General features: G+C 38.2%; 1 protein-coding gene and 1 pseudogene across 4 annotated transcripts; one reads left to right on the top strand and one right to left on the bottom strand.

Annotated features, from left to right (window-relative positions):
* Nucleotides 1-15,266: 15,266 nt before the first annotated feature.
* LOC308639037 (large ribosomal subunit protein uL30-like) lies at nucleotides 15,267-16,488 on the top strand (annotated as a pseudogene). The gene is made up of 3 exons: nucleotides 15,267-15,397; nucleotides 15,501-15,560; nucleotides 15,916-16,488. The product of its transcript is annotated as a large ribosomal subunit protein uL30-like (transcript).
* A 52,847-nt stretch (nucleotides 16,489-69,335) lies between these two features.
* On the bottom strand, nucleotides 69,336-285,384 carry REPS2 (RALBP1 associated Eps domain containing 2). 3 transcript variants are annotated; one of them, XM_081278301.1, is made up of 18 exons: nucleotides 285,022-285,384; nucleotides 218,442-218,565; nucleotides 199,370-199,518; nucleotides 196,703-196,829; nucleotides 189,274-189,371; nucleotides 170,058-170,196; nucleotides 166,601-166,664; nucleotides 164,258-164,400; nucleotides 157,090-157,184; nucleotides 150,294-150,363; nucleotides 148,494-148,553; nucleotides 143,769-143,814; nucleotides 140,172-140,308; nucleotides 119,360-119,421; nucleotides 97,619-97,702; nucleotides 96,339-96,484; nucleotides 83,633-83,738; nucleotides 69,336-70,965 (listed from the first exon to the last, which is right to left on the bottom strand). In XM_081278301.1, the coding sequence occupies exons 1-18, from the start codon at nucleotides 285,253-285,255 to the stop codon at nucleotides 70,897-70,899; spliced, it is 1,953 nt and encodes a 650-aa protein (XP_081134427.1). In that variant the 5' UTR covers nucleotides 285,256-285,384; the 3' UTR covers nucleotides 69,336-70,896. The 3 variants fall into 3 exon arrangements, with proteins under 3 accessions (XP_081134427.1, XP_081134428.1, XP_081134429.1); XM_081278302.1 differs by having other exon boundaries at nucleotides 196,703-196,826; XM_081278303.1 differs by having other exon boundaries at nucleotides 150,294-150,360; nucleotides 196,703-196,826.
* Between the last annotated feature and the right edge of the window lie 2,974 nt (nucleotides 285,385-288,358).

The following is a 288,358-nucleotide window of genomic DNA, read 5'->3' as shown; positions in this document are numbered from 1 at the left end:
TTACAAACAAATTCAGATCAGATTTCTTTAGTATAGGTCAACATTCTCCCTTCTCTGACCAGAACTAACCAAAGCTGGATATACCAGTTGAACCATTTCAAGGAGATTTTTCTCTCTGGCTTTGGAGATTTACACTGTGTTTAGGAAGTTCTGCTCACCAAGCTACATATGAAACTAACCCTTCACTCATTGCCTGCGTCAGGATGTCTTTGAGTACACAGAGGAGTAGAGATCCCAGAGGACAGATAAGCATGTGGAAATAAGGGATTTGCTCAGAGACACTCTGTCAGGAAAAAGGTGGAGCTGACACCAGAAGACCTCCATGTCTCTTAAAAGATGAGCAACTGAAGAAATATTTCTACAGTTAATGGGAAAATAATAAAGATCATAAGAGGAGTAGTAAAGAAAATTCCCATTGGTTTAGCTTGTGTGAATGAACATAGCTCCTTCCAGTATATTACTATGTTGGGTTCTCATGGAAACCCCATAAGGAATGTGAGAGTTAGTATTCACTCAATTTCACAGCTGAGAAAATTGATGCTCAGAAAGGCCATAGAGCTTGCCCATGACATTGCATCTAGCAAGCAGCACAGGAGAAACTTGAATTCAGAGCTCCTTCTACCACATTATGGTTATCCTTAAGGCCCTATTTCCAAAAAGGTGGAAGGTATATTGCCAGTGGAATGCAAAAAATATGATTTTCAACTTATATGTTTTTTAGAAAAACTGTAAAATTGGGAAAACTAGTGATTTGTGAAGCTTCCCTCTTCAATAAATTTTGTCTAAAACATTAGTCAATTTCAAGAAAATCTTATGTAATTAATGGCACAGATGGTGTGCAGATATGGCAAAAATTCAGTCCCCAGAGGACTGAAGGCTGGAGACCCTGCTGCACAGTGGTTGGAAAGAACAGTGACTTGGGTAAAGGTACTCTAGACCTGGCTTTGTCACTAAAGGACAATATGACCTTATACCAGCCACTCTGAGCTTCATTCAGCCTTATCCAAACAAGAGTGTTGGTTGCAGTAATTTCTGGAGCCTCTCCAGCTGGAACCTTCTCAAATGGAAGCTGGGTGTTATGTCCAAGAAAGTGTGAAGGGTGGGGCCTCTTTGGCCCCCTTGTGCAGTCAGCTTTAATTTGTCTGAAATAAATACGACAGGAGGCTGCTGGATTCAGGGCACATTCCTCTCTGTCAGCTGCTCAGGATCTCTTTTCTCAAGAGCTTCTAAGGAAGGCCCCTTCCTTGGCTGCATGCCCTGGGCCCCGCAGCCCACTGCAGAGGGGAGATCAGGAAGGACAAAGGGGGAAGGAAGGGGTTTCTGCAGAGCCGTCCTTGGTTCTTCTATAATGAAAGTGCAAAATAGAAGACTTGTCAGGATTCCAGCAGGGAGGGGATTAGGCTAGCATGAGGAATGGAATTCATGACAGGCCCACTATGAATGGGGTCAGGGTCAGTGGGAAGATTTTTTTACAGGCATGGTTCCCATTTGAATGCATCGTAGATATACTCATGGGTGGGTGGGATAATGGCAGCTCTCCTACTACTGACTCAAGTAGGCACCCAGAATAATGAGGTACAGGAGGGTTGCCATCAGTACAGAAATTATAAGGAAATCCAGGGCCACTCTGACCTGCTTTGTGACATTGGGCAACAACTTAACCTCCCCATGCCTCAGTGTCCCCATTTATGAAATGGAAATAATAACTGTAGCTATAGCCTAGGGTTATGGTGGGGATCAAATAAAATAATGCATAGAAGCCCTGGCATGTGATAAGAACACAATTAATGCTACTGACTGTTTTTATTAATAATGTACTGCAAGGCCAGGATAGAGTTCTAGCTTGGAGTTAGAGAAACAAACATGAGTTGAAATCCTGATTTGGCCACCAATTAAAGTCCTATTACTTTGGGATTCAGTTTCCATTGAGAAAACAGTGACTCTAAAAGTAACATAGTCAAAAGGGGGTTATTGTTAAGATTCCATTGTGTGGCAACATAACCACTGAGCAGAATATCTGGACATTTGACTTGCTCAATAAAGGATAGTTGTGATAGACATGGAACTGTACCCCCCAAATCCTCCCTGAAGGAAAGATTCATGGCTGCAGCTGCAGGGAGCACTGCCAGCAGGCAGCATTCATTGTGAGTGTCTTCATGGACTGAGTGTCCCTCATAAGTTCTCTGAGGCAGAACCTCCCACTTTTTGGTATCCTCAAGATATTCAGCACAACACTGCAAAGATAGCAGGTCAGCTCTAAGTGCTGAAGGATGGACTGGCTAATTTAATGACTTTACTTCTAAAACATGGAACACATTTCAATGGAATGTCCTTTGAAACAGTTCAGGTAAGAGAAAAGGAAACACTCCATGTAGTCTCATTCCAAGCCCACAGTAGGAATGAGGTTGCCCTTGCCAACATCTCTTATCAACTTAAGAGAAATTTTTTTAAGATAGGATACAGAGCTCCATCTTTTTGGAATCCAATTTAGTTCTCATCAAAATCCCTGTTCTCTCCCCAGGCCTGGCTGGGAGGGAGGACACTAGCTTCATGCTGACCTCGTTTCCAGTCAAGACTGCCTGTGAAAATGCAGTCTTGGCAGATGTGCCCTTTCGAGAAGATTTTTATCTTACAGAACTTGACAGATTTTCGGCCTCACTCTTTAATTTGAAGTTTCTCATATTACCCCCTCCCCTCCCGCCATTCCAGCTTGGGTCATTTTTCTCAAAAGCGACAGTTTCTCAGTTGGTGGTTGCATTCCAGAGTTGGTTAATGTAAAAGGCAGAATTGCCACATCTTGAATAACTTAAACCAAAGTGAGGACTGAATATGGGGTTGACCATAATGTAGCACAGTCTTGGGCTTTGGAGCAGTTGTTTCCAAACACCAGCCAAGACCCTCTTTCCATGAAGTTACAATCCAATAAGGGTATGGTAAAATGCAATAATGGCCACTGACACTTTGCAGCTCCTTTCATGAAGAGGTGGAGTCCATTTCTGCACCCCTTGAAGCTGGGCTGGTCTTGTGACTTATTTGACCAATGGAATGCAACAGAAGTGACACTGTGAAATTCTTAGCTTAGAGCTCAAGAAGATTTAATATTTCCACTCCCAATCTCTTTCAACCTTTCAATAGATGAATGGATAAACAAACTGTGGTATATGTACACAATGGAATATTACTCAGCATTAAAAGAGAATAAAATTATGGCATTTGCAGGTAAATGGATGGAGCTGGAGAATATCATTCTAAGTGAAGTAAGCCAATCCCCCCCCAAAAAAAAACAGAGGCCAAATATTCTTCTGATAAGTGGATGCTGATTCATAATGGTGGGGAGGGCATGGGAAAAATGGAGGAACTGTGATTGGGCAAAGGGGAGGGAAGGGAAGGGAGGTGGCATGGGGGAAGGAAAGATGGTGGAATGAGATGGACATCATTACCCTACGTACATGAATGACTGAACATATGGTGCAACTCTACATAGTGTACAACCAGAGAAATGAAAAGTTGTGCTGCAATTGTGTACAATGAATCAACATGCATTCTGCTGTCATATATACCTAATTAGAATAAATAAATAAATAAATAAATAAATAATCTCTAAAGTTTGTTTTCAAGAAACAGAAAAGGACTGTGTGGCTGAGTCCAGTAAGAGAGGAAGAAACATGGTTATAGGGGAAGACAGAGAGGTGAGTCAAGTGCAATAAGAATCCACTAGAAGTTTTTAGACCAAAGACACACAGTATCTGATTTCTACCTTTGAAGGTCACTCTGGCTGAAGGGTGGAGGATGGATTGTAGAGGGCTGAGTGGAAACAAGAAGACTCTGGAATTATTTTAGAGGGAAATCCTCCTATGGCATATATGCAGGCTTGAACCCAACTTTTGTTACTTGATCCATGTATCTAACAAACTTTACATTATTACCATTGCTTTACTATTTATATGCTTTTTCTAAAATTTTTATTGAGGAGTTTATAAGAGTTTTATTTTATTTTTGATTGGAAAACAATAATTACATATATCTGTGGGAAATAATAGGTGCATGAGGTTTTCCTCATCCTTAAAAAAGTAGATAAAACATAAATCCAGCATCTAGTTATATTGTAGAGTATTTGGTTCAGAATTCCTTTTTATTTATTTGTTCTCTTTAGATATACATGACAGTAGAGTGTACTTTGACATATCATATATACATGGAGTATAACTTATTCTAATTAGGATCCCATTCTTGTGGTTATACATGATGTGGAGTTTCACTGGTCGTGTATTCATATATGAACATAGGAAGAATTCTCAATTTCATAATTTGTGAATGGGATTAAATTTTTCCCTAGTAACTTCTCTGAAGGTAGAAACTTCTTTTGAGAAAATTCCTCCTTTGAATATTTTAAACCAGAATCCCTATTATAGTCTCCACATTTACTTATAAACCACTTACTTAAAATGTTATTTTTCCTAAAAATTCATTTAGAAACATTGAATAACAATTATCAAGAAACAGTATAGTTAGGTGATTAAAATCATGGTCTATAGAGGCAGTCTGCCAGTTTCAAATTTCAATTCTGCCATTTATTCCTTGCATGATCTTTGTCATGTTCATAAAAATGGGCAACAATAGTACCTCCCATATGGTGGTGTGATGATTAAATACTCAGTATAGTTGTTAGTACATAGCAGGCACTCAGAACCAGCTATTATTATTTAACGTCAAATGCCCTTAGGACACCAGTCACAGGGCTACTTGTCTTTTTTTGTTGTGACCATCTGAAAGATGGAAAAATCACATTTAAAATTAACAAAAAAAATTCATATTTCAGATTTTTACTAATTCAACATTTCCTTACTAATTTTCTGTCTCTGTGAGTTCTGACTATACTTCTGTTGTCCACTGTTGACTGGCTGTCACGTTGAGGGTCCCCTTAGCCAGCACCAGCTTTGTGCTCTCGATTGTAGGTTGTATATGTAAGAAATGTCAACTGCACACTGCATGGAAACTATGTCAGATACTGTGGTAGAAAAGGTGCATGCTGCTCCATAAGCAATGGTTTTCTAGTTACTCATGAGGTTTCAGTTAGAGAGGGGTTGAGGCTAAGGTCATCTGGCCACCTTATGCAGTCATATATCTAGTGGAAATATGCAAACAGCTGGCAGCTGAACAACTTGGGCTCCTCATGCCTCTCTATCTCTGTGTGGTCACTCCATGTGACTTCTCCAACTTGGAAGCCACAGTGTGGCCATATTTCTTACAATGGCAGCTCAGGGCTCCAAAAGAACTTGTCCTGAGTCAGAAAGGGGGAGCAGAGAGAGAGGACAAACACACATCAGGCAGAAGATGCATTTCCTTTTATGATCTCTGAAGTCACATATTAGTCACAACTAATACTGTGTTCTATTATGTAAAGTTGCAACAAGAGCCCAACCAATGTTCAAGGCAAAGCAACACAGACTCCAAATCTTGATGGAGCTATGGCAAGGTTCTGGAAGATGATGTGAGATTAGAAATATTATGGCCATTTTTTCTGGCTCTGCCACCAATGGAATGAACAAGTCAGTCAAAGCATGACTTGTCCTGGCCATGGAGACGATATCCATGTGAATAAAAAAATCACAGTTCATGGTTTAGTTTGTAACTTGATCTGGTGGGATTTACCTTTATTGCTTTAGGGATAGGATGATTATGGAGGCAAGGGAAAAGAGAAGAAGAAAACTCTCGTCTATCAAGAATCTCTTATGCCCTGAATGATTTACACAAAGTTAACTACAGATCAGCAACTATTCAGTACATGATTTGGTGGGCTGGCAATTTGAATATATTCAACTGTAGTTTTTCTAATCTGCATCAGGCTCAGCTGATTACTGGGCTGGCTTGAGCAGCATCAGTGGCTGCCAGTTCAACTAGAGGCTGGCTGACAGCTGAGGCACTTTGGTTCTCTTCCACATGGTCTCTCATCCTCCAGCATACTAGCCCAGACTTCATATAGTGGAGGGGTCCAAGAGCACAAGCTGCATTAAGCAGGGATTTTTCAAGTCTCTTCTTACATCACAATCACCATTGTACCATTGACTTAAATCAAGTTGCATGGGCAAACTAGATCTACAAACATTACAAGACTGTGAATACAGAGAAGAGAGAATGTGTGACCATATTTCAAAGTACAATAGCATGAGATCTAAACTTTTATTCACTAACTTGTCTGCAATAATATTTCACAGAAAAGAGTCCCAAGTAGAGAAGGACCATATTGAAAACTCTCTATACTTTTACTAGGGGAGTAAGGGAAAAGCAAGAGCAAGAAGTCTCCAGAACTTCTAAGTCTTACCAGAGTAAGCCCCATGTGGTCCATGAGCAGGTACCACATCCAACCTTGAACGAAGTCAGCATAGTTTGAGGCAAGGAAAAACTGAATGGAAGAAAAGTGAGGGGAAATTTTGAGGTATTGAGAATCTGAGAGGTAGAGAAAGAGTGAATTTAGGGGTGCAACCAAGAGACAGTGCTACTAAACCAGGTTTGTTTTGCCCATTGTGCAGTATGACAATCACTGAAAGGAGTTTTACCAAAAAAAGAGAATTAATCCACAAGGTGGCCAAGTGCATGGAGATGGGAAAGTAGGTCTCAAAAACACCTCCCAGTGAATAAGGTTTGTGAATATTTATGGGATGAGGCAGGGGGAAATGTGAATGAAGGTTAACTAAGAGCAAATGAAGCAAAAAAGTCTAGAGGGTTTATTGAGGTTTTCCTAGGTTTCAAAGGTATGGTTAAGAAGGCTGGTTTTGTAGCCAGACTACCTGGGTAGCAATCCTAGAACTCTGCTTATTTTTGACATTGAAATGTGACATACATGTAAAACACAGAAAATTTAGGACACATATTCAAGGTTCAGTGAACCATCATCATTGTTATTATTATCATCACCATCATCTATGTGGAAGTTACTGAGAAGGGAAATGGTAGGAGAAAGGATTTTGACAAAATTTTGTAACACTTCACTTTCCCCCCAATTCCCTTTTGAAGATGGGGAATGAGAGAGCAAGAAGAAGAGAGAGAGGAAGGAGAGAGGAAGGAGAGAGGGAGAGAGAGAGAGAGAGAGAGAGAGAGAGAGAGAGAGAGAGAGAGAGAAAGAGACAGAGACACACAGACAGAGACAGAAAGAGAAAGACAATGAATTAATATAAGGAAGCCTGAAGTACTCATTTGTTTTTTATCTGTTGACTGTATTTCTTTAGACAGGATGTCAACCAAGACTGGACATGGGGAAGGTAAGGCTTATATTGGGATTATGCATGCAAAATGAGGTTCTTATTTAATCCTCACAATCATTCTGCAAGGTAGGCATTGTTATGCTTCCTTTTTTGTATTCAAACTTCATTTAGTACATTTGTGCTAATTTCCTTTTATAGTTTAGTGTCACAAATGAGTGAAAATCAAAGGTCTTATTAAAATGTAGATACATTTAATTATTTCCTATGACCAGATTGACTACACAGAATATGGATAAAATAAATTTATAAAACAAGGACCAATATTAGGGTAACAATAGAAATAATCACATCAATTTCTTCCAATGACACCCATTATAGAAATTATGTATAATATTGGGTTTTGCTCAAATATTCTTTTTTATAGGTGTGGAAACAAAATCCCAGGAAAGCCAGGTAGCTTGCTTAATTAACATCACTTAGTATGTGATAGATCAGGATTCAAGTCTACATCTGTCTTACTGTAGGTTCCGTGTCCTTATTAAATTTTTTTTAATTTTTTTTATTGGTTGTTTACAACATTACAAAGCTCTTGACATATCATATTTCATACATTAGATTGAAGTGGGTTATGAACCCCCAATTTTACCCCAAATGCAGATTGTAGAATCACGTCGGTTACACATCCACAATTTTACATAATGCCCTATTAGTAATTGTTGTATTCTGCTACCTTTCCTATCCCCTACTATCCCCCCTCCCCTCCCCTCCCATCTTCTCTCTCTACCCCATCTACTGTAATTCATTTCTCTCCTTGTTTATTTTCCCATTAATAGGAAAATGTTATTTCCTTTATTGTATTTTTTTTGTTTCAAAGACAAGACATGATCACTCTACCAAGTGAAACAATCCAAAAATATATATTAATAAGACTATCTTCTTTTATTTTGCTTTGTTTTTTTGTTGTTGTTTTGGGTTTTTTTTTTCAGTACCAGGGATTGAATTCAAGGATGCTCAACCACTAAACCACATCTCCAACTCTTTTTGTTTTTTAGTTTGAAACAGGGTCTCACTAAGTAGGTGAGGGTCTCACTATGTTGCTTAGGCTGGCTTTGAACTTGTAACCCCTCTGCCTCAGCCTCCTCAGTCACTGGGATTACAGGTGAGCACCACCATTCTTGGCCCAAGACCTTCTTTAATATCACACACTATGACCAGGAGCCTTGCCTGTTTTTCCCCAATATTACTAAATTATCCAGTGTTACCAGCATGATGTGTATCTTTCTACACAATTCTCCAAACACCTATAAACAGAAATACACATGTGTAGAGTTAATTACTGTTCATTTTTACACAAATTGGATATTATAAATTACTCTGCAACTGTTTTTTCTACCTTAAAAAATATATCACAGAGATCTTCTTAAGGTAATCAATATAGATCTAATTGACTCTATAATAACTTCACAGTCTGTGGTGTGGATGGGTGTATACAATTTATGCAACGATTTCTCTAGTGACAAGTATTATGATTGCTTCAAGGTTTGGGGTTTCCCTACAACAAAGACACACTTATAGATTTACTTATATACTGGTGATTTATATCTATAGAGTATATTCTAAAATGTGGGAGGGACTTTTTGATCCTAAATGTTGCGATTACCTGTTACCATAAAATAAGCAAAACTTAGAGGCTTAAAAAAGATGGTTCTCCCACACGGATAGTAAGCTGGTGCCAGCTATTAACTGGGAGCTCTGTCAGGTTTGTAGGCCAATAGCCTTGGTTCCTCTCCACTTAGGCCACTCAGGCTCTTTGGGCTTTCTCACAACATGGATCTGGGTTCTATGAGTGAGTATCTGAAAAGAACCAAGCAGAAGTTGCATAATCTCTTTATAAGCTAACCTCTTAAGTCATACCATATCACCTCCTCCATATTCTGTTTGTGAAAATAATCCCTGATCCAAGAAGGGGAGAACTAGACTCTGCCTTCTGATGGGGGCAGGCAAGGGTTTAGAAGAATATGTAGGATGAAAGATATTGTTACAGCCACTTTGGAAAGCATAGTCTTGCTATACCAAGATCATATAGCTAGTAAGGGATAAAAACTAAGACTTAAATCTTGGTCCGTTTTTCATTCCATAATGTGATATTGTTTCACTGGTATGTGAGTAGAGTCATCTTCTGAAGGCTGGATTTGGGGTATGCGAACCAAGTCAAGGAAAGACTGAACCATGCACTAAACCTTATGGAAATCAACATACCAGTATTATTCAAGAGCCCCTGTGTGTAGTGAGATGCTTCTCTGCCCTTAGCATTGCAAGGTTAAAGAGAAGAGGGTCAGAAACCCTCTGGGTCTTCCTAATACCTTGGCAACCAACTTCCATCCAGAAGATATCAGTTTAGCACTGCTGCTCTCATTCATCATTGGCCACGTATCCCCAAAGGGAGTCATCATTCAGCCTCAATACATGAGTATTATCATCAGCAAAAAATTAAAATCATCTCAGTTCTGCTTTTTCCTCTATCCTTTTCTTCTTTTCACATTTTTTGTTCAAACAGAATGGAGCAATTCAAAGAAGGAGAGTGTAAAAACAGAAGGTAAGCTGGGCAGGAAAGCTAGCTACCACATAAATTAACACACTTATGTGGTTAGATAAACCCCCAGCATTAATTGTGTTATTGTGCAAAGTGAGGCCATGAGTGCATACAGAATATTACATTTTTTTTAAACTGTCCTTGGGTTGTTGGTCTTGGTTATTTCTGCTACTTATATGCCTTGTTTATTTACCCAAAACATAAACCATGGCATTTCTCTGTAGCTGCATCTATTGTAGGGGGTTAGTACTTAACTAAGCTTTGAACAGTTTGTCTCTAAAGAATAATCCCCATCTCTACTTTCCATCCTCCAACTTCACCACTTCCCCCACAGCTTGGCAGCAAACCCCTTAATGGAGTTCCAAACATCCATTCCTCCCTCTTTCAAGGGGATTAGGCCCAGGCAGGCGGGAAGAAGGAACTCTGGCAAATTCCTATGAATTTGTGATAGGTAGGAAAATGCACAGCAAAGAAGCAGTAGTACACATGTGCCCTGAGCTCTCCTTTATGAGATGAATGGTAGCCATACTTAGAGACAAGAGAGTTTCCAACAAACCTGAAGCAGTCAACTTGAACTCAGCTGGCTGGCACAGTGGGATGGAGCAAAGCAGTCCCTGGTCGTTTTAAGCTGCCTTCAATCCCTGTAGGGTATGATGCTTAGGTTAAAAGCCAGAGGTTCTACCACAAATGCACCTCAATGGGACATTGTTAACCTACAGTGGGCAGAGGCCTCAGCAGACACCAAAGTCTACAGTCTTCAGGAGCTCAAGGAAGGCCTGGTCATCCTGAGAGGGTCACATGCCTTATTCACATGGAGAGAGAGGTCAGAACCCAATATGCACCAACCAAAGGCATAAGCCTGGCATCCAGTGAAGGCAAAGGAAACTGCCTGCTGTTTTCCTCATGGTGCTGGGTAAGTGCTGAGAAACAAATTTTCACCAAATGAGAATTCCAATATCTTCTAAAAGATCCATTTATATTATCACAAATGACTACATTTAAACCAGATTGCACATTTCATTTACTTTTATCCCACCAATAATCAAGAAGGGGTTTAGCAGACTCATTAGCAGAATTGGCAGGTGTGAAAAATCCCTGCCGTCTGTCACTATAAAACTCAACTTCTCTCTGGGGTCTGAAGCTAGCAGAGCTGGAAACCCCCCCCACACACACACACACACACACAGAGGAAGAAACTCTGAAGGCAAAACAGTCAGGGTTTTCAGAGTCTGACATGCTGACATTCATCAGCATTAGTCAAATGAACAGTTAATCCACAGGTCAGCAACCTCTCCATTACTGACTCACTGCTCTGAAGAGCTGGCAGAAGGTGAGCCAGATATCTTTGAGAGGCCCACAAACTTAGATATCTATAAGTTTGTGGTAGGTAGGAAAGTGTGAAGCAAAGAAGCAGTAGTACACATGTGCCTTGAGCTCTTCTTTCTGGGATGAATGGTAGCCATACTTAGAGACAAGAGAGCTTCCAACAAACCTGAAGCAGTCAACTTGAACTCAGTTGGCTGGCCCAGTGGGATGGAGCAAAGCAGTCCCTGGTCTTTCCAAGCTGCCTTCAATCCCTATAGGGTATGATGTTGCAAGGCAGGCTGGAAAGTATATTTAGCTATGTGCTAATGGAGACAAGGACAATGGCTTTTAGTGAAAAAAAAAAAAAAAAAAATATATATATATATATATATATATATATATATATGTGTGTGTGTGTGTGTGTGTGTGTGTGTATTAGTCTTGTCCACAATATGCCCCTGAGGCCTTGAGATGTCTTCATTCCTGAGGCCTCACCTTTTTGACCATACCCACACCTCCAGAAAGCTGCCACCTTGGTATAAGGTAACCCTATAAAGACTCCTAGCAATACTATGGCCAAGTACCCTCAGTTCTCCTATCCTGACCTATGCACATTGAGTAGAAATTTGGTAGGAGATCATTGTCAGAGGAGAGCTTAAATGAAGCACAAAACAGCTTTCTGGAGAAGGTGTGGGTGTGGTCAAGAAGGTGAGGCCTCAGGAATGAAGAGACCTTAGGACCTCAGGGGCATATTGGAGACAAAACTACTCTCTCTGTACTTTTTTTTTCCACTAAAATCCATTGTCCTTGTCTCTATTAGCACACAGCTAAATAAATTTCCCAGATTCCCTTGCAATAGGCATTGAGATATGACTGAGTTCTGGTTAATGGGATGTGGATAAAAGTGAGGTGAATCATGTCCTTACCTAGTCTGTGGAACTCCCTATAGGATCATCCACACTCCCTTTCCCCACCTGCCTTGCAGATGCAGAGGCCCAATTGGATAACAAAATGCAGATGCAAAACCCTAGGGGAGGACAGAACCTTAGATGAAAGAAACCTGGGTTCCTGTTTTAGTCAGTTTTTGTGTCATTGTAACCAAAAGACCTGACAAGAACAATTTTAGAGGAGGAAAAGTTTATTTGGGGGCTCATGGTTTCAGAGGTCTCAGTCCATAGATGTCCAACTCCATTCCTCAGGGCCTGAGGTAAGGCAGGACATCATGGTGGAAGAGTGTGGTGAAAGAAAGTGGCTCAGGACATGACACCAAGAAACAGAGAGAACTCTGCTCACCAGGTATAAGATATATACCCCAAAGACACATCCCCCCAGTGACCACCTCCTCCAGCCACACCCTACCTGCCTACAGTTACCACCCAATTAATACCTATCAGGGGATTAATGCACTGGTTATATCAAGGCTTTCATAACCCAATCATTTCACCTCTAAATTTTCTTACATTGTCTCACACATGAGCTTTTGGAGGATACTTCACATCTAAACCATAATAGTCCCTAAATGATTACATGGAGCAAAATCTTCATCCCTATATGGCCAGTTGGACTTTATGTGAGCAAGAACTAAATGTCTGTTGTGTTAGGTCTCCAAGATGTGGGGGTTTGTCTGTTATAGCAGTTAACATTGTCTAAACTAATTCAGTGGGTAAGATGAACCATGAAAAGCAATCTTCAATGTTTCAAAATTGGGCCAAAGACAGGCCATGATGGCAATAATTCTAAGAGAAAGCAAGGAAGTTAACAAAAAAAATGAGCTGCTTCAATCAAAAGTTTCCCTTCCCAATTTGAGAATCAGAACCATGTGCCAAGAACAAATGCTTTGTAGGCCAAGAGGCTAAATTTCTTCATCTGTGAAATGGAGTTAACCACATCTAGTTCTTGGACTTGTCATACTCAATGATATTACACCTATGATGTATCCAGCATAATGCCTGATGTACAATAATAGGCCTGCCTTAAGTATGAGTTTTCTATTTTCTTCATTGTCTTTCTTTGAAAACTTCTCTACACCACCATTTTCCTCCATAATCACTGGGTAGTGTCTGATTTCAGCAAAATGGCAGACACTTACTTCTCCCAATTTACCAGATGCAGGATAAAGACAGAAGCTGGAGCTGGTCTTCTCTGTCATGCTGGGGAAACTTGACCAAGACTTTCATTTCATTGATTGATCATGTTCATTTTGAACTGCATTTGGCTGCTTAGAGAAATTTATTCCCAGTCTTCATGGTGAGCTGGAAGGCTGGCCTGGCCCCAAAGACACCTCAGCAAATCTGCTACCCAGCTCCAGTGGCGGGCAGCCAGGCGTCTGATCCCTTAGCCTCAGTCATGCAGCTGTGACTGACAGGCAGCAGGATACTGAAGCTCTGATGTGAAGATCTGCTTTTCCTCCTAGAAAAATAGCAGCAGGCTCCACTGGAAAACAACCCCTTCTAATATGGCTGATGCTCATGCCCCACTGCCCAGGGACCCACACTGGGGATCAAAACAGCAGGCTTCCCAAACTAACTTTGCAGACTGAGTTGAATAAAGTTTCAGACTGAGGTTGATCCAGCCTTACCCTAGTGTGCCACTTCCTGACAGTAAAATGAACAGAAAAACAAGAACTGAATGTTACTTCCTCAACAATCTCTTGCAAGTATAGGCAGCTCTAGTAGTGGACCTCAACTCTGGCTGCACATTAGATTCACCTAGGAGCTTTAAAAAATTCTGATGCCCAGGCCATAGCCCAGAACATTTGCATCAGAATTTCCAAAGCCAGAATCCAGGCAATTCTAGTTTTTTAAAGCTCCACAAGTGATTCCACAGTGCAGCCAAGGGTAAGAATCACCAGTCTACAGTTTCTAAGTACTTGCTCAAGTAAATGGTGAAATAAGAGATAGTAAACTTAGACAGGAAAAATAACTGTAGTTATTTTCATTGTTATTTTGTAGTCATATGCTTGATGAATGGAGGGGCTGGAACATGACCCAGGTCTTTTGGTATTCAATTCAGTTACCTTTCTCTTTACTCTAGCCTCCTCTTCTATAAAATGCAAATAGCGTTAGTACATACCCCAAAGGGTTGATATGAGGATAAAAATAACTCAGTTTTATTTTTGTTGATTTTAATTAATGTGTGAATGTGTCCTTCCAGTGTGGCCAGCAATATTCAAGCAGTTTATAAATACTAACCCAGTTTAGTTCATTAAAAAGCCTCCTGTCCCCTTATATACTACACTATTAATTGCCTTTAAAATGCATGAACTTTTTGACCCAGAAAATCCATCTCCTATAATTTATGAAAAGGATGTATAATTAAAGGCCTATGAAAAGATATAACTACAAGGATGATTAATACAGTTTGGATTTGAATGTCCCGCAAGGATCCATGTGTTAAAGACTTGGTCCTCGGTGTGGTCTTATTGGAAGGTGGTGAAAATTTTAGGAAGTTGGGCCTTAGGTCATTGAAGGACATATCCTTGAAGGGGATTGTGGTACCCTACCTATTTCTTCTCTCTCTTTTGCCTCTTGGCCATGAGGTAGTAGTTTTGCTCCACCATGTGTGCCTACCATGATGTACTGCCTCACCACAGGCCCAAATCAACAGGGATGATCAATCATGGACTGAAACCTCCATAACTATGAGCCAAAATAAATTTTTTTCTCTTTGTAATAAGTTAATTATATTGGGTATTTTTATATTGATAGAAATCTGACTAATAACGTGATAACTACTGTTTTATTTATAATGACAAAAAGCATAGAAACTAAATTCCAAATATAAGGAGTTCAGTAAAGAAATTATAGTATGGCTGGGCATGGAAGTGCATGCCTGTAATCCATCCTAGTGACTTGGGGGGCTGAGGCAGGAGGATCACAAGTTCAAAGACAGCCTCAGCAACTTAGCAAGGCCTTAAGCAACTTAGTGAGACCCTGTCTCAAAACAAAATATAAAAAAAGGCTGGGGATGTGTCTCAGGAGTTAAGCACCCATGGGTTTAATCCCTGATACCAAGAAAGAAAGAAAGGGAGGGGGAGGGAAGGGAGGAAGGAAGGAAGGAAGGAAGGAAGGAAGGAAGGAAGGAAGGAAGGAAGGAAGGAAGGAAGGAAAGGGGGGAAGAAGAAAGATATCAAAAGGTGAAGTCATCCTCTTTTTCCAGCTGGAACCATGGAGGGTGCCAAAGAGAACAAAAAGAAGGTTCCTGCTGTATCAGAAACCCTTAATGAAAAGTGAAGGAATTTCACAGAGACGAAGGTAAAGCACCTGAGAAAGAAGTCTGTCCAAAAGATGCTTCGAAAGTCAAGGAGAGGGCTAGGGATATAGTTCTGTTGGTAGAGTGCTTGCCTCACATGCACAAGGCCCTGGGTTCAATCCCCACCACCACACACATACAAAAAAGAGGGCAAGGAGGAAGCTTATCTATGAAAAACACAATCATTACTATAAGGAATACAGGTGGATGTACAGAATGGAGATTTGTTTTTTTTTTAATTTGCTCTAATTGTTGTACATGTCAGTAGAATGCATTTTGACACATTGTACACGAATGAAGCACAACTTCTTCCTGTGGTTGAACATGGTGCAGAGTCACAATGGTAGTTTAATCATACATGTATATAGGGTAATAATGTCCATTTCATTCCACTGACCTTCCACTCCCCTCACTCTCGCTGCACAATCTAAAGTTCCTTTATTCTTCCCTGCCCCACCCCCCATTATGGACCAGCATCCACTTATCAGAGAAAACATTTGGCCTTTGGTTTTTTGGGTTTGCCTTATTTCACTTAGCATAATATTCTCTAGCTGCATCCATCAGAATGGAAATTCAAATGGCTAGGATGGCAAGAAAAGCTGGCAACTTCTATGTACCTGCAGAACCCAAATTGACATTTGTCATCAGGATCAGAGGTATCAATGGTGTGAACCCAAAGTTTTGTAAGTGTTACAACTTCTTAACCTTCACCAGATCTTTAATGGCACCTTTGTTAAGCTCAACAAGGCTTCAATTAGCATGCTGAGGATCATGGAACCATATATTGCATGGGGGTACCGAAACCTGAAGTCAGTGAATGAACCTACAAGTGTGGATATGGCAAAATCAATAAGAAACAAATTGCCTTGACAGATAACACTTTCATTGCTCTATCTCTTGATAAATATTCTGCATGAAAGATCTAATTCATGAGATCTATGTGGTTGGAAAAACACTTCAAAGAAGCAAATAACTTCCAGTAGCTCTTCAAATTGTCTTATTCAAGAGGTAGAATGAAGAAAAAGTCCACCCATTTTATAGAAGGTGGAGTTGCTGGCAATAGGGAAGACCAGATTGACAGGCTTATTAGAAGGATGGACTAAGGTATCTACCATGGTATTTTTGTAATCTGGTCAGTTAATAAAACAGTACCTGCTCTTAATGTTTTAAAAAAAGCTGAAATATCATGACTCAGTTTTAAATAGTGTGTGATCAATAGACCCTAGAATAGCCCTATGATCTTACCTATATTATAATCTCCTTTCCTTGAGTGATGGGAGAACTTGGCACTTGATTTTATTAAATACAATATAGCAAATGTGATGGGATGCTACTTCTGTGGTTAGGTCATGATAGAGACAGATATAATACTTGCCATGTAGTGGTGCACTCTGTAATCCCAGTGGCTGGGGAAGCTGAGGCAGGAAAATTGTGAGTTCAAAGCCAGCCTCAGCAATTTAGTGATGCCCTAGGCAACTCAGAAAGATCCTATATCAAAAAAGTTTTTTTTCAAAGGGCAGGGGATGTGACTTAGTGGTTAAGCATCCCTGAGTTCAATGTTCAGTACCAGATAAAAAGAAAGAGAGAAAGAAAATAAATAAATGAATGAATATACTCATCTTGTAGACCTTAAAGAAACAAACCACCATATTGTGAACCCTCCATGTGGTGGGCCTCATGGCAATGAACTGTGGACAGCCTCTAGGGCCTGAGGCCAGCCTCCAATAAATAGCTAGCAAGAATATAGGCCCTCAGTCATATAGCCTCAAGAATATTAATTTGGTCAACAATTTGAATGAGCTTGGATGTGAATTCTTCCCTAGTCAAACTTTTGGATAAGGATGAAGCCTGATCAACACCCCAATGACAAACTTGTGAGACCCTGACCAAAGGATCAAGTTAAGCTGAGCCTGGACTTCTGATCCATGGAAACTGGGAGATAATAAATGTGGGTTGTTTTAAGTCACTGAGTTTTCAAAACATAACACTTGCCCTATTATAGTTAAAGCAACATCCCAGGGTTTCATAAATTGACTTCCAGACCACTCACGTATAATCGAATCATGCCTTTATTGAAGCACACCAGTGGTGACTGACCAGAACATAAAGCTGTTCCCCTGATCAGCTCCAAACAATTGCAAGAGCACTCCTTTAAGCATGAAAACTGAAAAAGGGGTGTTTGAGGGTCTAGCCAATGCAAGCAAGCCAAGTTACAGAAGCAGGAGAGTGCAGTCAGGCGGAGGGACACTTAGCCAATCACAATTAGTCAAGTCATCCCAGTTACAGAAACAGAGCCCCATTACCCTAGTTACAGAAGCAATGCCCCATTAGGTAGTTCCATGTTCTTACAGGTTTCTATAGCAAAAAGGAAAAGATCATCTTGCCCTGGTCATGACCCTTCTACTTGGCATGGTTGTTTTACAGAATGGAGTCACAAAACAAAATGGAGTCACTTTTGCTTTACTATCACAGCCCATAGTGTAGTTAAGTGGTAGAGTACATGCTAAGCATAGCCATAGGTTTAATCCCCAGCACCAAAATCAGAAGAGAAAAAAATTCCAGTAGAAGTGTCATGAAAGGGCATAGAAGTGTCACAAAAGACATTTATAAAATATCGTTAAATTACAAAACTCAGATTATAAAACAATATGACCCAAACACAGAGAGAGGTACAGGTAGACTGTGAGAAGCTGATCATACAATAGAACTCAGAATGACTTTTATTTCTTTTTGATTCTTTGTACTTTCTAAAAGTACTTTTATTATTAACATAATATTTGAAGACACTGAAAATAAAAATACTAAAAAATATTCAAGTATTAACCAATATTGAATTAACAATAGTTATTTCTGGGTGGTGAAATTATGGTTGAATTTTATATTCTAGAAGTCTAGAAAGTTATTTTTAATTTTCCTGCTTTGAAGAGCTGATGGTGACTGGTGTAATTACACAGAATAATTCCCAATGGTTTTTTTTTCAATTATTGAAGAAAATTCCACCATCATTTGCTCCCATATTTAATTAAGATGGAAAAAACATGTAACTAGGACCTGTCTGCCACACCCTGAGATATAAGATAACGTAAAGCTAACAACACAAACACATGGCCTGTATTCCAAGCTACTCAATTGTTGTATTTTATGAAATTTGGTAAATCTCTTCACTTTTGTACCTCTATTTCCTCATCTGTAAAATGAAATAATATTTATCTTACAGGGCAAGGGTATCATGGGATCTCAATAAGATACTATATAATTTGGTTTTAAATGAGCCTGACATGTAATAGGTGCTCAGTAAATGCTGATTAGTGTTATTATCATCACTGTTATTATTATCATTAACCAATTTCCCATTATAGGGGTGGCCAGTATTGAAGTCTTGGTATCGATCTTAGTTTCAACACCTAAAACAAGCACAAAAGGAAAACATAAAAATTATAATTATGGCATTTTAGCTCAGATAGTAGAAGAAATCTCACATCCCTTAAAACACTAAAGTGGAATGTTGTGGGATACTGAACACACATTTTTCCCAGTACAACACTAGAAAGAGATTTTTAAATAAAATTAACAGTATGCTCTGCTAGGATGATATGGGATGTTTGAAATTGGCCCTTTAAGAATCTGAGTCAAGCTGGTTTGACTTTTATTACATGCTATAATAAACTTATTAGTTATGGTGTGAGGTGAGCCAGGTCTAGGTCAAAGCTCCTTCTCAACATTCCAGGAAGCTCTGGGAGCTGGGTGGGAGGTGGAAGAACTCCAAGGCCACCGTGAAGCACAGCTGAAGAGCTACAGATGCCCTTAGGATAATGTCAAAATCTGGGCTTGGTTTGGGTAGACCAGGTCAAGGAGACTTGACAAACAGGCTGGAACAAGGGAGGGGCCAATACCAGGGGACCCATAGGCTAAGCGGCTGGTGGTGTGGCCACAGGCAATAAAGAAAATGCTCAGCCAGACAGGCTGCTGGGTTCAAGGATGTCCTATGAAGTTTTGACTGCCTGTGACAGACCTAGTCTTGGAAGTCAGGCAGAGAGTTGTGGGAAGAGGCACAGCCAAGGCAACCAATGATGCAAGGAAGCCAAGCTACTTGTAGCAGTGCCACAGCTATGAGATGCCAAGGATGGTTGTTGTCCCAAGGAGCAATCCTAAGAGATGAGTCTCTTTCAGAAACATGTGGCTCTAAAACACTCCCATATACAAGCTCAGAATTGCTCCTACAGTGAACAGAAATGAAATCCATCTAAATTGTTTCCAAGAAAATTCTTTAAAACCTTCCTGTTTCCTCAGGAGGATCTGTGTTCACATTCACAAAGAAGAATAAAGCAACGAAATGGCAGTATTTGTTTAGATTAGGATCTCAGTAGTGCATTGGAGAAAGCAGGGTGTTCCAGAATCAAGAGAGGGGACAAGGCATTTCTCATAGATTAAACATCAGCATTATTATTATCCTTTAAAAAGAAACTTTGGATTTTTTTGAGAACTGGGCTCTTAAGATTCCTATCCTGAAATATTAGGTGGGACCAGTTTTCTAATTTACAACCAAAAAGGTAGAAACAAATTTAGGCATAAATATTTTCTTATTCAATAGTGAAACTGTTGACAGTTTAACTAGTTTCCTCCCCTGGAAGGAAGATAACTACCACAAAAGGGCTTTCTACTTTGGTACTTTTCTTTCTGTTGTCATGTCCAAGCCCATATTCAGGTAATTGCCTCTTCAATTAAATCTCTAGGGAGAGACTCAAGAATGCAGGTTGCATTCTTGTAGTTCTACCATTCTGTAGGTTCAAGGTTGCCTGAATATCATCCAGCTGCCAGAAGGGGAAGAGGGAGAGCATGGAGGATCCTATACCAATACCTAGCCATCTCAGCCTAAAGGTTACACCTATTCCTGCCACTTATAACTCCTTGGAGAGAACAAAGAGATATGGGGAAATATAGTCCCTGCTGGGGAGTCCCTTCATAGCAATAACTGTACACTAAGGAATAGGGAGCCTAAATCTTTGGCGATTCGCCAGCTATTTCCTCCACTGTCTCCTTACCTACTGAATCACTTATAACCTTGAGGATGGCATTCAAAACCTACCTCAGTTGAGCCTTGATCTAAGTAAGTCATGGATGTCATCTTCTGGCTAATCAGGATGACCCAGTTTTCCCTGATATATCAGTTTTCATTGCAGAGAAAATCATTCCAGAACTTAGTGGCTTAAAACAACCACCATTTATTAGCCTGAAGTTCTTCTGGTTGGTGATTTGTATTGAGCTCTCTGGTCCAGCTTTACTCACTATATGTCTGTGGTCCCTTTATGGGGTGACTGGAGTATCTAGAGGGTTCCCCTGCTGAAAAAGCTTGTGCTTCATGTGGTTCTCATCCTCCAGCAGGCTAGTCCTGATTGTAAACATGGCAGTTATAAGAATAATAGCAGCATTTTACCAGGCTGCTTAAGGCCTAACCTAAGCTCAGAAGTCACACAACTTCACTTCTAGAGCAAGCCAAGGTCAGTTCAGATTCAAATAATGAAGAATAGATTCCACATCTTTATACATCAAAACTACTACACCAGGTATATGCTGTGCTCTCAATGCCTTCCTTACAATATGCCACTACCTAACCACCCCCCTTTACCTTGTCTTTGCCTGTGGACAAGGCCTAGTTCAAATCCATCATAATCATAATGGCTTCTGCCTTAATTTGGTTTCTTACAAATACAGAGCCTGAGACAAGGACTTGAGTACACATATTGAGTAAAGAAGTAAAGAAAGTAAAACACAGATGGAGGAAAATCCAATATAAGTTGCTTTACTGAGATCACTGATATAAGCAATAAGAAATTGATTCCACAGGGATCCTCTCAGAATGGTCCATCCTTCAAAGAACTGGAGTTTGGAGACTTAATCCACCAGCTCCCATCTTTAATTGGTTTTAAGCTACTCCAGAGGACAGTATATTCCCCCGCCTTTTTAAGCTGCTCTTGTACAAGGACCAAGCCAGCTCCTACAGTGTTAGAGAAAATCCTGAGGCAGAAAGACACACAGGTTAACACATGGAGGTAGGATGCTATCAGCATCACCATGAAATTGCTTGGAACTATCTATTGCAGATGTGTCCAAAATCAGAGAAAGAACAATGTTCTATGAGGCACCAAAAATGCCAGGTATAATTTTCCTGATGTGCTGTTGAAAATGAATTCTCCATCCTAGAAATCCTGTACTCTGAAGGTTCCATCACTTCTATGGTACCCATCATAAATCTTTTCATTGAAGACATTCATAGATGTGTATAAACTCCTTGGGGTTCTTGGAGGACAGAAGTAATATCAATAGAACTTTTTAGAACTCTAAGTTGGCCCCTGTGCAAAGCCCTATCAGTCTTTTTAACTGAGTAAGAAAAGAAACATCTAGATCCAAGATATTGGAATGAAATATTTAATTCATTCACTCCATCAACAAATAACTGTAAATGTTTATAATGTGTAGTGCCAAAGCAATTTCAAAATGAATTAAAAAAAGAAGACACACTAATCTTGAGAAGCCCTTGATCCAATTGAATTTATAAACAATACATAAACAGGGGCTGGGATATATCTCAGTTGGTAGAGTGCTTACCTCGCATGCACAAGGCCCTGGGTTCAATTCCAGCACCATAAATAAATAAATAAATAAACAAACAAACAAACAAATCAACCACGCCTATATACCAAAAAGTCTAACACACCCAAAGCAACAAGTAAGCACCATGGGAGTGATTTGGGAGAAAGCAACAAGTAAACACTGTGGGAGTGATTTGGGAGAACAATGGTTAGGCTGGGAACACTCAGTGGAGGTGTTATAATGGACCTATCTGAGAGAGATAATGCAATAAAAAGATGGTGCCATCTTGTCCCTAAATAATTCACTATTTTTACATGACTTAGATGATAAATTAGATACACACACACACACAAAGAAATACACACTTCTCTGTGTCTGGGTGAACTCATTCTCCACACATCATGGAATATTTACAAGATGGCAAAAGGAACAAAAATAAAGTTAGTGCTCCCTTAAAATCCTACCACTTCTGAAAATATTTTGGCATAGTTATTTCTTGCCTTCTCCCCACTTCAATCCTGTGCACTTATGTTACAGGGTTGGGGTCATACTGAATGTTGATTCCTGGTTGATTTATCATAAGAGCTAGAAGAGACAGAAAATTGAAGTCAGCTTCCTCACTATATAAATGAGACGTGAAATCCCCAAAGAAACCAAGTGATATATAAGAACTGAGACCAGAACGGAGATCTCCCAGTCCCAATCCAGTCTATGGTATGATGTTGCCTCTATTTAGCAATTCTTCCTTGCCATATAATTGTGAATCCAGACTTCAGAAACTTGTGTTTGGGGCTTAAAATTCCCAGTTCAACATATTCACTTAAAACTGTCTATATAAGCATACATTATAGTGGAAAAAGCAAATGGCTACAACCAGGGTCACTATCAGGGTTAAAGAAGATAATATAAATGAGGGAGCACCCAGTATACTGCAGGAATGGGGTGTGCATTTGTGTGTAGAAAGGGCAGAGAAAAAATTCCAGCTATATTTTCTCCCAATGTCCTCAAGTATAGGCACACAGTGTTCTGCAGCTCATGTTGAAATATAAAACAACAAAGTTCTCAGCCAGGAAGGTGGTTCTGCCAGGTCTCCTCTCTGTGTCTGGGTGGACTCATTTTTCTATAAACTTTATGGTCTTTTGCAAAGAATGACTACAAGTGCTACAGATGTTGCAGGCTCCAGTGAGCAGATGTTCATGACTGGAAAAAAAATCTCAGGGAAATTATACCTCAGCCTTTTAAGTCAATGAGCTAAAACCTAACATAACATTCTGGGTTCATTTATTATTTCCCCCCTTTATAGCAGGCTGTGGATTAGCAGCAGTGAAACAACTGTACTTCCTGGGAAGCAGCCCATGGTCACCAGAGTCACAGATAAATCCAACCTCTCTATGCCTTAGCCGCTATGATTATCCTTCTTCTGGGCTTAACTGACAACACAAACCCTCTGTTATGAGAGAAGAAATATATTCAGGAACTCTATGGGGAGCAACAAAAGCCACACTTCCCCCATCTCTCCTCCCATAGCAACTTCCAACCCCTCCACTGTCATTATCACCCATGCCAGGTTCTAGAGAATCAGAGTGTCAAAGAGAGCTTTGGAATTATTTAACCCCCTCTTGTGCTAGAACCCAAGAAAGTCTTATAACAATTATGTATAATAATCATGAAGGCTTAAAGGAATTTTAGAAACAGCTTTAGAAGGAATCACAGCTTGCTGTCTTCTCTCTTTCTTCTTTCGTTCTTCCCTTTCTGTGTCTCCCTCCCTCTCTGTCTCTCCTTCTCCCTCTCCCTCTCCCTTTTTTCTGTAAATACAAGAACATCTCCTTTCTTCTCACATATAGCTCAGTGCCTAAACACAGTTTTGTGGGGAGGGATCAATTTACTTGTATAAAGCTAGGCCTAAGTTTTCTTCAAGAATAAAAACAGGCCATAGTACTCACTACCATGAGCACACAACTACACATGCTGTTCTCTTTCTTTTCCTCCACCCAACCTCTCCTCCCTTTGTAGCACTCCCACTTCCCAAGCTTAGAAATAAATGACTAATGAATAACAATCTCCCTGGTATGATACTTCAACGTTAGTCCGGGACATAGCAAAAAGCAGATTCCAAGTAATTTCAAAAGCAGAATCTGTTCAAAAGCATTCTGCTCCTCCCTCACATGAATAAATAGGGTACAGATTGGTTCACAACTAGATTCATCACAGATAGAACATAAAGAGAGAAACATATCCCTTGAAACAAAATTGGGGGGAAAGTCACATGAAAATATTGTACCCACTTTAAATTCCCAAGGGGAGAACAAGTTTCCCAAGTAAGGCAGGCAGAGAGAACAATTTCTAACCAGCAAACACACAGGTACTTCATTGTTGAGCCCACTCCAAGCAATGTAGCCAGGATTCACCCTCGTTCTGTTAGTGGCAATTGGCAAAGGTCCAGGTTCCCTTAGTTTATCCAAACTGGTTTATCTATCACTCATTTTAATGCATAGAATTTGTTTTCAAAAGTCATCACCAAGAGCTTCTCTTATAGTCTGACTGATTCACTAAATCCATGAAATGAAACAGTAAGTTTGATGGTCAGAAATTAAAGAATTCCCATCCAATGGCTTTATTTTCCCTATAAAAATCATGACACAATTATTTCCTACAAATTTAGTGCATTTGGCACATGTGTGAGCTTGCTTTTGTGTGTGCTGGGTAGGGGGCAATATTGAGGAAAATATAAAAGGTTAGAAATAACCTCTGCAGAAAATGAGAAGACAAGAGCTAAGGACAATAGATAATCAACTGTTTAAAACACACCATAGAACTGATCCCATAAATGTTGGTCAATTTTGTTGATCTTTTCAAAGACCCAGCTTTTGGTTTCACTGATATTTCTCTACCACTTTTCGATTTCCTATTTCATTAATTTCTACTCTAATCTTTCTTATTTCCTAACTTCTTTTAGTTTGCTGTTGTTTTCCTAAGTTTCTTAAAGTATAAGGATAAGTATCAACCAGAATCTTTCTTCTTTATCGTGGAAAGCTTTTATTTCATCTTCAAATCTAAAGCTTAATTTTGCTGGATACAAGATTCTTGGTTGACACCCATTTTCTTTCAGAGCTTGATATATGTTGTTCCAGGATCTTCTAGCTTTCAGGGTCTGTGTTGAAAAATCTGCTGTTATCCTAATTGGTTTTCCCCTATATGCAATCTGATTCTTTTCTCTCGTGGCTTTTAAAATTCTCTCCTTATTCTGTATGGTGGGCATTTGTATCATAACGTGCCTTGGTGTGGATCTGTTGTGATTTTGTACATTTGGCTTCTTTTTTTTTATTGGTGGTCGTTCAAAATATTACACAGTTCTTAATATATCATATTTCACAATTTGATTCAAGTGGGTTATGAACTCCCATTTTTACCCCGTATACCGATTGCTGTATCACATCAGTTACACTTCCATTGATTTACATATTGCCATTCTAGTGACTGATGTATTCTGCTGTTTATCCTATTCTCTACTATCCCCCTTCCACTCCCCTCCCCTCCCCTCCCCTCCCCTTTTCTCTCTCTACACCCTCTACTGTAAATCATTTCTTCACTTGTATTATTTTTCTCTTACCCCTCCTTTCCTCTTATATGTAATTGTGTATGACCCTGAGGCTCTCCTTCCAATTCCATGCGATTTCCCTTCTCTCTCCCTTTCCCTCCCACCTATCATCCCTGTTTAATGTTAATCTTCTTCTCAAGCTCTTCGTCCCTACCCTGTCCTTGGTTATTCCCCTTATATCAAAGAAGTCATTTGGCATTTGTTTTTTAAGGATTGGCTAGCTTCACTTAGCAAAATCTGCTCTAATGCCATCCATTTCCCTCCAAATTCTATGATTTTGTCATTTCTTAATGCAGAGTAATACTCCATTGTGTATAAATGCCACATTTTTTTTATCCATTCATCTATTGAAGGGCATCTAGGTTGGTTCCACAGTCTTGCTATTGTGAATTGTGCTGCTATGAACATCGATGTAGCAGTGTCCCTGTAGCATGCTCTTATTAGGTCTTTAGGGAATAGACCGAGAAGGGGAATAGCTGGGTCAAATGGTGGTTCCATTCCCAGCTTTCCAAGAAATCTCCATACTGCTTTCCAAATTGGCTGCACCAATTTGCAGTCCCACCAACAATGAACAAGTGTACCCTTTTCCCCGCATCCTCGCCAGCACTTGTTGTTGTTGGACTTCATAATGGCTGCCAATCTTACTGGAGTGAGATGGTATCTTAGGGTGGTTTTGATTTGCATTTCTCTGACTGCTAGCGATGGTGAGCATTTTTTCATGTACTTGTTAATTGATTGTATGTCCTCCTCTGAGAAGTGTCTGTTCAGGTCCTTGGCCCATTTGTTGATTGGGTTGTTTGTTATCTTATTATCTAATTTTTTGAGTTCTTTGTATACTCTGGATATTAGGGCTCTATCTGAAGTGTGTGGAGTAAAGATTTGTTCCCAGGATGTAGGCTCCCTGTTTATCTCTCTTATTGTTTCTTTTGCTGAGAAAAAACTTTTTAGTTTGAGTAAGTCCCATTTGTTGATTCTAGTTGTTAACTCTTGCGCTATGGGTGTCCTATTGAGGAATTTGGAGCCCGACCCCACAGTATGTAGATCATAGCCAACCTTTTCTTCTATCAGACGCCGTGTCTCTAATTTAATATCGAGCTCCTTAATCCATTTTGAGTTAACTTTTGTGCATGGCGAGAGAAAGGGATTCAGTTTCATTTTGATGCAAATGGATTTCCAGTTTTCCCAGCACCATTTGTTGAAGATGCTATCCTTCCTCCATTGCATGCTTTTAGCCCCTTTATCATATATAAGATAGTTGTAGTTTTGTGGATTGGTTACTGTGTCCTCTATTCTGTACCATTGGTCCACCCGCCTGTTTTGGTACCAGTACCATGCTGTTTTTGTTACTATTGCTCTGTAGTATAGTTTGAAGTCTGGTATCGCTATACCGCCTGATTCACACTTCCTGCTTAGCATTGTTTTTGCTATTCTGGGTCTTTTATTATTCCATATGAATTTCATGATTGTTTTATCTATTTCTACAAGAAATGCTGTTGGGATTTTGATTGGGATAGCATTGAACTTATAGAGAACTTTTGGTAATATCGCCATTTTGATGATGTTAGTTCTGCCTATCCATGAACAGGGAATATTTTTCCATCTTCTGAGGTCTTCTTCTATATCTCTCTTTAGGGTTCTGTAGTTTTCATTGTATAGGTCTTTCACCTCTTTTGTTAGGTTAATTCCCAAGTATTTTATTTTTTGGGGGGATAATGTGAATGGAGTAGTTGTCCTCATTTCCGTTTCAGAGGATTTGTCGCTGATATACAAGAATGCATTTGATTTATGCATGTTGATTTTATATCCTGCCATTTTACTGAATTCATTTATTAGCTCTAATAGTTTCTTTGTAGACCCTTTTGGGTCTGTTAGGTATAGAATCATATCATCTGCAAATAGTGATAATTTAAGTTCTTCTTTTCCTATTTTTATGCCTTTAATTTCTTTCGTCTGTCTAATTGCTCTGGCCAGTGTTTCGAGGACTATGTTGAACAGAAGTGGTGAGAGAGGGCATCCCTGTCTTGTACCAGATCTTAGAGGGAATGCCTTCAATTTTTCTCCATTCAGAATGATGCTGGCCTGTGGCTTATCATAGATTGCTTTTACAATGTTGAGGTATGATCCTGTTATCCCTAATTTTTCTAGAGTTTTGAACATAAAGGGATGCTGTACTTTGTCGAATGCTTTTTCTGCATCTATCGAGATGATCATATGGTTCTTATTTTTAAGTCTATTGATGTGGTGAATAACATTTATTGATTTCCGTATATTGAACCAGCCTTGCATCCCAGGGATGAATCCTACTTGATCATGGTGTATAATTTTTTTGATATGATTTTGAATCCGATTCGCCAGAATTTTATTGAGGATTTTTGCATCTAGGTTCATTAGAGATATTGGTCTGTAGTTTTCTTTCTTTGAAGTGTCTCTGCCTGGTTTAGGCATCAGGGTGATGTTGGCCTCGCAGAATGTATTTGGAAGTTCTCCCTCTTTTTCTATTTCCTGGAATAGCTTGAAAAGTATTGGTGTTAGTTCCTCTTTAAAGGTTTTGTAAAACTCTGCTGTATACCCATCCGGTCCTGGGCTTTTCTTAGTTGGTAGTCTTTTGATGGTTTCTTCTATTTCCTCTATTGTTATTGGTCTGTTTAGGTCGTCTATATCTTCCTGACTCAATCTGGGCAGATCATATGACTTAAGAAATTTATCGATGCCTTCACTATCTTCTATTTTATTGGAGTATAAGGATTCAAAATAATTTCTGATTATCTTCTGTATTTCTGAAGTGTCTGTTGTGATATTGCCTTTTTCATCCCGTATGCTAGTAATTTGGGTTCTCTCTCTTCTTCTCTTCGTTAGCATGGCTAAGGGTCTGTCAATTTTATTTATTTTTTCAAAGAACCAACTTTTGGTTTTGTCAATTTTTTCAATTGTTTCTTTTTTTTTGATTTCATTAATTTCCGCTCTGATTTTAATTATTTCTTGCCTTCTACTTCTTTTGCCATTGTTTTGCTCTTCTTTTTCTAGGATTTTGAGATGAAATATGAGATCATTTATTTGTTGGTTTTTTCTTTTTTTAAGGAATGAGCTCCAAGCAATGAATTTTCCTCTTAGAACTGCTTTCAATGTGTCCCATAGACTCCGATATGTTGTGTCTGTGTTTTCATTTAACTCTAAGAAGTTTTTAATTTCCTCCTTAATGTCTTCTATAACCCGTTGATCATTCAGTAACCTATTGTTCATTCTCCAAGTGATGCATGATTTTTCCTTCCTTCTTTTATCGTTGATTTTCAGTTTCATTCCATTATTATCAGATAAGATGCATGGTATTATCTCTACTCCTTTATATTGTCTAAGAGTTGCCCTGTAACATAATATATGATCTATTTTTGAGAAGGATCCATGTGCTGCTGAGAAAAAAGTGTAACTACTTGATGTTGGGTGGTATATTCTATATATGTCAATTAAGTCTAGGTTGTTAATTGTGTTATTGAGTTCTATAGTTTCCTTATTCAACTTTTGTTTGGAAGATCTGTCCAGTGGTGAGAGAGGTGTGTTGAAGTCTCCCATGATTATTGTATGGTGGTCTATTAGACTCTTGAACTTGAGAAGAGTTTGCTTGATGAACATAGCTGCACCATTGTTTGGGGCATATATATTTATGATTGTTATGTCTTGTTGGTGTATGGTTCCCTTGAGCAGTATGTAGTGTCCCTCTTTATCCCTTTTGATTAACTTTGGCTTGAAATCTATTTTGTTTGATATGAGTATGGACACTCCTGTTTGTTTCCGCAGTCCATATGAGTGGAATGATTTTTCCCAGCCTTTCACCTTCAGTCTATGTATATCTTTTCCTATCAAATGCGTCTCTGTAGGCAACATATTGTTGGGTCTTGTTTTGTGATCCATTCAACTAGCCTGTGTCTCTTAATTGGTGAGTTTAAGCCATTAACATTTAGGGTTATTATTGAGATATGGTTTGTTCCTCCAGCCATATTTGTTTATTAATGTTACTAAACCTGATTTGTTTTCCTCTTTGATTACTTTCCCCCCTTTACTGTCCTACCTCCCACTGATGGTTTTCAATGTTATTTTCAGTTTCCTCTTCCTGTAATGTTTTGCCAAGGATTTTTTGAAGAGATGGTTTTCTAGCGGCGAATTCTTTTAACTTTTGTTTATTGTGGAAGGTTTTAATTTCATCTTCCATCCTGAAGCTTAATTTCGCCGGATACACGATTCTTGGTTGGAACCCATTTTCTTTCAGTGTTTGAAATATGTTATTCCAGGATCTTCTAGCTTTCAGAGTCTGTGTTGAGAGATCAGCTGTTATCCTGATTGGTTTACCCCTAAATGTAATCTGCTTTCTTTCTCTTGTAGGTTTTAAAATTCTCTCCTTATTCTGTATGTTGGGCATCTTCATTATAATGTGTCTAGGTGTGGATCTCTTATGATTTTGCACTTTCGGCGTCCTGTAGGCTTCTAGGATTTGGGATTCTGTTTCATTCTTCAAGTCTGGGAAGTTTTCTCATATTATTTCATTGAATAGATTGCTCATTCCTTTGGTTTGGACCTCTATACCTTCCTGTATCCCAATAACTCTTAAGTTTGGTCTCTTTATGTTGTCCCATATTTCTTGAATGTTCTGTTCATGGTTTCTTAGCAGACTTGCTGAGCTGTCTATGTTCTTTTCAAGTTGAAATACTTTGTCTTCATTGTCTGATGTTCTATCTTCTAAGTGATCTACTCTGCTGGTAGTATTGTCAATTGAGGTTTTAAGTTGGTTTATTGCTTCCTGCATTTCTAGGATTTCTATTTGTTTGTTTTTTATTACCTCTATCTCCCTGTGAAATTGGTCTTTTACTTCCTGGATTTGTTTATGTAGTTCCTTGTCAAAGTGATCTTTCATTGTCTGGTTTTGCTGTCTCATGTCTTCCTTGAGACTCCAGATCATCTGAAGCATGTATATCCTGAACTCTTTATCTGACATTCCATCTATTGCAGCTATTACCTCTTCTAGAGTTGAGTTGACCTGCATTGCTTGTGGTCCTTTCTTTCCTTGTCGTTTCATACTGCTCGCGTTTCTTTCTGCTTGGTGAAACTGTTGTGATTTTGAAATTTTCCCCCTATTTATTTATATTGCTCTTGTATAGTTGGGAGATCTCTCTTGCAGGGCGGGTAGTGGCTGTGCTCCTCCTCTAATTAGGGTGATCTATCTACCACGCTGGTTGGTCGCAGGTCTGCCCACCCTGCAGGCGCGGGTGGCAGCTCTACTCTGCCCCCACTCCAATTGTGGTGATGTAACTACCACGCCCTCGGGTCGTTGGACCTGATCCGGATGTGGGCGGCAGCTCTGCTCCGCCCCAACTCCAATTGATGTGATGTGTCTACCACGCTGGTCGGCCTCTAAGCCTGTTCCGCCGGTGGGTCGCAGATCTGCCTACCTTGTGGGCTCGGGCAGCAGTTCTGCTCAACACCCACTCCCAGTGGGGGTACCTAACTGCCTCTCCAACGGGTCGCTGGGCCTTTTCCGGACACGGGCGGCAGCTCTGCTCAACTCCCACTCCAACCAGTGTGACGTGACTGCCTCGATGCTCCTTGTCCACCACACTGGCAGGCTGCCGGGCCTGTCCTGCCAGTGGGTCGCAGGTCTGCTTACCTTGCAGGCTCAGATGGCGGCTCTTCACAGCCCCCACTCCAAATGGGGTGACTTGGCTACCGCGCAGTCGGGTCGCTGGTCCTGTTCCAGGCGTGGGCGGCTACTCTCCTCGGCCCCAGCTGCAGTTGGGGTGTCGTGATACCACGCCAGCGGGTCACTTGGCCTGCTCTGGGAGCAGGTGGCAGTTCCACTCTGCCCCCCAGGCCCCCACAGCACCCAGCAGGACCCGGACCGAGAAGCAGTCCCTGTAGGTTCCCCAGCCCTGGGCCAAAGCAGCTTCGGGAGCCAGAACCCAGCCTCTCCGATCCCAGCCACGCTCTGCTAGGAGCAGGCTCCACAGAGCGACCCCCGCGGGTTCCCGAGCCCCAGGACAAAGCAGCCCCGGGAGCCCTAGCCCAGTTGCTCCAAACTCTCCCGGCTCGGTGCACGCTCCGCTAGGAGCAGGGTCAAAGACGCAGTCCCCGCGGGCTCCCCAGCCCCGGGGCCAAAACTGTTCCGGGAGTCAGAGCCCCGCCGCCCCTCAGCGCACGTTCCACTTGGAGCTGGCGTCAGCATGCAGTCCCCGCAGGTTCCCCCGCCCTGGGCCAAAGCAGCCCGGGGAACCAGAATCTGGCCGCTCAAAGTCCGGCACATGCCTTGCCAGGAGCGAGCCCCGAAGAGTATTCTCCTCAGGTTCTCCAGTCCCGAGCCTGAGCGATCTGTCTGCGAGACGCAGGCAAATACCAGCCTGGAATCACCTGTTCCGTAGTTGAATGAGCTGAGATCAGTAGAAAACAGGGCTCATTACATCAGCTCTCCAAGATGGCAGCTGCTGTCCTCCTCCGTGGTCCGACCGGTGTCGAGAATCGAACTGGACCGCTTCTCTCCTCTGTCTCAAAGCCGGAACTCAGCACTAAGCATGGCCAGTGCACCGCTGGCAGGAGCCCCCAGAATCCGCATCACTGTACTCCCGCTCCGGTACCTCGGTACCTCGCTGCTACTCAGCTCCCGCCCCAGACTCCATCCGTGGGGCGGTCCGCCGAGCAGGTTCTGCCTACATTTGGCTTCTTGAATCTGGATTTCCAATTCATTCTTCATGTTTGGAAAGTTTTCTAATATCATTTCATTGAATAAATTGTTCATTCCTTTGGTTTGGACCTCTATGCCTTCCTCAATCCCAATAACTCTTAAATTTGGTCTCTTTATGCTATCCCATATCTTGAATGTTCTGCTCATGGTTTCTTACCATTATTGCTATGTGGTCTATGTTCTTTTCAAGATTATATATTTTATCTTCATTGTCTGATGTCCTATCTTCTAAGTGGTCTACTCTGTTGGTGATGCTTTCATTTGAGCTTTTAATTTGATTTAATGTTTGTTTCATTTCAAGTATTTCTTTTTGTTTGTTTGTTTTTTTAAGAAACTCTATCTCCCTGTTGAGGTGACCTTTTGATTCTTGGATTTGTTTATGTAGCTCCTTGTCGAAGTGATCTTTCACTGCTTGCATTTGCTCTCTTATATCTTCCTTGAGTTCTCAGAACATTTTAACCATGTATATCCTGAACTCCTTCTCTGTCATTTTTTTCTGCTGTGTCTGCCAGTGATTCTAATGATGTGATGTTTTGATTTGTTTGTGGTACTTTCTTCCCTTGTCTTTTCATGTTGCTCATGTGTCTTCCTTTCCTGCTTTCTAGGTATGGGGTGTTATTATTCTATAGATTTGTAGTGCTCTTGTACGGTTCCAAGATCCCTCCTTTGTAGGGAAGGACAATATTAACTGATCTTAATATCAACAATACATTACCTATGAACAAACTGTTGTTATTAAGACATTAACAGTTTAGTCTCAATGTACAGAAATTTTGGATTCCATTATTATCTAAAGGGGCTGGGGATGTGGCTCAAGCGGTAGCGCACTCACCTGGCATGCGTGCGGCCTGGGTTCGATCCTCAGCACCACATACAAAGATGTTGTGTCCGCCGAGAACTAAAAAATAAATATTAAAAAAAATTCTCTCTCGCTCTCTTTAAAAAAATTTTAAAAAATTATTATCTAAAATATAATCAGTAGTTTCATAAAAAAGGTTTACAGTTTCTGATTGTGGACAATGACCTGGGAGTTGGGAGTAAGACAATATGCTGAGTGGGGGAAGATGTGAGTATATAGAGGTAATATATCTTAGGAAATGTGAAAGAGACATCTAATGAAGAGGGTTAGTAGCAAGAGGATAGACAGGAAGTAATTTAGGGTAGATAAGTACATGGGAAGACAGTAGAGTACATAAAACAAACACAGATATGTATTTAGAGAAATACAGGATGTTAAAATAGTAAAATTTGTAGGGGGGAAGAAAAATGAAAGAAGAAAAATGAAAACAAAGGGCATATACAACTTCTCTATATTATATTATTCAGATGATTCAGTCCTCAAAATTCTACTTCATGCAAAGTTCTTGGTTTCGCATATGTTGGGGATGTGAGGGCTGGAGGATAGAGGGGTAGAAGAGAAAGAGAAGGAAAAAACTCAAAAGAAGAAACCAGGGTTGTTGCTAGTTATAGAGATCCATTTCTTTTCTGTTTCTCTTCTCATCCAATAGGTGGGGCTGTCTGTTTTAAGCTGGTGTCTCTGCCCTCAGGATGGTGTAGGTACCATGGTGGGAAGACTGATCCTGGTGTAGGGCATCTGGAAGCAGGAAGTGCCACCCGCCAGCCTCTGCAGGGAGGCTGCACCTCATAGGTCTCTTTTTGGGACCTCTCATCTGACTTGAGTACTGTATCTCCCTCTCTTGCCTGGAGATTTCCCAGCTCCTGGTCTCTCTGTTAGGCTCCAAACTTTAGTCCCATTCCCTTTCTCCCACTTAGCAGTTCCCACCTGCGGGACCTCTCACAGCCAGGCTCACACCAGGTGAGCGGCACCCTGGTCATACTGCACACCTACCCAACTGGGAGCTGTTTTTAAGTTGAGTGGTCACTGTGCCAAGGTTGCTGCTGAGGGGTGGGGGGAGTGAGTTGGATACCTGGTACCTGGCCAGATGGAGATCCAATCTGAGAGCTGAGAGCTGCCCACACCAAATGTGGCAAGAAAGGATATCCAAGATGGAGTTGGTCTGCTTCCAGTGTCAGGGAGTCTGGTGAGGTGGGGGAGCTGGGCAATGGCCTTGTGCTGTGGGTAGGTAGCAGCTGAGTGACCTGCATGGGAGTAGAGTGCAGTCTAGAGTTCTGCAGAGGTGCTGAGAGGTGATTCTGCTAAGCTGCTTGAGAGCCCTGCGTGAGCTAGAACTGTGGGCTTTGGGTTTCAGGCACCCTGGGTCCAGATTCCTGCTCGAATGCTGAGGCTCTGAGCCCTGAGCAGGGGTTCATAGTGCTGGTGATTTCTCAGGAAATCAGCTTTACTATAGGGGTCCTCTTACACTCTCTGAGATGCAGTATTCCGACTAGGTGAGACCTGGGTCACAGAGTGACACAGGATGCTGCCTGCCTCTGGCCTGCCACCTTGAGAGCCCAGAATCTTTCTTCTTTTAATATAGGCAGTTAGAGTTATAATTTTCTCTGTAAGCACTGCTTTAACTACATTCTATAGATTTTTTTTTGTTTCTCATTTCAAATCTGCCAGCTTTTGTTATACGTCTTATATCTTTTTTGTCCCTGTATTCCTTCATCACTGACTTTTTTGTGTCAGATATATTTAATGTACCATACCTTCTCTTGTACTACATTTTTGAGTCATTTTCTTAGTGATCGCCTTGAGTGTTACAATCAACAACTTATAAATATTTAGTTTGGATGAATATCAACCCAATTTCAATAATATGTAAGAAATTTTCTCTACATTCCCTTTTTCCTCTTTCTTGCTGTCATACAAATTACATCTAATTAATTATGTGTTCATCAACACAGATTTATAATTATTGCTTTATTCAATTATCTTATACTTCTTTTACTGGTACTCTATTTCTCCATGTGGATTGAACTTACCATCTAGTATTCTTTCATTGTAGTCTACAAATGACTTTCTTTTGAGTTTCTTCTACTTGGAAATCATTGAGCCTCTTGGATTTGTAGATTAATGTTTGCCATCAAATTTGGGAAGGTTTCAGCCATTATTCTGCCCATTTGTCTGTTCCTTTTTCTGGGTCTCTCATTGTGTATTGGCATGCTTGGTGTACTACAGGTTTCTGAAGCTAAGTTCATTTTACTGCATTCCTTTTTTTCTTTTCCATCTAAGAATGGACAATCTTAATTCGCCCATTTTTGAGACTACTGAATTTTTCTTCAGTCTGCTCTAATCTACTGCGTTACCCCTGTAATACTTTTTAACCCTGAATTTATATTTACTCACTTTTTACAATTTCTCTCTCATTATTGAGTCTTTATTTGGTGAGATCATTCTCATGCTCCTATGTTTCCTTTAGTTTTTAGGTCAGAGTTTCCTTTAGCTGATCAAATATATGTAAAATAACTGATTTAAGTTATTTGTTTAGTAAGCCCAATATTTGAGCTTTCTCAAGAACAGTTTCTATTGATTGTTTTTACTTTCATATGTGGGCTATGCTTTGTTGTTCCTTTGCATGTCTTATAATTTTTTAAAACTATTTTATATAATATAGTCTGGCAACTCTGAGAACTATCTTCCTCCCTAGGGTTTGTTGTTGTTGCCATTCATTTTGTTGTTGCTCTTTGTTTAGGGACATGCCTGAACTAATTATGTTAAGTCTGTAGTCTTTGTCCCATGTAGCCACTGAAGTCTCTATTCAGTTAACTTCTGGTGAGCTGATGATTGTACCATATTTACTTAAATGCTTTGAATGAATAATTCTCTGAATCTTTCCTGAGGGGCTCTCTGTGCATGCTGGGACACACTTTTTACACTCAACCACTTTGGATGTTCTCCATGTTTTTATCCATATTCAGCCACATATATTCAACCATATTTCTTGAATTGTTCCAAGCCATTGGTTTATTTACAGAATTTCTTTAGAACTTTGCCTTAGCCTTCACATTATGCTTGTGCAGAAACTTAAGATCAGTCAGACGTGAAAGCTTAGGGCATTCTCAGTTCTTTCTTAAGCATATATGCAGCCCCAGGCAGGAACTCAGATTCATACATGTAGGTAGCCTTCTAGATTTCCAGGAATATGCCAGAGCTTTCAAAGCCCCCATAAATATTTCATCCCCTAGTTTTTCTATCTAAGTGTTTTAGTTGTCTTGTTATTTGTCCCAATTTTACCACTGCCTCAGGCAGCTGTGATATTAAACAATTGCTACTGATTGTTTCTGACAAATGCCCTTGAGGAGAAGGGTTTTCACACTGGATGAGCTCTGAGTCAGGTCAAATAAAGACAACCCTTGTGAGTAGAATATTCTAAGGAACTTTAAAATAGGTCAAATAATATCACTAATCTGGGAATGTGGTTTTGCAAGAGCTCCAACTCTATTCTAATGCATGGAGTAGCTGCTAGGCTGCTGGTTATCACTGCAATTGCAGGCTGTTAGATTTCAAGGCTACCATGAGATTGGAGAGAGGGTGATGAGAATAAGGCAATAATACCAAAAAAAGTCAGTATTCTTCAGGGGACCCAATTATTTTTAAAATAAATAAATAAATGCTTCTCAGATTGCTGCAAACATTCAGTTAATTTCCAGGGATCTAAAAATGCTTATTTTGACCATATTTTCCAGGGTCTTTGTTACTTTTAGGGGAGAAAGGATTTTCAGAAGTCCTATCTCTGACATACCCAATGACATTACCTACCCCACCCCAGACAGTTGATACCTACAGTCCTGGGCAGATGTGAGATAGATTAGCTAATGGTATGGAAATAAATATGACTGTTGATTCTCAGTAGGTAGTGAATTATCATTTTAAATTGTCCATCCCTCTCTCTATCCATGCCTTCCGCTCTATGACATTGCAACTCTTCCATTTAGAGGTTGGGTCTATTTCCATTAATAGTGCTTCTTGCTCACATAACATTCTTTGGTCAAGTATAATGTAGAAAAAACAAGTGTGCCAGTTCTGAACATGGACCTTAAAGCAGCTAGTGTTTCCATTCATCTCTTTTCTATTTCTGCTATGGCCATGAAAATAGGTCCAGCTAGCGCAGGGGATGTAGCTCAATGGAAGGGCACTTCCCTTGCATACATGAGGTCCTGGGTTCAACCCCCAATAACACACACAAAAAAAAGAATAAAAATGCTAGAAAATATGTCCAGCTAGCCTGCTAGTACAAGAAGTGAGACATAGGAAACTGATCTGGACCCTAGCTTGTAGCCAAGTTTAGCCAAGCTCAGTCTGTATCATCCAAATGCCAGTCAACCCATAGGTATGTGAGTGAGGTGTGTGAACAAATAATTTAAAGCACTGAGTTTTGACTATATATATTGTCAATGGATCTTTTATTTATATGTGGTGCTGAGGATTGAACCCAGGGCCTCACACATGCCAGGCAAGCACTCTACCACTGAAATACAGCTCCAGCTGGGATGTTTTTTTATGTAGCATTATGGTGGCAATAGATGATGAATACAACACATGCTACTTGATTAAACTCTTAAGAGTCTGCCTATTCTAAGAGTTAGACCTTGAATATATTTAACAGTTATTTGTACTACTGCTGCTCCTTCTTCTGTAGGTTAAATTACCATTTTAGACTTTCAACAGTTATAGAATAAATATCCCTAATATAAAAAGGCAACAACTGTATTAGGTCAAACACACTCAAGCCAGTTTCCACCTCTTGGGGAAGCATGCAGCAAATCATTCCACAGAAAACACAAACAACATCAAAAGACATTTTTTTCTAAAGAAAACTGTTCTATTCTCTCTGAGGAAACAGTTTGCAACAGGGAAAGCTGTAATGGAAACTCTAATTTTCATTTCAAAGATTTTCCTCAAGAAAAGTAGCTATTTCCTTCAGAGCAGTTTGGGATTACACTTTTCTGATTTTTTGTTTTATTTGTAGGGAAAAATGTTTCCACCCTTGGTATTTTTCTGGTCAAAATTTGGTCAACTACCTATAGGTTCTTAGCCCTAAAAATGATAGTCTGTTAGAAAAAGGGTGTGAAGGTACTTGGTAAACTTTATGGGTGTTTAAAAAAGTGCTGGTACTTTATCAGTTGACTAGTCTCTTGCTCAGTCAAATTTTTAACCTTCAGTAGGTAAACTCTAATGTACTGATGTTAATCATGTTTGATGGTCATTTACTAATCACTGGAATATTAAACACTGAAGTAAGCATAGAATAACTTTGTTAATTCTTTTGTGGACATAGAGAACAGTGTGTGCTATAAATTGTTGAATAAATATACACATATGAAAGTTAAAACCCAGGAGTTCACTGTTTGATTTCTCTGCCCTCAATTTTAGGATATGTATTATTTATATAACCTCCTTCAAAGGGGGCTTATATACATCAAAGAGTTGCTGGTTTTCTAAATGAAGGAGAAACATACTTTCTTGAGAACCAAAGAGTAAACCAAGCACAATTATTTGTTTGGATACCCACAACATATGGTAGATTTACAACTTACTTGTCTGAGTTTGTGATAGCCACTGTTTTTTTTTTTAACCTATGACTGGAATGACTGGAGATCCAAACCACAATATTGGACCATGATGTAACTTAGATAAATTAAGCCATGTGCTAAGGATTATAAAACAAATAATACTGATAATGTTTTCACAAGAAGTCACAAGTTGGTGGGTATTTGCATTGTATCCAGTATTGGTAATTATGAATAAAGCTCCTATAACTATTTGTGTACAAGTCCTTGTGTGGACTTTGTTAATTTCTCAAGTGGGATTGATAGGTGGTGTGTTAAATGTATGTTTAATTTTATAAGAATTTTCCAAACCTGTTTCATCCACCAATAGTGTATAAGAGTTCTAATTGTTTTACATCCTCATCAACACTTAATAGTGTCAGAATTTTTCATAGGCACGTAGCATATATCTTTGTGGTTTTAATTTGCATTTCTTTAATGACTGATGAGTCTGAGTATCTTTTCAAGTGTTTATATGCCACTATATTTCTTTTGTGAAATGTGTATTCAAATTGTTTGACCATGTTTTTAAGTCTTCTTATTAATGAATTGTATTTAGGACATAGATACTTCATGAGACATGTCTTTGAAATATTTTCTCCCAAGTAGAACAAGAGGATTATGGGAAGGAAGGAGGAGAGGGAAAAGGAAGATACTGGGGAATGAGATTGATTAAACTGTGTTATGGACATGTACAATCTCACTGTTGTGTATAATTATAATGCACCAATAAAACATTTTTAAAAAATATTCTCTCCCCCCATGCACCTTGTTCTTCAAATTTCTTAACATTGTTTTTAAAAGTGCACAAATAACCCAATCAATAAATGGGCCAAGGACCTGAACAGACACTTCTCAGAAGATGATATGCAATCAATAAACAAATAAATGAAAAAATGTTCACCATCTCTAGCAATTAGAGAAATGCAAATCAAAACTTCTCTAAGATTTCATCTCACTCCAGTCAGAATGGCAGCTATTATGAAGACAAACAACAATAAGTGTTGGTGAGGATGTGGAGAAAAAGGCACACTCATACATTGCTGTTGGGACTGCAAATTGATGCAGCCAATATAGAAAGCAGTATGGAGAGTCCTTGGAAATCTGGGAATGAAACCACCATTTGACCCAGCTATCCCTCTCCTTGGTCTATACCCAAAGGACTTAAAAACAGCATACTACAGGGACACAGCCACATCAATGTTTATAGCAGCACAATTCACAATAGCTAAACTGTGGAGCCAACCTAGATGCCCTTCAATAGATTAATGGATTAAAAAAAAAGTGTGGCATATATACACAATGGAATTTTACTCAGCAATAAAAGAGAATAAAATCATGGCATTTGCAGATAAATCGATGGAGTTAGAGAAGATAATACTAAGTTAGCCAATCCAAAAAAAACAAATGCCAAATGTTTTCTGTGATATAAGGAGGCTGATTCATAGTGGGATAGGGAGAGGGAGCATGGGAAGAATAGATTAACTCTAGATAGGACAGAGGGATTGGAGAGGAAGGGAGGGGCATGGGTGTTATTAATGATGGTGGAATGTGATGGTCATTATTATCCAAAGTACAGGTATGAAGACATGAATTGGTATAAATATACTTTGTATAGAACCAGAGATATGAAAAATTGTGCTCTATAAGTGTAATAAGAATTGTAATACATTCCACTGTCTTATATAAATTTAAAAAGTGAATAAGTTTCAATATTTTTTAAGTCAAATTTACTAATTTTTTCTTTTATGGCTTGTACCTTTTTTTCCTAACTGGGAATTGAACTCAGGGGCACTTAACCACTGAGCAATATACCCAGACTTTTTTGTATTTTATTTAGAGACAGGGTCTCACTGAGTTGCTTAGGGCCTCACCAAGTTGCTGAGGCTGACTTTGAACTCATGAGCCTCCTGCCCCATCCTCCAAGCTGCTGGGATCACAGGCATGTGCCACCATACCCACCTGGCTTGTGCATTTTTAAAGTATACTTTGCTTACCCCCAAGAATCCTTAAATTTTCTTATGTTGCCTTCTGGAACTTTTATATTTTTAATGCTAACATTTTGATTTGTGATATGTTTCAAGTTAATTATTACATATGGTACAAGATGAAGACTGAAGTTCACCTTTTCTGCATATGGTTACTTAATTGTTCTAGCACCATTAGTTGAAAGACTGTTTTTTCCACATTGAGTAATCTTGGCACCTTTGACAAAAATTAACTGACTATATATGTAGTGGACTATCTATAGACTCTCTGTTTTCTCCCATTCATCTATATGTCTATCCTTATGCAAATTCCTGATTTTCTTGATTATTATAATTTTATAGTAAACCTTGTACTCAGATAGTGAAAGTCCCTCAACTTTCTCTTCTTTAAAAAAGTGTTTTGGCTATTTTATTTTAGTTCCTTTAATTTTCCATATAAATTTTAGAGTTATTGAATTTGTAGAGCCTTCAATTTCTACAAAACAAAATTCTGGTATATTCAGCTGGAATTGCTTTGAATCTACAGATAATTTGGGAAGAATTGACAACCCAATAAAACTGAGTTTTTGATCCATGAACATGGTATATCAAGAGAGAAAAATAAAATTCAGTCTTGTTGAAGACATGTTACTTAAGAGTTTTCTGTTACATGCAGCCAAGTCTAATGCTAATCAATATAAAAGTATTCAGCAGACATTCTATTAAAAGAAACAGGTAGAGGTACTCAAAAATTTGTGGGACATGTCAAAAGATAAAGAAGCCACCCTGGGAGAGCTTCCAATTGTCAGAGGTAAAATAATTTGAGTAACAAATGAAGTAACGGGAGTGTTATAATCTAAAGGATGAAATAAATATCTATGGATCCATACTTATATAAATAAATGATTGAACAAATTAATGGGTAACAAGAGACAAACATCCTTACAGAAGAATTCCTATTAACAAATGTAAAAAAATGAAGGAAATAGAAAAGTCACTCTGAGAACAATGCTACAATAACTGCTTCAGGCAAGATTCACTGATGTGTTAATCATATGTCAAAACTCATCAAATTGCACACTTTACATATGTGCAGCTTACTTATGTGCATCAGTTCACCTTAATAAAGCTGAAAAATGTATGAATTATAGTGCACTTTATTCTCCAATGAACACTTAAAAATTTGTGCTTCACTCAATAGAGGTTAGTGAAGTAGGCAAAATTGTTCTACTACCTATAGTTGGGGTATCAGAGCACATGCAAAGAAATCATAGCAGGTTTTGTCAGTGTTCTTCCCTTATACTCTTACACCCTCATTCTTACCATGGTCAGGTGTTGTCCTGACTTCCCATAGCCAGCATTTGCATTTGTCTGAGGGAATTTATCTGAGGTTGTTTGAAGCCCACTTTGCCTGTTTGTCAGACCAGAGGTACTAGGGAATTAATGCCTCAGTCACTCAATGAGTGACTGCTGAGAGTTGACTGGTGTATAAATATCCCAGCTTCCTCATGCCTTAGGTATAGTAACTAGGAAACACATATTCTACAGCTTCCCAGACTTCTATAACAGGAGTATGCTCTCCAGTTGCTCACAGAGCTAAGTGGATTGACTATATACTCCTTACTTTCTGCCTTACCATCCTTGTCTCACTTCCTTATTGGTATTTCCTCTACTTCCAAATAAACTACTTGAATTAGATTCCTTGTCTCAGGACTGACTTCTAGGGAACCCTAAGACAAATACACACTGGGCACCTTTGAGGAATAAATGAGTTATTTCTTAGAAAAAAATTACTAAGAACACACTCCCCTAAAAAAGAAAACCATAAAGAATTTCAAGAACCTAAGAACCTAAACACTTGCAATTTTTGGCAGTCCTGGGGATTGAACCCAAGGCCTTGCAAATGCTAGCTCAGCATTGTAACACTGAGCTAAATTCCAAGCCCAACACTTGCTTTTCAATCCTAAATATATTCTTTAAAATTACTGCTATAAAACCAGTAGAATTAAAACTAAGAAATAATATGTACAACTGACTTGGAGTTGATCTGCTTTTCAACATTTCTGATAGGTAGCTCCGGCAATCTTAGCCATGACTCAGTTTATTCTCAACCTAAAAATATGTATTTCTCTATTTGTCACTATTTAATAACTCTTTTCCCCTAGGTTTTTTGTTTTTCCTACCCCTTGCTTGTTTATTTTCATAAGCTATCTGAGAAGAAAGGGAGAGGGCAAGCTCAGGGTACAAAGATGCAGTTTTATAAGGCAATTACTTATCCTACTGAGTGGGGGTGCTGAGCTCAAGACTTGAACACAATAGGTTGTCAATGAATGATTTGTGCCACATAAACATGGCAATTACAAGCCCTAAAAAATGCAGACATTGGAAATGAAATGGTTCTGAAAATAGCAACAGTGACATGATTACTAATCACCACTGTGAAAAGAGTGTTGGTAAGTGTGATACAACTCCTTTGCCATGTAACTTTTCAATACATTTCTGCTGCCTCTGGGCTCAGCCATGTGGATGCTTTAGGACAACAGGATGTAAAAGAAGATAACAGAGGCAGAAGGTTGAAAGGAGCTTCTATGATTAGACTAGCTCACTCTTGCCTTCTGCCATTACCATGATAACATTGTCAGGATGGACTTCTAGAGGATTAAAGACATAGAAAGGAGCCAAGTAACCCTATTCCTTTTAGCCAAGGATATCTTAGACTAGCTGACAGTCAATTAATTGCCAGATATGAGATTTTGAGCCCAGGCAAAGCCAGATATACTGCCCAGCTGAGCCCAGCTTAAATCATCACCCCCATAGACAGATTAGCTAAATTTATACTTAATATTTTAAACCACTGGGTTTTGCAGTGGTTTGGTTACATAGCATTTTGGTGAACATACATAATTAAATATAACAATGTCAAAGATATCCTTTCCTGGGGCAATAAGGCCCAAAACTAATATTAAAGTGGATAAATTCAGCAAGTCGTTTGAGAATTTAAAAATATCTACAGAAATGAGAGATTCTAAAACACTAAGAGCAGAAGTTGCAAACTAATGACCTACCATCCACATTCAGTCTAGAGATATGTTCCAATGAAATAGTGAAAGCAGGATTACTTATCCTCATTTGAGTCCATATTAGAAAGTTCAACTCTATTCATTTGAACTTTTTCCCTGCTATAAATTGGATGTAAAATATAAAGGTAAGCCAGGAAAACTTGACTTTGTATATCAGCCAGTTCAGTCAGAGGAACAGAATCATTAGGAATTATAGAATAGGAAATTACTATAGGAATTTGAACTTAAGCAATTATAGGAAATGGTAAAAAGTAGTTGGCTATGGAGCCCTTTTATGATTCTTTCTTGTGTCTGGTGCAGAGCCTGAAGTCTCAAGGTGGATGTGAAGTAGGTGAGGACAGGGGTACAAGTTGGAGAGGTACAGGTTGGAACTTGTTTTTGCCTTTCCCCATCTCCAAGCCTTCAACTTTGCTGTCTTGGGTGGCCTGCAGGAGATGGTACTCTTGCCATAAAGTCACATTCACACTTGGCTGAGGATTTGGAGAAATGGAAGAAAAGCATCCTGAATGAACTGAAACTTCAAGCCTGGCTGATGTTCTACCAGTAAGATTCATGAAAACGTACATAAGCAGTAACAGGATCTAACCTACACTGACCTCCTGCAAGCAAAATGGTTATGGCTTCATTTCTACCTTGCTAATCTCCTCCAAATTTCTCTTATGACCAACTCTAACTAGAAACATACAGAGAAAAGAACTTTGGTTGATGTAGTACCAACATTACAAAGCCATTATATCTTGGCACTTATTTGGAACAAGTGAAAATCAGGAAGCAGTTATTATATCCTGGACTTTTAATTTTTGGATGAAAACTAAAGAGAGATGAGTTCCTGCTGTGTATCTCAGGAAGTTTTTTGACTGAAAGTGAATCAAACTGGCTTGCATGTAGGGATACTTATTATCTCTCACAATAAGATATTAAAAAATAGTGTAGTTTCATAGAAGGCTAATTAATGGCTCAACAACTCCATCTAGGATCCACGTTCTTTCCGTCTTTTTGCTTACCATTCTTAAGAGTGTTGTTTGTCCTCAGGCTTGTCTCTTCCTGGTTGCAAGATAGATGAAACAGTTCCAATTATCAAATCCCTACAGAGTGATATCCAAAAGTGTCAATTTTTGAACTGTGAGGAAACATTTCCCAGAAGTCTCTAACAAACCTCTGTTGACATACCATTGGCTAGAACTGGTGATATGTCCACCCTAAATGAATTATTGGCAAGGAAAGTCGGATTATTAAAAGCCTCCTTATGGCTGGTGTTATGGCTCAGTGGTAGAGCGCTTGCCTGGCATGTGTGAGGCCCTAGGTTTGATCCTCAGCACCACATAAAAATGAATTAATTAGTTAAATATATCGTATCCAACTACAACTAAAAAATAAATATTTAAAAATAAAGAAAGAAAGAAAAGCCTCCTTAAGCTTTCTCCACAAACTTTTTATCTTATTTTGGTTATTGGCTTTATGACACATTCTCCAAAGTGCAATTATTAGATTAAAATGCATGAATAGTATTTTTTTATTTTTAAAAAGATATTAAGCTAAACTGGCCCTGTTATGGACATCACTTTTCCTCTCTGGATCTATCACTGCAGTGTTTATGTACTGTGCCAACCAGTGTATGAGTAGTGTAGGCTCCCCTGAATACATGGCTCCCCATTAGCTGAACCAAACTGGGCTTCATTAGCAAGGAATAACAGGAGAGATGGATGGGCAGTGATTTTCGTGTGTATGTGTGTGTGTCCATTCATTCAACATTTACTTTGCACCTCAACCATTAGAGCACTGGATATGAAAGCACCACAAATAATGTGTATAGAAAAAGAAATAATTCTTCCTTGACCCAGAGAAATAAAACATGATGACCTAGTAAGGTTTTTTGGTTTTGTTTTTGTTTTTTTACATATACACTTCCAGCTTCTTTTATTAACATCTTGGATTAGTGTTGTACATTTGTTATATCAATGAATCAATATTGTCATTATTGTCACTTAAAGACCATAGTTTAAATTCAGGTACTTTGTGCTGTACATTTAAAAAGTTTTGACAAATGTGTCTCCATACAGTATGTAGCCTTTTCAGATTGTCTTTTCCACTAAGCAATATGGACTTAAGTTTCTTCCATGTCTTTTCCTGGCATAAAAGGTTACTTCTGCTCTCCATCCCCATTCATACTGGGGATTGAACCCAATGATGCCTTATCACTGAGCTACATCCTCAATCCTTTTATTTTTTTTTTATTTTTGAGACAGTGTCTCACCAAGTTGCCCAGGTTGTCCCCAAACTTGCCATCATTCTGCCTCAATCTCCTCAGTACCTAGGATTATGATAAATGATGGATAAAGAAAACAACTAATTATAACCAGAAACTGAAGTGAATTTGGGTAGATTATTCTTTATACTATCAATTAATGTGTTTATACACTCAACAAAAATTTTTTGAACAGTGACAGGAAGTATCAGGAACAGTGACAGGAAGATAAAACTGCATGTACATCCACATTTATCTTAAAATTAAATTTTAATTTAAAAATACACACAAGTTATGGTAATAGTAGGCAGACCACTAGCATTTTGTGTTGTCAGTATTTTTATTGGTTCCTCTTGGTTATACATGGCAATAAAATATACTATGGCATAATTATAGAGGTATGGAATAAAATTTGTTCTAATTTAGTCCTCAGTGTTTCCCCTTACCTTTCCTTCTTCGCACCCCTGTTCCCTTCCCTCCACTGTATTGATATTTCTGCTGTTTATGTATAGTTTTTTATTTATGTCTTGTGGATGTATCTGATGGTGAGATTCACTGTGCTACATTCATATATATATACATAGGAAAGTCTTTCCCTATCCCATATCCCATATGTGTTTCCCTACCCCATCCCTCCTCCCTTTCTTTCATTCCCCTTTGTTTAGTCCTCTGATCTTATTTCTATTCTTTCTTTTTATTGCCTCCCTCATATTGGATTAGCTTCTGCATATCAGAGAAAACATAAGAACTTCTATTTGGGGGGGGGACTGATTTATTTCAGATAGCATAAAAGTCTCCAGATCCATCCATTTACCATCAAATGCCATAAAGTCATTATTCTTTAAGGATGAGTAATATTCCATTGGGTATATGTACCATGTTTTCTTTATCCATTCATCTGCTGAAGGGCATCTAGGTTGGTTCCGTAGCTTAGCTATTGTGAATTGAGCTGCTATAAACATTGATGTGGCTGTGTCCCTATAGTATGCTGTTTTTAAGTCCTTTGAGTATAGACCAAGGAGTGGGATAGCTGGGTCAAAATGGTGGTTCCATTCCAAGTTTTCCAAGGAATCTCCATACTGCTTTTCAGAGTGGTTGCACCAATTTGCAGTCCCACCAGCAATGTATGAGTGTGCCTTTCCCCCACATCCTCACCAACATTTATTGTAACTTATATTCTTGATAATTGCCATTCTGACTGGAGTGAGATGGAATCTTAGTGTGGTTTTAATTTGCATTTCTCTAATTGCTAGAGATGTTGAACACTTTTTCATATATTTGTTGACCAACCATATTTCTTCTGTGAAGGGTCTGTTCAGTTCCTTTGTTTCTTTATTGACTGGGTTATTTTGTTTTGGTTTGGTTTGGTTTTTTGGTGTTACGATTTTTGAGTTCTGCATCTATCCTGGAAATTAATGCTCTATATGAGCTGCAGGTGACAAAGATTTTCACACATTCTATAAGCTCTCTCTTCACACTTTTGATTGTTTCTTTTGCTGTGAAGAAGCTTTTTAATTTTATGCGATCCCACTTATTGATTCTTTTACTTCTTGTGATTTAGAAGTCTTGTTAAGAAAGTCAGTTCCTGAGTTGACATGGAGTGTTGGACCTACATTTTCTTCTAGCACATGCAGGGTTCTGGTCTAATTCCTAGGTCTTTGATCCACTCTGAGTTGGGATCTGTGCAGAGTGGGAGACAGGGGTTAAGTTTCATTTTACTACATGTGGATTTCCAGTTTTCCCAGAGCCATTTGTGAAAGAGGCTATCTTTTGTCCAAAACATGTTTTTGGCACCTTTGTCTACTATGATGACTGTATTCATGTGGGTTTGTCTCTGTGTCTTCCATTCTATTCCACTGGTCTTCATGCCTGTTTTCATGGTGCTGGTACCATCCTGTTTTTGTTACTATACCTCTGTAGTATAATTTGAGGTCCAATATTGTGATACCTCCTGCTTCACTTTTCTTGCCAACTATTTCATTGGCTATTCTGGGTCTCATTTTTCCAAGTGAATTTCATGGCTGCTTTTTCTATTTCTGTGAAGAACATCATTGGAATTTGTTTTGTAATTTTTTGTTTATTTTAATTAGTTATAGATATAAGTAGAATGCATTTATGCACTTTGATATATCATTGGAATTTTGATGGGAATTGCATTGAATCTGTATATGTGCCTTTGGTAGTATGGCTATTTTGACAATATTAATTCTGCCTATCCAAGAACATGAGAGGCCTTTTCATCTTCTAAAGTTTTCTTCAATTTCTTTAATGTTCTATAGTTTTCATTGTAGGGATCCTTCACTTCTTTTGTTAAATTGATTCCCAAGTATTTTTTTAGGCTATTGTGAATGAGATAGTTTTCCTCATTTCTTTTTCAGCAGATTTATCAATGCAATTGATTTGTGGGTATTGATTTTGTATCCTGCTACTTTGTTAAATTCATTTATGAGATCTAGAAGTCTTTGGGTGGATTTTTTTTTTTTTTTGGTTTTCTAAATATAGGATGATGTCATTGGCAACCAGAGATAATTTGAGCTCTTCTTTTTCTATTCGTATCCATTTAATTTCCTTCTCTTGCCCGGTTGCTCTGGCTAGAGTTTCAAGGACTATGTTGAATAGAAGTGGTGAATGTGGGCATCCTTGTCTTGTTCCAGTTTTTAGAGGAAATGCTCTCAGTTTTTCTACATTCAGAATGATGTTGGCCTAGAGTTTGTTGTATATTGCCTTTTTTTTTTAAAAAAAAAAAGTCAATGTACCTTTATTATATTTTATTTATACACAGTGCTGAGAATCAAACCCAGTACCTCACACATGCTAGGCAAGCACTTTACCACTGAGCTACAACCCCAGCCCTGTATATTGTCTTAAGGTAGTTTCCTTCTATCACTAGTTTTTCTAGTGTTTTTAAAGTGAATGGGTGCTGTACTTTGTCAAATGCCTTTTCTATATCTATTCAGATAATCATGTGATTGTCTTTAAGTCTGCTTATGACATGGATTACATTTATTAATTTCCATATGTTGAACCAAACTTGCATCCCTGGGATGAATCCCACTTGATCATGGTGCACTACTTTTTTGATGGGTTTTTGTATGCAATTTGCCAATATTTTATTAAGAATTTTTGCATTAGGCCTGGAGATGTAGCTCAGTGGTAGAGTGCTTGCCTGGCATGCATGAGGCCCTGGGTTCAATTCTCAAAACAAGAAAGGAAGGAAGGAAGGAAAGAAAGAAAGAGAGGAAAAGATTTTTTGCATCTATGTTCATCAAGGATATTGGTCTGAAGTTTTCTTTCCTTTATGTGTCTTTGTCCAGTTTTGGTATCAGGGTGATACTGGCTTCATAGAATGAGTTTGGCAGGGTTCTCTCCATTACTATTCTGTGGAATAATTTGAGGAGGATTCATATTAGTTCTTCTTTAACAGTCTGGTAGAATTTAGCTGAGAATCCATCAGGTCCTGGGCTTTTCCTTGTTGGAAGCCTTTTGATGGCTGCTTCAATTTCCTCTTTTTTTTTTTTTGGATTAGGGATTGAACCCAGAGGCACTCTACTACTGAGCCATATCCCCAGCTTCTTTATGTTTTTATTTAGAGTCAGGGTCTCACTAAGTTACTTAGGACCTTGCTAAGTTGCTGAGGCTGCCTTTGAACTTGCAATCCTCCTGCCTCAGCCTCCCTAGTCACTGGGATTACAGGCAAGCACCACCAAACCCAGCTGCCTGATTCAATTTCATTAGTAAAAGTTGATCTGTTTACATTTTCTATATCCTCCTAGTTCAATTTGCATAGGTCAAGTGTCTCCAGGAGGGAGGAAGAAAGTTTGTACAAATGGGGGAGGGAAAAACAAGGACAGAAAGAAAGAGAGTGAGAGACTAAAAGGGTAATTTACAACAATGTACAAAGGAGGAATACATGAATTGGTGTTATTTGAGGGAGAAGCAGGTATAAACTAGAGCTAGGAAAACAAAGATAGGAAGGTTGGTTCCAATGCTTTAACCCATTAGATGAAGTGCATTCAAATGGGATGGAGGTACAATGTTGGCTATGGGGTTAACTGTTATCATTCAAGCTAAGGAGTTATTTATGCGATCAAAGTGACATTAGAGTTGTTAGAGTGTTGGAGAGGGCAGTGCTGTGAGTTGGCTGATTCTACTGTTGCACAAGTTCAGGTTAGGATGTGCCCCCGTGTTTGCTGTGGGTCACCTGTTACCTGTTCCCTTCTGCTAGATTCCTTCTGTGGTAGTGAAGATCCTGGTAGCTGTCTGTGTGTGCAGGAACACTGGTTGTGGGTTTTCTGCAGATGTTCTGTGGTGCCCTAGTATTCCCCCTGGTGTCTGCACCCTCTGAGGTGCTATAGTAAAGGGTTTCTGATGGTTCACCTGGACTCTAGTTTCCACTGCCCCTGTGAATAGTGGGCGTTGATTCCTTCCGCTGAATAAGTCTGGTGCAAGGTCCGCTAAGTATCCAAACAAAGCCCTGTACTTTACTAGTTGGAATCATGGGTCAGGCTGTAATGCACCTAGGCTGGCATCTGCCCTTTCTGCTGTGTAGCCTCTGGCCATGTCCTGATGGGTCTGTACATCACTGGATGTCCAGGGAGCTTCTCTCTAATATGGTGCTGCAATCCTAAGGTCTGTCCCTAGGCTTCCCATGGGTGTTTCCCCTGGTGCCAGTGGTTGGGGCCTGGTGAATCAACTTGGGCCCACCACTGCTTTGTCTCTCTGTCTGAGGCTGCAATACTTGCCTGGGTCCCAGAGGGTGAGTGGGGCTAGACTTGCATGTCCCTTGGTCCAGGTGCCCTGCAGCCAATTCTTGTTCACAGTGAGGGGGAGGAGGAGGGAGAGTTTCTGAGATTTAGAATTTATGCTAGTAGTGGTCCTTCTAGAAGTTCTTTCTGGCCAAATTGTTAAGCGGGTCTACTGCAGGGGGCTTCCCTGTGGCTCACTTTGCTGCTGTCTGGGCGTGGGCAGCCGCCTGGCTGATTTAAGACAGGGACTGGCCTGGGCTGCAAGCTCCACAAGATGGCTGCAGGTGCCTCACTCAGCTTCCTTCTCACAGCTGGGCTTGGAGTAGTTTGTACTGTTTAAAGGAGCCTCCTGCATTTTAAATTCTGTCTTTTCAGCTGTTTTTAATTGGGTGAGCTGAAGAGAGGCCTGCTCCCTGCCCCACCCCCTCTTCCCTCCCCAGGTTCCAGTTAGGACCTGAGTCTTGTTTTCTATTCTGGTAACCACCTTCCAGTCTCTCCAGGGCTCCCACTATGTAGGATCCAGCCATAGAGCATTAGCCCGTCACTCACCCTCAATTATGCTTTCATTCGTTGCTTCCTTTCTGTGACGCGAGGAGATTGGGCCGACAGCCTTGTTCGCTTCCGCCATCTTCCTAACATTCAAAGCTCTTGTAAGCACTAAAGGTGTTCCGGTTCGGATCTGAAATGTTGATCGGTCCTCAACGCAGCAGTATTCAGAAGTGGGGCCTCTGGGATGTTGTTGCATCATGAAAGTTCTGACTTTATCAGTAGTAGATTCATTAATAACAATGTGCTATTGGGAGGTGGTGGAAATTTTGGCAGGTGGGGTCGAGTAGGAGGGTGTGCTCTTAAAGGGTATATTTTGTCCCTGACTCTTGATCACTCTCTCTTGCTCTTGCTTCTCAGCCATGCGCTGAGCTGCTGTGCTGCAGCTTGCTCTCCCCACCGTGATGTTCTGCATCACTAGAGGCACAGAAACGACCGAGCCAAGTAACCATGCACCAAAACCAAAACTCTTCCTCCTTTAAGTTGACCCGCGCAGGCACTTTGTCACAGTAATAGAAAGCCAACTAACAAAAAAGAAAAGTTTAAGTAGACATATTAAATGACCCAAAAGCAAATAAAAGATGCTCAACACAGGGCTTGGGTTGTGGCTCAGTGGTAGAGCGCTTACCTAGCATGTGTGAGGCGTTGGGTTCGATTCTCAGTACCACATAAAAATAAATAAAATAAAGGTATTGTGTCCATCTTCTTAAAAAAAAAAAGGATGCTCAATATAGATAGTCATTAGAGAAACAGAAATCAAAACCATGATGAGGTATCACTTCACAACCACTGATTTTCCCAAAACAAAGAAACTAACAAGTGTTGGTGAAGAGAATGTGGAAAAGTTGGAACCTTTGCATACAGCTATTGGGAATATAAAATAGTACCACTGTTACGGAAAATATTTGGAATGTCCAGAACAGGCAAATCCATAGAAACAGAAAGTACATCATTGATTGCCAAGAACTAGGTACTGGGTAGGTTGGGGGAATGAGGAGTGATTACCCCCTGGATATGAGCAGGGTGATGAAAATGTTTTAGATCTAGTTAGAAGTGGTGGTTGCATAACAATGTGAATATACTGAATTCCATTGAATCAACCACTTTAAAATGGTTAGTTTTATGTAAATCTGCAATAAAAAAAACTTTGAAAAATAGGGGGCTGGGGTTGTGGCTCTGCAGTACAGTGCTTGCCTAGCACATGTGAGGTGCTGGGTTCAATCCTCAGGAACATGTAAAAATTAATAAACAAAAAAAATAAAGGTAGTATGTCCAACTTCAACTAAAAATATGTATTTAAAAAAAATAGATAGCTGGGCAGGTGCAGTGGCTCATACCTCTAATTCCAGCTACTTAGGAGGCTGAGGTAGGAATATCAGAATTTCAAGACCAGCTTCAACAACTTAGTGAAACCCTGTCTCAAAAAATAAAAAGGTCTGAGGATATACCTCAGTGGCAGAGTGCCATTGGATTTAATCCCCCATACTTCAGAGGAAAAAATAGATTTTCTTACATTTAGATGTCATTATTAACAACAAAACACTAGCAACTACTATAGCCACCTGGTGGTCAGACAGAGACAAGGTCTGAGGAATAACAACCTTGTAGGATGGCAGAGCAAAAAGGTAGATGGAACCTGGGTTCTACATATGTTGTCAAGCCATTTAATAAAGTCTGATACAAACCACTCTTTTTTAGGATTATTGTTGGTGTTTTTGCTGCTATTTGGTGCTGAACGTTGAACCCACAACCTTACACATACTAAAGCATGTGCTCTAACACTGAACTACACCCCAACCCATGAATTTTCATTTTGTGAAATAATAAATTCTCTTATCAAGAAGTTTTGGGGATGGAACCTTTTGCCAAATGCTTTTTTCCTTTTATTTATATTGGCTTCCGGGAAGCTGCTGGGCTTCTGAAAATTCCCTGAATGATTCCAGGTACTCCCATAATCATTTTCAGGCACCACAGCTTTTGAGAGCACTCATACTTACTTACAGAAAGCAGACATGCACCATTTTTGCTGCTATATGAGTCAAACCCTGTGAGCCTAACCATTCCAGACCTTTCATAAATGGAGATTAGAACTGGAGAGAACACAGTTCCCTTCTATCCAGATCTTATCAGCAGTCGACAGGCACTTCAGATACTACAATCAGAAGGAACATGATGTTCAACAGAATGGATATCTCCCTGTTCAATCCCAGTCTCACTTCAATTAATTTTAATGGTTCCCTATATGCTGTTTGGGAGCCTCTTTCCATTCCTACCACATGTAGGTGCACGTAAACACATGTACACACAGACGTACACACACACACACACACACACACACACACACACACATACACAATGTTTCCACCTCATAGAATATTCCTGAAGATTTTTTTTTAATTTTAAAAATCATTTAGAAGTCATATTGCCACAAAACCTTCTATCCAATTCTACCTCAGCCTCCTCCATCCCATCTCCCAAGAAAACTACCTTGCTGGAAGTAGAAAGAAGGTAGAAAGGCAGATTGCCAGTTCCTGCCTCTGCAGCATACTAGAGCTATGTATCCTCGAGGATACTTGAGCTATGCCTGTAGGTGTCCCACAATAGCAGTATGATGGCTGAGATGTGAGGTGTCCCCCCAAAACTCATATGTAAGAGACCATGCAAGAAAGTTCAGAGGTGAAATGATTGGATTAGGAGAGCCTTAACCTGATCAGTGCATTAATCCCCTGATAGGAATTAAATGGATGGTAACTGTAAGCAAGTTACAGGGTGTAGCTGGAGGAGATAGATCACTGGGGGTATGCCTTTGGGGTTTATATTTTGTTCTGTGGTGAGGGGAGATCACTTTCTCTACTTCCTGATTGTCATGTCCTGAGCTGCTTTCCTCCTCCATACCTTTCTGCCCTGATGTTCTGCCTCACCTTGGGCCAAGAGCAATGGAGTTGGCCTTCTATGAACTGAGACCTCTGAAGTTTATTTGAGCCCCAAATAAACTTTTCCTCCTCTAAAATTGTTCTTGTCAGATCTTTTGGTCACAGCAACAAAAAGCTGACTAAAACAGGAAGCTGTATCTGATATTCAGTAGAAACCAAGGCAGAGTCTCCTTTGCATTCTCTAAGACATTTTCTATGAAGAGCTTCATAAATGTCTGTTGATTTGACTTGGGTATCAGGTGTAACAAATCCCAACTAGCACTTATTTGATGCTGCACAACTGACAAGATGTATCATATTATTTAGTTGGAGCTACAGTTCCTCAAGTTCCACACTTTATAATTAGAAGCCAAAGAGAAGTCAGGGAGAGTGATTTTCACAGAGCCACACTCCAGAAGCAGCATCCAGGACTCTATCTCAGACTTTCTCACCTCATATCTCTTGTTCTTTGTCTATTTGTCCTCTTTTGCATATATCTGGGGCCCAGCTGCCAGTACTTAGCCCTCACAGGCCTCCTCTAGAAGGTCCCCTGCCCTAGTCCCATGCCCACAGTCTGGGCTGCCTGATATTCCTTTTCCTAACCTCATTATTAGAGCCTCTCTCTGCAACTGTTCTAAGAAAGGCTGCTTTCATGGTCAAGCTCATGAACTGGGGAGGATTGCCCTGCAGGACTGACATCAAGAACACAATCTCTAGAAACCCACCAGAAGCACCCACTGTACCTCTATGGCACTCTTTATTTTCCCAAAAGACAGTATCATAAAAAGTATGAATGCAAATGGCGATATTACCAAAAGTTCTCTATGGGTTTAATGCAATGCCAATCAAAATCCCAATGGCATTTCTTCTAGAAATAGATAAAGCAATCATGAAATTCATATGGAAAAATAAAAGACCCAGAATAGCAAAAGCAATTCTAAGCAGGAAGTGTGAATCGGGAGGTATAGCGATACCAGATTTCAAACTATATTACAGAGCAATAGTAACAAAAACAGCATGGTACTGGTACCAAAACAGGCGGGTGGACCAATGGTATAGAATAGAGGACACAGACTAATCCACAAAGTTACAACTATCTTACATTTGATAAAGGGGCTAAAAGCATGCAATGGAGGAAGGATAGCATCTTCAACAAATGGTGTTGGGAAAACTGGAAATCCATATGCAACAAAATGAAACTGAATCCCCTTCTCTCGCCATGCACAAAAGTTAACTCAAAATGGATCAAGGAGCTTGATATAAAATCAGAGACTCTGCGTCTGATAGAAGAAAAAGTTGGCTCCGATCTACATATTGTGGGGTCGGGCTCCAAATTCCTTAATAGGACACCCATAGCACAAGAGTTAATAACAAGAATCAACAAATGGGACTTACTCAAACTCAAAAGTTTTTTCTCAGCAAGAGAAACAATAAGAGAGGTAAATAGGGAGCCTACAACATGGGAACAAATTTTTACTCCTCACACTTCAGATAGAGCCCTAATATCCAGAGTATACAAAGAACTCAAAAAATTAAACAATAAGATAACAAATAACCCAATCAACAAATGGGCCAAGGACCTGAACAGACACTTCTCAGAGGAGGACATACAATCAATCAACAAGTACATAAAAAAATGCTCACCATCTCTAGCAGTCAGAGAAATGCAAATCAAAACCACCCTAAGATACCATCTCACTCCAGTAAGATTGGCAGCCACTATGAAGTCAAACAACAACAAGTGCTGGCGAGGATGTGGGGAAAGGGGTACTCTTCTACATTGCTGGTGGGACTGCAAATTGGTGTGGTCAGTTTGGAAAGCAGTATGGAGATTCCTGGGAATGCTGGGAATGGAACCACCATTTGACCCAGCTATTGCCCTTCTTGGACTATTCCCTAAAGACCTTAAAAGAGCATACTACAGGGATACTGCCACATCGATGTTCATAGCAGCACAATTAACAATAGATAGACTGTGGAACCAACCCAGATGCCCTTCAATAGATGAATGGATAAAAAAATGTGGCATTTATACACAATGGAGTATTACGCAGCACTAAAAATGTCAAAATCATGGAATTTCCAGGGAAATGGATGACATTAGAGCAGATTATGCTAAGTGAAGCTAGCCAATCCCTAAAAAACAAATGCCAAATGTCTTCTTTGATATAATGAGAGCAACTATGAACAGAGCAGGGAGGAAGAGCAGGAAGAAAAGATTAACATTAAACAGAGTCATGAGATGGGAGGGAAAGGGAGAGAAAAGGGAAATTGCATGGAAATGAAGGGAGACCCTCATTTCTATACAAAATTACATATAAGAGGTTGTGAGGGGAATGGGAAAATAAACAAGGAGAGAAATGAATTACAGTAGATGGGGTAGAGAGAGAAGATGGGAGGGGAGGGGAGGGGGGATAGTAGGGGATAGGAAAGGTAGCAGAATACAACAGTCACTAATATGGCAGTATGTAAAAATGTGGATGTGTAACCGATGTGATTCTGCAATCTGTATTTGGGGTAAAAATGGGAGTTCATAACCCACTTGAATCAAATGTATGAAATATGATATGTCAAGAGCTTTGTAATGTTTTGAACAACCAATAAAAAATTAAATTTAAAAAAGTATGAATTCTCAGAGAAGTCAGAAATGGCCTTTATCTTTTGGCCTTTCCCCTTACCCTTTCCTATTTAAATCCCAGAAAATTCCTGGTGGACACCATAATGTTAGAAATTGAATAAGGACTTAGAATTAGTTTCCTATTGTTGCCATGACAAATTACTACAAACATAGAGGCTTAAAACAACACAAATTTATGTTACAGGACCATATAGGACCATAGATCAAAAGTCCAAGTACAATGTGGCTCAGCTGAGTCTTCTGTTCAAGAGTTTCTCAAAAACAAAATCAAGGTGTTGGAAAGGCTATAATCTTTTTTGGAGGCTTTGGGGATGAATCTGCTTCCATGCACATTTCGATTGTTGACACACATTCAGTTCCTTGTTACTACAGGGCTAAGGTCCCTATTTCCTTGCTGGTTGCCAGCTAGGAGACTCAGATCCTCACTGCATTCCTCCCTCCATCTTCAAGGTCTTCTCATGCTTTGAATCTGACTTTCTCTTCTGCTGCAGCCCTTCTGCATTTAAGGGTTCATGTGATTACATTAGGTTTGCTGGATAATCCAGGATAATCTCCATATTGTAAGGTTAGCTGATTACTAACTTTAATTACATCTGCAAAGTTCTCTCTGCTGTACAACATAGTAGTAATACCAGAGGGTGGAGATTATGAGAGTCAAAATTGTGTTCACTACACTCTGCCTTCATGTAGACCCCATGGTTCTCATTCATTCCACATGTAAAATACATTCACTCCACCCCAAAGTCCCCAAATATCTCATCCCACTATGGCATCAACTCAAAGTCCAAAAAAAATCTCATCTAAATCTCATTAGTTCAAAAGTCCCTCATGTTATCATTTGTATCATCTAAATTAGATACACATGAGGATTTGGGTGTAATCTCTTAAACACAACTCTAGGGCACAATCCCTCTCCATCTGTGTATGTGTGAAACTAAAGAAACAAGTTTGCTTTCAACATAAAATTATGAGACAGACATAGGATCAAGTTATGCTTCAAAAACATGGGAAATGGAAGGTTAAAAATGAATCACGGTTCCAAAACATTTTTAAATCCAGCCAAACTCCATTAAGTTTCAAGCCTTCAGAATAATCCTCTGTTGGCTCCTAACTTTACTTTCTGGGCTCTCAGCTTCACTTTCTGGACTCCTGTTTCCCTCTCTGAGTCATGCTTCCTTTTTCATTAAAGCTGGTACATGCTTGTACCTGAATATTTGAATCAACTTGCTTCCTTCTAGCAGAATTTTGTTAATCTTATAGCCTTCTTTGTTTCACACACTCTGTTCCTTTTGGTCCCTGGCAATAGTGTTTCTATTGGTGTAAAATTCTCAAGAACTTTATGAATCTCCTGTGAATGTTCATAGGGATTCACTCCATTAGAAAGAAGTCAGGTCTATAAACCGTTTTTTAATTAATTTATTTGTTTTAATTAGGTATATATGACAGCAGAATGCAATTCAATTCATAGTACACATACAGAGCACAATTTTTCATGTTTCTGGTTGTACACAAAGTAGAGTCACATGATTTGTGTCTTCATACATGTACTTAGGCATTGTCTTTCCTACTCCACTGTCCCCTCCCTTCCACTCTCTCCCCTTTGCCCTATATAAAGTTACTCCATTCCTCCCATGCTTTCACCACCATCCATTCCCATTATGGATCAGCATCCTCATATTGGAGAAAATATTCTGCACTTGTCTTTTTGGGACTGGCTAACTTCACTTAGCATAACATTCTCTAACTCCATCCATTTACCTGCAAATGCCATGATTTTATTCTCTTTTAATGCTGAGTAATATTCCATTGTGTGTATATACCATAGTTTCTGTATCCATTCATCTACTAAAGGGCATCTAGGTTGGTTCCACAGTTTAGCTATTGTGAATTGAGCTGCTATAAACATTGATGTGGCTGTGTCCCTGTAGTCTGCTGATTTTAAGTCCTTTGGGTATAGACCGAGGAGTGGGATAGCTGGGTCAAATGGTGGTTCCATTCCAAGTTTTCTAAGGAATCTCCATACTGCTTTATAAACCTTTTTGAGATACTCTATTTCCTATTTTTGGGTTTGTTAAAATGGCTGAGGAATCATGCCCTTAAGGTTTCTCCAGAGACTCTGGTTTGATTGCAGTGATCTGTAAGTCACACCTTTAACCTCTTCAGAGAGCCTTTTTGTGACTAATACTTTGACCTTTGTAATCTGAACAGGCTAAGAATTTCCCAAGTCATCAAGCACATTTTTGTTTAATTATTCTTCCCTCTATTTATCTCTTTCCTCTCCCATTTTACTATAAAGGAAGAAGAAACCAAGCTGTACTTTCAATATTTTCCTGGGAAATCTCCTCAACTCAATATCCAAGTTTCTCTTTTCACAAGTTCTACTAATTTCACAACACAGTTCTGCTAAGTTTTCTACTACCATAACAATCTCCTTTATACCAGTTTCCAAAAACATGTTTCTCACTGTCTCAGAAGTCCTTTTCATCAGTATTCTCCAAGTCCAGATTTCTGCCAAATCTCGTTATTTAGGCATTCTCTAAGGTGATTTAAGATTTCTTTGTAACTCTTCTTAATCCCCCTGAGCCCTCACCAACAGTCTCCATGTCCATATTTCTACTAACAGTTTGTTCAAGGCAATCTAAGCTTTTTCTCAATCATGCGGCCATGTTGTAAGTTAGTGTCATTTCTTAGACTCCAAGGCTTCCACATCTGCACAATAATTGTAGTTTCAATTTCTAGGGGTACTCCACAGAATGATCTTAATCTTCCTCTGAGTGGCTTCAGATTGTAGCCATCATCAGGTTTCATAAGAAAAAGAATGTCATCAAACCACCCAGTGGTCACATTTTGGCCAGTTCAAAGAAGGGGGAGGAGTCAAGTTGTTTGCTTCTCTTGAAATCAGGAGTGGGCTGGTGGTCTCTAAGACAGTGACCCCTTTGTCTTCTAGTTCCCAATGCTTGGCACAATTTCAAAGCCTGACAGACAACCAGCCAACAGTCAAATTTTAATTTAACCATAGCCATTACTTGGCACTATCCTAAGTAATCCACCCACTACTACTGGTGAATTACAGAAGAGGGAGTGAGGCACAGAGAAGGGACCTACCCAAGATTACAAAGCTGTTAAGGATTAGAATTCAGGCAGTCTAACTGCAGATCCTGTTATTCACTATTATGCTATGCTAGCAAAGTGTCATCATTCAGCCCAACTCCTCTTATTCAATAGGGTTAGAAGAGGTGACTAGAGGAAGTCCCCCACCCCACCCCATCATCTCCAACTGCACCATGACAAAAGAGAGAGGCCAAAACCAGAATTTGGGAAGAGGCAGAAAATAAAGAAGTGGGACATTAACTGCTAAAAATTTAAACTCAATCTATTTCCTCATGTCTTTGGTCTCATTGCAGCTCAAAGCTGACCTCCCAGATCTCTAGACTATCAACCTAGGATGCTGAGAAATTCTAGAGTCAGGGAGCAAAGTGAAAAGAGAATCAGTTATGGTCTCCACAGGGCCAAGCCATGCTGAGCACACAGTGAGGATCAATTAAAAAAAAGTTGATTGAATCATATTTTAAAATATTTTCTTTAATTATTGTGTCTATCAGCATGGAAGAAAATACTGTTTAAAATCTAAACTCAGTATAACCAACCATTTTGCCATCTAAGTGAAAATTCTGATTCTTGAGAAATAGATCTCTCCATTGTTTCTCTCCCTCAAAACGGCTGGTCAAGGAAAGAAAAAGAAATGTTAAAATGTTAACATTTTAACAGAAATGTTAAAGCCTCTGCACTCTAACATGCTACTCAAGGTGAGGTCGCAAACTGGCAAGGCGTGGGCCTGAGCTGGCTCACAGACCTGTTTTGTTTGGCCTGCAGAGTGTCAGCCTGCACAGCGGTTTCTTTTCCCTCAGTGTTTAAAATTGGAAATAGTTGCCAACATAGAAAAAAAATAAGCAAGTATCCTGTGACAGATGTATTGCAAATAAGTTCTACTGTTCTGCAGCTTGCCAAAATTCTTAGTCATGGATTCTGATAAACAAAAGTTAAGAACTTTAATGAAATACAATTTATCAATCCTTTCCTTTATGGTTAGTGCTTTGGATGCCCTGGTTTTAAAAACAAACTCTATGAAATTCATGAAGATATTCGCCTATGGTTTCTTCTAGAAGCTTTGTTTTACCTTTCATATTCATAAGTATGATACATATTGAATTAATATTTGTGCATGGCAGGGATTCCAGGTTCATTTTTTTCCATATGGATATCCAATTGCTTCAGTGCCATTTATTGAAAAGACCATGCTTTCCACCACTGAATTATGATGGCTTTTATTGTAAATCAAGGGATTGCATATGTGTGGGCTCTCCATTCTGTACCATTAATCTGTCTATCATTTCAAACAATATATACTGCACTGTCTCAATTAATATAGCTTTATAAGTCTTGAAATCTGCTAGTCTAAGTCTTCCAATTTTGTTCTGGAGGATTATCTGGATGATTCTTTGGGTTGAACACTTAAAATTTGAGCATGCATGTTACATCTACAACAAAAAAATACACAAAAAGGACTTGCAGGGGTGGTGAGGGAGATGAGTTATGGAGTTTCTCAAGGAACCAGAAATATAGCAACAAAGGAGCCTGCATGGCAATAATATAGTGTTGCCTTTATAAACAGGTAGGTAGGTTCCAACTTGCCATAGTCTCTACCATTCCTTCTTGTTTCCTATCCCTGAAGCACATGTGCCAGTGCCACTTTTCATCTTACTCCTTACTCACTTTCCTCACTCATATTGCTGCCTGAGCCCTGGAGGTATTTGAATTAATGGATTAATTTGGCAGAGCTTTTTCATGAAGCTTTGGACACATGAAGGGGAATCCCTGGTAGTGGTGAGGAGGCGGCTAATTGCTCTAGATAATTGTGGACAAAAACATCAATCTCTCTGTCTCTCAGAATTTCCAGAAAGCCCAGGATGTTGGCTCCCACCAAGCATGGGTTAAGGTCCAAGCCAATTTCATTTGAATTTCAAAGAACCTGCATCACAATTCTCTGTATCTGTATTTAATTTGTTTTGCTCTCCTTTATTCTATTCTCCAAGCATTATCTTTCTTTTCCTTGGCTTTCCTTCAACCATTCTTTGGGTGGTGGGAGGAGCAATAATGCAGATTAAATCCAGGGCCTCATGCATGCTAGGAAAGTGCTCTACCACCAAGTACATCCCCAGCCCTTTATTTCAAATTTTATTTTGAGACCAGGTCCAAGTTTCCCAGGCTGGCCTCAAATTTGTGATCCTCCTGCCTCAGCCTCCCAAGTAGCTGGGGTTACAGGTGTGTGCCACTGAACCTAGCCTTGTAGTTTTGATTAAGTCTATTATGTGGTGGAGGCATGCACCCCACTCTGTAGTGCTACCAGGAATGAGAGTAATCCCAGTGGCTTGGGAGGCTGAGACAGGAGTATTGCAAGTTCAAACCCAGCCTCAGCAATGGCAAGACACTAAGCAACTCAGTGAGACCCTGTCTCCAAATAAAATACAAAATAGGGCTAGGGATGTGGCTCAGTGGTTGAGTTCCCCTGAGGTCAATCCCCAGTACCCACCCAGCCAAAAGAATAAGAGGTGTATTCTTCCGACAAAATTTAAAAATACCACTGAGTAAAAGTCAGCTTTTATTATCACCATGCACCCGGAATTCTAAACCATGTCAATGACAAAATACTCTCCCCCCAAAATATTTTATTGTTCTATATTCTAAGAAATTACTATGGCTGTACACACACATACACAATTTATGCATTCTGATGATGATGATGCTCTTCTCACATGTGAATCTTGACAATTTACACAGCTTCTGTGTCAATTCCTTCTGCCAAATATGTTAAAAGGATTTCAGAGCAAATAAAGGAAGATATGTCTGGGTTATTAAGCTAATACTAGGTCCTTTTCAGTCTGTTTGAAAGAAAAATGCAATGAGGGCAATACCATTCAGATACCTGCAAATACTGTTGTTCATACTTTCCAAATATATTTAAAAAACACTATGTCAGGACTCTTTGAAGTTGGAGTTTGCCCTGGAGATGTTCCACTTGGAGTTTTTTTCTCTTTCTTTTTTATTTCAAGACAGGATTTCACCAAGTTCCTTAAGGCCTTAAGGCTGCTGAGGCTGGTTCTGAACTTGTGATCCTCCAGCCTCAGCCTCTTGAGCTACTGGGATAATAGGTATGCGTCAATGCATTTGCTCTTAAATCTTGAAAGTAACTTTAATCTCAGGATCATGTATGCCTTCTCATTGGAAGACCTTCCCATCTGGCTTTGTGTCCAACCTTTGCCACCTCCTCTCCTCCACATTCCATGCCTATCCATCCCATCCACAGTATCATCTCTTTGCATTTCCCAGAATATACTATATGCTCACCTCACCTTGCTTTATAGCACATGCAACTCTCTCTACCAGGAACACCCTCTTCTTCCTAGTTAATGCTTTTCCCTCTTTAAGATTCTTCTTCCAGCCAGGTATGGTGGCATACTCCTGTAATTGCAGCAGTTCAAGAGGCTGAAGCAGGAGGACTGTGAGTTCAAAGCTAGCCTCAGTAACTCAGCAAGGCCCTAAGCAACTTAGTGAGACCCTGTGCCAAAATAAAATAAAAAAGGGCTGGAGGTGTGGTTCAGTGGTTAAGCATCCCTGAGTTCAATGAACTGCTACCCCCCGCCAAAAAAAGACTCTTCTTCCACAAAGCCTTCCCAGATCCCCACAGGCTGGTTTAGATGCCCCTCTTGTGTGTTCCTAAAGCTCAAAGCTAGACTACATTTCCTAGTCTCCCTTATGGTTAACCATTGTTATGTGGCTGAGTTTCAGGGAGTGAAATATGCATAGAAGTGATGTGTGTCACTTCTGTGGAGAGTAAATGTATCTTCTGTACTTTCTTCTCTTTTTACCACCCACTGGTTAGGAGAAAATTCCCCATCCCTAGAGGGCAATGAAGTCACACATGGAGGGAATCTCAGTCCCTGAATAATCAAAAGGAAAATGACCCAGTTATGAACATCAACCCTGGATGGTTACGTGAGTGACATTCACTGAACCCTTGGGGTTGTTCATTTCAGCAGTTAGCCTATCCTAATAACCTCACAGCAACTATCCCACTCTGCACTGCCACTCATTTATAGGTCTCTGCCCCAGTGAGGTGTGGGCTTCTTGAGAAAAGATGTTTTGTCTTCTTGGTCTCAAAAAGCTCCTAACATACAGTGCTTGGTTACACAGTTGGGACATGGTAACTATCTACAGAAAGAAGGCCAGGGGATAGAGTGAACCCATGGATGGATGCAGCAACAGAGCAGGAAATCCACTCAATAGGAGACTGGTTCCTCCTAAAATTATTCCAATTTTAAAAGTAAGAAACTGCAACTGGGGTGCAACAATGAGGTCAGGATTTTGAATCAATTCTTCTTGATCTTTCCTTGTCACCTCCACGCCAGCTAAGGATACCATGATGGAAAGATTCTTGAACAAAACAAAACTATTGAAAATAAAAAGCCAATAAACTGACCCCACATTAAGCCAAGTTTTCAGTCCAATGGACCTTTAAAATGTACTGTGAAGGCTGTGGCTGTAGCTCAGTGCCTAGCATGTGTGAGGCATTGGGTTTAATCCTCAGCACAACATAAAAATAAATAAAATAAAGGCATTCTGTCCATCTACAACTACAAATTTTTTTAAAAAATGTACTGTGAATTAGCCATGACATTCTGTAACTGCCAAGTGTTTACGGTATGCAAGCATTGAAGGACCTTAGATCATCAGGAGAGGAAAATAAGCAAGTCTTATTGATTTCATTGGAAAGACTGCCACCTCCTTTTCACATCACTTGCATTTAGTGCACATAAGACCAAATGGAAACCACAAAATATTGACACCAAGACTCCATAAGCCACATTTATTTTTAACATAGCACCCCAGTTTCACATCATGTACATTTTCAAAAGTTGGAGAGTCTTACTATGTTCTTCACAGATTTTTCAACAAATGTGAAAGAGAGGCAGTACAAGTTAGCTTGAGTCTACAAGTCACAATCCAAATATAGGACACTCTCAGGATTTATTTAAGGTCAGTATACATAATGTTCTTAATGCTTAGCAAATGAATGAAACTCTGGCTGAGTAAAATGTTAACACAACTTGTTAGCACATTATCATGAAAAGACAGAAGGCATCAAATATATACTTTGCTGTTACACTTTTTACTGTTCAATGTACCTGTAGTGAAAAAATATACATTTCTTTCTTTCTTTTTTTTTTTTTTTACTTTCGAGATTAAAATAGACCATCAGCTCATTCTCTCTTTGCCAATAGCTATGAAGACTAAAATGGCTCTTTTGGCCTCTGGCTCACTTAAGTATCTTATTTGTGCTGAAGACAAAAGAATGGCAGTGCTAAAGAAGACAGCATAGCTGGTTCCCAAGAAGGGTACAGTTGAAACTGTCACAAGTTGACAAAAATAACACAACTTAGTTGATCCAAGCTGCATACAATGGGGTTACATTTCAGTACCAGGGTAGAGCTCCTGGAAGGGACTTTAGGATCTAGTCCTGTTATTCAATAGAGTACTTTAGGATGGAACTGGTACTTGAAGGTTTCCTTACTGTAGTTCCTAAATTCCAGTTGAAGTCCTTTGAAAGTCTACTATCCTGCAGTCTTCAGAATTCTGAACCCACTTTCTCCAACCTACCTTAGCCATGAAATTTGCTTCAAATAAGATAGGAAAATTCATGACATGAAAAATAAGCATTCCCAATTACTGAAAGCAAAGCATGGCTTCCATAATTAGAATAAGCCCTATCAATTGAAAACCTGCAGTACTTCTTCAAAAAGTCTCCTTTACCATCATGTGTGTTAGTAAACATATGGAATAACTATGCAAATCTAAAAGCAACTATGTACCCATGCCACCTTCTCCCAACTGACACACAGGCTTCTTTGGGAATATTTTTAAAACAGCCTCTGAAAGACTGCTCTGGGGTGGGCAGCAGCTTTTAGAATCTGCTTGCATTACTTTTAAAGTCTGTCCCTCCATGTCTGCTGCTCTTTGTGTTGCTCTTGGGAGGGTCACAAACTAGATGCATTTCCCCTCACAAACAAGCGAAGCAGATGGCCCACAGAGTAATTCAAACTGCCACCGGTGACTGATCTATCTGTGTTGGTGGGCAGTCTCCCTTAGCCTGTGCTGAAGAATAAGCAAGACAGGCAGGCTTGGGGAATCTGAAAACCCAAATCCTCACCTCTCACTAGGAGCTCGAACCACACTGAGTCATGATGCAAAAACCATAACAAAACGCCCATAACTAAAGGATAAAATTCAACTGATCCTTTGAAATCAGTATTTTTAAAGAGTACACTTGAAACAGAGTAAACCAGTTGGAAAGAGAAACCAAAGTTACTTGTGTTTTATTTAACTAGAGAGGAAAGAAAGACCTCTTAACTGTTAACTCATTTTGTTTGCATTCATTATGTTCAAACCACAACCTAATGAGCCTACTTGCCAAAAATATGGGAGGGTCTGGTTGCTATGAGATGTAAAATTCATATTCTTATAATGTTAAAATCACATTCCCTTGATGATTTCTAGTCAGAAGGTGTAAATCTAGTTTGCATGGAACAAGTGCTTTTAGCTCTAAGGTGTTAATACTGCAATTGAGGTCTTTCCAACTATTGCTTAGAAGAAGACATTTGCAAATGCTTGCCTTAATTGCACAAAACACATTAATTCCAGATATTAACTTATTGATCATCTATGTACATATATCTATTATTACCATGGCTGTGAAATCATTTAAGAAACAGACAACTATTTAGAAACAGACTGCAGAATCAAATCACATCTAAAGAGAAAAACATTTTATGATAGTTCAGATATTGGTAAGAAATCAAAGGAAAATCCATGTTTTTGATCACTCACCCTGAAGTATGCTGAAATTGAACATTTTAGACCCAAGTAACCAAAGATATATTGAAGAAAACTATAACATAGTACATATTGAGTTCATTTCAATCACAGTAGTCTATTTTAAAAACAAACTCCCAGAATGGATATGGGAATGGAATCCATTCAAAGCAACAGCTGTCTAAAGTTCTGCCAAGAAATTCAGAGTAACTTATTGCATCATGAAAGGTGAGGTGTTCAGAAGAGCAAACAGTTCAATGATATTCTTTTCCTTCAGATTTTATTTTTAATCCAAGAGAAATTTCTAGATTGAAAACATGTTTTCATATTTTATGACTAATTAAGTCCATAAAATTCAACATGGTAAATAGGAAGAAAACCTTCTACTTTATTTTTATTATTGACAGAGGAGGACCTAACTTGGAATTGATAAAATTAGGCTGGCATCTCAACTCTACCACTATCTATCCCTTTCTATGGATTCTTGGGCCAGGAACTGCTGGTTTGTAGGAACTCTGATTTCCTTACATGCAAACCACAGGAGATGAGCACCAGTCCTGCCCAGATCTGACATTGTATTCTCCAGTGACATGCAGATGGGCACAGCTTTCACCTAAACTGACTCCTCTTGCAATTAGACCCAAGCACTTATATAATATTTGTAAAGAAGTTACTAAGGCAAATATCTGCCTTGATTTCAATATACACACCTGTGCCAGATAGTTACCACTTGGTTCATTTGGTTTTGCTTCAGGTCTGCCAAGTAGAGAGGTGGCAAAAGCAATAAGCCACATACAAGATGTGCTGAGGGACCCAATAAGCCCACTACCAGCTTCTACTGTGCTTTCATCTGTGAGACTGGAGGATCCCAATGGGGAAGACTGCTGAACAACAAGGTAATTAAATCCCCATAAATGGGGGCAACATTAACCTTCTGTCTGTAGAATTCTGCCCAATAAGCTAGCCTAATTTGGGAGCAGTTGTTTACAAGAGGTATCAATAAGCCAGACTTGCTGAAAATCACATAAAGCTCACAGAAACATTATCAGGAATCATAACCCTAAATTAAAAGTGTGTATCCTAAGAAAACATAGAAATAAAGGATAAGCACTAGTTAGATGATAATAGTAGTGCGTGTGTGTCTGTGTATATATACACGCAAAAATACTTAATCTTTTTTAAAAACCCACTTCTAAGCACTAATAAATTGTGGCCAAAATTAAGTCCAGCTAAGAAGACAGGGTACAGACATTACTGGTGTGTGCTTTGATGAAATGCCTATCTTAAAATATTGATGATGGGCTGGGGATGTGGCTCAGTGGTAGAGCACATGCCTAGTATGCATGAGGCTCTGTGTTTGATCCCCAGCACACACACACATTTTATATATACTAGAGAAACTTGGAAGGCTTTGATTGTCCAATGCAAGATTTTTCCTTTATGAAAACCAATCCAACTAAACAAAACCCCAACCTCCTAATCTGGCTCACTTTGTCATTTGTCATGGGGGAAAATAGCATGTCAATATTTTAAAATGCATAGTATAAACTAACATTCCTTGGTTTATATGTCTGGTTGGTGGATATGAAGTGCTATCCCAAGTGACTGCACATGTACTGGAAGATTATGAGATAAAGTGCATATGCTAGTCTTTCCTGGATTGAATGTACTATAAAGCCAAACGTGCTGTGAAACAAGTGCAATAAGAACATTGTTGATAAAATTTGTTGCAGCCTCCAGGTCTCAGCACATGGGGAAACAAGTTACCAAAAAATTTGCACTGACCCATTCATAATCTCAGGAAGGGTTTAAACTCACTTCCAACCCTTCCCCAAAAGAAAAAAAAAGGCAGCCAAATGAGAAAAAAAAAAAGGAAATAGAGAAATAGTTCAAGTTTCAGGACTTTCAAAATCCAATCACTTCAAAATCCTTAAATATGCATGGAATAGATTCAACAATTTGTTTTTCTTTGGAAAAAAAACATCATCTGTTTGAGCCTTTCTCTTCTGCTGATAAGCTACTGATAAAGCTTGCCAGTGGAACAAGGAAATATTAGATAAATGCCTACTTTTGCTAAAAGCTCTCAGCTATGTTGAAATCAATGGCTTAATAATCCCAATATTGCAAACCTATCCAAAGCCATTTCAAATAGGACCCCAGGAACGCCCTATCCCACTATCCAAAGAATGAAAAATGTGGCATCTATACACAATGGAGTATTATGCAGCACTAAGAAATGACAAAATCATAGAATTTTCAGGGAAATGGATGGCATTAGAGCAGATTATGCTAAGTGAAGCTAGCCAAGCCCTAAAAAACAAATGCCAAATGTCTGCTTTGATATAAAGAGAGCAACTAAGAACAGAACAGGAAGGAAGAGCATGAGGAAAAGACTAATAGTAAACAAAGACGAATGGGGGGAGAGAAAGGGAGAGAGAAGGGAAAGCATATGGAAATGGTAGGAGACCTTCAATGATACACAAAATTATAAGAGGTTATGAGGGGCAAAGGGGGGGGGAAGGGGGAGAGAATTGAACAACAGCAGAGGAGGTAGAGAGGGAAGATGGGAGGGGAGGGGAGGGGAGGGGGGATAGTAGGGGATAGTAAAGGTAGCAGAATACAACAGTCACTAATATGCCATTATGTAATAATGTGAGTATGTAACAGTTGTGATTCTGCAATCTGTATTTGGGGTAAAAATGGGAGTTCAAAACCAAATTGAGTCTAATGTATGGAAGATGATATATCATGAGCTCTGTAATGTTTTGAACAATCAATAAAAAAAAGAAAGTTGTAAAATAGCAAAATGCATAAGAGACATTATGTCTTGTTATAGAAGTCTCTCAAAGTGATGGTGAAATTGGCAAGCCCTGTGAGGGTCTGTGACCCTGAGGGGTTGGTCAATCCCCACTTTCAACTTGGCCTTTCAGGAGAACCAGCAGCTACCTAACTTTCTGTAGCATATAGGCTCCTGCAATTTGAACTTGTTATTCACACATACCACCTACCCTGGAGTCGGGTGAGCTCCTCTGAACTGGATATAAACCAATTACTTTCCAAGGGTATATTTTACAAAGAACCAATTAGTCATATAGCCAGTGTGAGGACTACTTTCTTTCATTACTTCTTCATGTCCACTACTTTGATGATCCAGGTTAAAATAAAGATAAAAATAACTACCAGAGATTGTTGGGTTATTGGTAACCTTTTTCCTTTCCTCCCCAGTCTGGATACCTGGGTTCAAACAACAAAGGTTTATCAATCTGGCTTTTCATACTCAATGGGTGGTTTCCAAACTCATGCATTTACAGATATGCTGTCCCATGCAGGATAAAAGTAGAGATCTGGCAACTATATATTTAATTTGATAGGGCGAGGCAGTAAAAGTAGATTGCTCTTGCCCAGAATTTACATGAAAGAACTGAGTTATGTGAGTTGACGGCCCAGATTGGCCAAGTTAAATAGCTCATTGCCAAAATCTCCACTTCACAGAGGTGTAAAAACTCAATAAGTCTTTGACATTCAATAGAGAACAATAGTCATGTATTATTTATAGCTAGATATAACATCAAAATGGCACTAGACAAGCAATTTTGGCATATAGTGGTGGAGGGCATAGCGCCAGTCTAAATCTGATGCTTTTGTTTTATCTTAGCTTTTGTTTTTATTATCATCATGCCAAAGACTATCCACTTAGAATCCCAATTATTCAGGAAACCAACCTACTGCATGTGATATACATACAAAAATAAAACAAGCATCCCGAAGGTACTTGGTTATAAGGTTTTATACAAATCATAAATTCTTTAAATAAATAATGCTCTAAATTATTTGCTAAAAGACTGATTTTTGGTAAGGAGCAGCATCTAATACCTTGACAATGTACTTAAGAATGGGAGATAAATTCCACTAATAATTACAATTTCAAGTGTGATAATCAGTTGAAGAATTTTTTCCACCACAGTAAAATATACAAGTGCAAGAGAAAAGGTCATATGGATTATATTCTGCTGCTCACACCTTTTGACACATTCAGACATCTATGACAAGTAGTTGGGCTCAAACATTCAAAAGAAAGATCTTGGCAGACAAGGTCACCCGCTATCACTTGAAACGTGGAGGTCACAACACAGTGACTGGACGAAGTTGTTCCAATTGGTTTTCCAATGCAATTCGTTCTTGGTGAACCTCCTGAGTAGTACAAAACAGGGAGAAGAAAAACAAAAGGCAAATGGGTCATTTCCTGGGTTTATCTCTACTTTATCAAATATTCAAAGGAAACTTACAACTGGATCCACAAATACTTAAGTGTTGGAAGGGACCGATGATTATACAAAGGGAGGCTTCACAATTTCTAATCTCTCAACTCCTTTCTGAAGATGATGATATGAAGCTCATGAACCCTTTTCCATTACCCCACTTTAGTCTTACCTTGTAGGATCAGGGTAGCAGAGAATGATATTAAAAATTAAAAGGCTAATTGGGAAAGACTAGAAGGCAAAAGCAGATTCGTAATACTGAAAGGTAAGCCACCCGAGCTAAATTTCTAGCTGCAATCTCTGGCTTCTAATCCAGCAACATAGTCAGGTCTGAGGGATGAAAAGGCATGCTCGCTGTTCCTCTACCAAAGTTTTATACAGGATCCTGCACAAAATATGCTTAATGTGTGACTTCTTGGTAATAGGCGGAAGAGAGAATTAGCAATCTTCTATTTGGGAAATCAAACTTTCAGGCCTAAAACAAATGTTTTTGAAGAGAGAAAGGGAGCACACATAGGCATTCTTAAGTCAAATTAGTCAAGGCGATAAAGAATTCTGTATAAAGGCTCAATTCTGAGTTGTTTCAGAAGAGCTAACACACTAGTAATTAGCACAGAGCACAAGTGTTTATCCAGTTGATAGCTGGTTGTAGGAAGATTGGATAAGAACAAGCATTTCAAGGGCTGAGGTTGTGGCTCAGCGGTAGAGCAGTTACCTAGCATGTGCAGGGCCCTGGGTTTGATCCTCGGCCCCACATAAAAATAAATAAACAAAATAAAATTATCTGTCCATCTACAACTAAAAATAATATAAAAAAGAATAGGCATTTCAAGGAGAGGCTAAAAATTAATTATCTCAGATGTATATTAGGTGTCTAGAAAGAAAAAGCGGAGTAAGAAACTCTATATGCATATTTAGAGCTTAGAGGAAAGAGAAGCAGGCTTAATATGTAAGCATTAATATTTCACTAGCTTATGGATGGTCTTCAGAGTCATGGGACAGTATAACATCATCTTGCAAAACAGGATAGAGATTTTCAGATAAAGGTTTGAAGACCACGCTATGCTAGGTCCATACTTACACCTTCCTGGAACTCCACTAAAGCAACACAGAACTTTTTAAAGTGATAGAGTCATAAGACAGGGAAAACAAAAGAGAAGAAGAAATGATAGTAATAAAATATATAAGCTGATCAGGCAAAGAAACAAATGGTAAATGACTTAGCAAATATGGGGTGAGGTGAAGGGATATGGGAATTCTGCCAGCTGCTATGTACATCTATTCCAAGTATACATTCTAGGGTTGAGGAAATACCCACAGTGTGGGTTTGTAAATGCCCTGAAACCACTATGAGATAGACCTAAGCCAATCCTCACTGATGACTTGACCTCCATAAGCCTCTGCTCTGATTGGTGGGTCATAGTAACAGTTGCTCTCCTAAAACTAGTGCCAGTTCAGAGCCAGTCATTCCCACAATACACAGCCACCCTAGTAAATGGCCACAGGTCCTTCTGGGAAAGGCTAGAAAATTAATAGTTTAAAATTTGAGCTGCATAGGGGACCCCTTCATTAAGGAAACTCACATAGGTCATTTGTTCAAGGACCATTTGCATTTGTAAATTAGCTTGGTCAAGGAACTGACTGAGGGGCCATGACTAGAGCTCTTCTTCGGTGATTCTTCAAACATCTGTTCACTAGACCTAGAACTTTATTACACATATGGATCAAGTAAAGAGAGCTGAAACACAAGCTAAGCATATTGAAAAAATAAGAACCAATCAGATTTTACATAGAAGAGTCCCTGAAGGACTCCAACTGGCAGCACCAGATACCTATAAAAGTGGCAGTGAACAAGGGGAGGAGGACTGGCTAAAATAATTGTTGACTAGAAGTCTGTTTCGGAAGCAATTAGATTCCATGATGTTCCTGCCACCAGAGAAGAGCACTGAAGATTTATTAACTAAAATGGTAAAACAGAACATCTGGACAAGCAAGAAATAGGCACAGGTGAGGAGAAAAGATGCTGAAGAGTAAATAAATATCCTGGATGCTGACATCCACAGCCCTACCGCTCCAATGAACCAGGTCTTTCCACCCACAGAGGAGACCAAAAGATTGTCCTCTCTTGAGTCTCCCACTAGACCAAGAAGGAGCCAATGAAACTGCCTTTGCAGGTTCCCCAACTATATAATCTAACCAGGTCAAAGTTGACAAGTTCCCAATGTGCTGTGCATTTCCAAAACTATCATTACAAGAATACATCCTAATAGGGCTAGAAATGTAGCTCAGTGGTAGAATGCTTGCTTAGCAGGTGTGAAGTCCTGGGTTCAATTCCCAACACTGCAAAAAATTGTATCATAATAATGAAAATTAAACAGAGAACAAAAAATGAACTCCTTTTATTAAATAAAAGGAGATGTACAATTCACTGTGATATATTCATATATGTACATGGGATAGTTTGGTCAATTTCATTGTATCATTCTTCCCTCCCCCTCAATCTCCTCCTTTTATGTCACTGATCTCTAAAGAGTTCTTTATATAATCAGGATACAAGTTGTTTGTCAAATATGTGATTTGTAAATATTTTCTTTCCTTTTATTACTGAATAGTATTCCATTGAGTGAATATGCCATAACTTGGTTGTCAGTTCTATTCATGGGCATTTTGAAACTGTTTCTAAACTGGGTATGGCTGTAATCCCAGCAATTTGGGAGGCTGAGGCAGGAAAATCACAAGTTTGAGGCCAGCCTCAGTAATTCAGCAAGGTTCTAAGCAACTTGACAAGACCCTGTCTCCCAGTCTGTAGTTTGCCTCTTAATTCTTGACAGTGTTTTTGGTAGAGAAGTTCTTAATTTTTATGAAGGTAAATTTATTGTTTTTTTCTGATAGATTATGCTTTTTTTAAAGAGAGAGAGATAATTTTTTAATATTTATTTTTTAGTTTTCAGTGGACACAACATCTTTTTATTTTATTTTTATGTGGTGCTGAGGATCGAACCCAGCACCCTGCACATACCAGGTGAGCGAGCTACCGCTTGAGCCACATCCCCAGCCCAATAGATCATGCTTTTGATGTCATTTCTAACCTCAGGTCATAAGGACATTTTCCCTATTTTTTCTTCTAAAATTTTGTAGCTTTATGTTTAGCATTTACATCTATGACTCATTTTAAGTTAACCTTTGCATAGAGTTTGAGGCTTAGATCAAGGTTCATTGTTTACATATGAATAACCAATTGTTACAAAACATTTTGATGAAAGACTAGTCTTTCTCCTTGAGTTTATTTTGCATGTTTGTCAGAGATCAAAAGGCTGTAGGCATGTGGTCTATTTCAGGACCCTATCCTGTTTTATTGATCTATTCTCCAATCCTTCCACCACACCATCTTCCTAACTTGATGGTAAGTGATTCCTCTAATTTTGTTCTTCTTTTACAAATTTGTTTTAGCAATTCCAGTGCCTTGGCCCTTACAGCTTTTGGGTCAGCTTTCTGTATTCTCACAAAAAATCCTGCTGGGATCTTTATTGATATTGCAATGAATCTAAAGATCATTTGGGAGAAAAATGAAATTTTGACTATGTTGAATCTTCCAAATCCACAAGCAAAATATGTCTCTACATTTATTTAGATCTTCTTATATTTCCTTGAGCAGTATTTTGTAGTTTTTAGCATACAATTCCTTGATAGACTTGCACCAAAGTATTTCACTTTGGGGAGGAGGCAAGCTATTATGCAATTATACTTTTTTTAAAATTTCTATTACCAATTTTTCCTGTACACAGGAATATTACTGATTTGGAGGGGTGCTGGTCTTCTACTCTGTGACTTTCATAAACTCAACTAGAAAATAAAATTTAAAAAAAATTTAAATTTGCAATCATGTCAAAAATCTTTGGAATAAACTTGACAAGAAATCTATAAGACTGATATACTCAAAACTGAGAACATATGAGAGGAATTTTAGAAGACCTAAATAATTGTGGAGATTACTCTGTTTAAATATTAGCAAACTCAAGATTATTTAGATGTCAAGTCTCCCTAAATTGATGTAGAGAATCAGTGCAAATCCAATCATAATCCTATCAGTTTTGACTTTGTAGAAACTGATATACCAACTCTAAAATTTCTGTGAAACAATGGGCTTACAATATCCAATGGAATCTTGAAAAGGAACAGTTTGGGGCTGGGGTTGTGGCTCAGTGATACAGTGCTGGCCTCGAATGTGCGAAGCCTTGGGTTCAATTCTCAGCACCACATAAAAATAAATAAGTAAAATAAAGGTATTGTGTCCAAATACAAATAAAAATTAAATATTTAAAAAAAATAAAAGGAACAGTTTGATAAAAGAAAATCACCTAGTTTCAGGACTTAGTATAAGTCAACAGTAATCAAGAATGTGTGGTACTGGCATAAGGATCCAAAAATAAGTGAATGAGACAGAGTAAGAACTCAGAAATTAACCTACATGTATAAGGTCATTAGATTTTTGACAATGGCACTAAAGTAATCCAAAGAGGAAAGGAAGGTCTTTTCAACAAATAGTGCTGGATTAAACATTAAAATGGGGAAAACTGAACCTTGACCCTTATCTCACATCATAAACAAAACATAAATCAAGATGGATCAAAATCCTAAATATAAATGGTAAAACAATAAAGCTGTTAGAAGAAAACAGAAGAATATCTTCATAATTTGGAGATGGACAAAGTGTCTTAATATAGGAAGAAAGTAATAACTATTAAAAATGATAAATTTACACTTTATTAAAATTTAGAACTTATGCTCATGAAAAGATATAGTTAAGAAATCGGCAAAACAAAGACTAGAAGAAAATATTCACAAAATTTATATCTAACAAATGACAGGTAACCAACATAGGTAAAAAGCTACTACCTACAACTCAACACCAAAAAAAAAAAAAAAAAACCCAAAACTCAATTCAACAACTGACCAAAAGATACTTCATAAAACACAAAAGGTAGGACTGGGGTTGTGGCTCAGTGGCCTCGCATGTGTGAAGCACTGGGTTTGATCCTCAGCACCACATAAAATAAATAAAGTATTGTGTATATCTTAAAAAAGTATATTAAAAATATAAAACGTAAGTAATCACACAGGAAAGTGATCCACATAATTAGTCATCAAGGAAATGATGATAAAAGTATATAACACAGACTAGCTAAAATTAAAAATAATAACACCAAATACTGATAAAGATGTGGAACAACTGGAACTTTAATTCAGTAGTGATGGGAATGTCAAATGCTACAACTATATTGGAAAAAGGCCTAGTAGTTACCAATAAAACTAGTTGATCACATATACTTACCATAATAGCAACTAATCACAAACCTAGGAATTTACCCATGAGAAATGAGAACATACTTCCACACTAAAACTTGTTTAAAAATGTGTTTTTATTCAAAATTATCCTAACTGAAAATAGTTGCTGCACTTTTTCCTTTGTGTGTGTGTGTGTGTGTGTGTGTGTGTGTGTGTGTTTTGTTTGTACCGGGGATTGAACCCAGGGGTACTTAACCACTAAGTCACATCTCCAGGCCTTTATTTTTTATTTTGAGACAGGGTCTTGCCAAGTTGCTTAGGACTTTACTAAATTGCTAAGGCTGGCTTCAAACTTGTGATTCTCCTGTCTCAGCCTCCCAAATTGCTGGGATTACAGGCATGTGCCACCATTCCCAGCTTAGAGACAGTTTAAAATGCCCATGAAGAGAACTGACAACCAAGTTATGTCATATTCACTCAATGGAATACTATTCAGTAATAAAAAGTACTGATATACACAGAATAAACGAATCTCAAAAATATAATACCAAGTGAAAGAAGCTTTCCATCAAAGTGTGTTTTAGGCCATGAGCAGAACATCCAAGAGATATGGGATAACATAAAGAGACCAAACTTAAGAGTCATTGGGATACAGGAAGGCATAGAGGTCCAAACCAAAGGAATAAACAATCTATTCAATGAAATAATACGAGAAAACTTCCCAGACTTGAAGAATGAGACAGAATCCCAAATCCTAGAAGCCTACAGGATGCCGAATGTGCAAAATCATAAGAGATCCACACCTAGACACATTATAATGAAGATGCCCAACATACAGAATAAGGAGAGAATTTTAAAAGCTACAAGAGAAAGGAAGCAGATTACATTTAGGGGTAAACCAATCAGGATAACAGCTGATCTCTCAACACAGACTTTGAAAGCTAGAAGATCCTGGAATAACATATTTCAAACACTGAAAGAAAATGGGTTCCAACCAAGAATCATGTATCCGGTGAAACTAAGCTTCAGGATGGAAGATGAAATTAAAACCTTCCACGATAAACAAAAGTTAAAAGAATTTGCAGCTAGAAAACCATCTCTTCAAAAAATCCTTGGCAAAACATTACAGGAAGAGGAAACTGAAAATAACAATGAAAACCAACAGTGGGAGGTAGGACAGTAAAGGGGGGAAAATAATCAAAGAAGAAAACAAATCAGGTTTAGTAACATTAATAAACAAATATGGCTGGAAGAACAAACCATATCTCAATAATAACCCTAAATGTTAATGGCTTAAACTCACCAATTAAGAGACACAGGCTAGTTGAATGGATTACAAAACAAGACCCAACAATATGCTGCCTACAGGAGACGCATTTGATAGGAAAAGATATACATAGACTGAAGGTGAAAGGTTGGGAAAAATCATACCACTCATATGGACTGTGGAAACAAGCAGGAGTGTCCATACTCATATCAAATAAAATAGATTTCAAGCCAAAGTTAATCAAAAGGGATAAAGAGGGACACTACATACTGCTCAAGGGAACCATACACCAACAAGACATAAAAATCATAAATATATATGCCCCAAACAATGGAGCAGCTATGTTCATCAAGCAAACTCTTCTCAAGTTCAAGAGTCTAATAGACCACCATACAATAATCATGGGAGACTTCAACACACCTCTCTCACCACTGGACAGATCTTCCAAACAAAAGTTGAATAAGGAAACTATAGAACACAATAACACAATTAACAACCTAGACTTAATTGACATATATAGAATACACCACCCAACATCAAGCAGTTACACTTTTTTCTCAGCAGCACATGGATCCTTCTCAAAAATAGATCATATATTATGTCACAGGGCAACTCTTAGACAATATAAAGGAGTAGAGATAATACCATGCATCTTATCTGATCATAATGGAATTAAACTGAAAATGAACGATAAAAGAAGGAAGGAAAAATCATGCATCACTTGGAGAATGAACAATAGGTTACTGAATGATCAATGGGTTATAGAAGACATCAAGGAGGAAATTAAAAAAATTCTTAGAGATAAATGAAAACACAGACACAACATATCGGGATCTATGGGACACATTGAAAGCAGTTCTAAGAGGAAAATTCATTGCTTGGAGTTCATTCCTTAAAAAAAGAAAAAACCAACAAATAAATGATCTCATACTTCATCTCAAAATCCTAGAAAAAGAAGAGCAAAACAACAGCAAAAGAAGTAGAAGGCAAGAAATAATTAAAATCAGAGCTGAAATTAATGAAATCGAAACAAAAGAAACAATTGAAAAAATTGACAAAACTAAAAGTTGGTTCTTTGAAAAAATAAATAAAATCGACAGACCCTTAGCCATGCTAACAAAGAGAAGAAGAGAGAGAACTCAAATTACGAGCATATGGGATGAAAAAGGCAATATCACAACAGACACTTCAGAAATACAGAAGATAATCAGAAATTATTTTGAATCCTTATACTCCAATAAAATAGAAGATAGTGAAGGCATCGATAAATTTCTTAAGTCATATGATCTGCCCAGATTGAGTCAGGAGGATATAGATAACCTAAACAGACCAATAACAATTGAGGAAATAGAAGAAACCATCAAAAGACTACCAACTAAGAAAAGCCCAGGACCGGATGGGTATACAGCAGAGTTTTACAAAACCTTTAAAGAGGAACTAACACCAATACTTTTCAAGCTATTTCAGGAAATAGAAAAAGAGGGAGAACTTCCAAATACATTCTACGAGGCCAACATCACCCTGATGCCTAAACCAGACAAAGACACTTCAAAGAAAGAAAACTACAGACCAATATCTCTAATGAACCTAGATGAAAAAATCCTCAATAAAATTCTGGCGAATCGGATTCAAAAACATATAAAAAAATTGTACATCATGATCAAGTAGGATTCATCCCTGGGATGCAAGGCTGGTTCAATATACGGAAATCAATAAATGTTATTCACCACATCAATAGACTTAAAAATAAGAACCATATGATCATCTCGATAGATGCAGAAAAAGCATTCGACAAAGTACAGCATCCCTATATGTTCAAAACTCTAGAAAAATTAGGGATAACAGGATCATACCTCAACATTGTAAAAGCAATCTATGCTAAGCCACAGGCTAGCATCATTCTGAATGGAGAAAAATTGAAGGCATTCCCTCTAAAATCTGGAACAAGACAGGGATGCCCTCTCTCACCACTTCTGTTCAACATAGTTCTCAAAACACTGGCCAGAGCAATTAGACAGACGAAAGAAATTAAAGGCATAAAAATAGGAAAAGAAGAACTTAAATTATCACTATTTGCAGATGACATGATTCTATACCTAGCAGACCCAAAAGGGTCTACAAAGAAACTATTAGAGCTAATAAATGAATTCAGCAAAGTGGCAGGATATAAAATCAACATGCATAAATCAAAGGCATTCCTGTATATCAGCGACAAATCCTCTGAAATGGAAATGAGGACAACTACTCCATTCACAATATCCTCAAAAAAAAATAAAATACTTGGGAATCAACCTAACAAAAGAGGTGAAAGACTTATACAATGAAAACTACAGAACCCTAAAGAGAGATATAGAAGAAGATCTTAGAAGATGGAAAAATATACCCTGTTCATGGATAGGCAGAACTAACATCATCAAAATGGCGATATTACCAAAAGTTCTCTATAAGTTCAATGCAATGCCAATCAAAATCCTAATGGCATTTCTTGTAGAAATAGATAAAGCAATCATGAAATTCATATGGAAAAATAAAAGACCCAGAATAGCAAAAACAATGCTAAGCAGGAAGTGTGAATCAGGCGGTATAGCGATACCAGACTTCAAACTATACTACAGAGCAATAGTAACAAAAACAGCATGGTACTGGTACCAAAACAGGCGGGTGGACCAATGGTACAGAATAGAGGACACAGTAACCAATCCACAAAACTACAACTATCTTATATTTGATAAAGGGGCTAAAAGCATGCAATGGAGGAAGGATAGCATCTTCAACAAATGGTGCTGGGAAAACTGGAAATCCATTTGCATCAAAATGAAACTGAATCCCTTTCTCTCGCCATGCACAAAAGTTAACTCAAAATGGATCAAGGAGCTTGATATCAAATCAGAGACACGGCGTCTGATAGAAGAAAAAGTTGGCTATGATCTACATACTGTGGGGGTGGGCTCCAAATTCCTCAATAGGACACCCATAGCATAAGAGTTAATAACAAGAATAAACAAATGGGACTTACTCAAACTAAAAGTTTTTTCACAGCAAAAGAAACAATAAGAGAGGTAAATAGGGAGCCTACATCCTGGGAACAAATCTTTACTCCTCACACTTCAGATAGAGCCCTAATATCCAGAATATACAAAGAACTCAAAAAATTAGACAATAAGATAACAAATAACCCAATCAACAAATGGGCCAAGGACCTGAACAGACACTTCTCAGAGGAGGACATACATTCAATCAATAAGTACATGAAAAAATGCTCACCATCGCTAGCAGTCAGAGAAATGCAAATCAAAACCACCCTAAGATACCATCTCACTCCAGTAAGATTGGCAGCCATTACGAAGTCAAACAACAACAAGTGCTGGCAAGGATGTGGGGAAAAGGGTACACTTGTACATTGCTGGTGGGACTGCAAATTGGTGCAGCCAATTTGGAAAGCAGTATGGAGATTTCTTGGAAAGCTGGGATTGGAACCACCATTTGACCCAGCTATTCCCCTTCTTGGTCTATTCCCTAAAGACCTAATAAGAGCATGCTACAGGGACACTGCTACATCGATGTTCATAGCAGCACAATTTACGATAGCAAGATTGTGGAACCAACCTAGATGCCCTTCAATAGATGAATGGATAAAAAAAATGTGGCATTTATACACAATGGAGTATTACTCTGCATTAAAAAATGACAAAATCATAGAATTTGGAGGGAAATGGATGGCATTAGAGCAGATTATGCTAAGTGAAGCTAGCCAATCCCTAAAAAACAAATGCAAATGTCCTCTTTGATATAAGGGAAGTAACTAAGGACAGAGTAGGGACGAAGAGCATAAGAAGATTAACATTAAACAGGGATGACAGGTGCGAGGGAAAGGGAGAGAGAAGGGAAATTGCATGGAAATGGAAGGTGATCCTCAGGTTATACAAAATTACATACAAGAGGAAGTGAGGGGTAAGGGAAGAATAATACAAGTGGAAGAAAAGATTTACAGTAGAGGGGGTAGAGAGAGTAGAGGGGAGGGGAGGGGAGGGGAGGGGGGATAGTAGAGGATAGGAAAGGCAGCAGAATACAACAGACACTAGAATGGCAATGTGTAAATCAATGGAAGTGTAAATGATGTGATTCAGCAATCTGTATACGGGGTAAAAATGGGAGTTCATAACCCACTTGAATCAAAATGTGAAATATGATATATCAAGAACTATGTAATGTTTTGAACGACCAACAATAAAAAAAGAAAAAAAAGTGTGTTTTAGGGTACCATTTACACAAAGTTATAGAACATGCAAAACTATGGTATAAAAATTTCAGAATAGAGGTTGCCTGTGTGTGGCTGGGCTAGGAACTGACAGAGAAGGACACAAGAAAGCTTCATGGAGTGATGGTAATGTTCTCTCATTTGACAAGATTTTGGGTTCCAAAATATATACATTCAATAAATGTAACACCTCAGATCAGTACAGATTGGTACATTCACTGTATGTAAATTTTATATCATAAGAAAAACCTATAAAAATAGTGAACTCTAGCTAACAATGTATGAGCTAAAATATTTAGAACTACTCATATGTCTGAAATTCATCTGAATATATGTAAAAATAATATGAATTAATGGAGAGAAGTGATAGATAAATGGAGGTGTACATAGACTACAATAAAAAGTTGCAGAACTAAAGTAGTGGCTATGTGAGTGTGCATCGTAGGACTCTTTCAACTTTCCTACACATTTGAAAATTTTTGTAACGAAAAATTTTAGCAAGGGAGGTGCATGTAAAAGAGAAATCACAGAAGGAAGAGACAGCAAAGGAGGAAGGAAAAAGTACCAGTGGAGTAGAAGGAAAACCAGATAAGTATGGTAGCTCAAAATCTGGTTAGAAAAGTGATTTCTGAGGAAGAAATGGTTAGTTCTGTATATTCTTCTGAAAATTCAAATTATATGAAAGCAAGCCTATTGGGTTTGGCCATAAGAGGGCTATGAATGTAGCAAAACAAAGCCATACTAAAGTAGAGGGGAGAGAAAACCATTGGTGGGGAAGTGAAGACAGTGAATAGAAACAATTTCCAAGAAACTCTGCTGTGAAGGGGACTAGAGAAATGGGGCAGTAATCAGTCAAGGGCAATGGGCAACACTGGAGCACATTTATGGGTGAATAGGGAATGATCCAGTAGAGAATCTTGTCTCACCAAAATATAAATTCAAGTAGTGGCTATGTGAGTGTGCAGTACCTGTAAATGTGACCTGATTTGCAAATAGGATCTTTGCAGATGTAATCAAGTTAAAAATGAGGTCATACTATATTATGATGGGCCCTAATCCAATGAACAGTGTCCTTAAAAGAAGGATACAATAAGAAGAGTAATTTGGACAATTACACATAGAGACCCAGGAAGTATTCCATGTGACAGTAGAGGCAGAAATTGGGAGTGTTGTGTCTATAGGCCAAGGACTGCCAAGGACTGCAAGAAACTACCAGAAGCTAGGAAGAGGAAAGGAAGAATTCTCTCCTGGAGCCTTCAAAGAGAGCATGACTATGACAACACTCAGGTTTCTAGCCTCCAGACCTGCAAGAGAGGAAATTTCTATAGTTTTAAGCCACTGAATTCGTAACACTTTGTTATGGGAAACTAACACAGAAGAGATTAATAATGAAGAGAAATAGGTGATGATAAGAATTGCACTGATGTCCTTGAGAAGGTGGGATGGAACCATTTTCATGGTACCAGAAGAGGGGTTGCCCTTTGATAGTGTACCTAGGTCACTTCCTTTGAAAGAAGTCAACGCATCACCTTTCAGAGAGGATTTTAACAATTAAGCACTAACTCCGAAGCTTTGGACAACAAATGCTTCAAAAAGACTTTGGTAGATTTATCTTTCCTTTTAACACACATAATATGCAGCCTACCTATAAAATTTGCTAGTCCCTCCAAGCACGAAAGAACAGAGGCAACTCTTACCAAGAGGGATGGGCAGCCAGTGGTCAACACAAAGCAAAATAAAAAATCCAGGCAAGAGCCTGGTAATCCAAATCTTGGAAACATTCCTTACCTTAAGCTGCTGTTGGAGTTCACTGTTCAACCGAGCCAGCACTGCATTTGCCTCCTTATTTTTACGGATAGCAGTTTGAATGGCCTTCTTCTGTTTGGAAGACTGCCTATAGAAAAGTACAAACATTTTGGTGAAAAGAGCTTACAGGTCTGGACCCTTGCAGGTCAGAACTCTGATCTATGAGAGGTGCCACACTAACGAGGGTTAACATCACAGGACTCCAAAAATAAAACCCCATATTCACAGGCAGGCACCAAATGAAACAAATTTGTCGGGATGAATTATTTACACCTGAAATAATTCCCATTTTATAACTTGAATAAAAGCTGTGAATTGGACCTTTACAAACATTGGTGTTCCATTTATTCTGGACATTTTAATAGGCATTTCTTCTAACAAACCTTATTTATTCGAATGTCCTTTTGTGTAAGGATTAATGACATTTAAAAGACCTGCAGTTGGCCTCTTTGGACAAGCCTGAAGGAAAATAATAGAAGAATATTTTCTTTAGCTGCCTAACTTTCCATTATTTCTTTGTTAATGGATATTGGAGTGGGGGTGGGGTGTCCATGTGCATGCACCAGCATGGATCTGTGGCAATTGAGAAAAAAATCAGAATATTTTAATATCCCTGAGTTAATTCAATAGTAAATTGAGAGAAAAGGTGTGTACTACTTTGCACATTAAAGTCTCTGGTTAACCTCTTTGGTAACAGGTCATTTTACTACCATCTTTACCTCTTAAAACTGCTCATGATTAGGAAGATACATAAACATGGTCATCACAGGCATAACCTACAACATTTTATCCCATAGCAAAAAAATACAAAATTTTTAGAGCAAAAGGGTGATTTCTATTTCCTTAGAAAAACACCTATTTGTAATTAGTGAGAGAAGGATTCCAGGTTGTAGCAACTGAAGTAGAATGGTCTGTGACCACTATACAGGTAAAATTAACATTTAGTGAGGATACAGAGTATGCTAGCCACTCTATTTATCATAGAAGACATAATATGTCCCTAGTAAGTTCAGAATTAAAGATTACTTTCTTCATCCATAGAGAGGCAGGAAGAAGCTTCAAATCTGCTTTTTAAAAACATAGATTAAACAATCTATTAGAAGGGAACAGGGGATGGGGAAAGGGAAGGGGAAGGAGAGGTACTGGGGCCCTAATTAGAAAGATATATTCCATGCTTGTATAATTACATCAAAATGGAATCTATTGTCATGTATAACTAAAAAGAACCAATAAAATTTTTTTAAGTTTAATGTAAGGAAGGTTGAGGTAACCATTATTCTACTCTCTACTTACATGACATTATTAAATTTCACAAGTGAATGAGAAAAATATATTTATAGATTAGATTTCTAGGTCCAGGAGAAGATGCAGTAGACACATTTCTCTCTATTCTTCCTGCTAAGTACAGCGAAATCTCTGGACAATATATAAAAAATAAACATAAGAGAACTCTAAAAGATGGAATAAAGAGGTAAACCAGAAAGAGAACTCAATACCCAAGGAAACACACAGTAGTGAATTCTCTGGGTTTTCTTTTGCATCATATATCCCAGACTGGATACTGTAGAAGTTGGCAGTACATATATACCAGTGAGATCAGACAAAAAGGCTCCCCCTTAAAAAAACTCTGTTTTCTCTAGCCAAAAGAACTGGAAAGGGGTAGCCAAGTAATATAGAGAACTTCTAGACAATAACTACTCTACTACAATCAAACACCACAAAAAAATTAAAATCCCCAAATCCCATCTTCATCAGCGAAGGCCAAGTGGATGGCTAGACTTCCTCCTCTGGGTACCCTCCAAGTGGTGTTGCATCTGAGAATGTCAAGTAGGAAGTCAGGACCTTCACTCCTTTCTAGTGGGAAAGAACCTTCTTCTCACTGTGGAGGCCACATAAGGAGCAATAACCAAACACCACTCCCCTTCTCAGCCAGGATGGTATCAGTGGAGGTCTAGTGGGAAGCCTGAAGTACCACTCCCATTCAGCAATAACAATGTACCTTTCCATCCTCCATGGTGTAAATGGAAGTCAAGTAGGAAAGCACAATTAAATAGAATATTTTAATAAGATTCAGAGTTTCATTATATAATACCCCAAATGTCCAGGATACAATAAAAAATCTTTATCAAATGAAGAAACAGAAAATCGTAATGTGATGAGAAAACACAACAGATGCCAACACCTAGATAATGCAGATATGAAATTACCTAATTAAGATTTTAGTTTAGCCATTATAAAAAATGTTTCAATTGACAAATACAAGCATATCTAAAACAAATAAAAAATAGAAAATTTCAGTAAAGAAATAGAAGATATAAAGAAGAAACAGCTAGGCATGGTGGCACATGCCTATAATCCCAGCAACTGGGGAGGCTGAGACAGAAAGATTACAAGTTCAAAGCCAGCCTCAGCAACTTAGCAAGACTCACAACAACTTAACAAGATCTTTTCTCAAAATTTAAAAATGGGCAGAGATTCAACTCAGTAGTAAAGTGCCCCTGGGTTCAATCTTGGTACCAATCAGAAAAGAAAAACACAATGAATGTTTCCTCTGACACTATGCCAGTGAAGGAAGAGTATTGCCATCTTGTTTTTTCCAGGTGAGGATGGAAGTCCAGTTTCCCTATTTTACTTCCATTTACACCATTGGGAATGGAGGGGTACATTATCAATGAAAAATATAACATCTGAAATTAAAACCTCAATTAATGGGCTCAACTGCTGAATAGAGAAGACAAAAATCAGTGAATTTGAAGACACAAATTAACAAACTGAACAGAGAGACTAGGCTGGAAAGAAAACTGAACACAGCTTCAAGGACCTATAAGAGAATAAGATATAGTATTTGCCTCAATGAACTTCCAGGAGAGAAGAGAGAAAGATGAAAAAGCATCTGAAGAAATTATAGTTGAAAATTTCTCAAATTTGGCAAAAGACATAAGACTATAAATTTAAGAAACTGAAAACCTAAACAGCCTAAATTATAATTAAACTTTAAAAAATTAAGACAAAGAAAAAATTCTTGAAAGCAACAAGAAATGATAACCTTATCTATAAGGGTACAATTCAAATGACAGCAGATTTTTAACCAGACACCATGATGGCCAGAAGGAAATGACACACTTTTCAAGTTCAAAAGCAAAAAACTATCAGCTTAGAACTCTATATCCAATAAAAATAAATTTTAGGAATTAAAGGAAAACCAAAACATTTTTAGATGAAGGTAAGTAAATATACTGCCAGTAGATCTACCCAAAAAGAACAGCCAAAAGAAACTGCTAAAACAAAAAACTGATGTAGGAATCTTAGAACATGAGGAACAAAGAATGAACAACAAAAAGGGTAAATATAATAATACTTCCCTTCCCTTCTTTTGTATAATTTGAAAACTTAAATGAAGGAGACCAACTGCTTCAAAAGCGCAAATTACCAGAACTCACCCATTATTCCACATTGCTTTTGAAAATTTTCTGAAATTTTCAAATTTCATTTTAAAAATGTACTTTTTAAAAACTCCCCCCAAAATAAATCTCTAAGCCCTGACAGTTTCACTGGAGAACTATGAAAAAAACCTCTTTTTTTTGGAACTGGAGATTGAACTCAGGGGCACTCGACCACTGAGCCACATCCGCAGCCCTTTTTTGTATTTTATTTAGAGACAGGGTCTTGCTGAGTTACTTAGCGCCTCACTTTTGCTGAGGCTGGCTTTGAACTCACCATCCTCCTGCCTCAGTCTCCTGAGCTGCTGGGATTACAGGCGTGCACCACCAAGCCTGGCCCAAAATTCTTAAAAAAGAAAGAGTGCCAATTCTGCACCATCTCAACCACAGAAGAGAACATTTCCCAGCTCATTTTATGAGGTTAATATCACTAATACCAAAAGTAGACAAAGACAGCACAAAAAGGAAATTAAGCACAGTATCCTGATGAATATAGATACAAAAAAATCTAACAATTTATTAGCAAAAATAATTCATCAATATATAAAAAGAAGTATACACCAGGAGCAAAGGAAGTTCATTCCAGGAATAGAAGAATGATCCAATATTCAAAAATTAATCAATATAACCCACTATTTTATTTTTAATTGATAAATGAAAATATAAAAATTGTACATATTTATGGGGTACCATGTGTTGTTTCAACACATGTGCACATTGTGTTGTAATCCTCCATCTTAAGCTATAAAAAGAAAAATGACCATATCAACTGACACAAAAAAAAGCACTTGATAGAACCCAACACCCACTCATGATAGAAACTCTTAGAAAATGATAGAGAGGTGAACTTCCTCAATTTGATGAAAAATATTTGCAACAAAATGACAGCTGACACCACAGTTAATGAAAAACTGCTTTCCCTCTAATATTGGGAACAAAGCAAAGATGTCTACACTCATCACTATTTTTCAACATAGTTCTAGAAGTCCTGACCAGCATAGTAAGTCAGAAAAGGAAAAAAAAGAAAAGAGAAAGAAAAGGAAATAAAAGGTACATATATTAGAAAGAAAGAAATGAAACAGTCCTTATTTGCAGAAAACATAATGTTCTATGCAGAAAATTGCAAGGAATCCACAAAAAAGACTGAAACTAATAAGTGACTTCAGCAAGTACAGAAGTATGTTTGCAAGACAGAAGATTAGCATATGAAATTCAATAGTACTTCTATATTCTAACAATGAACATTTGGGAACCAGAATTTATAAAATGACTATCATTTACAAAGATGCCAAATGAGATGATTACATATAAATATAACAAAACATGTATAGAACTTGCATGCTAAAAACTATATATAAAATAGTGATGAAAGAAATCAAATGGTATCTAAACAAATGGAGACACATATGCTTATAGATTGTAAGACTCAACATAGTAAGTATGTTAATACAAAATTGATACACAGGCTTAAGGCAATTTCTATCAAAATCCCAGTAACATTTTTTGTAGTTCAAGACAAAAGTATTTAAATATTTATATGGAAAGTTAAAAGCATTGGAATAATTTAAAATATTTCAAAAATAGTTATAAAAGTGGGAGAAATTTAACATATTATATCCTTACAGTATCAAGTAATCATGTAATGGAGATACTCATCAAGGGGCTGGGGATATAGCTCAATAATAGAGCATGTGCCTAAAATGTATGAAGCCCTGTGGTATTTGTGGAAAAGAGACACACTGAATGAAACAAAAGAGTGCACCCAGGAAATAGGACATGTAAAACCAAATTATTTTTGATAGAGGTGCCAAAAAAGTCCATGGAGAAAGAATAGGCTTTTCAACTAATGGTTCTAAAGCAAGTGAATACCCATAGACAGACAGATGGAGATAAATAAAATAAATTATGGTATTGAATGCAAAGTATAAAATTATGAAATATTTAGAAGAAAATATAAATCTTTGTGCTAAGGTGAAGAATTTTTAGGTGTGACACCAAAAACACAATCCACAAAAGAAAAAGAAGTCAATAAATTTGATTTGGCCAAAGTTTTAAAAAACTTTTATTCTATTAAAAACCCTGTTAAGAGAGTGAAAAGACAAGCTAGAGTGAAAGAAAAATATATGAAAACAACATATCTAACAATGGATATGTATTTGGAATATAGAAAGAACACTCAAAACTTAACAGTTAAAAAAACAAATTAGAAAATAAGCAAGAGATAGGTGGAGACATATTACTGTAGAGGATATATGATGGCAAATACACGCAAGAAAAGATATTTAACAATCATTAACTTTTAGGGAAATGCAAATTAAGACCACAATGTGATAGCACCATATACCTATTAGAACAGCTAAGTTTAAAAAGAAATATTACCAAATGATGGCAAGAATGTAGAGAAACTGAATCTTTATACATTGCTGGTGGGAAAGTAACATGGTATGGCTATTCTAAAAAGTAGCTTAGCAGTGCTATTACAAATTAAACATACATTTAACTTGCAACCCAATAATCACAGTCCTGGACACTTATCCCAGAGAAAGGAAAACTTGTGTATACAGAATAAACCATGCACAGATGGTTGTAGCAGCTTTATTTCTAATAACCAGTAACTAGACACAGCCAAAATTTTCCTCAACAGATGAATGGCTAAACACTGGTATATCATGCCACAGAATACTGCTTAACAGTATTGATTGGTATACATAACCACCTAAATGGATATCAAGGGCATTATGCTGAGTAAAATAGGTCAAACTCAAAAAGGTAACATACTGTGTGATTTCATTTGCATAACATTCTCAAAATGCAAAATTATAGAAATGGAAAACTGATTCGTGGTTGCCAGGGGTTAAAAATGGTGGGGAAAAAGGAGGGAGGAGTGATTTCAGTATCTTAATTACAGTGGTGGTTACAAGAATCGACATATATGATAAAATGTGAGGAACCAATAGAACTATCCTGTTCTGATACTATATGATAGTTAGGTAAAATGCAATAAAAGGGGGAAACAAGGTGAAAGATACACAAGACCTTTGTACTATTTTTGTATCTTTCTGTCAACCTATAATCATTTCAAAATAATAAGTTTTTAAAAAGATGTGGATCTGAAATGGATGCCCCTCCACCTTTAAACTATTACCACACTATGTATGCTAGCTTATAAGTCACCCCTTCTCTATCCTCTTCCCCCACCTCTACAGGGATGGACTCCTGGCATTTCTGTTTGTTTCCTGAACCCTCACTGCCATTTTCACACTTGAATGGATGCTTTCCCATGCTGAGCTAACCAGATTCTCTCTCACAGGGACGTGGGTTATAGTTAAGAGTTCAGTTCAGCTTAGACCTTGCACAGCAAGAATGTAATTACTCTGAAGCATGAAGGTGGTAGAATTCTTCGCAGAAAAAAATGACAAATACATTCTAAGAGAATAAAGAAGAATCAGAAGGAGCCCAAAAGGTTTTGCAGTCCTCTCTTCCAATCCATTTTTGTGACTGTTTTCCACAAACTACCCCTATATCCTTAAAAAGAATATAGTTTTGCTACCTCAAGTTGCTTTTTATTACTTGCTACCAAAGGAGTCCCAAATAATGCAAAGAGAGGATGAGGCCCAAACCAGACACCAGTATCAGGCCCAGAATACCTCTCAAGGTTCATCAAAGGCAATAATTTGCCTCTCAAAAATTTCTTCTACAGTGGGCATGGTAATACATGCCTATAATCCCAACAACTGGAGAGGCTGAGGCAGGAGGATCGAAAGTTAAAGGTCAGCCTCAGCAACTTAGCAAGGCCCCGTCTCAAAATAAAAACTAAAAGGGGCTGGAGATGTGGCTCAATGGTTAAGCACCACAGGTTCAACGCCCCCCCCCCGAAATGCTTTTAGCGTCTACTGTATAGGTTTTTCTTTTCTTTTAAGAGAGAGAGAGAGAGAGAGGGAGAGAGAGTTTTTTAAAAAGGAGAGAGGGAGAGAGAGAGAGAATTTTTAAATATTTATTTATTTATTTTAGTTTTCGGCGGACACAACATCTTGATTTGTATGTGGTACTGAGGATCGAACCCAGGCCGCATGCATGCTAGGTGAGCACGCTACCGCTTGAGCCACATCCCCAGCCCCTGTATAGGTTTTTCTACCTTTTTCTTCAATGTTCCAGGGTAGGCTATAATTGTCCTGGTTTCCAAGGAGGAAAATGGGAGAATAAGATTTAAGTAGATATTTAATTTTCCCAGTTCCATTCATATCATGCTATCTGTTGATTTACAATTGCAGCACCATGAGGTACTGTCCATTTTGTACCAGCGTATCTCTCAAAACTTGTTCTTATGACTTTTTGTTTTAAGTAACATATCACTTTCAGTTTGAGCTGGACACATGGTCACCCAACAAGAAGCTAAATTTCTGTGTCCATGGCAGGTGAGTGAGACCATATAACTAAATTTGGGGCCAATGACTCAGAGAGAAGTGATGTGTGCCTGGTTTTCTCAATTTCTTTTTTTCCCCCTACTGTGGCCTAGAATGTGAACATGTTGGTGGTGAACTACTTTCAACCATACGAATAATGGAAATCCCCAAGGGAATCTAGAACAGGAAAACAAAAGGTACATGGATTCATGGTCAGAGCTACTCTACCATTCTGGACTACTCACCAACTCAGACTTCTACATAAGAAAGATCAATTAACTTCCATGTTCTTTGAGCCACTGTTATCTCTTTTCTCTTTAAGCATCCAAACTGATATTTTAAAGAATATGAATAAGGGGGCTAGGGTTGTGGCTCAGTAGTGGAGCACTCATCTAGCATGTGTGAGGCCTTGGGTTATATCCTCAGCACTACATAATAAAATGAAGGTATTGTGTTCAACTACAACTAAAAAAATATTTTAAAAAAAGAATATGAATAAGAAAAATCTTCTTAATGTTCATCCTGGACCCTGCTTTCTCCTAAAGAAATTCTGCTTACAGTTTCTAAGAACCAAACTTTTATTGCCTTTATCTGTTTGGAAATGGGAGATTTTTATCATGGATATCAATTGCAAATCTCACAGCAACCCAATAAACACCAAGCATGAGGAGGGAAGGGGAAAAGAATTGCAACCACACTGAGAACTAGATGTCCCTTCATGCATAAACTATTATCATGCAGGCAAACAAACACTACCACATTGGCTTCTAGGAATGTTGTGGGGTTGTCCAGGACATCTCTTAGGGTTACAGAGAACAGAGGCTATGAAGGCCTGTCATGGTACAGTCATGGGGTATCCTCTATCTCCAAACTGCTCAAATAATTCTATTTTCCAAAAGCACACCCTTGTAGCAGATACATAAGATGTAGGCTAAAACTAACCAAGCCAAATTGTTTCTAAGAAAAATCTACTTTTGTCCTTATTAATGAAGATACAGTCTGAAATCAGTTTATTATTTATAACTTAGACTCAGCAATTCACTTGAAGACAAAATTTTATTAGTTCCTTTGCACTAAATGGAAGAGATAATGGTAATACTTAAAACTAAATTTGGTTCAGTTTTTTAAATTGGTTCTAATATACATGGCAGTAGAATGCATTTTGACACATCATACATAAATAGATGTATTTATGTATGATGTGTCAACTCTTCTGGTTGTACATGATGTAGAATCATGCTAGTTGTGTAATCATATATGCACATAGAATAATAAAGTCCAATTCATTCTATTATCCTTCCTGCCCCCATACCCCCTCCCCTCTCTTCACTCCCCTCTGTCTAATCCTAGTGGTTCAGTTCTGATGTTAATTTCTCAAAATGCTGATGACCACTTTGCAGCTGATCTACTTTATTTGGCATTCTCAATCAGTGTTCTATTATAGCAGTAAGCCCTGAAGAAAATTATTTGTGAGTCTTTTCTCAATTTTTCCAAAGACAATACATAGCAACTACCACTCTAGATGCATGAGAGAGAGGTTAACTTACTACACACAATGAATGTCTAAGGGCATCAAGGCTTAATTCTCTCCAAAACTCTGGTTGAGAAAGGACTATAAACTGACCATCATATATCTGCTCTTTCCTCAGGGCTTAAAAAATCATGAATATTGAGCTGGGTGCGGTGGCACATGCCTATAATCCCAGTGCCTCAGGAGGCTGAGACGGGAGGATCACAAGTTCAAAGCCAGTCTCAAGAATTTAGTGAGATTCTAAGCAACTCAGATAAACCCATTCTCAAAATAAAAAGGGCTGGGGATGTGGCTCAGCTGTTAAGCGCCCCTGGGTTCAATCCCAGTACAAAAAACAATTATGAGGGACTGGGATTGTGGCTCGGTGGTAGAGCACTTGCCTCACACGTGTGAAGCCCTGGGTTTGATCCTCAGCACCACATATAAATAAACAAATAAAAGGTATTGTATCCATCTATAACTAAAAATATTTTTTAATTGTGAATATTAAGTCACTTCTTATCACTCCAAAATAAACTAGTCTGGGAACTAAAATAAGACGTTATATAAAATTCCCTGACCTCAGAGCCTAAGCTTCCTAAATCCCTGCTGTTTATACTATGAAATGTGCTAGTGCCTCCTAGCCTCTCTCAACTAGATATCATATGATCACCTCACCTAGCAAGAGGCTGTCATGCTGAGGCACACTCATTAACAGGCAGATAAAATGAAATATCTCCTTTAAATAAATGGTGCTAGGACTACTGGATATCCACAGGCAAAAAGAATAATGTTGGATCCCATCCTCATACCACACCCCAAATGAATTCAAAACAGAATACAAGCATCAGTGTAAAACTTAAAACTTTTAGAAGCAAGCATAGGAGCCAATGTTCATGAACTTGGAGTTGGCAATGGTTTCTTAGATATGAAACCAAAAATATAAGAGACAGAAGAGAAAATAAACTGGATTACATCAAAATTAAAAACTTTTGTTCTATAACAGAGCCATCAAGAAAGTGAAAAGACAACTCACAGAATGTGAGAAAATATCTGCAAATAATATATCTGACAAGGGGGTTGTATCTAAAATATATAAAGAACTCATAACTCAAAATAGAAAAAGATTAGCTGGGTACAGTGGTGCAAACCTGTAATCCCAGAGGCTGAGTCAAATAGACCATAAGTTCAAGGCCAGCTTCAGCAATTTAGTGAGGCCCTAAGCAATTTTGCAAAACCCTGCCTCAAAATAAAAAATAAAAAGGGCTGGGGATGTGTCTCAGAGGTTAAATGCCCCTGGGTTCAATCCCCAGTACCAAAAAAAAATGTGGGGAGAGAAAGATTAAGAACTTAATTAAAAGTGGGCAAAGGCCAGGCACAGTGATGCATGCCTGTAATCCCAGTGACTCAGGAGGTAGAGGCAGGAGGATCACAAACTTGAGGTCAGCCTGGACAACTTAGTGAGAGTCTACCTCAAAATAAAAATAAAAAAGGGCTGGAAATGTATCTCAGTGACAGAGCACCCCTGGGTCTAATCCCCAATAACACACACACACACACACACACACACACACACACACACAAGACAAAAGCTGTGAATAGTTATTTATTCAAATAATATATACAAATGTCCAATAAGCACATGAAAGGATTCTCAACCTCATTAGTCATTAAAGAAACACAAATCAAATCCACAATTAGACACCACTTCACACTATGATGGCTGTAATAATAATAATAAAACAAAAAAATGTGGATGAAGAAGTAGAAAAACTGGAATCCTCACACATTCATGAGAATGTAAAATGTTACAATCAATATGAAAAACATTTTGATAATGATAAATGTAGAATGAACACATAGCCCAGGAATTCCATGCTTAGGTATGCACTCAAGAAAAGTGAAAACATAGGTCTCACACAGAAACCAAGTACACAAATAGTATAGCAGCATTATTTCTAACAGCCAATAAGTAGAAATATAAAATTCCATCAGTTGATAAAAGGCTGAATAAAATGTGGTATCTCCATACAATGGATTATTATTTGGCAATAAGAAATGAAGTTCTGATTCATGCTACAACATGAATGAACCCTGAAAACACTATAAAAAGAAGCCAGACACAAAGAATCACACGTTGCATGATTCCATTTATATGAAATGGGCAAATAAGCAAAATAGATACAAAGTAGATTAGTTGTTGCCAGGCACTGGGCACAGAAGGGAAATGGGGAACAGAGATTCTTTGGGGGATGATAAGGATGTTCTAAAATTAGATGGTAGTGATAGCTGCAGGGCTTTGTGCATATACTAAAAGCTAATTGATTGTAGATTTAAAAGATGAACTGTATGTCAATTTCATTTCAATAAAACTGAAATTGAAAAAAAAAGAAAACTAGAAAAAAATATCTCTTTTATGGATTGATACTACCAGGGAATTTTCCCTTTGCAGGGTGGGGAGATCATCTGAAGAAGAGGAATGCAAAAATTCAGAACTGTGTTTCAGCTACAAAGGCCAGTTGCTGATACCACCCACAAAACTTGCTGTTTTTCTTTCCACGACAGTGTAAGTAGAAGAAAATCCACATAAGCCCCAGAGACCTAAAAGGTTTTTACAGAAGTGTCATGATAGATATTGAGCCCATACATTCATGCCCAGTCAGGCTCATGTAAAGTTAAGTGAGAGCAGCAGGTTTCTGCCCTTGATACCTCACAGAATGTTACAATTAAAAAAAAAATGAGGCAAGTGAAGGCTCTTCTCAAAGCCAAATGATTTATCCATAATTTTGTTGTCTCAAGTCTCTGGTCATGTCCACAAATGTCCCCATGCTCTCTCCAATATCAGTTTCAGCTGGTGAGATAAATATTATAGATGTTCTAACTGTGCCCATTCAGAGCTGAGATGACTGATGACAAGAACTCTTTATGGGGATTTTTAAAAACCACGTACCACTTCTATTGAAAGATGTGTGGTCATGGAGCTAGCCATATGCCTGAAAAGAATGAGATAAGACAGGAAAAGTGGGAAAACTGCCCATAGTACTGTCTTCTTCCTAGGAAAATCTACGTCAGCACAATAAAGAACAGTAGGAAGGCAAGAAGAGACAAAGGGCAGGAAACCCAACCAAACCACCACAGCCTAGGACTCAGTTGCCCCTTAAATTCTATAGGGTCAGGTTAAAATTCTATAGTTTAAAAATCTTCTGTGTGACTGGGAGACCTCAATCCTATCATAGAGGTGAATAAGACAATCATAAGACTATTCCACGGATGCGAGTTTACACTCACACACACATAAAAGAGAGTCTGATCTTGTTCTCATCAGTTCTACTTACTTTTGGACCGTTGGATGGGGTTTCACAGTTGCTACAGAAGTTGGCCCACCTGCAGCAGTAGAAGGCTCTTGGTTTTCCGTAGATTGATTTTCAGGTCTGAATTTCCTACGAATGGGCTTTGATGGAGCCTGAGAATATGATATATCCTGTGGATTAAAAACAAAACGAAAAACTACAAAGTGAAAAACAAATCCCCCCCCACCACCACCATCATGTTAGCTTTGTCCCCAAGATCAGAAGATTGCTCTATTCAAACTTCATACCCAAGGATAAGTGGCTGACTCCTAGCTTGGCAAGAACAGGAAAGATACAGGCATCAGATTCCAGCAGGTAGCCAGCCTTCCTGCCTGCCTTCCTTTGTCTCTTTTTCTTTTAAATGCTTACAGTCTATTGCCTCTTTTTGTCATATGGAAGAACACAGGAATCAGATTCTAGTGGCCTTCCCTTGTAAGCGATCTATTACTTTTTGTGAATTAAGCTCACGTAGACCCTGTGCATCTAACATAGTTTTGTTTTGATTTTTTTTCAACTGAAGACAAAATTGGCTCTGTCTTACTTTGGCACCTTTTATAACAAAAATTTTGAAGTTTTTAAAGGTCTTAGTCATGTGCTTATAATTTTCTTCCTCCTGATAGCCACAAAAAGTCAAACAAAGAAGCTACACTGTGTTCTGGAAGGAGACAGCTGGTCTGCTTCCTTGGAGGACCCTGCATCATCTGTGCTCCCAAGCCCAAGGCCCATTCTCTTCACTGGGAGAAGGGCCTGGAAGAAAATGGGGAATAACAAGAAGAGGATAAGAAAAAAAGTAGGGAACAAGCATGATAAGTAGATGGTACTAACTGAGCAAATGAAAGGGAACTCAATGGCGTGGCTGGGCAGAAGTAAAGATAGTGGAATGCAAGATGAAATCATTGTACAAAGGCCAAGAAGGGGAGAGTATTCCACCCCCAAAAAATGTTCATTCAGGCTTAGCAGGTGTGTGGGGTTTCACTAAATGTATATATTCCTCCCCACGTCATTTGATTTGCCAAAAGCAAGGCCACTATCTTTAGCTGGGAAGTTGAGGAGGGGAGTATGAACTCTCAGTAATATCAAGGGTCAAGTTCAGAAAGTTTCAAGATCCTTATCTTCACAAAGAAAACACATTTTAGGAAAAGTGGATTGTTCCCATTCCTTTCAGAACATGGAAACTTTAAAGCAGTAGATCTGATAACAGAGGCAAGGAGCCCGGGAGAGGTCCTCAGAATGCCACCACAATGGCATCCTCATGCTGCCCTTACCTTCTTTGCTGGACTACCTTCTGCAGCCTGGGAAGGGGCTCTGTTCATCTGTGGGAGTACCTCAGTCTCAGATACTTGTTCAGACTGTAGCAAGAAATCAGAGAGATGATATAAATGCAAAGATACAACCACCCAAATGTATACTACATTTGATCTTAACCAAAATACATAACACCAAAATATATAACAGAGTATTCAGGAAAATGGTCACTCAGGGAAAACTAATTTTGACCAAGTTGCAGCCAAGCATGGTTGAGTCTGGTGATCCTTGGGGGAAACTCCTCACAGACCTTGCTATTCCCTTCCACCTCTCCTCCCCGCATTATTCAACCTTAGGAAAAGGAATCATGGGAATTTCTACTATAACTGACATACATATTGCTTAAAAACTAACACTTTACAAAATCAAATTCTAAAAATAATGGGGTCTATGGGGGAAAAGACCTTAAGATCTTAACTGGAGTGCTAAGAAAAACAATCATTATCATTTAAAACACACTGCAATTTTTAAAAAATGTTAAATACCTAATAAAGAAACACTCTAGTAAATTTGGCTCTTTACATTTAAAAAAGAAGGAGGCTTGTGGTAGAAGGACTCATCAGATTGTTGAGGCTGCTAAGTGGTATGGAATCAATGACTAAAATGTACAAAGATTGGCAAAGAATGCCAGAACACAGGGTAACTGGGTGTCACGTGTGGCCCCCTATTTCCCAGAGACTTGCTTCCTTCAGCTATGTTACAGTACTTTGCTTTCAGCCAATGGTGCAAAATGTTAACATGTTGAGGAAAAAAAACCCACTTGCAAAATAAATGACTTCCACATTTCACTGACAGTCCTCCATTTACGCACAAATTAATTCATAGCAACACATTGTAGCACAACCAACTGCCTTGATGTGCTCTAATCCATCCTTCTCTAACCACTCAGAGAGCAAGGCTTCTTTCTCTGACTGTACTGAAAGGGTTGGTTCCCAGGGAACTAACATTCTCTCATTTAGTAGATTCTTTTCTAATCTTCTCATTCCCCTTCCACCCAACATGGCACCCTTGACTGCTTTTTTTTTTTTTTTCAAACTCCTGTCCTTGGCATCCAAGAAGCTGCAATCTCCTACTTGTAATCATTTTTTTTTTGTTTTTTCTTATCCTTCAAATATAGGGTTTCTCAACTTTCTGTCTTCGGTTCCCCTGTCCCATTTTTCTCTCCCTATTCATTCTTCCTTACAGTAATCCCATCTGCTTCTATCTTTTATCCCAAACACTCCATCTCTTCTAAACCCATTATGCAGGCATTCAACATACCTGATTTCTAGTTCCAAGTACTTTTTTACAGCCTTCTCCCTTCTTTCAATGATAACTGTTTTATTTTATTTTTTTTTTAAAGAGAGAGTGAGAGAGGAGAGAGAGTGAGAGAGAGAGAGAATTTTTAATATTTATTTCTTAGTTCTCGGCGGACACAACATCTTTGTTGGTATGTGGTGCTGAGGATCGAACCCGGGCCGCACGCATGCCAGGTGAGCGCGCTACCGCTTGAGCCACATCCCAGCCCCCTGTTTTATTATTTTTGCTGTTACTATTATCAGATACTATGACACACTGAATATGAGCTATATGTCATACATTGCTCAAAGTGCTTTGCATGATTATTTATTGCATTCCCTCATCATAGCCCTAGGAAGTATCATTATTCTCAAACTTTTGGTGAAGAAATTGAAGATCATGAAGTTAAGGAACTCACCTAAGATCACACAAATAACAAGATCTAAATCCAGGCCTTGAGTTCGAAAGTTAGGCTTATAACCACAATGCTATGTAGCCTCAGGCACCCTTAAGCCAAAGAATTATTCATTCAAGGCAATGTTTATTTTTGCTACTGCAGGTGGGCCCTGTGCTGTTATCCAAGGATGAACAACGTACAGATCCTGCTTATAAGCAGTCTGGAGAGGGATAGCTGGGTCAAATGGTGGCTCCAGTCTCAATTTTCCAAGAAATCTCCATACTGCTTTCCATATTGGCTGCATCAATTTGCAGCCCCACCAGCAGTGTATGAGTGTACGTCTAGGGGAGAGACGAAGAAATGGCCAAGCAATCATGCTTCAGGAAACTATGGTGGGAAGCAGTGTGGCAACTACAGAAGCACACAGCCATGTATAGCAGCAAAGATTAAGGCAGCAGCTGGGCACGGTGCCGCATGCCTGTAACGCTATCAGTTTGGGAGGCTGAGGCAGGTGGATCGTGATTTCAAAGCCAGTCTCAGCAAAAGCAAGGTCCTAAGCAACTCTCACTGAGACCCTGTCTCTAATAAAATACAAAATAGGGCTGGGGATGGGGCTCAGTAGTTGAGTGACCCTGAGTTCAATTCCCAATACCATCCCCCACCCCAAATAAAAAAGACTCAGGCAGCAAAGAGTCAGCTGAGGACTTAGTGACACGCAGAACACAGCCAGTTACAGGAGCAATGTTTGGAGGTGGTAAAAACGGAGGCTCCAAAAATTCACAAAGGGCCTATATGCTCTGAGACTCATGATGTCCGCCTGGGTCACCACAAGAACACTGAGGCGGATTCCCAAGACAGGAAGCACAGGACAAGCAGCAGTAAGGGGAGCCCACTTTGAGTCATAGAGAGTTTGAAGTGCCTGGGAAACACCCAACCAAAGCTTCCCCAGGAGCTTTCATTGTCAGGAGTACAGAGAATGCAGCACTCTCTTCACTTTCCTTGTGGGTTGTGACAAATGGAGTCATACTCCAAGATCTGTGACTCAAACATCAACTTAATTAATAGCTGAGTGAGGGCCCAATAACCGCTTGAGTATAGAGATTCTGGTGAACTGTGGTAAAGAATGCAACTTGGACTTGAGGCCCCTTCCTTCCTTCTACCCACAAATCTCTTACTTTGAAGGTATCTGTTCTGGCTCCAAGTCTATGCACGCAGCCCCCTGCAGGGACCACAGGTGTGTAGTGACATATCTCACCAGGCAGGCAGAGAGAGGAGGAGTGACAGACCCCGGCCCTCTGCCTTTCTATTGGTCACTTCTCCTCAGGCACACAGAGAAATGTGTGTTCTACAACTCCCTTCCCCGTAGAGGTAAGTGAAGTCTCCTTCTTGTGAAAATAATGAAGGAGGTAATAAAGTGACCTTGTTCTCAACAGAAATGAGGATTCTGAACACAGAAAAGGTGTAGAGTGTCTTTGTTGATGCCACCTTTTCCCTTAAACATCTCTAAAAACACAAGCAACAATCAGATAGGAGCTGGGAAGAATGAGGAAGCAATGGTAAGATGTGTCTGAGTTTTTAAGCTTTATTTTATTTATTTATTTTTATGTGCTGCTGAGGCTCAAACCCAGTGCCTCACACATGCTAGGCAAGCACTCCACCTCTGAGCCACAGCCCCAATCTGAATTTTTTTCATTTACAAAAGTACCTTTCTGAAATTATATGCAAGGACCTGGGATACAGATACAGATATTGATATAGAGATATACAGATACACACACTCTCACACATCAATTCTAGTACTTTCCAACTGAAAATGACAAGCTATTTTCATTCCAATTTTGCCAAAAAAAAAAAAAAGGCCTGGATAGGTCACATGGTAGAACAAGGTACTGCCGCTTAGGATGCAGAGAACTGTCTGGCCTGTGGTTTTGCCTGTTTCCATGGATGATGAAACAACATGGCCTGCTCAGTTGGCTTTCCAGAAATGAATACAGGCCCAGAGAAGCTAAGCACTTCTGTTCATTCATTTTTATTCAATTACAGTCAGGTTCCTTGGTAAATACTTCAGAATTAAACAGGAAGAAGCCAGCAGTCAAAGGTGCTATAGTGCCCCCACTCAGATAACCTTTACCTGGCTGACACATCCATCCCCCAGCTGTTCTGAGGTTTGGCTACTAATGACTCACAGCTGCTCTTTTCTCTAGAGAAAAATTGTCAACTGATGGAAGCCTACCTCCCAACCCTTCCCCCAGCAGGCCACGGACAATAACTGATGTGTATGTAGAAGGATATAAAAGGGCAGTCCTCTATCTCAAAGGAGGATAATTCTGTGATGTAATTTATATACCAGATTACTCCCTATATGGATCAGGCCAAGGTCAGCCTTTATCTGAGACTCCATTATACCTTGGTTTTTTCCCCCTTGGCTTTTTTGCCTTTAAGGAACCTGGCCAGAGACACTACACAACATGGTCCCAGAAAGGGGGATTTAAAGCACCCTAATATGCTATCCCTTGGTATTTCTCTCTCTGCTTCTGTGTGTATTTTTCTCTCATATACTGGTTATTCTGGGTGAAGTCAGCTGATATACTGTAAGGAAATCCACTCAGTCCTAACAAGGGGTCTACTTAGCAAGGAAGTGAGGCCTCCTGCCAAGTCATCTTAGCACTGGATCCTCCAGCCCCAGGTGAGCCTTCACATGACTGCATTCCTGGATGACATCTCTTTTTTTTTTTTTTTTTTTTGGTGCTGCTGGGGATGGAACCCAGGGCCTTGAGCCACATCCCCAGTAGCTTCTTAAGACCCTGGACCAGAACCAACCAACCAAGCCACTCCCAAATTCCTGATACAGAGAGATAATACATGTTAGTCATTTTATTTTCATTTTTAAAATTGGGTTAGGAATATGTGTAGAGTTAGGAATCTAGTCAGGTAGAGTGAAGTTAAAGTGTGGGGAGCAAAACAGGGGGCACGCCTGGAACTGGAGAAAGGCAGTGGGGTAGACCATACATGGCTTTACAGACCTGGATTATCTGAAGACCATTCATTCAGCACCTTCCCCACTTCTGTACTTTTCTCTACACTGCAGCAGACAGAAGCCTGACAATGTCTAATGCTTTTGTAAGCATCTAATTCCTTGAATTAAATGTCTTCTACTATGGAATACCACCCAGTAATTTCTGTCTCCCTAACCAGACCTTATATCCACATTGCATATTTGGAGCACACCCTGAGGGCCAGAGGGGCCACCTATAGACTCAAAGTAGACAAACGGTCTGATTTGCTTTGTATTTTAAACCAGGTTGGTGGGAATGGGAACAGGTAGATGTGAGAGTTACTTAGACTGGAAACTGGATACATCATTGGTGCTTGATAGAACATGGCATAAGTGAAAGAAAAAGAACAAGGACATATGGAACTCAGGTTTTGACCCTGATAAGTGGTTGAGAGAAAAAAAAAATGGTTTAAAGCAAGAAGAAAGAATTATGTCCATACAGAAACTGAATAAAATTAAGCAGATTCATCATAAAGCAGTGCTGGAAAATCCACTTATATCTCCTTAAGGCAGTCTAGAAATGATCTTGAACAGGGATTGGTGAATCTTTTCTGTAAAGGGACAGCAGTAAACTTTTGAGGTTTTAAGGGCCATGCAGTTTCTGTGGCAGCTCTGCAACTCAACTGTTGTGCTAAAGTAGCCAAAGACAATCCAATGAATGGGCATAGCTGTGTTCCAAGAAATTCTATTTACAAACAAAGGTGGGTGGTACAGATTTGGCCATAATTTGCCAGCCCCTACCTACAGGGGGGAATAATCTACAGCTAACCTTAGGAAGCACTGGCTAGTCTATCTTCCTCTTGGTGATTCAATGAGCACATAGCACATTTCGTGCTCTGAAATTCTGTAAGGTAATGGAAGCCACTTGCCTTTGCTTGTTAAGGCATACGTTCTCAGACTTCTTTGACTTCAATTCTTTATTCTCATGTAACTCCTTTAACATTCAGCAGAAATAATGTTCTGTGGGACATACTTTAGGAAACGCTAACTACAGGCTGGGTTTTAGATGAACAAAGGAAGAACATTCCTGCCAGATACTAAGGTCCACACCCATTCCTAGGAGAGGAGCAATCTCCACAGTGCTTGGCAGATCCAACTCCAGGGGCCCCTGCTGCACACTCTTCCCCTTCTTATTTGGCTAAGAGTATGGAGGCAGGGTGTGGATGGGGTTGCTTTCAGGCAAGAAAGGGCTCCCCTCCTGCTTTTCTTCTTCCTTTCTTTGTTGCAGTAACAGTTTGTGTTGCTGCTGCCAACTACTACTCTATACGAATTTGTTCCATGGGCTCCTTAAAACCTGCCTGACAGGCATGGTGGTGCATGCCTGTAATCCCAACTCTGGAGGCTGAGGCATGAGGATTATAATTCAAGGCCAGCCTGGGCAATTTAGCAAGACCCTCAGCAAGTTATTGAGACCCTGTTGAAAAATGAAAAGTAAAAAAAGACTGGAAATACAGCTCAAAGATACAGTGTCCCTGGGTATCAAAAAAAAAAAAAACAAACAAAAAACAAACAAACCCAGTACCCAAAACTAAACCAAATCAATCAAAAAACACTCTTGGAAAAAATACACAATAGAAATCATTCATGATAATAGTCAAGGCAGATGAACCTAACAATAAATTACAAGTTTTTAAATAGTTTAAAACAATGTATCTCAGATTATAGTTCTACTGAGGCAGCCTCTTTTTACCAAAAGGACCTACCCCCTACTCCATTTCAAGTTCTCACCACACTTCCCACCTGGGCCACTACAAAAACTTCAGCAGATGTTTTTCCAGCCTTCAGTTTCTTGCCCAGGCTGACTCACCCTGCACATCACTGAGAAACTAATCTTGTAAAAAAAACCATCATCTCATGGAGGCTCTTTTATCTCAAAGCCTTTAGCATGTCCCCAAGGCCTATGGCACATAACACAACCCCTCAGCCAGTTAAAGTTCTTCCACCACCTGGCTCCAATTATTGACTACATTATACCTGGGTTAATTCATCCATATGGAGCCTACTCCATATGCCCAAGTATTCCCTAAATCTTCAAACTTATAAAAGGTTTCTTCCCAAATCAATTGTTCTATACCTTCTACCCCACTGGTTCCCAAATATAGCTAACTGGTGTATAGCTAACTCAGTAGAATTATCTGGGGGATTTTTATAAATTGCAGATTTTTAGACAGCACCCCAGAGTTCCCTCATCAGAATCTCCTAGGAATGGAGCATGAGAAACTTATATTTTAACAAGCTCCCTGGGAGATTTTTACATAGCCAGCCCAGACCAATTGGGGACCATTGATGGCCAAAATTCTTCACTTAAAAAGATGAGTAAACAAAGTCTCCAGGGACCTTAGTCTGGACAAGGCCATAAGTGTTCCTGCAATGACTGACTAGGCTTCTTAACTATTTGCTCATCCATTTATCATGGGAGGAATTGGGTATATGCCTCCAAGGTTCCATCTATAAATATTTGCAGCAGGACAAAAATCTTCAGCAACAAGATTTTGTTAAAAAGTCATTCGCTGGGCTGGGGATGTGGCTCAAGTGGTAGCGCGCTCGCCTGGCATGCGTGCGGCCCGGGTTCGATCCTCAGCACCACATACCAACAAAGATGTTGTGTCCGCCGAGAACTAAAAAATAAATATTAAAAAAAAAAGTCATTCGTTAGCCAGGCATGGTGGCGCACACCTGTAATCCCAGAGGCTTGGGAAGCTGAGACAGGAAGATCGTGAGTTCGGAGCCAGCCTCAGCAATGTCAAGGCCCTAAGCAACTCAGTGAGACCCTGTCTCTAAATAAAATACAAAATAGGGCTAGGGATGGGACTCAGCGGCTGAGTGCCCCCGAGTTCAATCTCTGGAACAAAAAAAAAAAGTTGTTTGTCAGGCTGGGGATATAGCTCAGTTGGTAGAGTGCTTGCCTCACATGAATAAGGCCCTGGGTTCAATCCCCAGCACCACCAAAAAAAAAAAAAAAAAAAAAAAAAAAAAAAAGCTTAATTGCAGTAATTTGCCAAGGCGTGGGTAACTGGTAAGACATCTAAATTTTGCAATGCATGCTATTGACAGATTGTAAAAATAAACTCAACTTTTGTTTAATACCAAAGAATCAGGATGGATCCCCAAACTGGGGATCACAGAGGCAGTGGCTAAATTTTAAGGAGATGAGCAGACAATCCTGCTGCAGCCTCTTAGGGTTTTCCAGCATCTTCTCAGTATACTAAATGTCATTTGTTGCCTAATTTTCACCTGACCCTTATCTCTGCTAGACAAGGGTACACCAGAAAGCCATGTGGTCAAACTTAGGGACCTACCATGCAGAAACAGCAGCCAGCAGCATACTGGCCACAGCAAGCCCCATCATTCCACAACCAGAATCAAGAGGGTCCAAAAGACCCAAATCACTGAAAGACTGTTTACCAAAATCCATGACCCAAGTCACCTGTGAAAGACAGAAATGGAGCTGAATGGTAACCATCTAGAAAACAGGATCTGGGTCTTACTGTGCTATCATTTTTCCCAGAGCCTAAACTGAACACCAACAAACAGCAGGTCCTCTAATCCACATGTGGAATGAGCCAGCAATAAGTCCAACACTGTTTTGTGTTCCACTGAAAAGGAGGTTAAGAATTCATCCCATGGTAACTACCGCCACAGAGCATAGCAGTTATAGGGTGCAGGCTTTAGAGTAAAATCCAAGCTTTGCCCTTGCTCAGTGTATAAGCTGGTCACATATGTCACATATTTGACCTCTCTGAGGTATAATTTCTTCATCTGAAAAATGGGGATAATCAACCTCATTCAGACACTGTGAGAATTAAACAAAAGATCTGTCTATATTGTTAAGCACAACTACATGATAACTGGTCAATAATGATAGCAGCTATTGTTAAAAAAAAAAAAAAGTCTGACTGGTTTCCCAGGCACAGTTTCTGTTAGTGCAGGCAGCAGCCAATTCAGTGTAACGGACTTTTCACCCTTGACAAACAGAGGGAAACCTAGACTGAGAAAATGCTGGCTCCAATTTAGATTACAAGCCCCAAAGCAGATGATCCACAATCCAAATCTGTGCCACTAAATATTACTACTATCAATGTTGGAGGGGAGACTTTTAAAAAATAAAAGCCCTTTCAGGATTTCAAATTTGAAGGCTACCTCAGTACAGATATCTCAGGCAGTTTGCACTGAACATCTCTGGCACCACCCACCTCCCCTCAGTCCAATGGGAAAACAGTCCAATACTGGAAACACCCAGGAAAACACTGAGGAGCTCAGAAAGAACTTTGGTGGGAATGGGTAATCAGCAACTGTAATGGAGAAGTAGTCCCTGGATTCAGTAGTTACATGACAGAATCTCCTACGGATTCCCAAAACCTGCTTGATTACTGGACAACATCCATGAAAAATACTTGCTATTATAACTAGAGGACTCTGAATGCTTTATTTTGGTATAAAATGCAAGTGTTTTGACCATGACCAGGGTTTTGTTTTTCTACTTCCAATTTCTATTAATACAACAAAGATCTGACCTGAGTCTGAGCCCCACTCTCTATATCACATACTTAAGCCATATTACACTCTCATCTGCAGACTCAACAACATGGTCCTCACAGATAATGTGATCTATGGCAGGATTCTCTTGAAATTTGTATTCCCTATGAATAAGATGAAAAAATGCCTCTCTTGCAGGCACCTACCACCACCCATCAGTATTCAACAGTATCTCATGACTAGGACTTTAGAAATTCTCCTTGCTGGTCCCCCACCACTGATATATATATAGATCTAGTGATAATAACAGTATATGAAAAATTTAAAAGGCCTCAAAATCCTAGCCTCATGCAATATTTTACCACACTCATCATTTGAATTCCCTCTGTAGGGACTGGGATGTAGCTCAGTGGAGAGCACTGAGCTACCATGTGTGAAGCCCTGAATTCAATCCCAGTACTACAAAAACAAACAAACAAACAAACAAACCCTGAATTCTCTCCATGGTTCCATCATTATGTATCAGGGATGGAGTATAGAATAACATTCTTTCCAACTACTGATAGTTCACACTTTGACTGTAAGAAATGCCTCCTTTTGGGTTGACACGGTCCTTCCTGCATGAGCTACATCCATCAGGGAAATATGATTTTTAAAAATTCAATTAGAGGGCTAGGGTTGTGGCTCAGTGGTAGAGCAACTGCCTAGCATGTGTGAGGCACTGAGTTCAATCCTCAGCACTGCATATAAATAAAAGAATAAAATAAATGTCCATCAACATCTACAAAAAATAGATTTTAAAAAATTCAATTAGAAATAATTTGCTAGAGAGGGGACTATAAAATTATGGTAAGAGTTACGAACCAGCCATAAAATAAATTCAGCCCTGATGAGAATGTGGAACTGGACTGGGATCACCACTGATTGATTATATCAGTACAAATACTTTGTAACACTGTTTGGCAACATCTGCTAAGGCTGAATGTATACCTTCCCTGTGCCATGAAAGTCTAAGGCATATTGCCAAGAATGATGAAACACACATCCACTCAATAGTTGGATAGGAATGTCCATAGCAGCACAACTCATCATTGTCAAAACCTGAAAATTACCCAAATATCCATCAACAGTAGAAAATAGTGATATATTTGCACATACAATGGAATACTATACAGCAATGATCTACATACAAATGTATAGATGAATCACACGAATATCATTTAAGTAAAAGCAGTCAGACACGAGAGTTTATACTGCATGATTCCACTCATATAAAGTAGGAAATAGGCAAAACTAATTAATCTACACTGTTAGAAGTCAAAATAGTGCTAACCCTAAATATAGGCAATAGGGAAAATAGCACAGGAGAGGGGAGCAGTTCTGGAGTGCTAACTATATTCTGTTTCTTGATTTGGGTGAAGATTACATGTGTGTGTTCAGCTTGTATAAATTCACTGAGTTGCACATTCATATAGTTCAATAAAAAGTTTTTTAAAAAAAAAAAAAACAAATCCCACAGAGACAATTTCCTGTAATGTCCTTAAAGTGCCATCTAGTGGTACAAGTTAAATGTAAACAAGAGAGAAGTTTTGCCTCAAGGAAAGAGGAAGGAAGGAAAGAGATGCCATTACCTGGCACACAGAATCCCAACAGGAAGATTGTGAGGCAAAGTAAAGCTGTCTACTACAGAGCTAGCTGGTACCAGTGAGCTGATGGTGTACATCTATTCCCAAGTCTGCTCAGGATCAGCCTGATGGGAGTATTTACAAGACAGGCTACAAACTGAGGTTTACCTTCCATTTTCCAGAGAAAGGGTTTACCAGCACACTATTAGGCAACAACTACAAAATTTTCTGGGCAGAGTAGGGTATTTAGGAGGGAGTTGGAAAGGTAAATTCCTTTCCTCTGTCTTCTCTCAGTAGCCATGTTCCCTTTTTCCTCACCTTCACAGTACACTACTGTGGTGAGGCCAAGTCTGGTTTCCTTTAATTATGCTTCAGAAACACAGTTGGGAAGGCCCCCCACAGCAAGCCTTTGAAGCTGCCAGTTGAATAAAGGATATTTGCTCAGAGTTTTGCTAATCAAGACTGAAAGACAGTGCACCTTGGTCAGACAAAAGTCTTTAAGGAAAAATGACAAATCACAGACACTGGCATTGTTTAGGAGACTGTGGGTGACAGGGAAAGTCTATCCTTCTTCCCACAGATTCTTCTTCCCATTTCTATTATTTGACTGATGGAAGAATTCTCTTGAGACTCAAGCTCCCTGTGAGAAAAGGTTGAAGAAAGATGTCCTATGCATACCTCTTGCCAACTGGTTCTTGTCTTTCAAATTTCCAGTGTTTATGGAAACAAGTGATGATCTGGATTGGGCCTACAGACTATATTGGCAAACTTCTGAAGAAGGCAGTCAGTCCACAAAAGGTCAGAGGAGTGGGTAATTTTTTTAAAAAATTCTACTAAAAGTAGTTCAGAGTAAGTAGTCTAGCACTTATTCTGGGCTTATGACTACCAATTTCTGGATATCCTGGGTCTTCTGCATTTTCAAACTGGATCCTGCTTTTGTTTCATTGTGCCTGCAGCGATAATAATTGTAACAGCTTACTGTTGTTGAGGGTGGACCATGTACCAGGCACCATTCTAAGGGCTCTACAGATATTATCTCATAGAATCCTCATAACAACCCTATGAAAATAAACACTAACACTATCTCCATTTTGCAGATGATGAAATGGAGACACAGAAAGACTAAGTAATTTGCCCAAAGTCCCAAAGCCAATAAAAGGTAGTAATAGGATTTGAAGCTGATGCTCTTGATTCCACTATCAGGCTGCCTTCCTGAGCCCATTAGCACCATAGCACTATGATTGCTGCCTATACTTCCCTACTTATATACTCCTCCCCCAACCCTCAAGAGTGACTTGTGTACTCTGTCATTGTATGGTAGGGGTGAGAGACTGACAAGAGAAATGAGGACTTCATTGTTCAGTTATCTAGAAATCAAGCACAACTAGCCAGGTGCAGTAATGCACGCCTATAATCCCAGAAGCTTGGGAGGCTGAGGCAGAAGGATCACAAGTTCAAAGCCAGCCTCAGCAACTTAGCAAGGCCCTAAGCAACTTACTGAGACCCTGTCTCAAAATATAAAATACAAAGGGCTGGGGACATGGCTCAGTGGTACGGTGCTTGCCTAGCATGAATAAGGCCCTGGGTTTAATATCCAGCGCTACCAATTAAAAAAGTAAAGAAATTTTTAAAAAAGAGAGACCAAGTACAACTAACCCTTTTGGGAGAAACTGAGCTGTCTTGTTACTTATGATAAACATATTGGCCAGCTACAGCCTACAACGTTTACCAATAAAACGTAAGGAAATGGGTTTAAATAAGGCACATGGAAAATGTTATATGTAAGTGCCATGAGAGACTACAGAATGAATGGTGTTAAGCAGGACTGCCTTCAGAGGGTGAGGAAGATGAAGGAGTTACAGGATAAGGATCACATCACAATCTTCATGCTCTCATAGTTCTTAGCAAAGTACGGGCTTACAGTAAGCACATTCCATTAACACCTGATGAACTGTTTAGGCAAACTGAGGGCACTGTCCAGAGGACATGTCAGCAAAATGAGCTTTATACATGACAAAAATCATGAGCATAATATAATAAAGAGTAAGAAATCTAAGAAAACAAGTCATTAGTAGTGGAGTAAAGCTAACTCATTAAGAGGTTTCATAAGAGAAAATGTACCCCTGATAAAGATAATACGTCAGTCTGGTTGTTGGGAGAATAATTCTGAGACATGAATTCATAGAATAGTATCATACTAAAAGCTAGACCTTGGGCTAGACAGCAGGGTTAGAATCACGCCTTTCCTTGCTGTGTGTGGCACTGGGCAAGTTCCTGAAGCTCTCTCTCTCTGTCTTATTTTACTTATCTGCAAAATGATGAGAGCAACAGAATTTATCATGCATGACTGTTATGAAGACTAAATGAATTAGTATTTGTAAAGCACTTAGAAGAGCATCGGGCACACAGCACTCTAAAAAAGTGCTTCATAAGTGAAATAAAAATCACAGAACCTCGCTAGCTTGTATACTTTTAAAATAAGCATTTTAGCTGGCGCAGTGCACAACTGTAATCCCAGCGATTCAGGAAGCTGAGTCAGGAGGATAGCAAATTGGAGGTTAGACTGAGCCATTTAGCAAGACCCTGAAATAAAAAATAAAAAGGGCTGGGGATGTAGCTCAGTGGTAAAGTGCACCTGAGTTCAATCCCCAGTACCACCAAAAAAAAAAAAAAAAAAGGTATTTTAGATGGATGTAGAAAAGATTTCACATTTTGAAAATAACTGGTAAGCAAAGAGAATAGAAATTCTCATTAACTTTTGCTTAGCAGGTCAATAGCTAATTTTTGTGACAGGTAGTGGCTGATTTCTATCCCTTACCCTCCTTCTCTATATCATTCAATTTCTAGCACTTCCCCAGAAACCTTTTCCAGCTCGCCTCTTCTACAAGAGCAGGCTGGGTAACTTACTAGCTATGAGAATCCAAACCATTCATTTTCACTCTCTGAACTCAACTTCCTCTTCCTTATGAATATTACACAGTGAAATTTCACTTTTAAATATATCTATGATGCACTATTTAAAAAAAAACTATAAATAAATAGAAGAGCAACCAGTAGAAAAGAGGAAAAGGAACAGGGGGAGATAAAGGAGAAGTACTAGGGACTGAATTGCAGCAAATTATATTCCATGCTTGTATAATTATGTCAAACAAACAATAATATTGTGTAACTATAACACACTAATTAAAAAAAATGACATGCAATGACAGATGTGAAAGCACGAACACACAAGCATGGAAATTTAAGATTTTGATACTCAGAAGCCAGAAAAGGTTCATCAGGGGACAAAACACAAAGCAGTAGGCCAGGCTGGGAGTCCTGAAGCATACAGAGGTGGCTGAGAGCTCACATGCAGCAAAATAACAGGGATCTCCATATGAAGCAGGAGACTAGTACCAAGCTCATTCCCTGAAGCCAAAGGCTACGTGGTGCTTCACTACCTGTAAGTCTGAAAAGCCAGCATGAAGCCTGTGATGGTGTTCAGAGGTGTCTACTTAGAAAGTATATAAAGGCCGTCCCTGACTTACAAGGGTTCAACTTATGGTACTTCAACCCTATAAGGGTATGAAGACATAGCCATACAACCATTCTTTTTTCACTTTGAGTATTCAATAACTACATGAGATATTCAACACTTTATTATAAAAGAAGTTCTGTGTTAGACAATTTTGCCCAACTATAGGCTGATGTAAGTACTCTGAACATGTTTAAGGTAGGTGAGGCTAAGCTCTGATGTTCAGCAGGTTAAGTATATTAAATTAATTTTCAATTTACAATGTTTTCAGTCTCTAGTGGGTCTACTGGGACATAACCTCATCCTAAATCAAGGAGCATCTGTCTAATATCACAGCCTGGTCCTGGGCTAAGCTAGCATCTGATGCCATCCTTGAGAACTCTGACATCCACACCAGATTGAAGTATTGTACCTCAAGTACAAAAAATGGCTCTAGACTAAAGGACATGGGGTATAGGGGTATAAGAGTTTAGGGCTCTGGAGTATAGCTGGTAGAGATAGCTGCTAAACTGCCAGATAGGAAAAAGCTCAGAGAAATGAGAATGAAATTTAAACCCAACTCAATGATCACAAGCCTGCAACTTTCAAAGGCATGGAAGACAAAATCTAAGACAAAAAAAAAAATTCACTCCCAATAAACATGAAAATAGAGCAAGTTGAAATAACATTAAATATATTAAGTATGTTTAGAATTCTCAATGTTAAATATAGGGAATGAAACATGAAACAAAAATAGGGAAACATAAAAAAGGACTGACATAAAAATAATTGATTATAAAACCTAGATTCAAAGAATAGCGATAGAGATTTTAAAACAAGATAGAAAAATTTTGGCTATACACAGTTATACAGAGAATCACTTAGAAGACAAAGATTTGGTCCAGGGCTAGCACAGAATGATCAGAACATTAAAAAATGAGAGAATCATTATTACAAGTAAAAGATGTGTTGACACACAGAAATATATAGCCAATTGCAGTTCAAGAAGAAAATAGAAGAAATTAGTAGAGAAATCAAACCCACAGAGACATGACTAAGAGTGCTCTAAAATTAAACATGATTTTCCAGATGGGAAATGTATACCAAGTGTCACCTGGAATAAATAAACTTAAATCTATGCCTAGACACATCACAGTGACATAAACAGAACATAAGAAAAAGTATTAAAAGCCCCTGTAGAGAAAAGACAGAGTCACTCCAAAGAAACCAAAAATAGATTGACAGTACACTCTGCAGCAGCAGCAACAGCAGCAATAAATGTCAGAAGAGGAGGAGGTTAATACATTCAAAATGCTGAGGGAAATTAACTTTCAGTCTGGAAGTCTATACAAAGCAAAATTACCTTCCTGCTGTTTTTTTATATTGGGAATTAAACCCAGAGGTGCTTTACCAGTGAATTACATCTCCAGCCCATTTTATGTTTTATTGAGTTGCTGAGACTGGCCTCAAACTGTGATCCTCCTGCCTCAGCCTCCTGAGTTGCTGGGATTACAGGTGGGCAACACTGTCAGTCTACAAAATTACCAATGAAAAAGGAGGGCAATAGAGTCACTATCCAGAGAACATGGATGAAAAATAAGTATGAGATGACCTATTTCTGTGAACTATTTATTTGCATCTCACAATTGCTAGAGTCATCATAACTATGTTATTATATACTGTTATACATGTCTTATCCCAATTTCTGAGAACATGGTTTCTAAAAGTAGCTTCCAAAGATCATTTCTGATAAAGCTTCAAATAACTTTTTTATTCTTATCATATCAGAAGGCATTTTTTCCTAATCCTTGATTATAAGAGGATATTCTTACAAGGAAAACTGTATCATTTCCCTGCCAAAGCAGCTAAACTTCTGCCAATTACTTAACAGTATACCTCCAAGTATATGACAGTAGAAAGTAGCTTTCTTTCTGTTATATCATCTCTAGGGTTTCAGTTGTACTTAGCAGGAGTGAGCAGTAAAAACTGGTCTAAGCAGTTTTTCCCTTAATTGTGTTTTATGATTTTTTTCAGTTATATTTAAAATAAGATCTTGGGGGGGGGGGCGTTTACTGGGAATTGAAGCCAGAGTCCTTTATTAGTGAGATACATCTATCCTTTCTATTTTTATTTTGAGACAGGGTCTTGCTGACTTGGTGAGGCTGGCTTTGAACTTTCCATCTCCTGCCTCAGCCTCCTAAGTGGCTGGGATCACAAATGTGTACTACCACATCTTGCAAGTATTTTAGAAGTTCAGAGCCTAACAACTGCCATTTGAGTTTAAGTAAGATATGATCATTCCTTCCAAATATAACAAAGTTAGCATGTAATAAAAAGTTGTGTCTAAGGAGTTTGGCTTTGAAAAAGAGCAGCATGCCCAGCATATTCCTACTGGGTCCAGCATGACCTTCAGCTCTGATTCTAGCCAGATAGAAAAGTTAGATGTGAAATGAGCTGAGTGAACCATGGTGGCTCTAGTTTCCTTTCAAGGCCATTTGTGTTCCTGGCTCATCTTTCATGACAGTACACACATGACCAGTGGCACACAGTGACTAGTCCTTCCAGCAGGACCTTGCTATTATTACACTTTCTCACCATATTCACATCAGTCATCACATGAAGCCTGTGGTTTACAGGCCATTTCTCATGATCTGGGTTCTTGTCCCCACAGGGTTTAGGTACATCCCCTAAGCTGAACTCCTACTTCCCTCTCCTCTTCCACTAGAACTTATGGAATGACATCACCAAAATCCCCTCTAGATCTTTTCTCTGAACATTCTTTCCTCTTGCTCTAATTGAGTACTTCTCAATTCTGGCTGCACTTTAGAATCACATGAAAAAATTTTAAACACCCAATGACTGGGACTTACCACCTCATTCCAAAATTTCTGGGCCTCAGCAGGTTTAAAGCTCCCCCAGATGATGCTACTATGTAGCCAAGGGTGAAAACAGCCAGGCTAACTAAACTTCTACTGTCTCTTCAGCAGCTGCTTCCCATAGAGAACTTTCTTATTGGGGGACTATTTCTTTCCCACAGTTCTGGCACCACTGGGACTGGAGATGAGGAGGTGGCCTGCTCTTCACTGCCACCTTCAGAACATTCAATCTTCCCTCAAATCTGGCTTTCCAAATCTCTGGTAGTTCCTCAAACATACCAGGACCTCATGTATATCTGTTTCTATGCATTTGATTTTCTTCCCCTACAGGAAGTCTCTGTATCCCTCAGCCATCTAAAAATAAAGAGGCTCTTGTTTCTTTAAAAGTCATTTCAGTGATCACCCCACCCATCCCATGAGCCTTCTTGATCTAAGTGTAACAGTATTAATAAGATGTTTCTTCCACCGTGCCTGTTATCTTAGTACTCATAACATTGCTAGTGGGGAGCACTTGCTATGTTAAGATAAGAAACTAGTGGCATAAATAGGAAAATTCTAAGCACATTAGTCTAGAGGAAGCCCTAATTCATCAGATGTGGTGCCAATGTAAAACTTAAAAGTTAATACTTTGTATCCCCAAATCTTTTCTTTATTAAACATAATTACACTGAAGCCATGGTTCTATCACAATTGCCATAAGAAATTTGGCATGAGATCAATGCTATTAAAGGGATTTAGCTATGGAAGTACTAAATAGTCCCTTAGCAGAGAACTGACCTACAAGACAAGCACAAACTCTGTAGATGGCATTTTACTTTATGCAGAAACAGCAAGCTAATAAGTTCAACTAACACTCACTTTAACGCTGCTCCATATGAAACAGTCTGCTCTAATTGCTTTCTGTTTTTTTATGCTATGAATTGGTCTTTAGAAAAAAACACTTCTGAACTGAGCCAAAAGACCATGCTCTGGTTTCCAGTCTTTCCAAAGGAAAATGTGGAACAAAAAAAACGCTTGATTCTTTATTCACTTGGTCCTTCTTGCTCTTACCTAATAGTATGAAAAATAAAAGATCTGTTTCTTTGAATTTATTCCTTTCCCTAACTCTGGGGCCCCATTTGTATAACTTAATCCAGATGTTCATATCACAGTGGTGCTTGGTATAAGTAGAATCCACCTAAACTGCATTTTATGCTGAAAACCTATACCCCATCTCTCTCACTTGATAAAAGTAGATATGTTTCTGTTACATGTAGATATATATATGCAAATGTACAAACTCAAATGAGTATGTAACATACTCAGAACTTGGAAGTATATCACAACTGATTCGTCACATAGCTTTTAAAATAGTGTTCCTCTGCAGGAAACAGAACATTTTTTTTCATTATTACAAACTAGTCTCACCCATTTATCAAGTTATATAATAGGAAATATCTAAATCCTACAAATAATACAGAAACTTTAGTTTAACCTCTTCCACAGCTACTAATAAATGTAATGATTTTAGTTTTAACATGTTTCCTGGTTTCTCCCCAGGTCTCCATGTTATGGTGCTACAGTCTAAGCCCCCATGAAAATGTCTCTGTAGATATAGATATATTTCCAAGTTAGGTTGATGATATAGCAGATATTCAAAATATTTTATAAAGCAAAGGAAGAATTCAGAGTGTTTAAGTTCTCTATAATAAAATTTGCTGTGAGACAGCAAAATGACCTCATGAGAGAGTAAGCAAGAAGGAATTGAAAAACAATGAAAGAAAGGGAACAAACTGAAAACCTGGAAAATTGGAAATCTCAAGCTAATGTGCAGTGAACTTTAATTTTTAAATCTTCTAGAGAAGACTGTTGGTATAACATACAAAACTTAACTTTAATCACATAATACAGAAATGAGGTGACAGATGAGAACAATGTGGAAATGCTCTTAGCAACACCTTAAGCCTGGTGTTCTAGTAATGTTTCCTAGCCCCTAAGCCCTCAGGATAGTGGTAGGTATTTTATAAATATAATGATGAATGGCCACACAAGCTACAAAATTGCTTTAACAAAATTGAACAGGTTTTTTGTTGGTTTTGTTGTTGTTTGTTTTTGCCATAGGACTTCAAAACCTTTAGTAGGTTCACATACACTAGGAATCTCCCAAAGGGAGTATAGAGGGAGCAGCCTGCAAATTTTTCTTACCACAGAACTCTACTAATATCTTCCAGAGACTGTTTCGTCACAAGAAATTTGGGAAAGACTATGGCATTCCATACAGGTGGTGACTGAGATCCTCCTAGGGTCAATATTAGGAATTTGACATGGCAAGAAGACTAAATACAACCATGTGCTTATTACCCAGGACTTTGTATACTGAATATGTATCCCACTTACAGTGGATGAAAGGGGGCAATGGCAGAAAGTAAATGGCCTAGAGATTTTTCTGCCTCCATTGCTTACACACCTGTTCTCCACAGTTAGGCACCTGAGCTGGAGACCTGGGTTGAGTGCTGAGCTCAGTGTTTACACTGTGCTGGGCAATCTGGTAGACAAAGAAGCAACTTATCCATTAACAGGAACTGGAGAATTCCCAGTCTCCCTGTCAGATCCTCAATCACCATGCCCAAAAAGCAGACAGGAAGCCCACTTCAAGCAGCTCACATGAGGACTTGCAATAAAGTAGCACAGTTCAGGCCACTGTTGTCATTTGTGTAACAGGGAGGTTTATTACAAAAGTGTTTTCAGACAGGTCTTCCACACATTCATTCAGGGGGTCCTCAAGTCTAGGTTTGAAACTGCAGCAAGTAAATGAGTACTCCCAGAATGTCAGTTAATTTTGTTGTGATCAAGTCCAAGTTTGCTGTTGGTACAAAGCAACAGCCTCAAGTCATCTAGGTCCTCCATGGAGGATTGGTGAAAGCCTCAGTTATGAGTATAATGGATCTGCTGTGTTGCTGTAGATGTAGACACTTAGACTCCAGTGACAGAGAGGAAGGGCCTAAAGACTTCAGTTTGGAACTGGCTCTACTATTTACTAGTTACCCCACCTTGGTGATCTGCTTAACTCCTATGTGCTCCCATTTCCTCATTTGTTAAAAAAAAGGATGATATTAGTACTACTTCATAAGATTTTATAAAGATTAAATTATGCTTTGAAAGTAGTTAGTACAATGCCTGGTCTATTGTAGATGCTCAATTAACATAGTTAATAATTTTGAATGAGGAGAAATTATGGCCAAGGAAAGCCTTAGGGTGGAACTATGATTTGGCATTAGAGAAAGACCAGAGTTGATAACTACTTATTAACTGATCAGTACCTCTTAAAGCCAGTTCTGCATTCTGAAAAAGGTGTTCTTGCAAGTCAAGAAGAACTGGGCTTTTTATTACCCTTCAAACTGAAGTAGGAAGTCAATATCATGGTATTTGCATCTTGTGGTTCAGTGGATGCTCAAGACCATCTTATTGTCTGAAGGAACAGTAAACAAATGTTAAAAGTGGTTTCAGTGACTCAAGTCCTGAGAAGCACTACATGAAAAGGTATGCTCTGAGCCACCCCCCAGAGCACCAAGTAGAAACTGTCTGCAGAGAAATTTCCTAACATTTTCTGCCAAAAGTTGGAAAGGGTCATTAAAGATAGAAAGTCTCTTCAGCAGCAATTAGCAAAAGGAAAGATCTATAGCACTATCTACCACACTCCATAGATTTGCTTCTTGCTTCTCACTTTCAACTCCACAGAAAGTGTTGATAAATAAGCCATAGTAGCACATGGAAATAAGGCAGATTAATTTACAGGTGAAAGAGATTTTATTGACTCATTCTCCCACTCCTACCATTTCAGCTTATTGTTCTGAAGGTAAATACCATACTAAAGCACTGCTCAGGGGCTGGGGATGTGGCTCAGGCGGTAGCGCGCTCGCCTGGCATGCGTGCGGCCCGGGTTCGATCCTCAGCACCACATACCAACAAAGATGTTGTGTCCGCCGAGAACTAAGAAATAAATATTAAAAAAAATTCTCTCTCTCTCTCTCTCTCTCACCTCTCTCACTCTCTCTTTAAAAAAAAAAAAAAAAAAGCACTGCACAGGCCAAAACCACAGCACTAGCCTGATGTTGATGACCATTTATTTTTAGTTTATGTGAAATAAACATAACTCTTAAAATGCTAATGAAAATATAACCACCCAGACTGAACATACTATACAAAGCAACCACATCCTCCACCTCCATTGGAGAGACACCCCTTCTATTCCTCTCTATGAAAACCACACACAACTCTCAATAGCCAAGAATGAACAAGTACACGTTTGCTTGGTGGCTTATTGAGGAAATTTTTCCTTTTCCACGTGAGGCTGGGCTGGCTAGAATGAAAAGAAATTAATCCACTCTGCTCTCTTCGTCTAGTTATTTTCCTGGGAATCTGACAGACCAGTTCTGTGGCAATCAACCCTTGAAAAGAAACACACTGAAAGGACAATTTGTGTACTATGAAATGCTTTACAGAAATTAAATCTGTCTCCTACCTGTGATGGACAAGGCCTTGGTGGGAGTGCAGGTGGTGGAGGCAATAATCCCGATTTAGTAGCTGAAAAGAAAAACACATATTGTTAAAGACCACCCCATAAAAAGAAGACAAACAAAAACCTCTTGTATTGAACTAGGAATAGCAATGGCATTTGTATTTAACATGTTTTTAAAATCCCACTGAATGTTTTTTTAAAAAGAGTACATGGTATTTCTAATCCCTTTTTCATTTCCATCTTACCCAAAACACAAGTATTTGCAAAGGCTGTTAGGTAAATACTTGGGTTCATTTTATGACTAAGACAGTATAAAATGATAAGAAAAAAACACCTTTTGATCAAAAGCTGGGAACTCTGCATGGGAAAGGTGGATAATCCTTCATCATTCTGATGTTAATTATTTAGTTTCAAATAATACAGGCTTTTCTCCCTAGATCTCAGCCATTACTGCTGTTTAACTCAATGTATGGGCTGTCAAAAGGAAGGGAGCCAGAACCCCCAAAAAAGCAACTCTGCCACCCTGTATGTGATCCTGTGATTGGATCCACCTGCAGTGGGAGAGGCCAAAAGTGATGGACTGAAGTGATTGATTGATTTATTTGAAAGATTTCAATTTCTTTTCTCTCCCTGATCATTATTATCAGGGATAACTAAATCTGTTTCTAAAATAATCTGGCCACTTTTGAAGGATGTTTTAAAAGAAACTTGCATGTTTTTAATTTTATGAGATACAGAGAATATTTGAGTTAAGCCAAGAACATCTGAATTATAACTTAACAATGAAAGTAAACACCTACTAGAGAATTATGAATAAAGTCCATAATAACACACAAGAAATAAGTTTAGGATCACATAATGGCAAGTAAAAACTACATTGTTTACAAACACCTTAGAAAAACCCATGTATTTATAATTATATGTAGTTTATTCAAATATTTATAATATGTGTACTAATATTTGGACAATCTTCTGTGCCTTAAACAATAAATAATACCAACATACCAATAACATGAAAATTCTGAAAATCACTATTGATTTGACCTAGCTGAATCAGACAAGTTAGAAGATGGAGTTTTGTGCTTTCCACAAACGTAACACAGAGTAATATTACAGAGCTGCTCATTCTGAGCCAGAGCATGGATACAGTACAGCCATGTGGGACCCTACAACTTCTCTCAATCTGTCTTTCATTAAAATTTATAAAACACATCAGTGGATCAAAACACTAGAGGTTGAACAGCCAATAGTACCAAAGCGTACAGTACAAAAGAATGCTAAAAGCCTTCAGGAATTATCCATCTCAGGGCCTGTACTCTAAAGGTTAGCATGGATTGGGCTTTTAAATTACCAGTTACTTTAAAAACAAAACAAGTAAATAAGCAAAATACACATGCTTCTAAAAGAATGGCCACAAAATTGCATCGGAATACATGTGTTAAAACAACCTTTTATTAACAGACGAGGGCTACGCATGAAATGATAAGTCATTTAATTAAATTGACTTCTGCTTCCAGCCAAGATGGAAATAAAACAGATTTACTCACCCATTTGAAATAACAAAAAACAGAGAACCACACAAAACAACAGTTTTCAAGATACTAGAACAAAACATATACAAAAAGAGATTTCAAAACACTAGAAAATTAGGCAACAAAGACGGTGATTCCTGAGAGATAGGAAACAAACAAGGCAAGTCATGCAACTGTCCCTGCTCACTACCTTGAGAGTTAATAGAAACAGGATCTATTCCAAATTCAGATCAGATTATGCTCCTTTTTTTACTATTAATTTTTAACAGGACAGATGCCATGTTTTTCTTTAAAAAAAAGATGTATAGATCTATTTCTGAATGCACTTTTAGATAAAATCATATCACCTACATCATCATTAATAGGTTCATTAGAAGTTGCCCGAACTATAAAGGAAAGATAAGGTAAAAATCAATTTCAGACCATTTAAAATAGAACCCTGCCTCAGTTTCTTACTACTAGGTTTCAAGCAACAAAATACTATCACAAGCATGTGATCATTGGTCATTCTGAATCTTTAAAGAACTGATATTGGTTATTTTCCTCATTAAGTTCTAAGAGGATTGGGAGTGTGCCACAGTCTGGCTGGGCACAAATCACGAGCCACTCAAGCAGGAACAAACTTTATTTCCAAACTCCACCAGCACACTCCCCGGGAAATCTCCCGAACGCCACCCATGCGGCTCCTCCAGGAACACACCACACATCAACCGGAACTCCCTCTACTGGAACTTTTCCAACCAACGAGAATTCTTCAGGAATCCCTGCGCTCAACCGAACTCAACAGGAACTCAAAAGTCATCATCTTAATGGCTCGCTGGCGTCACCTCTCAACCACTACTTCTGGCAAAAATGCCATGCGTCATCCCGACTCAGCTATGGCCCTCAACAGGGGTGGTCAAATATTATATCACAAATAATAACATCTGCTTTGTTTCCTCTTGTTGATACCTTTACCACTATTTTTCTGATCTTACATATATACCTAGAAGATCTGCTATTAAGCTAAATTAAATGGTGATAATGGGCATGCTCATCTTCTCTCGATTGCGAAGAGAAATGTTCACTAGTTCACCATGAATTACAGTGTTTGCTATATAGGTTTATGGTGGTTATCCTTTAAAATATTATGAAAATTCCTATTTATTCTTATTTTGAGATTTTTTTTCATGGTGATTTCATGTTAAATTTTAAGCAAAGATGCAACTCTGCCCATTGTGAATATGGTATTTTTTTCTTATAATCTGTTAATGTGGTGAATTGCATTATGGATTTTCTAATATTAAAGCATTCCTGCAGACCTGGGATAACTTCAAATTGTTCAGGTTTTTAACATTGCCTACATTTAGTTGGCCAATATTTTATTTGGAATTTTTGCAACTATATTCATGAATGACAATGACTATCATGATTTTCCTTTCTCATATGGCCTCAGTTATGATTGGCTCAGCTGGAAAGCATTCTCATTATTTGTACTCTGAAATACACTGTATAATATTGGAAACATGTTTTCTGAATACCAGGTAAAAACATGCCAGAAGAGTCATCTGGGATGAAATTTTTGGTTAATAATTCCATTTCTTTGACTGTTTTAGGACTATTTAGACTTTCTAGTTCTTAAGTCAGTTCTGATATATGGTATTTTTCTGTACTGTTTTCATTTTGTCTAAATTTTCAAATTTATTATCATGATGATTTTCATACCCCCTTCTTATGATCATATTAATCTCTGCATGTGTAATTATCTTTTTCCATTTCTTTTGCTGTCATCATTCTACTTTCCCTTCATTAATCTTGCTTGGCATATATCAGCTATGTTACTCTTAAAAAAAAATCAGCCTCCATATTGTTATATATGCTTTCTGTTTCATTAATTATCACATGTTCTTTGGGCTTGTCTATCTTTTTTCTTTTCTAATATAAGCATTTAGGGTTATAAATTTTAATTACCTTTTTATTAAAATTTCATAAAACTTTACATGTGATATTATCATTTGGTCCTAAAACTTCCTAATTTCCACTATAATTTCTTTTATAATGTTATTCTGTCTTAAGTATATCTTTTAAAGGTTTCTTTTTTAAAAAAATTGAGAATCCATTAGTAGCAAACTTATTGAAATAACTACTTTCTCCCAGCATACTGAAGGCAGAATTTCAGTTTTTTGGCTTCCATTAATGCTGTAGAGAAGTCAACTTTCATTCAACTTGCTGTTCTTTGTCAGTAATTGTCTTCTCTCCAATTGCGTTTAAGATCTTTTGTTTTTGTACTCTGAAATATCAAACTTTACCATGATTCTGCACAAGCATTATTTCCTCTTCTTTTTCTTTCATCACCTGCCTAAGCTTCTTTGGATCTTCTTCTTTCTGATCATGTGGCATTCCCATTAACTTTGGTTAATTCTCAGTGTCTCTTTGAACACTGTCGTTCTACCATTTTCTCTTACCTCTCCTTCAGGAGCTCTTTGTCTAAGTATTCTGTGTTTTGGATAGTTTTCTAAGATTTATTGTCCAATTAATGTAACTCCTCTTTAGCTATACTTAATGTCTTGTTAATTCAGTCTTTGACTTTCCACTACATTTTTTTTCTTTTCTAGAAGTACTAGTTGGTCCTTTTTTCAATGGTTGTTCTTTTATTTGTAGAATGAAGAATGATAGCCTCTGCTATTTGACTTGTGAGTCTGTAGAATGCCTATACTATAACTTTTAAGTATAGATAGATTGAATACATGGAACTAATCTCACTTTTATTAACACAACAGTGAATGGATTTTTTCAGGTGCTTGTTTTATTCTGCTTTGCATCACTGTGTCCAAAAGACCTGGCATGAACAACTTACAGGAGGTAAAGTCTACTTTAGCTCACATTTTCAGAGGTTCAGTCCACAGTGAACCTACTTGCTATGGGTCCTAGATGAGGCAGAAAAATCATGGAGGAAGGGCATTGATGGAGGAAAGCAACTCAGGACAAGGCAGCTAGGAAACAGAGATAGAACTCTACTCACCAAGGACAAAATATAAACCCTAAGGGCATGCCCCCAGTGAACTACTTCTCCAGGTACACCATACCTGTCTACAATTGTCACCCAGTTCATCCATACCAGAGGATTAATCCACCAATTAGGTTAGGGCTCTCATAATCTAATCATTTCACCTCTGAACCATTCTTGCATTGCCTCATGCATGAGCTTTTGAGAGACACCTCATATCTAAACCCTAAGAGTGCTCTCCTTTAAATTTGGAACTGGGGAAATAGATGAGTGATTGACAGATGCCTGAGCAGATACGCAATATCAAAAAATACTGCAGAAGCCTCCCCATTTCTCAAGAATCAGTGCCAAACTCCTCTGGAAGTAGAAATAAGATGAAGAAAGCAATAAAAAGTAAGGTGGCCATGCCCTACCCCTTTTTAACCTGATAACTCAGAATACAACAATTTTTTTAAACTTTCATAAGAGATACAGGACTATATCCCCCCCCCCCTTAAAAAAAAGGCCAACTGAAGCAATTTAGAAGTGGTTAGATCCTAAAATCTCCTCCCACATTCTTCACAGTTTGGGCATGTTTTCCACTCCAATAAAATGCTAGATGTATTTTTTGTTTCCAGGGAGGACATCAGGCCCAGAAGAAGCCACAGAAGCCCCACTGAAAACAGAGGAATTCCGTAAATGTTTGCATTATGTATGCTGAGACTCTTCCAGCCCGTTTGTACCTAAGCTTTTACATCCAAAGACTGAAAGAATATATTCCAAGAAATCATATCAGCCAAGAAAGATCTAAAGATACTGACATCAAGGTATCTTCAACAAAATGTCCCAGTCACATCATTCTACCATGAAACCCACATTTGGCAAGTACCACCCATCTGTTTATATACTTTAATTTGCTTGTTACCTCCCATTATTAAATATAAGTAAATGATTCAGTATTAGCAGATATCATAGAAAATGTTCTAACCTATAGTAGAGATAAATAAAAATAGAAAAACATAACCAGAAAAAATAGACTAGACCTATGCTGGAGAAAACTTGGAAGAACACATTATCATTCAGTTTATTTCAGAAATACTGAATACTACTATGTAACAGGCATGGTTTGAGGTGCTGTGAAAATGGGGTGAGGGGACCAGATAAAAAGCTCTATTTTTATGAAGTGTATACACCCACAATGGGGTGAGGGTAAGAGGTGAAATTTTAAATGGTCATCAGAGAAAGTGTTAAAAGATACTATTCAAAAAGATGAGACAATAGGAAACTATTGAAGCATTCAGGAAATGAAAAAGAGCAATCAGAAATTTAAAATACAATAGCAGAAAGAGAACATGCAATAAAAAGCTTCAAAAATAATCTGAGCAGATTTGCTAGAAAAATAGGGTAACGTCCAAATAAAAGATCCACAAAGAAAAGCAGAAAATAGGGCTGGGGATGTGGCTCAAGCGGTAGTGCGCTCGCCTGGGATGCCTGCGGCCCGGGTTCGATCCTCAGCACCACATACCAACAAAGATGTTGTGTTCGCCGAGAACTAAAAAATAAATATTAAAAAAAATTCTCTCTCTCTCTCTCTCTCCTCTCTCACTCTCTCTTAAAAAAAAGAAAAGCAGAAAATAGCAAAAAATAATCAATTAAATGGTTCAATAAAATTCCCAGAAATGAAGAATATGAATTTCTAAGTTAAAAATGCCACTGAGTATCAAGGACAATGGAAGAAAACAGACCCATTATAAGGCACATCATCATGAAAATACTGGAGTTAGAAAATTTTTACAAGTTTTCAGCAAGGAATAAAAGAGGAGGGCAGGCCACATCCAAAGGATTAGAAGTCCAAATGGTTTTAGACTTCTTATATATCACTAGAAGCTAGACTTCATTAGAACAATTCCATTAAAATTCCAAAAAAAAGTAGGGCGCAGTGGTGCATGCCTGTAATCCCTGTGGCTCAGGAGGCTGAGGTAGGAGGATCTCTAGTTCAAAGCCAGCCTCAGCAAAAGTGAGGTGCTAAGCAACTCAGTAAGATCCTGTCTCTAAATAAAATACAATATATGGCTGGGAATGTTGCTCAGTGGTTGAATGCCCCCGAGTTCAATCCCCAGTACCACCAAAAAAAATCATGAAAAAAATTATTTCAAACTGATGAGTATATGCCCACAGTACCAGCCTGAATAATAGTATAATTAAATATATTTTTTAGATATTTGCAGGGTCTCAAATTAAGCTCCATGAATGTATCACTTCCAAGGAAGCTACTACACAATGTACTCCACCAAAACAAGAGAGTAAACAACCATGAAAGAATAAAATAAGTGATACAGAATAAAAGGATTCAACATGGTTGAAAGAGGAGGAAATTCTTGGATGTCAATGTGTAGAGATCGCATGATGTAAATTATATACCAGACATGGAGGACAGTAAGTTTAGGTTTCTCAAAAAAAGTGAAACTGACAGAATATCTGAAGTGTTAGAATTTTATAAAAGGAGCTCTAGAAAACTGGGGGAGTGTGTGGTTAAATCAGGGGCAAATACACTGAAAAAAAAAACAACTTATTATTCACTCCAGGACAAATAAAAACCTATACAGGTAAGACAGAGAATTTACTCTATGGCTTACATGGCCATAATAATATAAATACTTAAGTATTAATTAACCAACATTATGCTAATAGCCATAATGAGGGAGTAGAGGGAAGACAGTAAATGACAACAGAAATTGAAAAGTCTATAAGAGGTTTATCCATTATTTAGAAATATGAGGGTCATAACAAAATAATCAACAAAAAAAATCTTGCAGTAGAGTGTATTCTTCCAAATCTTCAGGATGTATCAATAGCCATGGAGGAACTTCAGGTTTCAGCATGGAACCCTGGGCCTTCTCTTTACCATGTCAGGATATCTGCTATGGTTACTTTTCCAGCTTCTTCCCTCTCCTTCCAGAAGTCATTACCACTCACCTTCAGTCAAAAGAAAGAAAAAAAAATTCACTCATTTCACTTCATTTCTCTCAAGATTTGGGATCTGAGTGAGAAACATCAAGATTTGTTCACTCAAACATATGGCTTCTGCAGGGAAGCTGGTATGGTGGGGGTTGAACCCACAGCCTCTGATTCACCCTCAATTGTCACTCTCCCTCACCCCCAAAATAACATGTATAGTTCCTTCTTTGGTTGCTACTGAAAAAATCCCTTTCTAGTGTTTATGAGTATCTGTTCATTTGCTTTAATCATGAGATTTATTGAGCTAGCTTTCTGATACCATTTTTTTCTAAGTTATCTTTTTGTCCCCCACAGCACCTAAAAACACTGCCATATATTTAGCAGGTATAAACATAGTGGTTGAAAAACTGGAATTGAAATTAGGAGAAAAATCTTATTTTCAGACCATTCTTCACTTAAAATTGAATTCAAATATTTTATTCAACATGTTCTGATAAATCAAAAGAAAAAGTATACCTTCACATAAAATAAAACAACAAATACTTTGGCTGAATAATGTATGCCAAAAGATGCCAATGTACCTAGTAGTAGTAACAGCTGGAAGGGAAAAGAAGATAAGAGAGGAGAGGAAATGCTCTTTCTACACAAAAGTTAGTATAATCATGAAGCAATTGCAGGTTTTTTCTAGAAGTCTTTCAGTTAATAAGGTAGGGCACCAGATATCAGCAAGACTTTGTCAAGGCAAAAAATTTTACAAATCTAATCAGGAGAAAAATAATAAATACCCAAATCCTGAACACTGGTTTAGAAGTTCAGGAAAACAATTCGCCATATAACACTACATTCAGAAGACACAGTAATAATTCTCAATGTTTAAAATGTTCTTTTAAGTTTATTGAAAAACATGCACTGATCCACTGGATCTCAACTTCTTGGTATCATCATCCAAAATGCTAACCTTTAACATTTTTTATTCTCTTATTTCATTATGCTTAGAAATTTCCAGGCAAAATATTATTCATAGATATTACTATTTACTAATTTCCTTCAGATTTTTATAAAGCCTCAAATCAATGACTAAATGAAAACATGTTCCAACTTACTGAGTAGACATAAGGCAACAGATGTGGCAATGGAAAGCTTCAGGAACAGAAAGTTGATTCTTTAGGAGAGTGAGACTTGGAATAATTTCAGCTGTGGTAAGGGGCTCCCAACCCCACTAACCGGGAGTATTTGATGAATAAGATAAAAGCATGTGAATGCCAAAGAAAAAACATTCAAAAAATGGAAAATGTTGAAAGGAGCCTGCCAGTACGGCCTACATTTTTAAGTATCAATCTAGTAGAAAGTTAGCCATATGCAACGCTTCAAGGATTTCATCAGAAAAGGCCATTCCTCTTCTTGGCAAGGTCATAAAAATGGCTATTCCCTTATAATAGAAATTCTTCATTCTTTCTCCTTTCTAATCACAAAAGTATGGATGACCTGATACTAGTGATGCATATGTCATACACACGTGTGTATTCAACAAAAGTTTCTCAAGGAGTACCTCTCCAACAATAGCTACCTCTATCCCCTGATGATCCTCCTCCTACATATTCAAAGCACAAGCCTGCTAAAAGTGTTCTAAGGAACTGAACAAAATATTTTCATCAGTTGAAAGAGACGAACTTATACATGCCTTGTTTGATAAGGATAATATTAAAGATTGAATTTGTAAAGTTAATAAGAGCAAATTCAATTCTTTCTCTTTATAGACAAGAAAATTAATGCCTAGAGAAATAAAATGGCATCACTAAGGTCATAAGGCTATGATGGAGCAGTAATCAGTTTCATATTTTGAACCTACAGGACAGGTAATGGTAAAAAGACAAAAAGTGCAGTGAGGGGGGTAGAGAAACCTCTAGAAAGGGGGGAGTCTATTTCCAATGAATAAGCATTATAGAAGACCTCAAAGCAAGAAAGCCTTGCAACTTCAAGGAACTGAAAGGATGCTTCTAAATATGCTATGAACCACAAACTCAACTATATAAGATGCTAGACACTCAAAAAAAAAAAAAAGATGCTGCTACAGCAAAATATTTAGGCTCAGAGTCATATGATCATCTCTTCACAAGACTGATGACTTCTCTACTTTAAAAAATAAAATAGGTTAACAAAACAGAATGGAGAGTTCAAAAATAAACCCTTCTGTTTGTAATCAAATGATTCTTAACAAAGGCTCCAAGACAATTTAACATACAAAGAGGAGAATTCAGACTCTTACCTGATACCTTAGCATAAATTAAACCAGTATGGATTAGAGATCTGACTATAAGAACCAAAATTATAAAACTTTTAGAAGAAAATGGAGCAAAATCTTCCAGACCTTAGGTTAAGTAAAGATTTCTTAGATATGACACCAAAAACATGATCTAAAAAGGAAAAGATTGATAAACTGCACTTAATCAAATTCAAAATCTTTGTACTTCACCCAATTTTTTGGAATGGACAAATGATTTAAGCAGATATTTTACCCTAGGAAAAAATCAGTATCACCAGAAAGAACATGAAAAAACGTTCAATATCATCGATAATTAGTCAAATGCAAATCAAAGCCTCAATGAAATACCACTTCACAACCACTAGGACATAGGATAATCAAAATAATAAGAAGAAATGTTGGTGAGGATATAAAGAAACAGTAATCTATTTAAGTGCAGTGGCCCACACCTGTAACCCCAGTGGCTCCAGAGGTTGAGGCAGGAGGATTGCAAGTTCAAGGCCAGCCTCAGCAACTTAGTGAGGTCCTAAGCAACTTAACAAGACCCTGTCTCAAAATAAAACATAAAAAGAGTTGGGGATGTAGGTCAACAGTTAAGTGTCCCTGAGTTCAATCCCCCAGTACCAAACAAACAAACAAAAGGTAGACTTAAATTCATCGTATATCCATACAATTATACTCCTAGGTATCCAGCCACAAGAAATAAAATCTTATGTGCACATGAAGATTTTTATGCAAATGTTCATGGCAGCATTATTCATAATAGGCAAAAAGAATAAACAACTCAAATGTTCATCAAACTAAAATGGATTTTAAAATGTGGTCTATCCATACAATGGCATATTGTTCAGGAATAAAAGGAAATGAAGTAGTGATATATGATACAACATAGATGAACCTCAAAAATATTATACAAAGTAAAGAAAGACAGACTCACAAAAAATCCTCATATTGTAGATCATATAAAATATCCACGAAAGGAAAATCTATAGAAACAGTAAGTAGATTGGTGGTTGCCTGGGGCTGTTGATAGGCACAAGGATTAACTGTAAACAGGCAAGAGAGACACTACTGGGATGCTAATAATGTTCTAAAACTGGATTATGATGTCAGATGTTCAATTTAATAAATTTAACAGAAATTACTGAATGGTATACTTAAAAAGGGTAAACGTTTTATTCCATAAATTATACTTCAATAAAGTATAAATTAAGGGTAGAAAAAAGTGTAATAATGTGGGAGTAGGAATATATACAAAACAAAGATAAGTCATCACTGACAATCAATGAAGCTGGATATTCAGTGTACTATTCCCTTATATTCCTCCTATATTTAAAATTTTTATAATAACAATTTTTTATAACTAAAAAAGAAAAAAGAAATAGATATATTCCTAAGATTTCCAAGTATTTAAAAAGGCAAAATGTGCTTTCCTGTTGTTGTGAATTGGATATGAGGTATCCCCAAAAAAGTTCCTGTGTTAATACAGGAGGTGAATAGATTAGATTATGAGAGCTATGACCTAATCAGTCCATCCTAATTTGAATGAACTAAGTGGGTATAACTATAGGTGGGCAGGATATAGCTGGAGGAAGTAGGTCACTGGGTGCATGCCTTTGGGGTTTATACTGTTGTCCCTGGCACCTTGCACTCTCTCTGCTTCCTAGTTGTCATGAGCTGAGCAGCTTCCTTCCAGCATGCCCTTTCACCATGATGTTCTGCCTAACCTCAGGCTCAGAGCAATGAAGTTGGCTAACTATGGACTGAAACCATCATCCCGAAATAAACTTTCCTGCTCTAAGATGTTCTTGTTGGTACTTTGATCACAGCTATGAAGAGATAACTATATCCCCTGAAGAACCACAGGGAAATTTGGCAACTTTTTAAATCACATAGAAGGAAATACAGGAAAACAATATTAAAGAGTTTCTTACACATAGAGGGTACCATATTTATTCTTTAATGTATCTTTTTTACTTTAGATATTAATTAGGATTATTACATGTGGAAAAATAATAATGTATGTCCCTCAAATTAAATGAATATAAATTGTACCAAATCTGCTTCAACAAAGTCTGAACAAAGATTTTCCATATTAAAGGACTCTGATGGAGAACAATTGCATTCTCTGGATCTAAATCTCCTAATCCATAATATGTAAGAGGTAGTTATGGTAACATGGACATTCTCTTTTAGCACTGACACTCTAATTTATTTACTGGTATTTACCAATAACTCCCTTTTTCTACACCATAGGATATACATTAAGACTTACTTAGGTCCCAGGTGGAGACGGAGGCAGAATTAAGCAATAAAAATGCATGACATTTAATCTTCATCAAAGATAGGTCTCTGGTTTCATTTCTTATATTGCATTTACATAAATGCATTTCTCCTACGCATTTTACTCTTAAATGCCTGGACTGGTTAAAATCACTAGTTGTATATATCTGTGTATTTTAAGATCAAACTATAATTTAAAGAAGTAAATAGATCTTTTACCCATGAGACATTTTCATTATAGCTGAGTAATGAGGGGAGGGAAAGAGAGAGAAAGGCAATCTGGAAAAATATTCTATCACCTTGAAACTGTCTTTTTTCTACTAGGAATTTTTAAAATATGACATATAGGCTGACCAACTACTAAGTCTTAAACATTTCAAAATGAGTTTGTGATGACAACTACTCCATACCAAAGTTCCTTGCTCACTCCACAACCTTTGCAGTCTGGATTAACCCTACCACTCCTATGGGAATATTCTCTTAAGACTTCGTAAATCCTTACAAATGCCTCTCTTTCAGTCTCCATTTTTCTTGGCCAGTCAACAGACTTGAATCTTCTGGTCTCCATTTTCTTCTTATAATATATTCCTCCCCAGGCATGCCAGGACATCATAGTATGTCCTTTACTAAATACATGTATTCACATGGTTTCAGGTTCAGTTCCACTAAGGATTTGGTGTTTATATTGCAAGTCCTAAAGAGTTTTGAGTACAGAGGAGCCATATCCATATTCTGCTTGGAATTCTCCATAGAATACCAGGTAAATGCTCATTAAATACTGGTGGAGTGGACAGAACACCATTCTTAATCACCATCACTAAAGTTTCTTTCAGTTTTTATATAATCCTGTAAATTTAGATGGATATAAGGAATTTACTGATATACTGAGAACTGTGTTGTTTTATGGTCTGTCACTTAACAAGTTTTATAGTAGTCAGAGCTAAATGCCCAATAACAGGAAAATAGTTAAAGGAACTATAATCATAATTAATAAAGGTCAAACAAACTAGAGCATCATCATTTTGCAACTACCAATGAACTAGTGGATCTAAGCAGCAGTTTGCTGGAAACAGCTCACATCACCTTGAAAAGCCGAGTGCATATATCTGTTCCCGGCTCCACATTCAGTGACAGATCACCAAGAGTGAAATTAGCATGGCAGGAGTATTTACAACATGAAAATTGGCAAATGGCTGATTCGGTTTTTTTCCCCCTAAAGGTTCAAATTTTATTTAAAAAATATATTTATATATACACACATAGATTTGGAATCTGTCACATATGCTTCATTTATATTTACATATACACTTAGTGTGATACAATGGGAAGGCTTTGGAAGTCAATTTGATTTTGCACACTGCCCTTAACAGTTACATGAATTTGCATAAAATATTAATTTTTCTGTACATCATTTTCCTGAGCTGTCAGTCCTTGCACAAAATAGAGGTTAGTTCTCCCTTTTTGTCATTTCCAAGTTAGGGTCCTGACTTGAGCCAGTGTTTGCCCAACTTGGTGGGTGCTTCTATGGCAAATGGCTGATTGTTAAATATTTACCAGCACGTCACTAGATGTAGGCAATGATGATCAGTACCTGATAAAATCATTATCTGAAATATTGCTGGGGATCTTTATCTTAACATATAAATGATACTATTACTACATGAACTCATTAATAAAGCAAACAACTCCCAAAGAAAGCATTAAAACATCAGGAATCTCATAATATCAGCAGGACGTATATAGCATCACGAGAAGCATTCTTCTCAAATATCTAATCTGATTCTAATCAAGCTTAGACCTACCTACTAATTTATAAGAAATACATAGATAGAAGAATAACCAACCAAACAGAGAAAGTATAAAAATTACAGGATGGATGAATGAATATAAAGAGAGAAAAAAGATTGAGAGAGGAACTTATTGATTAAAAGAGACAAGATGTTAAAACAAGTACAATGAGCATAGAGCCCACAGAATGAGAGAAAATACCTATAAATCAAATATATGAAAATAACTTGCATTTAGAATGTGCAGAACAAAACTTTACAAATCAACAATAACAAGACAAATAATTCAATTTAAATAAGTAAAAATGTTGGACAGTTCTCCAAAGATGACATAAATATGACCAAGAAGCATATGAAAAGATGTTCAACATTACTGGAAAATACAAATTAAAACCTTAAAACAATACCATTTTATATCCACCAAGATGGCTAAAATAAAAAAAGGTAGTAATGAATATTTCAAGGGTATAAAGAAACTGGAATCCTTACACATTGTTAGAGAGATGGTAAATTAATGCTGTTGCTTTGGAAAATAGTTTGGTATATACTCAAAATGTTCAAAATAGAGTTGCTCAATAAAGCAAATTTCCATTCCTGTGTAAATAAATACCCAAGAGAAAGGAAAATATGCTTCCATAAAACTTAGACATAAATGTATATCACAGAATTATTTAAAACAGTCAAAAAGTGGAAACAACTCAAATGTCCATTAACAGGTAAACAGTTAAACAAAATGTGGTATCCCCATTCAATGGGAGATTATTTAGCCACAAAAGGAATGAAGTACTGATTCATGCTACAACATGGATGAATCTTGAAAACATTATGTTAAGTGAAAGAAGCCAGTCACAAAAGACCACACATTGTATGATTTTATTTATTTGTCCAGAACTGGCAAATCCACAGTACCAGAAAGTAGGTTTGTGGGTGCCAGGACTAGGGGGGAATGGAAATGACTGTTAATGGATATAAGATATCTTTTGGGGGTGATGAAAATGTTCTGAAATTAGATTATGCTAATGGTTATATATGGTCCATATGATCATACTAAAAACCACTGAATTGTACACTTTTTAAAAAGGTAGTTTTTATAGTGTGTGGATTATAACTCATTAAAGCTTTAATTTTTAAAAAAAACTGCCCAAATTACCAAATTGAACCCTTGAATGAATGTGCACTGTGGACCCAAAAGTTTCCATGCAGGGCAAGAATCACATAATCCTACAAATTTTTAAATCCTGCTAGATTTTAAAAAGGAACAAGCAGCTCTCACAGGAATGAGTCATAAAATATATCGTGTGGAGCTGTATTGTGGCCAAGTTCACTGTTTAAAGTACTTGAAGGGTAAGTTTGGCCTTGAGAACACCTCTTATTCCCAAGATATTCACTTATTTCTCATGTTACAGAGAGATACAATAATCATTTGTGGAAAACCCAGGCCAGACTTGTCTCAGTTCACCACTCAAAAAACACACCTACCCTTCCAAGTTATACCAGAGCCCTTACCATGTCACTTTACCCAACTGGACATCTCACAATGGAGGCTTTGGGAAGTCCACCAAAACGATACCTCAATGTTGTAGGGACACTAAAAAGTAATCCAAAGAACATATCAGAGCCTCAAAGAATGCTCTGGAATGCTTCTGTCATTTCAGCTGCATTCCAGGAGGTGGTAGCAGATGGTCATAAAGATACCCTGGATAGAGAATGGTAGGCAAGTTTGAGACAGGTAAATTTAGCCAGGAAAAACATGTCTGGAACTCTCACATACCGTAATTGCAGTTAAAGGGCAAAAATGAAAATTTTTCTAAAAGGTAATATCTGTACTGTGAGACCAAATTTTTAAAATACAAATAGTTATTAAATGAAAAATAGCATGTTTCCCAGGCCTGACCCATCATACCGTTTCCTTCCCCAGACGCAAACATCATTACCAGTTTCTTCAGTATTCTTCCTGAAATTGTCTATAAATTTGCAAACCTACATATTCTACAGATACCTTTTTCACTTAATTTACCTCAGTTCACATTCCACTTAGTCCATATATATTATTCTTTTGAGCAATTTCATAAGATTGCATGATATGGATGTACCATAATTTCTTAACCACAGAATGAATTATTATTATCATTAGTCATCCTCACACAGACACTACCCATAGATGTATTTTGTTCAGCCATCACAATGGTTTTCACATATGGATCTTAATGTATTGGGCCATTTGGGGTATGGTAGAAAAAGAAGTCCATCGACAGACACTCTCATCTTTTAAAGTAAAAGGGTGTCATGAGGAAATACTTGCCCTGCCTGACAGCAGGATATATTCACGGGACTAGGTTTCCCCATTAAATTTGAGTGAAAGTGGTGGAAGAGATGAAAATTCCTGGTCTGAAACTTTAAAGAACTGACAATGTCTCCTTTATACAATCTCTGTCCCTTCTGCCAAGATGCTCAATGATGAGAACAGGGCTGCTGTGGCAGAGGCAGACCTAAAGCTTTTCACCATCACCACAGAAACCTCAGGCTACAAACTTTAGACACAGCTTTAGAAGAAGTGGGTAAGAGTCAAGAGTTGAAGGAGGGAAATTCCCACCCAATGGAAGAGAAAAAAAACCCTTTTATGGAAAAAAATCATCTTATGAAAACAACTGTTTTAATGAGGAAGAAGAGGTTGAGTCCTAGAAAAAGACTGGCTTCTTGGTATGATTTTTCTTATAAGAATTTCTGTAATATAAAATGTTTCATGGCTGAAAGCATAGTTATAGCACCAGTAAAAATGTGTAAAGAAAAAAAAGAAGGAAGAAAAATAGGGGCTACGGTTGTGGCTCAGCGGTAGAGCGCTCTCCTAGCAAGGCGCTGGGTTCAATCTTCAGCACCACATAAAAATAAATAAATAAAATAAAGGTATTGTGTCCAACTACACTTAAATTTTAAAAAGAAAGAAAGAAAGAAAAATAAAGTATAAAATGCTAAGTTCTAGGTCTGATGTTCATTCCTAGAGCCCTGGGATAGTCCAGGCTCCTGTAAATCACACATCCGCACTCACTTTACAGATAGAGGTGAGGCCAGCTGTCCCATATTTCCAAAGTTTGCCTTGTTAATTTTTTATAGATTTGCATTTTAAATCAGTCCTTTATTTTTCTTTTCCATATCATGTTACCTCTTTTGATAAATTTGAAGGCATTACTGCCACCCAGCTAATCCTTTAAATCCTACTTGAATCTTACACCAAGAGTCTGCAGAAACTCCTTCCTTTGGCTCTACACTCTTTGATGCTATTTGTTGCTTCTAACTGTGTATAAAACATCATGACTCCTGTTTTAACAACCATCCCATCTTAGTCTTCATTTTCCTCTTCTTGCTTCTTTGCATGTTCTATCCCTCTAATTTCTTCTCCACATTATCACTCCAATTTAGGCCACTCTGTCTTAATAACCTTAGCTTCATTCATCCCATCAGTCCCACTTTTTCAAACATAGAATTCACTCTATCTTCTTTCAACTCAAGTCCACATCTTGCCTCATCTCATATTATCTTCCCCTTTCCTTTACTTTCCCTCTTTCCTTCATTGTTATAAACAGGGTAGCCCAGGCAGAGTTTGTCTTAAAAGATAAAGTTGGCAGAAGGAGGGGCAGGAGGGACAAGGACCAAAGAGAGCAACAGGTTAGGTTAGCTTTCCCAGGGCTACCCTCACATTCCCAAGTGCCTGGGATAAGGGAAGTCCAGAACCTCTCAGGCAAAATGAAGATGAGGCAAGTAGTGTGTGAGGTGAGGCAAAACCAGATGTAGCAACATAAGCTGACTGAGCCTTGTGAGCAAGTAGCTCAAAAAAGAAGAAACAATAATGACCAATTGAGATATGAAAAGATTCTTATCCTCACTACAAATCAGGAAAATGAAAATCTCTGCCTATCATGAGGGTAATGATTAAAAAGATGGACATGAAACAGTGATGGCAGAGTGTGAGGAAACACTCTCAAATACTGTTACCAATGGGATAAATTGATAGGCTTTCTTTACCAGTTTGGCAATATACAACTATACTTCCAATATCTACAGCTTTGACCCCAGAACTCCAATATAGGATTTAGTGCAAGAAAACAATTAGACGGAGAAACAAAGATATGGATCTGAAATCACTGATAACCTCTGCCTTCTTTAAAACAAGAGAAAAATGGGGTTTGGGGGAAGCCTGGCAAAGGGAGGAAGGAGGAAGGACAAAAAGAGAAGGGGAGAAGGGGGAGCAGAAAGGAGATACAGAAGGGTGTGAGGAGGACATGAGGTGGGCAAGGGTGAGAAATAAGTGAAAGAGCAGGTGGGGAGATGCAGGGTCACAGATGAGCTTGAGAGAAAAGTATGGGGAACAGAGAAGGAGGAGGGAGGAGAGAGAGAAATCTCCATAAACAATAAACAATTATGGTATCCATATCACACAAGCATTAAAATGAATGATGTAGTTCTCTACTATGAAATAGAAAAATGGTTCATTAGAAACAGCAAATGTAGTGTGATCCTGTTTATCTAAAGTGATACAAAGGAATTACACCATGTGCACCACGGATCTCATAAGTGGACTTCCTCTGGTAGATTTAGACTCTACTTCACACATTTCACACATATCTAAAGTGACAACAAAGGGTTTTACACCATGTGGACTTCCTCTGGTAGATTTAGAGTCTACTTCACACATTTCTAATTTGTCTGAATTTTAATATTTTCTAGCAATATGCAAGATACTAAAATTCTATCTACATAATTTAAACCAACCCATACTTTCCTGTGTGCATGAACTAACATGGAAACAAATTAAGTAGATACGATGATACTGCCTGCTTTTCATATTGCAAAATGTTCTGTTCTTCATGCAATAAATTTAAACTCTATCTGTCCATTAAAAGGTCATGTGTGGCGGGCTGGGTTGTGGCTCAGTGGCAGAGTGCTTGCCTCACACATGTGAGGCACTGGGTTCGATCCTCAGCACCACATAAAAATAAATAAAAATATTGTGTCTATGTATAACTAAAAAATATTTTTAAAAAAGGTCATGTGTGTAAACCTGTTCTGAAAAAAACAATGGAAGTAGGCTATGACTACAGATGTCACCTGCCCATCTATTCTTTGTTCAAACTTGGCTCTATCTGGACATGCCACAAGGGTATTTATCAAAATAAAAATATTTTCCTTCACGAAGTCACATCATTGAAGATGTCAAAAAGAAACTGTCTTAATTCTGGTTATCCCTAAAGAACTTGAAAACAGGTATTTTATTTGGGTTTGGGAAAATGAGACAGAATACATGGAAGAAAAGTAAGTATGTTAACAAATGAGGTAATATGGCAGACATCTGGGATTCAGTGCTTCTGCAAGCCTTATGAAAAGCCATCAAAGGAAGAATCATAGAATTTTCCACTGACTGACACTTGCAGGGCATGGGAATATGTGCCTCAGACGCATATTGAGGTCTATGGACCAAACAGAGTGACAATTTGTATTATGATTTTTATCTAACCAAAACCTTAAAACTCCATGGAGTCAATACTGGCCTTATTTATAAATTAGGAATCTAAAGTACAGAAAGATTAAGCCACTTGCTAAAAATCAAAGTTAAAAATCAGCTAAGATAAGCTCTAAATGCAATTTTGTCTCTTCTGCTATATGACGCAATGTGGCAAAAGGTTGTCAATTCTCAGAGACAGTTGATCTCTCTCTTGCTTGGTCGAACAGCCTGAGAGATGCATACACATTTCCAGCCTCCCTCCTTGTAAGAAAAAGGTATTAAGATAGCTACCCAGATTATCTTAATCCTCTTAAATCCACAGAAAAATCTTCTAGGTCATAATCCACCAGCCATGTGAATTTTTAGAGCATCATCACCCTGGCTACTCCCACCCTAAATACCAGTTACTATGAAATTATTCCAGAATTTATAACAAAGTATGGGGAGAAATTCAAGAGAAATTTTTGTCTGATGAACTCATTGGGAGAATCGAATTTCACAGAGTTTCAGAGTCGAGTATATTAAAAAACAATCTACAACTTTACTGTAAAGAGAGCACCTTATTAGAACAAATAAAACATGCTGAGCTCTGCCCAAACACAGAGGTCACACTCATGTGTGAGCCAAGGAGTGTCTTTTCTTGCTTTAGTAGAAAAGATAATAATCTGCAAATCATTAGCATCTGAGGCTGGCTTGATTTAAAATGCACATAGATGTATAAAACGTTTCAGGAAATCAGTGTATTTATAGCTTGCTTGCATGAATCAGTGGAAAGGCCCTTGCTGCTCCCAAAATAACACCTGGAACTTGCTGTATCCTATCACCTGCAGTGATGTAAATGCATGTCTCTCACCTTCTATTCCTTAGCTTCCCCAGGAGGACATGTTCCACTTCACAGGAAGCCAGTGGAGCAGACAGGCTCCCAGGCTTCCTCCACCTCTGGCCCAACTGTACAGCTGTTGGCTTAAGAAAGGCCCATTCCCATAAGTCCCAGCGCAACCTGTTTGAAGAAGTCCTTGTTCTATATCCCTCTATTACCTACCCAACCACCAGGCTGATTTAAAGCCCCCTTTGCATTAAACCCCACAGTGCACAGGATCTTTTCCACAAGGATAAACCGCAGAAGGGTCTAACCAGGCACAGACCACCAAGATCTTGCACAAAAGAACCACATAAGTATCAGAAGAAATGACAGTGATCTTGTTTACAAATTATCATGATGCAGAGAACCAGACCCCAGCAAGCACACACTGGGATGTCAAGAGTTGTCTTATTTTTATCCTCTTGGTAGAGAACTTCATAATTCTTCATCCACAGCAAAGTGGGCAAACTTCCAGACACATGTGTTATATATCTGTCTAGGATTGGTTTCCTGCCCAAGAATACCACAGCAACATGAAGACCTTTGTGGGATGGGAAATTGCCAGGTCTGCTCTTTCCCCAAACTCACAAAAGCCTCTGTGGGAAACATACCCACTGGTTCCAACAGGAAAGGAAAGGAAAGGGCTCAAGGGGCAAAGGGCACTTCACCTGGTGCACTGGGCTGGAAGACTTTATTCAGATCCAAGGAGGAGGCTCTGGAATGGGTTTTCTGTGGCCTCGGTGGCGGGGTGGGAGGGTCCTCACCCCTTTTCATGGCCTCTTCTATGGAGGTGCTGGAGTAAGATCTGCAGCAAAATAAGGGAAGGTCAGAAGGGAAATAGCAAAGCTTTACTCCTGAAGTTGGGTTGAAACAGAAAATATCCCCAAAGTCAAAGTGACTGCAAAGAACTGATAGGCTGCCAAAAGTAGCCATAAAATCTATTATCTCTTAGATGCTGTTATGTATAATAATTGTCCAAATACAACCATAGATTGGAGTATTTTTTACCACTTTTCTCTTATTATAGCATATACCTAACTTTATCCCCAAAAGCTTTGTGTAGATTCAAATTGCTTTTTATTAGAGTTGATAATAAGAGTAACATATAAGACTTTCAGCTTAGGTACTTCCGAGTTTTAATAGAAGAGCTCCCTGGTATTAACTGATTGCAGAACTTTTTTCAGTTTACTTGCAAGTATGATAACAGGCACATATGGAATTGGGGCAGATAAATTCGGATTAAGAATCAAATATTCAAAGGAATATGTCATAAATGAAATTTAGGAAAGGAAAAACACACATCAAAAGGCTAAGGGATTCAACTTGTCTTGTCCTAAGAAATAGAGGTTTAGGGAAAATTTGAAAGCAAAACCTTCAACTTAATCTTCTTCTTCCTTAAGTGTAGCAAGGTGCAACTTCTGAGATTATAACTCTAACAATGACATTTAAGGAAAAAGGAACTGAATAACTTACCATCACCAAAGGTCACAGTGGCTAGAAAGTTACATAGGTTCTTTCAAACTCCAGTCTCTGTTTAAAATTCCATTTTAAAAAATGTTTTTATATGGCCTATGAGCCAGACAGTAGCAGCTAGAGTATTTATTGGAGACCTACTTATTTTCTCATTAATTCAACTCCATACATTGACCTATTGCTTAGGTCAAAGGATAGGCTCCCAACATGATGATCACAAAAAGGATGGGGGAGTGGATGTGTATAGTCTCTTCTCTTCAGCTTTTCCACTAATTTCATGTCAAAGCAGAAAATTACCTATGAGTCAGAGATATGTCCTGGAGACAAATTAACCGCAGGAAACTGTTCTTTGGCCTTAGCTATTAGAGTGGTACTTAAGAAATTGGAATCTATCAATGACTATTAGGCCCCCCAGTTCTTGGCAGAGCTGCTCTTGACACAGCAAGTTTTTATTTTCCTCAATTAGTTTCTCAAGGTTTCTTTGTGGTAGTTAAAGAGTTTTATCTGTCTTGCAAGGTTGTAATCTTTAATAAAGCCACCATAATGACATCTGACATGCTCTGGGGTGGTCCCTGTAATATAATTGGCAAGACAGTTAAGGCAAGGCAAGGACAGGTGGGAACTAGCAAGGAGGAATGCTCTAACACTTTCAACCAGAATAAAAGGGAATTGATATAAGAAGACAAGGTTTTTAAACAAAAACTCCTGATTTAAAAAAAAAAATTCCAGACCCTAGGTAAAAACTAAAAGAACTTTCTATGTCACATACAACTTTTATACCATTTTCCACTCAAGAAAGAATAATGTGTGTGTATAAAAAATGTGTGTGGGGCTGGGGTTATGGCTCAGCGGTAGAGCGCTTGCCTAGCACATGCAAGGCCCTGGGTTAGATCCTCAGCACCATATAAAAATAAATGAATAAATAAAATAGGGGTATCATGTCCATCTACAACTAAAAACACAAATTTTTTTAAAAAAATATGTGTGCATGTGTAGGTATACACACATGAACACCATCCCATACAATAAGCTTCATTTCCATTTCATGTCCACATATAACCTGTGTGTTTATATTTTCATATTGAAAGTACTAAATATCAAATAAGTGAAGTTGTATAACCATGACAACAACCAATTAAAACTTAAATGTACAGGGAACTGACAAAAAATAGACATAGTGGCATTAGAATGACTTTCCCTCTTTCTCTTACATTTCCACAAAGCTTTACTATTCTAAAAAGAAGAATTAAAATGATTTGATTCTCTTGTTCACAGTAAAGACCCAGGTGGAAATAGTGAAAATAAAATCATCCAAATTATACCAGGAGGCCAATCTCTGAAAGAATAATATTTAAAATTTACTACACATACTAATAACAGAGAATGTGCCTAAGAAATTTTATAATTGCACTGACATTGGGGGAGAGAAGTAGCCAGCAAAAGCTAAAACTATGAAGTTCAATTTATGGTTTAACACATAATACATAAGCAGATTTCTGCAATTCAAAGAGGGTTTTCCTACTAGGAAAACAGACAAAAATTACTATTACCATATCCCAATGCTAGTATATACCTTTGTAAAAGATCCATTCATCCTTAAACTGGAAATGGATTGAAGAAGTAATGGTGGAGTTGAAGGAGGGAAGTGGGGGTGCTAGGGACTGAATTGGAGTGGACTGTGTTCCATGCTTTTGTGATAATCTCAGGATATATCCTTGTATTGTATACAACTAAAAAAATTTTAAAAAATAAAAAGAATAAGTAAATGTGGTGACACTAGACATAAAAAGTGACTATGCCTTTCCTTCCCGTTAAAATAAATTAGTTTATAATTTTTAAAATATAAATATAGGTATCTCTATTTTCTATAAACAAGGAAGCAAAACTTCAATTTAGAAAACACAGATATAAAATATAAACTATGGAGTAACTCTCTGCCTTACAATGAGATGAGATTTCCATAAATATAGGTATTTATTTCAAGCTTATTAACTACCATCAGGCTTAAACTCACTTTTTCACAAATGTGTCTAATAGCCAAAGGAGTGGGGGAAGTCACTAAGCACCAAAGCAAAACTCAGAAAATACATAAGGTAGTCTATCTTACACAGGTTCTACACAATTCTATCTTAGCAGTTCTACTTCTTTGAAGTAGTCCTAATATCATTTCTTCTCTTTGGTGGATTTTAACTCATTTAGTGTTTCTATATTTCTCTTCTACTCCTCTAATATCAACCACAATTTTGCCCTACTGGTTCTGCCTCTTCCACTAATGATTATTTTTTAAAAGGTGGAGCAGAGAAGAGACACTAAGATAGTTTTGAAAAGACTATTAAGCACTGCTTACCTGAAATTTCACACCTACTTGAAATCATCAAAAGCATTTTCCCTATTTTATATTTTATTCCAGAGATTTCTTACTTTTTGGTATTCACCTGGTCATGATAGCAAATTTTAGTTGTTAGTTACCTATTAACCATATTCTACTCTTTCCAACACTACTTCCTCCTATTATTTATCATTCTGCTCCAACAGGATCATCTTACACAGCCCACTTCCTGTAAGGGGACTACAGAGGATCAGTCACCATTTTCTAGCACTAATGGCCAAAGAGAATAAGAGGTTCCCCAGCAACACTCTGTGTTCCAACCAGGCCACTCACAACTAGTGAAACAGCCCATATCCTTAGCTTCAAATATAAAGGCAAATAAGATCAGTGTTTGGGTATGGGGAGTATTTCTAGACAGGGACAGGGCACAAGGGTATTAAAGCAGAAATTAAATAAATACTACCTGGATCTTGGTCTTGCTTTGAGACTGTTGGAATCCTTAGGAGTTGCTGAAACAAAAGATTATTTGTTATTTGGTTGGGTTTCATTTCTGCAGGTAAACAGGATTATATGCAGCACCTGGGCCCATACAGAACATATCAACAAGTAAATGTGAGGTAGAGTCGTCCATGTGGAGAACTTCAGGGCTTCCAAATTGTCAGAGTTTCCTAATATTATTTTAAAGGTAAAGGCATGACTAAAGGGAAAGGAAAACCAGTGTAATTTCCCCCTTCTGTCAGAACACTATCTGAGAAGCCATTCTTCAAATCTAAGTTGATAAATGAAAACAACCCAGGATAAAAAGACAACCCTTTCAAGGGGTTATCTTTTATATGATCAGTCCATATATGAGGGCTTCTTGGTCTATGATGATAGTCTAGTAATAGATTTCGAACTAGACTCTACTGTGGGCCAGGAAGAAACCTATCCAGGCAACCATTTTTTAAAAAAATATATACTACCAGAGCAGCATGGTCACAACAAAGCAACGCTCCTACAGGTAAGTTAAATGAAGCTGTGCTTCTTTTCCTATAAGAAAAATATCCTTATGTCCCATGTCTCTGTGACCAAATCAGACAAAGAATATGATGGAATGAAATCATTGAAATATTTTGTCCACCACATGACTTTTCCTCATCAAATTTAAATTATAAACTAACTTTCTCCCTAAACACCCATGGAGCCTACTTACCATCAAAGTTTGTGAGAAATAATTAGAAACATTTACAAAAGCATCACTCTTTTTTTGTGTGTTTTATTTTCAAACCTTTATGGAAGACAACTTTAGAAAGCAGTAGCTATGTTAAGGTTTTGCAAACATTGCAAATTTTTCCTCATAAGATGTCATAAAAATTCATACAAAGAGTGCTACTAATGAGAAACAAGGAGAGTACAATTTGCTCATTTGTTTTCACAAATTTTTCCAAAAGAAAATGTCTCACTGCATTATTCCATCCTCTTACATGGCTCCAAAGATAAAAACCCTCCTTGGTTTGAAGAAGCCTGCTGGATTGATGATTATTATTAAAATCCTTGAGTTAAATAAGCAGGGCAGAAAAGGGAGCTGAAAATCCTCATAAATGCTAACAAGACACAAAGAGACATTCCTTTTAGACGTGGTCAGCTGCAAAAGAGACACATTTCTCCAACCTAAGCATTTTGGCTTACTGTAGTAAGAACACTGGCATTTTTCAGTTCCAAACAACTGAAATAGAGCCAGGTGAGGTGGCACACCACCTATAATCCCCGTGGCTCAGGAGACTGAGGCAGGAGGATCACAAGTTCAAAGCCAGCCTCAGAAACAGCGAGATGCTAAGCAACTCATTCTCTAAATAAAATATAAAATAGGGCTAGGGATGTGGCTCAGTGGTTGAGTGCCCCTGAGTTCAATCCTGGATACCTGCCAAAAAACAAACAAACAAAAAAGAGCCAGCGTTGGGGCTGCGGGGAAGCCAACATATGGCGAGACTCACCACATAGCTGAGAATAAGTCTCTGGGAAGACTAACTACCACTGGCTCTGTATTCCTCTTCTCCCTTGGACTCCAATGCTTTCAAGAAGTAACTGGGTAGGAGAAATCCTGGTGGTGTTAAAATACTGTTCCCCAAACCAGACCATGGTAACCGTTAATTCCTTTGTCAACTGTCATTATCTTTGTCTTTTTGCTGGTGTAGGGATGGGTGTGAAAGTAGGGGTGAGCCCTGCTCATAAAAGATAAGACAGATAGACATAGGGGGTGAGGGTGTGGATGAGCAATGGGGAGACAAAACCAGAGTCCAGGCCAGGAGTCCTGAAACCTAGGTGCTCCTCCTTACCATGACATTAACTAGCTGTCGTTACCTCCCTGAACCTCAGTTTCATCACCTACAGAGTGAAGACAATAAAAATGCAGCCCCTTTCTCACAGGGGCAGAAAAGAAGGTAAAGATACAAAAAAATACTGAATGTACTGTAGAGTTCCAAGTTGTTACTGTCATAGAATACATAAATACAAATACAGTTTCCTGCTATTTCAATGTTGGAAATCTGGTTTCTAAATTTAGTTCCTTCCGGGACAGCAAATTTGGTACAGGTAATGGAAGGAGAGAACTTCTCTACAGCAGTGAGACCATGGGGTGACTGCTGGCAATGGAGCAGCCCCTAAAATCACCAAAAGTAATCTGAAAGCAACATTATGTAGGCAAACCAGTCTAAAACACCTCAGCATGACCCAGAGACATCAAGATAAAGACTGCCACTGTGCAGTGTGCTTGGTTGAATTAGGTTGGAATAGGGTGTTGAGTAAGAAATCTCTTAGACACCACTAATATAAACACTTTCAGCAATTAAAAGGGAAAGGGTATATGGAAAAAAATATTTAACAAGGAATGCCCTTATTCCATGATAACATATTACCCTCTCATCTATCACCCACCACATCACCTTCATTGTCTATATTATTATTACCACCACTTCATTATTATTACCATTATTACCACCAACTGTCGAGAGCAGAGTAAGGAGATGGTTCCCCATCCACCTGCAAAAATGTATCCAAGGTAAGTCATGGTAAGTCTCCCTGGGTTTCAGACTAGAAGAGGCTGGACTTCTCTATTATACTTAACTCTTCTATCAGCCTCCAAGCCTCTGAAGGCCTGGCTCAGTGCATATGGATATCTGCAAAAATGGTAAGGGTACATTGTGTTGTGGATTCAAGAATTCAGTGGATGAATCACAGCTTCTAACTTTGCTGGAGAAAGGGAAAAATGATATCTTCCTGGAACACTCCAGGCATATCATCTTTCCAGGAAATAGGAATGGTAAGAGAGAGAAGTCTAAATATTAACCTTCTAAAAGGCAACAACTGAACTGAGGTGAACTGTTTCAGGACATGGACCAATAACCAGAAGTATAATTACCACCTTAAGACTCTTGTGTCTCCCATGAGGAAATCAAGCATTTCTTAGGAAAGGAGATATTAAATAAGTTTGAAATAAGGAATTCCATCATATCCAGAAAGGGGCAGCAATGGTTAGAACAAATTGGAAAACACGCAGCATGCTCCCAGGCACAGTGTGAAATGAATTTAGATACACATCGTGTACTTTGGTACACCTGTTAGGTTTTGCTTGATGATGCCAAATCCTAATCAAGGAACGTTAAAAATGAGTTTTGGGGGGCTGGGGCTCAGCAGTAGAGTGTGTGTCTCGCATATGTGGGGACCTAGGTTCTATCCTCAGCACCACATAAATAAAATAAAAAGGTATTGTGTCCACCTATAACTAAAAATAAATATATTTTTAAAAAATGAGATTTAAAGCTCATCCCTTAGAGAGTACTTGATCTCATGCTGAAATCCCTGGGGGACAAAATAGGAAGAATTAGGATGCTCAAGGGCTGTTGGAAAAGCATCTATTCAAATTTAAACAGTTTTTACTAATACCATGACATGAAGTTTGCAAAAATTTGGAAGCATCCACATAAGCATCAAAAATTAGAGCTGGAAAGGATTAACCTTAGGCATTTAGCCTATACAAACAGAGCGTTCCCCCTATGATGAATGAATCCAAACAAATCTCAAAAATCAAAATTAGGCCTGGGAATTCACATCACTTCTGGAGTCATGACTGATCTATAACCTTCATTTTCTATTTTGCAGCATCACTTTCTAGAGCTAGTGGTTCTCCAAAGAAGCTGCAAACCAGAATCACCTCGGAGCTGACTAAAAATACAGATTTCTCAGGCCCTTATCACTAAAATCAAACATGTATTCTCATTCATATTTTTTTCTCCACCTCTCCTTCTCTACACCCTCTCTCTTCCTCCTCTGATCCAACCTCCTGCTCCTTCCTCTTCTTCCTCCCACTATCCTTTTTAAACCCTAAATGACATTATTTGGGAAATATTTTATCAAAGCATAAGTTTCAATATTATATTGATTCCTCTTTCCCAATTTTAAACACATAAGCCTGGGAAAATAGCCAGCTAATCACAACAAACATGATTTACTTATTTAAAAAGCAAGAGAAATAATAGTAAAAGAGAAAGCAGCAAGTTCTTCATGTCCTCACAACCAGAGTTCCAACTATTAATGCCTTCTATAGTCTCTCAGTTTTAAACTGGGTTCATCTTGGTTCAACAATGGCTCCACCAGGAGAGAGCTGAGGACAAAAGCCCAGCCATTCTACATGGATCCACAAACTCAGTTCCACCTTTTCAAAAAAGGACATCCCAGTTTTTTTATTGTCTCCTTGGAATCCACTCCATGTATAAGTACATATACTTACCTTCCTTGTCCTGAAGTATAAGAAAAATATTTGAGATTTTTGCTTTGGAAATGGAAAATACCTACTCTGAGCCTCCACTTGACTTACCTTATAGTTCCTTGCTCTACACAGAAACTACGTCTTGCTGAAATCATCTCAACCCCAAATCTTCTTAATTTTGTACTTTTTAGCAAGACCCTAAATTCAAAATAAGTGATCCTGTCAATGAAACCTAAATTCACAACTTAAAAACAAGTCACCTTCTTCTCATATCTAAAAACAGAAAAAGGGTAGAAGGTCAAAAGGGTTTTCTTATAACAAAACACAAGACAAGTATTTAGAGAGAAACAGACATACTATTGCAGAGGGAGCAATCTTGTCACAACTATTTTTTTTAGCTACAAATGTTAATATAGAAAGTACATTAAAATGGTTTTCTCCTACCTGAATCTTCAGACACATCCTTTGGTAGGGCTTCATTCATAGTATTTTTCAAGGCTAGCGCTGTTTGTTTCATTTTTTGAGAACACAGAGAAGGAAGAAAAAAAGAACAAAAAACCTATGAAAGTTTACTTCTGAGGTATATTCTGTTAAAAGAAAGAATCTCTAGTCGTCACTTATTAAAACAGATCTTCCAAATCTCTAAAAGTTGCTATAGCATTTATTAGAACAATAAAGACCTCCTGCAGCATGGAAATAGGTTCTCCTCCTACACAGAACAATATCAGGAAGAAGGAGAAATTCCCCTCTTTCGTTCCTGACAGCCAGGTCAATGGCATGAGACTATCTGGAGTGAAACCCGGGCTAAAATATTTTCAGAGTTCACCGTTCACCCAGTGGTGATTCCACTATGCGTCAAGACTAAGATCCACCAGTTAGGAGAGTGATGAGAACACACAGGGCTACATCCACTGTCTATTTCATCTGCCTCTTCTAAGCAAATATTTAAATAAAAAGCATAAAATTATTGTTGCTTAATGAAAAACTTATTATTCATGTTTAACCCCTATGAAAGCTGAATCAATGGCAAGTCTCAACAATAAAACCTGAAATAGCTTCACTTCAGATAAGCTTTTCTCATTCAAAGGTAGTGAATCATTATCAGATAACAGATGGAATGCTGGCTTGAGATTTAGAAATTCTTACTTCTTGTTCCAGTTCCTTTGCTTTTTTGTACAAGTAAATAATTCATACCGCATGAACTTCAGTTTACTTATCTCTAAATTTTAGGTGATAGAATATGTCAATTTTGTAAGGACTGAATAAAACAGCATATGAGGAAGGTGCTGGTAGATTATGAAAGCATTATGCAAAGTACGGGGCTTGGAGGAAAGGGGCCTTCCTACTATTGCAAGCCAACTCATCCCTGTGCTTGATGGTAGCTCTTTTTTTTCCCCCCAGTGGTAATGGGGATTGAATCCTGCAGGGCCTTATGCATATGAGGCAAGCAGTCTTCCAATTGAGCTATATCCCCAGTCCTAGACAGTAGCTCTAACATGGAACACTGTGCTGCATGGCTTCTCAATAAGATAGGCAAATTGTGTTGCTGGCACGGCGGTACATTGTAATCCCAGCCACTCAGGAGGCTAAGGCAGGAGGATCCTGAGTTCAAAGCCAGCCTCAACAACAGTGAAGGGCTAAGCAACTAAGTGAGACCCTATCTCTAAATACAAAATAGGGCTCTGGATAGTGGTGGAGTGCCCCTGAGTTCAAACCCTGGTACCAAAAAAAAAAAAAAAAAAAAAAAAAAAAAGGCAAATTGTGGCTGAGCTCGATGTCAGACCTCCAAAGAGGGGAAAAAAAAAAAAAATCATTGAGAAAAAGATAAAGCGCTGGCACAGAGGCTTGGTGGAAAAGAGAATTTCCTCACGGATTACACCTGTGTACAAATGTACATTTACACTGATTTTCTGGGATTATATCTGCCAGCACAAGATTCTGAGCTTGCTGTTATTTCCACTTCATTTTCTAATTCATAAGACCAGATTCCACTGTAAGGTGTCAGAATAGCCTGAAATCAAGAGTGACAAAGGGTTTAATGAAATGAGGAGATCTGAACACCCAAGCTCTTTCTACTACTTTATAAACTATTGTTTTATAAAAAACAATTTGAACTATTGCATAATGATTTTACATGCCGACTGTTCTCACTTGCTCTAGAAGTCGGCCATTCAAAAAGAAATAGATAAGGAAACAAAGGAAGAATGTCTTTGAAGGGGGAAAAAAAACTCATTCTTTTCGTACCTTGTTTGTCATCAGCAGTCCCATCTTGGGTAGGAACAGGAAAGTCAGCCATATCTTTAACAGATGTCTTCTTGGAAAAGAAAAACAAGTGAATTATACAAGCTGGAATAGAAATTAAGTGATGTGCACATACGATGAAAATGTTTAAAAAGCTATATTTATAGCCAAAGCTCTGTCTTCAGTAAGCTACACTGCTTAATATATTTATTTATTTTAGGTTCCTAGTGAGGCATAAGGTAATTTCTATTGGGCTGGGGCTGTAGCTCAGTGGCAGAGCACTTGCATCACACATGTGAGGCACAAGGTTCAATCCTCAGCACTACATAAAAATAAATGAATAAAGATATTGTGTCCATCTACAATTAAAAGAAAATTTTATAAAAAGATAATTTCTATTGAATTTTTTCATATACAGAGGAAAGAAATAATATTCAGATCACATGTATGAATCCTACATTAAATTCAAATCTGGACTGGGATTCAGCCAGAGAATTGAATAGCACTTGTCCAGTCAGCCAAGTATGAACCTGGCCTTTACGTACTTTTTAACAAGCAGAGAGAGGTGCCGGGTTTCTGTTCTCGCAACTAAAAGGCTCAGGGGTCACTCCAGATAAACTGGACTAACTGGACTGCACAAAATAACCACACAAAAGACACAAATACCTTTTTCTTTGGGGTCGCTGTGAAGGCTCCTCTGACCATAAGGGTCCGCAGAAAGAGAGCGAGAGCACGCGCTGACCCCTTTTATTGAGGAGAAGTTATTTAAATGAGGCAAGGGGTCAGGTTTCAGGGGGCTGAGTCTATCTTCATGATGTCCACTGTCAGCAGGTTGACTGACACCTGGGTAGGCCACACCCAAGAGCAAGTAAGAGAAGGGGACACACACAAGGCACTTCCATGGAAGATTCTATCCTAAACAGGGCAAGGGGTTATATTACAAAGGAACAGGTGAGCACAGCTCCACCCATGGGGATGTAGCAAGACACGCTCAGGCACGAGACAACGACCCTGGCACCCAAGAAGGGTGGGGAAAGCTCTGCCACATTCCTGTGACTGAGTGCCTCAGCACCCAGCCAGGGAGTGTACTCAGTCACGTGTAAGGTTGGTCTCCCACAGAGAGGTTCTGTTAAGTGGCCCCAAAACATGGGTATTTGCCGGGATCTGTCATGCAGAGGATGTCCAACCCTGATTAAAATGACACCTTGATATAAAATGAGAGACCTTTATTGATGAGCAAATAAACTTTTCTCCTAATTCACATTTGAGGGAAGTCATCACTTAATGATGAATCTTAAACTGATCAAGTATGAATTAATTTAAAATTGTTTAAAATCTGCTTACAATAAACTTACTTCTTAAAAACTCTCAACATGCACACTAACTTTAGTTAATAATAATGCATAGTATACTTGAAAATTGCTAAGAGACCAGATCTTAAATGTTGTCACCACCCCAAAAAAAAGAACTTCATGAGGTGACAGATATGTTAATTAGCTTGATTATGGTAATGATTTTAGCATGCTTTTATCAAAACATCACAAATATATATGATTTTTGTCAATTATATCTCAATAAGACTAGAAAAATATGCACTCTAAAACCTCTGATAAAGCAAATATTATTATTATTTAATTTTATTTATATAAATTCTGGAAAGATAAGAATGAAAGGTTACTCATTGGATGGAGGAAAGGAATAAAAGAATTCATCAACAAATGCCTTTTGGTATTCTTTACATTTTGAACACATTAAAAACAAAAATAAATATAAATTTTAAAATTTAAGGGAAGAAAAGTAAATTTTTGGAACAGTTTGATGCTCAAAAGGTTAACTGGTTTACGCCTCAAAACTTGAGCAACCCCAGAAAGATAAGCAATGCATCTATTTTTAAACTATTCCAAAAATTGAGGTTACAGTACTACTTGTGGTAACCTGATCTAGGATTTAACAATCCTCAGGTAATTCTTGGCATTACAATGAAGCCTCCAGATATAATTTCCTAATCAAAGCCAACTAGCTCCAGTAGAGCTCCAGTAGAACAGACAATTTATCTTACAATGTCTTCTTTCATTGTCTGCTCCCACATAGATTATAAATCAGACCTCTTTGAAGAAGAAACTGATTTGTGAATAGACAATACAGATTTTTAAATTCTATAAAGTTTGTTGGAAAATGTAAAATCTAAACAAATGGAATGATATCCCATGTTCATTAATCAGAAGACTTATTAAATGGCAGTCTCTTTCAAATTGATCTACATTCATTGCAATTCTTCTTGGTTAATTATTGCGAAAGTTTTTGGTTTGTTCTTTTCTTGGGTTTTTGGGGGGTTGGACAGAATTTGATAAGCTTGCCTTAAATTTCATATGGAAATACAAGGGGGCCAGAATACCAAAATATTCATGAAGAAAAAAAGATCACATGTTCAATTTCAAAACTTACCACAAAATTACAGAAATAAAGATAATATGATACTGGCATAACCATAAACATATAGATATAAATGAAACAGAACTGAAAATACAGAAATAAACCTGTATTTTTACAGGTGATCAATTTTTATAAAACAATTCAATGGGAAAAACTATCCTTTAAATAAATGGTGCTGGGACATCTCTATATCAATACACAAAAGAATGAAATTTGACATCTTCTTCAGAGCTTACACAAAAATTAACTCAAAATAGATCATAGACCTAAATACAAAACTTAAAACTATAACATACTTAGAAGAAAACATAGTAGTAAGTCTTCAAAATCTTGAATTAGGCAATAGTTATTTTAGACAAGACACAGACGCACAAGAACACTTACAAAATCAATAGTAGACAAATAAACCAATTTAAAAATGAACAAAGGATTTGAATAGATATTTCACCAACGATACACAAATGGCTAATAAGCACATGAAGAGATGCTTAACGTCATTAGTCATTTAGAAAATCAAATTAAAACCACAATGAGGGGCTGGGGTGGTGGTTCAGTGGTAGAGTACTTTCCTAGCATGTGTGAGGCTCTGGGTTCGATTTCAGCACTGCATATAAATAAATAAAATAAAGTTCCCTTGACAACTAAAAAATTTTTTTAAAAAACACAATGAGATGCCCCTTCATTCCATCAGGATGGATAAAATGAAAAAGATAATAACAAATGTAACCAAGGATGGTGGCGAATTGGAACCCTCACACACAGCTGGTGCGAGAACATAAAACAGGACAGCCACTTTGCAAAGCAGTTTAGCAGTAACTCAAGAAGACAGAGTTACAGTACAACCCAACAATTCTATACTTAGGTATGCTCCAAAGAAAAAGGAAAACGTTCACACAAAAACCTACACGTGTGTTTATAGCAGCATTACATATATTAAGCAGCATTACTTTTATGAGCCAAAAGAGGTAACAATCCAAATATCCCTCAACTACTGAATGAACAAGGAAATGGGGCATTTCCACACAGGGAATACTATTCAACCACAAAAAGGACTGAAGCACTGGAATGTGCTATGACATGAGTGAATCTTAAATAAATAAATAAATGCTAAGTTAAAGAACCAATCATGGGCTATGGATACAGCGCAGTTGGTAGAGTGCTTCCCTTGCATGCACAAGGCCCTGGGATAAATTCCCCAGCACCACACACACACACACACAAAAGAACCAATCATAAAAAAAATCATAAAACACCACATATTATATAATTCCATTTATATGAAATGTCCAGACTATGCAAATCCAGAAACAAGAACTGCTTTAGTGGTTATTAGAGGCTGGTGGGGAAGGGGCAATGGCAAATGACTAATAACAACTACAGCGGTTTTCTTTGGGATGCTAAAAATGTTCTAAAATTAGACTTTAGTGATGGGTGAATAATAGTTAATACACAAAAAACTACTCAGCTGTATACTTTACATGGGTATGGTTTGTGAATTTTTTATCAATAAAGTTGTTTTCAAAAAGAAAGAAATCGAGTAATCTAAAAAACACTGCTAAAGAGGAATATACTTGAAATTAAATCTATTATTCTTTTTGTTGGTACATTATAATTATACATAATGGTGAGATTCATTATGCCATATCCATACATGCACATAACATAATCTGATCAATCTCATTCCTGGTACCTTCCCTTTCCTTCCCCTCCTCTTTCCCCCTGATCCACATTCTCTACTGGTCGTTATTATTATTATCATCATCATCATCATTATCATTATTATCATATTACTTTAATTAGTACATTTTAATTATATGAAAGCAGGATTTGTTATGGTATATTAATATATGGATATAGCATAAATCTACAATTCTTGATGAAAATAAGTAGAGGGTTATAGCTCTCCTTGTCTTTAGAGATGTACTGCTATGAAAACCTCTCATCACCTGAAATCTTGATCAGCATTCATTCACAACACAAATATCTATACTGGACTCATTACTCACAGGGCTGGTACCAAAATCTATTTAAAATCCATGCATTTATGATAGATTAAAAGACTGGTAGAAAAAACAATGAGTAACAGTTTAGAAGAACATAAAATATTTAATCATTAGCTTTTAAAATCCAACCTATACTTCTTAAGTGGACAAACCATCAATTAACATTATTACTTCATCCTTGAATTCTATTTACAACACTCATTATCTTAAAAACACACTTCATCCTCAAAAATATCAATTTGGTTGAGGCGCGCAGTGGGGGGGGGGCTTTTGTTGTTTTGCTTTCTTATTTGGACAAAAAAAAAAAAAGAAAGAAAAAAAGAATAGGCAGTTTTTAACCCCTTCTCCCCAAAGGGGCCAGTTAAATCATACAAAAGTATATAAAACTTGCCGGACATCATGATGCATGCCTATAATCCCAGTGACTCAGAAGGCCACAGCAGGAGGAACCCAAATTCAAAGCTAGCCTCAGCAACTTAGTGAAGCCCTAAGCAACTTAACAAGATCCTGTCTCTACATAAAATATTAAAAAGGGTTGGCAATGTGGCTCAATGGTTAAGCACCCCAGAGTTCAACCCCTGGTACACACACCAAAAAAAAGTATATGAAACTAGCTGCACGAACATCCACAAAGGTGAATATACATAATGTCATCAAAGACAGAATATGTGTGTGTGTGTGTGTGTGAGAGAGAGAGAGAGAGAGAGAGAGAGAGAGAGAGAGAGAGAGAGAGATGTGTGTGTGTGTGTGTGTGTGTGTGTGAGAAACAGGCCTTATGGCCATGTGCATATTTGGTCTTCTTTACTTTTAGAAAAATCATAAGTGACTACGTAGGGAAAGCAACATGAGTCAGCAGCATAATTTCTACCAAAAAAAAAAAAAAAAGTCTCTAATGGAAGGGCAAAGACCATCTAATACTGTGGTAAGTTGAAACAATATGCTTGTATACAAAGAGTAAAAATCACCCACCAATCAACCCAATAATTTTACAGAAGAGGGGCAGCTGAATAAAGCACCAGGAAAGCTACAACTCAAAGAAAGTGTAGCAGAGCAGCAAAGAGAGATGTTAATCAGAGGGACTGAAGAGGCATGTTTGATTGGCTCATAAGGGAGTAAAGGATGAAATCAATAACATACAATTATATGCACAAGAGCCCGGTATGAGAGTAGCTAATCACATGCAGGCAGTCATAAGAAATGAAAGAAATGTCCTGTTCCCTGCCTTTGATTTATACCATCTTATAGTGGTTCAAACTAGGGTCAGATGACCCTAACTGGAGTCTGTAGATAAGCTTCATTTATTTAGACGTTTTTATATTCTAATATGATCATTACAAGTACTGAATTATCATACTGTACCCCATAAATATGCATACTATTATATGTCAATTAAATTTTTAAAATCTTTAAAGAAACATTTCCAGAGTTCTGTTTTATTGTTTTTGTTGTTTGGTGCTGGGGATTGAACCCAGGGCCTCAAGTGTACTATTCTAGTACACTAGAATACTAGGCTGCATCCTAAGCCCCATCTCCAGATTGCTTGTTAGAAAGGAAACAGCAGGTATCATAAATAGAAATCACAATAGTGATGGTAGTGATGATGATGGTGATGATAATGATAACATAGTGGTGATAATAACAACTCCAATTTATTGATTTATAGCTAAGGATCACTAAATATGTGGCTATGTCCTTCCATTCATGGCTCAATATTGTGGGAATCCCAAGTTTCTTTGGGGATCATTCAAATCAGTCCTCATTTGGTCCAAAAGTTTAAAACTCTGAGAAAGTTTGAATGTGATCTGGGGACCAATATACATCTCAAATCTTTTTTCAAACTATTATGGTTCATTATACATTACTAATGTTTAGTAATTAAAAACACAAATTATTTACTAGGTTAAAGTAAATAACTTGGCTAACATTTTTTGGCTTAGTTTGGCTATATCTAAATTTCACCTCTAAAAGATGAAGAGATACTGCTTACTTCACCAAATGTCGTCCAAGGGAGAAGATAAAAGAATAATTATAAGTGTAGGGCATGTGGCGCAACAACTGCAAGTTCAAACCCAGCCACAGCAATTTAGCGAGTCCCTAAGCAACTTAGCAAGACCCTATCTCTAAAACTTTTTTTAAATGGGTGATTTGGCTTAGTGGTTGAACATTCCTGGATTCAATCCCTGGTACCGATACTAATAATAGGTGCACCCAGTTTTTAGATTTGAAAGGCTAGTTCTCAAAGTAATTACCAAGCGTGAAAAGAAAATGTTATAAAAGTTAATTTCCCTGGGTTTGTAAAGAACATACGCTAATGATTTAATTCTATACACATCCTTATTTATTAACATCAAAAGATCTTTTACCTCCATCCGATTCAAGTCACGTGGTTGTTGGTTTGCCGACATTGATTCAGAATAAGACTCAAATAATGCACAGTCCCACTTGGGCTTAGGAAAAGCTAAGAAGAAAGAAAAGAGAATATTTACTGTAGCCAGAGTAGTGTTTCTAATCATGTTTCTGAACTTGTTATGTATAACAACAAAATCTGTTCACTCCTATGTACTACCTATAAAACAATCATGTTGAAGTAGTATTTTAAGTTCTTTACAAATGCAACCCAGTACTTCTATTATCCCCATTTCACATGTGAAAAACTGAGGAACAGGGAAGTGAAGCGATTTACTCAAATTCATATAGGTAATAAATGAAGATCAAAAACTTTAACTCCTTCAAGTCCAGCAAGAGTTCATGCTCTTAGCACTCCATGTTACAACTGAGTAGTTGTTTTCCAAAGTAACCATCACTATCACAATATATTGTCTTAACTATGCCACTAGCATAAGTTTTAATTGTAGTAACTATGGTGATAGTTCAAATACTATAAACATAAGTTAAGGGAAATACTTCATTTTAGTTATTACTGGAAATAAACATGATCTTATAATGATGTAAATCTTATGACTAAGATAACTTTATGAAGTAATTACCTCTTTGTTTAGCAGAACCAACAAAAATAAAAAGCAAAAAATCTTGGTGATTTACAAGGAAAGAAGAATCACTTTATGAGTTTCTTCTAACATATAAAAATGACAGTGGCTATTAATTGGGTAGCAGAGTGAATTTGCATCAGGGAAAACCATGATACTTGGGATAAGTTAATAACCTAAAAGTCAGGCTATTTTTTAGAAAAAGAATCTGCTTCACTACTTTGTCACAAAGTAGTTAGGAAGGAAATAACAGCTAGAAACTTTGTAAGTATCCTAAAAAGGAAAAGCAGACTGGGGTAGATAATAAACAGAAGCTACAAATCAAATTTGTCAAGAAAAGCTACTAAGGAGTCAAATTTTAATGCAACATTTTAAAAAGATTTTTTGAATCAAATATGAACAATGGATTGGAATTGTTTTTAATCTTTACCCACTTTCCTGCCCCAGTAGGGAGTGAGATGCAAACATCACTTTGCAATAAAGGACTGGCCCAACTCTCAGCTACCACACGGAGTTGAATATAAGCACTTTAATTTATTCATTTGCTTGTTCTGCTCTGAATTTCACTGAATTTCAAATGGGGCAAATTAGACTTTTCTAACCACACCTGCTGATCTGTTTCCTTGACTAAAAACTCAACAAAACACCTTTCAAAGCCCCGTTCTTCAATTCAGTCCCAAGAACAGTTTTAAACAACACCAGATTTATTTTTCTAGTCTACCAATCAGTCCTCTGACGAGATCTTGGAGGTCAATGCCCTATCATGAAAGGACTTATGCAGAAAGCTAACATTTTCAAAAACTACAAGAGACAACACTTAACTGCAAAATCTCTCTTCAATGTATCTACATCTCTCCATCTCCACCATCACTTCCCCAGTGCAAGACCCCTGCTGCTCCTGACTGAACTGCTACCTTAGCTGGGTCTTAGTTTCCACCCTTGCCACTCAAAACCTGTCCTCTAGAGGGCAATCAGCAGGATCATTTCAAACAGGATTCACTTTCCTGCCAAATACAGATCAATATTATTGCCCGCAATTTGTTCCCTACCTTCCTTGTCAGCTTCATCCAAACCTCTATTCCTCTGTGAACTTCAGCTAGAGGCCTACAATTTCTATTTCTCTTGTGCTCTAAGCCCCCTGTCAGTGCCTCTCCAGCATACATGCTGCTCCCTCTTCCCAGCGCCCCCTCCTCCTTCTTAGCCTCCAGAACCTTCCCTAGTTCATTCTTCACATCTCATCTCAAACATTTAAGGAGATCTCCCCTAAAGTTATGCACTCTCTTTAAATTCAATTGGATTTCTCCTTCACAGCACTTATCCCTGATTCCAATGACATAATCTTTGAGTTTATTTAACATCTATCTTATAATTGCCCACACATTCTATGCAGGTAGGCACTCTTATTCTCTGCATTCAGATCACAGAGAATAACAGAGTGTCACATACATAGTAAATGCTTGATATTTTGTTAACAAACTAGACAGCAAAAGAATTATATAAGAATTCGTCCAATCACCAAAACATTGAGTATCAAACAGCTTATGGGTAATCTGCCAAACAATTCAATTTATACTTCTAATTCTGCCTTTTAATTTTCACTGTTAGGGAAATGTGATTATTCCCATAATTACAAGTAAAATGACATTAGATACAATTTCAGTTTCATTATTTATAGTTTTCAACAATCTTGTCAAAAACTGGATTAATCCATATGCAACAAAATGAAACTGAATCCCTTTCTCTCGCCATGCACAAAAGTTAACTCAAAATGGATCAAGGAGCTTGATATCAAATCAGAGACTCTGCGTCTGATAGAAGAAAAAGTTGGCTCCGATCTACAGATTGTGGGGTCGGGCTCCAAATTCCTTAATAGGACACCCATAGCACAAGAGTTAATAACAAGAATCAACAAATGGGACTTACTTAAACTAAAAAGTTTTTTCTCAGCAAGAGAAACAATAAGAGAGGTAAATAGGGAGCCTACATCATGGGAACAAATTTTTACTCCTCACACTTCAGATAGAGCCCTAATATCCAGAGTATACAAAGAAGTCAAAAAATCAGACAATAAGATAACAAATAACCCAATCAACAAATGGGCCAAGGACCTGAACAGACACTTCTCAGAGGAGGATATACAATCAATCAACAAGTACATGAAAAAATGCTCTCCATCTCTAGCAGTCAGAGAAATGCAAATCAGAACCACCCTAAGATACCATCTCACTCCAGTAAGATTGGCAGCCACTATGAAGTCAAACAACAACAAGTGCTGGCGAGGATGTGGAGAAAAGGGTACACTTGTACATTGTTGGTGGGACTGCAAATTGGTACGGCCAATTTGGAAAGCAGTATGGAGATTCCTGGGAAAGCTGGGAATGGAACCACCATTTGACCCTGCTATTGCCCTTCTTGGACTATTCCCTGAAGACCTTAAAAGAGCGTACTACAGGGATACTGCCACATCGATGTTCATAGCAGCACAATTCACAATAGCTAGACTGTGGAACCAACCCAGATGCCCTTCAATAGATGAATGGATTAAAAAAATGTGGCATCTATACACAATGGAGTACTAGGCAGCAATAAAAAATGACAAAATCATGGAATTTGCAGGGAAATGGATGGCACTAGAGCAGATTATGCTTAGTGAAGCTAGCCAATCCCTAAAAAACAAATACCAAATGTCTTCTTTGATATAATGAGAGCAACTATGAACAGAGTAGGGAGGAAGAGCAGGAAGAAAAGGTTAACTTTAAACAGAGACATGAGATGGGAGGGAAAGAGAGAGAAAAGGGAAATTGCATGGAAATGAAGGGAGACCCTCATTGCTATATAAAATTACATATAAGAGGTTGAGAGGGGAATGAGAAAATTAACAAGGAAGAGAAATGAATTACAGTAGATGGGGTAGAGAGAGAAGATGTGAGGGAAGGGGGGGGGATAGTAGGGGATAGGAAAGGTAGCAGAATACAACAATTACTAATAGGGCAGTATGTAAAAATGTGGATGTGTAACCGACGTGATTCTGCAATCTGCATTTGGGGTAAAATTGGGAGTTCATAACCCACTTCAATCTAATGTGTGAAATATTATATGTCAAGAGCTTTGTAATGTTGTGAACAACCAATAAAAAAAAATAAAATAAAATAACTGGATTAATGTTTTAAAAGACTGAATATAAACCAATCAGGAAAATGTTGGAATGAGTAAAGAGCTAAGCTTCAAAAAAAAAGCTAAGTGGGATTAAAAAAATGAATAGGACCACTCATATTTTCAGAGTGTAAAAGCATAGAGAATACCTAAATGGCTATGGCCTTTTCTTGAGCTTCATACTAGGATAAATATGACTAATAAAGTGTTTAAAAATTAACTGCTAAATCCTCAGAACTTACCTAAAATACACTGTTACTGAGCATGATAGGAGTTTATGAGGTCTCTCATGTTTTCTGTTAGAACTATATAATTATTATTCAATATTCAATATTAAGCCCACAATCCCTGGAAAGGATGGGTGATTTTTGTTTAATCGGAGGTTATATGATGGATTTTTCAGTTGTTTCTGTATAAATGCATGCTGACAGACTCCAGTAGAAAATAAACAAGGGGCTTCATTCCAAATGATGAAAGATATCTCTTGATTGGTATTCTTCTTTTGACATACAGGGGATTAAACCCAGCGGTACTTTAGCACTGAGGTACGCCTTCAACCCTTTTTTATTTTGAGACAGGGTCTTGCTAAGTTACCAAGCTGGCCTCAAACCTGCAATCTTCCTACTTCACCCTCTCAAACATGGCTCTCTGTTTTACAGCCTCACCTCTACTGAATAAGCAAGTCATAAGATGCCACTTACAGCAATAAAAGAATCAAGAGGTTATTTTTCTTCTATTAACAACTTGTACCTTGGAGATATCAGATTTCTAAAAATTATATCAGTGACTTTTGAAACAGTCCATGAAATACTTGGACACCTACAAAGTGACTTCTCAAATAAGGAGACAGGACATGTGGATAGGTTCCATGGCCACATGGCTTCAGAACAATAAAACAGCATTAATCAAGACACCAAAATGCTGCTGAGCATGATGCTGCACAACTGTGATCCCAGCTACTCAGGAGGCTAAAGAAAGAGGATTAAGAGTTCCAGGCAAAGCAGGGTATCTTAATGAGACCCTATCTCAATTTTTTAAAAAAATTAATTGAAAAAAAGGGAGGTTGTGGCTCAATGGTAGAGTGCTCATCTAGCATGTGTGAGGCACTGGGTTCAATTCTCAGCACTGCATAGAAATAAATGAATAAAATAAAAAAGTCCATCAACATCTAAAATATATATTTTTTAAAAATAGGCAAGGATGGTCCCTAGGACTCTTACCAGGGATCAAAAGAGAAAACTGTGAAGGTATTGAGTGCTACTAAATAACCATGGAGCAGATCATGGCCTTTAGCCAGCTGTTAACCTCCAGGTGGTCCAACTCCTAAGAGAAGCAGATCTCTCTATAACCCTATACTACCCTCATAATATAATCCATGCAGTTCCCAAGACAGCCCCATGTTATGAATTGGATATAAAGAAGCCCCCAAAGGTCCATGTTTGAGACAATGCAGGAATGTTCAGGAGTAGAATGATTAGATTATGAGAGCTGTAACCTAATCAGCAGATTGATCCATCTGATGGATTAATAATGAGTGGATTAATGGGTGGTAGCTATAGGCAAGTAGGGTATGACTAGAGGAAGCAGGTCTCAAGGGGTGGGCCCTTGGAGATTTCATTATCCCTGGATCCCTGAACTAAGCTCTCTCTGCTTCCTGGCTGTTATAAACTGAGCAGTTTTCCTCCACCATGCCCTTCTGCCATGATGTTCTGTCCCACCTCAGGCCCAAAGCTATGAAGTTGATCCACCATGGGCCAAACCTCTGAAATCATGAGTCAAATAAACTTTTCCTCCTCTAAGTTGTTCATGTTGGGACTTTTGGTCATAGGAATGAGAAACTGACAAATACATCCCAGGAATGTCAGGGTTTCTGGGCCACAATCAAAAAGAAAGGAGAGACAGAGAGACAAAGAGGAAAGAGAAGTTTACCATACCATGTACTTAAAAGTTAACTCCTGAGGATTCATAAGGGTCTTCCCTAGCCTTGAAGGAAGGGCAGCAGGCCAGAGTAAGCAGAAAGCAGCTGTATTAGCAAAGTCCCCTACCTGAAATCAGTAGTCATTTTTACTCTCTGATCTCTCACTTTTGTATATTTTATGGGGCATTTAAAAAAAATCCCAGAATGGGTCACTCAACGGATTATATTTACCTGTTACTGGCACCAGCAATGCAGTTTCTTTCCTTTGGTTGACTCCCTACCTGCTATCTAATACAGAAAATAACACTCTTTTCATTGAAGAGTCAGAGACAGCAAGACTGACTTAGATGAGACATTTGCCCTTTGATTTGGTATCACCATGAAAAGGAAACACAATATAAGGCCTTTTCCAGAAACACTCATGAAAGAATACTCTAGTTATGAGTGGTTAGTTTCTTTAGATACCACTCCCTCTTACCAATAATCATCTGTGACTAAGCTCTCATTTTTTAAGGGGGCTTCCCTAAAATATGAGAAAGGTGAATGCACTAGGTGAACAGCTGGAACTTTTCAATAGAAACTACACTTCTCTAATAATGGAAATCATACGAGTGCCCACTGCCTTTGATAAGGGCAAGAGATACTTTATTTTTCTAATCTCTTAAAGGAACTGACACAAATGTTGGATTCACCATGACTCTCTCCTATCCAAAGGGTTCAAAACAGTTGTTTGGGGTATTTTATTAGGCATAAAAAACAGAGTCCTGCTGGGCGGGGTGGCACTGGCCTTTAATCCCAGCAGCTCAAAGCCAGCCTCAGCAATATTGAGGCACTAAGCAACTCAGTGAGACCATGTCTGAAAATAAAATACAAAATAGGACTGGGGGGAGGGGGACATGGCTGTGGCTGAGTGGTAAAGCTCTAGCCTGGCACATGTGAGACACCGAGTTCAATCCTCAGCACCACATAAAAATAAAATAAAGGTATTTGTCCATCTACAACTAAACAATATATATTTTAAAAGAAGAAGAACTGGGGATGTGGCTCAGTGGTCAAGTGCCTCTGAGTTCAATCCCCAGATACCTCCCTGCCAAAAAAAGAGAGTCCTCTTCTAGAGATACTGAGAGTGTCTCAAGATGCCAAGTCAACACTTGGCTCTACAAGATCTTGTTCTTCACTATGTATTATACGAGAGGTTTGATATTTGTCTATTCCGAAACTGTTACAAAGGATAATGACTTCAGTCCCAATCCATAGGGAACTAAAATGGGAAGAACAGATGATTCCCACTTAGCCAGTTTAGCCCTATTACTCATGTCATAAGATATGAAAGTCTAATGCAACTTAAAGAAAACTGCAGATACCAAGGACTCCCCATGTTTCTCATATCTGGACATGAGATTAAGAAATAAAAAGTTTTTATTAGACCTCCATGGAAAGTGCCTAAAGTTTATGATGTACAATAGGCCTTACCTGCTTGCAGGTACTCGGGCTGCAATGTTGGAGGGAGGCCCTCAGGTAGTGGGTAGCCGTTCTTTCGAGCCACAATGAGATGAAATGCAGCACAGAACTCAGGCAAAGTCAGGGCTCCATCACAGTCAGCATCACTAAGTTCCCTAAATAGAACAGATGTCAGAAATACCTGCCATGAGGCTTCAGGCTCAAACATGCAAACACAACTCCCAGGCTCTCTGGTGGCAGTCCCTAAGCCCTCCTGGCTAAACCCATTTGATGGCTGCCATACCACCACAGTTGGGACTCAAAACTGGCTAAACTCGTTTGAAACCTCAGGGGGCCACTCAGAGAAAGAAAAAAAAAAGCTAATTAATAGCATCAGCATCAGTAGCATTTTATAAATAAAAATTTAAATTCTTTTGGCTCTCCAACAGTTCTGTTTTACAACACTGTAAAGGTGGCACAACAAACTGTAGCACAAAAAGAAAAGGAATACCTAGAATTCCACGCTTAGATGACAATCGCTTAGATGACAATCGTTCAGTAAATGCAGGCGGAATGAAGCAAAGAGCCCTGGAGGTGTTACTCAAAACAGGCACAGGAAGGGTGTATGCAGACATTATGCAGTTTACCCAGAGCACAGAAATAGGTGTTTCATTTTCCAGCTTTAAGAGAAAGCCTTGAACTTTTAAAATCACGTAAATTTTTGCAACAAACTGTTCTTTGCTTGAGAATTCCCTCTCTTGAGAAAATACAAATTGGCTCAATAAATATTGACTGAATTATGTTTTAAGATAAAACTAGCAACTAGGGAAGGCTGGAACCAGATAAGACAAAAAAGAAGAAAAGGGGAGTCTTGAAAAGACTTATTTGTGCTTCAGTCACAGTTCCCACTACAAGGCACAGACCTTTTTACTCAGCACAAAAGAAATCTCTCTGCCAAAGGAACTAAGACCCCATAAGCACTAGCATCTGTTAGATGTACAGATTCTTGCATCAGGACAAGCATAAAGACTTATACAAAATTGTACTAGAAAGGTATTGCTGTTGGAAAGAAAAAAATATCACTTAAGATAAGCTACATAACTTTCCTTTGGACATTCACATCCTCCTCCTCCAATAAAATGTACCAACCCTGAAACAGCTGCTCCCCAGGATGAGGAGTCAGAGAACTCTTCAAATGCTAGATTCATAAAATGTCATTTGGCCTTCATGGATGTGTCTTGACACCCCACCCCCCAATGGAAGCCTTACGCCAATAATGATAAGCCTGGGAATTCTGCCAAAACAGACTGTATTCTTTTCAAAATGATAATTTCTTTTTCTCCTAGCTTCAAAACCTAATATAAGGCTTGCTGAAAAACAACTAATGCCAGTGTATATTGTCAAAGTACCTAAATCCAGCTCAGAATCCCAGATACACTGGCATGTACATTTATTGAAATGAATTTTCAATAAGATGAACAAAACATGACATGCCATCATGAATCCTATCATAATTTTTATGAATCTTTATGAAAAAACTTTACATAAATACCCCAATGTTTTCTTTACATATTTATACCAGCATGATCTCTTGCCCAATCTTGGGGAAGAACTAGCCCACACACAGCTGGAAGTTTATGGCTCCAAGTATTTTCACAGATGCAAATAGAGCCATCTGGACCATCCCTGCAACAGCCCTTCTGGAACAAAAGCTGCAGCAGCTTCAGCAGCAAAGTAAGTGAATGCTGCAGCTGCAGGCTGAATTAGGGCCCAGCTGAGAAATACTGGCCAAATTTAAAATGCTCAGAGGCAGCTAGTAGAGTCAAATATAACTTAATTCCACAATGTTCCTAGACCTTCTGTTCACCTGGCCGTATAAAATACTATAGCTAATAGTCTTTCAAGGTCCTCTGGTTATTTGCCTCACACCAAATAGAAAAACCTGAAAATAAAATATATAACATAGAAAGTTTCACATGCCCACAACTGCCTAGAATGAAATGGAATGGAGATGGGGATAATAATTAGGACGTTATCAGTTAACACTTCTGGTGCATAGTGTGTAGCAGATACTGTTCATTGTGCTTTTCATATGATAACTTAATCTTCATAGCAACAAAAATCTGGGGGCTGGAGTTGTAGCTCAGTGGTAGAGCACTTGCCTCATATGTGTGAGGCACCAGGTTCGATTCCTAGCACCACATATAATAAATAAGCAAATAAAATAAAGGTCCATCGACAACTAAAAAATATTTTTTAAAAAATCTGAATTGTGTTCACTCGGTGTGTTAAAAAATCATTCAAAAATAAGACTAAAAAATACTAAAGGGTGAATATGTATGATAAAAGACACTAGTTGGCATTAACTCTACTTACCATATATAAGAGAGTTCTGGGATGGAAAGCTTCGATTTGGTGAAGAAGTTCTTGGCCACCGAACCTATCAAGAAGTCATTGTTTAAATAAATCATTAATTATTCATCTAGAGCAGCTTTTATATTTATATGCAAATAAATCATCATTTTTCATTCAGCAACCTCTACCATACAACCACAAACACACTTGTTCCTCAAAAGAACTACAAATAACGGGACTAAAAGCAGCATATGTCTTGCTTAGCATAGTAAGACCCTGGGTTCAATCCCTGGGATGGATGGACAGATAGATGAAATAAAAACAACGTATGAAGCAGCTTTTCAAAGAATATATTCATCAGAAAAGGTTAAAGCAGGGCTAGGGTTATGGTTCAGCGGTAAAGCGCTCGCCTCACACTTGCGAGACCCTGGGTTCAATCCTCAGCACCACATAAAAATAAATAAGTGAAATAAAGGTATTGTGTCCAGCTACACCTAAAAAATAAATATTAAAAAAAGGAAAGGTAAAAGCAGCAATGACATTCATATGACAGATGCAATTCAGATAATTACTTCAAATCATTATTACCAAAAAACTGCAAACTTCAAAATCCAAAAGACAAATTTCAAATTATTTATAAAGGGTGGAAAATTAATATACAATCATGGTAGAAAAAGCAAGCAAAAAGAAGAAAATTAGCACCATGAATCCCACCAAACAAAGACACACTTTCTGGAAAATATTTTTTTGTCTTAAAATAAAAAATAAAAAGGGCTGGGGCTAAGGTTGTGGCTCAGTGGTAGAGTGCTCACCTAGCATGTTTGAGGCACTGAGTTCAATCCTCAGCCCCTCATAAATGTAAAATAAAGATATTGTGTCCAGCTAAAATTAAAAAGTAAATATTAGGGGCTGGGGATGTGGCTCAAGCGGTAGCACACTCGCCTCGCATGCATGCGGCCCGGGTTCGATCCTCAGCACCACATACCAACAGGGATGTTGTGTCCGCCAAGAACTAAAAAATAAATATTAAAAATTCTCTCTCTCTCTCTCTCTCTCTCTCTCTAAAATAAATATTAAAAATTCTCTCTCTCTCTCTCTCTCTCTCTCTCTAAAAAAAAAAGTAAATATTAAAAAAAATAATAAATAAAAAAGGCTGGAGACATGGCTCAACGGTTGAGCGCCTCCTGGGTTCAATCTGCAGTACAAAAACAAAAAAAAAAAAAAAAAAAAAAAAAAAAAAAAAAAACATCATATTAGATCCAAACCCACAACTCAAGGCCTGGCCTGGCCTGGCCTGGCCTTCAGACAGTAAAGAGTCACTTGTAACCATACTGTTCCAGAGAAGTTAGGTGGAACTCATAGGGAAATAAACAGCTAAAAAGTTGAACTAATGCCTGGCTGCCACTAGTAAAGCCTGAGGGCTCCTGCCTTTGATCTGCCCTAATGAGAAATATAAACCCAAGCCCCACCACCATGCCATCATAAAAGGAGACTCCATTTAAGTACAATTTTCCAAAATAGGTAACTCTATTCAAAGAGAAGGTAGATTTGTGGTTACCTAGGACTAGGAGGTGGGGAAGGCAGGAATAGGGTATAACTGCTGACAAGAACATGGTTTACTGGTGGGTAATGAAAATGTTCTAAACTTACATTGTGACTATAGGCTGTGAATATACTAAAACCACTGATCTGCAAACTCGCAGTGGTCAATCTTATGGTATATGAATTATATCTTAATAAAGTTTGTTTTTTAAAAAAGAGATAACCTAATCATAATGTATTAAACTCTCCTAACTATAATCAAACTTTATTTAGAAGGCATTTAAGAGACAACCAGGGAAATCTGAACAAAGAATATCTGATGTTAAGGAATGTGCGGGCCAGTGAGGTATGTTTTTTTTCAAAGAGACCTTATCTTTAGAGATACATTATGAAATATTTTTAAAATGAAATGGTATGACAATTGCTCTTGAAAATCATCCGGGCTAAGAGGGAATACAGATAAAATCACTGGTGCTACGTGATAGGCACATAGGGGTAGTAGCCAGTCTACTTGTATCTACATTTGAAATTCTGAAAAATAAAAAAATTGAAGGAAAATAAAAACATTTCTAACAAGTACTTATTTTGTATCTGGCTAAATACATTGTGAAGAAAATCACTAAGAAGGGGGTAAGGTTAGCAAGTGGTCAATATGTATAATCTGGGTTTCTCCTTGCTTTTTTAAATCATGATAATAACATTAATTTGTTATATCTACATTATTCCACCTTCAATAAAGCCATTACCACCAGTCAGCAAATAATGTTTACACTTATTTACACAAGCATATCTCCATTACACATCTTATTTCATAGAAGACTGATCTTGGTTGAAATTTAAATATGTCAGGTTATAACTATCAAGAATATACTGTTATGCTTCAAAATTGACATATTAAAAAAAGACAGTTTATGAATTTTTCTTCCAAACTCTACTAGTCACTATTAGCCTTCAGTCTTATAAAATATAGGCACACAGGAATTAAATCAATTCCTCTCAGCTGGAATTTTGCATGAGAATTCAACAGGAATACATATATCTGAAGATAACCAAGAAGAACTACATGTAGGAAAATGCTGGTCAATTTTCCTCCTATATTTTATTTTCTCAGAAAAACCAGAGGTGAAAGACTTGAGCTGAAGAAAACAAGCATGAATTTGAACTTCTAAGGGTGTATAAAACATAAGGAGACTCCTCAGAAGGCTACGCTCTTGTCCTTGCTCTGACTCTAAAATAATGAATAAGCAATCTAAGGTGTCCCCTTGGTGCTATAATCTGCCATTTCAAGAACTGCTGCAGGGGCAGGGGTGGGGAAAAGATTTTGAGAAAGTAGACAGGGAAGATCATTAGGGTAGAGAAAGCGGGTCAGAAGAAGGAGGAGGGAAAAGGGAGGTTATTATGGAGTGATACTGATTAAATTTGCTATATGCATGTTCAAGTCTGTCACAATGAAACCAATTATTGCATACACTTAATATGCACCAAGAAAAAAATAGTACTGTTTCAGTTAATAAGGTGCAGGGTCTGGACCAATTTCTCAAAAATTCCCATTTAACCTCTTTGAAATAGAAATATAATTTTCCCAAAGTCATTGCCAATGTTTTTTTTCTGTGTGATTTATACTTGATAAGAAATTCCACGTTAGAGGGCTAAGGTTGTGTGTGGCTCAGCGATAGAGCACTTGCCTAGCATGTGCGAGGCCCTGGGTTCGATCCTCAGCACCACGTAAAAATAAATAAAATAAAGGTATTGCATCCAGCTGCAACTAAAAAATAAATATTTAAAAAAAATAAAACAAAAAAAAAAAGAAATTCCACCTTAGAAGAAAACAAACTGAAATCACAGAAGGTTGTCATATTCATTCTGTATAAACTATTTCTCATGATGTTTACTGTAATTCACATGAGAACAATGTCCAAGGACTCCATGTTCTCACCTGAAATGAAGGAACTTGGGTCTGGCTGAAGGGATCTGAACTGATTAACATAGTACTCCCGCTGTTCTTCTGTTACCCTCCAGGGTTCATCTGGGTAATTACTGTTGTTATCCTGTAGTTCTCTCTCCACTGAAAAGGACTTTAAAAAAAATAAAAAGGAAATGCTCAGAGAACCTGCTTTTAGTGAGATGAAGGAAAACACATCAACAAAAATGTTTTTAGGCATTGTACTTAATTTTTTCCCCAAGGGAATAAATCTAACTGCCTCATAACTATAATGTGACTGCAACATCAATTTATAGGTAGACATCAAGATTTATACATTTTGTTTTCCTCAATGCTATTAACAGGACTGAACATGAAATATTGAACCCCTGGTGAATAACAAGAAAATTTTCCAATGTCATGAAGGAAGGGTTAAAAAAGAAAAAGGTCTATCACTCTTATCTCCAACTATTCACCATACTCTGATCCTTTCAAATCAGTTGAGTCTATGATAAAATAATCCGGATTCTTTTTAAAACAAGAATAAAACCCACTAGAACATCTATAACTACATGATCATTTTTCTGTTGCATTCATACAGTGTAAATCCAGGAGTCAAAAGCTCCAATTGAAATCCTGTGTCCCAAGGTCCTGCATGAGTGGCAAGTCAATATCACAGATCCTGTCCTTCCACGTGTATAAGTTCGGGATAACACTAATAGAGCTGAGTGATGAAAACAATTGTCATGGTACAACAATAAACAGGGTAACAAGGGGTGCATCAGACCTGCCACTAGAGGGCGGGCACGTCAAATTTGAAGATTAGGAGCCCAGAAAATCAGAGCAGCACAGAAGAAAACAAAAGCTATCCCAGGCCCTGAGGAAAGAAACAAAAATGGTGATTCGATGATTGGAGGAAAAACAGCAAGGGCTTTGTTTAACTTTTCCCATCCACTCCAAGATTTAGGTGCTACTTGCCAAGGGCCACTTTCATGGTACCAAGAAGTGATCATCAGAACAGTGAACTTTAGGATAAAAGGAGAATAGGAAAGAAGCGGGGTGGGTGATTACTACTGAGGAGTCATCAAGTTGCCTGCTTCTGAGCACACTGACAGGAAACTAATCATTGGGAAAGTATTCTACCCACTATCTGCAAAAAAGACAGCAAACCATCTCCTTTGTCCCCAACCCCCATACACACAACATTTCAGAAATTAATGCTTCCCAGGAACACCTGTCTCCCTCTCACAATGTGGGGAAGAAAGAAGGATGTATAAAATTTTGAGCTGTGATATAACCTGGTGATGTCATATTTGAAGTAAAATATCACTCTGATACCTGAAACCTTGGACTAAAGGTACTTTGAGAGGGCTGGGAGAATGAGATGAAACTCTGCCAGTAGAATGCATATTCCTAGAAGTGCCAAGTAGGAATACACCCAGCAGAGGGGCTGCTCTTGAAAGAAAGCATCTGTCCCTTTAGGACAGTCACAAGGAAGGTCACATAAAGGAGATGGGAGATACATGGTTGTTAGTCATTAATAATCATTATGTCACTTTCTACTAGATTAATTTCTACCAAATGTAAATCTAACTATTTTTAAATGCCCAGGAAGTTACTGTCTACAAGTTAAGACCTTGAGTTCACAGAGTGCTTTGACATTTATAAAGAATTTCACACACCCCTCTTTTTAGTCTGTCCAGATTTTTTAAAGGTAGGCATAGCAAGTATTACTTATTATCCTTTTTCCAGAGATCCTAAGGGACTGGCCCATGTGTTAGTGAACCCCTGCACACAACAAATAATGACCTCTGTTTTTAATCTTTGGTTCAAAGTCAAGTTCCTGCATATCAGTATGTTTTTTTAACTAGTTTGCATCTATTGAATTTTTTTAAATCTCTATCATTCTAATAATAGACAAGCAATATAAAGAAAGAAAGCAAGAAAAATTAAAAGAGTACTCAACAGACCCACAATTTCCAAAATGTTCCTACCAAATTCCAAACCTATGCCCTAGCAGCACTTTCTGAATGAACCCAGATGTTTAACAGGGTTCAGAGGTAGAACACAGGATGGAGGGACGCCAGCTGGAACTGAATTGGATTACAGGCCACATTATAACATGGAGAACTCACAGGAGTACTGCCCTTCAAGTCACCTCTGACAGAAAGAGTAAGAGCAAAGGAACCAGAACAGCGGGGTGTAGACAGAAGAGACAAAATGAACACTTAGGAGTCAACAATGAAGTGGGCAGTGGTGGTTCATGAAGCAGGCAGGATAAAGGTCAGAAGATTGGTCCCCGAACTTCCCAGTGAATAAAGGCACAGAGGTCTCCATGCTGAGTGCTGGTCTACTGCATTCCCTGGTTGTGAAATGGAAGTTCCTTATCCCCAGGAATACACCACTTCCCTCCTGGTAATGAAGCTCCCCTATCCAGTTGTTAATGTCAGTCCATGTTTGCTCTTTTGCAGACCCATGACCACCTTCTCTTTCTTCTCCCTATCACCTCACACCTGGGGAGCCTCAGTGGTCTCTTAGTAGATCTCAAGTCTATTCTGACCAAAGGAATCAGAAATGAACAGAACAGAGTGATTGATTCCTCTGCTTACAGAGATGACCAATCCACTTCCTCTATCTGGCCTTCAGGACCCTTAAAATCCAATGTCCCCCTTGCTCACCCTCAGCAGGCTTCTGATTGCCCGTGTACTCACTGTTTATAGGTCAAATTTATGTCTTCTCCTCAGGACACGTTTCCTCTGATGCAAGCTGACTCAAAATTCTGCAAGCCCCAATGCCCCAAAGGCTCTCCACGTATCTCCTGTGCCCACAGCAATAATACAAGGTGTTGCCTATTCCCTGGCCCATCTACAAAGGTGGAGCCAGCAGCCAGAGGTGGACCAAATGACCCACCACATGCCCGGTCTCACCTGACTGAGTTGGGTAAGGGTGGGCGGGCACACAGTGCACTAGCCTTTGAGGTGCTCTGGCACGGAAAGCTCTTCTCTTCCAAGAACAACTTAGGCCAGATGCTCATTCTTAGAGATGTAGATAAGAAGTAGATAGCTTAACAAGTAGAGAAAGAAGAACCTGAACAAATGAAGAGCAGAGCCATAATGTGGAGAAAGGGCCAGTGGGATTCAAGAGGGGGTTAGAACCAAGGATGAGAAGAGCCTTTAAGGAGCAATACGCGAGTAGGGGGCAAGGAAGGCTACTGACAGTGCAAAGGAAGAGGCCAGGAAAGCAAACTCAATGCAATTAGGCAAGGTCCATGATGACAGAGCAAGCATGAATAATCAAAAACTCTACCTTTATGGACCACTGGGTCGGCTCCCTAGCTCTCATTTCTTTGGATTCCAATGAGAACCCCAAACCCTCTTCCTTTTCAAGAAAACGTAAGTTATCAAGGAAAGCTTCTACTCCCTAGAACCAAAAAGGCATTATGACAAAGAGAAAAGTCATATGAACACTGTGTAATCCATGCATAGTGAGGTCCTTCAGTTGTGTTCACTAAGTGTGCTAACCTACTACCCTCTCTTTCCCCTTGCTCCTAAATGTACATTTTTAATTGGTTTAAAAAAAACAAATCATTTGTGTATTCTTTTAAAAAATATGTACCTTTTTGATAATTATGGTGAGCATTACATAGTTTGAACATGTCAAGTGTTCCTAAGTATCTTCACATAGGTTTCAGCTTGGAGGGCTAGAATCACATCAGATACTCCTTTAACCCACATACGGTCTCTACCAGGTACATCACAGATACCAAAAGCATCTGAGGTCCACTTATTGACAGGCTTGACTAAGTTCAGGAGCATGTCTCACATTGCAACATATAGATATGGAAACTGCTCTGTGTTGTTATGAATGAAAGAAAATCTCTGAGTCCATTTTATATTTTAAAGTTTGAGAGCTATCAAAACAAAACCATGTCCTGTACTTCACCTATGATCTAATCTTCATGGAGGTTCTCAAGTTCCATATCTAGTAAGCATCTGAAGTACCAAATAAGGGCATATGGAAGGAGCAGATGACCTTCCACACACCATTAAGCTGAATCATGCCAAAAGAAAGCTGATCTACTACAAGAAGCAAAGTCCTAGAAACTTGAGTGGATCAACAGTGACTTGAAAATGCATTCATTCAATAGATACTTACTAAATAGCAACCATATCCCTTTATGACTACAGATGGGCAAATAGATTCTTTTTTCCCAGGATGTCTAGAATTCAGTGAAGAAGAAAGACATACAACCACAAAACAGCAAAAAATACTTTAATAAGATACTCTAGAACTTTGCTACTCAAAGTGTGGTCCCCGTTTGCATCAGTACCATGGGAGACCTGTTAAGAAATGCAGACTCTCAGGCCCCACCCCACACCTACTAAATCAGAAAGTCTGAGAGGGATCTAGCACTGATCTAACAAGCTATCTAGGTGATTCTAAGCATACTGAAGTTTGAGAAGCAATGCCATAAAATATGCAGGGCAAGGCAAGGAAGGGAAATGGTATTTGCGAAGACACTAAAACATAAAAGAAAATGGCCATTTGATAGTAGTTCCTTTGGGCTAAATATAGACAGAGTAAGCTGTCAGCACAGCATGGATATTAGTGCAGATGCCTCAAGATGGTACAGACAGAAAGCAGAGCCCAGAGTTACCAGGCTTAGACTCTGTCTTGAAGACACTAGAAAACCACAGGTAAGTATTAGACAGGATAATTAAATAATCATATTCAAGTTACAGAAAGATCTCCTCAGGAGAATAAAACAAGAGACTAAAAAAGCAGGAAGAACAATTATGGCCATATCAGAAACCTGGAACAGACGTCAATGGGGCCCAGAGGTAAAGAGGGACTATAATGGGAATAGGAGAAAGAAAAAACACATGACCTCAAGCAGCAGAAGGCCTATTCCAGGCATCGGAGTATCTTTTGTCAGCAGCTAGGGACCATCTCACCACAGGACCCACATGCATGGAACAATGTCCTCCAACAGAATCACAACAATCAATGCAACTTTTTGGAAAAAGATCTAAAATGTCAGTCACTTAAGAGAGAATGGCTAGTTACAAAGACTGAAGGCAAAGATGAGGGTGAATGCTCTTGGAGCCTTCGCCATACAAGTAGAAACCAGAACCAGGAAAAGTTCTGTTTTTGCACACACCCTAAAAGGCCTCCCCAGTTCAATTGCAGCTGTAGTGCTTTTGCTGGCTAAGTACAGATATTTGCTACTTGATGCCAATTTTGAGCTCTGCAAGTGTTTTTAAGGAAAAAAAAGTAAGAGGAGAGAGAAATCTTCCACATCTGTCTGCTTAAGCCATATACATATGGTTCATTATAGTTTCTCGAGACACAGGAGAATTGGATTTGCTTGTATTTAAAACATTCAACCCCTTGGTTTTGTTTCAAGTGAAATGCAAGTATTTGGCACTGCAAGTTATTATCTCTAGGGAAAACTGGCTATTTAAAATGAAAAACACTTCAAACAACTCATTAAAAAGTAATACTATTAATAAAATCCCAAAAGGTGGCATTTATCCCCAAAGTATCTTTAAAAATCAAGTGAAGTTCAATAATATGAATTGCAAGGAAGCATTGTCAGGCAGAACATAAAAAGGGTGTGTATTTTGTTTCAACCATAAAACATTTCTGCTTAGAATATAATCCCAACCCAGAGGCATCCAGTAAATGCTGCTGCCTCAGTGCCCAGCCATTTCACCTATGAGTGTATGATTATCTTACAACAATGTCCTTTTGGTATATTAGCAAAAACAAACCTTCTGGAGAAATGAAAACTCACACCAAGCCCTCAATGAATGTGTGAGGGCATTTCTCCTGCCAAAAATACTTTGGAAATAAGAGTACCATAGGGTGATCACTGATCAAAACGTGATCTCATATATTAAAAAAAGTCAGAGGACTTAAATACCTAAAAATAAAGAATGGCTAACTGGCTGATGAAACAACTCTATCTATAGCCCAAGTGAATATTAATCTGCCTAAAGAAAGATCACAGCAATTGGTTAGTCATGGGGCTGAAAAACATAAGAGACAAATGATGGCAGTGCTGGTCTGTGAGATTATGGTGAACATCCTCTGATAATTCACCCCCAACTATGCCTGGTATAAAGGTGTCACTGAGTGACTAGTCAGCCAGAAATGACATTTTCTGGCATCCTTCACAATTAGATGCAGCCATGTTAACTGAATCAAACTCAATGCAATGTAAGCACCAGTGGCAGGACCAAAGGAAAGATGGCAGTCTATGAACAGAAGGAGCTCTGATACTGGAATCACCATGTGGAGCCAGGTGAGGTAGTGCACACCTATAATCTCAGCAACTTGGGAGACTCCGGCAAGAGGATCACAAGTTCGAAGCCAGCCTCAGCAACTTAGTGAGGCACTGTTGCAAAATTTAAAAAATAAAAAAGGGATAGGGATGTGGCTCCATGGTACAGGGCCCCTGGGTTCTCAATTCCCACTACAAAAAAAAAAAGTCTGTTGAATCAACATGGGGAGGAAAGACACCTAAGACACCTGCCAGACTGTTATATGGGTAAGAAATATATCTACCGTGGTAAGTCATTAAAATACAGGGCACAATTGTTATAGTAGTTGTTCCCCCAATTAATCCATCCTTCAAACAAAGCTAAAAGGGAAAAGAAGATCTGCCATTCCTCCCATCCAGCCCCAATTTTTATAGACGCCTTTCTGTTTCGTTAAAATAGGCCCATGTTTCCTGAGTTAGGAGGGGATTCCCAGGGAAGGAGTACAAAGTTCTTTTTAAGAAAAGAGGGCTAAGATGAAACGGGGAAAATAGTTATATGAGGAATGAAAAAAAAAGGAGCTAGAAAAGGAGATAGAGCTCAGCTATTCTGTCTCAATAGTAAACCATTCTACAATACACTCAATAAATTATGTTTACACTCTCTCTCACCCTTCCCCACCACAAGGAAATTTTATTTATTCTGATTAGTGCTATATCTCTTGTTCTTGGAAAAGTAGCACATAGGAAGCACTTAATAAGTACTTGTTGAACAAATGAGCAAATAAAAATGATTGGCATGGTGGCGCAGGCCTATAATCCCAGAGGCTCAGGAGACTGAGATAGGAGGATTGCAAGTTCAAAGCCAGCCTCAGCAACTTAGGCTCTAAGCAACTCAGTGAGACCCTGTCTCTAAATAAAATACAAAATAGGGCTGGGGATGGGCTTGGAGGTTGAGGGCCCTTGAGTTCAGTTCACAGTACCAATTTTTTTTTTTTAAAAATTATTGGATAAATTGTCAATGCCAGTCTGAACACAGAAAAGTTAACATGAGATCTCCTAAATTGACTGAAAATGAACCTATGTGTATTTGTCCAGCGATATTACCTAATACTGTAAAGACTGGGCCATGTTCAACTTACCAAAGTTAGACACCTTTTTTGTAATTCTTTTTTTTTTTATTTTGAAATAATTATATATTCACAGGAAGTTGCAAAAAATAACTTCTGTCTTTTTCATGGAAATGAACCCACAAAGATGTCTTTCACCCCATATTGCCAAGCTAACTTAGTGATCTAATTTCACCAGGTTAGAAAGTTGATTCTAAATCGTTGGAATCTCTCTGGGCCTAATGTGCAACACATAGTTGCTTCTTGTTAAGATAAGCTAAATTTTAAAAACTATCACCATAGATATAAAAGAATATTATAGGTAACCAGTATTCACTATTTTGCTAAATGTCAGGCACTGTAAGTACCCAATACACAATGATCTATTTTCATCTTCACAACAACTCTGCAAGGTAGGACCCATTATTCCCATTTGGTAGAACAGGAAACTGTGGATTAGGTAAGAAAAGTAATAAAGACCACAAGCCTGGTAAATGACAGAGCTGAAAATGGGAATATGAACTGAATCCTTAGTATGTACTCTTGATCATCAAACTCTATGGTTTTTGTTCTATTCACCTAGAAAAACACTTCCTTTCCAGAAAGAACCTTATGCAATGCCTAAATCATTGAAGCAATTTTGCAGACTGATGCTCTGATATTGAGATATGAATGACTCTGCTATATTTTCACCTTCCTCCCCATCATCTGGTATAGTTTGAGACTATTAAATTATACAGACAGAATACTTCTTATTTCCTCACATAATTTTTGCATGTCAGCAGCATCTGGCATGTTTTCACATCATGAGAGAATCCTGCAGACAGCCAATGATACAGATATTTAATCGTTTTACTGTTTTCTGGTATGTGGAACTAACACTATTTTGATTAACATAAGAAATGCTTATTAGTAATAATTATCTCCAGTTCTTCCATCAAAAACCAAGGTCTACTGCTCCAGAGAAATTTTTCCTTCAAAACTGTCAAGATTGTGCCCTTTGCTTAGAAGAGAAGGCCAGGAGAAAAAAAGCAGTCAGCAATAAGAGAAGACTGACAGGGCTATGGACTTCTACAAATGATGTAATGATGTTCCCACATCCATCCTTGCTGGACAGGTCAAGGCTGCCTATATCTTCTCCAGTGTGTCTTCCCACTTGCTCACAAGGAAGCCTGAGTTCAGCTGGAAAACAGATGCACCAAGAACTCTGGTTGAATAAAAGGAATACTTTAGAGAATGAGGCCACTGATTGAAGATACAAATGACACACCGGTTCTGAAGGCAGACAGACTTGGGTTCAAATCTGGGATGATCACTTACTAACAAGTTAACTTCCAAGTCATCAGCTTCTCACGTCAAAAGTACTCCCGGGGGCCTACAGGGCCGTCCCTCACCCCAGACTTGCCTCCCTCCCACTCCAGGCGCTAACCATACCAACCTGCTTTCAAGTCTTCAAATATATCTAATCTCCATGCCATATGTGGCAGACTGGCTCATTCAAAATCCATCCCACCCCTCTTATATAACTCTTCACTGCACAGGCTGGCTAGCTAAAAACTACACTGCTGAAATATTCTTGCTGCTAAAATTCCACATGAAGCTTGGGGTCCACTAAACAAATAGACCCATGGAAGTTTGATTCAGAGCTGAGTTACATGGTGAAAGAAGCCTTCATTTGGCTCACCTAGGTCATTCATGGCATAGAACTGGATGAAGTTATGGCAGCAGTTTCCCAATGCTGTAGCCTTCTGCCTGTGGCAGAGGCAAAACTTCCTTAGCTTAGCATCTCTGTTCAACAGTGGAGTTTTGGAAATTGTTCCTGCAAACTCTATTCTGAGTCTCTACTTTCAGTTCTTCCAAAGATATGGCAGGCTACCTACACTCCCTATTATAAATCACTATTTGCTTAAACTATCCAAAGGAGATTCTGTTCATAATCAATCCTAAAAGACAGTAGAATGAATCAGACATAACTTTCCTATGTTTATATATGAATACACAACCAGTGTAACTCCACATCAGGTACAACCACAAGGGATCCTAATAGAATAAGTTACACTCCATGTATGTATAATATGTCAAAATATACTCTATTGTCATGTGTATATAAAAAGAACAAAATGAAACAAACAAACAAAAAGATTCCTGACCAACACATGCCCTTTGTTTAGGCTCTTGCCACTATTTGAAATACCCTCTCCTCATCTCCCTGCTCCATTTTGCTTTGCCTACTTAAGTCTTAGTCCTTCTTCATAGCTCAGCTCTGGTGTCATTTCTTTGTGGAAGCCTTCTCTCACTCTTCAGCCTGAGGTCAGGTTTTCCTATTATGTGCTACCAGAGTACTCCCTTGTCTTTGCAGCAATTGTTGGCTTTGAATTCTACATGCGTAGATGGGATCATCTGATTCTAATCCGTCTCCCCCACTTGACTACAAGTACCTTCAGAGCAAGTTTATAGCCTTCAGAGTATCCCTGCCATGGTGGCTAACTCACAGGAGCTACGTAGTACTTCCAAATGGATGAATATAGGACATAATATGTACCATACAAGATTGTTGAAAGAACTGAAATAGGCCATCCCAGCACTGAGATCAAACAAGTCATCAGTTAGTAAACACTACTGTTGTTGGTACAGGTAAATGGGAACATAACACTACCTGTTCACCTGCCATGAAGAATACTGAAGAACTCAAAGGCTGAAATGGTACCATATTGATTGAGACCCAGGGATCCTGGGGTATAAACTAGAAACAATCACCACTTTCTTTCCCAGTTTTACAAAGTACTACCTAAGCTGGACATGGTAGTGCACACAGGCACTCGGAGGTTGAGACAGGAGGATCACAAGTTCAAAGGCCAGCCTCAACAACTTAGCAAGACCCTACCTCAATGAAAAAAGAACTAGGGATGTAGCTCAGAAGTAAAGCACCCCTGAGTTCAATTCCTAGTACCAAAAAACAATCAATGCCAGGCACAGTGGTGCATGCCTATAGGCAGGCAAGGGGTTCTCCAGAACTGAAAAGAAACTGGTATTCCTAACATCCTTCAAGCACCTCAGGTGCACATGACCTGGTCTTAACCATTCAAGGAGCAATTTTCCACACACAATGCAGTGTTTCTTGGATCCAGAGGAAAAGAGACACTAGCATCCGGCTTCAGTCTAGTAAAAATGGCAAACCAGTCAGAAAATGCAAATGGCCCAAAAGAAAAAAGAACATATACTTCCCAGAAAAGGGCATTTTACAGGACATCTATAACATTAAGATCTTCTACTTCACTAATAAAGAAATATATGCTAATTAAACTATACCAAGATATCATTTTTCACCTACTAGATAACAAAGGTCCACAAGTTTGTTAGCACGTTGCATTTGCAAAGGTATTGGAAAATATACATTTCCATACACTGTAACCAAGGGTGTAAACTGCAATAGCCTCCAATTCGAAAACTTCTATAAAAAATTAGAAATACGTAGACATTTTCACTCAATAATCCCATTTCTAGGAACTGATTCTATATATCTGCAAACAATGATATAATTTCAAGTACTAGAGATGGCAAGAAAAAGGAGCTAGTTAAATGATTTATGGAAGATACACATACAAAATACTATGTGTATATTTAAAAAAAATAAACAAGCCATTTGTGTACCACTAAGAATGTTAGTAAAACTTGTTGTTAAGTAAAAAATGCTAAGTGTATGACAAATATATAGTATGCTACCTACGGATAAAAAGGTTAAACTCTCTGTACATATTACCTATAATTATTTTTCCATATCACTAAGATTCACACAAAAACTTATATAGAAAATGTTTGTATAGAACTACATAAAAGAAATAGGTCATATCCATCGCCTCTGGGATGGGTGAGGGGGGTGGAAAGACACTTTTCACTCTGTATCCTTTGGAATTTGTGGGAAAAAATTTTAAATCTCTAATTGCTCTGAAGAATAAGAATCTTTGAAAGCTTACAACTCACAGCCAGAAATAATAACATCTGTGCTGTTCACCGCATAATCTGCAATAACTAAACCCTTAAAAGTTCTTTCCCCGTGGCTCTGTAAGGAGAAAGACCATCATGAGGTGGTTTGTTCTTCACCAAGTGGGTTAACTTAAGTCATTCACAAGCACATCCATTTACATTTCTTCAGATAGCTCATCATTAGCTTGGTTATCTGACAGACAGGAAAAGTAAAGTGCAAGAACTAAATGTGGAAGTGACATTATGCTGAAATAACCACAGGGATACTTCAACAGGGTCGAAATCAGTGCTCTTAGACAAAGGGAGAGGGTAAAGATTCAAAAATAAGAAAGACAATGCCTGAGACACTATCAAACCACATATGCACACACACACACACACACACACACACACACACACACACATCCACAGAGGCCAACCGGTGCCTCGGTAGAGAATTCCCAAACCCTGAAAGAGCCCTGGTGGTCCCCAGCCACTTTGTGGGCCACTTACTTGGCTAAGTATTATGTAAGAAAATCAGAGTGGATAAGACAGTAGTACCAGGTATGCCTTAATCGTTTGCCTGATTCATTATTCTTCCCAATGCATAGCACTAACTCTGTCATGACTGAATTCAGTCCAGGCCTAATCGTTCAGCCATTCTCTATTCTCTGCTTTCCTTATCTTGCTAGCATCCTGGTCCAGTCCACTCACAAAATATTTTCACAGCACAAAAAGTTCTGTCAGTGCAATGTCAGCCTCCAAGAAAGACTCTTAGAATGAACAATTTCCTTGCAGTGACTAGCAAGACTCTTCTGGTTTATGCCAATAGCACTCTAACAGAGACTCCAGGGTATTTGTTTCTTTTTCTTTCCTTAACCCACTTGCTTTTTGCTTTAGAATCCTTTTGCAAGTACTCAAGGAACAGAGAGAATCCGCTTATTGACCTAAGTACCTAAAATTAAGCCCAATGGGGGAAAATGGCTAGAACCTGAGACTGAGTAAAAGTGGGGAGGAAGAAGCAAGATAAACTAATCCCCAGCACTGTAAAAGGAGAGGGAGGGGAAAAAGGGGGAAAGAGAGAAAGAAATAGGGAGGGGAAGAAAGGACACAACTAAGTTAAAGAAACATCGTTCATGCTACAACAGTGGTCCATTTTATAGCTCTTGCTGCTCTGTCACTGTGACTTATTTATATTTTTTATTTATTTATTTATTCTTGTGCCAGGATTTGAACCCAGGGGCTCTTAACCACTGAGCCACATCCCCAACCCTTTTTTTTTATTTTTATTTTTTATTTTGAGACAGGGTCTCCCTAAATTCCTCAAGGCCTTGCTAAGTTGCTAAGGCTGGTCTTGAAATTATGATCCTCCAACCTCAGCCTCTAAAGTCACTAGGATTAGAGGCATTCACCACAGCACAGTTTTAAATGAACATGTTTCTTTCTCTTCTTCTCTCCCTGTTCGTACTCTTCCCTAATCTCAGGGGGAACAGGATTACCTTTCTTCCCCATCCTAAACAGATTTATCTATCCTTGAGTACACAACCTCCACAGCAACAATATAATTCAGACTTCCAGGATGGCACCAGAAGATCTCAGAAATGACTATCTCCCAGGGGCTGGGGCTGTAGCTCAGATGCAGAGCACTTGCCTAGCATGTGTGAGGCACTGGGTTCGATCCTCAGCACCACATAAAAATAAACAAATAAAACAAAGACATTCTGTTCATCTGCAACTACAAAAAAAATTTTTTTAAAAGAAATAACTATCTCCCAAATTAACAAAGGAATTACAACTCCAACAGAGAACAATGGAATGGAGTCTTTGAATCACCTCTTTAAAAGCCCCCTGCTCCCCTTCATGGGCTGAATCACAGGCTCTGGGACGGGAGTCCCCTATGCTTCTCCTTTGCCAGCAAAGTAATAAAACCTTTTTCCTTTTTCTCAAAAACCATCTCCTCACTATTGAATTGGCACTGGTGACAAGGACCAAGCTTTCAGTAACACTAATGGCAATTTTTTTTTTTTTAATTCGGGATTGCACCCAGGGGCACTTAACCACTGAGCCACATCCCCAGCACTTTTTTATATTTTTATTTTGAGACAAGAGTCTCATTAAGTTGCTTAGGATGTTACTAAGTTCCTGAGACTGCCTTTGAACTTTTGATCATCCTACCTCAGTCTCCCAAGCTGCTGGAATTACAGGCATGTGCCACCACACCTGGCATGGCCTGTGCTAATGGGCTGAGGAAGTCAAGACAGGAACAGTGAGGGCTGGTTTTGTGAGGAAGGCATCTCACTTGAGAATGACAATGGGACAGATACTTGAGTGAGGACATCTGGCTGATGTTGATATGTGGTGATCAGCCTCCATGTAGCTAAAGAATGAATGAATGAATGAATGAATGAATGAATGAAGCAAAATCAGGGATCACCAACATGTAAGGGGCATAAAGAGGAAAGTGGAATGCAAAGAAGTTAGGAAGAAGTAGCCAGAGAAGCAGAATGAAAACCAAGAGAGTATGGCATCACAGACACCAAAGGATGATAGCATTTTAAGAAGGTGCCCAATGCCAATAGGTGCCAAGAAGTCAAATAAGACAAGGACTTAACATAAGATAGATTCTGGAAACCAAGGTAAACCAGAGGCTGGGATATGGAGTGAAAAGAAAAGATATACTTCAAAATCCTATGCCAACAAAATCACAAATGACTACATGGTCTAGATTTTTAAGATAACTTGTAAAACGTAAACCACAAAATGATCTCTACATCTGATAAGACATGAAACAGGAAAGGAAATTTATAAATTTTTTGGTATAAGGGACTGAACTGAGCGGCACTTAACTACTGTGCCACATCTCTAGCCATTTCCGTTTTATTTAGAGACAGGGTATCACTAAGTTACTTAGCGTCTCACTAAGTTGCTGACTGAGGCTGGCCTTGAACTTGTGATCCTGCTACCTCAGCATCACCAGAATTAAAGGTGTGTGGCATCATTCCTGGCTTAATTTCTTTACAAACCACTATCAACCACCCACCAACATAGGTTATGCTTAGTACCTGAAATGGTGGAGGGAACATCTAACACCCAAACCAAAAAAAAAAAAAAAAAAAAGTGAAATTCCTAAAATATTAAGCAAAAAGATTAATCATTCTGATGTTTGGATACTAGCACTTGTAAAATGCCACATCCAAGATCTGTAATGGCACTACTCAGGGGTCCCTAAAGGCCTTCCCCAGGACCCTAGAGGCCATGTACCCTTCTAATCAGGCAGAATGGATTTGAATATCAGACCACAAAGGAAGTTAGAAGGAAGAGAGAGGGTTGCCATCAGCACAGAAACAAAACAAAATGAGAAGAATTAGTCAACCCAGCTAGCCTAGTACCATGCCTGATAAATACTAATCCCCTTCCACCAAGAACCTTCACTTCAAATCCCCTCATCTCCATGACTAATTCAGGTTGGCATTCTGTTTTCTGGAACATGGAGTCCAGCCAAACCAAGCTGACAAGCATAAGAAGGAAACCTAAGAACTGAAGAAAGAAAAATACATCAGCCACAAAAACCACAGACTGCTGTCCTGAATAAGAAAGGGCCCTTGCTCTCCTCTTCAACAAGGCCATGCTTCAAACAGGAGGCAGGAGAATCTCTACTGATGCCAAACAAACATTAAGAGAATCAGATGGTGGGACTTGTTACAATGCATTGATAAATCCATGCTGAGTCATTTGTCATATAGAAATGAAAACTTTTACCCCAGGGCAGTTCTCTACAGTATACCACAAGACCTTCTGATGACCAATTGCTGTCAAATACATGTGTCCAGCTTCAGATCTCACCAAAGCTCCAGACCCACTGAACCTGCCAACTCTTGGTTACTTCCTCTGTGCTCTCAGAAGCTCAATTCCTAATATACAACACTGATCTATGACACCATTTTCTCTCGGCACCAGTTTTTCGTTTGAAAATGACATCATCATCCATCCAGTTCGGAAACCAGCAATCAGTGCAGAGAATGGTATGTATCCAATATCTGAACTTTGATCCTACAACTTCCTAACTGTGACCATAGGCAAACCTTAAGTATTTAAAACCTCAGGTTTTGTTACCTTTTTAAAAATGGGATAACAGTAATTAACTCAAAAGAGTTAATGTGTACAAAATGCTAAGCATGTGGAAAATGTCTTTGTATAGGCAATTCTGTCTTCTAGCCTGTTCCCCATTCACTGTTCTGGTGAACACCTCTGTATCCTTCTCATTTCAACTCAAATATTACTCCCCTATCGAAGCCTTCCTTGATCAGTCCCTGTCTGTCCAGGCTAGGTCATACCTTACCCCCATTTTTCATCCTAGAAGCACAGTATAATTTGTGTTCACATCACATATCATAACTGTTGCTGGGGTTTGCTCTACTTCACACTTTTGCAGGTGCTGGTTTGTTCATCTTATTATCCTGCTGTAATTTTGACCTAGGGGCTCAAAGACATTGCTGTTTTTTTGTTTTGTTTTGTTTTGTTTTGTTTTTATATTTTTATTTTTTAGTTCTCGGCGGATACAACATCTTTGTTGGTATGTGGTGCATCTTTGTTGGTATGTGGTGCTGAGGATCGAACCCAGGCCGCACGCATGCCAGGTGAGCGTGCTACCACTTGAGCCACATCCCCAGCCCAAAGACACTGCTGTTAATAAGAGGAGTTTACTTAGGCCCATCAATAATTATATATTTACCTTGTGATGGTTTGGTTAATGAACATCTCCTCCAATAGCCTATAAGCTCTATAAGGGCAGGGACTGCTAGTGTTAACCTCATTTTTATATCCTGAACACAGTACCTGAGCAGCACTTAACAGGTGTCTCTAAATATTAATTCACTGAATGGCTCAAGAAGCATGTTTATCAGCAGAAAGGAGTACCTAGAGATCAAAAGAGAAGTCAGAAGGCACCAATCCAAGTAAGTGCTCATGGCCATCCCTTCCAGGGTCTTGGTAGAAGGCATTCAGGAACTCCTGTCCTAGCACTACAAAGCTCAGGATTCACTGCTTGTCTGATCATCATCCTAACCATTGAAGATCTAGTCTCCACATAACCAGAACATACTCTGCAGGAACCTGCACAATCATAACCTGGAGAGTCTGGGGATGAATCCCAGTGTCTCCAATACCTTCCCCAACATAAATATGTCTCTACAATGGATGGGAATCTGGTGTTTAGAAGCACATATTTTTGTACCACAAGATCTCTAAATGCAGCCAACTACTACATCTGGGGCTCAGCTGAAGAAACAACTATCTGTTCCAAGTTGGGGGTAAAATTGAGCTGTGTTGGCCTTGGGAGAGAATGGCATCTTAATTTCCCAATGTGGTACCAAAAAAGAATTTTCAAGAACACTTTTTAGGGGCTGGGGCTATAGCTCAGTGGCAGAGTGCTTACCTAGCACATGTGAGGCACTGGGTTCAATTCTTAGCACCACATAAAAATAAACTAATTAAATAAAGGCATGCTGTCCATCTACAAGAACAAAAAAAAAATTTTAAAAGAATACTTTTTAGGCTGTGTATGTAGCCCAGTGGTAAAGCATTTGTCTAGCATGTGTGAAGCTATAGGATCCATAAAAAGCACAACACATGCTCACTAAAAGGATGCTTTTTTACTATACCCAATGTTTATTTATAAAGCAACTTTAGAACCTAGCCTTCTTATAATATAGAACTCTTAACGGGCAAATTATTTCAAAGGGCAGATTTTTTGGTGGAGGGAGTACGAGGGATTGAACTCAGGGACACTTAACCACTGGGGCACATCTCCAGCTCTTTTTGTATTTTATTTAGAAACAGGGTCTCACTGACTTGCTTAGTGCCTCACTTTTATTGAAACTGGCTTTGAACTTGTGATCCTCCTGCCTCAGCCTCCCAGGCCCCTGGGATTACAGGCGTGCAACACTGTGCCTGACTCAAAGGGCAGGCTTTCACATTGAACAGGCCTCAGCTCAAATTCTGGCTCTGGGGCTGAGGCTGTAGCTCAGCGGTAAAGCGCTTGCCTCCTATGTGTGAGGCCCTGGGTTCAATCCTCAGCACCACATAAAAATAAATAAAGATAACTGTGTGTTCATCTACAACAAAAAATATTTTTAAAAAATTCTGGCTCTGGAAATGGAAGGAGACCCTCATGGTTATACAAAATTACATACAAGAGGAAGTGAGGGGAAAGGGAAAAATAATACAGGGGGGAGAAATGAATTAGAGTAGAGGGGGTAGAGAGAGAAGAGGGGAGGGGAGGGGAGGGGGGGGATAGTAGAGGATAGGAAAGGCAGCAGAATACAACAGACACTAGTATATCAATATGTAAATCAATGGAAGTGTAACTGATGTGACTCTGCAATCTGTATACGGGGTAAAAATGGGAGTTCATAACCCACTTGAATCAAAGTGTGAAATATGATATATCAAGAACTATGTAATGTTCTGAACAACCAACAATAAAAAAATAAAAAATAAAAAAATATATAAAAAAAGAAAAAAAATTCTGGCTCTGATACTTACTACCAATGAATAAAACCTTCAATGAGCTACTTGACCTCAGCCAAAGTCAACTCATTAATAGAGCAGTACCTAGAGCTTATGGTTATAGGAAGTGCTAAATATATCACACATGGCTGAATTATTATCTTTAAGAAAGTTCTTTATACACAGAGTACCACTTTAAAAGATCAACTACTGCACCTTGCCTAACACCAGGTCCCATCCCCAGAAAGGACTCAGTGAACTCCAGGATCTTCTTCAGACTTCCAATCTAATAGTCCACTTCTTTATGAGAGTGTCCAACATCACTCTTCTATTTTAAGTAGAACTCTCTGTGAATAAATGATCCTTCTTCCTGAATTATACAATTGAAATGTTACACAAACCACCCCACTTCCTCTTGTATTTAGTGTTAAACAATAAACATAGTTTTTTATAATTTATCCTCTGCAAGCAGACACACACAGGCACACACACACATCATTCTTCTGAGAAAACGACTTCACCACAGGAGTCAAGTACTTCACAAGACAACAGCTGCAGACATAGAAAAAAAATAAGAGCTCTTTATTCAATGGAAAACACTGGAAAAGCTGAAGCTGTCTAAAGCTGTAATGTGGCCAGGAAAAAATGAGATATCACCTGTTCTTTTGTATCTGACATATAAAAACTGTAGTTTCTGCCACTTGCAAAATAATTATTCTCCAAACAGCATTGTCCTAGACAATGAGAGAATATGGAAGTACTGCTGCCTTTTATAATTGAAGGCACAAACCAAATGGAAAACAATTATGTACTGAATTAATTATAACAAAGAAAAGGTATAGACAAAACAGGCTGCTTTAGAAAAAGTAAAGCTTTCCTTGAAGGAGTTACCTAATGATTAAACAGATAAAGGCGGAAGGATGCTTTATATCTAAAGATTGAGAACAAAAATCAAGGACTAGCCTGGTTTATCTAAAGACAATGAAGAGGAGTAGAAATAAACACGATAGAAAATATACAAGCAACAGAACAAGAAATGCAGTATTTGTGCATGGAGGTAGTTATATATCTTCCCTGAAGGGTAAAAGATGGTCCATCAAAAAGCCACATCCTCAGCCAGGCACTGTGGCACACACCCGTAATCCCAGTGGCTCAGGAGGCTGAGACAGGAGGATTGCGAATTCAAAGCCAGGCGAAGCAATGGCAAATCACTAAATAACTCAGTGAGATCCTGTCTCTAAATAAAATACAAAATCAGGCTAGGGATGTGGCTCAGTGGTCGAATGCCCCTGAGTACAATCCCCAGTACTCCCCCCCAAAAAAGCCACATCCCCAAAATTCAAAGCTTGTCTCCACTCTTTCACTGGCAGAGCCCTACTTCATTACTTACCCGGATAAGGGAAGCCTGATGCCGAAGGGGTTTGGCTCCTGGACCCCCAGATGAAGGTCCCTCAGGCTGGACAAGGGGCTGTCTAGCTTCATAAGGAGCTGAAAGAGCAGGAGAGAAAGTTAGCATGGTATGCAACAATTCCACCCAAAAATTATGACTTCACATTTAAACTGATATAGCATCTGCTTTTCAGGGAAGAATTGGCAAAGGAATTAGAGCATAGGCTCAAAGGGCCACCTAGGACAGATGAATCCTTGGGCACAATTTCACTAAATAGTCTAAAGACATCCAATGAATTCACACTAAAGCAGAAAAATATTTACATCAGGTTAACATTAAGGAATAAAGTGTGTGGCTGAAATAGTGAAAACTTTAATTGTTTGGGTTTTTTTAATTTTATTTTTTTATTGGTTATTCAAAACATTACAAAGATTGCAGAATCACATCGGTTACACATCCACATTTTTACATACTGCCTTATTAGTGACTGTTATATTCTGCTACCATTCCTATCCCCTACTATCCCCCCTCCCCTCCCCTCCCCTCCCATCTTCTCTCTCTACCCCATCTACTGTAATTCATTTCTCTCCTTATTTTTTCCCATTCCCCTCACAACCTCTTATATGTAATTTTGTATAACAATGAGGGTCTCCTTCCATTTCCATGCAATTTCCCTTTTCTCTCCCTTTCCCTCCTACCTCATGACTCTGTTTAATGTTAATCTTTTCCTCCTGCTCTTCCTCCCTGCTCTGTTCTTAGTTGCTCTCATTATATCAAAGAAGACATTTGGCATTTGATTTTTAGGGATTGGCTAGCTTCACTTAGCATAATCTGCTCTAATGCCATCCATTTCCCTGCAAATTCCATGATTTTGTCATTTCTTAGTGCTGCGTAGTACTCCATTGTGTATAGATGCCACAATTTTTTTATCCATTCATCTATTGAGGGGCATCGGGGTTGGTTCCACAGTCTAGCTATTGTGAATTGTGCTGCTATGAACATCGATGTGGCAGTATCCCTGTAGTACGCTCTTTTAAGGTCTTCAGGGAATAGTCCGAGAAGGGCAATAGCTGGGTCAAATGGTGGTTCCATTCCCAACTTTCCCAGGAATCTCCATACTGCTTTCCAAATTGGCCACACCAATTTGCAGTCCCACCAGCAATGTACAAGAGTACCCTTTTCTCCACATAATCGCCAGCACTTGTTGTTGTTTGACTTCATAGTGGCTGCCAATCTTACTGGAGTGAGATGGTATCTTAGGGTGGTTCTGATTTGCATTTCTCTGACTGCTAGAGATGGAGAGCATTTTTTCATGTACTTGTTGATTGATTGTATATCCTCCTCTGAGAAGTGTCTGTTCAGGTCCTTGGCCCATTTGTTGATTGGGTTATTTGTTATCGTATTGTCTAATTTTTTGAGTTCTTTGTATACTCTGGATATTAGGGCTCTATCTGAAGTGTGAGGAGTAAAAATTTGTTCCCATGATGTAGGCTCCCTATTTACCTCTCTTATTGTTTCTCTTGTTGAGAAAAAAACTTTTTAGTTTAAGTAAGTCCCATTTGTTGATTCTTGTTGTTAACTCTTGTGCTATGGGTGTCCTATTAAGGAATTTGGAGCCCGACCCCACAATCTGTAGATCAGAGCCAACTTTTTCTTCTATCAGACGCAGAGTCTCTGATTTGATATCAAGCTCCTTGATCCATTTTGAGTTAACTTTTGTGCATGGCGAGAGAAAGGGATTCAGTTTCATTTTGTTGCATATGGATTTCCAGTTGAAAACTTTAATTGTGATTTTAAAAAAAAGAGTAGCTAGAAAAGTGCCATGTTAAAAGTGTCCAAATTCTAGATGAGGTAAATTCTATATATGCCTCTGTTTAAATGTCGTCTACTCACCATCCAACCCTGAAGAAAATCAATATGCATTTTGAATACTAAAAATCAACATTACCATTTATTTTTTTAAATAAATGGCACCGTCTTCCTTCTGTATAATATAGAAGACAAAACTGAATAAAGTTCAAAAATGAATAAATGTATTTTATATTTATACTATTTTGCTATTCAGTAGCCAAACTTCAAAAATGATTTCACTACCTTTAAAAAAAGTTTGTAAGGCCCAAAAAAATAATGTTTTTTTTTACTTCTTTTGTTTCCAGAACACTTAATAATAACCTTGTCAATGTGGCAGAAGACAGTTCAACATAACCAAGTAGTATTCAGCTCCAACAGAAAGGAGCACTTCTCACCCAAGTTGAAACTATTTCTCATCTCTGTGGGTTAACAGTCCAAGTTCTGGACAGAATGTAAATACATAAAATACTTTTTTTTCTTTAGTTTACTTATAAATAAAATTAAATGGAGAGCAGAGCAGCCTCTTATGGGATCAGTTTACCACTGTTCTTTCTAAAATAAAGAAGGTATAACAACAGTACATCAAAAACAAAACACTACTGGGCTCACATCTGCTTTCTATATTTCTTCCTAGCAACTAGAAAGCAATATAATAACATATCAAAATATCAAAATGATTGCCTGGAAAATCCTTAAGTAGATTTTCAGAACCTACAAAGAATGGATACAAATAGAAAAACTGAAAAAGAAATATATATTGAAAGCACATAATTCAAATTGCAAAAAGTAAGTCAGCTGGTACCTTGTGACAAGTAGGATTTTTTGTAATTTATTCCATGTTGATTGAATACTGACTTCAACACTTAATACCAACTGCACTCTGCCAAAAGATTTTTTTAAATGGTACTGAGGACTGAACCAGTGAGCTTTACCTCCATCTCTTTATTTATTTTATTTTGAGACAGATCTCACTAAGTAGCCAAGTCTGGCCTCAAACTTGTGAGTCTCTAGGATTGCAAGCATGCACCATAGTGTCTAGCTTGCCAAAAGATTTTAAACAATTAACCATAGCATGGTTGGAATCACAGTGGTCATAAAGTTCACCTGGGAGGCAAAGCCCATGAGTTCCATGTGCTTCACATTAGAAGGAAGAGACTCTTATTTGCCAGCGGGAGATATGAGGAAGGAAACCACTATCTAGCCTTCACCTCCAGTCCCTCACCTACAAGGTGTTCCCTTGGAGGGAGGAAGATACAAAGTGAGAGGGAGGGAGGGAGAGGTTATTTTCATCAGGAGGCCTAGATGAGGACTCAGTGGCATGAAGTCAGGGAAGGGGGTGTCATTCTGAAGGTAGATTTCCTCTTCCTACTATATGGAAAGCCTGATCTCACCAACCCTGCCTATGACTAAATATGAGTGTCTGAAGTCCATCAGGCCACATATCTATAACATATATTCCAGTCAGCTGTGTAAAGTGATATTCAGGTCATCATCAGACCAGTCTGACTTCTGGCTCATTTCTCAATTGGACCTGAACTCAGGAACTTAAAAGGTAGGGGTTATTTATTGTATTGGCTTGCTTTGCTCCCAAATGAAACCCAAAACATTCAATTCAATGCAAACAAAGTAATTCTTCAATCATTTTACAGGAGGTTTAGGAAGGAAAGAGAAGTACCATCTTTCTCCAAAGGAAGAACTATTTTAAAAAAAACCTTAAGATTTCATCACTCCAAAGTTTACTATCAAACTAAAACTTTGCCAGTTTCTTACTTATGATACTAAGACCTAGAGATTCCACTACTAGGTGCCAGAGAAATAACAGCATATGTCACAAAAAGATTAATGCAAAAATTGTTCATAGTATCCTTATTCATAACAGCCAAACACTGGGAAACAAGTCAAATGTCCATCCAGAGAATGACCATCAAATTGTAATATAGTCACATTTTGGAATCTACTGAATAATAACACAAAAGGAACTACCAGTACCACTATAACAGTGAATTTCAACCACTATGCTGGGTGAAGGCCTGTAGTCACAAATGAATATAATCATTCTGTATGTTAAAATTTGCATGAAGTTCTAGAAGAGGCAAGATGGTGTAACAAAATCAAAACAGTCCTTGTGGGCTGGGGATGTGGCTCAAGGGTAGCGCGCTCGCCTGGCATGTGTGCGGCCCGGGTTCGATCCTCAGCACCACATACAAAGATGTTGTGTCCACCGAAAACTAAAGAATAAATATTAAAATTATCTTTCTTTCTTTCTCTCTCTCTCTCTCTCTCTCTCTCTCTCTCTCTCTCTCTCTCTCTCTCTCTCTCCTCTCTCTCTCTCTTAAAAAAAAAAAACGGTCCTTGCATTGGGGAGTAGGCAGTGATTGGAGAGGTTATCTCTGCCATAATGGAAATGTATTTTTATTTAAGTGGTGGTTACACAGGCATATTCATCTGTTAAAACTCAAACTGATGATTTAAAATGTGTGCATTTTGCCAGGCACAGTGGTACATGCCTATAATTCCAGTGACTCGGGAGGCTAAGCCAGGAGTATAGCAAGTTTTAGGCCAGTCTCAGCAATTTAGCAAGGCCCTTAGTAAGTTAGCGAAATCCTGTCTCAAAATTTAAAAAAAAAGAAAAGAAAAGAAAAGAAAAAGGACTGGTGATGTGGCTGAATGGTTCAACACCCCTAGGTTCAATCCCCAATACCTCCCACCCAAAAGTGTGCATTTATCATGTATAAATTTTACCTCACTTAAAAAGTATAAAGAGAAGTGTCTGTTCAGGTCCTTGGCCTGATTGGGTTATTTGGGGGATTTGTTTTGTTTTGTTTTATTTTGTTTTGTTTTGTTTTTGTGTGTATGTTTAACTTTTTGAGTTCTTTATATACCCTAGAGATTAGTGCTCTGATACGTGAGGGGTAAAAATTTACTCCCAAGATGTAGGCTCTCTATTCACCTCACAGATTGTTTCTATACAATTAATCAATAAATATATGAAAAAATGTTCACCATCGTTAGCAATTAGAGAAATGCAAATCAAAACCACTCTAAGATTTCATCTCACTCTAGTCAGAATTGCAGCTATTATGAAGACAAATAACAAGTATCGGCGAGGATGTGGGGGAAAAGGTACACTTATACACTGCTGGTGGGACTGCAAATTGTGCAGCCAATATGGAAAGCAGTATGAAGATTTCTTGTAAAATTGGGAATGGAACCACCATTTGACCCAGCTATCCCTCTCCTCCATCTATATCCAAAAGACTTAAAAACCGCATACTAGGGGCTGGGGATGTGGCCCAAGCAGTAGCACGCTCGCCTGGCATGCAATGTGGCCCGGGTTCGATCCTCAGCACCACATACAAAGATGTTGTTGTGTCCGCCGAAAACTAAAAAATAAATATTAAAATTCTCTCTCTCTCTCTCTCTCTCTCTCTCTGTCTCTCTCTCTCTCCTCTCTCCTCTCTCCTCTCTTAAAAAAAAAACGCATACTACAGGGACACAGCCACATCAATGTTTATAGCAGCACAATTCACAATAGCTAAACTGTGGAACCAACCTAGATGCCCTTCAATAGATGAATGGATTAAAAAATGTGTCATATATACACAATGGAATATTACTCAGCAATAAAAGAGAATAAAATCATGGCATTTGCAGGTAAATGGATAGAGTTAGAAAAGATAATGCTAAGTGAAGTTAGCCAACCCAAAATACCAAATGCCAAATGTTTTCTCTGATATAAGGAGGCTGATTCATAGTGGGATAGGGAGAGGGAACATGAGAGGAATAGATGAACTCCAGATAGGGCAGAGGGGTTGGAGGGGAAGGGAGGAGGCATGGGGTTAGAAATGATGGTGGAATGTGATGGACATTATTATCTAAAGTACAGGTATGAAGACACAAATGGCGTGAATATACTTTGTATACAACCAGAGATATGAAAAATTGTGCTCTGTATATGTAATAAAAATTGTAATGCATTCTGCTGTCATATATAAGTATGATTTTTTAAAAAGTATAAAGAGGCATGGAAGCATGGACATCCTTAGCATAGGCTGCTAAAAGTCCAGAAAGAAGCAGGATGTTTTGCTGGCACTGGGCAACTTAGAAGCCCAATTTGAATGGAATGAAAGGATGGGGCAAGAAATAAGAGTACATACAGACAAGTTTTTAAAATAATATAGAAGGTAGAACTTAGCGACAGGCTGACTCAGTATAAGAAAATCAAATTGACCTATGAATTTAAAACCAACTTCCAAAGCTCAAATAATATTAGAAAGAGAAAAAAGACCTACTTCTAAAAATAGAGAAATCAGGCAAGGGAAACGATAAGAGGATAATGAAGAATTTTTAGCCCTGTTGAGTTTTCAACACCAGTGGGATATTCAACTTTCAGGAAAGTGATTTTTTTTGTTACTATCCATTAGCAATGTCATCTTGCATTTACACAGGAATTAATTTCCCAAACAGATTTTATATTCGTGTTCTTACTGAAGCTCATAACATCCCTAAAGGACACTATGACTGTATGTTAAAAGAGGCAAGAAAACTATGGTTCAGAGAAGTTAAATGGCTTGCCCAAATTCATGTAGCTAGTCACAGAATCCCAGACCTTCTGATTCCAATCCAAAACTCTTTCCATCATGTCATCCCTGCTTCTCTCTGCCAGTTTACAGTCTCTCTAGTTCAGCCTAGCACACAGTTTTGTTTCTGTGACCCTCAGGAAGCTCTACTATTTTCAATGCAGCAAAAAACCCCACAGAAACTGGGTCATTTTCAGTCACTGCCCACCAAATAAAAGGGGGAGGGGGCTATAGTACAGCCAATTCAAAAATACCTTACATCGGTCCTATCGTAAAACTGGGAGCCTAAACCCTAGAAGGACAAGATGCTGCGGTGAATTTATGGAGCTTTAAACATTACAGTCCAGGCAGCCAACTTTGCAAGTCATCCTCAGAACCAACTAACATATTTTACCACTAACATAGCCAGCAGAGCATAAATGTGAGCAAGCAGGCAGCCCCACAATTGTGTGTATTGCATGCTTTTCAGTAAAATCCTTTCCCTAGCATTTCCTTTATTTTTATTTCAAAACACAAGAGCTCAATATTTTCACTTATGTGCTCAGTCTTTAAAGGGTGGATCAAATCCTTTGCTTTTGCATAGCTACATTTTAAAGAAATTTCATCAAGGCAGCTATTATATAAAAAATGTTTGATATGTTTGCAAAAAGGAATAACTATTCCCCAAAACTGAAAATCTTTAGCATGCTATGCTCCTATTTTACAAAATCTGTATATGAAAGGTTATACCATATAAATAGTTGTTTACAAGTCTACAGATGAATGAGTTTCTAGGACAGGAAACAAACCATTACTGAAATATATTTAATTTCATTTTCAAACAAAAACCAAAAAAAAAAAAAAACCTTGCTTGAGAATATAAAATTAAATTGAGCCATGTTTCCAAAGACAAGAGTAATTAAATCAGGAAATTAAGCAGCTGGTAGCACTGCTGCCTGGTAGATTCAAAAACCTCTAAGACACTGCCTGGGACAGCTGACCCCCAGGTTGCATCTTACCTGGATGCATCTGTTCTGTGCCGCTCCGCAGTTTGCTGTAGCCATGGCTCAAGGGCACCCTCTGATAATGAGGCGGGGAAGAAGGAGGGGAGGCGAGGGGTGACATCGTGGGAGACTGTGCTTCCTGCTTCAAAGAACCAGAGCAGAGTTCAGAGGCAACCACTTGAGAAGACTGGCATTCTGAGCCGCGGTTAGGAAGCAGAGCACAACTCTACGGCCAGTGACCCAGCTAATTTAACAAATGGGAGAAATGTTTCCTCAAAAAAATGCAGCAAGGTTAAAAGGCAGTGTCTGAGGATTCAAAAGTCTCTCAGAGAACAAAGTCTCACCAGTGTTACCTAAATCATTAAAACAAGCCTGAAACTCTTTCAGTTATTCTAATAATATTTTCCTTTAAAAAAATGAAAGACACTGACCATATGAAATAACATTCATTCTCCCCAATTGTGATTTCTTTGTGGATAGATCCAATGTTCATTCATTAATAAAGACTTCTATTTCCTGGATTTACACTTATCAAGTCTCCCAGAAAATGTGAATAATGAAATATATATTAAATATATAGACATTATATAGACATTATAGTTATACATACTATTGGGATTCATTTTGACATAATCTCACATGCATGGAATATAATTTGCTTCAGCTCAGTTTCGAGTAGTTCCTTCCTCTTTCCCTTCCCTCCTCCCTCCCCCTGTTCCTCTTTCTCTACTCTATTGGTCTTCCTTCTATTTATTTATAGTTTTTTAAATTGGTACTTTATAGATATTAAAAGTGAAATTCACATTGGTATATTCATATACGCATATAGCATAACTTGATCAATTTCACTCTACTGTTCCTCCCTATCTAACCCTAACCCTAACCCTCCCCTTCTATTCTCTTCCTTGACTCCACTGATCTCCCTTCTATTTTAAATTTATATTTTAAATCCTTAATGCTAAATATTCTTGGAGCTTACTCTGCCAATGTAAAATGTTAGCATTTTTACTTTCTTTTACACTAAGAGACTGCAAACAATACATTACTGCTAAACCACTCTGACTAGACTTCTCCTAAATACTAGGATGAAGCCTTCACAAGCTATAATTTGAATCCCAATTCGAATATGAACCTGATATAGGACCCTAGGCAAGGTGAACAACCTGATATGATGCTGGGTTTCCTCCTCCTCTTCTTCTTTTTTTTTTTTTTGTTTTTGTTTGTTTGTTCTCTCAAACACTACCAATAAAGTAGTAACTTTGTGGTACCCAAGTAATAAGGGAACAGTGTTTTTTTTTTTTTCAAAACACAGAGACTACTGGTTTCCTTAGTCTAAAGGGATATATACGATCTGAGCTACTGAACAAACACTCTTTTTTAAAAAAGGGGGGGGGATATATTTGCTTTCAAGTGTATGCTCATACCCAGAGAATGGTTATGACCCCAGCCTCAAGTGAAAGGATAAGCCTTCATTCACACAGCTAGGGTACCAGGCCTGGAAATTTCCCTTGGTATCAACCACTGTGTGTTTGGGGATCTTCATTCCTCTCCAAATGTTGGCAGGGAAACATGTCAAGAAATATTGACTAGAAATTCCTACACCACCCTTTTTTAATATATCCTTGAAGAGCTAGTTTAAAATGTGTCAGAAGCAATAGTAGATGCAATTAACAGGATGTGCTACACCTCCCTTAACTATAAATATAAAATTTCTGCAGCAATGCCTCAGATATTCAACATCATCAAGGTGAGCCATAAGTTAATCCTCCGATATAATCCTTTAATGTCCATTAAATTTAAAATTTTTGATTCAAGTCTTCCTAAAATATACCATATTTCTTTAACATGTAGAAAACACTATGTCAAATATAATTTGACTTCTCTATGTGGTTCAGATTCCTTATCAGAAATATGAGCTCTTTCCTTGGTGTCCTCAGGGTTTACTCATGTGTAGACTATTTATCTCTTCTTAATAGGCCCATTCTTCTGAGATTTCATATTTTTGTCTCTACCAATTAACATCTGACTATTGCAATTAGTGGCCTAATTTTAAAAGCCCATTCTCCCTATTCTGGTTCCAAACCTGCTAAATAGGTAATAGCAGCACTCTTCAAAATGGCATTCCAAACATGTCCCCTTGAAAGGATTCCCTGGTGTAAGGAACATAGTAAACACAGATCTCCAGGTCTCTTCACAGCAGTACTTCTTAGGGTCTGTAATGTGCCAATATGCACTATGAATTTCCAAGACTGAGAGCTAAAACTTTCCCCCCAAAATGAGATAAGAAACTGCATTCTCCAAACATATTACCCAGCAAAACCTTTTCTCCAGACTTCTTTTTTGGAAGAAAGGGCCTATTAACTCCTAGAAGCTACATTTCAAAGAACCCAGTAAGAAAACTGATGACCTAGAGAAAGCAAATAAATGTATTAAATCAGTAGCCTTATTTTAGATACAATTCTACACTTAAGTAGGCTCTAAAGGGCCCCTGGATGACTCATGGTAATTCCTATGCGTCACACTCTTTTTCTTGCTACAAGGAAACTTTACTGGCTCACTTCCAAGTCTATAATTGCGTTCCAGATGGTGAGATTTGCTGGAAGCTTAACAACCGACATGAGGCCCTGCTATGAGAAGTTTCAGGATCAGAATCAAATGAACATGCCTAATTGGATTGTTTACCTGTTTATCCTCATCGTCCATTCTTTTGAAGGAATTTTTATCCGAGGTTAAATATGGAATCTGAACCTTAGTTCCATGCAGCTCAGCCGGGTTCCCAAATCGTATCTCGCCATCGTTCTTTGACATCATAAAGTGAGGCAGAGGCAGTTCTTTAGGACCAAAAAGAGAGAAGCTCAAGTGAGGCTTTAATTTAAAACTGCAAAAAAGGGGAACTCAATGGCCAAAAAGATGAATCATTTTTGAGGAAAAAATTCAGAACACCAAATATAGATTCAATTAGGCACAATGAGGATTCATAAAAATATCATGATAGAAAAATGCTATGACTTTAACCAAGGTATTCTGGCTTAACACCTTTCAATGCTGTTGAATCATTGCAAAACAAATTCAGGAATGACCTCCTATTTCGTCCTATAGTTCAGTGCCAAGAAAAAAAAAGATATGACATTGTATAAATACAGTAAGTGACAAATGGTATCAAGTAAAATTTATGCAATGCTTAAATATGCCAGATGCAGTGTTCAGGAACTGCAAATATTAACTCAATTAATCCTCACAGAAACTCTGTAAGATACAGCTATCATTATCAATACCCTTTATAGATATGAAAACTGGCATGAAAGAGCTCAAAAGTGTCCCCAAGATCACAAAGCTTCATCTTTGAATGAGCCATGTTTTGGACCCAAGAAAGCTGGTCCTTAACCAGAACTCTACATCAAGGTCTCCTATTCCTAGGGCAAACTTACTGGGTAGAACAATTTTTCACTCAATGTAATTCTTTTTTATGTAATTTTTTTTATTTTTATATGACAGCAGAATGCATTACAACTTTTATTACATATAAAGAGCACAATTTTTCATATCTCTGGTTGTATACATAGTATATTCACACCAATTCGTGTCTTCATACCTGTACTTTGGATAGGAATGATCATCACATTCCATCACCATTAATTACCCCATGCCTCCTCCCTTCCTAAAAAATTAAATGCCAAATGTTTTCTTTGATATAAGAAGGCTGATTCGTAGTGGGATAGGGAGCGAGAGCATGGGAGGAATAGATGAACTCAATGAAATTCTTTAAGGAACTTTCATATTCAATCTCCATTTGTCTTTACATAACATAATAAGGAAAATATTATCAAGTCCAAGCAATCAATCTAATGTGCAACAAGATTCTAATGTCAAAACCATTAGCCACTCACAATGCAACAAAGAACTGAACTGCAACAGTCTGGTGTATTTACTTATCTTTCAAATTTCTAACAAAACTATTTTGAAAATGGAAGTGATACTTTGGCACACTTATACTTCTCAGCACTGCAAATCACACACAATCACATAGCACAAAGACCCACAAAAAGGAGGATAATATTACGGATTATGCATAATGATTTGCATCTGTATCCATTGTTCAGGATAATACTCATCAGCCTGGCTTTGAGCTTCCATCAGCCCTCCATTCCAAAAACACAGCTGTACTTCCAATGATTGATGCTGTGCTAAAGCCAGAAAACATCTTAGCAACAGCAAGTATCCTAGCTCCCCAGGCAAAGAAGGCCCCTGGTTCTCCAATATCCACATCATGTTTATTTTTAGTTGCTATGTCCACATTTGATTCAAAGAAGCAGGCAATATGACAAATCCCTGTGTGATCAATCAGCCAAGGGCCCAAGAGACATAAATAGAGGAACCAATCTGGAAAATTAAACCAAGACTCTCCTCTAAAGAGAGGAGAGCCGCCATTTTTAATGTTTTATTGTTTCCCAACCTTGGGCAGTTCTCCAGCACTCAAGCAGGAATGGATTTCAAAAGTCTTGCATGAGAAAAGAAACTCCAGAGTCTCAGTGAATCAAATATAAGCCAATCTATGTTCTATTCTCAGAAAAGAGTTTCAGCACACTCTGCAAAAACCATCTAAAAAGATGGAAAAAGATCATATAAAATATTTTGTATCCTGATCTGCCCATGAAACAATGATTCTACTTCCAAGTATTTCTTGAGGAAGAAAACCAAGAGATTCTCGGGATTTATAAGCCCCTGAACAGTGTTTTACTGGCATTCAAAAGACCACTCTAGGGAACAATGCAACCTGTGGTGTTGCTAGGACTTAAATAGAAGTCCCAGATGCCCTTTAGGAAACTGTCATTTCAAACATTCTCCCACTCTGACTATGGCATTTCTACAGAACTGTTCGCCTAAGAAATAAACACACTCTCCCAGATGGCCATCAAACAGCAAAAGACAAAATATGGCTCAATTTCTCTTGTACTTTCTTCAGTCATGTGGTTTTAAACAATCTTCATTTAACAGAACTATAACCATACACAATAACATTCTTATCATTGAAACCTTTCATGAGGGTGCCATTTCCCTTAAGCTGCTAAAACCTATTTAAAAATAAAGACTCTATAACTTTACAGTCTAAATGTTTTTCCTTGTCATACACACACCAAATTTAACAGTGAAACTTTATTTAGAAAATGAATCAATAAAGTATATGCTATGCAATGATGTGTGTCAATAAATCATAGGAGAAGGTCCTTTTATAGTAGTTCATTAGAATCATAGAATGTCTCTCAATGAGAAGCCACCCAAAGCAACAACTGTTTCATAATGGTATCTTAGGTTACAGTCTTTGAACATAGAAGTGCTTTGTATACTTTTTTTTTTCTTTTTGGTACCATGGGTTGAACTCACAGGTGGTTTAACCACCAAGCCACATCCCCAGCCCTTTTTTATATTTTATTACAGACAGGGTCTCGCTGAGTTGCTTAAGGCCTTGCTAAATTGTTGAGACTGGGTTGAACTCACAATCCTCCTGCCTCAGCCTCCTGAGTTGCTGGGATTACAGGTGTGCATCACCAAACCAGCCTGCTTTGGATATTAAATGACTGTTTTTCCCTTCCACTAAAGAAGCGATGCCTCCCCCTTTTCAAACATGGGGGCCTCTAAAAAGTAAGGAAAAATCTTGTTTTTCCATATTTGATGGTGACATAGATTAAAAAAAACATTTTTTAAAAATTTCCTCAAAAATGTAAGAAAAAATGTAAGCAGCATATACTCAATAATAATGGCAAGTTGTACTGGGCCTCAATTTACTGATAACTGGGAGGGGTCAAGGCCAGGCAAAAGAACCCATGTTCCATTTAACATGTTTACAGTCAGTCATTAAATCCCATTCACTAGAAATATAATGTGAGTCAAATACATATCTGTGCATTTTGTAGAAGCCATGTTAAAAAAACTTTTTTTAAAGTGTGAAATAAGCTACTCATAAAAAGACAAATACTATACAATTCCCTTTATATGAGGTATCAAGAATAGTCATACTTGGAGCCAGGTGCAGTGGTACACACCTGGAGACTTGGGAGGCAAAGGCAGGAGGATGACAAGTTCAAAGCCAGCCTCAGCAACTTAGCAAGGCCTAAGCAATTTGGTGAGACCCTGTCTCAAAATAAAGAAAACAAAAAGGGCTGGAGATGTGGTTTAGTGGTTAAGCTGCCCTGGGATCCATCCCATGTACCAAACCAAAAAAGAAAAAAATGAAGAAGAGTTGTCATCAGATTCAAAGGAACAGAAGTAGAAGGATGGAAGGATGGTTGCCAGGGGATTGGGGGCAAGGAGACAGGGAGTTGTTTAATGAGTACAGAGTTTCCTTTTTGCAAGGCAAGGTGAACAAGTTCTAGAAATTGGATGCACAACAATGTGAATATACTTAATACTACTAAACTGTACACTTAAAAATGAGTAAGATGAAAAACTTAATGTTATAGGCATTTTATCACAATAAAACTAATTTTAAAGTGTCTAAAAAGTGAAAATAACTTTAATAATCTATTTTAACCCAATGTCATCACTTCAACATAAAATCAACATTTAAAAAAACTGTTAATGAGGGCTGGAGATATAGTTTAGGGGTAAGGCACTTGCCTGACATGCAAAAGGCCCTAGATTGGATCCCCAGCAGTGCTAAAAGAATAATGAAAGATTTTACATTATTTTTTCATGCTAAATCTTCAAACTTTACCCTCATTGCACACTTCAATTCATATTTGCCACATTTTAAGTGCTCCACAGCCACACATGGCTATTGGTTACCATACTGGAAGTTCAAAGCTCTAGTTGATAGTTTCTATGAGGGGAACATGGGTCACTGTGGTCAGAAATATGCATTGTACAAGAAATAGTATATTGTTAAATGTCAGCAACTAATTGGTTTGTCTTTAAATTATGTAAAGGATATTTTGTATGGAGGGGTAATTTATAAAGGTCTTTAAATGTACTACTTGAAGTTTTGACAAATATATATGTATGTGTATAAAACTAACACCTATATTAAAATAAAGAATTTTCTATCAAATTCCTTTCCCTTTAATCTCGTTTGTCCCACCAGCAACCTCTGTACTAATTTCTAAACCCACAGGTTATCTTTGCCATTACAGAACTTCATATAATGTAATCACATAGTATTTATCCTTGTGACTATCTTCTTTTACAGCATTTTGTGATAATCATCCAACACAATGTACACAGGCATAATTCATTCTTTTTCATTGCTATGGAGCAACCTGTTTTTATATTAATAAATTGACATTTTTATACACTATTCTGTGATAAATATTTAGATTTCTCCACTTTGGGATCACTCTGAACATTCTTCATCTTTTGATGGATATAAATTCATTTATCTTGAGTATGCACCTAAGAACCGCATCTAGCCTGCTATCTATTTCTGTGCATTCTGTGAGTATAATATTTGAAAAAAAAATCAAAAGAAAAATAATACTTTATAACATGAAAGTTATGAGATTCAAATTTCAGTGTCCATAAATAAAGTTTAACTGGAATACAGCCATGCTCTTTTGTTTATTTATTGCCCGTAGCTACTTTTATACTATAAGCAATGAATAGATGAGACAAAGATCACATGGCCTACGAGGTCTAAAATATTATCTGGCCCTTTACAGAAAAACTCTGCTGACCCCTATGTTATACAATGCAAAGGCTATCATGAAATGTAGTCCTACTAAATCAAAAAGTGGCATTTAACAGAAAAAACATTTTACATTGCTTGAAGTTTTTTATTTAAATTTTGGGGTTATTTTTCTTTTCTTTTCTTTTCCTTTTTTTTTTTTTTTTTTTTTTTTGGTGGTGCTGGGGATTGAACCCAGGGCCTCTGCATATTAGGCAAGCACTAGAACACTGAGCTAAATCCCAGCCCTTTACTCAAATTTTAAATAATTTAATTTAAAAATTAAATTATCAGTCATACTAGCCCCACTTCAAGTATCCAATAGCTAGTCATGTGTCTAGTAGCTACCACATTAGATAATATAGTTTTAGATGGTTTTCCGAACTGTTTGGCAAGGGATTCCCTGATTTTATAAGTACTTATAACAACCCCATAAGGCATCCCTTCTCCAGGTGAGGAATTTGAAACTGCCAGAGGGAACTAAGTAAAAAATAGACAAAATAAAGATTTAAAATAAGGTAGTCTACAACTAGGACCCATACTCTTAGCCATTAGTTTACATTGTCATCCTGAAAATTAAAATTCTTCCTATTGAAGAATTGAATATTCAACATTAAACTGTGGCACTTCAGAACCAGAAAATGATCTAGTGAAAACCGATTCAGAGGGCTGGGGATATAGCTCAGTTAGTAGAGTTCTTGCCTCCCATGCACAAGGTCCAGGGTTTGATCCCTAGTACCACAAAAAAAAAAAAAAAAAGAAAGAAAAGAAAAGAAATAAAAAAAGAAAACCCATTCTGGTATTCACATTGCTTTGTCTTAAACATGAAGCAATACAGTGTTAGAGCTATGATCACAACATAACTTCTGCCTCCTGTCTCCCTTCTTTCCTACTGCTTTTCATTGTCCACTGAACTGTACCAGCTACTTACAAGTTTACCGAAAGTTATGACAACAGTGTCCTATAACTGTAAAGTGAATCCCTCCCCACACATTTTCCTACAATTACTATGGAAAAAAAATCAGGCCAGTCTTATCATTCCAATGTCCCAACTATTACACTATTTTTCATTAATTAATTTGAAAAAACACTTGTCAATTTGGAAATGGGCAGCTAGATAACCAGGTTGGAGAAGTGGAGGTTAGAGTGGGAAGGGCGATGGTGTAAATTTTTATGGAGGAAGATGCTGAATAAGTTACTTTTTTCTTTTTTGTACCAGGGATTGAACTCAGGGGCACTTGACCACTGAGCCATATCCCCAGCCCTTTTTTGTATTTTATTTAGAGACAGGGTCTTGCTGAATTGCTTAGGGCCTTACTAAGTTGCTAAGCTGGCTTGGAACTTGCACTCCTCCTGTCTCAGCCTCCCAAGCCGCTGTGATTACAGGCAAGCGCTACCACATCTAGCTGAATAAATTGCATTCATTGGGCATACCATGAGTAAAACCCAAGAGTGAATCAGGAGACTCACAATTTACTGGATTCTGTTACTACCAAGCAATAGCCCTCTTATTTCACCTCCTTGGGCCTCAATTTCCCTGTATGTAATCAGATCAACTCTGGGTCTCTTCCAACTTACATCCTGTGTGTTCATTCCATAAACTCCATTTCTCTGGTGGAAGGGCTCCTCACAGGGGTCCATGAGTGGGCTCTGGGGATCCAAAAACCCTTAAAGTTAAAGGCAACATTTTTTTAAACCTATCATCAATGTGTATTTCCCAGTGAGATTCAGAGTCTTTACTGGATTATCATTGTTCTGGGATTCTTTTGACAATCAATTAGGTTGGAAACCATTGCTCATAATGTTGAAAAAAAGAACTTTGGAAAGGGAGAGAACAACAAATGAGCTGAGACTATGGGCATGGCATAGAGGAGTGGAACCCCTAGAAGAACACAAATGGCCAGCTGTATAGTGGGTCATGCTGCATAAGTGAGTCCCTGGAGCACAGCTAAGAAGGAGAGACAAGTATGAAGAAAACCGCCAAACTAACCACTGAAGAAAAAAAGGAAAGAAACACTGAGATGAACTTTAACCAAAAGAGTTAAGTGACCTCGGCTAAATGGGAAACCCTAACACAGTATTTAGTATTCAAAATGCCATCTAATTAGAATTAGACTTATTAATACATGTATATGCATGTGTGTGTACAGACAGACAGACAGACACACACACACACACACACATATCAGCCCACAGCCAGCTACACCCTTACCTCCTGGGCTTTTTACTCCTTTCTGGCCTACCCTAAGGAGTGCTCTTTTCTATAAATCACCAAACTAGTTGTCATGCTTAAAAGATTCCTCTTAACCCTAAGAGTCAGGAAGGGTTTACCAAACAAGTGGAGCATCTCAATTCAATCAGAGAATCTCTGCTTTTGTTGTTCCTTGGATAAAACAATTCTTGTTTGGGAAAAGAAGCCATGGAAACCAGGACTCACTGTTGCAAAATCTTTCTTTATCTCTCCCAAAGGATCTAAAAAATCTCAAGCAAAGGAAGTGAGGCAGCAGGATTAGAGTCCCTACCATCCCTAAAGTTTTGACTTTGGCTTACAAAAAGCTTTCTCAGTTTCAGCACTACTCACATTTTGGACTGAATAATTTGGGGTTGTTAAGAGAGAGGGTCCTGTCCCATACCATATAAGGTGTTTAGCATCACCCTTGGTCGCTACCTACTAGTGCCTATAGCACCCTCTACAATAGTTTGACAAGCAAAAATACGCCCACACATTGCCTAGAAAGAATTTTAAAAATCATCTGAGTTGAGAATGACTGTTTTACACATAAGTGAGGAGTCAAAAGGAGTTACATGATGTTTACCTTGGGAACTTCTTGGTAGTAGACTTATGAATACAACAGTGTTTCACAAATTTGGGGATTTCATAGAACAGTAAAACTCTCCCCAATAAACCCCCCAAATGAAGAGGACCAACATAAAGTTGCCAACATTTTATTTGGTCAAGAAGTTTATCCCAAACTATAACCCATTATTAATTTCATAAAATAATACCTAACAATAGGGCCAAAAAATCATCTTAGAATTAACTATAAAAACCTCATTTTCAAAAAAATAAAGGCTCATTCTTTTGTCCTAATTCTTTCTCCTTCTATTGAAAACTGTGCCAGATTGCCACCAGACCATGAGCCAGTTTGGGAAACACAGCTCTAGAGAATACATAAATCACACCATTGTAACTGTACTAGAAATGAAACTACCAAAAGGATCATCAAAAAGAAATCAAGTCAGATGCAGTGGTACATGCCTGTAATCCCAGTGGCTCAGGAGGCTGAGGCAGGAGGATCAAAAGTTCAAAGCCAGCCTCAGCAATGGTAAGGCACTAAGCAACTCAGTGATACCCTGTCTCTAAACAAAATACAAAATAGGACTGGGGATGTGGCTCAGTGGTCGAGTGCCCCTAAGTTCAATCCCCAGTACCTAAAAAAGAAATCAGGGGTCTATCACCTTGAATAAGGTTAAAAAAAATGAAATCTTTACTTACCCAACCCTAATTGAAATCATGCATTTCTTTCAGCTATGAATGTAGGCAACAAACAACAATATCAAAAGCAGTATCTGTGATTTTGTTACTCAACAAATCTGGCATTTTAATACCACATTACAGTTGTTGTAGATAGATACTGTCTTTGTTTGTTTGTTTGTTTTTAATAATATCAGAGATTGAACCTAGGTCTGGCACATGCTAGGCAAGTACTCTACCACTGAGTTATATCACCAGACTTTTTGGTTTTGTATTTTGAGATAGGATTTCGCTAATTTGCCTAGCCTGGCCTGAAACTTGTGATTCTCCTGCCTCAAATTCCTGAGAAGCAGGGGATTACAGATGTGAATCACTACACCTGGCAAGTTGTTAGAGACATCTTGATGTATTATCTATGCTCATTACTACTCTGAAAGTATGATAGTTACTTTGAACACTGCTAGATCTTGCATTAATTAAAAAGCCAATATATTGTTATTTGATAATTCCTTTTAATCATCCTGGCAGTTACTTCAAAACAATTGGTTTCCTTATAAATTTGTATCTTTGTATGCATTCTTAGTCTGCACACATGCTCAAGTCCAGTTCCCAGAAAGAAGAAAGGTTACAGCAGTTTCCAGGGCAAATGTTTACCACATGGTTTCTTCATCAGGAATTCTTTCAATTTTCATCCACCCTCCTTCCATCCTCTAAGTAACCTATTTCACCATCTGTTTAACCTCAGCTCCAACTAGGATGAGGCTAGAGAAAGAGCCATTGCCAAGATTTAAGGAGGTATTTGCTATCAGGGTCATGTAAATGTAGAGTCAGCATGTGCATAACCCTAAGAGAAAGAACCCTCTTAAATGATGCACTCTGCATGCCAGTAGAACCAAATGTGTAGTTTTAGTTTACACAAAACTTTTGAAAATGACTCACATGAGAAGTCATTCTCAACCTTGGCTCCATGTAAGAATCACCAGAGTAGATCTTAAAAGTACTAACTCTCAGGCTAGATCCCAGACTCATTTAATGAAAACTTCAGGAGGTGGACCCAGGGACTTATATTTTTATTTTGTATTTAATGCTTTCTAGGTGATTCTCAAGGGCAGAAAATGTTGGAAACCAGGATCTGAGAAAGATGACATGCACCAAAAGGACTTTTGCAAGATCCCTTACAGAATTCCAACTGCTTTAGCTTAAAGAGTGACAGGTGAGACTTTCCCAAGATGGTGGATTAGAGGCACCTAGCACTCCCCTACTTCTGCATGAGAGAGAATTAAAATAACTGGAATGTATCTGCTTACTTAAGTGGGTAACCATGAAGAAATGCTAAAGTTCAATAGACAACAGACAGAAACTTGAAGAAACTCAGTGTGGAATAGAGGGTGGAATAGAGTCCCACCACCCACAGCATGGAAGCAGACCAGAAGGAGTGGCAGTTCCCCTTTGGCAGGAGCAGAGGTAAAAAAAAAAAAAAAAAAAAAAAGGGAGAGTCCCAGCAAGTACCAATGGCACAGCATCCTCCAGATCCTCCAGGAAATATAGCATAAACAGTCAAGGGACATGGGATTTGGATGGGGAACTAGCTATGAAGAAGTTCTCTACAATTCCCAGCAAATTCTCGTTGAACTGTAACTGGAAGCCATCTTGAGAAGGGCCTGAGTTTGTTGTTTTTGCACCAAAGGCCCAGGCATTTCCCTTTCTCTGGGACTCCATAACAAGGTCACTACTCATGCTTGGTGGACAGTGGATGTGAGAGTCAGTTTGGCCTAGAAAAAGATTCTGGAACAAATTCACTGAGAGTTCTAGGCAGTGGGAGACAGGATTTCAGTGCTTGGGGGAACAAAGACACATTCCTCTGGAATCAGTAGTTTGATAGGCCAGCTATCAGGGTCTAGTGGAGTGAGTAGCTGTGTGTGACTACATGCAGGAGGCAGGACTATGAACACCAGAATCATGGACAGTGGATGACATAGAACCTACCACCATCCCCCCAACATTGATCCTTGAGAATCCATGGCCTCTCTCCACCCTCAGGGGCGGCAGGGGTCATGTAGCAGAGCGGGTGTTACCATGGTCCTGCCCTCCAAATACACAGCACAAAAACCTCCATAGATAATCTGTAGGAAGTTCCATCTACTGTGCTAGCTCCTAACCATGCTGTGGTATTGGCATATTCCCTACTCTGAGGGTACAATCCAAATAGTCTCTTTATCTGGAGAGTTCTTCATTCCACCGTAGCTTGTTCCAGCATGCAAGACAGTTAAGAGGTATTCTAAATTATTCCAGCCACAAATGACTCCCACCAGTCATCTGACAAGCACTACAGAGGAAAGAAGAGAAGGATGATGAACCCCCAGGCTTTGATCTGGTATACCATTAAAAGATCAAATGTCCAAATAATTGGAATACCTCAGCTACATGCTGAAGGCACAGAAAACATTCAGTGAAATAACAGCAGAAAAATTCTGAAAGCTTGGGAAAAATGTGGGTATCCAGGTATGAGAAGAATTTAGAAAGCAAAATAGACATGACCAGAAAAGAACCTCTTCATGACATATTATGGTTAAATTGCCAAAAGTACAGAACAACACATATTAAAAACCACAAGAGAGAAGCATCAAGTCACATTTAAAGGCAAATTTCATCAGAACAACAGCAGATTTCTCAGTAGAAACTCTAAAGGCCAGGAGGGCATGGAAAAGTCCTGAAAGAAAATAACTTTCAACCAAAATTACTATATCCAACATGGCTATCCTTCAGAATCAAAGAAGAAATAAAGAGCTTCTAAGAAAAGGACAAACTAAAGGAATTCATGACCAATAGACCAGCATTTATAAAGTCACCAGTGGGAATCCTATACCCAGAAGATGAAGAAAGATTCATGCAATCATAACAGCATGGGAAAGAATAAATCTCACTAGAAGAGTAGACACACAAATGAAAATCAGGAAAGAATCAAACATTATCAATATTGTAAATCATCAAATATCAAAGATAAATAAGACAGGAAGAAATTAATATAGAATATTCAAAACAACCTTAAAAATCAACAAAATGATAGGAACAACTACACACATTTTAATAATAACCCTGAATGTAAATGGTTTTAATTCTCCAATTAAAAGGCACAGGCTGGTTAACCAGATTTAAAAAAAAAAACCCCAACAGTATGTGACCCCCACAAACTCTCCAAACCTGCAAAGACTTACACAGAATAAAAGTAAAGGGATGGAAATTATATTCCAACCAAATGGACTACAAAGAAAAGAAGTAGCTGTACTTATATCCAACAAAAATAGATGTTAAGCCAAAATTAGAGGAGCCAAAGAAGGTCACTACATATTAACCAAGGGAACAATTAACTAAGAAGATAGTGATTATAAATATGTATGCACTGAATGAACATCAGAGCACCCAATGTTATAAAGCAAACAGTACTAGACCCAAAGGAAGAGACAGGCTTCAATACAATAATAGTGGGTAACTTCAATACCCCACTCTCACCAACAGACAGATCATACAACAAAAAAGAAAATCAGGGACTGACATTGTAGCTCAGTGGTAGAGCACTTGCCTAACATGTGTGAGGTACCAGGTTTAATCCTCAGCACCACATAAAAATAGATAAATAAAAGTATTGCATTCATCTGCAACTAAAAAAAAATTTAAATCAACAAAAAAATATCAGAGTTAAATGACACTTATTGATCAAATGGACTTAACAGACATTGCCAGAACATTCTATCCAACACATGCATAAGGGAAATTCTTTTCATCAGCACACGGAATCTTTTCCAAGAGATTATATATTAGGCCATAATGCAAGACTTAACAGCATCAAAAAAAAACTGAAATAATTTCTGGCATTTTATCAGATCATAAAGGAATAAAACTAGCAACCAACCACAAAACAAACTATACAAATGCATGGAGATTGAACAACACACTACTGAATAGTAGGTCACTGAAGAAATTGGCCAGGGGGAGGGGGGTGTTAAAAACTCATAGACTCTGGGGCTGGGGATGTGGCTCAAGTAGTAGCGCGCTCGCCTGGCATGCTTAGGGCACTGGGTTTGACCTCAGCACCACATAAAAAATAATATAAAGATGCTGTGTCCACCGAGAACTAAAAAATATTAAAAAATTCTCTCTCTCTCTCTCAAAAAAAAACCTTATAGACTCAAACAAAAATGTAAGCATAATACACTAGAACCTGTGTGATACAGAAAAAGCAATACTAAGAAGGAAGTTTACAGCAATTAGTGTCTACATTAAGAGGGAGAGGGAGCACCTGCAAATAACATAATGATGCATCTTGAGGTCTTGGAAAAACAAAAACAAAACAAACTCAAAATAAGTAGAAGGAAAGAAAGAATGAATATCAGAGCAGAAATAAATGAAATAGAGACTAAAGTACAAAACAGCTGGGTGCGGTGGTGCAAGCCTGTAATCCCAGAACTTGTGAGGCTGAAGCAGGATTGCAAGTCTACAATAGCCTCAGCAACTTAGTGAGGCCCTGTCTCAAAAAGTAAGCTGGCATGGTGGTGCTCCCTGTAATCCCGGCAGCCGGGGTGCTTAAGGCAGGAGGACCACAAATTCAAAGCTACCCTCAGCAATTTAGCAAATTAGTTGCTTAGGCAACTCAGCAAGCACCTGTCTCTAAATAAAAGCCATAAAAAGGACTGGAGATGTGGCTGGTGGTAAAGCATCCCTGAGTTCAATTGTTGGTACCAAATAAATAAATAGAAAAATAGATAAACAGGTAAAAATAAAAAGGATTGGGATGTGGCTCAGTGTTTAACAGCCCCTGAGTTCAACTGGGATGTGGCTCAGTGATAAAGTGCCCCTAGTGAAAATAAATAAATAAATAATAAATAAGCTAGTAAATAAATAAATAAAAGCAACACAAAAGGATAAATGAAACAAACAGTTGGTTCTTTGAAAAGATAAAGAAAATTCCGAACTTTTTAGCTAAACTAATGAAAAGAGAGAAACCCCAAATAATTAAAATTAAGAATTAAAAGGGGATACAACAGATTCCACTGAAATTTGAAGGATTATTTAGAAATATTTGAAAAACTATATGCCAATAAATTGAAAAATCTAGAAGTAATGGACAAATTTCTGGGCACATAAAAACCTACCCAAACTGAACCAACAGTATATTTAAAAACCTAAACAGAACAACAGGATGTAATGAGATTGGAGCAGTATTTTAAAAAAAAGTCTCACAACAAAGCAAAATCCATCTCTGGATGGATTAACTGCTGAACTTTACTAGACTCTCAAAGAACTAAAAGAAATGACCCTCAAACGATAACAAAAGTAGAAAAGAGAAGGAACTGTTCCAAACTTATTTTATGACATCAGCATTACCCTGATGCCAAAACCTGATAAGGATACACATGTACACACACACAAACCAAAAACTAAAAACAAAACAAAAAAATTGTAGACCAATTTCCTTGACCAGCGTAGATTTTTTTAAATTTTTTTTTAAAAATGGGCAAATTGAATTCAATATCACATTAAAGATATCATACACCAAAATTAAGTTGGTTTCATTACAAGGATACAAGGATGGCTCAATATGTAAAAATCAATAAATATAATACATCATATAAATAGAATTAAGGATAAAAATCACATAAGGATAATACAACAGACACTAGTATTGCTGTATGTATATACATGGCTGTATAACCAATGTGATCCTGCAATATGTACACGTGGAAAAATGAGAATTTATACCCCATTTGAATCAAATGTATGATATGCCAAGATCATTGTATTGTCTCGAGCAACTAATAAAAAATAAAAATTTAAAATATCACATAAGGAAACAGATCCTGCAGAAGAATTATCCAATGGGCCCGTCCACAGATGACTTAACTCTCTAGGTTTATGGACTTCTGTTGCAACTTACTATTTACTCTTCAACTCAGGGGTACATTCCCCAGACCTCTTTTTATATTTTATTTAGAGACAGAGTCTTGATAAGCTGCTTAGATTGTCACTAAGTTGCTGAGGCTGGAGTTGATCCTCCTGCCTCAGCCTCCCAAGTTGCAATTCTGAAAGGGTAGCTATTAAATTGTAGAAAACTGTTAGCTAACAAGTAACTCTCATTTAATAACACTGCAAATAAATTTTATCTTCTAAAAGAGTACAATAAATGAATTCCAATTTTATTGCCCTATAGAATGTTAATTGGTTTTATATGTAATATACCAATCCTATTCCAGCCTCCTTTCCTTCTGTGACTACAAACACCTCTGACTCTCTACACTTTCTAAAACCAGCTTTACCATATGCTACTCCCATAATTAATGAATTAATATAACAAGACATACTTTAGATAGGATGGTGGGAGCAGTCTCTGAATCCTGAAGGATGAGAACAAAGCAACCATGAGACACAGAAGGGAAGAGGAACCCACCCTTAGGAACTTAAGACGTCAACATAGCATGTATATATGTCCTACAGCTGGAAAGAGATTGCCCAGAAATGGCTCGAAGGCCATGAGGCTAAGGAAAAAAGTTCAAGTGAGGGAGAGAGCTCTGATATAAAAATGGAATAGTAAACAGGGACTAGATTATATGCAGAGTCTTACAGATCAATGCCACTCTACTACACACAATAAGCAAATTAGTCTGTAGAGTTTTAAGAAAGAGGATGAAATTTTATACATCTGTTTTGTAAAGGTCACTCTTTCTCAAGTTGGAAATGAGATAGGAAAAGAGAAAAGAGAAGACCAGAAAAACAATGGCAAAAACATTGTGTTACCCAGGTAATTGTAGAAGGTGACCTGGTCTAGTGGGAACAAAGAGATGGAGGCAACAAGCAGTGACACTAGAACCATACTGCCAGTGCTACTGATGACTATATTGGGGAGTGAGGAAAAAGGAGGAATCCAGGATGACTTCTGGATCTCTGGCATGAACATCTGTAGATGGTGGTGTCATTTACCAAAACTGGAAAAACTAAGGGATAGAGGTTCTCTCTCTCTCTCTCTCTCTCTCTCTCACACACACACACACACACACACACACACACACACACACACACACTCTCACACACACACACACACACACATGCATGCCATTCTTAAAATAAGGGTATCCATTCACAACTCAATGGATGTGACTGCCTGAAAGTGACAGGGCTACCACTAGGCTTTCAGGTTAGAGCTTCACAGAGGCCTTCAAAGTTTATGTCGCCAAACATCAAGCTAATAAGATGCAAGCAACAAAGTGGAAAATTCTAGGTGGTGGCTCAAAGTTTGGCCCAATCTTGCCTTTATTCTTAAGCAAAATATGCTAACTACAAATAACTTTTATTTAGTAAAACTTCGAATGAAGGAAGACAATTCAGAATAAACTCTGGATATACATAAACCCCCAGAGGTAAAAGACATCAAGCCAAGACTAGTGACACATGCCTGTAATCCCAGTGGCTTGGGAAGCTGAGGTAGGAGGATCACAAATTCAAAGCCAGACTCAGCAACTTAGTGAGACCCTGAGTAAGTTAGCAAGATCCTGTTTCAAAATAAAAAATTGTAAAAGGGGATAGAGATGTAGTTCAGTGATTGGAGTTCAATCCCTGGTATCAAAAAAAAAAAAAAAAAAAAAGGCTACATCAGGGGTTGGGGTTGTGACCCAGTGGCAAAGTGCTTGCCTTGCACATGTGAGGCACTAGGTTTGATCCTCAGCACCACATAATAAATAAATAAATAAACAAACAAAATAAAGATACTGTGTCCCTCTATAACTAAAAAAAAAAAAAAAAAGTCCTTTGGGCTGGGGCTGTAGCTCAGTGGTAGAGCACCCACCTCGCATGTGTGAGGCACTGGGTTTGATCCTCAGCACCACATAAAAATAAATAAAGATACTGTGTCCAACTACAACTAAATATATATTAAAAAGGCTACATCAATGTTTCTAAAATACAAACAAGAAAACTTTATTTCTTTATGAGAAGGTACTAATCCTTTACACAAATACTTTGACAATCCTTTTCACAGCCCCTAGGAAATTAAGCTGTAGATCTAGGAACAAATCAGGTAAAAGATTTTTATTTTTTTATTAGTTCTAATCAGTTATACATGACAGTAGAAAGCTCTTTGATTCACTGTATACAAATGGAGCAAAATTTTTCACTTCTCTAGTTGTACATGAAATAGAGTCATGCCATTCATGCAATCATACATGTACCTAGGGTAATGATGCCCATCTCATTCCATCATCTTTCCTACCCCCATACCCCCTGCTCTCCCCTTCCTCCCCTTTGCCTTATCCAAAGTTCCTCTACTCATCCCATCACCCCACCCCCCATTATGGATTAGCATCCACTTATCAGAGAAAACATTTGGCCCCACAAATCAGGTGAAAGATTTAAGTTTAACTTAAAATAGGTAATAAAAGTGTCAGAAGTTTTTTTGGTTATTGGGGATTGAACCCAGGGGCACTTAACCACTGAGCCACATCCTCAGCCCTTTTTTGTATTTTAACTAGAGACAGGGTCTCATTGAGTTCCTTATGGTCTTGCTGAATTGCTGAGGCTGACTTTGAACTCACAATCCTCTGCCTCAGACTGCAGAGCCACTGGGATTATAGGCATGCACCAGAAGTTTATTCTAGTATACAACAAATTAGCTCTAACTTTTCAGAAGATAACATTGGAAACCCCTACAATAAAGTTTTAATACCCATTTACAATGGAATAAGAACTATGACAAATCCAAATTCAATATGATGTAACTTTCAGCCGTCAAAGCCAATGACTGCTGTAGCAGTCTTGTAGCAACAGTCTTAGGGCAGATTGTCTTCTAGCAACAGACACCAAGCCACCTGATGAAATGATGTTCCATCAAGAAACCTATGTCAAAGAACCAAATTCTGTAATGTAAACACATACCTTTTGGGTCCAATTATTTTCCCATTTGGAAAATATTTCAAGATTGCAGGTTATAGTTAGCACCTTACTAAAAGGAAAGAGGAATGGAGAAGAAGCCATTTTACATAGCAATGGGGCATAGGGTCCAGAGGCAGAGATGATGACTCTAAATTTTACTAATCCTGGGTATATATATATATTCAGTTACTCAACCTCGCTAAACTTCAATTTCCAAATCTGTAAGATTGGGACAATAATAACACCCCAGTAGAGACTCGCAATGTTATGCCATAACCAGTTCTCCTCTCCTCGAAGTCACCTGAGAGAATTGTGTTTCCCCAGTTTGCTCTGCAGTGAATCAGATCCATGTGAAAAGTTCTGGCCAATGCACTTTGAGCAGCAAAAATATGAGTCACATTCAGGCCAAAAGAATTTAACTGCTAGGGTGAGAAACTCTTTCCCTGTTGCAGCAATTGGGGGGGACAGGTTTTGTGTTGGAGATGCCATAAGGTAAAGCAGCCAGGATCACAGGGCCACCACATGGAGAACAGCTGCTCTAGAGGGTCACCCTGACTCACTGCAAAGTGGGACAAGAATCTTTGTCTAGTGAAGGCACTGAGATAGTTGTGGCATGTATTACTATAGTTTATACCAAACAATGTAAACCTAATAAGCACTGCACCTACTTTACTGGGATGCTCTGAGGATTAAATATGACAGTGTCTGGCACACTCTAAGTCCTTGAAAAAGATTAACAGATGACTGCAGCCCTCTGATGCTTAGTGTAAGGGGCTTTGTCTCCCATAGCCAGCTATCATAGCCAGCAATCATCTCAGATATTTGGATTGTCCACACAGTCTCTATGAATTAACCATAAATATTTAACACAATTAGGTGTCTACCACAATCCTCATAGGACAGGAGAGAACAGCTGAGTAATCTTTACCTCAAAATGAGGAAAAGAAACAAATTTCCTGCATAACCATGTGGATATATGAAAGTACTTTGTATCACAGTGAATTATCAAAGGACTTGAGTGCATTCCTCTGATAATCACCTTCTTCATATGGATTTTAAAATCTCCTTCTAAGGCAGTAGAAATAATATTAATATTTGGGGCCTTTGCTTTTTGTTTAAGCTGTGGAGAGAGCTCAAGCATATTAGTGGGCTGGGAACAGGGATGGAAAGATAAGAGAATAATAAATCAGAACTATGAGAAGATAGATTCATTCTGCCAAAATTTTAGTACAGTGCTTTGGGAACTGGAAATTAAAGGATGAGCATATCTGATGTGACTTAAAGGAATGGAAAAGAGAAAAAAAAGTACAGTTCCACTCAACTCTCTCCATCACTCCACCCCTAATCCCTAAGAGAGCCTTAAGTGACATTATAGATACCTCAAGTGGAAAATTAAACTGAATCTTATTATTTTGCCACAGGCTCTAGAAGTCCTGTCCCAGTCTCATCCTAAATAACAAAATCTGTTTTAACTGCAAGTCAGTTAAATGGAACTAATCTCAGGTCACTCTCTGAATTTTTTTGCCCATTTAAAAAAGAAAGGAACTAAGCCACCTGCTAGGTTTTTTTTTTTTTCCAGAGTTGGAGGAAGTGAGGAGAAATTCCACAAAAGCTTATAGAATAGGCCCTAACCCCACTAAAAATTGTCCTCATAAATAAGAAACCTGTCACAGACAATAAAAAAATATAAAGTGTGAGATACTCACCACATTTAATACTTTCTATCCGCACAGGCAGGCCAGACTGTGCCGCAGCAATTAATTTCAGGGCAACGTAAAACTGTGTTGGACCAAAATAACCAACCCGTTTTGCACCACACAGTTCTGTGATCTGAAAACAGATAAGAAAAGTAATGCTGAAAACTCCATTTTGTAACAGGAAAATGAGACAAGATATATGATGAAATGTGAAGAATTTCACAAGGTAGCTAACCAAAAGTCGCTTGGGAACCTACATATCCACACCAGTTGGTTTCCCTCTCCTCCAGTTGACAGGGAGATTTTTTAATTCAGATCATTAAGTTCTACTTACCCATGATGTTTCAGTACTTATTTTCCTCCTCTTTCAAAGATTAAAATAAAGGTGACAAAGGATGGCTGTTACTCCTCTTACAAAGGAGAGTGATTTTTTTAGGGGGTGGATTCTAATGTACAAAGTCTAGAGTCACTGGGGTGAAGAGAACAGTTTAGTTATTACCACTACTTGTGGATTATCCTAGTTTATCAAAATTAGAAGTAAATTATTATCACAAAGTTCTCAGGAGAAATTATTTCCTAATCATTGAAATTATATTTTGGGTGCTCGTTTCAGAAGAACACAAAAGTACTGAACAGTAGGGCACGGTGGGACACTCTTGTAACTTCAAGTACTCAGAAGGCTAAGGCAAAAGGTAGCAAGCAGAAGGCTAGCCTGTGCAACTTAGTGAAACCCTGTCTTAAAATAAAAAATGAAAAGGGCTGGGGATGTAGTTCAGTGGTAAAGCAACCCTGGGTTTAATCACTAGTACTGAAAGAAAAAAAAGTACTACACACATATTTTTAAGATACTACAATAATTGGTGATTTCCATCCCATCACCTGGAACTAGAAAATCCTTCCCCACACCTGAATGGAGCTCAAATGTGACTTTTGCTCTTCCCAATATCCTGGGTATAATTTATTTCCCAGTGTATTCTGAGAGGAAGCCATTCAAATGTCTATAAATGAACACCATATGATACATTGTCTTGGATGTGCTTCAGCATAAACAGGGAAGTGGGCACATGGTAAAACAAGCATAACCAAGAATTAATAATGGTTAAAGTCAGGTGATAGGTTTATGGAGGTTCATTCTTCATATCACAAGTTGGAGGCCAGCCTCAGCATCTAAGCAAGACCCTAGGTAACTCAGCAAAATCTTGTCTCTAAATAAAATATTTTAAAAGAGCTGGGTCTGGAGGCTGAGGCAGGAGTATCAAGAATTCAAAGCCAGCCAGAGGAAAAGTGAGGTGCTAATAAACTCAGTGAGACCCTGACTCTAAATAAAATACAAAACTAGGGCTAGGGATGTGGCTCAGTGGTCTAGTGCCCCTGAGTTCAATCCCCAGTACCCAAGGCAGGGGGAGAGTGTTGGGAATGTGGTTCAGTGGTAAAGTGCCCCTAGGTTCAATCCCTAGTACCAAAAAAGGAAAAAAAGAAATTGTAATCCTTAATATGTGAAAAACATAACAACTACATTTCAAAAGGTAACCATGTAGTATCAAGTTCACCTTCAGTTATTCCTTTACCACAGCTACTACACTGAACTGGAAATCTCTTTATTACAGGTAACCGAAAATACTGGTATAACATTTATTATGGTAGTTTAAGACTCATGCCCTAATCTGACATTAGTAAAGCACCTTGTTTACCTTGGAATCTGTTCTTTGGTCGAATACAGCATTAGAATCACTGCTTTGTATACAAAGTAGAATATACACATTTAACCGAGGTAAGCCCATAGGTCACTTTTCCTGTTCTTTATACATGAAACCTCTGAGAAGCATGCCAAGAACATTCTGAAATATTCAGTTCTCAAGGAAGAGAAAATAATTATAAGCCTTTGGAATTTACATATGGAGTCTCATAGTCTGGGACTTCTTGATCCAAAAAACAGGTTGATTTTATAAGATTTGTTGTTGTTGTTGTTCATCAGGGTTCAAAGTATTTTAAGTTTAAATTCCGTCTGGAAAAGCTCTAAATTATGGGTAGAAATGTTTTGATGATATCTGAAGGAAAAAAGGTGGTGATTTATTCCAGATACTCCATGAGCAGGAGGTATTCTACAATATTTCTTCTTCAAACAATCTAAGTCACTGAGATTTACTCAAAATAAAGAAAAAATGAAAAGATTCCACTCTTACTTTTTAGTTTAAACTTTAAACCTGTTACACTCTCGGCTGGATCCATCTGAGATTACGTGTTGTACAAATTTATAAAACAGAATAAGGACCTATGGACTAGAGTTTGTTTTTTCAGGTGGAAGGCAAGAAATGGAAAAAGGGGAATGGATGAAATCAACTTCCTTACAGCTTACAGATGCACATTAAACTGCTGGGATGCTGGATACAAATCAGAAAAAAAAAAAAATCACCAACAATGTGGGTGGATCCTGGACAAAGTTCTGGAAGGAGGTTGAAGGCCACTAAAATAGCTTCCCTCCTACCTAATTCTGTAAGATTAAGTGACTGTGCTGAATAACCAATCCACACACGTTTCAGTTTGCCTGAAATAATACTCTCTTTCCTAGCTGATATGTAATAAATTTTCAGAACTGTTCAAAGGTTTGAATAAGTTTCTCTCTTTCAAGTATTTTTAAAGGCCTCCTTACATTTTGAAACTTAAAAACTCTTAGAGAGAGGACCTGGAAAATTTCTCCAAAAGCACCCCTATTTTCTATTCTCTCTCTGGGCTGCACTTGGCAAAGTCCAGATTCTTTGCTCTGACTCCACTGCTCCCAGTCTTCCCTAGACGGTGCACCTTCACACACCAGCCTTCATGGTCTCTTATTAAAACCGGGACATCTTCCAACTGCAAAGGGCTTCCAGGGCTCCGCGTTCCCTTCCTGCAAAACTCAAGACTCCGGAGTGGCTTTTGAGGCCCCCCTGTCTGGCCCAAACTACCCTTCCAAAAACCCTCGCCCTGCAGCTAATTAAGGCTGTAACCACACCAGATTCCAACCCATCTCTCAACACCCAAATCCATTTGGGCTTATGAGCACTTGCTGAGCCCTCTGCATGGAAGCCAAATAGCTCCCCACTTCTTTGCCTGTCGGGCTTATTCTTTAAGTCACCCAAAGACCAACCTTGCCTCTGAACCTTAAGCAATCCCATGTGGCATGTTTTCTGCATTCTCAAACCACTTTTTACCAGCTATCACATCACAAGCCTTGTAATACAGTTAAATCAGTACAGTGGTAACTGTCTCCACTGTACCCCATCTCCTTCCCCCATCCCAAGTTGCCAACACAAGGCAAAATTATGTTCTTATCATTTGTATTCCCAGGGATATGTACTTTATGATGCTTGGTATATACTCAGTTGCTCAATGAATGTTGAATTAATTAGTTTTCACAGCCTGTAGCAGCAGAATAGTTCTTTCTCTCATTTTGTAATTACTTTTACAAGTGGCTGCTAAATTGGCTTTAGTCATCTCACACCATATAACCCAAGAGCTCCTGCAGGAATATAACAGAATTTTAACTTCTCTGTTCCCTTCCTGCTCAGCTAGGAGGGTATGGGGTTAAGTCAAAGCTTCCACCATTCTCCATTCTGGTCATAAGCCTCAGAGCTCGGGAGAATCCCTCAGTGGTGTCCCAGCCACTAAACACTCCAGAAAGGTGCCTCTTTTGACTCAGCACACCCCCAAGTGGTGTCAGCTCCCAAGTAGGCACACTCAACAACAGAAATCCTGACGAGAGTCTGAAGCACACACTTACAAGTTGTAACTCAGCCTCTTAGGAAACAATTGAGGAGGCAGGTTAATGATATGCTGGCTTTTCCCTTTCCTACTCATTTATACTTTCTAATATTCAATAGACTGGCAGTCCAGAGGGACTTGGGGTAAACCACTAAACAAAACACAAACCCCTCTATCCTACTGACCAATATAAGGTACTGTGGTATATGCCTAAGCCAAACCACACTCCTAAAAGGAGGTCAGACATACAGTGTTTAGTTGTGTTTTCTGACAGAGGATCCTATTAATACCTTAAAGTACTTATTAATTTTAAAGTATATTGGCCACTCACCACCAAAAGCACTGTGTATGCTAGGAAATGAGCATCATGGAACAAAACAACCTATTCTACACACATCCACACCCTTCTTCCTTCCCACTTTGCCAAACCATCTGAAAAGTAGGTTATAGACACATCTCATGACCCACCACCCCTAAGTACTTTATTGTTTACCTCCTAGAAACAGAGATATTTTCCTACACCACTACACCAGCATCACCACACCAAAGGAAATCAACAGTGACACAATATTATCATATAACACATGGTCCACACTCACATTTCCTCAATTGTCCTCAAAATGGCTTACTAGCTGGATTTTCCTATTCTGATCCAGTATTTAATCAATGTTCATGCACTGCATTTTAATCTTATGTTCCCTTAGTCTCCCCCTAATCTGGCACAATCCCCCTTGGTCCTTAATGACATTGAATCCTTTCAAGAGTCCAGACCAGCTGTCCTCAGAATGTCCCACATTTGGGATTTATTTGTTTTCTTATGATTACATTCAGCTCAAACATTTCTGGCAAGAATACCACACAGATGTTACTGTGATATAGAGAGAAGTAAACACCATGAGAGCCATATGATATCATAATATCCTACCTAGTACTCACTGTCAAGTTTGGCCATTTGAAATTTATATTCCATGTTACATAAGTAAAATGACATAAGTATAAGCTCATTCAATACAGCACCAATTAACAGATCAGAAAACACCTGGAGGTCCACCTCTAAGATATTAATCAACTGTGATTAATCCACACAATAGAATTCTAGGAAACTTTGTGGACATCTGTCATATCTGTGACTGCCCATCTTTTTTGGAAAAGTCTTTTTTTTTTTTTGAATTGTATATTCCAAATCCCACTTCCTGGCTTAAAAACAGAGAATCAAAATTCCCAGATTCCCTAGCAGCTCATATCCAAGCATATCACCTAAGTTCCACTAATCAGATTTATCCATACATTTCTTTCAAACGAAGGCTGAATATTTAGATGCATTTATTGATATGTTTATAAGCTATTTCTGGAAGCTGAAGCTAGCAAAAGTGGCTGCCAGCTGCCTCCAGGGAAGAAAACTGAGAGGCTAGGGCACATGGGGAGGAAACAGTTTACTGCATATCATTTTATACCTTCTGAATTTTGAATCATATGAATGTAGTATCTATTAAAAATAAATTTAGGGGGCTGAGGTTGTGGCTCAGTGATAGAGTGCTCACCTAGCACATGCAAGGACCTGGGTTCAATCCTCAGCACCACATAAAAATAAATAAATAAAATAAAGGTTGGCCCTGGGTTCAATCCCAAGCACTGCACAAAAAATAATAAAAAATAATAATAAAAAGTCTCTTGAGGGCAAGTCCTGCATTTTTTGAACATCTTTGTTTTCCCCACAGAACCCATGCCACTGATTTCTAGCAAAGAAGGCTCACAGAATAAGTTAGATATGCCTATTGTGTTTTTACCCTTGATGGCTTAACAAGAACTCCTATGTATGGTATCTTGTACCATTAGATAGTGAATTATGTGACTCTATCAACATATTCAACCAAATACTTTGTTAAAATCTAAAGGATCAAAGACACTGGCCTGATCACAGAATAACAAGAAGTAGAACCTCAGGTAAATAATTTTGTAATCACCTGATTCCATGTAGGCAAAGCCAAAGGGGAATGCAACCCATCCTCCCAGAACTTTGAATTAACTTAGTCTATGGTGGTATTATGTTATATATTAAAACAGAGATATAGTAAAGAATCAAATATAAATTAGTATGGTTCTTTTGGGGGGAGCAGCATTTACTGAGGATTGAACCCAGAGGTGCTCAATCACTGAGCCATACCCCAGGCCTTTTGTTCTTTATAATGAGACAGAGTTTTGTTTAGTTGCTTAGGGCAGCTTTGAACTCACAATCCTCCTGCCTCAACCTCCTGAGCCACTAGGATTATACGTGTGTGCCACCACATCCAGCCAGTCTGGTTATTAATGACCAAAAAAAAGACATTCTCCACTCAGGCTAGCTGTTTTGATCATGCCCATGATTCTCATGGTTCATTCTCTCTTCTGCTTTTAGGGAGCTGACAGAAGGTCTGGGATTATCAGCATTAAATTAATCAGAAACGGGAATACAGGTTCTTGCACAATGGATCGGCATCTATAGGCCTGACTGAGTGATTCTAGAGATTTTATTATGCACCTAGATTGTTTTTTTTGGAATGAGGAAGGATTATAGATAATGATGGCATTTGATGACAATGGTCTTTTATGATTTTTGTAAACTAGGTCTTTTTTGGCAAACCAATGCCACAGCTTTCCAAACTGCCCAGCTGGCTTCACACATACAGGCATGCATCACCACAGGGTCAGGAGTTCCTTAGGACTGGCATCTGCCTGGGAAGAAATTAGGATCTAATAACTGAAGGTTGAACAGAGGGGAAGAGGTGATGGGGTGAACTGCTGAGACACAAAGGAAGCATCCTCCCATAGGTTTAGAAGAAAAGAATAGCAGACTCCACAGTAAAAACTAACATTTACTGAGAGCAGACTGTGTCCCAGGCACTGACATAAATGGCAGGAATTAATGAGATGAAGGAAATACACATATATACACAAGAAGTCTTGACTCCAGAACCAAATTAAAATGCAATTATAGCTCAGATTACAAAAGAAAATTAGCTTTAGAATTCTGGCTCAGGGTTTGAGGCTCTATGTATCACAGAATTTTTGTACAGCTGGAGGTAGAGAAATCTCAGGTGAACACAAATGCATTGCCAAAATTACATACGACTTTTACTGGTTCTGGCAACTTAGACTTTATCTCACCAGCCAAAGGATTAGCTTTGCAGACAGTTCATTTATCGACATTTTTTAGAGCTTCTCAAAAGTAAAACTATAGGCTCAGGTTATTTGGAATTTTATGAGGTTTATTTCAATCCATTCTATATTTATCTATACTATTTTATCTGCACTCATACAATTTATTTTTTAAAGAAATGTGTCCCATTTCTTTACATTTCAACTATATGGAGCATCAGTATTGCACACAGATCTTCAACATGCTAAGGGAATGAATAAATGGATAGAAGTTCAGTCTTAGATCACACTAGGGTTCTCACACTTGACCCTAAATCCAGATATTTTGAAGCCTCTAGCACAAAGCTAAACTCTTACCAGAAACATCCATTTTGGGTAGGATAAGCAATTTGACTTCATCAATTTGATTTGTCAAGTTCTCACTAAGGACCCTATCCAATTGTTAAAATAACAAATACATCTCTTACTTCCCTGACATTCTAACAGCCTCCGGTTGAGGAGGCTGATCCCATTTGAAGTGAGCTGCTCCAGGGCAATAAAGCTGGAGAAGGGCCCTTCCTCCCTGTTCATGAGTGTTCTCCTCACAAAAAGGTCCCATGACAACCAGCACACTCAGGCCTTCTGCATCTATGGCAAATCCAGTTGGGTTTAAGAGGCTCCGGCCCAACCGATCAGAACCAAGCACCAAGACAATACTGATATTGTCACTACTGTGACCTAATGGGCATATAATATTGACCTAACTGACCTCTTTCCATGATCAAGTCCCCTTTCTGTGTCTCAACTATTCACATTCATCCTCTTTCCTCTCTAGGCACCCATCATTTTAAGGCTTGAACTTACTCTCATCTACCTTATCAACAGCTACCTGCTGACAATTCCCTGATAACCAAATCCCTAAAGTCTGTGATCTGAGGTCTCATGCCATTGATCTGCACTTACCAGAAGGGACATCCCTAAGGTCCTCATGAGTCTTCTGCACCTATCTCAAATCACCTGTAAATACTGTTTCATCAGCCTAGATAGACTTTCCATTGCCAGAGGATACAATCCACTGGTCCCACTAAATTGATGACCCCCACCACAATTGGTGAGCTTAGATCCAGGTTCTAATTGCTTCCAGGATGTTCTATCCAAAGTTCAGTTCACTCTCATAAGCCATGCTTAGAGATTTCAAAACTAAAAGATATCTGACAAAGAAAGAACAATCCCTGTTGTCAAAGGATTTATAATCTGATTGGAGTGTGTACCTAAGAATTTTGTAAAAGATGATCGAAATTTAGCAAAGACTACTACACACCAAGTAGAAACTGGGCCTTTCTCTTTGTGGGAATTATTTCTAGTATCTAATCCAACATGAATGGTTTTGCAAGTAGGAACTTCAGAGTCTAAAGGAGTTAGAGAAATGCTAAAAATTAGGAAATCATCTGAATTGAAAGATCTTGCTACCCAACAATTTATATTAGAAATATCACATGAATCAAATTCACTGTGCAGTTTTCCAAATTCTTAGGCACTAAGACACCACTCACTTATGGCAAAGTCTCTTTGGACATTCCAACTAAAAGACACATACTATTTATGCTTTGGCAGCCAGAGCTACATGCAAGTTAGGCTCCGTTATTTCTTGGCTTTCCAAGTGGTCATGAGCACATATCTGTGAGGGGGAGCAGGTGTCAGGAGTACAGCTCAGAACTGAGTATTTTCTTTCAATAGAACTGGAGAACAAACCACAAAGCTTACTTCATCATAACAGTGTGATAACCAACTGAGTTGACCAGAGTACAGAATAGAAACAAATGAGCATTTCCCATTTCTCCTCTGGCTTCCCAGTATTAGAATCCCTGCAGTATTTATGAAGTTTTCCACCTGCTTTCAGCTAAAAAGTTTCTGATACTCACTTTCCTTATTGATTTTTAATCAGGGTATGGACACAGGACATAAGCTTGCCAGCCAACACCCATATGGGCATTTTAATCAATAACAAATGCTGCAAACCAACAGGAATAGTAGATGATAATTTTCTTGTAAAGAGGAGCAACACCCAATTCCAGGGGCAGCCCCACCCCCAACATCTAATGCAGGCAATGATGTACAGGGGGAGACATACAATATTCAGTAGCTACAGTATCACCATCCTCAATGGATCAATTCTGTAGCATGATCCAGCTGTATTTCTGGCAGTGTTGCCTTCTAATTGTGGATTTTCAACCCTCCCCCTAGGCTTCCCAGGAGAAAGAATGAATTACCAAAATTTATCCACAAACTCCTTTTCTGATTAAATTAGCCACAAGCAATTTCTGTTGGTTACGTGACTATGTTACTAAGAATCCTGGATGTTACAGAGGGCAGATTACAGGTGAGCCTTCATCATTCCAGGGCTACAAATTTGGCTATATCATTATCTACTGCCTAACAAACCACTCCAAAACCCAAATGCCTTAAAGCAAATAATTATTTCACTCAAAATTGTGGGGCTCAGCAATTTGGGCTGAGTTCAGCTAAATCTGGGCCAGGTGCCACACTGCTCTCAGGTGGACTCACTTACACTTCTACAGTTGGCTTTAGGTTGGCTGGCTGCCTCTATTTTCCACCACATGGTCTCTTCCTCCAGCCCAATCTAGAATTTTTTACATGGTGGCAGAGTTCCCAAAGCAGTAAGGAACTGAAATGTTTCCTCATATCTAGGCTGAAAACCTGCACAAGGTCATTTCTGCATTCTATCGATAAACCAAGTCACAAGGCCAACCAAAATCCTAGGGAAGGGGAAACAAGCTCCACTTCTTTAATAGGAAGAGTTGCAAAGTACTGTAGGCATTTTACAATCTACCATGCCTGACTGCTTGATAAAGAGCACAATGATAAAGATGAGACAATAGATAACCCTAGGGAATTCTCATTTATTAGAACTACTCATACCTAGAATCTGTGCTCTCACCACCATTTCCATTTACCACCACCAACTCCAGCCTCTCATTTAACAACAGCTAACTAGAAGCAATAAATACAGTGTTGAGCCAGCAAACTTAGCAGCCTGTAAACAATTTTGTACAGGTCAGGTCCCTTGGATTCCTCATACTGTAGGACATGCTAAAGAGCACTGGCTAGAATTGTGTGGCATGTGACATCAGCTCTCCATTTTTGGTTTCTCCATTTCTGAACCTCAGTTTTTCTCCCTCAAAGATCAAAGAAATTTGCTGCATATGAACAAATGGATAGTTTGATCACTTCACACAGAAAACTACTTAACGGCCCTAAATTACAGAAAAACCTAATATAAAACATAAAGGAATCTTTTAAAATCTCTTCTCTAAATTTGTTTATTCGGATCTTGAAAAGGTTTTAACTAAATCCTCTTCCAAGAGCCACTGAAATTGGCAGACCCCACAAATTGAAACTACATGTTTCCCTGACAACTGTTGAACAGAGAAAGGAAGGGCTTCTGCAAGAAGTCTCCATGGAAACCACCTAGTCCTTGCATCTTCCATTCACCTTATACTTTGGCTGGCATTCAAGAAGATCAAATCGCAATAAAAACATAAGGAAGCTGGCTTGTGAGCAATAAAGAATGTCTATGTTGGGTACAGTGAGATTTTTCCAGTAAAAAGGCATAGTCCAAACACCTCAAGACCCACCAGATTTAAAGAAGTCTCTGTATGTTCAAACCATTTCTTAAAATACCCCAGGTCTTAGTCCATTTGGGTACTACTTTACATTGTGTATATATATATATATATATATATATATATATATATATATATACACACAATAGAATTTTTTTGTGGTATCAGGGATTGAATTCAAGGGTACTCGACTACTGAGCCATATCCCCAGCCCCATTTTTTTTATTTTATTTAGAGACAGGGTCTCACTGAGTTGCTTAGCACCTTGCCATTGCTGAGGGTGCCTTTAAACTCACAATCCTCCTGTCTCAGCCTCCGGAGCCACTAGGATTACAGGCATGCGCCACTGCACCCAGCCCACAATAGAAATTTTATTTCTTACAGTTTTGCAGACTGAGAAGTCTAAGATCAAGGTGCCAACAGATTCAGTGTCAGGTAAAGGTTATCTATGGCATAGATGGCACTTATTTGCTGTAACTTCCATAGTGGAAGGTGCAAACAAGCTCCCTCAGGACTCTATTATGCAAACATTAATACCACTCATGCCCTACTCTCATGAACTAATCACCTCCTGAAAGCCACCCTTTTAATACTATTACATTGGATATTAAGCTTCGACATATGAATTTGAGGAGGACAGAGACATTCAGAACACAGTTTCCCAAAAATAATTCTGGAAACAAAGTATATTGGTTTCCTAGGGCTGCTGTAATAAATGGGCTTAAAACAATCGACATATATTATTGTCTTACAATTCTGGAGGCATGAAATACAAACTCAAGGTGTCAGCAGGGTTAGAAAGTTTCCTTTGAGGGCTGTAAGGTAGAATAAGTTCCATGCCTCTCCCTAAGCTTCTTAATATTAAGTCTCAGAAGTTCTTTGGCTTATAGTAGAATCATCACTCCAATCTTTGTGTTCAAATGGCTTTCTTTCTGTGTGACTATGTCTTCACATGGTTGTCTTCTTATGAGAAAACTAATCGTATTGTATTATAGTCCCACCTTACTGCAATATGATTTCATCTTAACTTGATTTTATCTCCAAAGACCCTATTTCCAAATAAGGTCATGTTCTGCAGTACTAGTGATTAGAATATCAACATATATTTTGGGGAAGACACAATTCAATTCAGAACATACTGCTATATAACAACTATTTTATTTTCCCTATTCACTAAGTTTTTAAAGCTAATTAATAGCTCCATTTCTTTTGTAGCTCAATCAAAACAGAAGATCATACTTAACCACAAAGCCACAACTAGCTACAGTGAAATCTGGGCAGTGCAACCTTTACTCTGGACAACCATGTGCCAAGCTCAAAACTGGAATTTTTATTGCAAAGGAGAAGAAGGTAATGAAAGTCAGGGGACAAAGAATTCTCAGTCACAGAGGTAAAGAGTAAAATCACTCAGGAAAAACAGACACCCTGCCCTTCGGTGAAAACCCACTGCAAAAATGAGATCATAAGGGGGGCTGGGGATGTGGCTCAAGTGGTAGTGCGCTCGCCTGGCGTGCGTGCGGCCCGGATTCGATCCTCAGCACCACATACCAACAAAGATGTTGTGTCCGCCGAGAACTAAAAAATAAATATTAAAAATTCTCTCTCACTCTGTCTCCTCTCTCACTCTCTCTTTTAAAAAAAATGAGATCATAAAAGTTAACCGTGCTTGGAAAAGACCTTGGAACTGAAATTAAGAAATTAGTTTTATGCCTAACCAAAAAAAAAAAAAAAAAAACAGAGGCAAGAGACACTCAAAGGACACAGAGTGAAGAGCATCCCAAATTATAAGTACTTGATGGGAAAAAAAAGTCAATCACAGTGAGGCTGAATCATTTTGTATTACCTTCAGCAAGGTATGAATGATGCAGTTTCTCTACACTCCTGCCAGCATTTGATGATGTCACCCGTTTTTCATTTTAGCCATTCTGATAGGTTATGATGTGATATCCCATTGTGGTTTTAATTCTCATTTCCCTAATGGCTAATGATAATGAACATAACTCCACACCACATCAAGATATGTGATTTGCAAATACTTCCTCCCACTCTGGAATTTGTCTTCACATCCTTTTATGAGGTCTTTCTCAAAGTAAGTGTTCTTAATTTTCATGAAGTCCAATTCATCCATCTTTCTCTTTTCTGGATTGCATCCTTAGTATCAGATCAAAGGACCCTTGGTCCTGAAGAATTTCTCATATTTTTATGTTTTATATGTTACATTTAAGTTTGTGATCCATTTTTAGTTGTCTTTGGTATAAGACATGAGGTTTAGATCAAGGCACTTTGGTTTTGCCTATTGAAGGTCAATTTTTCTAGCACCATTTGTTGAAAAGGCTATCTTTCCTTCTCTGCTTAACTGCTTTAGAAATTTTGTCAAAAACATCAAAGCTCCATTCTGTTCTCTATTCACTCTGTTGTGAATAACAGGAATAGACAGCCTAAAAACTGAGAGAAAATATTTGCCAGCTATTCATCTGACAGAGGATTAATATCCAGAATACATAAACAATTCAAAAAACTTTTTTAAAAAGAGTAATCCAATTTAAAAATGGGCAAATGATCTGAATAGATATTTCTTAAAAAAATACAAATGGCAAACAAATAAATAAAAAATACTCAATATCATTAGCATCAGGGAAATGCAAATCAAAACTACAATGATATACCATCTCCCACAAGTTAAAATGGCTACTATGATGAAATTTAAGAAATGATAGCGAGAGCCGGACGCAGTGGTACACACCTGTAATCCCAACTGCTCAGGAGGCTGAGGCAGGAGAACCAAAAGTTCAAAGCCAGCCTCACCAATGGCAAGGCACTAAGCAACTCAATGTGACCCTGTCTCTAAATAAAATACAAAGTAGGGCTGGGGATGTGGCTCAGTGGTTGAGTACACCTGAGTTCAATCCCCAGTACCTGGCCCCCAAAAGCGAGAATATGGAGATAAAGGAACTCTGACACACTGTTGATGGGAATGTAAATTAGTACAGCCATTATGAAGAGCAGTACAAAAATTCCTTAAAAAACAAAAACAGATTTACCTTATGATCCATATATTCAATTCAGGGTTTATAACCAAAGAGAATGAAATCAGCATGCCAAAGAGTACCTGAAAACCCACGCTCACTGTGGCACTGTTCACAATGGGTAAGACATGAAATCACCCTAGAAGCCCATCAACAAATTAATGGATAAAGAAAATGTGGTGTATATATACACAACGGAGTACTATTCACCCATAAACAAAAATTAAATTCTGTCATTTGCAGCAACATGGATGGGACTGGAGGGCATTGCATTAAATGAAATAAGCCAGACACAGAAAGACAAGTATCACATGTACTCTCTCACATTATGAAAACTTTAAAAAAAAAGTCAGGGCTGGGGTTGTGGCTCAGAGGTAGATAAATTGCCTAGCATGTGTGAGGCACTGGGTTCAATCCTCAGCATAAAGTAAAATAAAGACATCGTGTCCACCTTAAAAAAAAAAAGTAAGCATGAAAGTAGAATACTGATGGATAGAGATTGGAAGGGTTGAATGGAAGGTGATTGGATTTGATCAATGCATGCTGTGTGCATGCACGAAAATATCACACTGAACCTCAATTAGTGTGCTAATAAAAAAATAAAGTTTTAAAAAGTCCAACATGGTGGTATGTGCCTGTGCCACCAGCCATTCAGGAAGCTGAGGGCAGGAGAACCACTTGAGCCCAGGAGTTCAAGATCAGCCTGGGAGATAAAGCAAGATCCCATCTCCAAAACAGAGGTGGGAAGAGGTGGGGAGGGAGAGGAAGATATTGATATTTTTGTCAAAAATCATTTGAGCATATTTCTGTGGGTCTATTTCTAAGTTCATTGACCGATTCCATTGATCTATATTTCTTTTCCTCTACTGATTCCACACAGTCTTGATTACTGTAGTTATAAGTCATAAAATCAGGCAGACTTATTTTTCCTCTTTTATTCTTATCGAAATTATTTTAGACAGGCACAGTGTTCATACCTATAATCCTAGTGGTTCAGGAGGCTAAGGCAGGAAAATCACAAATCCAAAGCCAACTTCAGCAACTTAGTAAGGCCCTAAGCAACTTAGCAAGACCCTGTCTCAAAATAAAAAATAAAAAGGACTAGGGATGTGGCTGAGTAGTTAAGAGCCCTTGGGTTCAATCCCTAGTACAAAAAAAAATATTTTAGCTATTATAGTTTATTTGTCATTTCATATAAATTTTTAAATATTATCTACATCTACAAAAATAATCCTGCTAGGATTTTTATAGGAATTACATTAAACTTGTATATTGATTTTCATAGAATTAACAGGTTTACTGCCCTCTGATCCATGAACATATTATGTCTATATGTGTTTCAGTGTACAAGTCCTGTGCGTATTGGTTACTAACCTAAGTATATTTGAGTAACTGTGAATGGCATTCTCTCCCTGTATGTATGAACACACACACACACACACTCTCACACTTTTTTCTTCTCAGTGTTAGGGACTGAACCCAGGGTCTTGTGCATACAAAGCAAGCACTCTATTATGAGCCACACTCTTGGCCCAGGTATTATATTTTTTAATTTCAGTGTCCATGTGTTTGTGGCTTATATATACAAATACAATTCATTTCTGAACATTTTTCTCTTATCCTTAGACCTTGCTGATTTCACTTATTAGCTCCAAGAGTTATTTTGTAGATTCCTTGGTATTTTCTATACAGACAATCACGCCATCTACAAATAGGAATAGTTTATAATTCTTGGGGGGGGTCCCTTATGATTTGTGTGCCTTTTATTTCTTCTTCTTGCCTTATTACACTAGCTAGAATTACCAAAACAGTGTTGAAAAACAAGGATAGGAACAGACATCCTTGCCTTAAAAATGATCCCAGGGCTAGGGTGCTAATTCCTAGTTAATTCCCCAGCACCACAACCAAAAATGATTCCACATACAAACTCAAGGATGTAGAAAAAAATGAAGGGACAATAAAATAATAACTCTGTCTATAAATCTAAATTGGGAGTTGGCCTGTAGACCAAATCTAGGTTATTGTCTGTTTGTGCAAATACAGGCAAATATAATCATTTACATATTGTCTATGGCCACTTGTCACTATAGCAGTAAACCTGAGCATCTATGACAGAGACAATATGGACTACAGAGACTAATATAATTAATTTATCATCTGGCCTTTATAAAAAAAAAGTTTGCTGAACTCTGACCTAAATAAAAAATACTTGCATAAAATAATATGAGTTGTGAAATTTAATATATAGTACTAAAATATATGGCAAAAACAACAGAAATTGTAAGCAAGGATAAGTGGAGTCAAAGGTCCTTGCATCATTCAGGAGAAAAATAAAAATAAACATTAATGGAAATAACCTTTTAGCTGGGTACAGTGACATACTCCCACAATGCCAGTGACTTGGGAGGTTGAGGCAGAGGGATTGCAAGTTCAAAGCCAGTCTGGGCAACGTAGTAAAAACCTGACTCAAAATTTAAAAATAAACAGGACTGGGGATGTAGCTCAGTAATAGAGTATCCCTGAGTTCTATCCCCAGTATTGCAAAAAAATGATTAATTTCATTAATTAAAAACAATTTTAACCAAAACATCCCCTAAATGTATCCTTTAGGTTCAGAAGACAGAAAAAGATCTATCCCTTCTATTTCCATTGTTTTTTTTTCGATTATATCAAAGTATGATCATTAACCCAATAGCTTCACTGGGCAGGAAGGGGTCACATGTCTACATTAACTCCCTCCATAAAACATCTATAAAAACGGGGCATGGTGGCACATGCCTGTCATCCCAGCAGCTCAGGAGGCTGAGGCAGGATTGTGAGTTCAAAGCCAGCCTCACAACTGTGAGGCACTAAGCAACTCAGTGAGACCCTGTCTCTAAATAAAAATACAAAATAGGGCTGGGGATGGGGCTCAGTGGTTGAGTGCCCGAGTTCAATCCCCGGTACCAAAAAAAAAAAAAAAAATCTATAAAGGTAATTGCCAGTTCCAAATCATCCATCTCCTTGCTTTTCACTGCTAGGGTGACTATCCATCCTGGATTTCCTAGGACTGAGAGGGGTTCCTGGGATGTACAACATTCAATACTAAAACTAAGAAAGTTCAAGTTGATCACCTAACTTCCGATGGCCCATGCTAGTGAAATGGACTGACTGGGACACGAAGTTCTGCTTCCCATTCATTTCTAATGAGGAGATCACTTTTAGTGAGTCAGTGAGCAGGTCATCAAGCAGAATTAATTAAAGTTAAGTGCATAGTCTCAACTTGTGTATTCCTAACAATTCTTCCCAAAATGATGCCTTTGAAAGCAAACACAGCCCTCTGCTCCTCAAACATGCAGTGTGTTCACAAATTGACTGATATAGAAGAATGCATACACATCTCATCGGCCTCCATTTTCTCAGTCTCTAGATCTCAGTGTCCTACTAACTGATACCAGTACGTAGCACAGAAACAAAATCTATTTTAATCTAAGAGAATTGGGAAACTTCCAAAGAGCACTGACCTGAAAAATCTTGACAGAGCAGAGGAAATTGATTTTCTACCAAAACCATGGAGAGGATTAGACTCAGATTTAGGCCAATAAAAGATTTACATTCCATCCAAGTCCCAATATAACATGATGCACAGATGAAAACATGCTCATGAGCTGACATAAGCTGACACACATTAGAAAGTTCAAAATAAAAGTCAGCTCTTAAGAATGCAAGTCCCTAAGGTAAAAACTCAACATATAAATTGTATTAAGATTCCTGTGATAGAACACAGCATAGTCTTTCAAATTGATTTTCATAATAATTTTTATTCTCATTCTGGATCGTTTCAAAAAGATTGCCCACCAGGGCCGGGAATATAGCTCAGTGGTAGAGCACTTGCCTAGCAGGTACAAAGCCCTGAGTTCAATCCCCCAACATCAGAGAGAGAAAAAGAAAAAAAAAAGATTGCCCACAAATCCTCAAGATCAGAAAATACCATTGATCATTCACTTATAATAACCAAAAATTTTTCTTAAAATAAATAATGAATAACTTAAAATTACAAAAAAAAAACCACCCCCAACTTCACCCTTTCCAACACCCACATAGACAACTATGCTACTACACCTCCTTTTTATCATAACATCTATTAATTATGGTAAGAAAAAAACCCTATGCCCTTCTATACTTAAGACCAAAAGTAATACTGGTGACCAGCTTGACCTTGATTGTCCCAGGCACCTACACTGGGCAGTGTGAAATGAGAAAGCAAGTCTTCCCATCAGGGGCCTACTTGTCCTGGCTACAGTGAAAATTAAAGCTGCCTCTTTGACAGTTTTTAATTTTTTACAAGTTTTCTTCAAATCATGGATTTATTTTCAATCTTTCTTATGTCAAAGAAAAAATATGATGCACATGTCATCAAGTCAACAGATAAAGAAAAGCTATCACTGTGTAAATGAAGCATGACACTGGGACAACAGGAGTCAAGAATGTGAGTGAGTGAGCCAGCCTCCATGTAGAATTGGTCACATCCAACTAAACACAATTTGGAAAGAAAAAAGGAAAATACATGAAGGGAGGAAAAAGCTCTAAGTCAATGCAATCAACAGTGGTTAAAAGTGATAGGTTGATTCCTGAGGTGGAAACATTTTTGATTTCATGGTTGCATGATTACACACAGTAAATCCATATACTTCTATAGCCCATCAGGACACTTTTATGCCTCAAAGTTCAAAACCAAATTTAATAAACAAAATTATAGTTGAACTTCTTCAAGAAGAGGACCAGTTAACATCCTCAAGTTTCAGGGAAAATCTAATCTAACCTCCAAGATAGATAGAAAAAAACTTAGTTCTGATCTGTTTAAACAAAGCCCCTTCCCAAAATCCAACTGATAAACACCATACATTAATTGCAAGGGATTGCCTCTCAGCAAGAGCTTAATATAAAAAGGAAAAGCTAGCTGGGCACATACCTGTAACCCCAGCTACCCAAGAGGCTGAGGCGAGGGACTAGGGCTGTAGCTCAGTGACAGAACGCTTGCCTAGCATGTGTGAGGCACTTGGTTCGATCCTTAGCACCATATAAAAAACTAAAACAAATAAAGGCATGCTGTTCATCTACAACTATTAAAAAATTGTTTTATTAAAGAGGCTGAGGCAAGAGGATTCCAAGTTCAAGGCCAGTCATGGAAACTTAGTGAGATCCTGTCTAAAAAGGGTTGGGGATATAGCTTAGTAGTAAAGTGTCCCTAGGTGCAATCCAAGGTGGAAATTCATGTCAGGCATCATGGTGCACACCTGTAATCCCAGCAACTCAGGAGGCTGAAGCAGAAGGATCACAAGTTCGAGGCCAGCCTCAGCAACTTAGTGAAGCCCTAAGCAACTTACTGATACTCTGTTTCAAAAGAAAAACTAAAAAGGACAGGGGATGTAATTAGGTTAAATTCCCAGTTACTCTGCACCCCCCAACAATCCTCTTTAACACACATTGTAATTAAAATGTTTAATATACAGAACAAGGATAGAATTTTAAAAGCTGCAAGAGAAAAAGGGCAGGTCATATTTAGAGGTCAAAGAATTAGACTTTCTATGATCTCTGAGCCTGGATTCTAAAAACTACAATGGCTTGGAATAATTTTACCAAGCCTGGAAAGATAACAGGTGTCAACCAAGATTGCTACAATCAGCAAAGCTATCCCTCAGAATTAAAGATGAAATAAAAACTTAAACATGCTAAGAGACACTAAATGAGTTCATAAGCCCAAACCAGAACTACAAAACATACTTACAAAATATTACAAACAGCAGAAATGAAAAATAAAAATCAGAACCCACATATGGATGAATCTCACTAGAAGAATAGTGAATAAAAGGGGAATTGGGTCTGAAATAAACATTATAAGTAAATCAAAATGGCAGGAAATAAAACCATCTCTCTATAATAACACTGAACATAAATGGTCTAAATGCTTCAATGGAAAGACATAGATTAGCAGAGGGGATTAAAAGAAAAATAAACAGTCGGAGATGGTGACACAGGCCTATAATCCCAGCAGCTCTGGAGGGTAGGCAGGATAGGAAGTTCAAGGACAGCCTCAGAAACTTAGTGAGACCCTGTCTCAAAATAAAAATAAAAAGGGCTGGTGATGTGGCTTAGTGGTTAAATGCCCTTGGTTTCAATCCCTGGTATCAAAAAGAAAAGAAAAGAAAAAAATGAAACAATCATTTGTTGTTTATAACAGACTCAAAGGCAAAGACATCCACCCACCTCCCCAGGCTAACGGTAAAAGGCTGGAAAAATGAAGATTGAAAGCAACAGGAATAGATACTCTCATATTTGACAAAGTAGACTTGAAGTAAAAATTATTTTTTTTTTTTTTTTTTTTTTTTTTTTTTTTTTTTTTTAAAGAAAGAGTGAGAGAGGAGAGAGAGAGAGAGAGAGAGAGAGAGAGAGAATTTTTAATATTTATTTTTTAGTTCTCGGCGGACACAACATCTTTGTTGGTATGTGGTGCTGAGGATCGAACCCGGGACGCACGCATGCCAGGCGAGCGCGCTACCGCTTGAGCCACATCCCCAGCCCAGTAAAAATTATTTAGAAGAGACAAAGTTGGTCACTTCATATGGGTTAAGAGACTCATTCAACAAAAAGTTATATAATAATTGTATATATGTATGCCACAAATGTCAGCACATCTATGTACATAAAACAAATCCTACTCAATATAAAGAACACAATACAATAACAGTGAGTAACTTCAACACAACTCTCCCACCAAGAGAGAGGTCTTCCTAAGTAAAGACTCTTCAGAACTAAAAAACACTATTAATCAAATGGACCTAACAGACATCTATAGAATATTTCATCCATCGTCAATGAAATCATGTTCTTTTCAGCTATAAATAGAACCTTCTCTAAATCAGACTATATTTTAGACCTGTGTGGGAACAGAATAGGATCCAGGATGCAAGAATCTAGTGATTTACTGTACTCAACATGCCAGAGTTGCGATCCTGTTAGATCCTCAGCAAGCAGAAGCAAAAGGAACTGGATAAACACTTCCTGAAGGACCCCTATCCATCCCACAGTGCCCTGGTGGTACTGGCCTCCAGGCTCGGCCTGGAGGAATGTCACGTGCAGGTTGGACTCCTGTTTTACACATCCCTGTCCTTGGCCCTCAGCAGGGGAAGGCCTGTCCTTGCTGGCCCAGGCCACATCCCAGGCTCCCACCGCTACAGAAGCCTGAGGTGCAGAGGGGCCACACGCTACCCTGGGTCCTACTGGGCTCTGGGCTGGACCCCGAGCTCAGATTCTATCTTTTGTGGTGCACAACATCGTGAATGCCCTGGGGCCTTCTAGGATGCAGACTCCAGGGCCCCTCTAAACCTGAGGAGCCTCGGGCAGAGCCCTTCCTACTCTCCCGGATTCCAGGTCCTGTCCCTCCAGGCTTCTCGTCTTGCCTTTGACCTCCAGAGCCCAAGGGATCTCCGTTTTGTTTCTCTTTTTGCAGTGCTAGGGATGAAACCCAGGGCTCTACCACTGAGTTAACATCCCTAGCCCTTTGTTTATTTAGAGACAGGGTCTCATTAAAGTGCCCAGGGTGGTCTTGAACTTGCCATCCTTCTGCTTCAGCCTCCCAAATCTCTGCATTAGAGGCATGAAATCTTTTCCCAGGGCTCCCTCAGAGGCCTGCCCCCAACTCCCATCCCCATGCACTTTCCCACCTAGGGCACAGGCAGGTGCACAAGGTCCCCTGTCCTGTTCAGATCTCTGAGGTCCCCCTCTCCCATTCACATCTCTCCGTATCCCCTTTGTCTCCCCAGAGGTAGTTTGGCATCAGTACCACACCCTCACCCTGCACCATCCCCTGGCCGGGAGCAGCCTCTGAGCCTACTCTCATTCTGGTGAAATGAACTCAACCTCACCTACAGGAGCTAAGAACAATACCTCACCTACCTCTCCAGATGTAAGAAGCCCTGGAGCCTGCACCAGGAGGCTTCTGTGAGCGCTGACCCCAAGGCAATGGGCTGCTCAAGTGCCAGTCCTTGGGATTTCTTCCCAGAGGAAGAACTCCAGTCAGTGCCAGACCTGTGGGAATCCCTGGGGACAGCATCCAGCAGCAAGAACCCAGGCTAGGGGCCCCAGTGCCTCCAACCTCTCAGGGGAGTGAGGCCTGCAAGGCCCTAGATGGCTTCAAAAGGCTCTCAGTCTTTGCCTCCACTGTGAGCCTGAGGAAGGTGACCTTAAGGATGCAGATAAATCAGATCCAGGAGATTCCTGAATGTATGTGGGTTCTGCGCCACATTCCACAGGTCCTATAAGACAGGCATAGTGGCTACAGAAGCCTGAGGTGCAGATGGGCCACATGCTACCCTGGGTCCTACTGGGCTCTGGGCTGGACCCCGAGCTCAGATTCTGTCTTTTGTGGTGCACAAAATCATAAATGCCCCGGGGCCTTCTAAGATGCAGACTCCAGGGCCCCTCTAAACCTGAGGAGCCTCTGGAAGATGCTTAGTGGGTTGAGGAGGATGGCAACTTTGAATCAACCTTGGAAACTTCGTGAGAGCCTGTCTCAAAATAAAAAGGACAGGGGATGGAGGGTAACTCAGGGGTGGAGTACTTGCCTAGCACATGGCAAGTCCTCAGTTTCATCCCCAGTACTACAAAAGAAAAGGTATAATTTCCCCTTTTTTATTATTTATTTTTGGGGGGTGGGGGGTGGGTACTGGGCACTGAACCCAGGGTGACTAATAACTGAATAGCGTCTTTATTTTTTATTTTGAGATAGGGTATTGCTAAATTGCTTAGAGCCTTCCTAAATTGCTGAGTCTGGCTTTGAACTTACCGTCCTCCTTCCTCAGTCTCCCCAGCCACTGGGATTACAGGTATGTGCCACTGCACCCGGCTTTGCCAATCTTCCAATAGAATATATCTACACCCACTCCCTCACACTGCTCCCTAGAAACAAATATTGACTTTAAAAAGAAATGTGAGTAGACTGGGGTTGTGGCTCAGTGGTAGAGCTCGCCTAGTATGTGTGAGGCCCTGGGTTCAATCCTCAGCACCACATATATATAAATAAATAAAGGTATTGTGTCCATCTACAACTAAAAATATATAAAAAAAAGAAATGTGAGAAAAATTATACTAATCAAGGATACAGCTTCAGTAACATATTTTCTGAAATACCATTTTGTGTTAACACAACCCACATTAATAACCAAACTTGGTAGGGGACTATGTTAAAGTATTATAAACTAAACCTGATGTCAAACCTCCCAACATAGTTGAGTTGTAAAATCTTGTGTAAATGTAACTCAAAAATTATTAAAAACATCTACTGAATAAAAAAAGAACTTATTTTAGCATACAAAGCAAATACAAAAAAATAGAGATAATCCCTTGCATTGTATCAGATCATAATGAAAAAAATTATAAACCAATAACAAAATGTGCAAGTGCAGTGGTGCACACCTATAAACCTAGCAGTTCGGGAGGCTGAGACAGGAAGATTGTGAGTTGAAAGCCAGCTTCAGCTACGGCCAAGCACTAAGCAACTCAGTGAGACCCTGTCTCTAAATAGAATACAAAATAGGGCTGGGGATGTGACTCAGTGGTTGAGTGTCCCCGAGTTCAATGCCCAGTACCAAAAAAAAGATTAAAAAATTAACCATTTTAACATACAGAGATTAATGATACACTTCTGAATGAGAAGAAATCAAAGAGAAATCAAAAAATCCTTGGACTAGGGTTGTAGCTCAATAGTAGAGCACTTGCCTAGCACGTGTGAGGCACTAGGTTCTATCCTCGGCACCACATGTGCCCATCTACAACTAAAAAAAAAAAATCCTTAAAAAACAAATGAGGGGGCTGGGATTGTGGCTCAGTGATAGAGTGCTGGCCTCGCATGCATGAGGCACTGGGTTCGATCCTCAGCACCACATAAATGTAAAATGAATACATTATTAAAAAAATGAGAATAGAGACAGGACATATCAAAATCACTGGGATAGGATGAAGGCATTTCTAACAGGAAAGTTTATAGCATTGAGTTCTTATGTTAGAAAAGTAAAAACAGAAAGACCCCAAATAAATAATCTAATGTTATACCTCAAAGCCCTACAAAAGCAAGAACAAACTAATTCCAAAATCAGTAGAGGATAGGAAATAATTAAGATCACAGCTGAGAGCCAAGCCCCGTGGTACACACCTATAAATCCCAGTGGCTCCAGAGGCTGAGGCAGGAAGATCAGAAGTTCAAAGCCAGCCTCAGTGAAACCAAGGCACTAAGCAACTCAGTGAGTCCCTGTCTCTAAATAAAATACAAACGATGGCTGGGGATGTGGTTCAGTGGCTCAGTAGTCAGGTGCCCCTGAGTTCAATCCTCAGTACCCCCCAAAAAAATCACGGCTGAAATTAATGAAATTGATAATAACAAAAAAATACAAAGGATCTATGCACAAAGAATTGATTTCTCTGAAAAGAAACCCTTAGCAAAACTAACCAAAAGACAGAGAAGTCCCAAATTAAAAAAAAAGAGAGAGATGAAAAAGGAGACACTTCTGAAATCCAGAGGATCATTAGGAACTAATTTTGAGACTTAACTCCAATAAACTGGAAACTATACAAGATATTGATGAATTTCCAGACACATAAGACCTACCCAAACTGAACCAAGAGGACACAGAAACCCTAATTAGACCAATATCAAGCAACGAGATTGAAGCAGCAATTAGAAGCCTTCCAACAATGAAAAGCCCAGGACCAGACAGATTCTCAGCAAGTTCTACCAGAACTTTAAGATGAACAAATGCAGGGCTGGGGTTGTGACTCAGTGATAGAGCATTCACCTAGTATGTGCAAGGCCCTGGGTTTGATCCTCAGCACCACATAAAAATAAATAAAATAAAGGTATTGTGTCCAACTACAACTAAAAAATAAATCTTAAAAGATGAACAAATTCCAATATTCCTCAAATTATTCCATGAAATTGAAAGGGAGAGGACACTCCCATTCATTTTATGAAGCCAGTATCACCTTGATACCAAAACCTGATATACACCAAAGAAAGAAAACTACAGGCCAATCTCCCTGATGAACACATATGCAAAAAATACTTAATATTAGCAATCCACATTCAAAAACAGCTTAAGAAGATTGTATACTATGATCAAGTGTGTATCATTCCAGGGATGCAAGGTTGATTCAACATATGAAAATCAATAAATGTAATTCACCACTACGAGGTATAGAAGAACTTACCTCAACATTATAAAGGCCATAAGTTACATACACAAAGCCAACGTCATACTGAAAGGAAAAAAACTGGAAGAATGCCTTCTAAAATCAGGAACAAGAAAAGGATGCCCACACTCACCACTCCTAGCCAACATAGTTCTTGATACTCCAGCCAGAGCAATCATGCAACAGAAGGAAATTAAAGGGATACAATCAGGAAAAGAAGTCAAATAATATTTGCTGATGACTTGATCCTTCATTCTAAAGATCCAAAAAACTCTACAAGAAGACTTCTTGAGCTGATACATTCAAAGTACCAGGATACAAGATCAACATAAAAATCAATAGCCTTCCTAGACTCCAATAATGAATCTGCGGAGAAAGAAATCAGGAAAACTATTCTGTTCATAATAATCTCAAAAAATACAATTTAGGAATAAATTTAATTAAGGAGGTGAAAGACCTCTACAATGAAAACTACTGAACATTGAAGAAAACTTTAAAAGATGGAGAGACCTCTCATTTTCCTGGAAAGGCAAAATTAATATTGTCAAAATGGCCATACTACCCAAACTGACATACACAAATTCAATATAGTGCCCATCAAAGTACCAATAACATTCTTCACAGAACTAGAAAAAAATCCTAAAATTCATACGGAAGAATAAAAGACCCAAATAGTCAAAGCAATACTAAGCACAAAGGATGAGGCTGGAGACATCACAACACCTGATCTCAAACTATACTATAGAGCTATTGTAACAAAAACAACATGGCATTGGCATAAAAATAAACACAAAGATCACTGGAATATAACAGAAGACAGAGAGACAAATCCACATAAAAACAGTCATATGACCATTGACACCAAAAACATACAAATGGAGAAAAGAAAGCCTTCATAACAAATAGTGCTGAGAAAAGTAGATATCCATATGTAGAAGAATGAAGCTTGATCCCAAACTCCTACCATGCTTACCCTGCACAAGAGTCAACTCAAAGTCGATCAAAGATCTAGGAATCGAACCAGAAAAAGTGAGACTACTAGAAGAAAACCGAGGGTCAACACTCCAACGTATTGGTACAGGCTCCAATTTCCTTTATAATACTTTTAAAGTTCAAGAAATAAAACCAAGAATTAATAAGTGGGATGCCATCAAATTTAAAAGCTTCTACATAGCAAAGGAAATAAGAGCATGAAGAGAGAGCCTACAGCACGGGAGGAGACCTTTATGAGCAACTCCTCCAACAGGAGATTAATATCCAGAATATATAAAGAATTCAAAAAAATGTAACACAAAAAATAATAATCCAATAAATAAATCATCAAATGAACTAAACAGACATTTCTAAAAATGCCAATAGCCAACAAAAATGATCAACATCCTAAGTGGTGAGGGAAATGCAAATCAAAACTACATTGAGGGCTGGGGTTATGGCTCAATGGTAGAGCGCTCGCCTCGCACGTGTGAGACCCTGGGTTCTATCCTCAGCACCACATAAAAAAAAACAATAAGTGAAATAAAGGTGTTGTGTCCAACCACAACTAAAAATAAATAAATAAATATTTTTAAAAACTACATTGAGGGGCTGGGGTTGTGGCTCGGCTGTAGAACACTTGCCTAGCACATGCGAGGCTCTGGGTTCAATCCTCAGAACCACATAATAAATAAATAAAATTTTTTAAAAACTACACTGAGATTTCACCTCATTTCAGTTAGATTAGCAATCATCAAGAATATAAATAACAATAAATGTTGATGAGGATGTGGAGGGAAGGTACATTCATGCATTGTCAATGGGACTGTAAATGAGTACAACCACTCTGGAAAGTCAGTATGAAGATTCCTCAAGAGGCTAGGAAATAAAAGACTAGGCAAGGACCCACCATTTGATCATGTTACCTCACTCCTTGGTATTTATCCAAAAGGACTAAAATCAGCATACTAAAGTGATACACACATACCAATGCTTATAGAAGCATAATTCACAACAGCCACGCTGTGGAACCAACTTATGTGTCCTTCAAAAAACGAATAGATAAATAAAATAAGGTATATATTTATACAATGGAGCTATACTCAGCTATAAAAACGAATCAAATTGTCATTTACTGGTAAGTAGATATAACTGGGATCGTCATGCTAAGCGAAGTAAGACTCAAAGTCAAGAATCAATTGTTTTCTTACACAGAAACTACAGAGAAATTAATAATTCAAAAAAGGCAGGGATCTCAGAAAAATCAAAGGAGATGCTAGAATGAAAGAACAAGATCAAGGGGATAGGAGAAGGGACAGGAAAGGGGAGGAACTGCAGAATGAAACTAACCAAATCACGCTATGTGCATGTATAAATACATCAAAATGAATTCTACTTTTATATATAACTATAATGTACCAAATTTCAAAAAACAAATTAATGCTAGGGCTGTGGCACATGCCTGTAAACCCAGCAGCTTGGGAGGCTGAGGCAGGAAGATCACAAGTTCAAAGCCAGCCTCAGCAACTTAGCAAGGCCCTAAGCAACTTAGTGAGACCCTGTCTCTAAATAAAAAGGGTTAAAGATGTGAATCAGTGATTGAGCACCCTGGGTTCAATCCCCAGTACCAAAAATAAATAAATAATTTGATTGATCAATTAATACAAAGATCAACAGAGTAGGGGAAGGATATCAGGGTAGGGAGGAGGAAAGATAAAAAAGTACTACTAGGGCTGAAATAGAGCAAACTATGTTATGAAACTGTCAAAATGAACCTCACAATCAGGTAAAACTATAATGAGTGCACACACACACACAAAAAAAAAAAGCATAAAAAAAGGGTTCCTACAAGAAGTCTGCATACAGACCACCCAGTCCTTAAATATCTTAGGCTTTGGCTGGCATTCAAATACATCAAATGAACAATAAAAATATAAGAAAATTGAAGCGATTTATGAAGAATTAAGAATTCAGTATTTGGTACAGAAAGATTGTTCAGCAAAAAAAGAAGGCTAGTCTATCTTATAAAAAAAAATCACGGGGCTGGGGTTGTGGTTCAGCAGTAGAGCACTCACCTAGCACGTGCGAGGCCCTGGGTTCGATCCTCAGCACCACATAAAAATAAATAAACAAAATAAAGGTATTGTGTACAACTAAGAAATGAATATTAACAAATCACTGGGGGCTGGGGTTATGGCTCAGCGGTAGAGCACTTGCCTAGCATGTGTAAGGCCCTGGGTACTATCTTCAGCACCATGTTAAAATCAATAAAACAAAGGTATTGTGTCCAACTACAACTAAAAAATAAATTTTAAAAAAATCACTGTAGCACACTGGCACATGCCTGTAATCCCAGAGACTCAGGAGTCTGAGCCAGAAGGACTGCAAGTTTGAGGCCAGTCTAAGCAACTCACCAAGGCCCTAGCAAGGTATCTTCTTCTTAGTGAGACCCTGTCTCAAAATAAAATAAAGGGTTGGGATGTGGCTCAGTTGTAAATTGCCCCTGGGTTAAATTCCCAGTACCGCCCCCCCCCCACCCTAAAATAATCAGTGGTAGTGCACCTGCCTAGCATGCTTGAGGTCCTGGGTTTAATATCTAACATGGTCAAATAAAAATCCTTCAAAGGAGACAGGATGTCTGGCAGGTATAGGAGTAAAAATAGGAGGAATAACTTCTAATGCTGTATAGCACAGAAGGATAACTAGAGTTAACAAGAATTGTTTCAAAATAGCTTCAGAAGAGTATTTTGAATATTCCTAGCATTAGGAAATGATAAATATTTGAGGTGATGGTTATGCCAATTAACCTGACCACATGTACTGACCATACTATATCTGATTAAATACACAATTATGTTTCAATTGAAAATTTTAAAATATTTACTCCCCTAAATGAAGTATTTATATTATGGTTTTTATATTATTTTATTTTACCCATTTGCAAAATATTTAGAAAAGCAAATTTATATTTTCATTCCCACTGGTAAATGATTTGATCATTTTACAGTACAAAGTAAGTGTTTAGAATTTTGTAATATAAAACATAAATGTAATTTATAATTTTGCAACTATGGGAAATGAGGATCCTATACATTTGATAGCCAGTCTCTAAAATTACCCCCAATGATCTCGACCTTATAATATTCATGATATCCTTGTATTGTCCTCTTCCACATTGTATCAGGGTTGTCTATGTGACCAACGGAATAAGGCAGAAGTGATGATATATGACTTTTGAGATTATATCATAAGAAATATTGTGGTTTTTGCTTTGCTATCTCTCTTGGATCTGTGGGGGAAACCAGCTGCCATGTGGTGTAGGCACTCAAGAAGTCCTAAAGAGAGGCCCACATGAGCAATTTAAAGCTTCTTGCCAACAATTATATAAGCACACCATTGTGGAAGCAAATACTCCAATCAGACCTTCAGATTGCTATAGCCTGAATGACAACTGTAATGCAACCTCAAGAGTGATCCTGAACAAAGCCTATCTTCACTTGTACTCCTGGTTCTCAGAAACTATGTGAGAAAATAACTATTTGTTATTTGAAAGTGCTAAGCTTTGAGTAACCTGTTATACAGTAAGAGTTAACTAATATGATATGTAATTATTATAAATCAGGTATTGCTCTCACTTCTTTATGTTGAAACCAATGCCAAAGAGGTAGTAAAAACAATTCTGCAAAAAGAGTTTTCTGGAAGCAAACAGCTATGCTTCAGATTCAAGGCCCACCTCCCACAAACTGATGATCTTGGTCAAATTATTTAACTCAGCCATAGTGCCTCAATTTCATATCAAAACCAAATGGTATAGGAAGAGCAATTTCATATAATATTTGTTTAAAATCATAATATATAAAACAGCTTGGTGCCAAATGAGTACTTAATATTAGTTCCCTCTTTTAAGGGGTAAGTGATTCTGATAAAAAATGACCCTTGAGTAGCTAGGGTTGTGGCTCAGTGGTGGAGTGCTTGTCTGGCATGTGTGAGCACTGGGTTCTATCCTCAGCACCACAAAAAAATAAATAAATAAAAATAAAGGTATTGTATCCATCTACAACAAAAAATATTTTTTAAAAAAATGACCCTTGATTTATAAACACAACTACAATTAAACTGAATGTTGTATCCTAGAAAACTTAGAAAAGACCTTGGTTCCCATGGATGAAAGGGACCTCAAAGCTACTGCCAGGCTCTGCCAAATGATTATAAAATAAAAGGCCATCCTGTATGCTAAGGTGTTTTATATAATTTATTCCATTTAATCTTCAACACCCCTACATTAATCGGGATAAACTGAATTATACTATTGCAGGGTTTTCTCAATCTCAACACTAATGACATTTGGGACCACACAATTAGTGTTGTTGGGGTTGTCCTGTGCACTGTACTCACTAGATACCAATAATACCTCCACAAACGCAACCATCAAAAAACCTCTCCAGACACTGCAGATGTCTCAGGGATGTAGCACTACATCATCTCTGTTTGAGGATGACCATGCTCAAGTATCAAACAATCACCAAATTGTAAGGCCTTAAAATGATATCTTCCTTATTTATACTACAAAAACTTTGGGGTTCTGTCCAACAGCATTTTCATTCTGATATCCAGGTTGATGGAGCTGTGTGTACCTGGAACATCACCCATCATAATAGAAAGGAAAAAAGACAAGGCAAACCACTAGCTAGCTCTTAAAGCTTTTGCCTGGAAACAGGCATATATTACTTCCTTTTACAGCACTAGCCCAAGCAAATCCATGGCCAAAGTTAATAGCAAGAAACACTGTAAAATTTTTTAAGCAACAATACAGTCTATAAACCCCTAAAACATCTAGAGGCATTAACATGTTAAATATGAAGAAAGATGTGAACATCTGTGAACATATGACTAATAAAACTCACCCCACAGCCTACAAAACCAAGATTCAAACCATGACTCCCCAACAAATACAAAAAGAACAATATTCTGGGGCTGGGGCTGGGGCTCAGTCATAGTGCACTTGCCTGGCATGTGTGAGGCACTGGATTCGATTCTCAGCAATATATATATATATATATATATATATATATATATATATATATATATATATGAATGAGAATACTCTTGCCTTTGAACACTGTCTGCAAACTGTGTTCTAGGGAAGTAAATAGTTTCTAAAAGTGCTTGAGGGGTTCTGCCATATTTAATTCAAATTATATCTCACCATTCTGGCTTCTGGGCATATACTAAAAAAGTGGAAAACACATGTCCATACATTAGGCAAGTGCTCTACCACTGAGCCACATCCCCAGCCCAAACTGTACACTTTAAATAGGTGACTTATGTGGTATATGACTTCTATGGTAAATAACATTATTACCAAAAAAGTTGCCAGAATAGAAATAAAATATGTTTGTTTACTGTTGTCATGTCTTTTTTTCCAGAGCACTATACAGTAAATGTGTGATGTAATTTTTGCCTTCAGATAAAGATAATCGATGCTGTCAGGTACAGTGCTTGATCATATTTTCAAGAACTGCTTTCCCCATAGGGAAAAAGGAGAAAATATAATTGAAAACAAAAGAAGATGGACAACCCAGATTCACAAACATGGTGAGGAGTGAAAATGAATTTGAAGATTCATAAAAATTGTTTGGCATTTTTGCAAGATAATGCCTATCACAGAACCAAATACCAACTACCTACTCTTTTGTGTGTTAATTCAGCATTCTGCTAGAGAACATTAAAAGGCTACTAAAACTAGACAACAATAAATTGGCTATCATAACCAAGTAACAGATGAAAATGATGCTCTCACATCACAGCAAATTCACTTGCCACATTTTCTAAAATAATATGTTAGGAAAAAGCCAGGTAGGATGTTTCATTTAAACTACCCTGCTATCATTTTGCCTGTTTTCTCCACATTCTGGATCCCAGCCATGAACTGACCCAGTTTCACTGCTAAATCTCAGGTCAGTTCCCACCAGGATAAGCCAGAGAACGGTCCCACAAGAAAGTGTCAGAGTTCCAATTCCCAGGAGACAGCCAAGTCCCCACATCTGCTCTACGCTCTATTATGGCACAGGAAAAGAAGGAGGCACGTCACACAGTCTGGGGAAACTTCTGTGAGAGTATTACTGATCCCTACTGCAATCCATAAGAAAATGAAAAGAATTTTCCTCTCTTCCCCATGGATTAACAATGATCTACTTAATGCAGCACATAATACAATCAAATACCATTTCTCAAATTTCCTTAACATCCACCTGAAGTAAAATTCTTACACTAAAGTCAAAAGAAGCCAGGTACGGTGACACACGCCTGTAATCCCAGCAGCTCGGGAGGCTGAAGAAGGAGGGGATCACAAGTTCAAAGCCAGCCTCAGCAAAAGCAAGGTGCTAAGCAACTCAGTGAGACCCTGTCTCTAAATAAAATACAAAATAGGGCTGGGGGTGTGGCTCAGTGGTTGAGTGCCCCTGAGTTCAATTCCCGGTACCATGCCTGGCAATATATATGTTTTATTATAGCATTAAAAATCAATAACTAGGGGTTAGGGTTGTAGCTCAGTGGTAGAGCATCTGCCTAGCATGTGTGAGGCACTGGGTTCAATCCTCAGCACCACATAAAAATAAATAAAGCAAAGGTATCGTGTCCATCTACAACTAAAAAAAAATTTCTAATCAAGTACTAGCAGTAAATAAAAACTGCCAAAATGTAAAGTGGTGATTAGCATAAATAATAGTTCAAGATATCTGCAACAGCTATGATACAATATGGAAATATCTGTGATCTACTGAAGCCAAAGTCACAGGTAGGGATAATAGTACTATGACGTCATTTGCATTCATTAATAGATTAATGAACCTATTAGTGCTAAATATAAAAATGCTAAACATCAAAACAAAGATATACTTTTTTCTCTATCCAAAATCAAGATTCCCTTGAATTCTATTCTATAGATCCTTAGAGATCTGAGAACCCAGGTAAAGAACCCTGTACTAAAAAAAAAAAAAAAAAAAAAAAAGTATTAATTTGAGGTAAATCTTTCCCAGAGGGATGCAAATTTGAAGATATCTACAAATACTATTAAGTGTGTTTTCCTCACAAATGACACAAATACAAAGGACTGGTTGTTTTTTTTTTTTGCTGCCAAACCCAGCACATAAGAAAGCAAATGTAAGTTAGTTAACATAAATAATAAATAACATTAAATAAATAAACCTGGGGTAAAAGAAATAATCCATATTCATTTTCATTCTGGATTTTTTTTTACATAAATCCTGTTGATAGATTTGGCTGATTTTCTAGAATTTTTCTGGACTAGCCTTTAACCATGGGAGAGAAAGCAAATTTTATACTACCCTCAGACTGATTGTCCTCCACCTGCATCTTACACTTCTTGAGACTGTTCTCAGATTTCTTAATCAATATTGAAGCAAGTAAAAATCTCTTGTGGCTATGAATTTTGGCATGTTTAATGGTATCCATGGAAACGTCCTAATTGAAAACATTCAGTTCCCATTGGATCATCTTATCCTATAAAGTATTTAAGAGAATTCATTTAAATCCTCCCACATATTTGACACCCTATAAAGAATCTCACAGAGTGAGGTAATACAATATATATGGTAAATCAGAAAACCTCTAATCTGAGCATTCAGAATAATTCTAGGGAATTGCTTTTGGGCACTCAAAGCCCTGACCTAGGATACATTTACAACACTTGGTTAATTTAGTATTTTGTCTAATATGAACAGTACTTGAAATTTGACTTTCATTGCATTAAAAAACAAACTATTCCTTAACTTACACCATAGAAGATAAGGCGTTAGAAAATAGGAGCCACTTGGTCTCTAATCTTTTCTCACAATTTTGCCTCATGTTTAAATGCTTCACGATTTCTAGATAGAATCAACATTGCTTTTCCTATTTTAAAGATTCAGTGCTACAAATAATAAATATAGGATCATAAAAAGATCCAGCTCTGTTATCCAAGGAACATCTGTTTTGTGTTATCAATCCTTACCAGGGTGAGGAAGGTATCGAATCAGATGCTGACCTTAAGAAAAGCCATTTTATCTTTTTATACGTATTCTTCCTTACCTGTAAAATGGAAGTTAGGCTGGCATGCCTCTCTTCTACCAAAAACTTATGAGGATTACTGTAATTGAATCCAACCTTAGCCTCACCACTTCTGCATCGCAGCAGTGCCGATCCTCCTGTCAGAGCTCAGAGCATCCTTTTGAAGTCAGCAGGAGTGGCTCAAGGAAAAAAAAAAAAAAAGGAAAAAGAAAACACAAGGGCACAGAAGGAGCATGGAAACCAGCCAAAGCTGACAGAATTTCAATAACCTAGGATTTGAAAAGCTGTACAAATATATTTATTATCAAGATGTTTCAGCTTGTTATTATTATTAGCTTACTTTTATTGAGTAAAAGGTCTTCTGTGCTCATGCCAGATGGCCAAGAGAACATTAGGAAATGATTTCTGAAGGATGGTGCTCAGTAATCCAAAACAAGCCAAAAGTTGAACCTCCTGCTATTTGGACAATCCATCACCCACACAAATAGCAAAGAAAATGAATTGCTCTTTCTTTTCTTTGGGTTTTTACCCTGACTGGGTCATAATTACAATAAAAGAAAATGATAAAAATCCCAATCCCAATATTAAATTTGTTACCAATATTGAACTGAATTTGAAATAGAAACTTTCATTTCATAACTGCCCTACAAAAATGGCAACTACCCAGGGACCACCACGGTATTGGCAGCCTAACCCATATGGAAAGACTGGAGGATGGGATACCATATGAGAGATCCTGGTCACATGCACTGAGGAGTCATTAATAAGGGTGAAGAAGCCACCTTGAAAGTGGAACCTGCAGGCCCAGCTGCCCAACCAACACCATGTAGAGCAGAAATGAACAGCCCAGCCCAGCCCAGACTTTCCCTAACCCCTCACCAACAAAACTGTGAGAATGGTTATTGTAAACCACTAAGTTCTGGAATAAGCTTTAAGGCAGAAATAAACAAAACAGACAACCATCAAATTTCACATGCCCTTTGACACCACCAGAGAAATAACAGTGAGACAGCCTGAGTATTCTTCAGATAAAACTAGAAAGTGAACAAGGGTACTTCCAGCTGTCTCAGGACCTCAGTCACCCATCCTTAATCCTCAGGCAGAAGTGAGTTTCAATGAGAAATGGAAAGTCCTACTTCTGGCCATTGTAATAGGAACCATTAAGGCATTATAGGCATTAATGGCACTCATTGAAGTTAAGAGCTCCCAAGAGCAGGAAGCCTGGAATAAGAGCCTAACTGACCTGCTGAATCTTCAGGTAAAAAGCCTCCTTCCTCTGGGAATCCTTGGCCCCATGAACATCAGAGAAATCACACAAGCTGTTTGGCAGGGCCATACAATCTATCTGATAGGGGCATGCAATCAATGTGCTGTTTTCAAGAGCAAGAGACTCCCAGGCTACTCCTATTGTGTGTGTGTGTGTGTGTGTGTGTGTGTGTGTGTGTGTGTCTCTTTTTAATTTTTTTTAGTCATTGATGGACTTTTATTTTATTCATTTATTTATATGTGGTGCTGAGGATCGAACCCAGTACCTCATGCATGTGAGGCAAACACTCTACCACTAAGCCACACAACCCCAGCCCTCTCTTTTTTTATAGTCCACCTAAAAGCAGGAATCTGCTAACAGTCCAGGGGCCTTGTCAAATTTATCAAGGAAATGAGTCACCCAACACCAAACACAGCAAAGGACTAAGTGGGTCACCTGGGCAATTTTATTGAGTATTTTTTAAACTATAGTTATTTCTTCAGCTCCACCCAAACCAGGGCATAAGGCTACACTATCTATAGTGTATCTATGGTGCTATTAAAATTAGTTCTGAGGGCTGGGGCTGTAGCTCAATGGCAGAATGCTTGCCTAGCATGTGTGAGGCACTGGGTTCAATCCTTAGCACCACATAAAAATAAACAAATAAAATAAAGGCATGCTGTCCATACACAACTACAAAATTTTTTTTTCTTAAAAATTAGTTCTGATAAATATTCCTAATAGTCATAAGAATGATAGTGAGCCCTTGAAGAATACTGAAGAATGTTACTAAAACTAAGGAGCCCTTTCTACTCTGCAAAGTATTATACAGTCTTGTCCCAAAGCACCCTTTAGAGAGAAGTCAATTTTATTCTCAATTTACAGACCAGAAAATAGGAATATTTAGAGACTGCAGTGTGAAAGTGCTTTATGAGCCATGGGTCTCTAACTTTGCTAAAATTTATTCCAGTTGATATGTATCTATATCTATTGAGCCCTGTACAAAAGCACAGCTAATATGAGTGACTATATCTAATGAGTAGATGTAAGAGGCAACTTAATTTTTGATCTGCCACCCCAGAGGAATAATTTGACCTCTCTTTGTATTTATCTTCTCCAAAATACCCAGAGATCATTATCAAACTAATGATTATTTCTGTTAACTTTCAGAATAAAACTATATTCCATACCAGAAATTGAAGTATATTATAACTCATGCCAAAATGCAGAAATTACCTTTTTATTATATGGCAAATAATATTTTTTATCATACTTCTGACATGGGAGCCAAAGCCAAATGACAGACCAGATAAAACAAAAAACTGGTGATTATTCTTCAATATTGTGGTGGCATATAAAATAAGGTTGCGAGGGGCTAGGAAAAAAGTGGCAATGTAGTTATGGCTTAGAGGGTACTGTTTCTATTTGGGATGATAAGAAAAAAACCCAAAAAATAGATGGCAGTGATGGTTGCATAACATTGTGAATCTACTTAATACCACTGATTTGCACACTTTAAAAGGACAAACTGGGTCACATGGGCAATTTTATTGAGTATTTTTTAAAACTATAGTTATTTCTTCAGCTCCACCCAAACCAGGGCAAAAGGCTACACTATCTAAAATGGGCTGGGGCTGGGGCTCAGCGGTAGCATACTTGCCTGGCATGTGTGAGGCACTGGGTTCAATTCTGAGTACTGAATATAAATAAATTTTAATAAAGGTTTATCAACAACTAAAAAAATACTTTAAAATAGGGTTAATATGGTAGGTTTTATTATATTTTACAACCATAAAAAATTTAAGAAGATAAGTGGCTGCATGAAGAAATAAAATAGTCATAAATGGTTAAATCATACATTCACATTTCAATGATAGAAAATGACTCAAAAGAAAAGTTAAAAAACAGTTTGGGTTTATTGTAAGATATATTCAATCTGAAGAATTTTGAAAACCTTTTCAATCATAATTTTTTCAATCTAGACATTTCTATATGAGGTTTCACAATATTCATTACTCTGATATATCATATCTAAAACACTTCAGACAAAAAATACTTCAACCAAATGATCAAAATTACAATCACCAATGTGAAGCAATAAAACATCATATGCCTCCTGATGCATTACATTAGAAGAATGTCATTTATACAGTACTCCATACGTAATCTTAATGTAAACAAGAAGTGATATCAAATTTACTAAACCTAAATTTGGTACATTCTATGAAATGGTGTAACGAAATGTGATTGTTCAAAATGTCAATGTGATGAAAAGACAAGAAAGGTTTATAAGAACTACTCCAGATCAGGGGAGACAAAAGAGTCATGACAAATAAATTCAATTTGATCCCGGATTTGATTCTTTATCAGGAGAAAAAACATATTTCAACAAAGAACACTTGGGGGATAACTGATGAAACTGGAATACAGACTGCATACTAAATTATTGTATTGATACTACATTTTCTCAATTTGAAAAGAAGTGTATGTTTAGGTACAATTTCCAAAAGCATCAATGGAAAACTGGAAAATTGTATCTTGACTAGGTATTGTAAAGCTTGAGACAAAAACAACTGTGCATATAATGCTACAATATATTTAAAGTGTTTCTCACACAGGTCAGCAATTCTGAAACTGTATGTTTGTTAGAATTAAACAAATAAGTAAAAATATTAAGTGTTAAGTTTAAATTATTATGGCATAAAAAAGCATGATATATGGCAACCTAATCTCAAAATGTTGTAGTATATAGCAATATATAAATTTAGACATACATGGTGATGGGTGCAAGGGCGCACACCCATCACCCCAGCTACTCGGGGGCTGAGGCAGGAGGATCACAAGTTTAAAGCCAGCTTCAGCAACTTAGTAAGACTCTGTCTCAAAATATAAAATGAAATAGGCTGGGGATGTACATCAGTGATAAGAGTACTTACCTGTCATGTTCAATCCCCAACACAGTGAAAACAAAAAAACTAACAAATATAAAACACATATATACATATACAGAGAGAGAAAGAAAATGATAAGGCCAATATAGTAAATCTTGGTAGAGGTTATAGAGGCTTTCTTTGTACTATTCTTTTAACTTCTCTGTCAGTTTAAAATTACTTCAAAATAAAAAGTTTAGCCTGAATCTTTGAATCACCGCACAGCAGGAAAATACCCATATAAAGTGTTTTCCTGGAAACAGGAAATATGCCAATACTGAAAAGAAAAATGTCTTGTGTCTTTAACCCCTAGAAATTTGGGGACACAGTTGCTAGTATTATACTAATCCATACAATAGGATTTATTTTTATTTTCTTTTCTTTTCTTTTTTTTTTTTTTGTACTGAGATTGAACCCAGGGGCACTTAACCACTGAGCCACATCCCCAACCCTCTTTATATTTTATTTTATTAATTATTTTACTTTATTTATTTATTTATTTTTATGTGGTGCTGAGGATAGAACCCAGTGCCTCATACATGCTAGGCAAGCCTTCTGTCACTGAGCTACAGCCCCAGTCCCTTATATTTTATTCTGAAACTGGTGCTCCCAAAGTTGTTGAGGTTGGCTTTGAACTTTCGATCCTCCTGCATCAAGCTTCCCAAGTCACAGGGATTTCAGGTGTGTGCCACCATGACCCACACAAGAGGATTTCAATGTAATTGATCTTTGCTTCTTGTAGGGCACAGCTCTATATTTTCCTTAATCAAATATTTGTCACAAATATTCTATGAAATAATAATGGAGTAACCCATCAATGAATGCTAAAATTAATGGACAAAAATTGGGGAGAAATGAGATATTTGCATAGTCCCAAAGCATATACTTCAAGATACTTTAACTGCAAAGGAAAAAGATAATAACTTTATAGGAGGGAAACCCTGTAGACACCAACTTAAACAAGGAATCAAGGTAAATGTCACCAGTAACAAGACATATCCACATGATATGATGCACTGAAAATGATGCATCACCATTTTGTAGTATTCTTGCCCAAAATGCACATATTGTAAGAAGACAGACAAACTCAAACTGAGGGACATTGTACAAAATAACCAGTCCATATTCTTCAAAAGTGTCATGAAAGATAAGATTAAGAAATTGTTACAGACTGGATGAGACTAAGGAGAAATAAAAGCTAACTGCAATATGGGATCCTGGACAGGATCCTAAAACGGAAATAGACCTCCAGGGGAAAAACATGAAATTCCAATAAAGTCTGTAGTGTAGTTAATAATACTGTACCAATGCTAATCAATTCCTGATCATTTGCTATGGTTACATAAAATGTTAACATTAAGGGAACAGGGTGAGGAATACAAGGGAACTCTGGGCCATTTTTATAACTTTTCTATAAGTCATTTACTGTAAACTCATCCCTCGAGTGACTGAATGAATTCCCACTGAACTGAACATAAATGTTAACCACTCCCACTCAGTGCTACAAGAAACAATAATGCAGGGCTCTCTTTATTTTTATTTTATTTCTATTGAAAAACACCTTAGGGCTGGGGATGTGGCTCAAGTGGTAGCGCGCTCGCCTGGCATGCATGCGGCCCGGGTTCGATCCTCAGCACCACATACCAACAAAGATGTTGTGTCCGCCGAGAAATAAGAAAAAAATAAATAAATATTAAAATTCTCTCTGTCCCTCTCACTCTCTCTTAAAAAAAAAAAAAGAAAAACACCTTAAACCTACCAGCACAAGAGAAAGGAAAAACAGAACAATATCATGGTGACTGGAAAAGGAATGGAAATATAGTGAGTGCAGGAAGAAGGCAGACTTAGGAAAATACCCAGATCCCTCTGAGGTATAGACAGAGCTCAAAAGAGAAGGATGAAAAGCATTTCAAACCTAAAACTCCAGTATTTTAGGAAGCACTAAGAAAACACTGCCAAGTAATATATGGCACCACACTCTACTACTTAGCATTTCTCTCATTAGGCTTATTAAAGGAGCTCTTTTAGCCTTAGAATTTCATTTACCACTTATATATACATAAAAAGGAAAATAAGCAAAATTAATTTTTTTCAAGTTTTTCCTGAAGACGCTGCACACTTAGAATTAAACTTCTTGTCTATCTTTTGGCTCGGAGTAGTCAAAGTTCCTACTTTTCCAGTGTTGTCCTCTGTGCCATCAACAGCATTTGGTGAGACGATATTTCTTAAAAGCCTCCATAAAAAGAAGCTAGAACCATCAGTCCTCAACTTTGAAATTCTGTGAAACTAACCTATTTTTTACTCCTGCTTTGGGACTGCTGCTAAACACTGAGGAAGGATCCAATTTACCACCTCTCTTAGAACCCCGCATTCCAACCACTCTGTTCCTAAAGTTAACAAGGCCCTAACTCTAGTCTCCAGTGTCTCTTCTCAAGCCACTAACACCCAGTCTGCAAGCTTCAATGCCATTAAGATAACATCAATTATTAAACATCCTAATTTTAAGTGAGAGATGGAAGGGGGAAGTCTGCCTCAAATACATGAAATAAGGCCAGTCCAGGTAATTTGGTGAGAACATGTCTCAAAATATTAAAAAAGGACTGTAGCTCACTGGTAGAGCACTTGCCTAGCCTGTACAAGTACCTGGGTTCAATCCCCAGTACTAAAAAGAAAAAGTAAAATGGATGAAACAAATCAAGATAGTGTAGTACTGAAGTAATAACTATGAGAGAAATATAGTTTGATTAAATATAAATGATGATCCAAATATATATATATATATATATATATATATATATATATATATATATATATTTTCTTTTTTTCTTTTTGGTACCAGGGATTGAACTGAGGGGCACTTAAGCACTGAGCCATATCCCTAGCAAGCTGATTTTACACAAGGTCCCAAAACAATTCAATGAGAAAAAACCAAGTGATGTTTGGACAACTGGGTGTTCATATACAAAGGAATGAAAATGAACCTTTACCTCAAACCATATACACAAATTAATCCAAAAAGAATCAAAGACCTAAATATATAAGTTAAAACTTACAAAACTTTCAGGAAAAACATAGATTTAAATATCTGTGATATCAGATTAAGCAATTGTTTCTTTAAAAAGATACCAAAAACCCCGTGATAAAAGAAAAAAATATTAATAAATGGAATTTCATCAAAATTAAAAACTTTCATGTTTCAAAAGATAGCATCAAGAAAGCAAAATATGGGATGGGGTTGTAGCTCAGTGTTAGAGCACTTGCCTAGCATGTGTGAGGCACTGGGTTCAATTCTCAGCACCACATTTTATTATATATATATATATATATATATATATATATATATATATATATATATAAATCATGTCCATCTACAACTAAAAAAAGAAAGCAAGCAAGCAAAATATGCTGGGCATAGTGGTGTAGGCCTATAATTCCAGCATGTCTGGTGGCTGAGGCAGGAGAGGATAGAAAGTTCAAAGTCAGCCTCAGTAATTTAGAGAGGCCCTGAGCAACTTAGCCAGATCCTGCCTCAAAATAAAAAAAGGGCTGGGGATGTGGCTCAATGGTTGAATCACTGATATTAATAAATAAATAAGTAATAAATAAAAAATGGGCTGAAGATGTGGCTCAGTGAGTAAGTACTCCTTGGTGGGAGGAAGGAAGGAAGGAAGGAAGGAAGGAAGGAAGGAAGGAAGGAAGGAAGGAAGGAAGAAAACATTATGCTAAGTGAAATCAGCCACAAATGATCACATAAGATTTCATTTCTATGAAATGTCCACAATAGGTAAATCTAAAAGATAGGAAGTAGAATTCCTGGTTGCCTAGGAATGGTGGGTTTGGGGATACCTGCTAGCAAGTGTGGGGGCATTTTTGTGAGGTGATGAAAATATTCTGGAATTTGATAGTGGTGATTGACAGCTGTAAAACTTTGAATACACTAAACACTGAACTGTATGTACACTTAAAATGGGTGATTTGTGTGGTATGTGAATTATATCTCAAGGCAGTTATTTTTTAAAGCCAGAAAACAAGAGACAAGGAAAAATACATTTTCAAAAATAATTGCACAAATGTTTCAAACTTGATTGTGTTAAGTATATTAAATCCAACCTGGGGAATAATATGTCATCTTAATCATATGCAGGATTTATTAAATTAAAATAGCAAAATCAGTCCAGGTGGTTTGGTTCAGATTATTGAACTGTCAATGTTTATATGTTGGCTGAAAGCCCAAAAGTAGAAAGCAATATGGTTAGAAATAAACAGAGCAGGGGGATTATAATTACTGACCTAGCAAAGAAAACACATTAACTAGTAAAACGATAAAATTCATTACTCTCCCTCACCTGGGAAGGGCCATGAATATTTGTTAGACAAAAAAACAATATGGGTATAGAAAAAGAGCTTAAATCAAAGTCCACAGTACATGAAACCTAGCTTGTGAAAATAGAAATACTTAGTAGAACAAAGGAAAATAAAATGCATAGCAAAAGAGACATCATATACATATGAATGTTTACATGATCTGCTTTTTAATTCAGCACAATCTCCCATTCTAGATGTAGATTACAGAGTAGGGGCAGCAGACTTTTCCAGTAAACACCTCAGGCTCTGGAGGCTAGACAGTCTGTTACAACTACTCAACTCTTTTTGTAGTACAAAAGCAGCCATAAACAATATGTAAACAAATGAGTGCTGTTGTATTTTAATAAAACTGTTTATAGACACTGAAATTTAAATTTCATACAATTTCCACATGTCACAAATTATTCTTCCTTTTATTTCTTTCCCAATCATTTAAAAACGTAAAAGCCATTCTTAGCTCATAGACCATACAAAAAATAGTTGACAGTATGAATTTGGCCCACAGGCTTTTATTTTTATTTTTATTTTTTGCCAACCCCTGATTAGAAGAATACTTTCAGAATAACAAGCATTTCAACATACTGGTAAGCAAAAAGAACCAACAAAGTTGTACATGGCCCAAAACTAGCAGAAACAGCAAGGTCTACTCATCAGTATGCCTCCTCTGGAAAAGACTGACAAAAATTTTCAGGAACATTTATAGAAATGAAATGAGTTAATACACAAAAAGTCCTAAGAGTAGTACTGGATACCCATAATGAAACTCAACAACTTTTTCTAATATTATCAGCAACAAAATATTCATACTGACTCCAACAGACAAGGCATAGGTAATGAATGATTCTATACCTACAGTAGTACAATGAAAATCACAATCAGAGCTGGTGTTTTTATGTTTAATATTACAAATCATGGTATTTTCTTCTTGAGATGGTCTCTTAAAATTCTCAAAACTACAATAAATTTTATTTCAACACCAGAAGCTATTATTTACATATAAGACAAATTTCTAGAAGAAAGATGAGAGGATGACAAAAGCTTCAGTTACTGCTTTAAGAAATTGCCCAAATGGGACTGGGATTGTATCTCAGGGGTAGAGGGCTTGCCTAGCACGTGTGAGGCCCTGGGTTCTATCTTCAGCACCACATAAATATAAATAAATAAAATAAAGGTATTGTATCCATCTACAACTGCAAAAAAATAATAATAATAAAAATAAATTGCCCAAATGATTTTTCAAAGGAAAAATTGAGATTAGGGTCAGAGTTTGTCCTTGGCTATATTCTAAACCAGCAGGTAGATCTGACTTTTACCAAAGAACTGTTCCACTTAAAAACCTACAAGAAGTTATTATTTGATTAACACCTCAGAGCTCATCTATTCAACCTGACCCATGTCTACTTCTTGTTTTATAAGCACAAGGCACCTAAGGCAAAACCAAGTGTTCAAGAATGAGAAATTAAGGCTGGGGTTGTAGCTCAGTGGTACAGCACTTGCCTAGGACGTGTGAAGCACTGGGTTTGATCCTCAGCACCACATAAAAATAATTAATAAATAAATGAATAAAGGTATTATATCCATCTACAAAACACACACACACACACACACACACACACACACACATATATATATATATATATATATATATATATATATATAAAACAATGAGAAATTAGCCCTACTGGCCCCCTATGCAAACCTGATGCCCCACACCCTGTAACACCAATACAAACACCGGAGACAAGCCTTTTACTTATTGCCATGAGAGATGGATCCAATCATCATATTGACATGACCTGCGAAAAAAGGCTTGTAATTCATAATTAAACAGAGCATCACTACTGCTTTTTCTATGTAAAATTACATTTTGAGAGAGAAAAAAACAATGCTAATTTTGATTTCACAACTTTAAACAATGGAAAATTGGGAAACTGCTCCTGACAAAGCAGCCTGCTATACATTCACCCAACCACCTGTCACTAACATCATTCTTGAACACAAAGAGCTATTTTTATGCAGTACACTACAGAGATAGATAATATCCCATTGCCATGGCAACAAGTTTTCCAGAAGATATGTTAATCCAAGAAGAATGCAAAAAGGAACAAAGCTATTTCTTTGCATTTGCCTTTAAAGTATATGAGGAGGATTCTAACTTTTTTAAGGCCTCGGCTCAATATCTCCTTAGTGGATTTGAGTAAAATACAAAGAAATCCTCAATATGTGCAAATACACACATATAGCTATTTTTACTGTATAAATTTAAGGCATACAACATGATATTTTGACATATATATCTACACTGAACTTTTAACTAGAGGTAAGTGATTTAACATATTCATCATCTCCATGTTATCATGAGACTGGGTAGGTAAAAGCAGCTAAAAGCTATTCTCTTTACAAATTTTCAATATACAATACAATTTTATCCTGCTATACACTCGACCTCTAATTTATCCTACCTAACTGCATATTCCTACCTCTGACCTACATTTCCCCTATTTCCTTCCACCTCCTGCCTCTGGTAACCATGGCTCTATTCCCTGTCTATATACTCGACTTTTTTTACCCCAGATTCCTCATGTAAATGAAATCGTATAATATTTGTCTTTCAATATCTGACTTATTTCACTTAGCAGAAGGTCTTTCAGGTTCATCCATGTCGTCACAAATGGCAGTATCTATTTTTCAGACTGAATAATATTCTGCTGTATGTATATATGAGTATGTATGTATATGTGGGTGTATATATGCACCCTACAAATTTTTTGAAATATTTATTTTTTTAGTTTTTACACAAACACAATATCTTTATTTTTATTTTTATGTGGTGCTGAGGATCGAACCCAGTGCTTCAGGCATGCTAAGCAAGCAGTCTACCACAGAGCCACAACCCCAGCCCCACCCTACAATTTCTTTACCCACTCATCTGATAAATACTTATTTCCAAATCTTGGCTACTGTAAAAAGTTCTGCAATGAAGATTACCTCTTAAATATACTGATTTCTTTTCCTATGGGTACATACCTAGAAGAGATTTCTCTATATCATATGGTAGTTACATTTTTTTTTTTTTGAAAAACCTCCATATTGTTTTCCACAATGGCTACACTGATCTACTTTCCTAGCAACAGTATACTACCAAGGTTTCCTTTTCCTTGTCAACATTTGTCTGTCTTTTGAGAATGGTCTTCCTAAATGATGTGAGATAGTTTCTCATAGTGTTTATGATTTGCAATTTGCCTGATGATTAGTGATATTGCACACTTTTTCATATATCTGTTGGCCATTTGTATGTGTCCTTTGGAAAGATGTTTATTCAGGTTCTTTGCCTAATTAATTGGCTTATTTGATTTCTTAATATTGACTTGGATGAGTTCCTTATATTTTTTCTATTAATGCCTTATCATACATTTGGTTCATAAATATTTTCTCACAACCCACAGGCTATGTATTAATTTCATAGTTTCTTTTGCTGTGCAGACGGGTTTTTATTTTTTTTAGATTTATGAGTCCTGCTTGTTTATTTTTGCTTTTGTTACCAGTGCTTTTGTTGTATTATCCAAAAGAATCACTGTAAAAGCTGGGCTTTCTATTCTTTTCCACTGGCTTAGATATATGTTTTTATGCTAATACCATACCATTTTTATTATTATTTCTTTGTATATAATTTGAAATCAGGAAGTATGAAGTTTCAGCTATTCTGGGTCTTTTTTGATGTTACATGAGTTCTAGAATTTTTTTCTATTTCTGTGAAAAATGTCATTGTAATTTTGATAGGAATTGCACCGAATCTGTATATCACATTGGATAATATAGACATTTCAACAATAATTCTTTCAATCCACAAAAAGGCTATCTTTTCATAATATTCTTCAGGGTTTTGTTTGTTTGTTTTGTTTTATGGTACTAGGGATTAAACCTAGAGGCACTCTATCACTAGACTATATCCACAGCCTTTTTTTGTTATTTAATTTTGAGACTGGGTCTTACTGAATTTCTAATGATGGCCTTGAACTTGCAATCCTTCTGCCTCAACCTCCAGGGTAATTGGGACTACAGGAACATACTACTGTACCTGGCTATCTTTTTCAATTTCTTTCATCAAGGTTTTGTAGTTTTCAGCACACAAATCTTCAGTTCCTTGGCTAAATTTATTCCTACTTTTTTTTTTTTTTTGGTGGTGGTGGGTGCCGGGGATTGAACTTTGAACTCAGGGGCACTCAACCACTGACCCACACTCCCAGCCCTACTTTGTATTTTATTTAGAGATCATTGAGTTGCTTAGTGCCTCACTCTTGTTGAGGCTGGCTTTGAACTTGCAATCCTCCTACCTCAGCCTCCCGAGCTGCTGGGATTACAGGTATGTGCCACCATGCCTGGCCGTATTTTATTCTTTTTCTGCTATCATATTTGGATTGGTTAATTTTTCAGACATATCATTATTGGCGTAAAGAAATATGACTGATTTTATATGTCAATTTTGGATCCTGCAACTTTACTGGATTCATAATTCTAACAAATTATTTTGGAAGTTTTAGTGTTTTCAACATACAAGATCATGTCATCTGCACACTGGAATAATTGTACTTCTTCCTTTCTAATTTTGATGCATTTTATTTATTTTTCCTGCCTGATTGTTCTTGCTACTACTTCCAGCACCATGTTGAATAGAAGTGCTGAGAGTGAGCATTCTTGCCTTGTACCAGATATTAAAATTTTTAAGTTTTTTTTCCTATTATGATATTAACTGTGGGCCTTACATAGATGATTGTTATTATGTTTAAGAAATTTCTTTCTGTATCTATTTTGTTGATAATTTTATCATGAAAGGACGTTGAACACTGTCAAATGCTTTTGCTATATCTATTGAGTTATCGTGTGGTTTTTATCTCTCATTCTATTAAAATGTGGTGTATCACATTGATTGTTCTGTGTCTATTAAACCAATCCTAAATTCTAGGGATAAATTCCACTTGGTCATAATGTATGATTTTTTTTCAGGGGCCCTAGGCTTTGCATCCAGGGGTACACTGAGCCACATCTCCAGCCCTTTTTATATTTTATTTAGAGAAAGGATCTCACTAAGTAGTTGCTCAAGGCTACATTGAGCTGCTGAGGCTGGTTTTGAACTCATAATCTTCCTGCCTCAGCTTCCCAGGCTGTGGGATTACAGGCATGCACCACTACACCTGACTCAATATGATCATTTTGATGTATTCTTGAATTTGACTTGATAATATTTTATTTAAAAAGCTGGGCATGGTGGTACACGCCTATAATCCCAGAAGCTTGGGAGGCTGAGGCAGGAGGATCACCAGTTCAAATCCAGCCTTGGCAACTTAGAGAGGCAACTCAGTGAGACCCTGTCTCTAAATAAAATACAAAATAGGGCTGGGGATGTGGCCCAGTGGTTGAGTGCATCTGGGTTCAATCCCTGGTACCAAAAAAAAAATTATTGAAGATTTTTGCATGAATGTTGTATAATAGAGTTTTCACTCCTATGAACAAAATACCTGAACAGAACAACTTAAAGGAAGAAAAGTCTGAGTTCACGATTTCAGAGATTCAGTCCATGATGGGCTGACTCCATCACTCTGGGCCTGAGATGAAGTAGAACATCATAGCAAAAGGGTGTGGTAGAGGAAAGCTGTTCACCTTGTGGTTCCAGGAAAGGGGGGGGGGGGATGAGGGGGGGGGAGAGAGAGAGAGAGAAATGCCACAGGCTAAAAATAAACCCCAAAGGCACGGCCCCTATGACTGACTAACTCCAGCCACATCCCTCCAGCCTACAGTTACTACCCAGTACAGTAGTCCATTCCTTTTTTTTTGTACCAGGGATTGAACCCAAGAGCACTTAACCACTGAGCCACATCCCCAGCCCCTTTTATATTTTATTTTGAGACAGGGCCTCACTAGGTTGCTTACAGCCTTATTAAGTTGCTAAAGCTGGTTTTGAACTTACAATCATCCTGCCTCAGCCTCTTGATCTGCTGGGATTACAGGTGTGCACCACAGTACCTGGCCTTTCAAATTATTAATCCCCTGTTTGTGCTATAGCTGTCATAATCTAACCATTTCACCTCTTCAATTAACACAGGATTTTTGAGGGACATCTCATAACCAAACCATAACAAATGTTCATCAAATATATTGACCTGTAGTTTTCTTTTCTTCTGGTACCTTCATTTGATTTTGGTATCAGGGTGATACTGACCTCATAAAATGAACCTAAACATACTACCTCTACTTCTATTTTTTGGAAGAGCTTTAAAAGGATTAGTATTTATTGTTCTTTGAATGTTTAGTAAAATTCAGCTATGAAGCCATCTGGTCCTAGGCTTTTCTTTTTTGGGAACTATTTTTGTGTGGGGAAGAATTCGTGTAGGAGTCCTGTCTTTTAGGTGAGGAAAAAAGTAAAACTCATGCTTGGCCATACCCTCAAACATTATCATACACTTTCTCCACCCCTGAATTAGATCTCTAATCCCAAGGCAACCTTTCCCTCCCTGTGCAGCCACACCTAGAAGAACTTCAAAAACAAAGTCATTCTACTGCTATATGTTTCCAGTGATAGGAACAAGGACAAACCACTCCAACCCATAGAAAGGCCCCACTCTGTTCAAAAAGGACAACACACACACACACACACCCCTCCACATTCCTCAAGATCTCCCTGAAGAATTTGGAAAAAGAACCTCACATGAACCAGTTGATCCTATTCAGCTCTCTCTTCTATCTATACTCCTAAGTCCTGCTTGGCACAGAAGGACTTCTCCTGCTCCCATGGATCCAGGGCAGTGTTTCTCATTCCCAGTTGTAGTCTACTGTGGCTTTTCTTCCATGTGTTCTCCAGAACAACTCTCAGCCCTTCTTTAGTCACTCAGCCCAGGAGGCTAACTTCTTTAAGTTTCAATGCCCAGGCTCCCTGAGTCCCTGAGTCTCTGAGTTTTAGTTGGGCGAGGACAATGGGAACCACGGCAGCAAATCACAGGGCAGGAGATAGAAATGAGTTACTCCATAGCTGGGTCAAATGGTGTTTCCATTCCCAATTTTCCAAGAAATCTACATACTGCTTTCCAGCGTGTATGAGTGTACCTTTTTCCCCAGATCCTCGCCAACATGCTAAGTGAAGTTAGCCCATCGCAAAAAAAACAAATGCCAAATGTTTTCTTTGATATAAGGAGGCTGATTCACAGTAGGATAGGGAGGGGGAGCATGGGAGGATTAGATGAACTCTAGATAGGGCAGAGGGATAGGAGGGTAAGGGAGGGGGCAGGGGGTTAGCAATGATGGTGGAATGTGATGATCATAACTATCCAAAGTACAGGTATGAAGATACAAATTGGTGTGAATATACTTTGTACACAACCAGAGATATGAAAAATCGTGCTCTATATGTATAATAAGAATTGCAATGCATTCCACTGTCATAAATAAATTTTTTAAAAAGAAATTTATGGTAGTAAAAAAGATTTGCATACATAAATATATTCTTTTTAAGGATCCCCCTTCCAAGAAAAGTATTATTAATTTTGAAATATGAAAAGGAAGAAATATCTTTTCTGTGTTTTAATGATCGTGAGTTTTTCTTATTAATAAAAAGTATTTTTTAAGCTTTCCTTAAAAAAAAGAAAAGAAAGAAAGAAATGAGTTGCTCCAGCCCCTCCCTAGTCCCTAGCCACAGTTCTGGCAAAGGTTATATTCTTCTAGACTATTGTTCCTACAGAGAAACTCACCTTCCTCAGCTATAGCAGCAACTGTTCCCTCCCCTTAATCCTTCAGGTCTAGGGACAGTAATGACTTCCTGCTGCTGCTAGTTCCTTCATGCCTCCCCAATTCCTGTTTTCACTAAAATACTTTGAACATGCCATTTCTTGTGAGACCCTGAATGATCCACAACCTTACCCTATTTTTTTGGTTTGTTTATTTTTTTGTTACTGGGGATTGAACCCACAGGCACTTAACCACTGCGCCACATCCCCAGTCCTTTTTATTATTTTTATTTGGAGACAGGGTCTTACTAAGTTGCTTAGGGCCTCCATAACTTGCTGAGGCTGGCTTTGAACTTGTTATCCTCATGCCTTAGCCTCCCAAACTGCTGGGATTACAGGCATCTACCCCCATACCCAGTTTACCCTAATTTCCATTGTTTTCCTTAGTTTCAAAGTTTGATCTGTTATCCTTGACCCTAGAGTGTCCCACATTTTGCTTCATGACATTTTAGAAGCTCCTTAGAAATGGTCCATGTCCTTTACTCAGACACACACTATGAAATCACATGTTTAAGCAAGAAATCCAACATTTACACAGAATTGCTATGGATGTAATATTCTCTCCATTAAGACATCACCACCCAACTTCCCCTGCCCTTTTCAATTCTTTTTTATTCTATGTCCTCAGTAAAAGACTTAATTTCAATCCAACTGTGTTATTAAAAGTATTGCCAAAAGTCATTTATCTATGTGACTTTGATCAAGTAAGTGAACCTCTGTGCCTCTGCTTTGTTTTCTTCAAAATGAGCATGGTGGGCTGGAGTTGTGGCTCAACAGTAGAGTGCTTGCCTAGCATGTGTGAGACACTAGGTTCAATTATAAGCACTGTGTATAAGTAAATAAATAAAATAAAAGTCCATCAACAACTAATAAAAATATTTTTAAAAATGATGATAGTAATAGCTATGTCTTGGTTTGGTTCTGAGAATTAAACAAGATGAACATTTTATAAATTATAAGACAAGGCCAAGAACATAGTAAAAGTAAATAAATGTCAGCTTCTACCATGATTGTTACCACCATATATGTAAAACTAGAATAAAGTTTGCCCCCAGGGGACATTTGACAATGTCTGGTAACATTTTTTTGTTGCCACAACTGGGAGAGAGACAGCTGCTGGCATCTACCAGGTAGATACCAATGATGCTGCTAGACATCCTGCACTACACAAAACAGGCGCTACACACATACAAACAAAATGTTAGTAGTAGTGAAGGTAAAAAAAACCTTGATCTTGAACAAAGAATAATTTAAAAGATGCTAAAAAATCTAAATGCTAAATTTTACATGCTTTATTCCCATTGCCATTTTCAATACTAAGACTACAAAGGTATCAGAAAGAAAGCAAAGGAGATGAATTAAAACATTTAAAATAATTTCAAAGGGAAAAAAATTTTTAAAAAGCCAGAGTACACCAAACACCTCCAGGGGCAAAAAAAAAAAAAAAAAAAAAAAATTGTTGCTGACGTATTATTTGTTCTTCACAAAGCTGACCCTGAACTAAGAGAGAGACTAAGAGATTATTGTATTAGACATGGTATTTTGAAAGCATCAGGGGCACATATTAAATACTTGAGAAAGACAGCCTTTAAAAAAACAATTCTTAATTGCTGGCATTTATGGGATTTACTTCAATTACTCAGGAAGTTAACACAGGTGAAACACTTTGCCCTCAGGAGACTGAACCAAGTTATTTTTTGAAAAATAATGGCAAAGTGCTACAAATAAATTAAGTCAAAGCAAACATTTCCCACTAGCCTACTGTTAATAACCCCTCCTAGTCCTGATTTACAATTCTAGTTCTGAATCAAAGTCTCTGAATGAGAGATAATAGAGTACATTAAATAGGCCCAACAAGCAGCTGACATTTGCTCCCAATGAACTATCCCCAAACAGAGCTTATTCTTCCTCTTTTGTCCTTCACCCTTAACAGTGAAGCCTAGCTGACAGGGCCAGATAAAAAAGGTCAAGAGCAGAGCTCAGAGCCAGACTATAAGGACTGTTAAGGGCGTGTTTTGAGGAAGCAGCTGAGCGTCCATTTGCTCTGGGCTTCCTGCAGGATGGACTGGAAAAAGGAGGGACCACAGCAGACTTACAGAATTTTGACCCTAGACTTGCCTTTTGACTTTGAAAACAATGAACTATGAAAAACAAATATTTCTAGTCCTGACACCTTACAACTCTTCACAGCAGGACTTCTTTTTTTTTTTTTTAAAGAGAGAGTGAGAGAGGGGAGAGAGAGAGAGAGAGAATTTTTAATATTTATTTTTTAGTTCTCGGCGGACACAACATCTTTGTTGGTATGTGGTGCTGAGGATCGAACCCGGGCCGCACGCATGCCAGGCGAGCGCGCTACCACTTGAGCCACATCCCCAGCCCACAGCAGGACTTAATTGTTTTTATGCTGGGCCCCTTTGGCAGACTGTTATGTGGACCTCTTATGACAATATTTTTAAATGCATAAAACATTTCAAGTAAGTTGGGAGCTGTGGCACACACCTGTAATCCCAGCAACTTGGGAGGTTGAGGCAGAAGGTCCAGGCCAGCCTCAACAACTTAGGCCTTCATCAACTCAGTGAGACCCTGGGGATGTGTCTCAGTGGTTAAGTGCACCCTGGATTCAATCCCTGATACAAAAAAAAAAAAATTCCTATTTCTGTAGGTGATAAAGCCAAAGGAATTGCTGATGTTATTGTGGTGTGTTGCCTTCAAGCATAACAGAATGAAATGGCCAATTTAAAAAGGGATGGTGGTAATAAAAACAAATGTTTTTCCTGCCATCCAAACTCACAAACACTTGAAGAAGACCCAGATTATGGTCTTCTTGGAAGCATTCTGGGCAAGAGTGGCAATACAGGGCAAGAACATCTGCTTTTATACTTTTTATCCTGCCTCCTTCCAGGTAAGAGGAAAAACAAATTGCCTAAAGACTAAAATTGAGCCAAGTGTAGTGGTGCACACCTGTAATTCCTGCAACTCAGGAGGCTGAGGCAAGAGGATCACAAGTTCTAAGCAGCAACAGTAATTTAGCAATGCCCTAAGCACCTTTGTGAGACCCTATCTCAAAACAAAAAGGGCTAGAGACATCATAGCTCATTGGTAAAGCATCTCTGAGTTCAATCCCCAGTACCAAAAAAAAAAAAGATTAAAATTGAAAATACCTATGAATACATATACTTGCCAGTTCTATTTGGGATAAGAAAATGAATTATACATTAAAATGTTTCTTTAAAGATAAAGAAATTCAAAATTAGTAATGGAGCAACATACATACATTTAATTTTATATATTTTTTTCTGGCCTCAAAAAATTAACCAGAATAATTTTCTGCTTCAGATAAAGAACCAAAGGACCAATACTCACTTCTAGGTGTCGGTGCTTTTGTATAATCTCCCCTTGAGTTCAGACAAAACATATGACTTGCTTCTAACCAATGGAATATGGCAAAAGTGATGAGATGTCACTTGTCTTAGGTGACTAAAGACACTCTCCTGCTGGCCCTAAAGAAGCAAACAGCCATGTGAACTACCTATAGAGAGGGCCAGGGGACAAGGAACTGGAGGTGGCCTTGAGAAACTTAGGACCTCAATACTAAAATCACAAGCAGAATGGGGATGCAACCCAGTGCTAGAGCACTTGCCTAGCACATGTTAGACCCTAGGTTCAATCCCAGCATCAGCAAAATATATTTTTAAAGTCACAAGCAAAAGAATTCTACTAACAATACAAGAGGTTGGAAGAGGCCTCTAAACTCCAGAAAGAAATTCAATCCAGCTGACACCTTGACTGTATATTTATGAAACCCTAAACTGAGGACCCAGCTAAATCCTGTCCAAATTCTCAACCCACAGAAACAGGAAGGTAGTAAATGTGTGCTTATTAAGCTTCTAAATTTATGGCAATTTGTCATAGAGCAATAGATAAATATTGCAGTAACCAACAGAGGTGACCAGCCATCCCAACTTGCCAGGGACTGTCTGAAAACTAAAAGGTCCATACTCCAGGAAAACCCCTCAGTCCTGAGCAATCCAGGCTGATTGCCTGCACACCGATAGATGTATAGAAATAATAGAATACTCTAAATAGGCAATAAAAGATCTTTGCCTTTAAGAACCAAATAGAAAGTTGGGGAAAAAACCTGGAAATCAATCAAATCATCTTTTAAAAGTTATAATTAGGGGGCTGGGGATGTGGCTCAAGCGGTAGCGCGCTCGCCTGGCATGCGTGCGGCCCGGGTTCGATCCTCAGCACCACATACAAAGCTGTTGTGTCCACCGAAAACTAAAAAATAAATAATAAAAAATTCTCTCTCTCTCTCTCTCTCTCTCTCTCTCTCTCTCTCTCCCTCCCTCCCTCCCTCCCCTCTCTCACTCTTAAAAAAAAAAGTTATAATTAGGAAAAGAGCCCAAGATTTCATCAAAACCAAATTTCTATGCCTTTCGAATAGGGTAGTCCCTACTTAAGAATGTGAAATTGGGACCATGTTCGAAGCCATTTTATATGCCTAGTCTTCAGTTGGTTACTTTCTTGATCTCCCTATTGGTTTCTAAATCAGTTCTCAATCACCATTTATCCCAATAACTGGCAAAGGCTTGATTATGTTGAATCATCATCAGTCTTAACAACTGGACTATAAGCCACAGGTAACATTTTTACCTATCTTAAACTACAGCACAATCTCACTTCTTTCAGTCCACTCCAGGTTCCTTCCTTAAAGACAAAACTATGAATTATATGTCTGAGAATTGCTTCAAGATAATAGAGGGGGACAGGAACAGAGTAGGAATATACATTAAAAAAAGGAATTGGCCATTCATTAATAGTTGTTGAGGCTATGTGGCAAGTACAGTAGGATCTACTGCATTATTCTACCTACTCATTTGTTTGAGATTTTCTATTTTAAAAAAAGATGAGATTAGCAAAGGCCTAAGCAACTTAATGAGACCCTGTCTCAAAATAAAAACAAAAAAGCCTAGGGATGTGGCTCAGTGGCAAAACACCTCTGGGTTCAATCCTCAGTATCAAACAATAAAGTTAAATTTTAAAAAAGATGAGGAAAAAATAAAGCCTGTGAAAAGTCCAATTAATTGGAGCCTGAGGCGGGAGGATTGCAAGTTCAAAGCCAGGCTCAGCAACTTAGTGAGACTCTAAGCAACATAGTGAGACACTGTCTCAAAACAGATAAATAAAAATGAAAATGACTGGAGGTGTGACTTAGTAGTTAAGTACCCCTGAGTTCAATCTCCAGTACCAAAAACAAACCAAAAAAGAATATCAGTGTGGCTGACACTTTATAATCCATGCAAATCAGGAGACTGAGGCAGGACAGAGTTCAAGGTCAGCATCAGAAAGTTAGTGAAACCCTATCTCAAAATTTACAAAAATAAACAATAGGCCTGGGATGTATGGCTCAGGGATAGAGCACTCCTCAGTTCAATCATCAGTACCACCCCCTCTAAAAAAGAAGAAGAATATCAGTATGGGCTACACACAGGGGTGTAAGCACATAATCCCAGATACTCAGGAGACTGAGGCAGGAGAATCTCATGTTTGAGGCCATTCTGGGAAACTTAGAAAGACCCTGTCTCAAAAAAAATTTTTTTAAAGGGCTAGGGGTGTAGTTCAGTAGTAGACCACATACCTAGCATGTATGAGGCCCAGCACCACAAAAGAAAAAAAGAATATCAGTGTACATTCTGCTATCTCTGACGGTATTTTTAATGTTCATACATGTGTTTAGAACAGTCCCCTACTCATGTGACATTCCACATAAAGCAGGAAAGCCACTACTTTCCTTTGGCATAAAGATCTCCACATCAGCATAATGATGACTCATTGTAAGGGTAGGCAATAAAGATTTTGTAAAAGGAAATATAAATGAACTGAAGGTACATGTGTTAACAAGGATAAATTCCAAAAGCATAACAATGAGAGGAAAAACAAGTTGCAGGTTACACAAACTGCAATATTCCATATTTTGAGTTGAAAACTCATGCAGATATATGCAAATGAGATAGAAAAAGACAAGTAGAATTTTTTTTCAAAATTATGCACACCAAATTCAGGACAATAGTAACCTCTGGGGTAGGAAACGAGGGGAATGGGACCAAAGAAGACAAAGGAAGCTTTAACTCTAGCTGGACCGTAATAATTTATGCACTGAGTGGTGGGTGCAGTTATTTGTTGGATAACTCCCCAGTTTTGCACAGCCGAGGCAGGAGGATTACAAGTTCACAGCCAGCCTCAGCAACTTAGTGAAACCCTGTTTCAAAATTTAAAAAAAAAAAAAAAAAGCTGAGGTTATAGCTCAGTGGTATAGTGCTTGCCTGGCATATGTGGGACACTGGGTTCAATCCTTAGCACCACATAAAAATAAAGATATTAAATTTTTTAAAGATAAATAAATAAATAAATAGCCAGGTGAGGTGGCACACCCCTGTATTCTGACTGGCTTGGGAGACTGAGGCAAGAGGATCTCGAGTTCAAAGCCAGCCTCAGCAAAAGCAAGACACTCAGCAACTCAGTAAGATCCTGTCTCTAAATAAAATACAAAAAAATAGGGCTGGGGATATGGCTCAGTGTCGTGTGCCCCCTAGTTCAATCCCCGGTACCCTAAATAAATAAATAAAACTAAAAAGGGCTGGGGATGTAGCTCAGTGGTTAAGTGTCCTTGGGTTCAATCCCTGCTACCAAAAAAATTAAATAAAAAATAAATTTAAAAAATAACATCCAATTAGAACTATAATGCAAACATCTTCCTTTCAACCAAATAAGGGTTCGTCTCATTTATTCTCTTTGAGAAAAACAACACTGTCTATCTCAAATAGCATACATTCCTAGTTATCATTTTAGTATGCTGACTTCTATCTCCCTAAATACGTGTTACAAAATGATATGATCTAAAGATGAAAAAATATAAAACTGCTTCATTTTCATTTTTAAAAATAAATCTGGCTACTAAAAGAGTAACCAGAAAAGGATTACAAGAATTTTGTCTTTTACCTATAGTTTCCTTAATAGTTAAACAATTGCTTCAAAGATTTAGACAAAAATTTAAAAAAGACTTCTTCCCAAAGGTGACGCTATGCGTTCTGATTTTTAAATATCTCCTACTTCTCATACCTTTCTTGTACTTCTTTACCTCGATCAAACTACCTAGACAATCAGACATTACCTATAGGGGTTTTCCCCATTCGATGACTTCTCTTGATCATACAGAATCAGTAGTATTTAATAACTATTCCTCTTAATGTCTAAGAATTATCACTCATAAACACAAAAACCAATTATAGGCTGGGGATAGAGCTCAGTTGGTAGAATGCTTGCCCCAAACATACAAGGCCCTGGGTTCAATCCCAAGCACCACACACACACACACACACACAAAAAAAAAAAAAAAAACTTATAATAGTCACTCAAAATTTCCACAGTATTCCCAGAGACTAAGACACCACCCTATAAAATATACATTATATGGACAGTGGGTATAGCTCAGTGATAGAGTGCTTGACAAGTTTGCATGAGGCCCTGGGTTCAATCCCCAGGACTGAAACAAAACAGACCTTATAAAGGGTTCTATATAGTTTGCTTGTTTGTTGTGGGGGGCTAGGAGGGGGGGCAGGGTTATAGGGAATGAACCCAGGGATGCTTAACCACTGAGCAACATCCTCAGTCCTTTTTATATTTCATTTAGAGTCAGGATCTCACTGAGTTGCTTAGGGCCTTGCTAAATTGCTGAGGCTGGCTTTGAACTTGTGATCCTGCCTCAACTTCCCGAGCCACTGGGATTACAGGCTTTTATCACTGCACTCAGCTTTCTATATAGTTTGTTCATTCATTATGTCAAATTTAAAATTTGTAACTTTAAGGAAGATATTTTATTTTTAAATGTCATGCTTCAAATCTTTTCCTACCCCAAAAAAGATTCTTAAGTACAATAACATTTGTATTGGAATGTAAGCACCATGAGGATAGGACTTCCTATGATTCAGGGCTATAACATCAGCACCTAGGACAGTGCCTGTCACACAACAGACACTTAAATGTGTGTCAAACCAGAACCTGATTCCTACCACACCCTATGCCTTCTAGTAAAATGTCGACCTTTGAAAGCCAACTTCACAGCTGAGTGAAGTGGTACAAAACTGTAATCCCAGCAGTTCAGGAGGCTGAGACAGTAGGATCACAAATTCAAGGCCAGCCTTAGCAACATAGTAAGGTCCTAAGCAATCTAAAGACCACTCAAAATAAAAAATAAAAAGGGCTGGGGGACTGGAGTTGTAGCTCATTAGTAGAGCGATTACCTAGCACATGTGAAACACTGGGTTCAATTCTCAACACCACATTAAAATAAATAAAATAAAGGCATTGTGTGCATCTATAATCAAAAAAAAAATTTAAAAGGAGGGACTTGAAGGTTGGTTCAATATGGAAATCAATAAAAGTAATTCATCACATCAATAGACTTAAAGATAAGAATCTTATGATCATCAATAGACACAGAAAAAGCATTCAATAAAATATAGCACCCCTTCATGTTCAAACATTAGAAAAACTAGGGATAACAGGAACATATCTCAACATTGTTAAAGCTATCTATGCCAAGCCCCAGGCCAACATCATTCTAAATGGAGAAAAATTGAAAGCATTTTCTCTAAAAACTGGAACAAGACAGGGATGCCCTCTTTCACCACTTCTTTTTAACATAATTCTTGAAACACTGGCCAGAGCAATTAGACAGATGAAAGAATTAAAGAGATACAGATAGGAAAAGAAGAACTCAAATTAGCACTGTTTGCCAATGGTATGATTCTATACCTAGAAGACCCAAAAAACTCCACCATAAAACTTCTAGAACTAATAAATGAATTCAGCAAAGTAGCAGGATACAAAATCAACACCCATAAATCAAAGGCATTTCGGCACATCAGTGACAAATCCTCTGAAAGAGAAAGAGGAAAACTACCCCATTTACAATAACCTCAAAAAAAAATACTTGGTAATCAACCTAACAAAAGAGGTGAAAGAGGGGCTGGGGCTGTAGCTCAGTGGCAAAGTGCTTGCCTAGCATGCATGAGGCACTGGGTCCGATCCTCAGCACCACATGAAAATTAACAAATAAAATAAAGGCTTTCTGTCCATCTACAACTACAAAAAAATTTTAAAAAGAGGTGAAAGACCTCTACAACAAAAGCTACAGAACACTAAAGAAAGAAATTTAAAAAGACCTTAGAAGATGGAAAGATCTACCTTGTTCTTGGATAGGCCGAATTAATATTGTCAAAATGACCATACTACCAAAAGCATTATACAGATTTAATGCAATTCCAATCAAAATCTCAATGACATTCCTCATGAAAATAGAAAAAGCAGTCATGAAATTCATCTGGAAAAATAAGAGACCCAGAATAGCTAAAACAATCCTTAGCAAGAAGACTGAAACAGGTGGCATCACTATACCAGACCTTAAACTATACTACAGAACAACAGTTACAAAGACAGCATTGTATTGTCACCAAAACAGACCTGTAGACCAATGATACAAAATAGAGGACACAGGGACAAACCCACATAATTACAATTATCTTATATTAGACAAAGGCGCCAAAAACATACATTGGAGAAAAGATAGCCTCTTCAACAAATGGTGCTGGGAAAACTGGAAATCCATATGCAACAAGATGAAATTAAACCCCTATCTCTCACCATGCACAAAACTCAACTCAAAGTGGATCAAGGACCTAGGAATTAAATCAGATACCCTGTGCCTAATCGGAGAAAAAGTAGGCCCAAATCTCCATCACATTGGATTAGGCCCCAACTTCCTTAATAAGACTCCTATAAGCAAGAATTAAAATCAAGAATCAATAAATGAGATGAATTCAAACTAAAAAGCTTCTTCTCAGCAAAAGAAACAATCATTGAGGTGAATAGAGAGCCTACAACTTGGGAACAAATTTTTACCACATGCACATCAGATAGAGCACTAATCTCTAGGGTACATAAAGAACTCAACAACCTTAAAATCAAAAACACAAATAATCCAATCAATATATGGGCCAAGGACCTGAATAGACACTTCTCAGAAGATGATATACAACCAATCAACAAATATATGAAAAAATGTTCAACATCTCTAGCAATTAGAGAAATGCAAATCAAAACTACTCTAAGATTTCATCTCACTCCAGTCAGAATGGCAGCTAATAAGAATACAAACAATAATAAGTGTTGGTGAGGATGTGGGGGAAAGGCACACTCATACATTGTTGGTGGGACTGCAAATTGGTGCAGCCAATCTAGAAAGCAGTATGGAGACTTCTTGGAAAACTGGGAATGGAACCACCATTTGACCCAGCTATCCCACTCCTCAGTTTATACCCAAAGGACTTTAAAACAGCATACTACAGGGACACAGCCACATCAATGTTTATAGCAGCACAATTCACAATAGCTAAATTGTGGAACCAACCTAGATGCCCTTCAGTAGATGAATGGATAAAGAAAATATGATATATACACAATGGAATATTACTCAGCATTAAAGGAGAATAAAATCATGGCATTTGCAGGTAAATGGATGGAGTTGGAGAATATAATGCCAAGTGAAGTTAGCCAATCCCAAAAAATCAAATGCCGAATGTTATCGCTAATGTAAGGAGGCTGATTCATAGTGGGGTTGGGAGGGGGAACATGAGAAAATTAGATGAACTCTAGATAGGGCAAAGGGGAGGGAGGGGAAGGAAGGGGGCAAGGGGGTAAAAAAGATGGTGAAATGAGATGGACATCATTGCCCTAAGTACATGTATGAAGACATAAATGGTGTGAATATACTATGTATACTACCAGAGATATGAAAAATTGTGCTCTATATGTGTAATATGAATTGTAATGCATTCTGCTGTCATATATAACAAATTAGAATTAAAATTTAAATAAATTATACACATTTTTTTTAAAAAAAGGAAGGGCTTGGTCAGGCATGGTGGCACACACCCAGCAGCTCAGGAAGCCGAGACAGGAGGATGGCAAGTTCAAAGCCAGCCTTAGCAAAGGCGAGGCACTAAGCAACTCAGCAAGACCCTGTCTCTAATAAAATATAAAAATAGGGCTGGGGATGTGGCTCAGTGGTTGAGTACCCCTGAGTTCAATCCCTGGTACCCTCCCCCAAAAAAAGTAGGGGCTAGGGATGTGGCTCCCTGAATTAGCATCCCTGGGTTCAATCCAGAGTACCAAAAAAGAAACAAAAGAGAAATATTTCACAACCCGGTAAACAACCACCAATATTTGTAGCCCTTTGTCTTAAGATATTAAACAAAAACTACTTGCCCATTCTCAGACATTCATATACTCTTTTTTTACTTTACAACTGTTTTCATTAGGGCAGGGGCTATAGCTCAGTTATAGAGTGCTTGCCTTGTATGCCCAAAGCCCTGGGTTCAATCCCCAACAACACAAAAAATTAAAAATTTAAAAAGTGTTTTAATTCTACTTTCCACCTACTGTCAGAATTCTGATTTTAAAATAAATCAGGCCAGGCATGATGGCACATGCCTATATCCCAGAGGCTTGGAACGCTGAGATAGGAGGATCTCAAGTTCAAAACCAGCCTCAGAGGCTGGGGCTGTAGCTCAGATGCAGAGCACTTGCCTAGCATGTGTGAGGCACTGGGTTCGATCCTCAGCACCACATAAAAATAAACAAATAAAATAAAGGCATCCTATCCATCTACAACTACAAAAAAAATTTTTAAAACAATATCAGCAACTTAGTGAGATCATGTATCAAAATTTAAAAAATAAAATAAAAAGGACTAGGGATGTGGCTCAGTGGTTAAACACCATTGTGTTCAATCCCTGGAACAAAAAAAATAGATAAAATAAAATAAATAAGCACATAAAAATAAACAAATAACATAAAGACCAAAAAAAATTTAATTAGGCTATTGTAATGCATTCAAATATAATCGAAGATGGCAAATAATTACTAAAACGATATTTAACATAATGTGATTAGGGAATTAAAAATTAAAACAATGAAATATTACAATAAACATAGATGGTAATATTAATATTAATATATTTCAATGACCAAAATGCAAAACATTGACAATACTAAATGCTAACCAGGAGGTAGAATAACAGGAATTCTTTCACTGTTGGTGGGAATGGAAAATGGTACAGTCACTTTGAAAGACTGACAGTTTTTTATAAAATCAAACATATTCTTGTGATATGATCTAGCAGTCATGCTCCTTGCTTTTTACCCAAATGAGTTAAAAACTTTTGCCCACACAAAAAGTTCCACAGAAATATTTATAACTGTTCTATCCACAACTGCCAAAACATTAGATGCAACCAAGAGCCCCTTCAGCAGGTAAACGTCAAAATAACCTAGTACATCTAGACAATGGACTATTATTCAGTGCTAAAAAGAAACGAGCCACCAAACCATGAAAAGACATGGAGGAATCTGAAATGCATATTACTAAGTGAATGAAGCCAATCCGAAAAGGCTATATACTTTATAACCCCAAATATATAATATTCTGAAAAAAGGCAAAACTAGAGACAGCAAAAAGATCAATGGTTGCCAAGAGTTATTGGAGAGGAAGGGACGAATCAGTGGACTACAGAGGATTTTTAAATTTTTTTTAATACTTGTAGATGGACAGCATGCCTTTATTTGTTCAGTTTTTGATGTGGTGCTAAGGATCAAACCCAGTGCCTCACACATGCTAGGCAAGCACTCTGCCACTGAGCTACAGCCCCTGCCCACTAAAGAGGATTTTTAGGGCACTAAAATTATTCTACATGTTACTATAATGATGGATGTATGTCAAACATTACGCAAACCCATAGAATATACAATATCAAGTGTGAACCCTAATGTAAACTATAGACTTTAAGCAATAATAACATGTCAATGTTAAGTTCATCACAAGTAACAAATATACCACCCTGGGGCTACATGCCTATAGTGGGGGAGGCTATATATGTATAGGGGCAAAAGGTATATGGAAACTCTCTGTATTCTATTCTCAATGTTCCTGTGAACCTAAAATTGCTCTGAAAAAAAAAGTCTATTGAAAAATACATTGCATGGGCTAAGAGTTAGTTTAGTGGTAGAGAACTCGCAAAGCATGGGTGAGGCACTGGATTTAATTCCCAGAACCACGATATACATGTTTACATATATGCATGTGAATAAATATATATATATGTGTGTGTATATATATATATATATATATATATATATATATATATGCATGTGTTAGCTTTTAATTACTATAACAGAATACCCAAGATAATTAATTTACAGAGAGAAAAGGCTTATTTTGTTTCTTAGTTCTGGATGATGATCTATTGACCCTGTCACTTTGGACCTCTGTTGGGAGTGCTGGATGGTAATGATGAGAATCACATGACAGAGCAAACTGCTCACCTCATGGCCAGAAAGCAAAAGGAAAAGAAAATGCAGGGATCATGGGGGTAGGAAAGATGGTGAAATGAAATGAACATCATTACCCTAGGTACATGTATGATTGCACGAATGGTGTGACCCTCCTTTGGTTACAACCAGACAAGTCAAAAATTGTGCTCCATTTGTGTACAATGAATCAAAGAGAATTCTGCTGTCATGTGTAACTGATTAGAGCAAATAAATTTTTAAAAAAAGAAAGAAAAGGCCAGAGTCCCACAGTCCCCTTAAGGGAATGCCCCAATGGTCTAAAGACCTCCCACTAGGTCTCCATAGGCCCCATCTCACAAAGCTATCACCACATCCCAATAGTATCACCCTGGGACCAAGTCTAACACCCTTAGAAGATATTTACCAAACCACAGCATGTTAAAATTTTATATATATACATACATACATACATACATACATACACACACACACACACACACATACATATATAGGCACATATAAATATGTATTTATAACTTGTAAGCATATATAAATGTTTATATTTATATAGAGACAGGAAAAAAACGCTAACATAATTTTGTAGGCTAACTTCCATAACAAAGTAACAGGTGTACTGGACTATTTTTACTTCAAGGAGATAAAATTAGGTATTGGAGGAGGTGAGTACAGGGAGGTTGAACCCAGGGTCACTTTACCGCTGACCTACATCTCCAGCCTTTTTTATTTTGAGACAGGGTCTCACTAAGTTCCTTAGGGCCTCACTAAGTTGCTGAGGCTGGCCTCAAACTTGAAACCCTCCTGCTTCAGCCTCCCAAATCCCTGGGATTACAGGCATGCACCACCACGCCCAGCAAAATTAGGTATTTTTGTAGAATATTTACTGTTGGTAAAATGGTGACATTTTCTCCCTTCCTGGTAAATTATGGTCATCCTAACTATATACTTAAGAGGAAAACTTGGTGGTTACCATAGAAACTACCAGGGCTGATTAGTGCCTCCATGATATGAGCAGTTATACCTGTTGGGCCACTTAAATCTAAACTTACAGGTTCCTGTTTAACAGGGAAGGGGAAACTGTCTACATTTGTTTTAAAGAGTGGCTAATACATTGATATAGTGATGCGAATTGAGGTGGATCAAGCATACACACATACACACACCCCACTACCACCATTGCCAAAGTGATGTGTAAAAATTAGGTGGCTGCCAGTTGCTGACTTTGTTTCACTCTGTAAGGATTACCTTTCCCTATTCAGGATGCCTTTAATGTTCACTTTCACCTGTTCCAAGAACACTGGGTTAATGTAATTTTGTTAGTCTCAATGGGAAGGATGATGTTTGGTTTGGTTTGGTTTGGTTTTGCTGGGCTGAATCGGGGAGCATAAAGGTCTGAGGTTTACGCCATGCAATCTTCTAGTAACATTCCCTTTTACCAGTAACTAAAACAGTCTTTTGCAAGCGATTTTCATCTGCAGAATATAATCTCATTCATGCAAAGGTACTGAGCCTTAGGGATTTTTTAATCATATATACCTCAAGGAAGCATGGATTGCAACACAAGGAAAGCCCCTTCCAATTCCTGAGAAAGCTTTAACTAACATATTCATAATTAATATTCAGATCTTCTCCTATCACACTTAGTACATTACTGACAACAAAATAAGCCTTAACAGGTGTGCAATTCTCTCTTGCTGTATAGCATGTCATTTTAATAAATGTATTATCCTTGGAAATATTCTGAGGGCCTCATGAAATAGCCATGGTTTCTGTTTTAAGACACTGACTTTCTCTTTACCTGGACTAACTCAACTGCTCAACAGAAGTGGCAAAACCATCTACATATCAAGGACTTTTTAAGGACAAATCCATGCTAATTTCTATGAATGTTAATTATATTTTCAGAAATCCAAAATTTGAAAAGATGAAAAGATTAGAGTAGCTAAAGTTATGCTCATAAACATATGGGCATATACATGTTCCAGCAGTATAAAACAGTCTTAAGTGACCAAAAACAAAAAGCCTACAACACATTGATACCAGAAGTGAACCATAAAACCATAATATTCCTTTAGAACTACATTTTACAGGATCATTCGCCACTGTAAAAACCCAATTGGTGTTAGTAACTTTCATATGATTGCTTTTTAAGAAAAGCTCCATTTCATATTTGGGGTTTGAGATTAACCATCTTATCACCATTTAGTGCTGGTGATATTAAATGAAAGGCAAGGGCTTATCAGGTAGTCTTTCCCCAAGCTTAGAGGAAAGCACAAAACAAAAACAGCACCTGCTGGGGATGAGGGAATCATTTTACAGGTATGGAGCAGCCAAAAAGAGGCAGCTCTGACATCTCTTCCTTTCAAATTCTATTTCAAGTCCACATGATAAGATGGGAAACTCCAGCTGTGTACCATGGTGACTTGTGCGATCCACTTCTAGCCCCAAATGAGGAACTTGGCTTTGACTTGACCAATATCCTCTTGCAACCCCAAGTCCTTGCTCCGCAACTCGCCATTAAGCTTTTCCAATTTAATACTAATACTCAGAAATACACTGGCGGACAAATATACATGTAGTAGATATACATATAAATCACAATAGAAAGAGGACAACAAGCAACCCTGGGCCTGAAGCCATACAGAAAACACACCCTTCAAGTTCAAATCCCAGCACGGCACCCTGAGCGGCCACCCAGGAGAGGGAGGGGCAGGAGCGGGGAACAGAGGTTAAACCAGACACCAGCCAAAACAAACATCACTTCCAGGACAGGACAAACTTTGGGCTAGGGCGGCGGTAGAACCCCAGGAATGACCGGGGGAGGGGAGGGAGTGTCAGACGGTCTCAAGAGAAGAAGACAGGGAGTGGACCCAGCACTGGCCGAGCTAAGCTATGGAGGAGGCTGGTGTCCCTAGAGCACAAGGGCGTCGCCGCCATCCCCAGCTACAGAGTCTCTGACACCTGGCCGAGGACTCATATCCCTGGGGACAACCGTGTCACGCAAAACGTCCCACAGACACTATCCCACAGATTCGCAAAGAAAGGGGGCGCAGGGACCTACCTGGTGCAGCGTTTCGGTAGGGAGCTGCGATGCCCGAAACAGGTCAGCCACTGGGCCAGCGGCCGCAGTGGCAGCGCCAAGCGCGACCCTGGCGGACTCAGGGGGCCCGGGACCCGCGCCCCCGCTCGCGGCGCCCGCGCAGCGCGCGAAGAGCTCTGAGTAGCACTGCTGCTCGCCCTCGCTCAGCAGCAGCGGCGGCCCAGAGCCGCAGCCTCCGCCAGCCGCCGCCTCCATAGGGCCTTCAAGAGGACCGACGGAGCACTGTCACCGGCTGAGGTGCCACTGCCACTGCCACCGCCGCCGCCTCGGCCTTGGCCGCCGCCGCCCCCACGCCCCGCAGCTGCCGCGCGGCCGCTTCCTCCCGGCGCGCGCCGGCCCCGCCCCCGGGCTTCAATGTTGTGCCTCCGCCGCGCGGCACATGGAGACAGGCGCGGCACCAACCAATCACGTTCTGGGATCACACCCAGGCCCCGCCCAACGCCAGGTAACTAACTCGGCGCACCGCCCTCCCGCTGCGGGTCACCTGCTCTGCCAGCTAAGCCAGGCTGGGAGGTCGGGTTCCTGGGCTGCTCCTAGTCCACCTTTCCCCAGAGGGACATCTTTGGCTCTCTGCACTGGGTGGGAAGGGAGCATCTAGCACTGGAGAACAGGACTTTTCGTGGAGCGGGAAAAGCTGTGATGTTTTCTCCACAAAAGGCTGGAACAGGTGTAGAGCTCATGCCACGCAGTGCCCTTCCCAGAAAAGGGAGGAGGCATGATAAATTAAGATTTCCCTTCTTCCATAGGAGTTCTGCCTGAAAAGTTGGAGCACAAATATGTGCATACGATTTGGGTCCCAGAAACTACCCAGAACGTTCAAGATGGTTATGGGGTTAAGGCACTTTCGAAGACATGATTCAATCCTGAAATTGAGCCTCAATAAGGAATATCATCACTCTTAAATAGTACAGTGATAGGAGGAAAAAAGGCACTTTCTTCAAATCCCTTTAGACCAATTCCTGGTTTTGCGGAAGAGGAAACTGTTGTACTCACCTTCATTCACCCAACACTCCTTGAGTATCTACTATATAGCAGATTTTTATACAAACGCCTGAAATTACAGACTTCAGTCCCCCCCATCCAAAAACATTTCTTTTGATAAGAAAATAGACCTTTAAAAAAAAAAGGCAGAAGCATGGTGCTATTTACCAATAGTCCCAACTACTGGAGAGGCTGAGGCGGTAGGATCATCTGAGCCCAGGAGTTAAAGCAAGCCACCCCTCTTGAAAAAAAAAAAAAAAAGAAGAAGAAGAAGAAGAAGAAGTTTGTTTGTTTGTTTGGTACAGGGATTGAAGGGGGGGGGGGACTTGCCCACTGAGCCATACCTCCAGCCCTTTTTATCTTTTATTTTAAGACTGGGTCTCACTAAATTGCTTAGGGCTTCACTAAATTGCTGAAACTGGCTTTGAACTTAATCCTCCCGCCTCAGCCTCATAATCTCAGTCTCTGGAATTATAGGCATGTACCACCACACCCCACCCTCAAAAAAAAAATTGGGATGGGAGAGGGTGGGGGGATACCGGGGATTGAACTCAGAGGGACTCTACCACTGAGCCACATCTCAGCCCAATTTTGTGATTTATTTAGAGACGGGGTCTCAGTGAGTTGCTTAGTGCCTCACCATTGTTGAGGCTGGCTTTGAACTCGAGATCCTCCTGCCTCAGCCTCCCGAGCTGCCATTATAGGTGGGCACCACCATGCCCAGCTTAAAAAAATTTTTTTTAAATACAAAACTTACCCAAGTTCACACCAAAAGCCAATACTAGAACCCACATCATTACACAGGTCATGTGCCTCTTCTATCTCCATACATCCTTTTTCTAAAGAATGTACACAATATTTTTCAAAAAGACTTTCTCCCACATGACTATATTCTAGCCACTGGAATCATATAGTTTCTCTCATGTGTGAAAACTAGAAAGGAAAAAGGAAAAGAAAGGTGGAGGAATCTCATGAGAAAAGAGATGGGGGGGGCGGGGAATCCTGGGGAATGATATTGACCAAATTATATTGTTACTCTATGTACATGTGCGAATATGTAAAAGACCCCACAGTTATCATTACTATAATGCACCAATTAAATAAAATGGAAAATTTTTTAAAAGACAAATTCCAGAAAAGAAGCCATTGGAAAAAAAAATCTGCCTTCTACAAAACTGGAAATTCCAGCATCAGGCCTGCCTATTTGCATCTCTTCTCCAAAAATTTATCTTTTTAAATGCCATTTTACTAGAAAGAGTTGCACAAATCATCAAGCCTTAGTGGTAAGCCCTAATACAAAGGACAAAAAAAATCGGTCCAGGGTTAAGTACTAATATAAAATGCATGTTAGAATATTTAATAAAGAGATATATAAAACTTCCAACCGAAATAGTTTTATTTTAATAAAAGCAGAAAACAAAACATCTCAAGAAGTAAAATTGATGGTTTCAAATATATTTTGGTGTTATGGTCAATTAAAATAAAAACTAGGGCCAGGTGTAGTGGTGTATGCCTATAATCCCAGAGACTACAGAAGCTGAGGCAAGAGGATCCTGAGTTCAAAGTCAGCCTCAGCAATTTAGTGAGGCCCTAAGCAACTTATGAGAACCTGCCTCAAAATAAAAAATTAAAAAGGACTTGGGATGTGACTCAGTGGGTAAGCACCCCTGGGCTCAATCCCCTGGGGGTGGGGGGTAGCAACAAAGACTAACTTAGTTGGAGAATTTGAACTTCAAAATCTCATCATCTTTGTATTTTCCATAGCTGTAATTCTTTCTTAGGAAAATTGGAAGACTATAGATTGTTTATTCTCTTCCTACTTTCCCAGTCATACTCTGGTTTCCCTAAGAATGGCTCACCATTCTAACAAATGTTAAAAAGCAACCCACTTTATGTGACAGATACCAAACCTTGTTTTTCCCTGTGATCTCTACAAGAATAGACATGAGGTATAATAACCCTTAACAGTCATATAGTGGGGGCAGGTGGAAGCTACAAAGCCTTTCAAAGCACTTAGGTATGAATTATCTCATTTAAACCTCACAGTAACTCTCTAAGGCAGACCCCATTTTGCAGATTAAAAAAAATTGATTCAAAGATAGTATTCTTTGGACAACTGGGTATTAGATTTGGAACCGATCTTCTTAATTACTCTCAGTTTAATAAGTTTGACAGATATTTATAAGTACCAGAAGCCACAATAATGGGTAGAAAATCTCACATCTGTGCATTAGCTATCTATCCATTAGTGAGGCAATAAATGTTTATTGATAGAATAGGAGGTTTTTACTGTGTCCCTACTGGAGTACTGTGAAAA

The sequence above is a fragment of the Spermophilus citellus genome (genome assembly GCF_964194105.1).
Source record: "Spermophilus citellus genome assembly, chromosome: X".
Taxonomy (NCBI): Eukaryota; Metazoa; Chordata; class Mammalia; order Rodentia; family Sciuridae; genus Spermophilus; species Spermophilus citellus.
The sequence above is the reverse complement of the archived record's forward strand: the minus strand, read 5'-3'. Positions and strand labels throughout refer to the sequence as shown.

What these genes read in the sequence shown, in the direction of transcription:
- REPS2 (XM_081278301.1), bottom strand. Translation starts at nt 285,255, where the DNA reads ATGGAGGCGGCGGCTGGCGGAGGCTGCGGCTCTGGGCCGCCGCTGCTG. An exon ending in CCAGAACTCTCTTATATATG is followed by an intron (nt 164,401 to 166,600) that starts GTAAGTAGAGTT and finishes TGTTCTATTTAG; the next exon opens with GGAACTTAGTGATGCTGACT. An exon ending in GTGACTTGAATCGGATGGAG is followed by an intron (nt 150,364 to 157,089) that starts GTAAAAGATCTT and finishes TTCTTTTCCAAG; the next exon opens with AAGACATCTGTTAAAGATAT.